At 41.5% G+C, this 249,815-nt stretch overlaps 2 protein-coding genes across 11 annotated transcripts; one reads left to right on the top strand and one right to left on the bottom strand.

Annotated features, from left to right (window-relative positions):
• Positions 1-20,517: 20,517 nt before the first annotated feature.
• ZC3H14 (zinc finger CCCH-type containing 14) lies at positions 20,518-77,746 on the top strand. Of its 9 annotated transcripts, none has more exons than XM_055131817.1 (17): positions 20,518-20,681; positions 20,979-21,021; positions 29,291-29,405; positions 32,957-32,997; positions 34,090-34,285; positions 35,165-35,594; positions 38,073-38,233; positions 38,814-38,914; positions 40,452-40,607; positions 61,150-61,224; positions 67,884-68,043; positions 68,781-69,013; positions 74,229-74,349; positions 75,210-75,346; positions 75,789-75,877; positions 76,951-77,057; positions 77,476-77,746. In XM_055131817.1, exons 1-17 carry the CDS (start codon positions 20,646-20,648, stop codon positions 77,480-77,482), a joined length of 2,208 nt encoding a protein of 735 aa, XP_054987792.1. In that variant the 5' UTR covers positions 20,518-20,645; the 3' UTR covers positions 77,483-77,746. The 9 variants fall into 9 exon arrangements, with proteins under 9 accessions (XP_054987792.1, XP_054987790.1, XP_054987794.1 ...); XM_055131815.1 differs by having other exon boundaries at positions 35,162-35,594; XM_055131819.1 differs by lacking the exon at positions 61,150-61,224.
• Positions 77,747-78,640: 894 nt separating this feature from the next.
• EML5 (EMAP like 5) lies at positions 78,641-248,319 on the bottom strand. 2 transcript variants are annotated; one of them, XM_055131814.1, is made up of 44 exons: positions 247,750-248,185; positions 221,946-222,105; positions 217,581-217,679; positions 215,658-215,726; positions 212,378-212,563; positions 209,717-209,852; positions 207,320-207,521; positions 200,347-200,484; positions 195,193-195,449; positions 193,572-193,784; positions 190,957-191,124; positions 188,811-188,917; positions 187,337-187,455; positions 184,501-184,687; positions 182,124-182,229; positions 179,104-179,197; positions 176,691-176,791; positions 171,610-171,812; positions 170,535-170,646; positions 168,839-168,966; positions 161,561-161,702; positions 142,686-142,838; positions 139,904-140,035; positions 137,238-137,326; positions 136,032-136,208; positions 131,905-132,106; positions 130,905-131,031; positions 127,692-127,706; positions 123,591-123,599; positions 120,690-120,768; positions 117,688-117,817; positions 115,046-115,144; positions 110,596-110,616; positions 102,368-102,541; positions 101,143-101,351; positions 97,479-97,636; positions 89,180-89,294; positions 86,999-87,187; positions 86,671-86,843; positions 85,174-85,336; positions 84,815-84,918; positions 83,799-83,952; positions 81,804-81,904; positions 78,641-81,176 (listed from the first exon to the last, which is right to left on the bottom strand). In XM_055131814.1, exons 1-44 carry the CDS (start codon positions 247,944-247,946, stop codon positions 81,140-81,142), a joined length of 5,934 nt encoding a protein of 1,977 aa, XP_054987789.1. In that variant the 5' UTR covers positions 247,947-248,185; the 3' UTR covers positions 78,641-81,139. The 2 variants fall into 2 exon arrangements, 1 of the variants encoding a protein (XP_054987789.1); XR_008629256.1 differs by lacking the exons at positions 78,641-81,176; positions 81,804-81,904; positions 83,799-83,952; ... (17 more) ...; positions 137,238-137,326; positions 139,904-140,035 and adding an exon at positions 151,212-151,370 and having other exon boundaries at positions 142,718-142,838; positions 247,750-248,319.
• Positions 248,320-249,815: the final 1,496 nt, after the last annotated feature.

The following is a 249,815-nucleotide window of genomic DNA, read 5'->3' as shown; positions in this document are numbered from 1 at the left end:
AGCCCAGGTTCTCTTTTGAGCACGTTACTCTCCACTCTCTCCCACTTTCTCTCCCTCCTCTCCTTCAAAACCCTCCAAATAATGTCTGTTTCACTTAAAAAAAAAAAAAAGGTGAAAAGGAGTCATTTTTCTTGTCTCCCCAACTAGGAAAATTGAAATCCTTCGTGACTCCTCCCTTTCGCATCGTTAGCCGATCAGGAGGAGCTCAGGACTTCTTTCTTTCCTCCCTGCATCTCCCCTGCTCCGGTCATTCTAATCCAAATCGTCCTCACTTTATGTGGACTCATGGTGACAAGGGTGGTCTCTTGTGTGTGGTTTTCTGCTCCCTCTCCTTGCCAAGCTAATGCTAACCTTACTTCTCCCGTGGGGTCATTGCTCTCAGTGGTCCCCCAAGGCCAAGCTCTTTTGTCTGGTCTTTAGGGTTTTTCTTAACTGCTCTCCGCCTCTCTATATCGCCTTATTTGTTTCATCTTTATTTCTCTCTTCACCCCTGCCTCTCTGTTTTTATTAATTGATTCATTGATTTATTAGTGGTTAACATAAATTCAGATTATCTTATTCACATATTCATTCATATATATTTTTAGTTTCAACAATATTGTCTATGCACATTATGCTCCAAAGTTATGTCCAGGGGGCTAGAGTGATAGTACAGTGCATGGGGCGCTTGCTTTACACACAGCTGACCCAGCTTCAATCCCTGGCACCCCATACGGTCCCCCAAGCACCCCCCAGGAGTGATCTCTGAGCACACAGAGCTCAGAGTAAGGCCTGAGCATTGCTAGGTGTGCCCCAAAACAAAACAAAACAAATCTCAAAATTGTTCCCAAAACTACATTGTGCATTTGTATCTGGGCTCCATGTAGAAAATATTTTGCTAAAATAACAGACTTAGGGGGCCAGAACGATAAAAGAGCAGGTAGGGAGCTTGCCAGATTCAATCCCCAGCATCCCATATGGTCCTCCGAGCACCTGCCAGGAATGATTAATTGAATGATTAATTGAATAATTCCTGTCCCTCTCCCAGAGCCAGGAGTAACCCCTGAGCATTGCCAAGTATGGCCCAAAAAACAAACAAACAAAAAAAGTAGTTGGACTTGAATCTTCAGAATCATGTGAAACTAATTTTTAACAAACCCTAGCTATGTGACTTACAGGAAACTAAGAAGACTGTAAGGGAAAATTTGAAAGCTCTTTTTCAATAAAATTTAACACTATGGGATATATTCTACTACTTTTTTTTTTTTTTTTTTTTTTGGTTTTTGGGTCACACCCGGCAATGCACAAGGGTTACTCCTGGCTCTTCACTCAGGAATTACCCCTGGCGGTGCTCAGGGGACCATATGGGATGCTGGGATTAGAACCCGGGTCGGCCGCGTGCAAGGCAAATGCCCTACCCACTGTGCTATCGCTCCAGCCCCTATGGGATATATTCTATACACTACTGTGATTAGAGAGATTAAAACATATAATACCAAATAAGCATGAAATTATTGTATATATGATACAAATGGCATTATATATTCATACCACTATATGTTACACTAATTTATTGTATTGGGTATAGCTCATATGGCTATATTGATATAATACTAATTCCTGGCCACTAGTACTTTCTGCACCCCTTCCATTTGGTTAGACCTTCTATTCTTCCCCAAGGTTTAATTCAAGTTTCTTTGCTTCCAAGACAACTTTCTAGCCTCCCCATTCCACAGTGATCTGTAAACTTGGCAAGAACTTGAGAATGAATTCATGAAGCCTTCTTTTTTATCTCTGAGGATTCCTCAGACACCACTGGGCAAAGAGTAGGCACTAAAATAAAAGTGTTAATTGAATCAGGAAGAAAATGAAAGAATTTTAAAAATAGAAGATGATCATAAAACACAAGCAATGTTGGACAACTAAATTAAACTTCCTCCCTCAGTCCACAAGTGTCATTTGCTGACCAGGTTCTTAAGCTCCAGTTTCCTCTTTATAAATTTCACAGTAACAGCACCATGACAACCGCTTGAACAACTCCTTACTGTGTCCGACATGGAATGATTATGGTGGAGGGCGGGAGGGCACACTCAGCAGCGCTTAGAGGCGACTCTGCTCCACACTTGGGGACTGCTCCTCAAAGTGTTTGGGGACACCAGGGATCAAACCCAGGGCTGCCACGTGCAAAGCACCTTAGTAGTCAAGCGTCAAACTAGCTCTCGGGCCCGAGATATGAAATTCTTACTAATTGATCCTTGCAGGTAATTGATGTCAGTGATTTGAACAGTTCTCCCCAAAAGATCTAGGTCTCCTGGGCTTCCCCAAATGATGTCAGCAGAAGTAGGGAGCAAGGGGATTTAGTAACCTGGAGAGAGTGTGCTGCCTCCTCAAACAACCTGCCTCAGACTCCCCAGGGAAGTGGCTGGCAAGGCGAGGAGGGGGCGAGGGGAATAGATGCTAGTTACCACCAGAACAACAGGCAGCTGTCAAGCCGCACTTTAGGTCCACTTGATCATCACGCAAGGGTGGTGATGGCCTGAGTCCAGAGGGAGGGAATGAGAAAGAAAAGCAGTTCTGTTTTTTTTTTTTTGGGGGGGTCACACCCGGTCATGCTCAGGGGTTACTCCTGGCTCATGCACTCAGGAATCACTCCTGGCGATGCTCAGGGGACCATATGGAATGCTGGGAATCGAACCCGGGTCAGCAGCGTGCAAGGCAAACGCCCTAACCCGCTGTGCTATTGCTCCAGCCCCTAGGAAAAGCAGTTCTGACCTCCACCCAGGCATACAGGCCTGCCAGTATCTTAGCCGAAAAGAATTCCAGGAGGAGAGGAATGAAGAGTGAAGTAAAGCAGTTTCATTTAAAGATTATGAAAGGAGTGTGAAAGTGAGTGTGTGTGTGTGTGTGTGTGTGTGTGTGTGTGGAGAGGGGGGGTGGGAGAGAGATGTCTTCAGGAGGGTACACAGTCTCCTCCAGAGAGGAGAGAGTCCTGAATGGCTTAGAGACAGGCTAAATATTCTCCAAATTGCCGTGGCCTGTAGTATTCTGTAGATATGAGTTAGTCAGGCCTGGCAAGATAGTATAGGAGAGACAGAGAGTGCAGCTGTGACAGCTGTGACCCTGGTTTGGATCCTTGGCACCACATATGGTTCCCTGAGCTGTGCCAAGGATTATTCTTGAGCACAGAGCCAGGAATAGCCCCTGAACACCACCGGTGTGATCCCGAAGCCCAAAAATAAATATATAGTTAATCAGGCTATTGTCATAGAAGAGCCTTGAACTTTTATAATCTTCCTACATGTTTTATCACAGCAGGTTTTTTTATTTTTTTGAGGGGGGGTGGTGCTTGCTGTTGTTTTGGTTTTGGACTACAGTACCTAGCAATGCTCAGGGTTACTCCTAGCTACGCACTTAGGAATCACTCCTGCAGTGCCCTTGGGACCATAGGGGATGCTGGGGATCTAGTTCAGGTCAAGCATGTGCAAGGCCAGTGCCTTACCCACTATGCTATTTCTCCAGCCCCTCTCACAACCCTTTGTTCCTTCTGAAATTTATTCTCTGCTTCTCCAGGGTCAGCGACGGCACAAGTTAGTCTTATTCGCCTCAGTTCCCGTAGTCACAAAGTGAGTATGGCCTTCATGCTGTGAGGAGCTATTTTGAGGCTTGAGATGGAGTAACTTTTTTTTCTTTTGGTGGGTGGTAGTGCTCTGGTTACTCCTGGTCTGTGCTCAGAGGATCATATGCATCATATGCAGTGCTAGGGATCAAACCTGGTCATCATGCAAAGCAAACATCCTAACCATTGGTCTAGCCTTCTGATCCCATGTATTAGATCTTACTTTTTACTCTTTGGGTTTTACACTTTGGGGCCACACTTGGCTGTGCTCAGGGCTTACTCCTGGTTCTGTGCTCAGGGGTCCTTATGACAGTGCTCAGGGAACTTATGAACTGCTGGGGATCCAACCAGGAGCTGCTTCATGAAGGCCAGCAACTTAACCCCTCTATTATCTCTTGGACAGAGTAACTTCTTTATTTTATTTTATTTTATTTTTTTGGGGGGTCACACCTGGCGATGCACAGGGGTTACTCCTGGCTCTGCACTCAGGAATTACCCCTGGCCGTGCTCAGGGGACCATATGGGATGCTGGGATTTGAACCTGGGTCGGCCGCGTGCAAGGCAAACGCCCTACCCGCTGTGCTATCTCTCCAGCACCAGAGTAACTTCTTTAAATCACATCTTGGTTTTATTACTTCCCGAGTCTTCATAACCAGTCACCTACCACCCCCCTCAGGAAGTCATTTATATGGTCCAACCCACAATCTGTGAGCAGTGTAAGAGAAATTTCCTTCCCTTTCTTGCCAGCTAGAGAGAGTGGCAGCTTTTCTGCTGGGGGCTCACCTGTGATCCCATCGGGGAGCTCCCACAAAAAGCAATCAGAGATTTCACCAACAAGTGGGTCAATTCTGAAACAACACCAGAGTAGTTGGGAAAGTGCCGTCTTCTGGTGAGCTAGCCCTGCGTTTCCCCCAGTCCCCCAGATCAAAAAGCCAGCACCCCCTTATAGAGCCTTTGGAGTGGCTGTGCCCAGGCAGGGAAGGCTTTCACTAGGGCAAGAATCCTGTCTGAGACGCAGGGCGTGTCGGGTCCTGTTAGTGGCCCTTGGCAAGGCACTCTCTTTAGCCTACAGATCTGGCTGAAATAAGGCTTTGGTATGCTAATTTTTACACCAGATTCTTCTGTATTTTCTTAGAGATAGCTTGTAACTAAGCTATTCTAGCTCAGAATCTTTATCTCCTGCCACACCCCCCACCCCAGTGGCATATTAAACATTTCCTTTCATTTTTTTTTTTGGTGGGCGGGGAGAGTGACGCCCAGTAAGATGCTTTGAGAACCTATCTAGTTCTGGGCCCAAGGTGCGGAGCTGGGCTTCAAAATGCATAGCTTTTTTTTTTTCTTTTTGCTTTTTGGGTCACACCCAGCGATGCTCAGGAGCTACTCCTGGCTCTACAATCAGGAATTACTCCTGGTGGTGCTCAGGGGGATCATATGGGATGCTGGGAATCGAACCTGGGTTGGCCGTGTGCAAGGCAAACGCCCTACCCGCTGTGCTATTGCTCCAGCCCCATCAATACATAGCATTTTTAGCAACTTTCCTAGCCCCATATTATATATTTTCATGTGAAAATAAGTGTTATTAAAATACATTGATTTTGAGCATGAATGGCAGTACTATACCTCTAAGCCAAATTTGAGCTCTCTCTTGTTATTTTTTTGTTTGGAGCCATACCCAAACTGTGCTGTGCTCAAGGCTGTGCTCAAGGCTTACTTTTGTTTTTTGTTTTGTTTTGTTTTGTTTTGTTTTTGGGGTCACACCTAGCAATTCTCAGGGGCTACTCCTGGCTCTGCACTCAGAAATCACTCCTCGCGGTGCTGGGGGACCATATGAAATGCTGGGGATTGAACTTGGGTCGGCCGCATGCAAGGCAAATGCCCTACCCACTGTGCTATCACTCTGGCCCCTCAAGGTTTACTTCTGGCTCTATGCTCAGGGATCACTCAGGGCGCAGATTGGCTGTGAGCAAAGCAAGCCTGTTATCTGCTGTACTATCTCTCTAGCCAACAGTCTTGTTGACCATTACTTTGGTGAAATAAAATGAGGAACTAATTAAAATTCTGAAAAGAAGGCCTGAGACTGTACAGGAGGTGAGGTATTTGCCTGAGTATCGGGTACCAGGGATGGTTCCTCTGAGTATCCCCAAGGGTCACTCCTGAGCACAGAGCCAGAAATAGCACCTGAGCACCAGTGGACATGGCCTCATCTCCCTCACGTAAATAAGTTCACTGTCATCCCGTTGCTCATCGATTTGTTCGAGCGGGCACCAGTAACGTCTCTCATTGAGAGACTTATTGTTACTGTTTTTGACATGATACGTACGGATCACGTAAATAAGTAAGTAGAATAAAAAGTTGGTCCTGGGGCTCACAGGACTAGTTCACAAGTGCCACACGTTGGACACAACAGGTTTGATCCCCAGTACTACATAAGAGAGTTCCTGAACAAAGCAAGTGGGTCCCACCCCAAACTAAACGAAAGATAGTCCTGCATTTTAACAGATGCTTAATAAAAGGAGGTAACTATTTTTGTGCCCCCCACCAGCAATGCTCAGGGATCACTCCTGGTGGGGCTCAGGACCCTATGGGGTGCCAAGGAGTGAAGCTAGGTCATTTAAAGCAAGTGCCCTATCCACTGTACTATCTCTCTAGCCCTGAAAATTTTAATTTTAGTGATGCTAATATTTTCTGAATTTGGTAACTAATATTTTCTAAGGAGTTAGGAAAATATTTTGGGGGTTGGGGGGGGCAGGTAAGATACCACAGGGATTGAAAGCACCTACCTTGCATGTGACAGACCCAGGTTTGATTCCCGGCACTGTAAATGGTCCCCTGAACACCACCAGGAATATCTCCTGAGCATAGACCTAAAAGTAGCCCTTGACCGCTGCTGGTTATGGGCTCCAAAGAAGCAGGAAAACAAAAAAGAGGAGGGGCGGGGTGGTGGTGTGTAGGACCAGAGGGAGAGCCCAAAGCACTGACCACATTCCAGAGGCCTGGGTTCAAACTCAAGCTCTGGGGCCAGAGCGATAGTACAGTGAATAGGGTGTTTGCCTTGTACACTGCCTTCCTCTGTGCTCAGGAATTACTCCTGGCGGTGCTGGGGGTATCATATGGGATTCCAGGGATCGAACCCGGGTCAGCCAAAATGGAAGGCAAACACCCTACCAGCTGTACTATGGCTCTGGCCCAAGTCTGTCAATCTTTACTGTACATTCTGCCTTCCACAATCATCACACCAGACACAACACATTTGCAGCTGTCACACAATGAGAATGTAGGCAACAGTTCTCTAAAATTCAGAGAAACTTCTTCTGGACATCAGATAGAGTGTGTGTGTGTGTGTGTGTGTGTGTGTGTGTGTGTGTGTGTGTCTGTCTGTCTGTCTGTCTTTCTGTCTGTCTGTCTGTCTGTCTGCAAGCACGCACATGCATGTGTGTTCAGAGACAAGAAAATGAAGAAAAGCCTGTCAGTTTCAGCAAATGTGACAGCTGTGACTATTACTCTCAGCATTTAGAAACGGTGACCTAGGAACCAGATAGCTAGGTCAGGGGCTAAGGCATTTGTCTCACTTGTACTCCCTATGTTGCCCCAAGCACTGCCAAGAGTAGCTAGCCACACCTCCCACCCCTCCATACCCCCACCCCACCCCTACCCCGGCCCTTGAGCACCTTGTGGCATGGCCCCCAAACCAAAATATTATAATATTGGGGCTGGAGCAATAGGACAGCGGATAGGGTGTTTGCCTTGCACGTGGCAGACCTGGGTTCAATTCCCAGCATCCCATATGGTCCCCTGAGCACCGCCAGGAATAATTCCTGAGTGCAGAGGCAGGAGTAACCCCTGTGCATCACCAGGTGTGACCCAAAAGGCAAAATAATAATAATAATAATAATAATAATATTTTGTCCATTCATTCCACATCTGGAAGCCAGATGCTGCAGTGACAACAAGATAAAGGTCAATGGGATGCATGACTCTGGAGGGTGGGGAGATAGCTCAAGGGTTGAAGTGCTTACTTAGCATGCAGGAAGCCCAGGATTGATCCTGGGCATCACGTGACTCCAGTTCCTCAGGCAGTTCTGAGCTGGGAGTAGCCCCTGAACCCACTGGGTGTGGCACACACATGCACACACAAAACAAACAAAAGGGCAGGACTGTCCTTAAAGACTCCTGTGAAATGGGCAGGAGTACTGTGGAGAGGGCCTTAACCCTGCACATGACCCACCTGGGTTTGATCCCTGGCACCTCATATGGTCCCCTGAGTCCTGCCAGGATAGCAGTCAGCAGTAAGCCCTGAGCACTGCTGGGTGTGGCCCCCAAACAAAGGAACAACAACAACAAAAACAGCTCCAGTGAGAAACAGGTGGATGTACAGTTCCAGTGTGTGGACGTCCTTAAGAGTAGAGGTCTTCTCTGGGGCTGGAGCGATAGCACAGCGGGGAGGGCGTTTACCTTACACGTGGCCGACCCGAGTTCAAATCCCAGCATCCCATATGGTCCCCTGGGCACCGCCAGGGGTAATTCCTGAGTGCAGAGCCAGGAGTAACCCCTGTGCATCGCCAGGTGTGACCCAAAAAGCAAAAAAAAAAAAAAAAAAAAAAAAAGAGTAGAGGTCTTCTCTAGAGGCTGGAGCGATAGTCCAGTGGAGAGGGCTTTTGCCTTGCACTTAAACGACTGAGTTCAATCCCCAGCATCCTCAGTCCCCAGCATCCGGTCCCCAAGGCACTGCAGGAGTGATTCCCTGAGAGCAGAGGCAGGAGTAAGCCCTGCACATAGCTGGGTGTGGCCCAAAAAGCAAAAAAAAAAAAAAAAAAAAAAAAGAATATACAGTCTCGTCAGCAAACTACTCTTGGGTGGGTACACCTGGTTTATCATTGTGATCAGATCTGAATGTGAAAGGATAAATAAAGTTCACCAAGCATTTAAGGAAAAGCAGCATTCCAGGCTGCAGGAAACTCTTCAAATCTGTCTTAGAGATAAGCCTACTCCTCCTACCTGCCCCCTTATAACCTGACACTCCCATACCCCTGGGCATCTTGCTTGCATCCTAGCTAAGAGGCTGGAATTGCCAGGGAACCAGGAGGATACGGGAGGCTTGGAGGTGTCAGCTGGATTTTCAGAGCTCTCTGACTTCAAACTTTCTTTTCTCTAGACAGAGTCTAGAACCCTCTTAACAAGGCAATGGTTCAATGAAGTCTATTTTTCAGTGTACCTCCTAGAGCAGAAGTTCCCAAACTTAATTGTCTCCTTTTCAGGAAAAAAAAAATTATTCAGTGCTCTCTGCGGAAATATACCTTTATTTATTTATTTTTTAAAAAGTAATTTAGGGTGATACCTGGCTATGCTGATGGTAAGCCATACAAGGTGCCAGGGATCAAACCTGGGTCACTTGTATGCAAGGCAAGCACCTTACCCACTATACTATCACTTGAGCCCTGGAAATATGCTTCTTTAAGAAAAGAAACAGGGGGTGGAGTAATAGCACATCAGGTAGGGCATTTGCCTTGCACGCGGCCGACCCGGGTTCGATTCCCAGCATCCCATGTGGTCCCCCGAGCACCGCCAGGAGGAATTCCTGAGTGCAGAGCCAGGAGTAGTAACCCCTGTGCATCGCCGGGTTTGAGCCGAAAAGCAAAAAAGAAAAGAAAAGAAACAGAAAGTGCGTCGCCCACCGTTGTTTCCAATCAATGACCGTCCCTCCTAGATCACTGCAGTGTACCTACCCCACTGACCCACCCCAGGCAGTATTAAGCAGGCTGGCTCATGCAAGGCATCGCCTCTACCCCTGTATTGCTTATCCAGTCCTAATCTCTTTTCTTAGTGCCAGCAGCACCTGTGACTTTGACTGTGGCAAAGATGAATTTTGCAGCTGTTTAAGCTTTGGGAACATATGAGCAAACTGTGACATTCTTCTCAAACTGGAGTGCTCCTCCCTGCAGGAAGAGAGTTCTTATGGCCCACATTTACCTTTTCTTTTCTTTTTGTGTGTGGGGGGGTGGATTTGGGTTTTTTTTGGTTTGTTTTGCTCTTTTTTTAAAAAAAACTTTTTTACTGAATCACCATGTGAAAAGTTACAAAGCTTTCAGGCTAAGTCTCAGTCATACAGTGATCGAACACCCATCCCTTTCACCAGTGCACATGTTCCACCACCAAGAACCCCAGTATACCTCCCATCCCACCGCCCCTCCCCCCAACCCCTGCCTGTGTGACTGATGATTTTCCCTTTACTTTCTTTTTACTTTGATTACATTCAATATTTCAACAGGAAACTCACTATTATTATTTGGAATTTTCCCCCAACAATCAGACCTGAAGGCAGCATTTGATAATTAGTTTTCCATTGCTGAGAATGAAGAGCATATGAGGTCTTCATTGGTTTTCTGGTATTTTAGTAACTAAGTCCAGAGAAATTTCTGCCAGAAATTGCATCATTGCAAGCTCGTACCATTGTTTAGTGGGCCTGATAAGCTGGCGGTCGCCACGCCGCCACCAGGGAAAGAAAAAGCTGAGAGAGAAAAACCTTTCCCCTTCCGTAGTGGCATGGTGCTGTAGCTTAGTCCACAGTCTAGAGGCATTTCTGCAAGAAGCTGCAGGTGCCGAAAGTAGTGAGCTTCCGGGATCATGGGCCTTCAGCAACGGAGGGGCCGCACATGAGGGATTTGTTTTTTTAATGTAGGAGTACTGCTTTATTTTTTTAGCCATTGATTATGCTGATTGAATTGGGCATGAACTCCATATTAATGTTTTTTTTGTTCTTTTTGGGTCACACCCTGACCAGCCCCTACTGTTTTTTAAAATTAAAAACATTTTAATTGGGGGCTGGAGTGATAGCACAGTGGGTAGGGTGTTTGCCTTGCACACGACCAACCTGGGTTCTATTCCAGGCATCCCATATGGTCCCCTAAGCATGGCCAGGGGTAATTCCTGAATGCAGAGCCAGGAGTGACCCCTGAGCATCGCTGGGTGTGACCCAAGAAGCCAAAAAAACAAACAAACAAATAAACAAAAAAACATTTTAATTGAATATCCACAAGATAGACCATTACAAAACTGTTTTTAATTGGGTTTCAGTCATACAATGATCCAGCACCCATCCTTCCACCAGTGTACATCTCCCACCATCAATGTCCCCTGTTTCCCTACCACCATCCTCCAACACCCCACTCTCTCACCCTCAATGGGTGGCACTTTCCTTCTTGCGCTCTCTTTCCTTTTCCTTTTGAGCATTATGGTTTGCAATACAGATACCAAAAGGTCATTGTATTTGTTCAGGGCTTTCAGTATTTTACCAGGACAGTAAGGCTGAAGTAGCTTTTCAATTGGGTGACCACTTTGAGGTGTGGATGTGACTGCCGAGGCTTCCGGAAGTACAGCAAGGTGTGGGAGGTAGTCCATTCTAACCCCCAGTAAGCCTGGAGATTTCAGTCACAAAACCCAGATGCCCGAATTTTCTGCAGATTATATCTTGATGAGGTGCCTTCCTGAGACCGTGGAGTCAGGCTGCAGGTTTGAGGGCAATTTTGGATTGTGGAAGCAAGCAACTGCTGGGGATGTCTGCTTGGGTGGGCACCAGCCTAGCCCAGCCCCCTAGATTTACCCCAGTCTGCTCAGCGATGCATGGGTCTGAGATTAACTCTGGCTTTTGATCTCTTTTGAGATTTATTTATGGGTCTCTGAAATAAGGCCAAATAAATGAGCTTGTATAGCTGAGTCGGAAGTGGTTTGTGGGCGTGGCTCCCATATACCTAACTTTTGGTCATTTAATTTTTTGGTAAACCTGGTCGTCCCAAGTTGTTGGGGCCCAGTCAAAGGCACAGTGGCTGTTTGGGGGTATCAGGAAGCCTGAAGGCACCATCAGGCTGCTGTTGCACTCGCCCTGCAGGTACCTGCTGGCAGCCACCATACCCACACAGCTTTACTTTTTTTCAAGTTAAAAAATCCCCCTGTGGCTTTCTCTCAGGGTGTCATCCTGATCCTTCTCCTCAGGCTGTGACATAGTTTGTGAAGTTTGTGAAGCCACATCTCACAGGGAGCACCTGCAATGTTTTTTTTTTTTTTTTTTTTTCCTTTTGGGTCATACTCAGTTGTTGCACAGGGGTTACTCCTAGCTCTGCACTCAGGAATTTCCCCTGGCGGTGCTCGGGGAACCACATGGGATGCGGGGAATTGAACCCGGGTTCTGCTGCGTGCAAGGCAAATGCACTACCCACTGTGCTATTGCTCTAGCTACTAATAGTTTTAAACCTCCACAACACTATCAAATGATTTGGGGTTGCCCTGTCTGTGATCCATACCTTTGAATTCTTAGGGCCAGACTGCATACAAGCGCATTTGCTACTCCTTTTTTGGTATTTTGTATATATAAAGCCAGAGTTAGATCTGGGGGCCTCTAGCTTACAAAAACTTGCAACTCAGTCCATTGAGCTGTCTCCCCCAAATGCCTTCTACCCCTTATTCACTATTTTAAATACAATATTCCTTCAAACGTATCTAAATATGAAGTGACTTGTATCTGTAACGGCAAAAGCCACATTTTTTTACTGCTGGCAAGTCAATAAGTGGTGGGTCAACCAGGTAGAAATGATGGGTCAATAAATACAGATGCCCTGTGGATCTGAGTGTCTTGAGAGCAACAAGCCAGGCTTGTTCATCTCTGAGCTCTGGCTCTTAGCACAGTATCTGGCTCTGGGAAGGCATTTAATTTTTAATCAACACACAGTACTATGAACCAAGCATGCTACTTATTGCATCCCCCTGCAATATTAATTTGTCTCAACTTATGAAGGAGAAATTGGTACCACAGTAAGGATGGGGGGAGTGCAGGAGCTGCAGGAAAGGGGAGAGAGAGCAGCAGAGGTGGGATTCAAATCCAGACACTCGGGCTCGTGTGTTGTTTGTTCTCTGTCAGCTGCCTCTCATCAATGTTGAATGAGTGTGTGACCGTTGGAGTTATCCAGAGGCATGCTTTGTAATTTAAGTTGGTAATTTATCTTATGCTGAAATATTTAGTCAGTGCTAAATGTCTAGCATGATAAAAGGAATTTTGGAAACTTCTGGGAGTTCTTAGTATTGGTAGAGAGCACACGCGCACACACATACACAGACACACACATAAATGGGCACACACACACACACACATGAAATTAATATTACACAAGGATATACTGGGCATCTCATGCTAGCTAAACTCCCACATAGCTATGATTGCAATTTAGAAAGAAAAAAAGTGGTTTATAAAAGATGAAAGGCCATGACACACAGGGTTTTTTTCCCCCCACTTTATTTATTTATTTTTACAAAGTTGTTCATGATGATTTGTTACAGACATTCAATATTCCAACACCAACCCCACCACCATTATTTCCAATTTTCCCAACCCCTCTTTAAGGCTGCCCCTATAGCAAGCCCCAATAATTTATTTTATATGATTGCTGTTCCATATGGTCCCCTGAGCACCGCCAGGAGTAATTCCTGAGTACAAAGCCAGGAGTAACCCCTGTGTACCGCCAGGTGAGACCCCAAAAAAGAAATAAGTAAATAAATACAAATAAACTTAATATTTACTCTGCCAGCAGGGGAAGTCTTTTTCTGACTGCAGAGTGTGGGTTGAGCCTCTGCGTTTATGACCATGCTGGGCATAGGGCCCCGACGGAAATGGTAAGCCCTTAAGGGGAAGCAGATAAAAACGATTTTTGAGGGGGAGCCTCCACACTGGAGAGGTGACTCCCTCTGCAGGACAAGGAGAGGGAAGGGCCCTGCGGCTGCTTCTCCCAAGCACCCGTGGAGCTCTGTGCCTGAGTGGGCCCCGGCCTCAGTTTCTCTTCCCACAGCTGCCACTGGGAGGTGGGGCCAAAACCAGGACCCTGAGCGGGAAGAGAAGGTGGTGCTCAGGAGATGATCTTCTCGACATTGCTAATGATTTACATCATCGCTCTTTCCCTTGGGAATACCAGCCAAAAAATCCATTTTGCCTCTCTTATGAAAAGTAAATATTGAAATACATCGAGGAACTTCCAAGTACACACGTGAACTGCTCTGGGAATTTACCTGTACCCAAAGCGCACCCCCTGGGCACCCAAGAACTGTTTTCCTGCCCTTCCTCCGATGCCTGCTCCCTGCCCTCTTCGTTTTGACATCTCTCAGACCAGGATGTGCCTTACCATAGCTGACGGGATGCTGACCTGGAAGCTTCTCTTTTACTGATGTGGAAAGTGGTGCGTCTGATCATCGAAGAGAAGCACAGATTTGATGCAACAGGGCCGCTGGATGCTTAAGGCAGCTAGAAATTGCCCAGGACTGACCCTGAGTCCTGCGGAGGCTTACCCAACCACAGGCCCTAGACTAGTGACAAAAAGTTACTGGTCCGGGGCTGGAGCAATAGCACAGCGGGTAGGGCGTTTGCCTTGCATGCAGCCGACCCCGGTTCGAATTTCAGCATCCCATATATGGTCCCCGGAGCACCGCCAGGAGTAATTCCTGAGTGCATGAGCCAGGAGTAACCCCTGTGCATATGTGCATGGCCGGGTGTGACTCAGAAAGAAAAAAAAAAAGCCGCTGGTCCAACAGTGTTTCCCAGATGTGTTCTGACATTCTCAGTGGATCTGCTACCCCCGCCGCCATCCCTTCCCCATCAGCCAACCTCTCCTCCTGGGCTATCCTGTAGTGAGGGGGCCCTGGTGGGCTGGGGCACAGAGGGTCATGCTCCCAGGGAGCCCCGCACCAGGGGAGTCCCTCCATCATGTGTTACCTGGTCACTCTCGGCTGAGGGATGCACCTGGCCAGGCTCCCGGGGTCCACCTGAGGCTCTCTGTCTATTTTTTGTTGTGGACGGTTCTTCGACTCGAAATCCCTCCTGTCGGACCCCCCCACGAACTCCGTGAAAGAATAGTTCCCCAGGACGGCCGTGGTCCACTCTACGGTCACCTCCCAGAGGCAGAACTGCCGAGCTACCTGGCCGTTCTTGCTGGCACCAGCATCTCCGCCCGAGCAGGGGCCCACCCCGAGGCGTGGTCCAGAGGGGGTGTTGGGGAGGCTGGGGGATGCGGGCCACCCTTTGGCTAAGGCACTGTTTTCCTTGAGTGGCACCAGCACGCTCAGACCCTGGACGGTGGCGTCTCCTCCTCGGTCGGGTTCCGATGCCTCTCGGGTCGCTGCTGCCTGCTGGCGTTGGCCTCCTTGGCCTGGACAACCAGCTGGTTAGAGCTGTCACAGCAGGGGCCCACCCTGTCGGACAGGGTGGCATTGAAGGCACTGTGGGTCAGCCACGAGCAAGGCAAAGGCCCTATCCACTGTACTGTTGCTTCAGCCCCTGCAAGCTTCTGAGAGTATCCTGCCCTCATGGCAGAGCCTGGCAAGCTCCCCTGGCGGATTCACTATGCCAAATACAGTAACAATAACAGGTCTCATCCCCTGACCCTGAAAGAGCCTCCAATCATTGGGAAAGACAAGTAAGGAGAGGCTGCTAAAATTTCAGGGCTGGGACGAATGGAGATGTTTCTGGTGCCTGCTCGAGTAAATCGATGAACAAGGGGATACAATGATAGTGACAATTGTTATGATTTTCTAAAAGAATGATCAAAAAATGTTTCCTTAGAAGGAAGTTAGCGAAAATTGTTGTATCTTACCATGGATCCATTAAGCCCTTGTATAAGAGATTACTAAGATTACTAAGATGTTGTTACAGGTTAAGCAAGATTACTAAGATGTTGTTACAGGTTAAGCATTCTGTGTTTATATTTTGTTATTGGAGATTGGTTGCCTTCTTCATTACATCCTATCCAATCTGGTATGCTATTCCTGGTTTATCAGTGTTGTAGAGTTTGAGATGTCCAAATTTTTTTCACAGGGTGACACAGCTGGAGTTGAATTTTTAATTGGGTTGTGGCTTTAGAGGCCCATGATTCTTTTTTTTTTTAAATTTTTTTTTTTAATTGAAACACCATGACAACAGTTACAAAGCTTTCAGGTTTAGGTCTCGGTCATGCAATGATCAGACACCCATCCCTTCACCAGTGCACATTTTCCAACACCAAGAACCCCAGTATATCCGCCCTTCCACTCCTCCCTCTGTGTGTGGCAGATGATTTCCACTTTACTCTCTCTCCACTTTGATTACATTTAATATTACGACAAAAGACCCACCATTATTATTTAGAATTCCCCCCCAACAATCAGACCTGCCGAGAAGCATCATTAGATAATTTGTTTTCTATTGCTGATTAGGATGAGTATATGATGTCACACAGCTGCAATAGCAGCTGCGCGATTTTGAATTTTTGATATTTTAGTAATTAAGTCTGGAGGGATTTCTGCCAAAAGCCACTAGGTTCCGAGATTAATTTGTGTGCCTCTGGGATCATGGCCGTCCAGGAGCTCGATAAGTAGCAGGAGGAGCCGTTTGTAGGTGGCAACTTGGGGTCTCGTCGGGGCGGGGCTTTTTATTTTTCGTGAACTTTTAAAAACCTTTTTATATTGAATATCTGTGAGAGGGGCTGGAGCAATAGCACAGCGGGTAGGGTGTTTGCCTTGCACGCGGCCGACCCGGGTTCGATTCCCAGCATCCCATATGGTCCCCTGAGCATCGCCAGGAGTAATTCCTGACTGCATGAACTAGGAATAAACCCTGTGCATCGCCAGGTGTGACCCAAAAAGCAAAAAAAAAAAAAAAAAAAAAAAAGAATATCCATGAGATAGATCATTACAAAGCTGTTGATGATTGGATTTCAGTCATACAATGCTCCAACACCCATCTCTCTACCAGTGTACATTTCCTACCACCAATGTCCCCTTTTCCCCTCAACACCCAACCCCTCAACCCAAGCCTGCCTCTATGGGAGGCACTTTCCTCTTGCTCTCTCTCTCTTTCCTTTCCCTTTGGTGCATTATGGTTTGCAATACAGATACTAAGAGGTCATGGTGTTTGTTCAGGGCATTCAGTATTTTTTATCAGGACAGTAAGACTAGAGTAGCTTTTTAACTGTGTGGCAGCTTTGGGGTGTGGACATGACTGCTGAGCCTTCCGGAAGTACAGAGAGGTGGTGGAGGTAGCCCATCCTGACCATGAGAAAGCCTGGAGATTTCAGTCACAAAATCCTTATACCTGGATTTTCAGCAGATTATACCTCAGTGAGGTCTGTCTGAGACGATAGAGCCTGGCCAAAGGTATGGCAGCGATTTTGAATTGTGGAAGCAAGTGGCTGCAGGGGGGGGTTCTGCTTTGGCAGGCAGCAGGCTAATACGCTCTGCACCGATTTACCCCAGTCTGTTCAGCCTTGCACGGGTCCAAGATTAACTGCGGCTTTTTATCTTTTTTGAGATTTATTTATGGGTTTCTGAAGCAAGGCCCGTAGCAGAGCTCACATGGTGGCGCTGGAGTTGGTTCATGGGTTGATTCCCGGTGGAGGCCCATGATTCTTGCCTCTTTATACCTTGTCTAACCTCTCTCTCTCCTCTCTCTCTCTCTCTCTCTCTCTCTCTCTCTCTCTCTCTCTCTCTCTCTCTCTCTTCTCTCTCTCTCTCTCTCTCTTCTCTCTCTCTCGCTCTCTTTCTCATCAGCAGCACCTGAGACTTGCTTGTAGTTCATGACAGTGGCAAAGATGAGAATCTTGCAGCTGTAATGAAGGTTAATCAGCTGTAATGAAGGCTAAAAGATTTTTGGTGGTCCTTAAAGAATCAAGTCAAAGTCCTTTAAAAAAGGGCAAGTTCTTGCTAAGCATTTCATAGCTGTTGTTGTTTTGGTCCTACACCACGAGTGTTGGGGGCTACACCTGTCTTTTGTGCTCAGAGGTCACGCCTGGTGATGCTTGAGGGACCCTATGGTATTGGGGATTGAGTCCAGGGATAGCACATATAGAATAAGTGCTCAGTTCGTTGAACTATTTCTCCAACCTTGAGTAATTCTTTTTTTTTTTTTATTTGTTTGTGGGGTCAGCCTTTGGGTTACACCAGGATGTGCTCAGAAGCTCTTTTGGTCTCTGTGTTCAGGAATAACCCCTGATGGTGCTCAGGGCACCATATGCAATGTTGGGGATCAAACCTGGCTCAGACTGCATGCAAGCAAGTGCCTTACCTGCTACCTCCCTAGCCCTATGAGAGACTCTTTGAAGACTTCCTTAAGCTGTATTGGCAAAGGCCAATTGGCAAGGAACTGGTAGCCACGTCTAAGGTCCCAGAGTGCCTCTAGACAAGAAAAAAGCCCCACTCACAACCCTACAAGGAAGTGACAGCCTGGATGAACCCGGAAGTGGATTCTTCCTTAACTCAACCTCCCCAGGATTTGGACAGAACTCAGCCTGCCTGCAACCCCTCCTGCGCGGCTTGGTGACACGGTGAGCAGAGCATCCAGCTAAGCTACTTTCAGATTCCCAGAGAAACCAGATGATAAATGTGTTTGTCTGAAGTTGCCTTATCCACGTGTGATCATTTGTTCGGCAGAAATGGGTAACTTAGACCGCTTCTAGCTTGATGGATATGGGAGAAGAACCTCATTCCATGTTTATCTTCATTTCAGGACTTTTTGTGATCTCATATAGGGATAATCAGGCAACTATCACTCATCAATTAGGGATGTCAGGAGTAGAAACCAATCTGGGTGGAGAAAGGCAAAAATTCTGAGTTCCTTTTTGTTGTTGCTCTTGTACCACACCTGGTGGTACCCAGGGCTAACTCCTAGCCCTGCACTGAGGGATCACTTCTGGTGGACTTGGGGGACAATATAGGATGGAGGGGATGAAATCTGAGTCAGCAGCATGCAAGGCAAGTGCCCTACCTGCTTTACTATCTCTCAGGCCCCAGTAAGCTTTTCTTTTCTTTCTTTTTTATACACAATATTTTTTATGGAACCAAACTTACTCAGAAAGATGTGAAGGGAGAGGAAAAAGAGAGGATGTGTGTGTTCAAGGAGATAACACGGCCTTCTCCAGAGTGGGGAAAAAGCAAGCAAGCCGAGACATAGACATGTAAGCAAGATATCAGGGTTGAAGAGCAAGCCTGAAGAATTCCTTTTTATTTTTTTCTTTTTGGGTCATACCTGGCGATGCACAGGGGTTATTCCTGGCTCTGCACTCAGGAATTACTCTTGGCATTGTTTGTGGGACCATATGGGATGCTGGGAATCGAACCTGGGTTGGCTGCGTGCAAGGCAAACGCCCTACCGGCTGTGTAGGTATCGCTCCAAACCCCAGAATTCCTTTTTTTTAAATCTTCTAGTCCCTGGCTTGACCATGAGGACTCAGGGCTGATACACTTGGTTGTGGGTTCTTGGGGATGGACTGGGGAGGGGATGAGGCTTCCCACCTTTGTCTGGGTACTCGCACACTTGGGGTAGGGAAGAGGTATCTCAATGGCACTTAAGTGGGTGACACAACAAAGCAGTGCTGCTAGGAAACTCTGGGCCTGTCCTCAGGCCTCAGGACTCCACCACTCTGAGCTATTTCCCTGGCTTCTAGTCTTGCCACTGGGTGGTAAAGTTTAGGTGAGAACACAGCTCTGTTGAAAATGTGGTTATTAACACCCCAGAGGTAGCAACTGAAGTGTGGATAATTAATTCTCCAAGGGGGGGGATGAGAAAGTGGGGGAGGGAGAGAGAGAGGGAGAGAGAGGGAGAGGGAGGGAGAGAGAGGGAAAGAGAGGAAGACAGGGAGAGAGAGAGAGGTAGAGAGAGGAGAGAGAGAGAGAGAGAGAGAGAGAGAGAGAGAGAGAGAGAGAGAGAGAGAGAGAGAGAGAGAGAGAGAGAGAGAGAGAGAGGGAGAGAGAGAGAAAGCGCCAACACAAGGCAGAACCAGCCCGGCCTGAAGCATGGATTAGCTGCAGAGTCAAAGAAAGGACTATGATGAATCCATTGTTTCTCTGAATATTCCGCTCCCCCTCCACGTGAAATTAAAAAGCATCTAATGAGTCTATTTTGATGGTAGGACACCTGAGGCGGACCCAAGGGTGTAAATATGTAAATATGTCAAGACAGTACAGGGCCCTTGCCTTGCATGTGGCACATTCCGGTTTAATCCTCCACGCAACACAGGGTTGGCCCCTTCCTACCCCGCCTGGGCTAAATCTAAGGAGGGGAGAGACCGTGCACCAGGTCCAGCGCCTGCTCTGCACGCCGCCGAGCGGGGGTTCAACCCTGGGCACGGCCAGGCGTGACCCATACACGGAATCCGGGTTCGGTGTACTTGGCGGTAAGCGAGGGCTCACTTCCAACTCAGCCCTCGCGCCTGCGCCGGGGCCGGGGAATCTTCCAGCGGAGCTAGTCATTTGGCATTCATTCTCCCAAGGCCACTCAAACGAAGAAGTGTGTGTGTGTGTGTGTTGGCGCAGGGGATGCAAAGAAGAAGAGAACACTTGAGGGGCCACTGAGATAGCACAGTGGACAGGACATCTTCCTCCCATGCGACCCACCAGGGTTCGATCCTCGGCATCCTATATGGTCCCCGCCCCCTCCAGCCCCCCTCCCCCCAACCTCCACCCCCGCCCACCCCTTCTCCCGGAACTCAGGGGTAATTCCTGAGTGCAGAGCCACATTCATGACATCACCGGGTGTAAAAAAGAAAAGAAAGAAAGAAAGAAAGAAAGAAAGAAAGAAAGAAAGAAAGAAAGAAAGAAAGAAAGAAAGAAAGAAAGAGAAAGAGAGAAAGAAAGAGAGAAAGAGAGAAAGAGAGAAAGAAAGAAAGAGAGAAAGAAAGAAAGAAAGAAAGAAAGAAAGAAAGAAAGAAAGAAAGAAAGAAAGAAAGAAAGAAAGAAAGAAAGAAAGAAAGAAGATAAAAGGAAAAACGAAGAGAACACTGAGAGCCGGGGAGGGGGGAGTGGTCTGGAGAGAAGCGCGCCCGCCCGCCTCTCTCCTGGCAGCCAGCAGAGGTCGCCAGAGCGCGGGCGGCGCGGGGGCCGCAGCGCGCAGGCGCGGGCGCAGGCGCAGGCGCAGGCGCGCCGGCCGCTGGGGGCGGGTTACGCAGCTCGCGCGGCCTGAGTGGCGGCGGCTGGTGGCTGTGGAGACGAAGCCGGCGCCGGGGCCGCCGAGCGCCGCGCACTCGCCGAGTCCGTCGCCCGCCGCGCAACCATGGAGATCGGCACCGAGATCAGCCGCAAGATCCGGGTGAGGCCCGGCCGGGGCGGCGGGCGTGCGGCGGGGCGGAGCGGAGCGGGGCCCGGCCCGGACGCCGCGGCCTGCGCTGCCCGCCGGGCGCTCCGGACAGGGCCGCGGGGCCGGCCCCGGCTTCCTCCGCGGGGGGTCGCGGCGGCGGCGGCGGCGGGGGGGGGCGGCCCGGGGGGCGCGGGGCGCGACGGGGCCGGGGCGGGTGGGTGGGGGGGCGCCTCCCCTCCCCGCCCCCACCCGGCCTCGGCGGGGGCCGCGTCGCTCACCCGCGCGCTTTCTCTCTCCTCCCCTCCTCAGAGTGCCATTAAGGGGAAATTGCAGGAATTAGGAGCTTACGTGGGTAAGTTGGCTTGTTTTTTTCTTTTCTTTTCAAATCTTATTTCCTTGGGGGTCTTCTGGCCCGTGGGCGTCGGGCTGGAGCAGGGGACGCGCGTTTTCCCGCCCCCGTCTGGATGTGGGCGCAGACCCCCCTCCCCGCCCCCCTCCCCGCCTGCTGACCTGACCCCTCCCCGCCCCCACGGCCCTCCGCGTCCCCGTCCCCGCACCCCCGCGGTGGCTGTGTCCACCTGGGGTTTTGCTGCTGGCGCTTCTGGGCCTTTGGGTTGCCCTCGGCGCCCTCCCTGGAGTCTTTTGTGTTTTTTTTTTTTCTTTTCCTTCCCTGTAAGGTTTTGTGTGTCATCTCCCCCCTTGGCCGTCCCACCACCCCTCCTCCTGCGCGCGTCCCCGAGGCCCCCTCCCCCCTCCTTAATTCTTTCCTGGGCGTCTTTGTTGCGGAATTATTTGCAAATGAAAAGTTGCTGCTTTCCGCCTTTTGCAAACTCCTCTCCGGTCCCCCCCCCCCCCCCCCCCCCGCTGCTGTCCCCCTTTCTATCCCTCACCCGAACGTTCCCTCTTTTTCACTGCCAAGTGTCCCCTTGATTGCAGTGTGGCCTCCCCTGGCCGTGGATTCTCTTAGGGTTTAGGTGTGGAGTGTTTCTTGTGGGCCCGGCCCGGCGCTGCTCAGGTTGGCCAGGCCGACGTGCCCGCGTTCGGACGTGATGCTGGTCTCAGGCAGCCGGGTCCGGATTCTGTAGAGACTCGGTTTGAGGAAGGAAGGAAGAACAGGACAGGGCAGGGCAGCGGGCAGCAGGCAGCGGGCTGGGCAGTGCAGCCGGGGGCCTGGGCCTTCTTCCCTAGCAGGAAGCCTGGGAAAGGTGAAAAGCCTTTTGTATTTTATTAGCTGGGGGGGGATGGGTAAGCCCCTTTGGGTCTTAAGACTTGCACGGTGGGTGGTGAGTCGGGCTGGGGAAGGGGGTGGGGGGCACAGCCTGGACAGCCCAGGGGAACACTAGAAGTGGTGGCCAAGCCCCCGTTTCCCAGTCTAAGGAAACTGAGGCTCTCCTTGTGCTTACTGAAGCAGACAGGTCTTAGGGATTGAAGGCGCTGAGCCTGCCCCCGGGCTGTGGAAGAACCCAACTGCCACTAATGACAGCGGTTCCATGTGCCCCAGGTCTTCTCCAGGCAAGTCGGCTTGCAGAGAAATGTTGACAGATGCTTGACATTTTCACTGACCACTTTCCGATTGGGTAGAATCATACTTTTGGGTATTTGGCAGACATTTTCATTGTTTCCTTTTATTTTTTAATTTTTTTTTTGCTTTTTGGGTCACACCCAGCAATGCACAGGGGTTACTCCTGATTCATGCACTCAGGAATTACTCCTGGTGGTGCTCAGGGGACCATATGGGATGCTGGAAATTAAACCCGGGTCGGCTGCATGCAAGGCAAATGCCCTACCCGATGTGCTATCGCTCCAGCCCTTGGCAGACATTTATTCGAAAGGGAGCAAGGAAAATGTGAATGGGTAAATTCATTGTAATGGCAAAACTTACCAAAAAATTTATTACTATGGGGGGGGAGTTTGGGCTTGATTTGACAGTTCTCCTAGTGTTGCTGGGGTGGGGTGGTTGGAATGGAATATACATACAAGAGGGAGTGAATCCAGAGTTATCTTCTTGGTCAGAAGTTCAACTTTTAAGCAAAAATGAAAATTTCATAAATTTTTTTTGGGGGGAGGGCTTTTTGGGTCACAACTGGCGGCACTCGAGGTTACTCCTGGCTTTGCACTCAGGAATTACTCCTGGTGTGGCTTGGGGGAACCTTATAGGGGTGGTCAGCATCGAACCTGGTCCAGCCTCCTGCAAGGCAAACACCCGCTGTACTGCCGCTTTGGCCCCAGAATTTTGGAAATTTTCTGTCTGCCTTCATAATCTTGACACTTTATAAATTACTTTGAATTTCTCCTGCAGTTAAAGTGATATTAAGGTGGTTCTGTTAGGATGCTTAATGAAATGTCTCAGCATGCTGCAAACTCAGCTGGTATTTCTTTAAATGACCAATGCCTGATGTTAATTATTTTGTTTTTGTTTTTGTGCCACACCTGGCTTTGGTTCTGGTTACTCCTAGTGGTGTTTAGGGGGACATCTGTGGTGTCTTGCCAGCAATTGAACACATTTTGGCTTCATGCAAGCTACTGTTTTTGGACCACATTCTGAGGTGCTCCTCTGGTGATATGAAGGAGGACCATTGGTCCTAGATATTGAATCCAGGAGTCTCATATGTGAAGCATGTACTTCAGCCCTTTCACTTTCTCCGTGGTACCAGCTATCTTTCCTCCTTTGATTAGATATTAAACATTTATTCATTATTTTTGCATAGTTTTTTTTTGTTTAAATTTTTTTGTTATAAATTATGTCAATGTAAGTGGTGTAACTAAACCAAAAATTTCTTTTTTTGGTTTTTGTTGTTGGGCTACACTTGGGCTGTGCTCTGGGCTTCTCTGCTCTGGAATTGAACCTGACTCTCCCACTTGTAAAGCATGTGCTATTCTTTGTAACTATCTTCCTGGCCCTGAATTAATTAAAACATTTTTTTAAATTGGACGGGGGAGTTCAAAGGCAGTGTTACTCAGGGGATGAGGGATCAGATTGATCACATGCAAGGCAAGTGCTTTAACCCCTCCAGTCCTATACATTAACATTTCAAAATTAAGTTTTAGTATCTAATATGGTAAATGGCAGTACACATAAATAAGAATTTTTAGGAATTTTCAGTAACACAAGAGTGTAAAAGATTTCATACTGGTTTGAGAAATTACCACATGCTGACCACATTTCATAATTATTTTCAGGATTGTTGTAAAATTTATTTTTTATTTATTTTTTTGCTTATATTTGGGTCACACCTGGCGATGCACAGGGGTCACTCCTGGCTCTGCACTCAGGAATTACCCCTGGCGGTGCTCGGGGGACCATATGGGATGCTGGGAATCGAACCCGGGTTGGCCGAGTGCAAGGCAAACGCCCTACCCGCTGTACTATCACTCCAGCCCCCAGATTTCACTTTTCAAAAAAAAAATTTTTTTTTTAGTTGAATCACTGTGAGATAGACCCTCATAGAGCTATTCGTGATTAGATTTCACTTGTACAGTGTTCCAACACCCATCCCTCCACCAGTGTACGTTTCCCAGGTTCCTTCCCATCACCCCGTCACTCCCTTTTATTTACTTTTTTTTTTTTTTTGAGCTTTTTGGGTCACGCTAGGCAATGCACAGGGGTTACTCCTGGCTCTGCACTCAGGAATTACTCCTGGCGGTGCTGGGGGACCATACGGGATCCTGGGAATTGAACCTGGGTTGGCAGCGTGCAAGGCAAACGCCCTACCCGCTGTGCTATCACTCCAGCCCCTAGTAACTTTAAAAAAAAAAAATTGGGGCTGGGATAGAATATCTAATAGGTGCTCTCAACTGGACCCGGCGTGATATTACAGCAGGTAGGATATTTGTCCTGCATGTGGCTGACCCAGGTTCAGTCCCCAGCATTCCCTATGCTCCCTCCCAACGCCCCCCAGCACTGTCAGGAGTGATTCCTGAGTGTAGAGTCAGGAAAAACCCAAAGCATAGCCGGTGACCCAAAAGCCCCCCACAACATGTTCTTCACTGCTTAGCGACATCCCATACTCTAACCACACAGGAAAAAAAGGGATCCTGAGTAGAGCTGATTAGGGAGCACATTTAAGACCTAAGAACTGGGGTCTTGTGGGACCTTTTTTTGTGGGGGATTGTTTTTTATTTTGGGGCCATACCCAGTATTGTTCAGGGGTTATTTCTGGCTCTTCACTCAGGAATCACTCCTGGTAGCCTGGGGGGAATCATGGGATCTTGGGGATGGAACCAGGGTCGACTGCATGTAAGGCAACCTCCTTACCTTCTGTATTATCTCTTCAGGCCAAAGTTTCTTTTTAAAAAGATTATTAGATTTATTTTATTTGCCTTTTTGGGCCTCATCTGGCAGGACTCGGGCTATTCCTGGCTCTGCACTCAGTAATTACTCCTGGTGGTGCACAGGGGGCCATATCTAATGGTAGGTATCAAACCCAAGTTTGAACCCAGGTTGCAAGGCATGCTGTAGCTCCAGCCTCCATGTTTTTCTTAAGGCACCATGGTTTACAAAACAGTTATTTCCGGCATACAGTGTTCCAGCACTGATCCTGCCACCAGTGTTCCTTTCCCTCTACCATTGTCCCAGCTTCCTTTCAACCTCCCCACCTCCCCACCCCCTAGGCTGGCATATAACAAATTTATTTCATATTACAAACTTAAAGGAATTGCAAATGGAATGATCAGAAAGTAGTAAAGTCAGTTAAACATAAGCCACCGTTAGTGAATGCCATACTCAGCGTCACATGTTAGGAAGTTTGTCCTATCCGCTAAAGGAGCTCGGTCAACACTTCTTGCAAAACTGGCTGGTTTCAAGACTGTGAATTCCAGTCCCCTAGCCTGTCTCATATAAAATGAAGCTTTTTATTGTTTGTTCAAATCTGAATGGATAGAATATCTTAGTGAGGTTTTCATTTCTTTTGAGTTGTTGTACTATATCCTTACGTACTTTTCTGACTTACAGAATCTCTTTTGATAGATTTACTGTATGTACATGTTTTTTGTTTGTTTGTTTTTGTATTATACCTGGTGATGTACAGGGGTTATTCCTGGCTCTGCACTCAGGAATTCAGGAATTACTCTTGGCGGTGCTCAGAGGACCCTATGGGATGCTGGGAATTGAACCTGGGTCAGACGCAGGCAAGGCAAATGCTCTATCCACTGTGCTATTGCTCTAGCCCCTGTACATCTTTTTTTTTGGCGGGGGGTCACACCCAGTGATGCTCAGCGGTTAGTCCTAGCTCTGCACTCAGGAATTACTCTGGTGGTTCTCGGGGGACCATATGGGATGCTGGGAATTGAACTCGGGTTGGCCGAGTGCAAGGTAAATGCCCTACCCTATGTGCTATGGCTCCAGCGGCCTCCCTCTCCCTCCTCCCCCGTACATCTTTTTAGATCTCTGTAAATTCCTTTTTTCATCTTACTTCAATAATCCATCACTTTGTTTTACTTCATTTTGAACTTAATGTGTCTTGACGTTTTCCTTATGGGGTCTGTTTTTGCTGGGACACTTCAGACCAATTAGACCTCGGTGCCTATATTCCTCAATTGTGGAAAAGTCTTGATTTAACTACTGTTTCTTCATGACAGCTGCCTTTCAATTCTTCAGGGACTCCTATGGTTTTTTATTTATTTTTTTGCTTTTTGGGTCACACCCAGTGATGCTCAGGGGTTATTCCTGGCTCTGCACTCAGGAATTACCCCTGGCGGTGCTCAGGGGACCATATGGGATGCTGGGAATTGAACCCAGGTCGGCTGTGTGCAAGGCAAACGCCCTACCCGCCGAGCTTTTACTCTAGCCCCCTCCTATGACCTATGATTCTTTTTTTTTTTTTTTTTTTTGCTTTTTGGGTCACACCTGGCGATGCACAGTGGTTATTCCTGGCTCTGCACTCAGGAATTACCCCTGGCCGTGCTCAGGGGACCATATGGGATGCTGGGATTTGAACCCGGGTCGGCCGCGTGCAAGGCAAACGCCCTACCCGCTGTGCTATCTCTCCAGCCCCCCTCCTATGATTCTTATATAGTTCTGCCTGAGCTCATTCAGTAGTTCTGAAATTCTATATATTTTTTTCCAATTTTTTCTTCTTTTTTCTTTTTGGGTCACACCCAGTGATGCACAGGGGTTACTCTTGGCTCTGCACTCAGGAATTACTCCTGGCAGTGCTTGGGGGACCATGTCAGCTGCCTGGGATTGAACTCGGATCAGCTGCATGCAAGGCAAACACCCTACCCGCTGTACTATCGCTCCAGCCCCTCAATTCTTTTTTTTAAATTGAGTCATAGTGAGATACACAGTTACCAAGTTGTTCATGATTGGGTTTCAGTCCTATAATGTTCCAGCACCTGTCCATTCATCAGTGTACCTTTCCCACCAACATTGTCCTCAGTTTCCTTCCCACTTCCCTCCTGCCTACATCTATTATGCTGTACATTTGTTTTCAGACTTATATTTTATAATTTCTACTCTTTCCCAGTGGTTTCCTCCTCCTTTTAGAGCTCTTCGATCTTTTACTCAGCTGATGTTATTCTACTGTTGAGCTTCTATTGAGTTATCAGGTTCTTTTTGTTTGGGGGTCACATCCAACAGTTCTCAGGGCAGGCTTCTGGCTCAGGGATAATTCCTGGTGCAGCTCAGGTGAGATGGTATCATATGAGATGCCATGGATTGAATCTGCAAGGCTGGTGCCCTACCTATGTGTCACTCTGGTTCCTTCTGTTTAGTTTGTTCTGTTTTTTTGGGCACCTGGTGGTGCTCAGAATTTGCTCCTGGCTCTGCACTCAGGAATCACTCCTGGTGGTGCTCAAGGGCCATGTGTGATGCTGAGGATCAAAAAGGGACCATATGGGATGCTTGGGATCAAGTCAGGGTCTGCTGTGTGTAAGGCAAGCACCTCACTCACTTAACCCTATCTGTGGCTCCTCTATTGAGTTTTTAATATCACCTACCATGTTTTTCGTTTCTAATTATAGTTTTCTCATTTCAGCTCATATTTTTTTGTGCTTTGCTGACTACCTGTGCCATTGTTTCTTTGAGCTCATGGAACATCTTCATCTTGGGGTATCTAAAGACATTGAGGATTTACTGAATTGGTTGGTGGTGTCTTCAGTCAGACTGTTTTCAGTCATACTGTTTTCGCTTAATGAGCTTGTTGGGCTACTAATGTGTTTTCTGCATTGCTTTCCTGGTGTTTTTATAGTTAGATCACCTGGAAGATGCTGAGGGATTAGACTGGAGGTTGCCTAGAAGCATTGTGTGAGTAGTTGAGCAGATCTGTGTGCAGCTGCATAGGCCACCCAAGTAGGGAGGGGCTCTGCAGTTCAGGAGTGGGTGACCGCAGCTTCACATGGAGTGGTGGAGCTGTGGGCAGAAAGTCCCGACATAGTTTCTTGAGGACATGGGCTTCACATTTGTTGTGCCTTAGTGGCCTCACAGAGCCTCATTCCCAGCTCTGCTCCCTTCCTCATGTTGATTTAGTAAGCAGAGGTCACTGTTACACTGTATTTGAAATAAAGGTAAATAAGGATCACAGCTGTAACACAGTGGTAGGAAATGTTTTGAATGTGTGCTGGTTCCTGTGCCAGCTTCAAAAATAAAAGTATACATCATATATTTTAATCTTTTGTGTTTTGAGGGTACACCTGGCTCAGTGACTACTCCTGGTTCCATTCTTGGGGGTTGTTCCCGTAGGGGTGTCCATGCTATATTGAAGCTGGGGTTTCACATGCAAGATATAAATTCCTGGCGACAAGAGCAAATAGTACTGTAGGTAGGGTGCTTGTCTTCAATGCCGTCGACTTTGGTTTGGTCCCTGACAACCTCTGTGGTCTCCCAGCACTGCCAGAGTAATTACTGAGTGTGGAGCCAGGGGTAAGCCCTGAGTAACACTGTCCTCCCCTTCTCACCCCAGCCCCCTGTAAAAAACAAAACAAAGCACGCATTTTATCTCTGAGTTATCTTCCCAACTTAAAATTAATCTTGTTAGAAGTTTTAAATAATGTAGATTTTAATTGTGGTCCTAAGTTTAATTGATGGTGTTGCAGGTTTGCTAAACTGAGCTATTGTAATCTCCTTTTATCAAACATAAAGGTGTGCTTGAGAAATAATTATTTAGAAATATAAACACAAACCAAATGAAAATTACTGTATTTGAGGAACATCTTTTTTTTTTTTAATGTGGAGGCATTTCTGAATTAGTGAACTTTAAAAAATCCAAGGCTCTCCCAAGTTTAGTATTATAATTCAGAATATTTAATAAGATTTGGCAGCTATTTCTAATTATTACTGTTATTTTTTAAGAAGCAAATTTTTTGTTTTGGGACTGTACTTGGCAGTGCTCGGGGCCTACTTCTAGCTCTGCACTCATGGATAACTCCTGGTGGGCTCTGGGGACCATAGGGGTACTGGAGATTGAACCTGGGTTGACTGTGTGCAAAGCAAATGCCCTATATGCTCTACTATTTCTCAGCCCCTACTCATAATTTTTATTTTTTATCCTTTGGAACGAAGACAGAAGAAACTTATTTGGCATAATTCAAGTAGAACTGAGATTTTTCAAGTAAGTGAATTCTAAGCAAAAGAAAGTATTGGGTAAAACCTAAAAATTTTTTTGTATACTTTTCCTTTTAACTAGATGAAGAACTTCCTGATTACATTATGGTGATGGTAGCCAACAAGAAAAGTCAGGACCAAATGACAGAGGACCTATCCCTGTTTCTAGGGAACAACACCATTCGATTCACCGTATGGTATGTTTCTGAATATCTTAACTTTCAGACCAAAATTTGAGATGTCAGAATAGGCATTTCTTCTGAAAAAACGTGGTGGATGGGCCATACTTCAACACTGTTTGGGAGCTGTTCTGGCTTAGACATGATCCCTGGCAGTATTCAGGGGACCATATGCAATTCTGAGGATTTGAACCAGGTTCATGGGTGCTGCAGGTGCATGTAAGGCAAGTGACTTACCCATCCCAAACGATCTCTCCGGTCCTGAAAAAGGGTCTTGACAAATGAATCAGGATCAGTGTGGAAAGGCAGTTGTGGGTGAGAGAACACAGCTTCTGGAACTTTGCTGCCAAGAGTGAATCCTGGATCTGCTTCTTTTTAAATTTTTTTTTTCTTTTTTGGGTCACACCCGGCGATGCTCAGGAATTACTCCTGGTGGTGCTTGGGGTACCATATGGGATGCTGGGAATCAAACCTGGGTCGGCCACGTGCAAGGCAAACGCCCTACCCACTGTGCTATCGCTCCAGTCCCTGGATCTGCTTCTTGACTTCTTTCTTCATCTGTACATTGGAAAGAGAAAGTCAACTATGTAGAATTGTTGTGAGGATTAAATCTACTAAAATATGTAATATGCATGTAACAGTGCTTAGCCCATAAATAGTACTTTAGCATATTAATTATAGTTGAATTTCTTTTGAAACCCTTGTAAACTTTTGCATTTATAATTGTAACTCGTTAGATCTATTGCATCTAATCTGTTAGTTTTTTTCCCTTCGTCTATTCCTTTCTCTAACCAAAACCAGTCACAGGTTTTTTTAAAAAAAATTTTGGTGTGGAGTGCTTTGGGCCAAACCCAGCACTGCTTGGGGCTATTTCCAGCTCAGTGCTTGAGTGGGCAGTTTGGTGCTAGGGATCAAACTGGGGCAGCCTGCGTGCAAGGAAAATACCTTAACCTCTGTACTATATGGCACCTCTAGGTATATTTTGGACTAGGTTGATGTTCCCAGTTGTTTTCTCTGTTGACTTAAAACTAGGAAGAGCTAGGTTATTACAGATAAGATTGCTTAACAGTTACAAAAGTGTAGAACTTTTTAAAGCTTGAAGTTTTAAATTGGCTGCATTGGGACTGGAGAGAGTCTAGGGGTTAAGGTATGTGCCTTGCATGTTGCTGACCTTGATTTGAAGCTCAGCATCGTATGTTTCCCTGAGCACTGCTAAGTGGTCGGGGTCTTGGCAACTTGGTTGGGGTCTTGGTTCTCTGCTCAGGGATCAGTCATGGCAGACTTGGGGTATGGATGGATGGGATGTTGGGGATTGAACCCGGGCAAATGCCCTTCCCATTATGATTGCTGCAACCCTAATTTTCTTTCTTTAGACCACATCTGATAGGATTGGGCCTCCTCAGCTCCATTGTTACAGTGCTCAGGGAACCACGTGGTTTCAGGGAGTGAGCCTGGCCTCTCTTATGAAATGTTACTTCTGTTTCCTATTTAACTACAACTGGCACTGTGCTGGAGTCACTCCCTGCACTGCTCAGGGGACCATGTAGTGTCAGGGATCAAACTGGGGCCTTTTGCAGGCAAAATCTGTACTCAGCTTGTTTGCTATCTCTGTGACACCTTTATAAATTTTTGGTAATTTGAGAATAGTACAGTGGATTGTCATGTACTTGTCTTGCACTTGGCTAACCCAGGTTTGATCCTTGGCCTCCCTATGGTCCCTAGGCATCACAAGGAGTTATCCCTGGGTATAGAGCGGGAAGTAAGCCCTGAGCACTGCCAGGTGTGATCTAAAAATCGAATGAACTATTAGGGCTGGAGTGATTGTACAGTAGGGTTTTTGCTTTGCACATGGCTGACCTGGGCTTAATCCCCAGCACTCCATATGGTTCCCCAAGCACCACCAGGAGTCATCCCTGAGTGCAGAGCCAGGATTAAGCCCTGAGCATAGCTGGGTGTGGCCCAACCCCTCCCCACCTCACCATCACTATGCGCCCCCCTTCCCCCCAATCAGACTTGTTTTTTGGGTTTTGGGCCATACCCAACATTGCTCAGTAACTAGACCTGACAGAGTTCTTGAATGCCAGGGATTGAACCTGGATCTCCCGCGGGCAGTGCTGTGCTCCATACCATTGTAGTCCTGTCTTTGGCCCCTGTTACCCCCTTTTTTTTTTTTCCCTTTTTGGGTCACACTTGAAGATGCTCAGGGGTTACTCCTGGCTCTGTACTCAGGAATTACTTGTGACAGTGCTCGGGGGACCATATGAGATGCCAGGGATCGAACTCGGGTCGGCTGCCTGCAAGGCAAATGCTCTACTCGCTGTACCATCACTCTGGCCCCCTGTTCTACATTCTTTTATGACCTGACTTTTTTTTTTTTTTTAATCGAATCACTGTGAGGGTACAGTTACAGATTTACGTATTTTCGTGCTTCTTTCAGTCATATAGTGTTCGAGTAACCATCCCTCCACCAGTGCCCATTCTCCACCACCAGTGATCCCATTATCCTCCCGTGCCTCCCCCCCCCCCACTCCTTTCCCCTACCTTCCACCCTACTTCTGTGGCAGGGTATGACCTGACTTCCTTGAAATCATTGCATTGGAAACTTGATGGATTATTTTGAAAAATTATACAGACGGCTAGTTGAATTTTAATTTAAATGATGCAAGTGATGGTGTCTGTGTTGTATCATATTTCTTTTCCAAAGTATTTTTTGACACCAGCCCAAACTATTCTGTTCCTTTGAAGTTCTGTAATATCCTTGGGGAATGCCAGTTGACTGGCTTTTAACTTCCTGTTGGGGGTAGGAGGGTGCTCCTGAATGGTGCTCAGGAGAGCCAGGGTTGTCACAGGCAATTCTTGGCCAACCTGGTTGGTTATTCAGTGTAAAGACCGCAAGTTGTACTGTTCTGTGCCCTGTGATGCTACCCAGCCCACTTCAGCATTAGAGGGTCTCTGGGGCGGTACCTGTACTGTCTCTCCAGCTTTTTAAATTCTTTTTCTTGGCTTTTATTTTTGTACCCCTACCAGCCCTTTTATTTTCCTTCCCCATTTCCCTGCTCTACTCTCTGTTCTTGAACTCAGCAGGTATCATGTACAAGGCAGGTTCTCTTTATCACTGAGCTACATTCCTGGTCCTGTGACTGGGTTTTGAGTAAAACATGATTTTCTGGCGTTTTTAGGAGGCATGGCCTCTTGGAAGAAGTATGAGGCAAGTTTATCTTGTACATAAACTAAGATAGGTTATGTTATAAGCAAGGTTGTAGTCTATGCATCCTTGTAGCATTAGTTTTGACAATAGTAGTACAATGAAGTGATAGAATAATTTGAAATGATCAGTTTTATACTTTTTTAGAATTAAGTTGTCCCAGAAACTTTATATGATAAATATAAACTGTACTTATTAAATGGTTTAATGGTAATGTGAAACTCAATACCTTTAGGCATTAAGTATATATTGATATATACATTTTATCAGTATGTATCTTAAGAGTGATTTGGAGTGTCATCAAATTTAGAGTGGCAGTTGAAATAAAATCTTTCTTGATTAATAAAGCTTTTTTTTCTTTTAGGCTTCATGGTGTATTAGATAAACTTCGCTCTGTTACAACTGGTAAGAGTCATAAAATCTGTGTAGTTTGGGAATTTAATATAACTTATGGTTGTTTTCTTTCCGAGTTTTGGGGGGGTAGGGTGGCACGCTTTGTAATGCCAGGGTTACTCCTGGCTCTGTACTCAGGAATCACTCCTGGTGTACTTGGGAGACAATATAGGGTGCCGGAGATCGAGTGCGTTGTCTGTCCAAGACAAGTGCTTTACCTGCTGTACTACTCTCCCGACTCCTATTTTGCTTCGGACCACACCTGGCAGTGCTCAAGGTTATTACTAATGGTGCTTGGGTCGAAATGGGGAACCATGTGGTGCTGGGGATCGAATCCAGGCCTCTTGCTTGCAAAGCATGTGCTTAACCTTGTTCAGCTCTCTCTCTCTTTTTTTTTTTTTTGCTTTTTGGGTCACACCTGGCGATGCACAGGGGTTACTCCTGGCTCTGCACTCAGGAATTACCCCCTGGCGGTGCTCAGGGAACCATATGGGATGCTGGGAATCAAACCCGGGTTGGCTGCGTGCAAGGCAAACACCTTACATGCTGTGCTATTTCTCCAGCCCCTCAGCTCTCTCTTAGTCTCTAATTTTTGTCTTGTTTTGGGAAGCAAACAACTTTGAAAACAATTTGAACTTTAAAGGAATTACCTATTAAGATCAGTATATTAAACAAGGGAAGGGTGATCACATTTTATTTTGGGGAGGTTGTGGGGGTGCTATTAGGGCCCGTCTGACTGTGCTCAGGGCTTACTTCTGGATCTGCTCAGGGATCACTCCTAGCAGAGCTTGTAGGACCATATGTGTTGTTGGACATCAAATCTGGGTTGCCTGCGTGTGTGGTGAGCACCTTACTGTGCTATCTCTGGCCTCATATTGTATCTTAAGAAAATTTAGATGTGTGTGAAAGGAAGTTTCAGTATCATATATTTAAGATTATTTAGAAATGAAGTATTAGTAATACAGTAATTCAACTTACATAAGTGTGGGGTAATAGTTAACCTTTTAAAATGTGTTGGTATTGTATTGCTTTTAAATTGGTGATAGTTTAATCATAAAAGAAGGTTTAAGGTAGTAAAAACAGTTCTATGTATTTGCTTTCTAGATCCCTCTAGTTTAAAGTCTTCTGACACCAACATCTTTGATAGTAATGTGCCTTCAAATAAGAGCACTTTCAGTCGGGCAGATGAGAGAAGGCACGAAGCTACAGTGCCACCTCTTGCAGTTTCTAGCACTAGATCTGAAAAAAGAGATTCCAGAGTTTCTGCAAGTTCACAGGAGCAGAAAACCACTAATGTCAGGTATAAAATAATGCCTGTATAAATGCGTATTGTGTGTGTGTGTGCGTGTGTGTGTGTGTGTGTGAGAGAGAGAGAGAGAGAGAGAGAGAGAGAGAGAGATTTAGTTTTTATATCTTTAATTCTTGCAGACTTTGGAAGAATTGAAATGAGGTTGAGCATTTTTCTTTTTCCTATGGGGCATGGATATTTGGGGCCATACCTGTGGGGCTCAGCGTTTGCTTCTGGCTTTGTGCTTGGGGGTTGTGGCAGTGCTTGTAATACTTTGAGATGCTGGGGATTGATGTAGGCCTCTTACATGCAGTGTGTGATCTGAACCTGAACCATATCTTTCTTTTTATTGTCTTTCATTTTGGGATGGGGAGGGGTCACAGCTGGCTGTGCCTAGGGCCCACCACTGGCCTGGTGCATGTGAGTTGCACCTGATGGTGCTCAGTGAGACATCAGAAATTGTTCCACACTTACAAGGGAAATATTTCATCACAGAGTCACATTCCTGGTGGATTTTTTTTTTTTAATTGTGGACTTTTTATTTTGTTTTGGTCCACACTTGGAGGTGCTCAGTGCTTACTCCTGACTCTGCTCAGGGATCACTCCCAGAGGTGATAGCGTATACCATATGTGGTGCCCAGTATCAAACCCAGGATGGCCACATGTAAGGCAAGCAAATATGCTACCTGTTATACTAAGTACTTTTTGGTGGGGGGGGGGCCGCCTATTTACAGCAGTGCTCAGGACTTAACTCCTGGCAGGCTTGGGGGACCACATGGGATGCTGGGAATTGAACCCTTTTCAACTGCAAGTCAAGTGCTCTACTCACTATATTATCACTCGTGCCCCAGTACTATTAATCTTGATATATTTTGTGTGTGTTTCAAGTAGACAGAGTTATGATGATGGAGCTGCAACCCGGCTAATGTCAACCGTGAAACCTCTGAGGGAGCCAGCACCCTCTGAAGATGTCATTGATATTAAGCCAGAACCAGATGATCTCATTGATGAAGACCTCAATTTTGTACAAGAGAATCCCTTATCTCAGAAAAAACCTACAGTGACACTTACATACAGTTCTTCTCGTCCTTCTATTGAAATTTATCGACCACCTGCAAGTCGAAATGCAGATAGTGGTACTCATTTAAATAGATTTCAATTTCAACAGCAGCAGAACAGTATTCATGCTGCCAAGCAACTTGATGTACAGAACAGCCGGGTATATGAAACAGGACGTTTATGTGAACCAGAAGTGCTTAACAGCTTAGAAGAGACTTACAGTCCCTTTTTCAGAAACAACTCAGAAAAAATGAATATTGAGGTTTGTATATGCTTTAAAATTCTGGTGTGTGAGGCTGAAAATTAGCAAGTTTCATACACTTTTTGTGGTCCTGTTATTTGACCTCAAGGCCTCACATATACAGTCACTCTGCTGGTGAGCTATATCCCCAACTAAAAGTAGCGTGCTTGGTTTTTGCTTTTTTTTTTTTTTCTTTTCTTTTTAAATTTGGACTACATCCAGTGTTACTAGGGGTTTATTCCTGGCTTGCTCAGGGATCACTCCTATTATTGCTTGGAGACTGCTGTGGTACCAGGTATTGACTTGGGTTGATGGCATGCAAGGCAAGTCTTGTGCAACTCAGTGTACTGTCTTTCTGGCCAGAGTTTTTGATACTTATATATATAAATGCACAGTGTACTGTTTAGTAGGTCATCTCAGCCAGATTTCCCTTCCATCACTGACTTGTACAGATATTTTATATCTTGATTAGTTTTTTTCTGAGATATTAACATTTGAGATGGTTTTAATTCCCCATGTCATTTTGAGGGAGGTTTTATGTTGATTTTAGAGTTTTCACAGTTGTTACTACAGTAAACTAACTCCATATTACTAATTTCCTTAGGAGTGCCATATGCTTGACTTCATATTACTGGATTCCTTAGGAGTGCTATATGCTGTTTATAAGGAATAGAAGGCTCTATTTGCCTAAAAGTTGACTGTAGAATAATATTTTTATGAAAGACACTTAGAAGTGTATGTATTTAAAATTTTATATAGAAGTGTATGCATTAGGCTTCCAGAGATAGTATAGCAGGCAGGTTGCTTTTCTTGCATGCGGCCAACCTAGGTTCAGTCTTCAGATCCCTGTCTTTAGTCTCTAGAGGATTGCCAGGAGTGATTTCTGAGTGCAGAGCCAGGAGCAGCCTGTAGGTGTGGCCCAAAATATATATGTATATATTTGTATATACACATCAAATATGTATACAGAAAATTAAATCACCTAATGAGGGGCTGTGGAGAAAGTATAAGGGCTAAGGCACTTGCCTTGTATGTGACTGATCCTTTTTCAGTCCTCACATGTACTGTTCTCCAAACACTGCCAGGAGTGACCCCTTAGTACAGAGCCAAGTGAGGCCCAAAAACAAAAATCTTAAATACCTACATACTTTTAGCTAGCATTTTTTTTTTCTTTTTGGGTCACACTCGGCGATGCACAGGGGTTACTCCTGGCTCTGCACTCAGGAATTACTTCTGGCGGTGCTCAGGGGGACCATATGGGATGCTGGGAATCAAACCCGGGTTGGCTGCCTACAAGGCAAATGCCCTACCCGCTGTGCTATCGCTCCAGCCCCTAGCTAGCATATTTTTGTCAGCTTTGTATGCAAGGAAATAAACATTTTGGTGTTTCTTTTTTTTTTTCTATACCCAGTGATACTTAGCGCTTACTCCTGGCTCTGTGCTTAAGGGATCACTGCTGGTGGGATTGGGGTACTGGAGATTGAACCATGGTCAGCTGTGTGCAAATCAAGCGCCTTACCACTGAATCATGGTTATGGTCAAAATAAAGATTTCTTTTACCTTTTAATATTTTATTGTTTGATATTGGGCCACATCTGGTGTTGCTCAGGATTTACTCCAGGCTTTGTACTCTGGCAGACTCAGGGACCATATGGAATCCTTTGGATTGAGCCTAGTTTGGCCATGTGCAAGGCAAGAGCCCTACTCTGTACTTTGTCTCCGGCCCCTAAAAAATGTATATATATGTATATATATATTCATACATATATATGTGTGTATATATATATATATATATATATATATACACACACACATATTTTTCATGGGCCAGAGAGAGGACAGCAGGTGAGTTGCTTGTGTTGCATTCAGCCCTCCTGGGTTTCATTCCTTGCACTATGTATGGTTCCCTGAGCACTACCAGGAGTGATCTCTGGGCCAAGAGCCAGGAGTAAGCCTTGAGAATAGCCTAGCCAGATGTGGCCAAAAAAAAAAAAAATTTTTTTTTTTCTTTTAAGTATCATGGTTCCCGATACTAATATATGACTACATTAGTATTATAATTTAGTATAATTACAATAGTAATGTTACGGGCTAGGAAATGTTTTTATAAGAAACTAGGACATCTTTATAAGAAATTATTTCCTATGTTCTTAGTATAATTGGGTTTGTCTGTTTTTGTTGTTGGAATGGAGGTCTACCCTGGTAGTGTTCAGGAGAGTGCTCAGTGCTCTCCCATCAATTCCAGTAATCTAGTGGTTTGATCCCTGTGGTGCCAGCTGTTAATTTGGGTTGTGCTTAGGACCTTCAGGGATGCAACTGGCAATGCTCGAGGAAATATATGGTGTTAGAGAATGAACCGTGGTTGACTGGGTCAGGCATTCATCGTACCCCTATACTCTCTCTCCAACCCCACTGGCTTTTTCTTAAAGAGCAAGTACATTCTCTGGTAGAACCTGATTGTTTCTGAGTCTAGGTAAGAGTAAATTTATCTGATTACAGGAAGAAAACTTTCGGAAGAGAAAATTGCCTGTGGTAAGTTCAGTTGTTAAAGTAAAAAAGTTCAGTCATGATGGAGAAGAGGAGGAGGAAGATGATGATTGTGGGTCCCGCACAGGAAGCATCTCCAGCAGCGTGTCAGTGCCAGCAAAGCCTGAAAGGAGGTACCTGACCATATCCATAAATTAGTCTTAAATTCCTGATGGAGTCTTCTGGGGGTCTTAAAGAGAATATCATGAAGACAGATATAGCAGTGAAAGGCTCCTTTCCATTTGAGAAATAACTTTCAGTGATGAAAGAAGGACTGCTCAAGAACTGCAGTGTTGGAAATTTGCATGAAGTGGAAAGGAGTTGGATCCAGATTCAATATCTTTTTTGTAGTTTTTAAGTGGTCATTCCTAGGGTGCTAGGTGTCTTTTCATTGATGTGGACCTGATGATTCTGCCAAAGTCTGCAGTGCACAGTATTTATGGACCACCATGTGGCTACCCCTGGTTGTACTCAGCAGGCCATGCATTGCCTGGGATCAAATTCAGGACTTTGCACATACTAGGTATGTGCTATACCACTTGAGCTGCAACTCCAGTCCCTAGATTGTTTTTTGGTTTGTTTTGTTGTAATGTCAGAAATTTCTAGTCTGGAAACAAGTTAGTCTGCAAAACCTAAAGGAAGGATAGAATGAATGATTAGCATTTGAAGTGCCCAGATCTAAAATTTAATCAAGGTACCTTGACTGTTTTTTAGACCGTCACTTCCACCTTCTAAACAAGCTAACAAGAATCTGATTTTGAAGGCTATTTCTGAAGCCCAAGAATCTGTAACAAAAACCACTAACTATTCTACAGGTAAGAACATTATTATGTTTACATGAAGTTTCTGTAATTCTTTTTTTTTTTTTGAAGTAAACAGATTTTATTTAGAGGTTTCTGAGGGAAGGAGGAAGGGATAAGTGGGAGAGAGAATAGTAGGAGTAATGCGCTCAAGAGAGAACACGGGCTTCTCCAAGGGTGGAGGAAGCTCTACACACATCCTAGCACTGGACACAAAAGCATGAAAGTACACATCTCAAGGGGGGAGATGCGGGCCACACATGTGCTCGGGCACCACATGTGCTCAGCCACGTGGGCACAGGCAGCACATGGGCTCAGGCAGCATATGCGCCCAAGTTTCTGTAATTTTCTTTTTGGGTCACACCCAGCGATGCTCAGGGGTTACTCCTGGCTTTGCACTCAGGAATTACTCCTGGCGGTGCTTGGGGGACCATATGGGATGCCGGGGATCGAACCCGGGTCGACCGAGTGCAAGGCAAACGCCCTACCCGCTGTGCTATCGCTCCGGCCCCAAGTTTCTGTATAATTCTTGAGTAAGCTGTAAATAATTGCTTTCCAAGTTGGTGTGAAATAAAGATGCTGGCCAGATGTCTAGAAAGAGATGACATTTATTTTTGGTTTTGGGGTTACATCCTGTTGTGCTTAGGGCTTTCTCTTGACTCTGCTCAAGGATCATTTCTGGTGGGGATCAGGGGACCATATGGGATGCTGGGGATTGAACCTGGGTGGACTGCATGTAAGACAAGCACCGTACATGTGATACTATTGTTCTGGCCCTAATAGCAGTTTTAAAAGAAGATTTGAGCAGTTTGAGAAACTACAGTTAGTTGTTTCTGTGATGTTAGTTCTGTGAATAAGTTATGATGACCATGTCCACTCTAAAACTTATATATGCATGTGTTTTATTTAGCTATTTTTGCCCGGGGCTTCGGGAGGGGTTGGAGACCTGGTATTTCTCAGGGCTTATTCCTGGCTTAGGGATCAAGGATTTGTCCTGGTGGTACCGTATGGTACTGGGGATCTGTCCTGCCTTGTCCTTGTGCAAGGCAAGCACCCTACCCAGTGTACTCTCTGAAGCCCCAGGTATCAATTTTTTTGAGAGTTTTCAAAATCTTCTAATTTGAATTAAAAATTGAAATTGTATAGGAAGAAATAAAACCGAAACTTAAATGTTTCTTACTACTTGAGTAAGTAGTGAGAAATTGAGTATAGTTTTTTCTTAACACGTTTAATAGCTGATTTGTCCTCTATCGGTATTGATATATTAACTACCATACTGTTAAGTGGAGCTTGAGAGCAGGGGTTGGAGTAGGAGCTTTATTTTGACCAGTGTGATTTCAGTCTGGTATTACTATACCTCCAGGAACTGTATTCCGTTCCCAACAAAGGAAAAAATACTTTATGTGTCTTAATAGTATAAGAAAAAAAAAAGGTACTTAACTGCTTTTTCAGATTCATATGTTTAGGTCAAAGGAAGCATATATTAAATTTGACATTTATTTTTGATACTAATTGCATTTGCTTTTTTTTTTTTTTTTGCTCTTTATATAAGTCTCTCAGAAACAAACACTTCCAGTTGCTCCCAGAACTCGAACATCTCAAGAAGAATTGTTAGCAGAAATGGTCCAGGGACAAAGCAGAAACCCCAGAATAAATTCCCCCATTAAAGAAGAGGAAACAAAAGGAGATAATATAGAAAAAAGTCAAGGTAATAATTTAAATACTTCATTTTCTATTACACTTTTTTCATAAGACATTAAATATTTTTCAGTGGTATTCATAAAGTATTACTCTCATTGGAGAAAGTGTGTGACTTGTCCCTGGCAATAAAATGAGAGGGAATCATGAGGAAGGTCTAACACTTTAGAATTAAAAATATCTTACTATGGAAAAATGGTTTTTTTTTTTTTGGTGGAGAAAACCCAGGGCCTCATACATTCAAGGCATTAACTCTACCACTAGCAGCTATATTCCTGGGTGTGGACATTTTGTGAGTTCTCAAAAGTGGAAAGAATAGCATAGTGTATTTCAATAAATCCAGTCATTCAGCTTTGATATTTACATTGCTGTTCTGATCTTACAGCTCCCTTGTTTCTTCTTTTCCCTCCTTTTTGGTTAATCTCATCTATATTCTCAAATTTAAAATTTTACTTAAAATTGCCCCTTTCTCGGTATCCTGCCTCTGACCTGCCAGATCGGCCTCACTGTGCCAGTTGCCTTACTTTTATCTCCCTGTGCCTGACATTACAGCCTATCTTTGTGCTTCCTCACCCCCACCTGGGTCCCAACTTTCCTGCAGGAACATTGTCCTGTATGTAAAGTATGACTCAGAATGTGATTTTTATATTGTATTGTTGTGTGCTCCTGCCCATCCCCTCGCATTGCCTGGGACTGGTTTCTTCAGCTTGTTCTTTTGGCAGCTTTCTTAGCTGACCCTGTCTGCCCAGTCCTTCCTCACTACTCTCCAACCTTTCCTTCTGTTTCTGTCAGAAAAGATTTTCTTCTTTTTTTCTTCTACTAGGACTTGAATTTAAAATGCTCAGTATGGTATTTTTAACATTCCCTCAGCCATCCCCTTTAAATTGTTTTGGGTTCATCTCACATTTTTCTTGTTTTATGAAACCTTGTTGTTCTACCCTTTATCTTTATGTGCTTTTACAAAACTAGTCTTTGAGGGAAGGACCAGGGAGATAGCTCAGTGGACTATGTATCCTTGGCATGCAGGAGGCCTAGGTACATTCCCTGGCACTGCATGGTCCTCTAAATACTGAGCTGGGAATAACCACCAAGATTTGGCACCAAACCAGGTAAAAAAAAAAAACAAAACCAAAAGATCTTTGAGTACCTGTGGAGGTAGCTCAAGAGAGCATGTTTTGCATGTGGAAGGACTGGGTTTGATATTGTACTGCATGGTTCCCTAAGCACGTCCAGGACCTACCCCTGAACATTGAGCTAAGAGTAGTCCCTGACACCTCAGGGTGTCCCGAACTCTAGATCTTTGGCATTTTGCATATCAGCATTGTGCACAATTCCAGTCATTGATGTACCTGGGAACAGGAAAACCCCAAACTGCTGATGGATACTAATTGGATACTAATTTTAAAAGACAAATGGATCAGTTTGTGAAGAGCAGCTGGGAACTGGGATTTGAGCTTCATAAGGATGAAAGTTTTTATAAATTTAAGCTCATCATATCTATTTTTAAGTGTCAGTGAGGTAGTCGAATGGGTTGGACACTTGCCTTGCTTGTGATTGATGTAGGTTTTATCCCTGGCACTCTGGTCACCCAAACACCACTAGAGTGATCTGAGCACAAAGCCAGGAGCAAGCCCTGACCACAGCCAGGTTTTTGGGCCCCGAAACAAGAGATTCATAATTTCATGAATGTATTTTATGTATTTAAACCCTTTATTGATCATCTAAAGTAAAATACTCATTGTCCTGAAGACCAGAGTAATCATTTATGCTTTTTTTTTTCTTTTAAGAATGGTGTAGCTGGGTGACCAAGTAGTGCAGGTATTAGTACCTGCTCTCTCCTTCCCACCGTCTGTGTTTGGGCTACACCCAGCGGCCATGCTCAGGGCTTACTCCTGGCAGGACTCAGGGGCCATACACGGATCTGTCACAGCCCGGGTCAGTGGTGCTCTGTGTGCTCTCTTGCTGGGCCCATGCACTATTCATAAAGCCCTACTGTAACTGAGCGTGTTCTTGTACTACAGTCCACAAGTTATTTTACTGCATTAATTGTCATCACTGCAGAATAGTTGCACTTTTTTTTTTTCTACTTGCATCACAACTGGCAGTGCACAGGGGTTACTCCTGGCTTTGCACTCAGGAATCAAATCCTGGCGGTGCTTGGGGGACCATACAGGATGCTGGGAATCGAACCTGGGTCAGCCATGTGCACGGCAGATGTCCTACCTGCTGTACTATTGCTCTAGTCCTGGACCTTGTTTTTTTAGTATACTTGGACATTAAAAAAAAAGTTTTGTATAATGCTTGTACCCCCTTTTTTTTTTTTAACCAAATAAGGAAAAATCATTAAATCTGTGATTATGCAGTGTAGGACTGTAGTTGTAAAATAATACGTTGTCCACATTATATAAAATAGTGTTCTTCGTTGTTTTTTTCTTTCCTTAATTTTAGGGGCACATCTGGCAGTACTTGAGGTCATTGCTGGCTCTGTGTGAAGGGATCACTTTCATGTTATATTCAGGGGATTATAGGGTGTTGGGGGTTGAAGCCCAGGTTCCCTGAATGCAAAGCATACATGCATTCTGTTCTTTGCGTTTCTTTCTGGCCCCAGGAAGCATCTTTTAGAATTACTATAGCTAGTTAAATTGAAATTGTGACATTAGAATTACACACTAAGTGGTGTTTTGTGTGTGTGTGTGGTGGGGAGTGCTACAGGGGGTCAAACCCAGGCTTCCTGAAAACAGGGTATGTACTTTATCACTGGGCCTCTCATCCTCTCCCTCTGAAATGTTGTTTCAGGCCAGAGGGGCCCACACCCAGTGATGCTTAGGGGAACAGGCAAAGCTGGGAATTAGGGCTGGAGCGATAGCACGGCGGGTAGGGCGTTTGCCTTGCACGCGGCCGACCCGGGTTTGATTCCCAGCATCCCATATGGTCCCCCAAGCACTGCCAGGAGCAATTCCTGAGTGCAAAGCCAGGAGTAACCCCTGAGCATCGCTGGGTGTGGCCCAAAAAGAAAAAAAAAAAGCTTCGAATTAGACCTGTGCTGAGCTTACAGAGTAAGCTTTTGAGCCCCAAATTTGGCCCCAAGTCTTTTCTTTATAGTGGGAAAACCAACCAATGGTATGGTTCAGTAGAGTGCATGCTTTGCGTGTATGAATCCTGGGTTTGATTTCCAGCATTATGAAAATAAAGGATGGAACCAGTCATTTTGTGCCTCTGAATATAAAACTACTTAGTCTTGTCCCAGAGGATTCGGGGTGAGTAATCTTTGATTTTTTTTTTTTTTCTTTTTGGGTCACACCCGGCAATGCACAGGGGTTACTCCTGGCTCATGCACTCAGGAATTACTCCTGGCAGTGCTCGGGGGACCATATGGGATGCTGGGAATCGAACCCGGGTCGGCTGCGTGCAAGGCAAACGCCCTACCCACTGTAATATTGCTCCAGACCCAGTAATCTTTGAATTTTAAATCTGCCATTCAGCTTGTAGGAGTATGTAGGTTGAGATGTGCCAGGTATGGAACAGGCTGAATACAGTCTCTGGTATAACAGAGTCAGTCTCAAATCAGCAGCCTGAGAATTCTAGATATGGTGATTAGAAGACAGAAAGCTTTTGGGGTGACCAGCAGTTTTATTTTAGTTCTTTTTGGCCATTTTAGGCTTGGGTTTTTTTTTCTTTTTCGCTTTTTGGGTCACACCTATTGATGCACAGGGGTCACTCAGGAATTACCTCTGGCGGTGCTGGGAATCAAGCCCGGGTTGGCCCTCTGCAAGGCAAACACCCTACCCGCTGTGCTATCACTCCAGCTCCTAGGCTTGGTTTTTGTGGGTTGTTCCTAATGGTGCTCAGTGCACTATGTGATGCTGGGAAGTAAACCTGGGATTCATGCGTGCAAAGCTTGTGCTCCAGCCCTTTACATCTCCTTGGCCCAGTTGGTTTTTTACCCTGATGGTTGGTTTTATATGAGTGTTTGCCTTATAAATGTTGATTATGCCATAAACTTATGTCTTTTTTCATATCGTTTTTAAGAGATTAAAAAAAAATTGAAGTGTTAATTTTTTTTTGCATTTGTTTTGGTTTTTGAGTCACACCTAAGTAATGCTTAGAATTTAATCCTGGCTCTGTACTCAGGGATCACTCCTGATGAGAATTGGGGACCATAAGGTTCTGGGGATTGAACGCAGGCTGGTTTGTGCAAGGCAGATGCCCTATCTGCTGTACTAGCACTCCAGTCTTATCTTTACATTTATTTGAAATGCAAAGTGACAGTCTTGCACACAACCTAATATTAATTAGTGTTTTTTTGGTTTTTTTTTTTTTTACTTTTTAAACTTGAATTGGGCTGGAGCGATGGCACAGTGGGTAGGGTGTTTGTTTGCCTTGCACGTACGTGGCTGACCCCGGTGGTTTGATTTCTCTGCCCCTCTCGGAGAGCCTGGCAAACTATCTGTGATGTACTCGATATGCCAAAAACAGTAACAACAGGTCTCATGATGGAGACGTTACTGGTGTCCATTCGAGCAAATTGATGAGCAGCGGGATGACAGTGATGAAAATTGAATCACTGTAAGGTAGACCCTTACAATGCTGTTCATGATTGGCTTCAGTCATACAGTATTCCAACACCCATCCCTCCACCAGTGTACATTTCCCAGCACCGGTGTCCCCCAGGTTCTCTCCATCACTCACCACCCAAAGATTTATGGTATAGATGAGGTCAGATAGTGGTCAGATGGTTTCTCCCTTCCTTTCTTCCCTCCCTCTCGTCCCGTCTCCCTCCCCCTGCCTCTCTTTTTCAGGGGTTACTCCTGGCTCTGCACTCAGGAATTACTTCTGGCAGTGCTTGGGGACCATATGGAATGCTGAAGATTAAACTAGGGTTGTCTGTGTGCAATGCAGACACCCTATCACTCTGGCCTTAAGTTACTGTTTTACTGCTTTGTGACATTAAAAAATAATCTCTTTTTTTTTCCCCCCGGGTTTTGGGTTACACTGGCTGTACACATGGCTTGTTTGGTTTTGTTTTTCATTTTAGTTTGGTGTTTTTTTTTTTCCCCCCCCTTTATGGGCCACGTCTGGCTTCGATCAGGGCTTGCTCCTGTTTGTGCTCATGGATTACTACTCGCTTTGTGTTCATGGATCACTCTGGCAGGCTTGGGCATCACATGGGGTGCCGGGGATCGGACACAGCTTGAATGTGTGCAAGGCAAACATCCTGCCTGCCTATGCTAGTGTTCTGGCCCCTGTACTCAGGGCTTACTCCTGGCTCTGCACTCAGGAATGACTTCTGGCAGGGTTTTAATTTGGGTCTGTTGTGTGTAAGTCCCTGCTATACTGTTGCTCTGGCCCAAATATCTTTAAGCATGGACTTAGGAGCTGTTGAGCTTTAGTTCTCTCTCATCTCTCTTGTGATTCATCTTTACTTGCCTATCCACCTCATGATACTTTTGCTATTTTTCTTTTTTTTTTTTTTTTTTTGGGTTTTTGGGTCACACCTGGCGATGCACAGGGGTTACTCCTGGCTCTGCACTCAGGAATTACCCCTGGCTGTGCCCAGGGGACCATATGGGATGCTGGGATTTGAACCCGGGTCGGCCGCGTGCAAGGCAAACGCCCTACCCGCTGTGCTATCTCTCCAGCCCCACTTTTGCTATTTTTCTCTTGAATTATTTATTTATGAATTTTGGCTTTTTGGGTCATACCTGGCGATGCCCAGGTCTTGCTCCTGGCTCTGCATTCGGGAATGACTTATGGTGGTGCTCCGGGGACCATATGGGATGCTGGGGATCCAACCCAGGTTGCCTGCATGAAAGGCAAATGCCCTCTCCACTGTGCTATTGTTCCAGCCCCTTTTGTCTTGAATTAAGTCTATCATTGAAAGTTTGTTTTTCTTTTAGGTCTTTTTAGTAAGACTAGGGTAGATTCAAGTAAGGCCCTGGAGTCAGTGCCTTAGACTTCATTTCATGCTCCTCCATTTCAAGACCACTGAGCTTGGTCCTCACAACAATCTAAAATTAACACCTAGTGTGACTTGATTGTCTTTATTTCTTTGTTTTCTGTTTCATTAATTTTTTTTTTTTAATTTTGTCAAGGGCCTCGAACATGTAAGGCTTATAAAGCCAAGTTCCTGGTTCTTGCTTTGCTTTGCTTTGATTTATTTTATTTTTATTTTTTTGCTTTTTGGGTCACACTGGCGATGCACAGGGGTCACTCCTGGCTCTGCATTCTGGAATGTCCCTTGGCGGTGCTCAGGAGACCATATGGGATGCTGGGAATTTAACCCGGATCAGCCGCGTGCAAGGCAAATGTGTGCTATTGCTCTAGCCCTCTTGCTTTGATTTTAATACCTGCCTTTTTAAGTGTTGTAAGCACTAATATTTGTGGTTATAATCTAGAAAATTACCAAAGATGCAGAAGCATTTGTAGTGTAACTCATTTGTTTCTAATATTTAAGTGTGGTAATTTCAGCTAATAACTTTATTATAAGCATCTTTTTTTCTCTTATTTTTTTGTTTTGTTTTGTTTTGGGGCCATACTGGTGGTGCTCAGAGGTTAGGCGAGGCTCTGCACTCAGGAATTACTCCTGGCAGTGTTTGGAGATGCCTGGGATTGAACCCAGGTCTCCTGTGTGCAAAGTAAACACCACCCACTGTACTATCCCTGCAGCCTTGTATTAGCATTTCTTTATGTGCATAGCACATATCATCATTTTGTTGCTTTCTTTAGGCCATATCTGATGGTGCTTAGAGGTTGCTCCTGGCACTGCATCATGGGAGATCATGGACTGGAAATCAGACTTCTTGGGTATCTTGAAAAGTATATATTCCAGTCCATTGAGGTATCTCTCTGGCCAGTGCTTTTATCTTTGACTCTTGTTATTTGGCAGTGTCTTTTCATTATAGATTTTATAAAGATTTTAGTTGTTTTTTTTCCCCCATATTTTTATTGTAATTTTGACTTAATTATTGTGTGGTCAGATAATGTGATCTTATGTATTGTTCTTTGCAAATTGGTAAGACACGATACTGTTTTTGGGGGTGTAGAGGTTGTTTGTTTTGCTTTCGGGGCCACACCCACTGGTGCCCAGGGCTTACTCCTGACTCTGTGCTCAGGAATAACTCCTGGTGGGCTCAGGGGATCGTATGCTTTGCTAAGGGGTTCATCCACAGTTGGCTACATGCAAGACAAGTGCTTTACTCTACACTATCCCTCTGGTTCAACAGTCGTTTTTTTACTCGTGCACTTTAGAGGAAACTGGACTAGAATTTGATGGACTGTAATTGAGAATTCTGAATTAGCAGATAAGCTCAGCAATTAGTTGTTCGGTCTTGAGGTTGATGAGTTTTTGCACTACTTAACCAGTAATTGAGAAAAGGTCTTGCAGTTTCTCATCATAATGGCAAAATTTATCTTAATGTTTTCGTCTTGAGTTTTTTGTTTTTGTTTTTGTTTTTGCTTTTTGGGTCAGAACGGACGATGCACATGCACAGGGGTTACTCCTGGCTCTGCACTCAGGAATTACCCCTGGCGGTGCTCAGGGGACCATATGGGATGCTGGGAATCGAACTCGGGTCGGTTGAGTGCAAGGCAAATGCCCTACCCGCTGTGCTATCACTCCTGCCCCTCTTCTGAGTTTTTTTGCTTCAGACTTTTGTGTTTTTGGACCACACCAGGCAGTGCTCAGTTCTTACTCCTGGTTCTGTGCTCGGTCACTCCTGGCAGTCTTTGGGTACCTTATGGGGTGCCAGGGTGCCAGGGATTTAACCTGGGTCAGCTGTGTGCAGAGAAAGCACCCTGCTCACTGTTTCTGGGGCACCTGCTTCAGTTATTTCTAAATTATAAAGATATTGGGTGCTGGAACAATAGTACAGCGGGTAGAGGACTTAGCCTTGCATGTGGCCAATCTGTGTTCTATCCCTGGCATTCTACATGACTTTTTTTTTTTTTGCTTTTTGGGTCACACCCGGCAATGCACAGGGGTCATTCCTGGCTCATGCACTCAGGAATTACCCCTGGCGGTGCTCAGGGGACCATATGGGATGCTGGGATTCGAACCCGGGTTGGCCGCGTGCAAAGCAAACGCCCTATCTACATGACTTCTTGAGCCCCAACAGGAGTGATTTCTGAGTGCAGAACCATGAGTATCCCCTGAGTATCACAGGGTGGGGGCCCACGACAAATAATTCTTAAACTAGGTTTGTACATTTTGGGGGGTGGGATGGTTTTGTTTGGGGGCACACCAGACTGTTCGGGCCTACTCCTGGCTTGTGATCGTGAATCACTCCTGGTGAGCTCAGGAGACTATGTGGAACTGGGGTTGGCTGTGTGCCAGGCAAGTGCCCTACCCATTGTACATGTCTGGCCCCAAGTGTGTACATACTTTTTATCTTTTTTTTTTTCCTGTACCCAGCATGCTCAGGGCTTACTACTGGCTCTGTACACAGGAATTACTCCTGGTAGTTTACTGGAGACCATGTGGGATGCCATCAATGGAACCTAGATGGCCATATGCAAGGCAGATGCCTTGCCTACTCTACTGTTGACTCCTTTATATAAAGATATTTAAAGTTATATTTTTCTGATGAACCTTTTTATATTTATGATCAATAAAATATAACAATGTCAGCTTTATCTGATAATATAGCTGCTTAATAGTATTCACCTCAGCTACCTGGTTTTGGTGGCTTTTTTTTTTTTTTTTTTTTTGCTTTTGCGTCACACCCAGCGATGCTAAGGGGTTACTCTTGACTCTGTACTAAGGAATTATTCCTGGCAGTGCTTGGACAACCGTAGAGGATGCTGGGAATCGAACCTGGGTCGGTCGTGAGGAAGGCAAAACACCCTACCCACTGTACTGTCACTCCCGTCCCAATGGCTTTGTTTTTATAGATTTTGTCCATATACTTTAGGCATTTATCTCTTAAATTATCATAGAGCTAAGGTACTAGGAAGATAGTATACAGTGGGTAGGTTGTTTTCATTGCACCCAGATTCGAATGCTGGCATCCCATATCCCATAAGGTTCCCTGTGCCCTGAACTCCCAGAAGTAGTAATTCCTGAGTTCAAAGTCAGGACTAAGCCTTGAGCGCAGCTCCTATCTGAGTTTGACTTTTTTTCCCCCTTGGCATCTTTGAGCTCTCCAGCTTGAATCTATTTACCTCTAAGTGTATTTACTTTTTTTTTTTTTTTTAATTTAAAAAAAATTTTTTTTGTTTTTGTTTTTGCTTTTTGGGTCACATCTGGAGATGCACAGGGGCTGCTCCTGGCTCTGCACTCAGGAATTACCCCTGGCGGTGCTCAGGGGACCATATGGGATGCTGGGAATCAAACCCGGGTCGGTCGTGTACAAAGCAAATGCCCTACCCACTGTACTATTGCTCTAGCTCCTCTAAGTGTATTTACCTTTCATTGTATTTCTGCACTAGTTTTGCTGGATACCCAAATCTGGAGATAATAATTGCTTTCAACACCCTGTCTATATTATTACTCAACACCTTGCATATATTACTCTATTTTCGTCTGGCTTCCCTTGTTGTTTAGTAGACTTCTGTCATTCTAATTGTCTGTCGTTCCTTTGTAGGTGATCTGTCCTTTCTCTGGCTGCTTTCAAGATCTCTTTGTCTTTGGTGTTCTGCAGTTTTACTTCACTATATCTAGGAATGGATATACTTTTATTTTTCCTACTTGGCATATGATGTATAATAAATGTGTATATATTTTGAATAAAGTTTTTTACATTGAAATTTATGTTCACTCTAGGATATGCCAAAAACAGTAACAACGATGGTCCTCATTCCCTTGACCCTGAAAGAGCCCCCAATACACCATCGGGCTACACTAGCACGCAACAGGGATGAATGGAGACGTTACTGGCACCCGCATAAGCAAATTGATAAACAATGGGATGATAGTGACAGTGATACAGTGATAGGAAATTTGGAAAGTTAAATCATCATAATGCTTGCTAATTAGAACATAACTAGTTTTAAAAAATTATAAAAAGCAACATGCCTTGCTTCATTCTTTTCACTCATTCCCCTAAGGCCACTACTATTTTGGTTAATTATTTTTCATTTGGGCTACACAGGGCTGTGCTTAGCACATACTCTTGGGTCTGTAATTCAGGGATCACTCCTGGCAGGCTTGAGGTACCATATGGAATACTGGGGATTGAACCTGGGTTGACAGCAAGGCAAACTCTCTACCCACTATACTATTGCCCCAGCCCTGAGACTCCCACTTTTATTTATTTATTTTTAATTTTTAAGTTTTTATTAGTGAATCTCTGTGAGGTACAGTTACATACTTAGAAATTTTCGTGTTTGCATTTCAGTCATACAATGATCAAGTACCCATCCCTCCACCAGTGCCCATTCTCTACCACTGATCCCAGCATCCCTCTCACCACCCCCATCCCATCCCCTCACCCCACCCGGCCTCTGTGGCAGGGCATTCCATTTTGTTCTCTCCCTCTCCTTTTGGGTGGTTTGCGATAGAGGTATTGAGTGGCCATCATGTTTGGTCTCTGTAGAGACTCCCACTTTTAAATGCTTCTATTGATGACATTTTCTCCATGTCTGTAATAATATGCGTATGCCACTATTTCTTTCGTCGTTGTTGTTTGTTTTGGGGCCACATCTGCTGGTGTCAGGGCCCTCTGCTCAGGAGACCGTATGTGGTGCCAATGATTGAACCTGATTTGGCTGCATGCAGGGCAAGGGCCCTAGCTGCTGTCCTAGCTCTCCAGCCCCTGACCCGCATTATTACAGCCTCAGGGTCACTGGCTCGGTGTTGCTCCGTCTTTGGGTTCCCCTTTATTTCTTCGGTACTTCCTTTTCAACAACTGCTTTGTTTTCTGGGAGGAACCACACTTTGGCTCTCCTGATGGAAAGCGTGTGCACTGCTCCTTCGCTCCCCCCGCCTGGCCCAGCCTCTGTTCTTTTGCTCCTCCAGCTGGTTGCTCTCTCGCTCTGTTTAAGACTTTGTATAGTGCTTAGTCCTCCCACCAGCACATAAACTTAAGAGTGGAAGGGACTATACTTATATATTGTAAACTCGGATAATTTTTAGTTTTCAAAATTTATTTTAAACTTCAAACATTGTGGTTTATGAAGTTGTTCATCATTCAGTTTTGAGCAATGTTTTAGCACCAGTCACACCACCAATGTGACCTTCTCTATCATTCTCAGTTTCCCACCCATTTCCCAAGCCTTGGAATGCATTTTTATTTTATTGCCTTTTCAACAAAATGGTAAGTGGAATTATAAAAAAGCAGTAACAGAAAATTTGTGAAAATTATTTCTCAGTGGTGTTAGTAAAGTCGTCGTTACTGAACTGTTCATTTCTAGTTAAACCTTCTGTGTTTTCGTTTTCACTTACTTGAGTTTAGTGGACTTCTCTGTTATTTTCCCTTATAATTTGTTGTGCTTCTACTGGGCTGTTGTACTGTGGAATTTGGAGGTGTTGGTCGTGAGCTTCAGAATCTTTGGAATCGGTATGATTCTTGGCCTGCACCCCTTCCCAGGGGGCTCCAGAGTTTTCAGCCTGAAGGCAGGAGGACCTGTGGGTTTCATCGGCTTGGCATGTCTTTCGAGATTAGTCATGAAACCTGTGAAGCTAGGCTGTTTACACGGTATTTACATGGTGCAGGCTCAGTTGAAACTATTTTCTTCAGAGCCTTGAAAGTGCCTTATGTCTTCTAATATTTGTCAGGTTGGTTGTCCATATGATTCTTGTTGCAGGGGTTAAGCCTCTGAAAACTTAAGAATTCTTGTGTTCTTTTTTGTTTTTGGACCACACCTGGTAATTCCTGCATTTACTCCTGGCTTTGTACTTGGGTAATTCCTGGCAGGTGTTGGGGCACCATATGGAGTGAGGACGGATCAAATCTTTGCCCCTGAATCTTAATTTTTCTTGGCACTAACTTCCATGTAATAAATATTTCATTATTTCTGGTAATGTCACACATGCAGGGTGTGGGCTAGTCGTGATGTTTGGTCAGGTCAGGCAGGCCTGATAGTTTAGTGTTTGGTATAATCTGGAAGTCACTTGAGCCACACAGGGTGGTGTTTGGAGCCTATGCCATGAATTCAATTTAGGACTTTGTACTTGATTAAGCATATGCCACATGTCTTGAACAATGAATTGTCCCTGATAAATATCTGGTAATGTATATGTTCAGAATATAGATATTTTTATCCAGACTAGGACTTTAGATACCACTAAGAGCCTGGGTTGTAGCTCAGTGACAGGAGCACTGAATTTGCATATAGGTGGCCCTAAGTTTCTTCCCCAGCACCTTAAAAAATGCCTATCACTGACTTAAATGAAAATGTCATCCTTCCCCTGAATTTAACCTCTTTTATGACTTTTTATAAAATTATTTTTTAGGGGCTGGAGTGATAGCACAGCGGGTACGGCGTTTGCCTTGCACGCGGCCGACCCGGGTTCGAATCCCAGCATCCCATATGGTCCCCTGAGCACCGCCGGGGTAATTCCTGAGTGCATGAGCCAGAAATGATCCCTGTGCATTGCCAGGTGTGACCCAAAAAGCAAACAAAAAATAAAATAAAAAATAAATTATTTTTTATTTAATTATTTTTGCACCGTAGCTGGAAGTGCTCAGGACATACTCTTAGCTCTGTGGTGAGGGATCACTCCTGGTGGGCATTGGGGGATCATGTGTTGTCCTGGGGTTTGAGTCTGGGTTGGTCACATGCAAGGCTTACCTGCTCTCCTGTCTCGCTGGACCCTCTTGGTGGCTTTTTGACTCTGCCCATATTTTGTCCATTATTTTCTGCTTTCAAGAGGTTGAAGTTTCATCTATGATGAGTCCCCATCATAACCTTCATTTCAAAATTAGTGCTACTTATATCTCTAACTGCTTTTTTTATATATTAAAATACCTTTTTTGTTTGTTTATTTTTTGGCCTTGGCAGTGTTCAGGCTAGCTTGTAGTGTGCTCATCAGGACGCTAGTGCTGTCACTCCAGCCCCCCTTTTGATAATCTTTTACTGTGCGTTTTGGGGTCCTAGATAAAGAGAAGGATCATTCTGTACTGTCCTCCTGGCTGGCTGACTTTACTCAGCATGGTACTCACCAATTAATCTGCCACTACGTGGATGTAATTTCTTAACTTTTTTTTGGTTTGTTTTAAAGCAAAAAGTATTCCATTGTATATATAGACTAGATTTTCAAAAGTCTGGTCACCTGTTCTTGGGTGACGACTTGAGTTGTTTCCAGATTTTAGCTCTTGTGAATAGTGCTGAAATGAACAGAGTTGGAAAATGTTTTTTTCAACTGACACAGCTTCTGGTAATTCAGTGCCGCAGTGGATACTTTTGGAAACAAACCCAGATCGGAAATCATTGCTGTGGGTGTGTTAAGATTGTTGTGTCCTTTTTAAGTTCTTCATTTTTATGGACTGCAGGAAAAGCTAAAAATACACTTACTCACTTACCATTTTGAACTGGAAGTTTAACAGCGAATGATTTGTAATAAGGACTTTATAGCCAGAGAAGAAAATTTCCTCTTTTTCCCTCTATACTCCCTTCTATAGAGGGAAGAATTATACTCAAAATAGTCTAATGTATGTCTATAGTTCTAGACAACTTTTTCCACATGTGCCTCTCCTAAAAGGTTAAATTCTGTGTGTGTAAATATAACAGGAATCACACTTTATGAATTGACCTGCTTTATTTTCCTTAATATCTCATGGGAGGAAATAAAGATGATGAAGTGGACTTGTGCACCAGATTGCCCATTCAAGGCTTAGTCCCTTACTAGTTGACTTTCACTTTTCTACATATTTTTCTTTATGTTTTGTACACTTTTTCCTCAGCTGGATAGTGGACTCTATGAAAGGATCTTTTGTTTGGTGATCTAAGTTGGCCTTGGCGTGGTGGGCAGCAGCAGTTCCTCTCCAGCAGGCTCCCTTCCGTACCCTTACTTCCTTGGGATTTGCTCCTAACTTTTCCTGCTCTCATTGAAATTGTGTTTGCTGCCCCCTAGTGGACTGTGGTTTGCTGGTGACACTTGCTCTTACTGTGGACTATAGAAGTGAGTGCTATTTAAAAATTCAGTGTGAGGGGCTGGAGTGATAGCACAGCAGGTAGGACGTTTGCCTTGCACGCGGTCGAACAGGGTTCGATTCCCAGCATCCCATATGGTCCCCTGAGCACCGCCGGGGTAGTTCCTGAGGGCACAGCCAGGAGTGACCCCTGTGCATTGCTGGGTGTGACCCAAAAAGCAAAAAATAAATAAATAAATAAAAAATCCAGTGTGATTTCGAAGCTCTGTAAATTTGAAAAATTTTATTTAACATTGTTTGAAAATTAGATGAAGCGACAAGTAGAATGGAGAAGTGAATAATTTTTTTTTTTTTTGCTTTTTTGCCTTTTGGGTCATACCTGGCGATGCTCCAGGTTTACTCCTGGCTCTGCACTCAGGAATGACTCCTGGCGGTGCTCAGGGACCCATATAGGATGCTGGAGATCAAACCAGGGTTGACTGCGTGCAAGGCAGATGCCCTCTCCACTGTGCTATCTCTCCAGCCCTGAATAAAGATTTTTACATAGCTTTTTGCACCTTTTCTTACTATAGAATGGTATGTATTTAATTGGAAAACAGAAACCTACAGGTTTTTGTAAGAATTCTTCTGGAAAGGCTGTTGGGAATTGTATATGTCATCTTGCATCTTTTTGTCTTGCACAACTTGTGTTATGTGTTGTTTGACAGGTAACTTGAAGTAAAAATTACTTTTGGGTGGTCTGGGGCATGGCTTAGTGGCTAAAAACATACCTGCTTTGCAGGTGAGAGGCCATGCCTTTGATCACTAGTGCCACCCCCACGCACTGAATCCTGTCCTGGCAGCTCTGTTGTCTGAGGCCACACACACAGAAGTATGTGGGGTCCAGTAAATAGCCAGGTGTATCCTTGGTATGAGCACGGCTTGTGTGTACCACAGTGACTGCTGGTAAACACTGCAACCAGACTGCATGGGTACCACAACTAAAGGAGTGCGACCCCAGGAGAGCACTTAACAAAGTATTGGAGTACCACAACCAAGTGTGTACGACCATTGGCTATTATAACAATAGCAGCAGCAAAGAAGAGAAGGGAAGAGAAACAGAAAGAACTTTCTCACCCTTAAAGCCACAGGTAGGCATTTGTGTTAATGAATCAGAAGACAATAACAGTAAGATGAAAACATTCCTCAGATTATGAATTTCTTGTTGACTTTTTTTTGAAATGAGTTGGTGAGTTGATCCCAAGATTCATGTGGACATAAAAAAGGGCTGAGAGTAACCAGAGCTATTGAAATAAATAAGAAATTGGAGTACATATTCATAATTTTTTTTCTTTTTGGGTCACACCCGGCGATGCACAGGGGTTACTCCTGGCTCTGCACTAAGGAATTACCCCTGGCAGCGCTCGGGGGACCATATGGGACGCTGGGAATCGAACCTGGGTTGGTCATGTGCAAGGCAAATGCCCTACCCGCTATGCTATTGCTCCAGCCTATGTTTACAAATTTCAAAACCACCACAGATTTATAGTAATAAAGAACTCTATGGTGCTGACAATGGATATACACAGTAACCAGTGGGATTAATACTTGAGACTCCATAATGAACTAGTACATTTATTACTTTTGGTTTTTTGGGTCACAGCTGGTGGTACTCTTTACTTATTCCTGACTCAAACTCAGGGAATCACTTCTCAGAGAGTTTTGAGAACCATGTAGCATGCTGGGAATTAGACCTGGGTTGGCCTGCATGCAAGGCAAGTGCCTTTGGCCCCTTGAACCAGTACATTTATGATCACTTAAGGTTCAGCAAGGCTTCCAACAATTTTTTTTTTTTTTTGAGCAAAAACAATGTTTTCAATGAACAATCCTAGGTAGTTGGTAGGGACATATTAAAAAAAAATAAGGTTGGAGCTTTTATAGAAGTGAACGAAAAGTTTTTGGGTCACAGAGTAGTATTCACTGCTTACTTCTGGTTCTGTACTCAGGGATCACTACTGGCAGGGCTCCGGGGACCATATGTTATGCCAGGAATGGGGATTGAACCTGGGCTGGCTGTATTCAAGGCAAGTGCCTGCCTTACTTGCTGTACAGTTGGTGTGGGCTCCTTAAACCCAGAGATTACTCAGGGGTTTCTCTTGGTTTTGCACTCAGAAATTACTTCTGGTGGTACTCAGGGGACCATACGGATACTGGAAATTGAACCCAGGCTGACCACATGCGAGGCCGGTGCCTGACCTGATCAATCCTCTTAAATAAAATTCTGGGTTTTTTTTTCTGGCCCTGCTGGCAATGCTTACGGTTTACTCTTGTCTGCTCTGCACTTAGGACTCATTCCTGGTGCTGCTTGGGGGGAGGATATGAGATTTCTGGGACCTGACCCAAGTTAGCTGCATGCAAGGTGGATTCTCTACCTGTACTACTTTCACTCTGACCCCTAAAACAATTTTTTTTTCTTGTGTGCCTTTTTGGCTCACATCCAGCAGTTCCTGTCTCTGCACTCAGGTGGTCCTTGGGACCATATGGGGTGCTGGGGATTGAACCCGGGTTGGCTGCATGCAGAGCAAACACTACCTGCTGTACTATTGCTGTGGTCTAAAGTAAAATTCTTATTTTTTTTTTTTTGCTTTTTGGGTCACACCTGGCGATGCACAGGGCTTACTCCTGGCTCTGCACTCAGGAATTACCCCTGGCCGTGCTCAGGGGACCATATGGGATGCTGGGATTTGAACCCGGGTCGGCCGCGTGCAAGGCAAACGCCCTACCCGCTGTGCTATCTCTCCAGCCCCTAAAGTAAAATTCTTAAGGAAAATGTATTTAATGCTAATAACCTGGGGTAAAGAAATAGTGTCTTCGCCAAAAGCCTGCTTTTGTTGACAACAAAAGTATGGATTATCAAAGAAAAAAGTTATGTTGGACTTTATCCAAATTAAAAGCTTTTGTGTTCTAAAGGATATTATGAAGAAAATCAAAAGAAAACCCATAGGATGGGAGAAAATTTATATCTGATTAGAGGTCAAGTATCAAGATCATGTTTCTTGTTTTTTTTCCCATATTTTCAAATCATATCAGTTCAGTTGAATTCCATCATTATGACCTATTTTTGTGTAGTGGGGCATATTGGGGCCATGTCTAGTGGTAATGAGAGCTTACTTCTGGCTCTGCTCAGGGGTCACTCCTGGTGCTGCGGGACTGTGTGTTGGGGGTTGAACAAGGGTCAGCTGTGCAGGGCCAACACTGTCACCTGTTAACTGTCCTCTCTCCCTGACATGTATTTCTTAAACAATTTGGGATTATGTCTGATTATCCCCCTCACAAAGGAACACCAACTTCTGTTCTACACTTTTTTTTGTTTTTAAAGTTTTTATTTTTGATTTTTGGACCACAACTAGAAGTGTGTGCTTGGGATTACTACTGGTTCTGTGGCTCTGTGGTCCAAGGTTGTTGCTAGTGATGCTTCTGGCTCCGTGAGTACTTGGGATTGAAGCCGGACTGTGACCCCTGCATTGTCTTTCCAGAAATGTCTTACTTGATTTTAAAAAAAAAGGATTTGAAATAAACTGAAGCTTGAATTTGTTGTTTAAATATGCTTCAGATGGTAAATGCTGCTGTCATGTGAGGTAAATAATAGAAAAATTCTTTGTGTGTCACATCTCCTTTCAGCCAATCATAAGCCAGAATTATTTCTTATGTAATAATAGGGTTGCGTGTCAGGAGAGGAGCTTTAAGTAGGTCTTACAGGATACGGCAGGCTATGTATTACAGCTTCTTAGTTGTAGCAAAGAGAACGTTGGTCTGGTTTGTTTAGCATTTTTTAATTTACTTTGATTTTTAGAAATGTATGGCCCTGTCTTTTCAATTATACGTTTTAAAATGTTATTCACTCTTGATACTTAAAGTGGCAGCTTAGTCACTGCTTTTACTTCTGATGAAACAAGTTAATGGGCTGTAAAGGAAAATTTACCAAATATTAAGGAAAAGAGGTAATTTCATGAAAATGTCTTCAAGGTTTCCATCACCATCTTTACCAATTTTCTTCTCACCAGAGCCAGTTGACTTAGGTCCTGTAACAAATTCCTCATGTGCGTTGAATGAGCTAGATAATATTTCCCATCTTTTAAGGAAAATATCTACTGATATAAATGAAATTAAAGGAATGAAAGCAGCAATTTTGACAGTGGAAGCAAACCTTTTTGATCTAAATGTTAGAGTGTCACAGAATGAAGCAAAGATTTCATCTTTGGAGATTAAAATGAATGAATATTCAACATCTGAATGCAACAGAGAGTTCAAAGACCTTCAAGAGAAAGTAGATTTTGAGTCACAGTCAAGGACAACTGATTTAAAAATAATTGGCTTCCTTAGAAACATTGAGAAAGGTAAATCCTGAGTCTGGGCTGTCCTTTAGGTAAGACATATCCTAATTTGGCTCAAGTTCTTACATGGAAGCAGCAGGTTAGTGAGAATGAATTTTTAATGGACCTTTATGGATCAGTATTATTGGACTCTGATTTCAATCTTAAGAGCCTAGGACTGATCAGAATTCTTCCTTCTCTATTGTATGTCTCTGAAAATATTTTTTGGGGGGCGGAGAGGCACACCTAGCAAGAATCTGACCTGGGTGAGCCCTCCCTGCCTGCTGTGCTATCTCTCTGGCCCCTCTAAAAAGATGTTTTAAAGATACATGAGCCTTTGGAGTGAAGCAAAGCTTTAGCTGTGAGACAACAATCTTTCCTGTATCTATCAAATGAAATTATTTAAAAATGCTATTTTGTTTCTTTTTTTGTCTTTGGGACACACCCAGCGGTGCTCAGGGCTTACTCCTGGCTCTGCACTTGTGTCACTCCTGGCCGGGCTCAGGGGACCTTATGGGGAGCTGGGACTCTTTACTTGGGCCAGGCTGTGTACAAGGCAAGTGCTCTACCTTCTGTACTATCTCTTCATTCCCAAAATGGTATCTTTAGAATTTTATTCTCTTATTTACTGCCTCTCTTAAAAAGATTCGCTGTTAGTACTTGAGTATTTGAACCTAGTATTTGGATCAAAAGAGCATTATCCCTGTAACCAAATGCCGTCTTTGTTTCAGGTCTATTCTTCAGTGTTTACTATGTTATTACCCTGATCATTTTGAAATGAATTAATCTTTTATTTTTTGTATACCACTTAAAGATTAATATGACATTTACAAAGAAAACATCTGATAAGAGTTGGAATTAATTATAACCTTCCAGATTTATTTATTTTTGGTTTTGGGTCTCACCTGGCAGTGCTCAGGGGTCAGTCCTGGCTCTATTCAGGAGTAACTCCTGGTGGTGATTGGGGACCATATGGGATGGCGGGGATGGTGCCCATCCCATATGGTAGATCGTGTTCAAGGCAAGCACCCTACCTGCTGTACTATTGCTCCTGCCTGTAGCTTTCCAAGTTTAAAACAGACTTACTTTTTTTCTAATTGGCCTGCAATGTGATTTGGGCCAAATGATAAATTTTGAATTGGGCCAGTTGGTGCTTGGTGGGGGGGAAACGGGGTATGCAGTGCTGGTGTGTGTGTGTATGAGTGGGACTGGGGGTGGACGTGTGTGATTCTGGGACTCCACCATTTTGAGTACTTAACCCTCGCCCTAGAAATACCTTCTTTTTTTCCCCTTTTTTTTGGTGGGGGGGTCATACCCAGCAATGCACGGGGTTACTCCTGGCTTTATACTCAGGAATTACTCCTGGCGGTGCTCGGGGGACCATATGGGATGCTGGGAATCGAACCCGGGTTGGCCGCATGCAAGGCAAAAGCCCTACCCGCTGTGCTATCGCTCCAGCCCTAAGAAATACCTTCTAATGAAATGTGGTAGCTGGACAGAGATGGCCAGGGTACATATTTATACAGAGGCTAATGCTTGCGAAGCCACTGATAACGGATACTCTAAGAATAGCATGCAAGCGTCTTATTAATATTGCAGTATTTGGAACCCTATCCATCACACCTCTTTGAATACTGTAGTGCAGTACTTTTCATTTTTAACCAGCAAGTTAGTACCCAATATCAGCTAAGCAATTGAAAGTGTGAGGTTTGGAGAAGTGTAACCTATTCATTCATTTCTCAAAGAGCTTCCCATCGGATTGAAGGTAGAGAAAACCAGTTTTGTCTTGTTTTGCGATATAACTGAGGGAATTATAATCTTGCTAAGGAATTGATATTTTAGCTGAGCATTTTCTTAAGGGAGATGGGAATGCTTTGTTGGTAGAGGAATTGAACTGCCTCCCAGAGTTTGTCTTTTGAATTCTGTGGTGTATTGTTACTTTTAATGCAAGAAAACTGGCATCTTATTGAGACCAGGGATGTCCTGAACTTTACTTTCAGGTTCATTCAATACGTTTTTGTTTTAGAGAGCTTTGGTCTATAGATGTTAACAGTTTGTATTACTAAAGATTTTATTTATAAGACTTGTCAACAAAAGTTGGACCTAACTTTTGGGAAACCTGCTGATTTTGTGTCTTAACCTTAGTGAAGTGTTAAAATTTATGTTCTAGGAACTCAGCAGAGGCAATTGTTATCCCGACTGCAAATTGACCCAGTAATGGCAGAAACTCTGCAGCTCAGTCAAGGTCGGTAGTAATCTTAAATTTTCATTGTAACCTAGCATTTTCAGTTGCTATTTCCATTTCTTACACCTCATTTAATGTATCTTGTATCAATTAGATTCTTCCCTAGAATGCTGTAGATTTGTCAAACTATTTTAGTAGGGCTAGGAAACAGGGTTTTCATTTTTGTTTGTGTTCTGGTGTTTGTATATCCACCTCATTTGAAATTTTTCTTCCTTTGACACCATGTCCTCAAGAGTGGACTCTTGACAGCTCCATTTCCTGCTCTCAGGATGGCTTGATGACTGGAATCTCTCCTGCTTAACTGTTGCTATTTCCCTAAGCTGGTTTCGTGTCCTAAAGAACAACATTTTTGCCATTTTAATTTTAAATCTCATTGCTAGGACCACACCTAGAGCTTACTAGTTTTCAAAAGACTAATGGTTTCTCTGTCTTTTCTTTCAACACACAGACACATTTATGGGCTACTTCAGGACTGGAGCCTGCTGCCATTGTTTGTATGTCTGTGCCCAGCCCCTGCTGGTTTCTTTTTCTGATGTCTAAGGAAGAGAGCCATTAGATACAAGGAACCCTAAATCTTTCTTTTGGTTTTCCCTCCCCTCCCCACTTTTCAAACAAGTTCTTCACTGAATTGTCTTCCCATTAGGATAGGCCTCTATCATTAATAGTCCCTGATCTTTTCCAAAAAGCTTTTTGTTTCAGAAAGATGTGATTAACCCATCTAAAGGTCACCTGTAGATGCCATGTCCTAGTCAGTGGGGAACACTCCTGGCATTGCATGCGCTTATAACTTTCATTCCTGCCTCTGTTCTGACTTGTCCCTTCTCCCTCTAGGTATTTATTCTCTACCCTTGGTTTTGCCCTCACTCCCAACATTCCAGTCTGCCTTCTCCATAATCTGTTTCTTTCACAATACTTGGCATTTAAGCTAGCATAAGTTGTATCTATTCCATCAAATTTTGTATATTTTTGTTTTCTTTGGTTTTTATTTTTAAAGCATCAAGTAGTTTTTTTTTTTTTTGTGGGTTTTTTTTTGCTTTTTGGGTCAAACCTGGCAATACTCAGGGGTTACTCCTGGCTCTTGCACTCAGGAATTACTCCTGGCGGTGCTCAGGGGGCCGTATGGGATGCTGGGATCGAACCTGGGTCGACCGTGTGCAAGGCAAACGCCCTACCCGCTGTGCTATCTCTCCAGCCCCGGCATCAAGTAGTTTTATAAGACTTGATTACCTTCTTTGTCACCTCCTATCATGTTTTACTTCTGAGTACCTCTTTGTTTCTGCATATTCATTATATCTGTTTACATACATTTTTAAATGAAAGTTCATTTTCATGAGTAACGTTTAATTTTTCTTCAAGGTTGTTAAAAGTCATTTTAAATATTTGCACCTTCGTCCTTTGTTTTGATGATTTTCATAACAGGTTTTCCTCAGCTGTCTGGGATTTATTTGAGTGTGAAACTGAAAAGTAGATTATAATCTCAATTGGTGATGAAGTGAGGAACTTTGGACTACATTCAGATATAGGTCTTGTGGTGGAAAGTGATCTACATGTCTAGTTTGCCAGGCCCCTATCTGTAGTTATAGTGATATCTAATCTTTTATTAGATATCACTAAAGATTAGTGACATCTAATCTTTTCACTTAGATTGATGAACTTCTCCCAAGAAAGACCTTTCAAGTCAAAGATTGGCTGGCTGTAAGGGTTCTGGGATCTAAGTGGGGAAAGTGACCTGGGGGGAGGGGTATGTACCTCCACTTTAACTATTGTAATCATGTTTTCTTAATCCTGTTCCCTGTTTTCAGAAGGATACTTCTGCTTTCAACATGTTTGGCATCCCTTAGTCCAAAGAACCTTTGTTTTTACATTTTCAAGAGTCTAATATTAACCTTTACTCAGACCAAGGGAGAAAATGATCCAGGTTTACCAGAATTTTTACTTCTAACAATTTTTCTTATTTCTTAGTTCTTATTTTTCTTATTTCTTAGTTCCTTGGTTGTCTACTGTCCAGTCAGAGACCTTGATGCTTTCTTAACCCACCTGCCTCTGCGACACTGATGAACATGCCTTCAGTATAGAGGTCGGGGTACCTGTGAGGATCCAAATGAGAATATGGAGTTGAGGGTGAGCTGCTGCTCCAACAGACAGTCACATGTGGCCATCAGAACCCTCCCCGGACACCCGCTTCCCACTTGACTGTAGACTTGTGCTGCTAGTTCTGTTCAGTGTTGGTTTAGGATGCAGCTTTTGAAGATCTACTTACTTTCCTTTTTTTTTTTTTTCTCTTTTTGGGTCATACTTGGCGATGCTCAGGGGTTACTCCTGACTCTTCACTCAGGAATTACTCCTGGCAGGGCTCAGGGGACCCTATGGGATGCTGGGATTCGAACCCGGGTCGGTCGCGTGCAAGGCAAACGCCCTACCCGCTGTGCTATCGCTCTAGCCCCTACTTAGTTTCCTCTTAAAAATGTAAATGTTACCTTTTGTCTTTTTTGTGCTTAGGTCTCCCCAGGCATCATTTCTGGCAGTACTAAATTGGGTGGCCTTATGGTGTTGAGGGTCAAGCCAGGTGGGTTGCCCGCACGGCACGTTCCTTAACCCTGTACTGTTTGGTGGCCTCATCCCCCTCCCCAGTAGCCCCTGACATTGTTTAGGGGACCATATATGGTGGTAGGGGTTCTAAATGGGTTGGGCCTCAAGTAGAATAGGCACCTAATCCCTGTAACTAAGTCTGTCTCCCTCTGTCATTTCTTCCCTCCCCTCCCCCCCCTTTACTTCTTGCTCTCCCTCCTTCACCTGGCCCTGTGCTCAGGGATCACTCTTGGTCGGGGTGGGGTGAGGGGACCTTACGTGGTGCTGTGGTGTTGGGGCTCAAACCTAGCCTGACTGTACAGAGCATGTGCTCTGCCTGCTGTTTCACTGCTTCAGCTCCTGTTCTTCAGCTTTTTTTGTTTTGCTTTTTGGGTCACACCCGGCGATGTATAGGGTTACTCCTGGCTCTGCACTCAAGAATTACTCCTGGCGGTGCTCAGGGGACCATATGGGATGGTGGGAATCGAACTCCGGTTGGCCGTATGCAAGGCAAACACCCTACCTGCTGTGCTATTGCTCCAGCCCCTCTTCAGCCTTTTTATCCTGTTACCTCCTATGTTTGTTTGTTTGTTGTTTTTGAGCAATTCCCAGTGGTGCTCAGGGGTTTGATTGGCTCTGTACTCAGGAATCACCACTGGCAGGCTCAGATGACCTAAGGGATTCTGGAGATTGAACCTGAGTTAGCCACATAAAAGGCACCTTACCCACTGTACAGTGTCTCCGGCCCCCATTTTATACTTCTTGATCAACTTCTTTCTTGTCACCTTAAAAAACTAACTTTACTGTGTCCAGTGTCAGCATTGTTTGTTTTCATCTCTTGTATTTTCCCAAGAGCTTTGCCTGGAAGAGTAGACCGTGAGAAAGAAGGAGAGTAGCTTGTCTTGGACCCAATTCTGAATTCTGCCTTTGCTCATTTGAATATGCAGAGTGGTCATCTTTCACACAGGGGGCATCTTTCTGGGCACTCTGAGGATACAGTGAGAGAAGGCAGCACGTAACTACGTCTGCTACCTCCAGGCCCCACTCTCCACTTGGTAGTCTCCTCCTCCAAATATCAGATCTGATAACTTCTAAGCATCTGAGAATCCCACAAAGACTTCAAACCAAGTAGACCTAAAATTGAAATTTGTTTCTAGATTTTTTTTTAAATTAAATCACCTTGAGCAATACAGTCATAAAGTTGTTCAGGATTGGGTTTCAGTCAGTCATACAATGTTCCAACACCCATGTCCCTTCACCAGTGTAAAATTTCTCACCACCAGTGTTTCCAGTTTCCCTCCGCGCCCCCCCCCCCCCCCAGCCTGCCTCTATGGAACACCCTTCCTCACACTCGCTCCCTCCCTCCCTCCTTCCCTCTCTCTCTCCTTTTGGGCATTATGGTTTGCAATACAGATAGTGAGAGGTTATCATGTTTGGTCCGTTTTTTAAATTTCCTTTTGGATCACACCCAGCAATGCTTGGGGTTACTCCTGGCTCTGCGCTCAGGGATTACTCCTGGCAGTGCTTGGGGGACCATATGGGATTCGGGGATCGAACCTGGGTCTGCTGAGTGCAAGGCAGATGCTCTAACCGCTGTACTATTGCTCCGGCCCATGTTTGGTTCTTTACCTACGTTCAGCACTTGTCCAGAGGTTTCACTTATTCTTGAGTCAATAGCCTAAATTCTTGGCAGGTTAATTTCTCGGGGAACTCAGTTTTGAGATGGTGGAGTCTGGCCAGAGGCATGGCTGTGGGTTTGGCGTGTGGAAATGGTGATTGGTCACCGGTGCTCTGGGCAGGCACTGGACATTGCCCCTCCCCCAAGGCACCCTGGATATCTCAGCCATAAGTCAGTGCTTGAATTCTTTTGGCAGCTGGTTGATCTCTTTTGAGATTTAGGTATGAGTCTGGAGCAGGGCCAGTAAATAAATTTAAATGGCTTGCGGTGGGAGGGGGTGCGGTTCTGTGGGTGTGACTGCTGTGGCTTCTGGACACTTAGGGAGTCGTGGGGAAGTATCCCATCCTGACTTTGTGAGAAAGTTGGTGATTTCAGTCACAAAGACCCAAATACCTAAAATTTTTGGAGGTTAATTTCTCAGTGACTTAGTTTCGGGATGATGGCGTCTGGCTGGAGGCATGGCGGTAATGTCGTTTAAGTAATTTCTCTTCTCTTTTTTTTTTTTTTTTGAAATCAGAAGTGCTTCTTAGGGACTTCTTTAAGGAGTGAGGAGAAACTATGAGAGAGTTATGAGCTCCCTTCTTCAGGAGGGAGAGTGCCAAGAGCACATATACCAAGTTGAGATGAGGTGAATTCCCCAAGATGAGGAATGTCCTTAAAAGTCTGTTCTTTCTCTCGTCCTCCATTTCCTCTCATGCTTCTCTGAGCTCTGCTGCCCTTGGAGGCGGAGACAGGTGGTCTCCCTGGGTGGTAAATGCCAGTGCTGTTGGGAAGGGGGGTTGTTTTTTCTTCACCTCCTGGTTGTGTTAAAATAGGGCAAGGCACAAAACTCTTTGGACCAGGGAGAGAACTGAATTAGGGGCTGCTCCTGACTCTGGGGAACTTGTGGTGCCTTGGACCAAACTCTTGAGACTTCTTTTCTGTAATGCATGTGCATCGGCCTTTGAACTGTCTCTATCCCGTATAAATCTATTTAGTTATTTCATATAAGAATTTAAGTCATTTTTTTTTTTTTTGACCCACAGTGCTTGGGGGTCACTTCTGGGGGACCGTGTGGTGCAGGGATTGACCCAGCCCTCAAACTTGGGCTTCCAGCATGCCGAACATATGCTCAGTCCATTGATCTTTCTCCTCATTTACTGTCATCATTTTCCACACACTATTTCTCAGAAGTGAGATCAAGGTTTCCTGTCCATTCTTAACACTTCTTTAAAAAACCAGTTTATTTTCATGTTCTTGCATGTAAATTTTTCTTATTTCCTTGTTCCTCCTAGAATCCAGACTCTCTAGCATCCACAGCATGCTTTCAGCCTCATCTTTGTTGCCATCACCATCTCAGCTCACCACACAGCCACACCTCATTTCTCAGCATCCTTCCAGTTCCCTGTGTCTTAGGGTTTAGGAATGCTTCCGGCTTTCCTGTGCCTTCTTTCACTTGAAGTACTCTGTTCTTGAGTTCACTTTTCCTAGTTTATTCCTGCTTATTCTTTTAATCCCTCTGCAAGCGCTTTTCTTTGATTCCCCAGCTGGAAGGGGTTGTATTCTCCCAGCGCCTTGCTCCTACCTGTTTTGGAGTAAACTCTTAGGTGTTTTTCCATTAGTCCTTTTTGTCTTGCACAGTGCTCTCAAGTGTTAAAGTAAATTTTTGCTCAGTGAAAAAGCATGAGTGAAATATTGTTATGAACTTTGGTTTCTGTTACATGCCTGTTCAATAGAATATAACTCACTGACTCTTGTCAGTTGGGTGGTGGGCATATGGAGTGATATGCCTCGCCATTCTGTCTTTCAGATCTTGATATTGTATTAATGTAGTGAGTTTTGATAGTTATGTTGTAGATGATGTGAGCTGTGGTTATTTTCATCGAAGCCTGTTTTCTTTGTTGTATTTTTTCAAATTACCTATTTACTGTAAAATTTTCTTTCAAGATAATCTTTTTATAGCCAGAAAGCTATTTGAATCTTTTTCATCAGGGTGTATTCTTCTCTGAGTTACTGTGCAAGGTGAAAAGAGAATTAAAAAAAATTTTTTTTAAGTCTATCTAAAGTTCAGGAAGCATTAGGACTCTATTCTCCATGGTTTTAGAAAATACTGTATTTACAAGTTTATATTGTTAATATCCCGTTAGATGCTTCAGAGGGAAACTTTTTTGTACTATAGACATGAAATGTTCGTTATAATCCCTTGATGATAATGTTTTCTATGAGGAAAGGAACACTTTTAAAGATGTTTGACACACAGGAAAAATGCAGTTGAATAAGAGTTTCTGAAGAGAATTCCTGAGTAGAACAATTGTAATTTTTCCTTTGAAAATAATTAGAATATATAAAAGATTGACTTTTTTTCACATGTGTGATGTTGGGGATGCGAGGTATATTCAATAGTAAACATTTGTGGCCAATTTTTTTGGCTCAGATTACTATGACATGGAATCCATGGTCCATGCAGACACAAGATCATTTATTCTGAAGAAGCCAAAGCTGTCTGAGGAAATAGTAGTGACACCACACCAAGAGGCGGGCATGAAGACTGCAGATTCCCTTCGGGTACTTTCAGGACACCTTTTGCAAACACGGTAGATTGCTTCTTTTTCTTGTGTAGCTTATTTGTTTTGATTAGATAGTGCAGGTTTACCATTCGTTTCCAGCTTCCCTCCTTCCCATCCTAATTCCCAGTGTAGACCGTATTAGTGATTAAAGAGTTGGGCCAGGGTTTGCAAGCCAGATTATATCTTGAAAATGTCTAGTTCATCTTTCTTATTGAGAAGTCCATTAATCTACAGATAACTCCGTATGATTTAGCTCTGTTAATCCGTTTCTTTTTTATGCTCACCTAGGAAATGACATTTCAAAAGACAAGTGATACAAAATGAGGGTAACTCTAGAGAACAGATTAGGTTGGGGTGATTCTTCCAAAATGGACTAAATGTTTAAAAAAAAACTCATAGAGACATAATTGTAGTGTAAAGAGAACGTCTGCCTATTGGATTCTGATGTTCATTTCTCTGTGACCTTTGAGAAGCAGATGGACTAAGGTCAGCCTTGAGGGGTCACGATGCCACAGTGGTTGACTGTAACCTGGTGTTAGCAGGAATCCACTAATGCTCTACTTGAAAGCTTTACCCAGTCTCAGTCTCTCTCTCTCTCTCTCTCTCTCTCTCTCTCTCTCTCTCTCTCTCTCTCTCTCTCTCTCAACTCTGACAAGGCCTCTGAGGTAGTTCAGCTGAAGCGCACTTTTATACTTTTAGGCTCAGCTTTTTTTTTTTTTATGTTTGTTTCCCTAATTCTTTGGTATTTTCTATCTGTCTGGCAGAGATCTTGTACAACCAGATAAACCTGCAAGTCCCAAGTTTATAGTGACGCTGGATGGTGTCCCCAGCCCCCCAGGATACATGTCAGATCAAGAGGAGGACATGTGCTTTGAAGGAATGAAACCTGTAAACCAAACTGCAGCCTCAAACAAGGGACTCAAAGGTCTCCTCCACCCACAGCAGCTGCAGCTGATGAGCAGGCAGCTTGATGACCCAAATGGTAGCTTTTCAAACGGTGTGTTGAGAGCTCAGATTTTGCCTTTTCTGGGTGCTGTCCTTGTGCAGGAAACCTTTGACATGTTTCTTTGACCTGCTTCGCTCCTTTGAATGAACATTAGTGGGAGACCTTGCTTCCATTTGTAATTCAGTAGTGGCCTTTTCCCTTTTTTTTTCCTGACAGAATAACTGTAACTGCTTAAATTTGAGACTATTTCTGTATTTATTTTGCAGGCAGACTATTCCAGCTAAAATGGAGTTCAGCTGTAGAAACCAAAATTATCTCTTAATTATGCTTGTTAAAAAACTGAAGCATCATTCTTAATGCCTTGTTTGCCTTCCCCGCACCCTTAGAAACTATTTTCCCCTGTGTCACCAATCACTAATACTCTGTTGTAATTGAGGTGACAGGTGAATGAATTTAGAATTAGAATTTTATAAAAGATAGATTCTGTGAAAATTAGTGTCGAAGTACAAATTTTGGATGAACTCAGTTCACTGACTTTCTTTGAGGCAGGAAAGCCTTATTACTGTTGCCTTTCTCTTTCTCCCTCCCTCTTTCCCCCTCTCCCCCCCACCGCCATTTCCCTCTCCCCCCCCTTTCTCTATCTGGGGTGTGTGTGTGTGTGTGTGTGTGTGTGTGTGTGTGTGTGTGTGTTAGGGCTACACTGGTGATGCTCAGGCCTGCTCCTGGCTCTGCACTCAGGAGTCACTTGATGCCGGGGACTGAGCCCTGGCGGGCTGTGTATGCAGGGCAAGTTACCCGCTGTACTTTTTTTTTTTTTTTTTTTTTTGCTTTTTGGGTCACACCCGGCGATGCACAGGGGTCACTCCTGGCTCATGCACTCAGGAATCACCCCTGGCGGTGCTCAGGGGACCATATGGGATGCTGGGAATCGAACCCGGGTATCACTCCAGCCCCTACCCGCTGTACTATTGCTGTGGTCTACGCTTCCCGTGTTGCCAGTGGAAGCCACAACACTGCTGTTCACTTTCCTTTATGATGGTGAATAATGGCTCCTCACACCTTCTAACATTTCTAGAAACACCTTCTTAGGCAGGGGAGAAATATCTGAACATTAAAACTGAATAGTATTAAGAACAGCATTGTGGTTTGAGATTTTCTGAAAATCTTGGCAGTAATAGGCAAATATTAAATATCTTAGTCATTAAAAACATAAACCAGAGTGGCTGAAGTGATAGCACGAGCTGGTAGGGCGCTTGCCTTGCATGCAGCCGACTCCCATTCTACCCCCTGCACCCTTTATGGTCCCCTGAGCTCTGCCAGAAGTGATCTCTGAGTGCAGAGCTAGGAGTAAGTCCTGAACACCCCCCCCCAAAAAAAAAAAAAGTACAGTTTTTTAGGGGGAGACCATGAGTATAGTGACATCAATAGTTGCTACTTTGAGCTAAATGCTTTTTTTTTGTTGTGAGTCATTGATGTGATGCATGATTTTGTTTGGTGAAGGGCTTAAAAATCTTAACAAAAGTAAGAAAAATCTGAAGGGGGTGCTTGGGCCTATTCTAATGTAGTGCATAGTGGGGGACCTTGTGGTACTGGGAATCAGGCCCAGAAGAATTTTTGAGTGGTCACAAAGATGACAAGTACTGCAATAGTAATGCAGTACTGATTTCTTTAATTTGATCTGTGGGCCATTGCTGGTGATGCTCAGGGCTTTCTACCTGGCTCTGCACTCAGGAATCACTCCTGGCGATGCGTGGGGGACCATGGGATGCTGGGGATTGAATCTGGGTCTGCTGTGTGCAAGGGTACTTGCTGTAATATCACTCAGTCCCCAGTAGAGCCGATTTCTTGATTCCTGTGTATTTGGTCTAAAATTCGGGAAAATTGTGTTTTTGTTTTTTTGATTTTGGTGGCTTAAGTTTTGTATGTCTAGGTTCCAATTTTCTTAGAATTTTTGTTTGTTGTGGGATGACTGCTGGCTGTGCTTGGGGACTTCTCGGATGGTGCTCAGGCTCAAGGGGCCACCAGGCCAGGCTTAACAGTAATTTCTAGGGGCATGCTAGGTTCACCTGGATTGAACCCAAGACCTCACCTGTGCTGCCATTTGAGCGACATGCCTGGCCAAAGGGTCTTAATTTTCTTGAAAGGAATATGTTTGTGTTAGGCTTTGTTGGCATATTTGTCATAGCACTGACATAATAACATGTTAGTAAAAGTTCATGTCCAGGCTGCATAAGCACTGTGCGCTGGCCAGTGTGGAGAGAGCCAAGCCTCCTTTGCAGTTGCTTTCATCTGGGAACCTTTAGTAGCTGTGGAGAGCGAGTGACCCTTCCCAGTGCCAGACCCCCGGTGAGGTCTCTGGCCAGAGATTGTAGGACATAGTTCCTGCACTGTTACCCCTGGACCATGTAAATTGCTTTTGGTGTTTTTCTTCTCTATTGTTTCGCTGACGCATCTGTTTAATGGCAGCATCTGTTTTAAGCCACTCCACAGGGGATATAAATTTTGTTGGTTGCAGTATAGAGTAAATTTGCCTCTTAAAAGTGAACAGGAAATATTGGGGGTTTTGTTGAGTCTGGTGAGTGGGGATGTTTGGGCCACACCCAGCAGGTCTCAGGTGGTTAGTGGCTCTGCTGGAGAATGAGCCTGGCAGGGCCGCAGGGAGTAAGGTTAAGTGCCTTACCTCCTGGACCACCTCTGGCCTCACCGGGGAAGGCTGAATTGCTTCATTAAAAGCAAAGTTGGGATATATAATTTTCATTAGATAAAGCTTTTGTGTGTTTAGCACTATATTGCTGGGAGTATCTTAACTGCTGGTCTGTTTTGTAATATTCTTTTGCTTGTTTCAGTTGGTATGCATTCTCCTGTCTCCACGTTTGCTGTTGTGTATCTCACGGGGAAGCCAGGAGATTCTGAGGGGCCATGGATGAAAATAGAGTGAATAGGGTGGGGCACAGCATGAGACTTGGTGGCCAGCCAGTAGGATGGAGATCAGGGTGGCACAGGAAGTAGAAAAGGTCAGAGGGGGCTGCAGTCAGTAAAAAATTGAGAGACACACTGGTCTAAAGCAGTCGTTTCAAGGTGGGTGGGTGATCTGCCAGGGGTTTGGGGAGAAACCCTAAAGTGATAGTAGCCTTGGATGCAGTTGGGGAGTACTTTGTTCACTTAAGGTAGATTTCCGGGGGTGAGGGGGGTGGACACAGTGATTTCTGAAAAGGGCGCCATAGGCCAAATAAGTTTGGAAAAACCAGGGAGCCTGTTCTTCGGGAGGGCAAGGCACTTTCTCTGCATGGTGATACAAACACAACTTAGGTTTTGTGGAAACTCTTCTTCTGGCTCTATCTGGTTTGATTTGAGACTAAAGAAACTTTTTTTTTTTTTTAAAGGTTTTTTGGGGTGGTGCTTAGGGGCCACTTTCAACTTGTCATGCCAGTTTGTGATGGTGGTGTTGGTGGGGTGAGACCATACACTGGTGAGAGTTGAAGCTGAGCCTCTTGCATGCCCACATTTATATCCTACTCAATGGCTTTGCGATCTCTTACTTTGCTGGGCCTTCCGAGTGGTCCTCAAGGACTGCTCCCAGTTGTATGCCAGGGGTCATGCCTGGCAGTGCTCAGAGGCTTGCGTGGTGCTGAGTATTGAACTTGGACCTTCTGCTTGCCAAGTACGCACCCAGGCTTTGTGCCCTTTACCCCAGCCCCAGCTGCTGGCTCTTTAAAACACTATCCAGTAATAGCTTCTGAGGATGCTCCTGTCTGCATCTGTGTCTTCCTCTCCTGGACGGACACCTGAGGGTGGAACCCAGGAGCAGTATGTCCTTAGAATACTAATTGCTGTGCTTCTTAGGCTATTGTTGGGTGCCTGTTGGTTGCCTGTTTCTCTTCTTTTAACATAGGAAACTGAAGTTCACGGTTTTACCTAACATTTGCTAGGTGTCTTATGGGTGAGCGCTAGTAAGTTACAGAACCGAATTTGCATGCCTGGGCTGGATGAGTCAAGAGGTGTGGAGAGATACGGTCACAAGTGTGATGCTTGCTTTTGTCACCCTAGCTCTCATGATAACTAGGGCGGGGTGGGGTGGCTAGGACTTCCTGGGCATGAATTGGCACCCTTTCTTGTGCCAGTTCTACATGAATTTTATCTTTGGTTTCTTCTTTGTTTTAAATTGAATTCTTTGCCAGCATTGAAAATTCATATGTATTGCCTGAAGGTTTTGGTGGATTTCTGAAAACGGAAACTGTGTGAAAGTAATTGGCATTCATGTGTATCCTCATGCAGTGAATGTGCTTGGGGCTGGTTCTTGCTGGTCTTTGAATATTCCTCCACCTTAGACTTTCTACCTTGGGTCATCTGACACCAGCCAGGCTCCCTCTGGGGATCTGCTGAAGCCAGATAAGGCATTTGTGACCTTTTGAGGTAAAAATCTTCTGTCTCTCTTTGGATATTCATGCGAACTAGTGCCTTGGACTTGCTAGCTCCTTGGACTTGCAAAAACCATTTACCTTGAGTAAACGGGAAAATATGAATTTATACTTAATCATACAGTTTGTGTTTATGGAGTTTTTTTGGTTTTATTTTTCATTTTTGGGTCACACCGGGTGGTGCTCAGGGATCACTCGTGGCAGGGGTCAGGGGGACCATGTGCTATGCTGAGGACCAAACGGTTGTTTGTGTGTAAGGCAAACTCCCTTTCTGTATTGTGTTTTTTGTTTCCATTTTATTGACTTTCTGCATTGTCATTTTTTCTTTTACATTAGTGCAGCTCTAAAAATAATAGGAATTTGAGTTTTTGGTAAGAATTTTTTGGCTTTGTTGTAATCCCATTGTTCATTTGCATCTCTCAATCAGAACGGAATTATTACTTCCTAATAACCTTTTGCAGGAATTTTTTTATTAGTGTTAATCAGACCCTTAGGGCCTGTTTATTTTCTGTAACTATTGACACAGAAGAAAATAGTTTGAAAAATATGTATCTTTTTGTTTTGTTTTTGGGCCACACCCAGCAATGCTCAGGGGTTACTCCTAGCTTGCCATTCAGGAATCACTGCTGGCATTGTCTGGTTGACCATATGGGATGCTAGTGTGCAAGGCAAGATCCCTTTCTGCACTATTTTTTGTTTGTTTGTTTCCATTTCATTGACTTGTGCAAGCCCTACCCACTGAACTATATTGCTTGGGCTCAAGAACTGTTAAGGGACTTTTGTTAGAGGTTCGGCATACTGAATTGATCATAATTAATGAGATGTTTTTAATTCTTTTCCCCTTACAGCTGACATGAGCGAACTGAACGTGATTCAGAAACCAGAAAAGCTTTTAGAGAGGTGCAAGTATTGGCCTGCCTGTAAAAATGGGGATGAGTGTGCTTATCATCATCCTGTTTCACCTTGCAAGTAAGTGGTTGCAAACCTGTCCTGGTTTTCAGGTTGATTTCTGTGTACTTTATTACGGTTACTTTCCCATGGGCAGCTGGAGGCAGTGATGCTTTCTCTGGCCTTCTCCAATGGAGCGGATTGATATCTCTGCTTCTTGGCTAGTGGGAGATGGTAGGAGGTTACTTTGTCTCAGACCTGTGAAATATTGAAAGAACAGCTTCCTGAGGATTCTCTGCATTCAAGAAGAATGGGGCATTTGCCCTAGTTTGTATGCTTTGTTTCTACAGGTATACATTGAGTCTGAGGCATTGGGGAAAAGTTATACATGAGGAAGTATTTTGGACTAGGGTGAAGTTTATCTAACTGGTGAATGGTTCTAGTTTTCTGTTTTTTTTTTTTTTTTTGGGAGGTTGGACTTTTTGAACCACCCCCAGTGATGCTCAGGGAGATGCTCAGGGGTTACTCCTGGCTCTGCACTCAGGAATTACTCCTGGTGGTGCTCCGGGACCATATGGGTTGCTGGGAATCAAACCAGGGTTCACTGAGTGCAAGGCAAACGCGCTACCCACTGTACTATCACTCCATCTCCTGTTTTTTAGATTTTTTTAAATTGAAAAAAAATTTTTTTTTATAACATAGCATAGATGTATAGATCCCCCTTCTGTCTTTCATAATGGCCGAGGGATGAATTGAAAAATCTGTTATTTAGGCTTTGGAATAGATTGTCATGCCCTATTTTGGTATCAGACTTAACATTAAAAATAGAATATTGCTTTTTTCTTTGATATTTCTCTGCTTCTCAAAACCAGTAACATCCCTCTTAAAAAGAGTAATAATGTGGAATACAAGTGTGAACAATCTTTTTTTTTTTTTAATAGAGCTTTCCCCAATTGTAAGTTTGCTGAAAAGTGTTTGTTTGTTCATCCAAATTGTAAATATGATGCAAAGTGTACGAAACCAGATTGTCCCTTTACTCATCTGAGTAGAAGGCTTCCAGTCCTGCCTCCAAAACCAGGTTAGTGACTTTGTGAACAATTGCATTAGCCTTTTTTTTTTTATAGACTATAACTGAATTCAAAAGGAAATTTAAAAAGAATAGTTCTAAAAATCATTCTGCAAGAGTCAGTGTTTATAAGGGAAAAGCAAATGTGTCAGACTTATCCTGTTGTATTCTGAAGCATTTGCCATGAGTAGTGATCTCCAACTACCTCATTTTTTGTGTATATTTGTCTGTTTTTATGCCACTTCTGGCATTGAGGGGGTGGAAACATGGGAAGGCTGGGGTAGGATTCATCGGACCCAGGACTCAGATGTGCACAAAGCATGTGCTCTACCATGTGAGCAGGCTCTGCCCTGCTCATTGTCTGCTAATACCATTCCCATAAGTCCTCACTTAATATGGTAATAGAAAACTTTTTGCCATGTAAATTTAATTAATCTTTGTCTTTTTGTCTCAGTTACAACACCAACACCACCTTCTAATAGTCAGCTCTGCCGTTACTTCCCAGCTTGTAAGAAAATGGAATGTCCCTTCTATCATCCAAAAGTAAGATTTATTTTTTCACATGAATTTAATGAAAAATTTTCAATTCTAAGACTTTGAAAATCCGCAGCAAATTGAAATGTCATTTTGCCCCCATCTGTTGCCTTAAGTGGTCTCAACTCTTAAGTGGTCTCAAGCTGTTCATGTTGGGTCCTCAGCAGTCAGGCGGGAGTAAGCCCCACCTGGCTAGTGGGGTTCCCTCATGCCTTTAATTTAGATTCTTTCTCCTCGCTGCCCCCCTCTTTATGCCTAACCGAGACGTGAATAATAGCACTTTTCAGTAGCACCAATATTTGGACTGATGCTCTGTCTGTGTGATTAAGATTGGTTGATATTTCCCCAGTTGGTTAGTTTCTCAGTGTGTAAGAGCTGTCCAAAACAGTAATCACAGAATATTGTCTGAAAGGCTTCCAGTTTCCTCAAACTACAGTTGGGCATAGTAAGTGAAGTTTCTTACAGAAATTTGGGCAGAATGTGCAGGAATGATTTGTTGTTTGATTAGAGAAAGTTTGTATTGTACGTGAAGGCTCCTTTTGAAGTTTTCTTTTCTTTTTGCTTTTCGGGTCATACCCAGCGATGCACAGGGGTTACTCCTGGCTCTGCACTCAGGAATTACTCCTAGTGGTGCTGGGGGGTCGACCATATGGGATGCTGGGAATCGAACCCAGGTTGGCCTCATGCAAGGCAAATGCCCTACACACTGTGCTATCACTCCAGCCCCTCCCTTTGAAGTTTTGTTTATCTGAGTAAGATTTCAAGACTTAGTGAAGTAGTAACTGATATAGATCTAACGTAATTTTGGGGGGGGGGTAGGGGAGGGTGGTTAGGAACCATACCTGGTTTTGCTGAGTTACTTACTCCAGGCTTGGTGCTCAGGTATCACTCCATGGGGCTCAGGGTATCATAGGGGGTTCCCAGCATCAAACCCAGGCTGGCTGCATGCAGGGCAAGTACTATCTGTACACACTACAATAAAAGTATCTCTTGCCTTGCAAATGTTTCGGTAGGCTGTTTACTGTCATCTCATATTTGTGTTCATATGTATTCTGCACCTGCTAAAACACTTATTTATTCAGCATTGTAGATTTAACACGCAGTGTACACGGCCTGACTGCACCTTTTATCATCCCACAATTGCTGTGCCGCCACGACATGCCTTGAAATGGATTCGACCCCAAACCAGGTAATGCTTAAAATCAGGTTTTGTGTCATTTCAAATACTTTCCTTATTTGTAGCATCTTAGATATATACTAGTTTGGGGGAGAGGGGGAAATAATGTTTTAGAGTGTTTCTGTTGAATTGTACCAGGGGCCCTTTGGAAAAGTAGTTTATGGCAGATTAGAATTTTCAACCAAGGCCTTCCCAAGAGTTGAACACTGGTTAGAAATCTCAACAGTTTCTTAGATATTACTAATAGTAAAACATTCAAAGCAGTTTCAAATGATTTTTTAGTTTGACCTGTAATTTCAGTTATATGTTACTACCTTTTATGTCTGTAGTCTGTAGAACAAATACTGTCTGAAAAATACTCAGCTTATGTTGAAGAATATGGTACACGTGAATGCAAGCCATTAATTTAAAATATTTTTGTTTTGTTCAGTGAATAACACCCAGTCCTACCTGGCAGAAGATCATGGAGTTTGAAAGTTTCCATCTGCTGAAAAATACTCTACAGAACTTGTCATATCTTGAAACTTGGAATATATTGCTTTCATAATATGAAGTTTATGCCTATTTGAAGTGTCTAATTTTTCAAGTTTGTAAGTTTATTAAGTGGTTTTAATATTGGGTGTTTTTTGTTTGTTTTGTTTATGAAGACAGTCTAAGGAAACGTTGAGTTCTATTAAAACATTTGAGGTGTGTTTATTACACTGCTGTTTTCAAGTATCAGCATTTACAATGTGATATCAGTACTAATATTCTACATAGACCTGGCTGCTATGTGTATGAAAGAGTTGGGCAGCGTCATTAATTCCACAAGTTGGGCTGCTACTTTGATTTTCCCAAAGTTTCATGTAAAACATAATCAACCATGAAAATAAGTGTCCAGAAGTGCTAAGGCTCTTAAACTAGTTAATCTTTTTGAGTTTAGTTCAAAAAGCATGATAACGTAGGCTACTCAGGTTGAGGGCCATTCTATAAAAAGGTTCCCAGTGACTGGTTTCTTGACCTCCTGAGTGGGGATGAGTGAGGTGATGGTTTCATATATGGTGAAAACAACTGTAATGGCAAATGCAAAAAATTATAAACAGTTCCTTAAAACTACTTTCATATACTACAAGTGTATGCTTTTAAAAATATTTTGGGGAACTGTATTATCATAAAATTACACAAAAGTTTGTACAACTTTTTATACAGAAGATATAGAAAACAGATTTTAAACTCACAAGATGATGCCTATACATATGTACTCACATTCTGAAAAATAATATTCTCAGAAATAATTCCACAGAAAATAGTTATTTCCGAAGAATAATTTTTTAATGTAAAATTAGATTTAAATAGTGTATTTTAAATGGCAGACTGTATAATTTCAGAGGTCAGATGGTGAACTGCTAATTAGGACTGTAATTCTGGACTATTGAGTTAAATATACAGAGTTTTGTGTGTGATTTTAAAAATTGTTAAGGCAAGATGTGTCATGCTTTAGAATTAAATAATATTACGGATTCTAAAGACTTGATGTATTTTTTTTTAATAGAGCCAAAAGTTGGATAGAAATGAATAAATTAGGTCAAGAGGGATAAGATTTAAATATTCTCAGGACCATTTAAAGAAAAATTCATTTCTGTTTTAGTGAAATACTCAAGAGATAACAAAACATATAAAACGTCAGAATTTAGAGCATAAAACCAACACTATTTGGTGGCCATTACTTTTCCATTGGGAGAAGAATTAGATGCTAAACCATTTTATAAGTTATGATTTGTTGTGAACTTATGGAGTTCAGATACTTCATTACGAAGGTGTGTACCATTGAACTATGGCATTTTGTTCACTCCAGTATTACTTAAAACACTTGGTATCTCCTGCAGGAGAAATTAGTTTCAATTCTATTTCCAGAATCTGACTTTTTTTGGTATTGTTATGTAAATAGTATGTAGTTACAGAAGATCAACGGGAAATAAGAGCTTACATATAGTTCAGCCACTTTACCAGAAATAACATGCTTAAATCTGAACCCCCACCCCACCCCTGCCTCCCCAATTAGACATTGCCTGGAAAACACATTTAGGTTTGATCTTATTTTTCAGTTATGGTTAATAAGCAGGGTGAAGTTGACTTACTTTGAAATGAACCACCATGAGAAGGAAGGGAACAAATGGATGTGGCTGACTGCACACAACGGGTGGCACCAGTGTGCTTTGGCATGCATTTATTTATATACAGAGTGGGGCTAAAGGCGCCAGAAGTCTCAGGTTACAAATAGTGGAGCTTACTCAAATACCATACACAAAAATAATTATATGGGCTAAAAAAATATAGGGTAGAATCTATATGGCCTCTCACATTTAATAACTTTTTAAAAAAAATGTTGGTAACCTAGCAGCTTAAAACCAGCATGACTTTTAGTTGTGAACCTATCAACAGTGGTTAAGGCTGGATTTATCAGTTGGCCACTTGGAAGAACAAAAAACGCAGTGGGGGCTATTATAATCCCTTACTGTCTTATAGTTACAGAGTTTCTACCTGTACGGTAATGGAAATGGAATATCTTTAGCAGAAGCTGGCAAACTTGACCCAGAAAGAAAACCTGCAAATAAACTGAGAGTAGTTCAGGGGGACATTTTCCTTAATGACGGACCCTTTATGTGAATAGATATGTAATCTTGAATTCTGAAAGTTGGCTTAATTTTAGAGAATCCATAATTAAAGAATACCATCTTATATTTCATGCTGCTTAAATCCTTAATTACCCAGAATCATAAAACTGACCAAGATTAGTCACCGATTAGAATGTGATACAATACAATCCAGCTACTTCTGTTTGTAATACTTACAAGATGTTAGACATAGAAAATAGATACAGGAACCAGTGTGCCTTGTCAAAACTTTTTTTTTTAACAAATATGAAGGGTTTGTTATGCTACAAAGATAATGCATTAAAATAAAATTTAGGACCTATAGAAGAGCATCAACTTTCACATTTAGAAAAATATATTTTAAAATAGCAGTCTACATAATTTTCAGTCTTCAGGAGACTACAGATAGGCTAAATAAATAGCAAATTCCTGAATGGCAAGTACTGATCTTTGGCAGCATTTAAAGTGAAGAGAAATAAGAATCTAAGAGTTCAGCCCTGATCCACCAGAAAGAAATTTTATCAAACCTTATAAGCAGACCTGACTCACTCATTTTGGAAGTCAGCCTACGGGGTGGCCTACATCTAAAATTTCCCAATAGAAAAAGAAAATCTATGAAATTTTAATTCAAGTTGCATGTTGAACAAAAATATGTTAAGACCATATTTGAAATACTATTGCTATCTAAAACCTTAAAAAACTACACCACTGAAAACAGCTCCTCATACTTGTCCATTATTGAGCTACAGTCTTATTTTAATTTTTCAATCATAGAGATGACTGAACATTCAAACATAAAAAGATAGCTCAAAAATGAAAAGGTAGTGACCATGTCTGCTCCTGAATTAAAATGGCCAGGAGAAATGTCCTTTGGAGAAAGGCCTTTATAAATGCATCAGCATTATATTCTCTAGTCAAGCTTGCTCATGTCTCTTTAGTGAAAATGTTTGCCTTTTAGGACTATGATCCTTTAGGGCAGGGTGATGGTATCTTTCTTTTCCTTATGTAAACAGAAGGATAAACCATGATAAGCCTTGACAGAAGGATATAAATGCTACTAAAAAAAAACTTATGCTAACAAGATAAAAATTGCCCAAGTTGGGATTTTAAGGTTTTGGTTTTTTGAGGAGTGCTTATCCTTTTAATCTCCCCAGTGAGCTGGCCAAACTTGCACAACACTCCCCAGAAACATGGGTGTTGGCTTTTACCAAATATTTGATCTTTCTTGGAAAATAATTCTGGCAGTGTATAGGTTATGGAGAGTTGTCCATTGCTTATGGCCAGCATTATTAATGTTTCAGTTCTACTCCTGCTATTTTGGGTTCTGGGCATTTATCCCCATTACAATCTGAAATTAGCACCACTGGACCATGAAGGGTTTGGTTCTGGGTTTTTTTTTTTCTCCTCTTCTTAACTGGTCTTCCAAGGTTATTTATGTAGTCTTCTCGGCATCTGTCTCTTTCAGTGAGGCATATGTACACATTTCCAGACAAATAAACTGTAATCAGAGAAAAATTTTTCATTAGTTTTTATTTTTTGGCTTTTTGGGTCACACCCAGCGATGCACAGGGGTTACTCCTGGCTCATGCACTCAGGAATTAACTCCTGGTGGTGCTCAGGGGACCATAGGGGATGCTGGGAATTAAACCCGGGTCGGCTGAGTGCAAGGCAAATGCCCTACCCTCTGTGCTATTGCTCCAGCCCCCTCTTCATTAGTTTAATGATCAGCTTTCAGATCAGACATGTATGGAAAAGTTATTTCTTTTATTCTGTATTACATAGTTTTTGACTGCAAGGGGCATCTGGTTATGCTGCCTTTTTATGTTAACTAGCTGAGTCCAAACCCTGAAGCTGTTGGAGGTCTTAAGTGTCTTAGCAATGAGTAAAACAGTGCTCTTCTTATTTTTTTTTTGTGTTTTTTTTTTCTTTTTGGGTCACACCCAGCGATGCTCAGGGGTTACTCCTGGCTTTGCACTCAGGAATTACTCCTGGCGGTGCTTGGAGGACCATATGAGATGCCGGGGATCGAACCCAGGTCGGCTGTGTGCAAGGCAAACGCCCTACCGGCTGTGCTATTGCTCCGGCCCCAAGACAGTGCTCTTCTTGCACTGATCATGTTACCCACCTGCAGTCATCCCCTCCAGCACTGATCACGTGTCGGTCACCAGTGGTAAAGCGAATGTTTGTCACATGGGGAGAATGGCCCAAGAACCTTTTATGCTTTGCCTAAAAAACGAGAAACAAATTTCAGAATGTTTGATACACAAATGTCAAAATTCCCCACTGCACACCAGCATTTCTATCTCGGGGCTCTGGAGAGAATAAGGAGGAGCACAGCCAGTGATGGATGCTTTCTGAGTTACTGGATTTGCACGTAATAAAAATCAGGTTATTTGGGCAGTCAGGTATTTGTAGGTAGTTATGAAGACTCTCCTGATGAAAAGCATTTTAAATTAGTAGTAAATTGATGAAAGGTTTATTGGGGGCAGGAAGAAAAACACTTATAATAGTTTTTATTTATTTTCTGAGTAATGGATTTTAGGAAGCTGGAGGGTATGGTGGAGAGTTAGGAGAGTCTAAGTAGAAAGTGATTTTGGGGTTGGAAATGTGGCTCAAGTGGAGAGCACAGATCCAGGCTTCAGTGTGTGTGTGTGTACATATATGTATAAGCAACACATACATACTACTTTTTGGGTTACAGTGATGCCCAGGAGTGTTACTCCTGGATGTGTGTGTGTGTGTGTGTGTGTGTGTGTGTGTGTGTGTGTGTGTGTGTACACACATATATGTATAAGCAACACACACATTGCTTTTTGGGTCACAGTGATGCTCAGGAGTGTTACTCCTGGATCTGCACTCATAAATTACTCTAAGCGGTGCTTGGGGGACTATATGGGATACTGGAGATTGAACCCTGGTCAGCTGCATGAAGACAAATGCCCTGCCCACTATACTATCACTCCAGCCCCAAAATACATTATTTTAAAGTATTTTCATACCAGGAGATAATAAGATTTTATTATGTATGTATGAGGGGGGGCTGGAGCGATAGCACAGCGGTTGGGCTTTCGCCTTTCACTCGGCCAACCCGTGTTCGATTCCTCCGCCCCTCTGGGAGAGCCTGGCAAGCTACCGAGAGTATGGAGCCCGCACGGCAGAACCTGGCAAGCTACCCGTGCGTACTGGATATGCCGAAAACAGTAACAATAAGTCTCTCAATGAGAGACGTTACTGGTGCATGCTCAAACAAATGTATGAGGGAAGTATTAGTGAGTGGATAGTTTTTATTGGAAGTGAAATTAAGACTTATGGGTGTAGCCGTTATGGGATATGGCATGAAAGTTCTGAGAGAGCATAGTACAGTGGGTAAGGCTCCTTGCACACAGACAACCCAGGTTTGATCCCGGCATCACATATGGTTGCCTGAGCTCCACCAAGAGTGATCCCTTAGCACAGCCACCTGTGACTCAGCCCCCATAAAAACAACAACAACAAAAAATAGCATATGTTTCAGCAGTTTCCCTTCTGGAAAAATTGGAAAAGATTTATGTACTCCTAGGGTCATTGCAAATTTACTTACGATAAACAAGAAGGGGAAACAACAGAAGTGTCTTTATCAGTGGCTGAATGGGGTGTGGGGTGTGTGTGTGTGTGTGGCTGAATGGTGTGTGGTGTGTGTGTGTCTAGAAAAGAATCATGAGATCACACCACTGGCAGTAACCTGCATGGACCCGGTAGGTACCATTTCAGTTAATAACTCTCATTGCCTTTTTTGGGTCACACCTGGCGATGCACAGGGGGTTACTCCTGGCTCTGCAGTCAAGAATTACTCCTGGCGGTGCTCAGGGGACCATATGGGATGCTGGGATTCGAACCTGGGTTGGCCGTGTGCAAGGCAAACGCCTTACCCGCTGTGCTATCACTCCAGCCCCTCTCATTGCCTTATAATTCACAACTCACCTGAAAAAATGACACCATCATTACTTTTCTCTTACTGTACAAGAGATTATTTTGTATTTTGGGAATACTAATATCACTTAAAGAGAAAAGTACATTAATTAAATGCTCCAATATATTAAAAATGAGTTTTCTTAGAATAGTACACCAAACACAAACTTACAAATTTTTCAGAACACGGGAAGTCAAATAACTTAACCATGCCAAAGTCATCTCCTGTGACAAGGTTGATTCCTGAATGGGACACACAGGCACAGTTGACGTCTGCTTTATCAGAGTGTCTGGACCAGATCCCTAGAACTTCATCTCCTAGAATGCTAGGGGGAAAGAATGAAAGCAAATCTATAGTAAACAGGTTTACCATACAGAAAAATCATATTTTGGTAACTGATGTAAAAAGGACTGGAGCCATCACTAGCCTTACAGGCGGCCGACCCGGGTTCGATTCCTCCGTCCCTCTTAGAGAGCCCGGCAAGCTACCAAGAGTGTCCCGCCCGTATGGCAGAGCCTGGCAAGCTACCCATGGCTTATTCGATATGCCAGAAACAGTAACAAGTCTCACATGGAGACATTACTGGTGCCCGCTCGAGCAAATCGATGAACAATGGGATGACAGTGTTACTATGCTATAAAAAAATACTGTGTGAACTAAATAAGCTCTTTGGTGATACTTGGAATGCTGCTAGTGGAGCTCAGCGGACAGATGTGCTCACTATTGCTGTGTCATCCTCAGCCTAAAGGCCTCTGAAGTCCCAACTCAAATTTCCTTACCTTGAAAATTTTGATAGCATGGTAATGTTTAGTCAAAGGGATTTTAACATGGGCATATCAGTCCTAGGATTCAAGATCAAGCAGCTAAACCTTTCCTAGTGGAATAGCTCTAACTCCAGACTTTTCATAATCAACTCTTGGTTCTTTTAATACTATCATCATCATCATCATCACCATCACTACCATCCCGTTGTTTGATTTGCTCAAGCAGGCACCAGTAACGTCTCCATTGTGAGACTTCTTGTTACTGTTTTTGGCATATCAAATATGCCATGGGTAGCTTGCCAGGCTCTGCCGTGCAGGCGAGATACTCTCGGTAGCTTGCCGGGCTCTCTGAAAGGGACGGAAAAATCGAACCCAGGTTGGCCGCGTGCAAGGCAAACGCCCTACCCGCTATGACATATTTACCTAGTCCATGTGGCCCAAGTTATCTTGTCAATGGCAGCTTGATCCAGAAGATGTTTTCCTGAAGGCACTTCATAGACATGCCGCTTATAGCAACCAGTGGAGACCTTAATTTTATTAAAATAAAAGTTCTATTAGGCAAAATCTAGAAGAGGTTTATAATGGACTAGTAAGTGCTACTTGATTTATATCTTTAGTATTCAAGAGTTAAAGGTAAGTGGGAAAAAAAGCATTGATAAGAATGGGATTATTTAAAGAAGTAACAGCTCAGAAGTAACAAAAGTCAGAAACTTCGATTGCATTCACTTAATGTCAGCATCAAAGCAGAGCTGTTCTAAACTGGTTGGTTAACTGGTACCTACCTGGAGAAACCTGCTATCTGCAGAAAAGTCCATCTGAATAACAAAGCTTGGAATGTCTTTGCAGTAGCTAATTCTGTTAAGGGTGGGGCCTAATGTTAGGTCATAAAAATCCACTGAGTTCTCTCCAGAACCCACTGCCAGAAATCGGGAATCCGGGCTAAATCTGAATATGCAACACAAGGAGAGAGAGGAGTCAGACCACATGAGATTGCACAAAACATTTAAGACCAGTAACTCCTGCTCTAGGAAATACGTAGATATGGAATATAACTTCCAAAAGGCCCTAGCAGACATAACTGATTACATGTACTAATATTTGTACATAAAAAGCTTTGTTTTACTTCCAATTTTTTTTTGCTTTTTGGGTCACACCTGGCGATGCACAGGGGTTACTCGTGCTCAGGGGACCACTTGGGATGCTGGGAATCGAACCTGGGTCGGCCTCGTGCAAGGCAAATGCCCTGCCCACTGTGCTATCATTTCAGCCCCCTGTTTTACTTCAATTTCAAGTAGTTCCTGAATTACCTAATTTTCTTTAAAAAATTGTTTTTGAACAGCCAGTATATTTGCATAACGGCTAAGTTAAACAGAAATCACTGGGATTCTGGATTCTTTTGTAGAGGTAAGGAATGGGGAGCTTAAGTCACCCCGGGTTATTGCAGGAATGGCATGTTCCCTGAGTCATGTAGGGACAGGGTTAAGAGACAAGTACTGACTGCTGAGCATGGCTCTTCCTCCCAGTGCTGCTGAGGTGGTCCCCCAGCACCGAAGGGCCCGAGCGGTGAACCACCCAACCTGGCGGCCAACTATAATCAAGTTGAGGCCTGGGCCTTCGGAGCACTACTGGGGAGCCTCTCTGCTCTCCAATAAAGCAGCCAATGAAGACAATACGTGGTCTGTCTAGTGACCCTGGGAAGTACGGGGCAATTCAGACTGTATCTTGCTGCTGCATCTCAAAGTTCTAGGAAGGATTCACTGGGAAAGGGTTTTTAGTGGTGGAAGTTGAAGCTTTTGATTGATTCGGCTGTCAATTACTATTATGATCAAGTAGAAGTAAGGGTAATCACTTGTAAAAAACAAGGTTAAGCCCTGAAAAATAAGATTCAAGAAAGGTTTAGTTTTGGGGGCACAGTGTATTTATGAAAATTCAGTGAAATTCTGTAATTACTAGGGGAAACTACTAGGGGAAACATTGGGATTATCACTTTGGTTTTCCAGGCTGGTAACTTGAAAGGCAGATGTATTCTAATGTGATTTTTTAATTCATCCTACAGTCCCTTAGTACTTGGCATTATAAAGCAATACGGCTGTTTGAATGCTTCTTCCTGAGCTACAGATCCACTGGACATCAGCCACAGAGCCATATTTCAGCAGTTTATGATGGGTTAAGTTTCCAAAGGCACCAAGGACTATTCCTCATGTTGTGCTAAGAAACGTTTCTCAAATACAAGCTAAAGCATTTATATAAACATACTAGAAATTATGCTGTTTACTAACCTGATATCGTGGATTATACATCGCCTGTCTCTCTTCTTTCCCCATATTTTCAGAGAGCTCACCAGTAAAATAATAAATTCTCCATTTTTCATTCCAATAGCCACCATGTCCCCTTCAGGGCTATAACATACCGTACGAGCAGCATGTCCCAAATTCACTTTGTTTGACATCTTCTGTAAGAGCCAGAGAACTGCATTAAGTAGAATACTTACAATGTTAGCCACTTTCTCTTCCAGGTTCTCAACATGAATCTTGAGAGTTAACTTTTATTCTAGTGCTTATGCTTTGCAGAAACTTGAATGATTTGTTAAGAATTGTTTGTACCTACTTTATCAGTGATATCCCAGAGTCTCACTGTCCCGTCTTCTGCAGCAGAAAGAAAAAAATCCCTGGAGGGATGTGTTGCCAGTCCCCATATTGGTCCATCCACATGACCGTTAACTAAAATATTACATGCTGCATTTTTCTCTCCAACTTCGATAATTTCAGCATTCCTTGTTCCAACCAGTATCTTGCCCTGAAACAAAGTGCATACTACACTGTAATACATGGTTGCTCTCTTACCTATAATAAACGAGTGACCCTACTGGCCAGTCAGAATTTTGGAATTAATCCAGTAGCAAGCCAATCATTAGTCCACGCAGTTTTCTCTTAACAAGAATGTCTTCAGGATCACTGGGCTGAATGGTGTGTCAAAGTACATGTGGGTGAACTTTTAAGTATGTACCAATAAATTTCCTCTAAGCTAATACTCCTTGCTAGGCCCCAGAGCACTGCTGGGCAGGACTGCAGCACTTGACCCATGCAGCAAACTGTCATGCCTGCCAGGTGGTTCAGGAATGAGCCCTAAGAAAATGGCAACTGGGTGGAAAGAAAACCCTGGGCTTCCTGGATTCATTTCCCAGCGCCGTATTCATTGTCCCTTGTGTAAGACCTAGGGTGACCCTGGTGGCCCCTGGCACTGCTGGGCTCAGCAGCACAAACGAGTAGCCTTCAAAGTCTCATGCGTGGATGACCCAAACAACAAAAGATAATGTAAGTTTGCTACTTAAACTAAGGATACTAATGTGTGTGGTTTATGAACAGGCTTATTACTGTGAGTGCATTCATGTTCACATTTTTCTTGGATGTGAGATTTCTTCCCCTAGTTGCCTGGCTCCTCAAAGAGGGAGAGAATCTATGGCTTATATTTATATATGACACCACACCCATCAACAGTGTACACACTTCTCCCCCCCCCACAATAATTGTGTGGGTCAGTTCTGTTGTGTGCCTCTTGGCCTTTGTTACTCTTGCTGTGTATCTTTTAAGTCACACATAGGAGAGATCATTCTGTATCTTCCCTTTTTCTTCTGACTGACTTCACTCAGCACAATACCCCCTAATTCCAGCCATGTTGCTGTAAATAGTAGGGTTTTGTTCTTTTTAGAGCTGCATAGTATTCTACTGTGTATATATACCATAATTTCTTGATCCATCCATGTCACTGAGCATGTGGATTATTTCCATTATCTTGGCTCCTGTACTAACTGCACATGTCCTTTCAAATGTTCTTGTGTTTTTGGTTTTTTTTTGGTTCACACCCAGCAATGCACAGGGGTAACTCCTGGCTCATGCACTCAGGAATTACTCCTGGCAGTGCTCAGGGGGACCATATGGGATGCTGGGAATCGAACTAAGGTCGGCCGTGTGCAAGGCAAACGCCCTACCCACTGTGCTCTCGCTCCAGCCCCCTGTTCTTGTGTTTTGAGGCAACTGCCAAGACCACTCACTGTTCAGGTACAAATGAATGTAGACAAGCGTGGACAGATCTGCTTGGACAGAGGTGCTATAGGAATCAGCATGTAATGCAGTCCTGCGGCTAAGAGATCCCAGGGGACGGGAGAAAACCGCATCAGAGTAGTGGTTTGAGAAAGACTTCCCAGGAGGCTTACCATACTAAACACAAGGTTATCTAAGTAAACTGTTCGGACTTCTAAAAGGAAATATATGAAATGAGTCCACTGGTAGGGTAGAACATGTCTTCATGTGAGGCCCCAGGTTTGATCCTCAGCACCACCAAATACAGGTCTACTGAAAGGAAATTCGAGGTACCATAGTTGAGTTAGCAGTGAAAAGAAAATGTGAAAGTTTTTTTTCTTTTTGGGTCATACCTGGCGATACACAGGGAAAACTCCTGGCTCTGCACTCAGGAATTACTCCTGGTGGTCCTCGGGGGACCATATGGGATGCTGGGAATCGAACCTGGGTCGGCCATGTGCAAGGCAAACGCCCTCCCCACTGTGCTATTGCTCTAGCTCCAAAAATGTGAAAGTTATAATTTAGTGTTTAGACAGAACAGCGTCCTCTCAGACTGCACCGTCCACAGTGGCACAGCAGAGAAACTCACAGGAAAGGCAGTCACAACAAGGCAGTCACAACTGGCAAACCCATTAAGTTTTTTCCTCAGGTTGCAACTGGAATGTATACTCAAGTTCAGTTTGACCAAATGGCTCAAGGAACTTCTTACTTTTCCTCTGCAAACAGAGCGAACACAATCTGTGACTTGTCCTGTCTCCAGCCTGAAAGCACGGCAGCGCCTCAGTTCTTGGTCCCACAGTTTGACTGCTCCTCCTTCTTTGGACCTGCGTAAATAACAGCCCAAGGCAAAATAAGCATTTATCATTGGTAGATTCATTTTCTATAGCAATTTTAAGGATTGGTTAAGAAATATTGTTTATAATTTTTAATGATTTCATTAAAAAATGCTTATTTTTCTGCCACAAGCAAGCATGCTATTAAGCTCCCCAGGTGTAAATACTAAATATCCCCAATATGTACATATTTATATATTTACATATATATTACATTAAAATGATAATAGAATGGAAATGTAAAGTCAGGTGGTAGAGTTATAAATGCTATTCTGTAAAAATATCAAGTTTATTTTAAAGGGCCAAGAGAATCCCCTTCATTATTAAAAATAACTCTCCTGAGAGAATGGGAAGTGTGCAAGACCAGAAGACATGTAACAAGTGTGAAAGCAATATGTAAAGGCGGCCCTTCCCACACCTGTGTCCTCGAACCCAGAGCCCTCCCCGCCTCTGCTTCTCGGGCCACCACCCTGCGCTCTGGCGTGCGCTGTTCTCCAAAGCTACGACTTTGCTTCCCGTCCCAAGTGTGTGACCCCCAGCCGGCACCCCACCTACATGTGGTAGGGGGCGTGGCCTCTGGAGAATTGGGCGTGGCCTTTTTTGGGGCTCAGTTATTTTCCCCTTTCCTGGCACTCTGGACTCACATATTCATCTCCTAATTCTCGGGATAACATCCTGGCGATCTCAAATACATTAGGCCAATAGTCCAGTAGCCTACTCCTATTGCACCATAATACTGGCATCACAAGAAGCTCTACAAGTCTAATATTAAAGGTCACAGCCTCCGAAACTTCACGAGAGACCTCAAAGAAGCTGCTGAGGAGCACCTGAGAGGAAGGTGAAACTCTAGAAGGGGGGAAAAGGTGACCACCATCGACCGAGCTCATCCAGAACCCTTTCTCGCAACCAAAGGGGAAGACTGATAGTGAACTGGAAGGTCCCACCACTAAACTACCGCAAAAACATGAAGAAACAGTGGAAATCCCCACCACGAGGAGAAAATGGTTAAAAGGGTCCAGACACCTCAACAAGCATCACCTACAAATATGATCTCTCTGATAAAGAATTCAGAGATGAGGGGCTGGAGTAATAGCACAGCGGGTAGGGCGTTTGCCTTGCACGCAGCCAACTCGGGTTCGATTCCCAGCATCCTGAGCACTGCCAGGAGTAATTCCTGAGTGCATGAACCAGGAATAACCCCTGTGCATCGCCGGGTGTGACCCAAAAAGCAAAAAAAAAAAAATTCAGAGATGAAATGTTGAAAATGTTCAATGAACTCAAAGAAACGTTTCAACAGACATCCAGCAAATTAAAGGAGGACATGAAAGAAACAATGGAACGGACAGCCGAGAAAATACAGGAAGAAATGGGAGCAGAAATAAAAATGCTACAAAAAGAAGTGTCATGAATAAAGGATTCTGTACATGAAATTAAAAAACAGTGGGTGCCCTCAATAGTAGAATAGTAGAATGGCTACAGCCCAAGACAGAATCAGTGAGCTTGAAGATGAGTTGCAGGAAGCTTACAGGCAACAACAAGCAATGGGAAATGACCTCAAAATAGCTCTTAGGCGAATCAGAGACCTAGGGGATGATTTTTTTTTTTTTTTGGTTTTTGGGTCACACCCGGCGATGCACAGGGGTTACTCCTGGCTCTTCACTCAGGAATTACACCTGGCGGTGCTCAGGGGACCATATGGGATGCTGGGATTAGAACCCGGGTCGGCCGCGTGCAAGGCAAACGCCCTACCCGCTGTGCTATCGCTCCAGCCCCCTAGGGGATGATTTCAAGAGGAACAACATTAGAATCATCAGAGTACCAGAAAGGCAGGGAGACAACCCCAATGAAAAAGCCACAGTCAAAAGTATTATTGCTAAAAAGTTCCCAGAGCTGGAGAATTCGGGCATCCAGATTCAAGGAGTCTGAAGAGTGCCAGCTAAAAGAGACTCTAGTAAAGAGACTCCAAGACATATCATAGTAAGAGTGAGAGATGCCACGGATAGAAACACAATACTGCAAACAGCAAGGTCAAAGAAGGAAATCACATACAATGGAGCACCCCTTAGATTCACAGCAGACCTATCAGAGGAAACCCTCTGAGCCCGAAGACAATGGTGGGATATAGTAAAAAAACTCAATGAAATAAACGCTTCACCAAGAATACTTTATCTGGCTAAACTCTCACTCAAACTCGAAGGAACGATACACTATTTCACGGATAAACAACAGCTCAGGAACTTCATAGACTCAAAACCAAACTTAAAAGAAGGACTAAAGGGGTTACTGTAAGACAAAAAAAACCCTACAAGCACAACAAACCCCTATAGGAAGATGGCACAAAACTCCATGGCAGTAATCTCCCTCAATGTCAATGGCCTAAATGCACCAATTAAGAGACAGAGAGTGGCAAAATGGATTTGGAAACTAAACCCAATATTCTGCTGCCTATAAGAAACACATCTGAACAGTCAGCAAACACAGACTCAAAGTCAAAGGATGGAAAACAATCCTCCTAGCAAACAATTCCCTCAAAAAAGCCGGGGTGGCCATACTAGTATTTGACAACATAGATTTTAGGTTGAAAAAGATTAGAAGGGACAGCAAAGACCCTTTTTACTAATCAAGGGATATGAACAGCAGGAAGAACTCACACTCCTAAATGTGTACGCACCTAATGAGGGACCAACTAAATACTTAACAACTGCTAACAGATTTTAAGGAGGAAATTACTAGCAACGCATTAGTAGTTGGAGAATTCAACACTGCCCTATCACCTCTAGATAAATCAACAAGATTAAAACTCAGCAAGGAAACACTGGATTTGAAGGAAAAGATAGAAGAGAGAGGCCTAATAGATCTACACAGGGCTTTGCATCCCAAAAAAAGAAAGAATACACACTTTTTTTCCCAGTGCACATGGAACATTTTTCCAAAATAGACCATGTGCTGGGTCACAAAACATACCTCAATAGAATCAGCAAGATAGAAATTTTATCAGCTGTCTTTTCAGACCATGATGCACTGAATATAAAAGTTAATCACGCACAGACACAGAGAACCAAATCAAACATCTGAAAATTAAACAACTCAATGTTGAACAATGAGTGGGTCAGGAAGGAACTCAAGGAAGAAATCAAAAGATACCTGGAAACAAATGAGAATGAAGACACGAGTTACCAGAACTTGTGATACACGCTAAAGCCGTGTTAAGGGGAAATTTTATAGCTCTGCAAGCATTCCTTAGGAAGGAAGAAAGGGCCTACATAGATAACCTGACTTCACAGCTCAAGATCTTAGAAAAGGACCAACAAAAGGAGCCCAAACCAGGCTGAAGGAAAGAAATAACAAAACTTAGAGCAGAAATTAATGCATGGAAACCCAAAAAACAATCTGAAAGATCTACGAAACCAAAGAGTTCTTTGATAAAATAAACAAGATTGATAAACCACTAGCAATGCTCACAAGGAATGAAAAGAGAGAACCCTAATAACCGAATCAGAAAAGAAAAAGGGGACATCACAACAAAAAACAAAGAAATTCAAAAAATCATTAGAGACTACTTTGAAAGGCTGTATGGCACGAAACAAGAGAACCTAGAAGAAATAGATAAATTTCTGGATTCCTATCATTTCCCAAGGTTGAACCAAGAAGGTCTGGAATACCTGAATAGACCTATTAATATCAAAGAAATTGAAACTGTAATCAAAAGTCATCTGAAAAACAAAAGCCCCGGTCCAGATGGATTCACTAGCGAATTCTTCCAAATTATTTATTTATTATTATTATTTTTTGCTTTTTGGGTCACACCTGGCGATGCACAGGGGTTACTCCTGGCTCTGCACTCAGAAATTACTCCTGGCGGTGCTTAGGGGACCATATGGGATGCTGGGATTCGAACCCTGGTCGGCTGCGTGCAAGGCAAATGCCCTACCCACTGTGCTATCACTCCAGGCCCTCTTCCAAACATTTAAAGAGGACCTACTGCCAGTTCTTCTCAAGCTTTTCCAGGAAACTGAAGAAACAGGAACTCTCCCAGTTTCTATGAGGCACAAATCTCCCTAATACCAAAAGCAAACAAAGACACCACAAAAAAAGAAAACTACAGGCCGATAACCCTGATGAACACAGATGCAAAAATCCTCAACAAAAATATTAGCAAATAGAATCCAACAACTCATCAAAAAGATCATACACCACGACCAAGTGGGATTCATCCCAGGGATGCAAGGATGGTTTAACATTCGGAAATCAATCAACATAATCCATCATATCAATAAAAGATAAAAACCATATAATCATGTCAATGGATGCAGAGAAAGCATTTGACAAGATCCAGCACCGATTTATGATGAAAACCCTCACCAAAATGGATATAGAAGGGATTTCCTCAATATAGGGAAAGCCATCTACCACAAGCATATGACAAGTATCATCCTCAATGGAGAAAAACTAAGAACCTTCCCTCTAAGATCAGGGACGAGACAAGGATGCCCACTCTCACCACTTCTGCTCAATATAGTACTGGAAGTACTTGCAATAGCAATTAGGCAAGAAAAAGATATTAACAGTATTCAGGTAGGAAAGGAAGAAATCAAGCTCTCACTATTCACAGATGATTGATACTATATTTAGAGAACCCTAAAACCTCTATCAAGAAATCCCTAGAAACAATAGACTTGCATAGCAAAATTGCAGGCTATAAAATCAATACCCAAAAGTCCATGCCCTTCTTATATGCAAATGATAAGAGAGAAGAAAGCAACATGAAAAAAGCAATCCCCTTCACATTTATGCCTCAGAAAATCAAGTACCTCAGAATCAGTTTAACTAAGAAAGTAAAGGACCTGTACAAAGAAAACTACAAAACGCTACTTCAAGAAATAAAAGAGGACACGAGGAAATGGAAACTTATCCCTTGCTCATGGATTGGGAGAATTAATATTGTCAAAATGGCAATACTCCCCAAAAAATTATGCAAATTCAATGCGATCCCTATAAGGATACCCATGACATTCTTCAAGGAAATGGAACAAACACTCCTGAAAATCATATGGAACAATAAGCACCCACAAATACCCAAAGTAATTCTTGGGAAAAAGAAGATGGGAGGCATCACCTTCCCCAACCTCAAACTCTACTACAAAGCGGTAATAATTAAAACAGCATGGTATTGGAACAAAAGCAGAGCCACCGACTAATGGAACAGGGTTGAATATCCTGACACATACTCTCAAACATATGATCATCTAATTTTTGATAGGGAAGCAACAAATGTGAAGTGGAGCAAAGAAAGCCTCTTTAACAAATGGTGCTGGCAAAACTGGACAGATACATGCAAATAAAAAAAAATGGGCTCAGACCTCTACCTAACACCACGCACAAAAGTCAGATAAAAATGGATTAAAGACCTCAACATCAGACCAGAATCCATCAGGTACATTGAAGACAAGGTTGGCAAAACCCTCCACGACACTGAAGCTAAAGATATCTTTAAAGGTGACACACCATTGGCCAAGCAGGTGGAAACAGAGATAAACAAATGGGATTACCTTAAACTGAGAAGCTTCTGTACCTCAAAAGATACAGTGACCAGCAGAAATGCCCAGCAGCAGAAATGCCTCTAGACCGTGAACTAAACTATGGCCCCATGCCGCCCCGGGAGGGGAAAATGTTTTCTCTCTCAGCCTTTCCTTTTGGCGGCGACGTGGCAACCGCCATCTTTTAGAAACCACTACACAGAGGCACAAGTTTGCAGTGATGCGACTTCTGGCAGAAATTTCTCTGGACTTAATTACTAAAATACCAGAAATTCAAAACTATGCGGCCCGTGCGACCTCATATGCTCTTCATTCTCAGCAATGGAAAACATATTATCAAATGATGACTTTTTGGCAGGTCTAATTATTGGGGGAAAATTCTAAATAATAATAGCGAGTTTTCTGTTGAAATATTGAATGTAATCAAAATAAAGAGAGATTAAAGTGAAAATCATCAGCCACACAGGCGGGGGGGTGGTTGGGATGGGAGGTATACTGGGGTTCTTGGTGGTGGAACATGTGTACTGGTGAAGGGATGGGTGTTTGATCATTGTATGGCTGAGACTTAAACCTGAAAGCTTTGTAACTTTTCTCATGGTGATTCAATTAAAAAAATTAATTAATTTAAAAAATCACATACTAATCACAAAAAAAAATACAGTGACCAGAATACAAAGATAGTTTACAGAATGAGAAAGGATATTCACCCAATACCTATCTGATAAGGGGTTGATATCAAGGATATACAAGGCACTAGTTGAAGTCTATAAGAAGAAAACATCCAAACCCATCAGAAAATGGGGGGTGGAAATGAACAGAAATTTTGTCAAAGAAGAAATCCGAATGGCTAAAGGACACATGAGAAAAAGTTATACATCACTAATCATTAGATGCAGATTAAAACAGCAAGATATCATTTCACACCACAGAGACTGGCCCACATCCAAAAGAACAAAAGTAACCGGTGTTGGCATGGATGTGGGGAGAAAGGGACTCTCCTTTACTGCTGGTGGGAATGCTGACTGGTTCAGCCCTTTTGGAAAACAATATGGACGATTCTCAAAAAATTAGAAATTGAACTCCCATTTGACCCAGCAATACCACTCCCGGGAATATACCTCGGAGAGTCAAAAAGGTATAGTAGAAATGACATCTGCATTTCTATGTTCATTGCAGCACTGTTTACAATAGCCACAATCTGGAAAAAACTGGAGTGCCCCAAACAGATGACTGGTTAAAGAAACTTTGGTACATCTACACAGTGAATACTATACAGTTAGAAAAGATGAAGTCATGAAATTTGCATATAAGTGGACCAACATGGAAAGTATCATGTTAAATGAAATGAGTCAGAAAGAAAGAGACAGACATAGAAAGATCCCACTCATCTGTGGAATATAAAGTCACAGAATGGGAGATTAACACCCAAGATTAGTAGAGATAAGGATCAGGAGGTTTACTTCACAGCCTGGAAACTGGCCTCACATGCTGGGAGAAAAGGCAGTTGAGATAGAGAGGGGAACACCAAGTAGAGGATGTTGGAAGGACCCATTTGGGTTGAAAGATGCGTGCCGAAAGTAGACTATAGACCAAACATGATGGCCACTCAATACCTCTATTACAAACTACAATACCCAAAAGGAGAGAGAAAAAAAGGGAATGCCCTGTCACAGAGGCAGGGTGGGGTGGTGGGGGATGGGGTGGGGGCGGTGGGAGGGATACTGGGAACATTGGTGGAGGAGAATGGGCACTGGTGGAGAGATGGGTAAACAATCACTGTATGACTGAAATGCAAACATGAAAGTTCCTAAGTTTGTAACTGTACCTCACAGTGATTCACTAATAAAAACTTTTTTTAAAAAAGAAAGCAATATGTAAAGGCAAACTAATATAACAAGATTTTTCTCTTCGGAAGACTGGAAAGGTATTGCTTTACTAGTAGAGAAACTTTATTTTAGGGTAAAAATATCGATATACTATATTCTTTATGTGAAAGACAAAGCTGTTTTATTTGTGTTTAATATGATTACTTTAATCCTGTATTCGGGATTAAGATGTCACTTATCACTTATTGGTATGTTGCATTGTAACATGAATAGGATTGTAGGAAGTCTTTCAAGAACTGGTTACTCTAGTGACTGGAAAATCATTCAGAATATGGTGCCACAGACAGATTTTTTTGAGGCCTTTATTTTACCCAAGCTTGCTTCATGCAAGAGCAAACAAAGCAAAATTTGAATTGGCTTATAGCATCCTTTCATCCTTTTAAAAAAATGTACGACAATGCAAAATCCCCTTAGCAGAGAGTTTGAGTATGGAAGGGAGCAGGTTAGGCTAGGTTATCCCTGGTTCACTGGTCACACCTGTACTCAGCACAGGCTTCTAGACATTAAGGAAACCAATTCTTGGAGGACAGACTCTCCACCCCTCAGAAAAAACTGGCATCCCGGTAGGAGTTCAGAGTTACTTAGATCGCAGAACAAAAACGTGGAAGTTATTTAAGAACCAAAATAACGACGGAAAGCACATCAAAGGCAAAAGAGAACCCTCAGGAAGATGGGGGTCATTCACGTAGCTGAGAGTGAATAACTCCAAGTCTGTTACCGCACAGTACGTGACGGAAAGAAAGCGGACTCACGGCCTTTCCTTGCCTCCAGTCACAATGAGTCCATCTCGAAGGGTGGTGTACATGGCAAACACAGGCCCGCTGTGAGCTCTGGCTACGATCCTACAGAGTATGTGATCTTTCCACACACAGACATCTCCACTGATGGTACCTGTAAACGTCAAGTTATTCTGAAAAGGAGTAGGGGAAGGGGGAGATAAACTCATCAAAAGTTCAAATAGAATTCAAAGCTACTTCTCTATGTAAGCGTGATTCTTTCTTTATTTATTTCTTTTGCTTTTTGGGTCACACAGGGGTTACTTCTAGCTCATCCACTTTGGAATTACTCCTGGCGGTGCTCAGGGGACCATATGGGATTTTGGGAATCGAACATGGGTCAGCTGCATGCAAGACGAACACCCTACCCACTGTGCTATCACTCCAGCCCCTGTAAGCATGATTCTATCTCACCATAAAAAGCATGGTATGGTGGGAGAAACTGAACTTGGGTCAGAGACTGACTTAGGTTTAGCCTTCTCGGGCATTTTTTTTCTGTTGTCTGCTTATTTGCTAGAATAACTTTGGACAAGATTTTTTAAAGCTTTTTTTATGTATAAAATGAGGGATTTCATTCTCTAAGGTCCCTTGCAGTTCTTAAATATGATCTCGGCTTGTGTCATCCATTTGGATTACTATCAGATGACACAGAAATAAGAGGTCATCAGTAATAGCAATAAAGGACTAAGAGGAGGAAATCAGAACTGGCTAGGTTTGGTAAGGTCCTACATTTTTGTTTAGTCCTAATGTTTAGGACTTTGGGGGCAGAGCAGGAGTACAGCAGGCAGAGCACCTATCTGGCACATGGCCAATCTGGTATGATCCCTGTCACCCCACATGGTCCCCTGAGCATTACCAGGAGTGATCTCTGCCTGTAGTCAAGAGTTTTTGGGCCACACTGCTGGTTGTGGCCCCAAAACTAAAATAATAAAGTTGCAAGAGTTTTTTAGTTACTTGTGAAATCAGCATTTTCTGTGATTTATCAAAATAGTAAAAGCTAATACATTTCTGCAATCAATTCAAAATAAGACAAATCTTTAGTAAAAAACAAAAGTTTAATCATGCTTTCTTGAGCTTGATTTGAGAATTATAATCCTTACGTGAATTTATATGGGAAATGGAGAAATCAATTCTATGTCAAGTGCTGACTTTTTATTTCATTTTCGCTTCAATCAAAAGGAAAAAGGCTTTAAACTCTGTCATATTTGGATAACGACTGGAATTGTCACCCAGGAGTATTACCAATTCATGTGTTATCTGCAAGTAGAATGTAAATGCTTCAGGAGTAGAAGATGGAGTTTCTCTGACTCTTAGCTGACACAGAGAATATTCGTTTACTTTATTTATTTGGGGTGGGGGCTGTTGGGCTCTGCTCAGGAGTCACTGCTGATGTTGCTCACAGGACAGGACTGTGTGGCGTTGAGAACTAAGTCTTAAGCCTGAGTCAGCCACAAGCAAAGCAGTGCCTTAACCCCTGTACTCTCTTTCCTGCTCTCATACAGACATGTTTTCTTTTCTTTTTTTTTTTTTGCTTTTTGGGTCACACTTGGCGTTGTACCAGGTTATTCCTGGCTCTGCACTCAGGAATTACTCCTAGTAGTGCTCAGGGGACCATGTGGGATGCTGAGAATTGAACCCGGGTCGGCCGTGTGCAAGGCCAACACCCTACCCACTGTGCTATCGCTCCAGTCCCTGGAGAGAGATGTTTTAAAGGTGTAAGTGGAGGGGGCCAGTGAGATGGTTGAAAGGCCTAAGTGTATGTTTCGCATGTGGGATTCCTGGACTTGATCCCTGGCACTGCATGGTCCTGCAAGCACTACTGGGAGTGTTCTTGGAGCACTGAGCTGGAAGTAGCCCCAAATATTGCTAGATATCATCCAGAAACCAAAAATAACAATTTTTTTTCTTTGTGTCACAGTCAGCAATGCGCAGGGGTTACTCCTGGCTCATGCACTCAGGAATTACTCTTGGCAGTGCTCGGGGGACCATGTGGGATGCTGGGAATTGAACTCGGGTTGGCCGAGTGCAAGGCAAACGCCCTACCCACTGTGCTATCGCTCCAGCCCCTAAAAACAATTTTTTTTTTTTTGCTTTTTGGGTCACACCCAGTGATGCACATGGGTCACTCCTGGCTCTGCACTCAGGAAGTACCCCTGGTGGTGCTCAGGGGACCATATGGGATGCTGAGAATCAAACCTGGGTCGGCTGCGTGCAAGGCAAACGCCCTACCCGCTGTACTATCTCTCCAGCCCCATAAAAGCAATTTTTTTAAAAAGATTTTATTACCGAATCACTGTGAGACAGACCCTTACAAAAAATAAAATTCTTAACAAAAGTATTAAACTGAATACAACCTAACAGATTGTATAACAAGAGTCTCACTGTACTGCTGTTTCACGTTTAAGTCAATTATGGTGAATATTTTAATCTTCAGATTTATTTTCAATTGAGAATGGGTAACTGCATAAAGAATCTTATGTGAAAAGACTCAATCGAGATGGCAGTGTTTGAATCTTCAGGTTTTTGTTCTGGAAAGGAATTAGTGATCCTAAAGGATCCCAAAATATTAAAAAATTTTGAACTGGCATGACTATTTTCAAACATTTTTCTTTGTTTTTCATTTGTGGCAGTGGTGGGGAACAGGGGTGGGCCGTACCTGCCGTGCTTAGAGGTTACTCCTGGCTCTGTGCTCAGGGGGTGGTGTGGTACCAGGGGATCAAACCAGGGTTGCAGTCGAAGTGGCCATATGCAAGGCAACTCAGTGCCTGCCCTCCCTTACTATATATACCCCTCCAGTTTCTTCAAGTCGCCCTCAAGTACTTCAAGTTCCTAACACTGTAATTTCCTTTGTTCCAAATATTGCATACCTTCATGCGTTCTAGATTCTTAATACATGAAGGTCTTACAAAGCCCTGCCAGTTCTGGGCTCTCAAGGAAAGGGATGTAAGCTGTAAACCACAGACAGGAATTGGGGGCGGGGAGTCAGGGGGCGGGAAGACAGCTCTGGAATATTCTGCTCTCTCACCTCGCAGGAGAAATTGGTCCAGAGCTTCCAACTACATGATAAGCAGTTTGTTAAGATGATAGGAGGAAAAAAGGAATCCTAACCCACAGACAACCTTAAATACTTTAAAGTTAATTTCTCGATTTATCTTTCGTTTTTAGAACAGTGAGAAACTACAAGGAAAACAAATATTAGGAAGTTTAGAGCAGTGATTACAAAATAAAGACTTCTGAGAATGGCAGTGGCCCAGGGACTCAAAATATATTTTTGGCCACACCTGGCTGTGGGTTACTCCTGGTGCTGTGTGAGGGATCACTCCTGGCCATGCTCAATGGACCATATATGGTGCCAGGATTGAACCCTTGTCAGTAGCATGTAAGGACAAGTGCTTTACTGTGTACTATCCAGCCCAGGACTCACATATTTCATTATAATCCTCCATGTTCCATACTAACTTTTATTACCACTGCTGATCTCTGAAAGTACTAGATTTCAAAAGTTGGAATAATCCATGAACATCACTAACTGGAGATATATCCATAAAGACAACGTCAGTGTGTCTTTGGTGAGAAAATTGAAAATAATCCGATATATAAGCTCACAGTTACACTACCACATGCATTTTAAGAGACATACTGCACCAAATGCAACAGCCAGCATGGTCTGCATCCGGGCATCTTCCAGGGTGCTCAGTATCCCCTTTCTGCTCAGCAGAGCCCTTCCTGCCAGTGTCCAGAACTTCACATGTTTCACTCCCACAGAGACAAACTGGGAATCTGAATCCGGTCGGAATTCTGCCACAAAAATACGCTGGTTGTGACCAGCTCTGCTGGCAATTTTGGCACCTGATAAAAGATACAGTGAAATTATTTAGGGTAGCATAGACAAAGTATGATAACAAACTTTAGTCATTCAAAATAGTGATTCAAGAGTCTAGAGGCTGGAGCAATAGCACAGCAGGTAGGGCATTTGCCTTGCATGCCGCCAACCCGGGTTCGATTCCTCTGCCCCTTTCAAAGAGCCCGGCAAGTTACTGAGAGTATCTTGCAGAGCCTGGCAGGCTACTCGTGGTGTATTCAATATGCCAAAAACAGTAACAAGTCTCGCAATGGAGATGTTACTGGTGCCCGCTTGAGCAAATTGATGAGCAATGGTATGACAGTGATACAGTGATTCAAAAAACAAGTATGTGTGAGATCAGGCTGTGTCCCAACCTCGCACTTGCAGTGACAAGTGGGTTAGGGTTAAGGTTAAGGTTGGGGTTAGGGTTCTTATGGACAGGGTCTGTCCCATATTTTCAGTGTGATGTATAATCAAGGAAAGCGGCACTGTCACTGACTGAAGGGATATTTTAGATTTTTTTTTTCTTTTTGGGTTACACCCAGCGATGCACAGGGGTTAGTCCTGGCTTTGCACTCAGGAATTACTCCTGGCGGTGCTCGGGGGAACCATATAGATGCTGGGAATTGAACATGGGTCGGCAGCATGCAAGGCAAATGCCCTACCCACTGTGCTATCGCTCCAGCCCCTGGACATTTTAGATTTTAAAAAACATTTCTATGTAGTTTCTATGAGTTTCATTTTTAAAAGTAGGTACATAATAAGTTTTAAAGTATTAATTACCCTATTGATTTTTTATTACTTAAAATATACTTCTATTTACATTCTTAAGATCCTCTACAGACCAATTATACAATAATGATCAAATAAGCAATACATGCAGAAATAGCAGAAGATAACGGCAACAGTGTATGATGCATTGGGATGTAGTGACTAATGGTTTCAATGACCATGGTTAAGACAAATATCAGTGAATTCACAATACAGCAGAATTGGAACTCAAAACAAAAAGGACCCCTACCTTCCTGCCATCTCCAGATGGTGACAGTATGTTCTGGGTCTAGCCCCACAGACAGCAAGAGTTTCCCAGTGGCACTGAAGCTGACTGAACACACCCCCTTTGAATGGTAGCATCTGAGGACCGAAAGGGTCTGCTTGTTGATGGCATCCCAGATGTGGATAGAAGGAGCTGTAGCTAAATAAAGATGGAAAACAGCAGTTATGGGCTGGAGAGATACACACACAACTGGTAGGGTGAGTGTCTTGTATGTACATGCTCTGGGTTTGATCCCTGGCACCCATACGGTTACCCAGAGACCTGTCAGGAGCAATCCCTGAGTGCAGAACCAGGAATAATCCCTGAGCGCCACGGGTTGTGGTGCAAAAACCAAACCCAATTAAAACTGCACAAACAAGAAGTTTTAACAGAAGTACTAGAAATATTTCTATCTGTAAGGCATATGGAGGGTGCTTATCTCTGAAACATGGGGAAAAAAAACTACCAAGTTAATTTACCAGGAAAAAAAAAAAGTCTACACTAAGGCTGTATTTAATGAAGGACAAGAACAAAATGCAGGATATGTCCTCAGGCTTTTATCCAAACAACCTTGGATAAAATAATATTCATTTTGATAAGTAAATTAGGCAGTCACAACTTCAACTACTCAAAAATAATGTATGTTTAGATATGTGTTAAATTTATATAGTTAATGCTGAGAAATGTCAGGGTGTATGTTCAAATATTTATGTCATATGAAGGAGTGATGAAAAGTTGCTAAGTATAGGGCCGAGGTGATAGTACAGTGGGCAGGACACTTGTCTTGCATGCAGCCAACCCGAGTTCGATCCCCTCATCCCATATGGTTCCCTGAGCATTGCTGGGAGCGATTTCTGAGTGTAGAGCCAGGAGTAACCCCTGAGCATTGTGACCCACCATCCAAAAAAGAGAAGTAGATAAAACTGAGAAAGACAATAGGCAGGAAATCCCCAAACTATTTCAAACATACCTCAACCCTGATGAACAATTATTTGGCAAACTGCTAATTTTGTAAGATTAAAATTTTAATCAGAATTTTATGGGTGAAATAAACTTGCTAATGTCTAAAAATAAATGTTTGCTGTTATATTCTTGTATCCAGTTCTGGTTGCTTAATTTTTTTGAGTGAAATAATATTTATTTATTTCTCTTTTTATTGAATCACCGTAAGAACAGTTACAAAGCTTTCAGGTCTAAGTCTTGGTCAAACAATGATCAAACACCCATCCCTTCACCAGTGCACATGTTCCACCACCAAGAACCCCAGTATACCTCCCACCTCCCGCCCCCCGCCTGTGTGGCAGATGATTTCCACTTTACTCTCGCTCTACTTGATCACATTCAATTTTTCAACAGAATACCCACCATTATTATTTGGAATCTTCCCCCAACAATCAGAGCTGCCGAAAACGCATCATTAGATCATTTGTTTTCTATTGCTGATAATGAAGAGCATATGATGTCTTTTGATTTTGGACTTCTGGTACTTTAGTAATTAAGTCTGGAGGGATTACTGCCAAAAGCCACTGGGTTCTGAGATTGGTTTGTGTGCCTCTGGGATCATGGCCATTCAGGAGCCGGCAGAGCTGTTCGTGGGCAGCAACTTGGGGTCTCGTCAGGGTGGGGAGAGGGGTTGGTTCCACCCCTATCCCAAGAAGCCCTGCGCCCTCGTCACTGCAAGCTCGTACCTCTGTCTGATAGGCTCTGAAAGATGGCAGTCACTGCCGAGGGGGAAAAGGTGGAAGGGACAATGCCCTTTCCCACCCAGGATGGTTTGGGGCCATAGTTTAATTCACAGTCCAGGAGCATTTCTGCCAAAAGCCACTGGGTTCTGAGATTGGTTTGTGTGCCTCTGGGATCATGGCCATTCGGGAGCCGGCAGAACCATTGTGGGCAGCAACTCATGGTCTCATCAGATGGCTGCTAATTTTTTTCCCAGGTTCTCAATATTTGTCCAAGTTAAAAACTCCTATGTTTCTGCTATGTTTATTTTATGAACTGTACTCTGTACAAATGAATAGACATGGGATCTGGGAATGTGGCTTAGTCTTGTGATCTTTGGCGCTGCCAGTATGATCTCTGGTGCCAGAGTATGACCCCTGACATGGCAACAATGAGAACAAAGGGAGTGATAATAGTAATAATAATAATAATAATAATAATTGGGGGCTGGAGTGATAGCACAGCGGGTAGGGTGTTTGCCTTGCATGCGACCGACCCAGGTTCGATTCCCAGCATCCCATATGGTCCCCTGAGCACCACTGGGGTAATTCCTGAGTGCAGAGCCAGGAGTGACCCCTGTGCATCGCCAGGTCTGACCCAAAAAGCAAAAAAAAAAAAAAAAAAAAGAAAAAATGATAATAATATGACAGCAGCTAATTCAGTAATTCAACATCTAATACAGTCACAGTGTAAAAGTCCTTTTAATAAAATAACCAAAATATCCTTGCCTCAAATTATAAATCTTATAAATCTTGCAAAAAATAAATGTGAGGGGCTGGAGCGATAGCACAGCAGGTAGGGCATTTGCTTTGCACGCGGCTGACCCGGGTTCGATTCCCAGCATCCCATATGGTACCCTGAGCACCACCAGGAGTAATTCCTGAGTGCAGAGTCAGAACTAACCCCTGTGCATCGCCGGGTGTGACCCCAAAAAAGCAAAAGAGAAAGTGATATAAGACAAGCTTAAAATCATGATGCAGGTCCAAGAGAGAGTCTGGGGGTTCAGGTGCATGCCTTGTATGTGGCCAACCTGGTTGAATACTAGGCACCACATGGTGCCCCAAGCAATGCTTGGTGTGGCCCTTGGGGCCCCCAGCACCAACTGCAGGGCCTAGGCCATACTGCAGCTTGGGCCCTCTGAGTTGCACCACTTGGGAAATGAGAGAGAAAAAAGAAGTAGAAATAAATCCTGTTTGGTTTTTAAAGAAAACATTCTAATAACTTAGACTGTATTATGTACTAGATACAAATTATGGTATATATGATAAATCTGACTGTTTTTCAAATAAAGCAGTTAAACTATATTAAACGAGGGGCTGGGGAGATGAAGAACATGCCTTGCATGCAGCAGGCCCCGTTGGAATCCGGCAGGGCATCCTTCCAGCCCTAACCAGCACTTCCAGGCATAGCAACTCGGGGCGCTGAACCACCCTCTACAATTGGGCTCTTCTCCACTAAAAACATAAACCAGATATTTAATTTTGAATAGCATATAAAAATGATTAGGCGACTTACACAACTGCAAAAAAAAATCTACATGGAAATAGACATAAAAGCTTACATGTAAAAAGATAGGGTGTATGTGTGTGTGTGTGTGAGAGAGAGAGAGAGAGAGAGAGTAAGAGAGAGTGAAAGAGAGAGAGAGACTGATCACACTGCTAAGCATTGGGCATGGAAATAGACAGAAAAGCTTACCATGAACCCCATCAAAAAATGGGGAGAAAAAATGAACAGAAACTTCCTCAAAGAATAATCTGAATGGCCAAAAGGCACGTGAAAAAATGCTCTACATCACGAATCATCAGGGAAATGCAAACCAAAATGATGGATTCTTTCCTTGCTTTGTTTTTTCACATACCAAGAGTGAGATTATCTAAAATACATGTTTTTGTTTTTGTGCCACACTTGGCTGTGCTCAGATACCGTATATGGTGCTGGGGATCAAATCACAAGCATCCTAGCTGCTGTACTATTGTTCAAACCCCGATCATTTGATATTTGTTTTTCTGTTGACTTGCTTCACTTAGCATGACTCTCCCTCCATGTCAGAGCAGAAGGTCAGGTTTTGTTACAGCTGAGTTTTATTTTATACATTGTGCATTTATAGCAAAAGTTCTTTATTCACTCATTGCCACTGTTTCCAGATTTTGGCTACTGTAAGCTGCACAATGAGCATAGGTGTGTCAACTATCTAGCATTTTTGGGACATATCTCTAGGAAGAGAATTGCTGGATCACAAGGTATTTTTATTTTATCATTTTTTTGGTGGGTCCCTCACACATGCAAAGCAAGTTCTTGTTCACTGAGCTACTACATATTTTTAATGTTTGGAGAAATTGACATACTGTTTTGCATGGAGGCTGACCCAGTTTACATTTGCACCCACAGTGAATGTGGGGTTCTTTTTCTCTGTCCCCATGAGCAGCTGTGTCTGTTCTGACAGGTCATTCTGGATCGCTGATGTAAGGTGATATCCATAGTAGTTTTGATTTACACTCTCCTGATAATCAGTGATGATGAGCCATTTTCATGTGCCTAATTTTCACCTCCCCTCCTTTTTTGACATGATGGATAGATGCTGTTAAAAAATAAACGTTGTGGAACGGCAACCAAAACTTGCCATCTTATAAGTTTGTCACAGTCATTTGTGGAGAGTCATGCAGCAGTACTGAGACTGTCACACGTGGTCTCTGGTCCACTGCCACCAGAGCACACGGTGTCTGGAATGAGTGGGTCTAACACAATCGCATCAATGGCTACTGAAATGGGAATCTCACATAATTCCCATATGTTATGTAGCTTTATTCTTTTAATTTTATTCTAAACAGTATAGATTAATTAAAATTTTATTAGCTCATGGACTGGAGGTTAGATTTGGCTCCATTTGGGCTGTGCCAAATAGTGGGCTGTAGTTTTGCCAACCCTTGCTCTTGAGCTAAGTGAAGAAAACTAAACTTTTGCCTGCTGTGTTGGGTAACTTTGTGGTTAATGCCAAGTCACAAAATCATGTCTTGTACTCTGGATGAAGGGATGGAAATAGATATGAATCACTGGCAAATGTTTTCTTTTTGTTTTAAAAAAAACAGGAGTTTTCAAACTCCTGTTTCTGGTTTTTGAGTCACCTCTGGTGTTTCAGGGGTTACTTGTGGTGGTCTTGGAGGACCACATAGGGTGTGGAAAAGGTCTAATTATAATAACTAAATGCAACAGGCACAAAATTTTCATGTAGTAGCGTTTGAATTCATAAACCTATGGTCAAAATAAATAGTACAAATTTTAAATCTTTACCTGATCTGTTGATGTAATCTGTGGAATAATGGGAATGGCACATAAGAAGTTTTGTGGTGAAGAAGTAAGTCAAATATATAAAGTGCTTAATAGCTGTGGTGGCCATACTAAAACCATCAAAATATGCTAGTTTTTTTTTTTTTTTGCTTTTTGGGTCACACCTGGCAATGCACAGGGGTTACTCCTGGCTCTGCACTCAGGAATTACCCCTGGCCATGCTCAGGGGACAATATGGGATGCTGGGATTTGAACCCGGGTCAGCCGCGTGCAAGGCAAACGCCCTACCCACTGTGCTATCTCTCCAGCCCCCAAAATATGCTAGTTTTAAAAAACCTGTTGTCGATGATATGATACTATACTTAGAGAACCCTAAAACTTCTACCAAGAAACTCCTAGAAACAATAGACTTGTATAGCAAAGTTGCAGGCTATAAATCAATACCCAAAAGTCCATGGCTTTCCTATATGCAAATAATGAGAGAAGGAAGCAACATGATAAAAGCAATCCCGTTCACAATTGTGCCTCAAAAAATCAAGTACCTCGGAATCAGCTTAACTAAGGAGGTAAAGGACTTGTATAATGAAATCTATAAAACGCTACTTCAGGAAATAAAAGAGGACACGAGGAAATGGAAAGATATCCCCTGCTCATGGATTGGAATAATTAATATTGTCAAAATCGCAATACTCCCCAAAGCATTGTACAAATTCAATGCGATCCCTATAAGGATACCCTTGACATTCTTCAAAGAAATGGAGCAAGCACTCCTGAAATTCATATGGAACAATAAGTACCCACGAATAGCTAAAGCAATTCTTGGGAAAAAGAAAATGGGAGGAATCAACCTCCCCAACTTCCAACTCTACTACAAAGCGGTAGCAATTAAAACAGCATGGTACTGGAACAAAGGCGAGGTGCAGACCAATGGAACAGGGTTGAATACTCTGACACCCCCCCAAATATATGATTATCTAATCTTTGATAAGGGAGCAAGAAATGTGAAGTGGAGCAAGGAAAGCATGTTTAACAAATTGTGCTGGCAAAACTGGACAGCTACATGCAAAAAAATGGGCTTAGATCTCCACCTATCACCATGTACAAAAGTCAGATCAAAATGGATTAAAGACCTCAACATCAGACCAGAATCCCTAAGGTACATTGAAGACAAGGCCGGCAGAACCCTCCATGACATTGAAGCCAACGGTATCTTCAAAGCTGACACGCCACTGGCCAAGCAAGTGAAAACAGAGATAAATAAATGGGACTATCTCAAACTAAGAAGCTTCTGCACCTCAAAAGAAACAGTGACCAAAATACAAAGACAATCTACAGAATGGGAAAGGATATTTACGCAGTATCCATCCGATAAAGGGTTGATATCAAGGATATACAATGCACTGGTTGAACTCCACAAGAAGAAAACTGCCGAACCGATCAAAAAATAAGGTGATGAAATGAACCGAAACTTTCCCAAAAAAGAAATCCAAATGGCTGAGAGGCACATGAGAAAATGTTCAACATCACTAATCATCAGGGAGATGCAGATCAAAACAATAATGAGATATCATCTCACACCACAGAGACTGGCCAACATCCCAAAAAACAAAAGCAACCGCTGTTGGCGTGGATGTGGGGAGAAAGGGACTCTCCTTCACTGCTGGTGGGAATGCCGACTGGTTCAGCCCTTTTGGAAAACAATAAGGACGATTCTCAAAAAATTAGAAATTGAGCTTCCATTTGACCCAGCAATACCACTTCTGGAAATATACCCCGGAGAGGCAAAAAAGTATAGTAGAGATGACATCTGCATTTCTATGTTCATTGCAGCACTGTTTAAAATAGCCAGAATCTGGAAAAAACCAGAGTGCCCAAAAACAGATGAATGGTTAAAGAAACTCTGGTACATCTACACAATGGAATACTATGTAGCTGTCAGAAAAGATTAAGTCATGAAATTTGCATATAAGTGGATCAACATGGAAAATATCATGTTGAGTGAAATGAGTCAAAAAGAAAGAGACAGACATAGAAAGATTGCACTCATATGTGGAATATAAAGTAGCAGAGAGGTATGAGCTTGCAATGATGCAATTTCTGGCAGAAATTTCTCTTGACTTAGTTACTAAAATACTAAAATACAGAAATCCAAAACCATGCGGCTGCTATTGTGGCTGCTTGACCTCATATCTCTTCATTCTCAGCAATGGAAAACAAATTATCAAATGCTTCCTTTTCAGCAAGTCCAACTTTGGAGAGAGAAACTCCAAACAATAATAGTGAGTTTACTGTTGAAATATTGAATGTAATCAAAGTAAAGTGAAAGTAAAGTGAAATTTATCACTTCCCCCCATGTCCCCACCTCCCTGGCCCCTCACAGGCAGGGTGAGGGGCCGGGGAGGTGGGGACATGGGGGGAAGTATACTGTGATTCTTGGTGGTGGAGTATGTGCACTGGTGAAGGGATGGGTGTTTGAGCATTGTATAACTGAGACTTAAACCTGAAAGCTTTGTAACTTTCCACATGGTGATTCAATAAAAAATAAAATAAAATAAAAACCCTGCTGTCACTGCAGATTTAGGTTCCGTCTCATGCTACTAAAACAATAGTCTTCATTAAAAGCAATCCTATGCGGAAACATTTGAAATATGGTGGTGGGAAGGTTTGTAATGGTGGTGGGATTTTTTTGATGTCTGGATATTAAATGTAATCAAATATTGTGAACTACCTTATAAAACAAAAAAAAATAAAAAAATGCAATCCTAGCTGCTGGGGTCACAGTACAGTGGACAGGGCACTTGCCTTGCATGTTGTCCCATATAGGGGCCCCCGAATTTACAGATGTGATCCCTGAGAGCAGAGCCAGGAGTAAGCCCTGAGCGCAGTGGGGTGTGGCACTCCCCCACCCCATCCCCTACCAAACAAAAAATAAAACAAGCAATCCTAAATTGGTGTGGACACTTCTAAGGATCCCAGAGGAACGGCCTGGGGGTGGAGCTATGGGCGAGCCCTCAGTACAGTGCTCAAGCAGCTCTGCAGTACTGAGCAGGGTACCACACCCAGGGGCCCAAACTGCCAGGCTGAGTGTTTGGGGAGTGACACCCCCCCCCGCACCCAGAGCACTGCAGCGAGGATATCCTGTCAGCTACAAATGGGGGCTAACAATAATAAGCAATAACACCAAAACAGAAAACAACTTGCCTTACCTGACATGTCTGCAGAGTCACCTATAACAGAAAACCAGTAGAAAAATAATTATCTGTAAATAACATTAAAGGTAAAACTGGTAAAAACTATCATAAAATAATGTGTAAATAATTAAAATAAATATACATCCAAAACTAATTTCATGGCATTGAGTAAATTATCTGTAAGTCAAGCTACTTATTTATACAGATTTATCAGCAGCATTTGAACATGACTTTTAATCTCTGGATCCAAACTTTTCTTCTTATATAAGAATTACATAAATTGCAATTACCACAACCTTTAAAATAATACTGATATGACTTAAATTGATAAGTCGCTTGCTTTGGTTTATAAAATTCCCTGATAATAAACCCTAGAATTTTTAATGCATCTCTACTGACAGGGAAGAATTACCAAACTTTCTAAATAAAATGTCATCATGAAACTAAAAAAAAAAGTCCCAGAGTTGGAGCGATAGTTTAATGGGTGGGGCACTTGCTTTGCATGCACCCCATTCAGGTTTGATCCCCTGCATCCCATACAGTCCCCAAGCACCACTAGTAATAATTGCTGACTGCAGAGCCAGTAATTTCTGACTCTTGAGCATCACTGAGTATGATCCAAAAACCAAAAAGGAGAAAAAGGTCTTTAATTTAGGCTACAAGTTCCCCTACTTATTTTTTTTTAGATAAAACATTCACTGTCTGAGTATAAGACTGACAGAAAGGAGATATGAATACCTGTGTGTTATACCTGTGGTGAAAATACCTATTACATAAAAATTTTAGAAGCAATATGGTGTAGTAAGAAAGGAGTAATACTTTAAGCCTCCATTTAAGATAGATAATTGCTTTTGGTTTTGTTTTTATTTGTGGGAGGGAGGGAGGATGGGTGCCAAATGTGGCAATGCTTACTACCCCCGGCTGTGCACTCGGGAATCACTCCTGGTAGTGTTTGGGCGACCATATGGGATGCTGGGAATGGAAATAGGGTTGGTTGTGTGCCAGCCAAATGCCCTACTCTGTACCACTGTCTGGTCCTGACTGTTTTTGGCTTTGGAAAAGCTTGATATATTCTCATATATATGTCTATTCTTGTAAAATTGTGATTTCAGGACATACTGATAACTTAGGTGGAAATGAAAACAAAACACTGAACTCGGCAGAGCAGACCACTCAGGAAATATTATTTTCAGCCCTGCACATGCTCTGACCTCACGCACAGAATGGAAAGCCTGTCGTGAAGACTGGTTAGAGGACTGGAGCTGTTTGGTGTGGAAATGTGGCTCTGTCCCCAAGTGTCTGCAGGGCTTGAGACAAGAGCACAAACAAATAAAGACCTACAATCATAGGACTAAATATTTTAGCTATTTATTTTGTTTTTTTTGCACCACAACCAGCAGTGTTTGGAGGACCATATGTAAAGCTGGGGACTGAACCCGGGCTGAGGAGCTGGAGTGATAGTACAGTGGGTAAGGCATTTGCCTTGCATCTGGTCAACTAGGATTGATTCCTGGCATCCCATATGGTCCTCCCCAAGCACCCATCAAGTGTAATTCCTGAGAATTACAGAGCCAGGAGTAATCCCTGAAGATTGCTGAGTGTGAGCCCCAAAGCCAAAAAACAAAACAAGCAAAAATGTGGTTATCCCTGGGGCTGGAGTGATAGCACAGCGGGTAGGGCGTTTGCCTTGCATGCGGCTGACCCGGGTTCAATTCCCAGCATCCCAGATGGTCCCCCGAGCACCACTAGGAGTAATTCCTGAGTGCATGAACCAGGAGTAACCCCTGTGCATCATCGGGTGTGACCCAAAAAGAAAAAAAAAGTGGTTATCCAAAATCCAAGCTCCATCACCATCCTCCCAGTGAGCAGGCACTGCTCGGCCACTCTACTTGTATTGGTTTTATGATTGTACTAGCTTTGCAGTTACCACTGGGTGAATGGACTCAGAGAAGAGTCTCACAGGCCTTATGTAGATATGGTACAATTTGAACTTAACTGGCTAAACTATCACAAAAGCTATTATTTTAATTCTATGGAATAAAAAATCGGAGGGCAGGGGCTAACAATGGGTTATAGACTTGGCAGTACTCAGGTGAATTCCTGGCAATGCCAGGATGCTTCGTACCAGGGATTCAGACTGGAGTAGCTGTATGCAAGACTGACATCTTACCTCCTGTATTCTCTCTCCAGTCTAATCTAAATAATTTTTTTTGAGGGGGAAGTTTGGGCCATGCCTGGCAGTGTCAGGGCTGATTCCTGGTTCTGTGCTCAGGGATGACTCCTGGAAGAGCTTGGGGGACCATATCAGGATCACACTGTAGTCAGCTGCATGTCAGACAAGTGCTTGCTCCAGATCTAAATGATTATTTTTTTAATTTTTGGGTCACACCCAGCAATGCTCAGGGGTTATTACTCCTGGCTCTGCACTCAGGAAGTACCTGGGGACCATTTGGGACGCCGGGGATTAAACTCGGGTCGGCAGCCTGCAAGGCAAATACCCTCCCCGCTGTACTATAGTTCTGACTCTCTAAATACTTTTTAACAAACAAACAAAAAAATACCATAAATATTTTAAACTGCATTTTGTGTTTTGTATTAAACAAGCTTTAAACAAATTGACTATTTAGCTCTCTTTAGGTCCACAGAAGACAAACCTTTCTTGCTTTTTGGTTTTCTCTTGGGTCAACCAATTAGTCATCAGCAGTTTTTCTTATCTGTTTTGTGGAGGGGCACATGGGGAACAAGGCATAGGGCTTACATATATGCTCTAAAGTTCACCTCAGTGCTGCCTGGGCTTTGCTGTTTTTAAGTTTTGTTTAGTTCTATTTTGGCCCCGCCAAGCCCACTGAGCTCTCCAGCCCCTGCTGGACTGGGAACTGGAAGGAGAGATACAGGGAGATAACCAGCTATTTCACATTCCCCATGCAGGTACTGCCTTTCAAAACAAAACAACAAAGCAGTGGCAAAAAGGGACAGATTTCCTGAAAGATTAACTGTGACTGTGACATTTCTTAGCCGAAAGAAAACTCCAGCACTAATATGTTGTTTGCTTTGAAGAGAGAGGAAAAACAAGGAGGGCAAAAATTGGAAATAAAAGCGTATATCCCAGAATTCTATTTACAGAATGTAAATTCCATTACCTTAGAGATTTTGTTGGGGGTGAGGATTAATATGCTTGTATGCTCAGCACCGGAACTATATCTCATATATTGTAGGTTCCCAATAAATTTGTCGAATAACAATGTATTCAATACAAATTAACTGAGCAATAACCAAATGCTCAGAGACATGATGTAGGTGCTTTCCTGACCAAAATGGTCATATGACCAAGAGTCTCATTCCTCATGCAGAATGTAAACGGGGCTTGAATTAAAAATAAACAGCACAGAGACTAGACCTACTGTCTTATACACAAGGACGGTGCCTTGCATATATAACGTGTAACACTGGTCTAACAGTAAACAATGGTGGGGCTGGGGAAATAGCGGAAAGGGCTAGAGTGCATGCTTATGGGAAGCCCAGGGTCAGTTCCCAGCACCACCCCTGCCAGCACTGCTGGGAGCAACAGGCAGGAAGTAGTCCCTGAGTATTGCTAAGTCTGGCCCCCAAGCCCAAACGAAACTAGAAAATTTTTAGAAAAGAGTTAGATAAGGGTCTATGACTATAAGCAAGCCAGAGAACAAGTTTGTAACTGATCAATTTAATTCTTGTATATAAAAAGGATTCTACTAAAAGCACCAATGATTTTATTTAAGAAAAAAGACAAGAGGAATGCTAGCTTAGCAATCACGGCCCACTACAGCACTAGTAAACCTAATGACTGAATGACTGCAATCCTTTTTCCATGCTATCAAGAGCTGTGAAGATCTGACTGCGGTGATCACTGATGAAGTCGACAGATTTAGGAATAGACCTGCTATTCTTTCACTGTGAAGAGTTATGACCTCTGTTATATTTTCAAGAGTCAAAAGAGCAAAATAATATCTAACAAGTGACAGATTAATCCAAGAGAAAAAGCATTTTCAAGATGGAATTGGTTTGCTTCCCTCTCTCTTGCCTAAGCCTGGCTGGAGTAGACATGCTGCCTAATCATTTAGTCTGGCTACTTTTGGGCCCTAAATACTGACGATTCCCTCCTCAAATGTGCCTTTTCACTTTATATGTTAACAAATTAAACCCTTTTTTCTAATTAGAAATTTCTACTACAGGACTATTTCAGTCATGATTAAATAACTTCTTTATTTCCTTAATTGTGAACTGCCTGAACAACCTCAAATAGCAAAGTTGAGAGAAAGTGAGACAGAGGTACCTGGAAACTAAGAGACGGAAAATTAGACATGTACTTTATATATACAAGCATTCTGAACAATCCAGATACATATTTTAAACTTTTCCTAGGATGCTGAATTAATTTAAGCAAGACAACTGCTTCAAATGGTTTCTTTTTAAAAATACAGAAACATACCTACTTGGCCAGTTGCTACCACGTTGATAAATTTGGGGTGTTGATTTACAGTGAGGCACAGAATATCATCATTATGTTCTTGATAAAAACTCTGTGTCCCTACAAGAAAATTTGAGAAGCAAATGAAGACAAAAATTTGAGAAGATATAACAGTCAGATACACTCAATCAGGACAATAAGCTACACTATTTAACTTACTTGCTGATCTGATGCATATTACTGAGCACTTAATGTATGTATCACATCCTAAGTGGAGGTGAGAGAGATAGCTCAAAGGGGCTGGAGTGTGGCATGTGGTGGCACCAGGTTGGATTACTGGAATTGTAAAATTGCTTATTTGGCCCACTGCTCCTTTTTCAGAGAAAAAAGAACCACTTACGCATCTGGGCAGTAACACCCACTTTGGGAACCCCTGGTCTAGAGGCAGTGATAGTGAAGGGACCTTAGCAGACCTGGATCTTGCAGAAAATAATCCAGGTAAATTTGTGCAAGTAAAACAGTGGTGCGAAGTGAGGGCAGATAACACAAAGGATCTGATTATAAAGAACCTCCAAAAAGCAAAGCAGAAAAAAAAGAAAAGCAGAACAAGACATTTTGTTGCTATTATTTGGGGGCCACATAAGCAATGCTCAGGGGTTACTCCTGGCTCTGATCTCAGGTGGTGCTCAGGGGACCATATGGGATTCTGGAATTCACCTGGATTGGTCATGTGCAAGGTAAGTGTCCTATTCACTGAACTATCACTCTGGCCCCGAAAACAAAACAATTTAACTTTTAATACACCTAGTATTTACTTTATAATGTCTCTTCAGTGTGAAATGTGCTTTGTATTTTCTGGGACTGAGAGCTCCCTTAAAGGAACAATCAACTAGTACTGGCGCCTAAGTCTATAGGCTGGCAAAGACTTTCCTAGACTCTGAACACAGAAATGTGTTCTCAGGCTGGTGGGACACCAGACAGTGGGGACTGGAGCAGCTGTCTGCCTCCCTGTGCCCTTTCTCTCCTCTATCCCATCAAAAAAAAGGTGATCTGTAAAGCATGAGAACAAATGAAGAAACTACCAGCATAAACATGAAAGTGTTTACGTATCCATCCCTTTTTAGTTTAATTGGTCTTTTTCTTCCCTATTTCTATTCTCTTTAAGGATGTGTGAAGCCTCGAAGAGAATTTTCTCTGTAGGTGGTTTGTTTTATTTAAGTCACACTGCATTTTAATATATGTTTTAGGTAAGCATCATTAAAAAAATCAACATATGTATACACTATAGTGAGCTCAAAAATGGCATTTTTAAGTGACTTAAGTTATTAAATAAAAAGTTGCCACTGATTTCTGTAAATTCTGGTAAGTTCTTGGAGGAAACCAAAATAGAAAGACCATATTGATTATTATCACTGACCAGAGGTAGGGGATAATGACTCACACATTTCACCTTTACCTATTTAAGAGGAAGCTTATTGAAGGGCAAAAGTCAGAAATGTCTCGACTAGGTAATGTCTCCTTGCACTTCTGCTGTTCAAACTCTATGAAATTTGCAATTATATGGAGTAAGAATACAAGATTACTAAATGCTATTATGTATTTAGCACATCAATGATCATCAAGTGAGCTTTACTTGCATTTCAACAATCAAGCTAGACATCAAAAAATATATACACAATGGGATACTACTTGGCTACAAGAAAAGAGGAAATCACGCAATTTGCCACCACATGGATGGATCTGGAGATTATCATGCTGAGTGAAGCTGGTCAGGAGAGGCGCAGCCACAGAATGATCTTCCTCATATCGGAGATATAAAGAAACATAAATAAAGGAATCACACGTGCCCAAAGGCAACAGAAGCTGTGGTCTTCAGGACTGAGTTTACCACAGCAGGGAGAGGAGGGTGGGTTGGGAGGTGGACACCGAGACAAAGGGGCGAGCAGCCAGTGTGGTGGAGGGCGAGGTGTTGGAACGCTACACGTGTAAAACTCGATCACTAACAATATTGAAATCATGGTGCAAAAAAAAAAAAGTCAAAAAATGTTCACCTTCCATTTTCCGGTGGTGGGGATTGGGCCCTGGACTTCATACACACAAGACAAGGGCTCAGCTGCTGTGCTATATGCCCTGCCCTTTTATTTTCTTCAATTAAACCCGAGTCTCCTTTCAATTGCTACTAGAGGGAGAAACATATCCCACCATACATTTTAATGTTCAAGTTATGGGGGAGCAGAATGAAGTCACACATGATTTCACGATAGAACATGTTTTCTACATACTGTAACCTTTATTTCTTAGTGATTTTTAAGCATTTTCCAATCTTTTTCAGCTTGCAAATTGAAATGTTATCAGGAATCTCTGTAGCATGAAATGTGTATGTACTGAAGCCAAAACAATTTATTTATAGCCTTAGCAAATAAGTGAGAAATTCTTTTTTTTTAATCTTTTCTTTGGGGTCACACCTGGCAATGCACAGGGGTTACTCCTGGTTTTGCACTCAGAAATTACTCCTGGCTGTGCTCAGGGGACCACATGGGATGCTAGGAATCAAACCTGGATCGGCCACGTGCAAGGCAAACGCCCTACCCGCTGTGCTATCGCTCCAGCCCCAAGTGAGCAATTCTAAACCATGGCAGGGACAGGGACTCAGGTATTCGTACCTGTAGCAACATTGTGCAGGATTCCAACGGATGCAGTGTGATATATGATATCATCACCATCATTTAAATAGTGAACATTATTCCTACAGTCCCTGCCTCGGTAGCCAAAAACAAGCTCCAACACAAGGTCCTATAACAATGATAAAAACATCACATAACATTTTAAACAAACACCATTGTATTTTCTTTCTTTTTATAAAATTTTATTGATTCACTGTGAAATATAGTTACAAGTTTTTATGTCTGAGTTACAATCACACAATGATCACAAACCCACACCATTGTATATCACATCTCAATATTCATCATTACATTGCCATACAGTATTCTGGTATCTTCATTTAAAATCGAGGATGCATCTTTGATCTTTAAAATGTAACGCAAAATTAAGTTATACATACCTTTTAATATAACCTGTGTGGGGAAACTGAACTATATTTCATACTTTTCTCTATACAATTGTAATAAGGAAAAGAGAGTCAGAAGTCCATCTGATTCCAAGAATTTGGATCTTAAGCTTTCATGCCTCAAACAAAGATACTTTCTGTATTCAAAAGACTTTGGTGTGTGTTAATGTCAGCCAAAATATATGGTCTGTGTACTCAACTCAGGTTAAATTAAATCCACATAATTTACTTTTAAGACTCTAAAAACTATATCTACAATAGGGCAAAAAGCAAAAGAGCTAAAAATAAGCACACTTTCTCTGATAATTCAGACTAGAGTTCCAGTGGCTAATTCTATTGAACTAGTGAGCTAAGTGAAGGAGGGAGAATGAAATAAAGCTTCCTACCTTTATTTCAAGTGATTTTATTACATTTTATTCACAAAGTGCAGGGAGAACCCTGTGCTCACTCAAATATCGTGGAACATTTTCTTTAGCTGGACAAAGAATCTTCACTAGTCCCTACAGTGAATATATCATATGGGTTAACATTTTTTGTTTTTGGGTCACATCTGGCAATATTCAGGGGTTACTCCTGGCTTTGCACTCAGGAATTGCTTGTGTTAGTGCTTAGGGAACTGTATGGGATGTTGGAGAGTGAACCTGGGTCGGCCACATGCAAGGCAAATGTCCTATCCACTGTACTATGCTTTAGGCTCCAAACATTTCTGATTTAGGATAGGCATTTAATATTTTTTTTTCTTTTTGGGTCACACCCAGAGATACACAGGGTTTACTCGTGACTCATGTACTCAGGAACTACTCCTGGTGGTACTTGGGGGACCACATGGGATTCTGGGAACCACGTGCAAGGCAAACACCCTACCCGCTGTGCTATTTCTCCAGCCCTGACAGGCATTTAATCTTCACCTCATAAATTCAAGCCACTAAGTGTAAGACTTCTGTACATCAGAGTATTCATATATATTTCCATTGGAAATTTTCTAAGATTTAGGGCATTATTCGTGTAAAAATAAAAAAAATTAAAATTTTGGCCACACCTGGCAATGCTTTAGGGGTTACTCCTAACTCTGCATTCAGAAATTACTGCTGGCAGTGCACAGGGAGGATCGCATGGGATGCTGAAGATCAAATCCAGGTCAGTCACATGCAAGGCAAGTGCTCCCCTCTCCAGGAAAACTTTTTTTTTCTACTTTTTGGATTACTCCTGGCTCTGCACTCAGGAATTACCCCTGGTGGTGCTCAGGGGACCACATGGGATGCTGGGTATCGAACCTGGGTTGGTCTTGTGCAAGGCAAACGCATACCCGCTGTGCTATTGCTCCAGCCCCAGAGAAAAACTTTTTTAAAAAATTAAGCAAAATAGCCGGATTATCTCACCAACGGCTATGATCCAGAGACTCATTGTCTTTCTCTCTTGGAAGAGAGCATGAAATGACACATGCCATAGCCATGCTGACGGACTCGAGCTAGCCTGTTTCAATTGGGGTACCACGGAGGTGGGGGTGGGTGGGAGTGAGCAGGAAGCCCCTCCCTGCTCAAAGGGACCCAGCCCTGGCAACCGAAAACTTCCAGAACTCAACTGCCTCCATGCTCATGGCTACTCTCCACATGCTCCGGCCGAGACTCACCCACAAGTGAACTTTCTTCTGGAACACATGGCGGCAATGTCTCCCACCACTAATATTCCAAGAGTAGAGCACCATATTTGGTGGGGCTTAAAGTAGAAGGCCACCAATTTTAGAGGGAAATATATTTTTACAGATATATATATACACACACATACATATATATGTATATATATATATATATATATATATATATATATATACCTCCTTGTCACTGTCATCCCTTTGTCCATCGATTTGCTCAAGTGGGCACCAGTAACGTCTCCATTGTGAAACTTGTTGCTACTGTTTTTTGGCATATCAAATACGCCACAGGGAGCTTGCCAGGCTCTGCCATGCGGGCAAGATACTCTTGGTAGCTTGCCGGGCTCTCTAAGAGGGCAGAGGAATTGAACCCGGGTTGGCCACGTGCAAGGCAAATGCCTTACCCACTGTGCTATCACTCCAGCCTCAATCTTCAATAATATGTTAGTAATCTCTTATAGAAGGGCTTAATGGGCCTTGGATGAAATACAACAATCTTCACATACTTTCCTATAAGGAACCTTTTTTGGATCATTTGAATCACTGTCAGTGGTTTATTCTAAACAAATAATACAAAATAAATTATTTTGGTTCTGCTTTGGGGCAGGAGTTGGGGTTCGGGATGGAAACAAACTCTGTGGTGGGAAGGTGTAATGGTGGTGGGATTGGTGTTAGAATATTAAACATAATCAAATACTGTGAAGTACTTTATGGAAATAAAAATTAAAAAATTAAGCAAAAAAATTGAACAGAGCATGCCAGCCCAAAACTCAGACTTTACCATTTTTATACCCCCCCATTAAATAGTTATTTAATTGACCATTAAATAGTTATTTTCATAAAACCATTAACAAGCTAGATGTCTAACAATAAAAGGAAATGCAAATCAATTCTGAAAGCCACTGAAAGCGCATGCTAGCACTGGGGAGCGGGTCTTTCCTCACCTCGATGGGTCGCTTTTTCTTGCCAACATTATTTGTCTGGAGTTTCTCAGGCTGCGGCGGGGCCCTGCTCACAGGGGGCCTGAAACAGGGAAGTGGGATGAGGAAAGGGACTGTGACCAGATATGCTTCCCCTGAATGTCCCCACGGCCCTCCCGAGACAGGTCCTGACACGTCTTCATGGAAACCAGCCTACCCCGAGTCCCTCACTAGACTATACCCACTGCGTACTGGTGTCTTCTAAAGCAGGCAGTGAAAAGAAAATCTTGAACTTCACTTTATTCTGCTTTCAATTTTTTTACTTATATGTTTCAGTATAATGCACAAGCATCAATTGTGTATAAACACACATACAGTTGTTTGTAAACCACAACATTTGATAGGATGTACCATCAACAAAGTTTTGGATTAATGTTCTGGATATCTTGCACAAGGCATATTTTTCAATACCATATTTTTGGATTTTGAAAATATTTCTGTGAACTGTTCTGGGGATGGGGAAGGAGGTCACTTCTGATGGTCTCTTGCAGTGTTAGACAGTTTATCGGGGATTTCAGCAAGTGAAGCATGCACGCCAGTTCTTTAAGGTATCTCCTCAATCCTCTGGGAACTTTAATTCGGGGGCCATATCCAGCAATACTCAAGGCTTACTACTGGTCTGTGCTCAGACATCACTCTTGGTGGTACTCAGGGAACCATATGGGGTACTGGGGATCAAACTTGAGTCGGCCACATGCAAGGCAAATGTCCAACCCATTGTACTATCTCTCCAGGCCTCTCTCTGAGCTTTATACACTGCTGGCAATATAAATCATGTCTAAGTTCAAATTTGTGTTTATTACCTGTTCTTCCATGCCTTTACCTTTGCTTAGGTCTCTAGTGTTTCAAGGAATCACAATCACTTGCGTTTGACAGTCACAAAACATTGAAAACCATGTAATACTCTGTGTAAAGGTATTTACTATTACTACTACCTCCAATTCTTCCTGTTCCTTTCTTCTATTTACTAGACATCTATCAATCTTAATTACAGAGCAGCTCTCAAGAGGTGCATTGGTGGAGGGATGGGTGTTTGATCATTGTGAGATTATAACCCAAACATGAAAGTTTGTAACTATCTCACAGTGATTGAATAAAATTTAAAAAATTAGAAAAAAAGGATCTCTTCTCTTTTTTCATTAGTAATCAATGCTCTATTAGGTGCAGAGTTCCTTACCTGAGTAATATAAATATGGGAGCTCTTCAACAAAGCCCACTGTTCAATTTTTAAAGATCTGCATGGGTCCGGGGAGACAGTTTAGGGGTTAGGGTGAATGCATCACATGGAACTGACTGGGGTCAAGTCCCAGACTTATGGACTTCTGAACACTTCTGAGTGTAGCCCTGGGCATCCCTGAGCATCCTCAGGTGGTCACGGTGGTCCTTGACACCACAGGGCCCAAGTAGCACTGATCTGCAGGCTGGGGTTGGCCAATCATTGTTTGGAATGGCTTCTGGGCTCATGAGGAACTTTGAAACTTCCAAAATGAACCCCACACCATCCAAACCCACAGGGAAATAGGGGAGTAGCTCAAAGAACCAGAGCACAGAGCTGGAGTAGCTCCCCCAGCACTACTGGGTATGGCTCAAAAAACAAAAAGACAGGGGTCAGAGAGAGATTTCAACAGGCTGGAGTGAATGCTTTGCATGCAGGAGGCATGGATTCGATCCCCAGCACTGCATGGTCTCCCCAGTACTGCTGCAAGTTGCTCCGAGCACTATGCTTGGAGAAGCTCCTGAGCATGGCTAGGTGTGGCCCAAACACTCCCCCATTTTTAAGATGTTGGGTGAGGGCTGTAATGCATGCTTTGCATGCAAGTGACCTAGCTTGATCACTTAAATGCATGATCTCCTGAACACTCCTGGAGTCACCCCCACCCGAAAACCAAGCAAACCATCACCACCACCAACAAGCAGCAACAACAAAAATCCCACATGGAATGGACACTGGCTCTACCTCCATATGAAGATTTTTTCCAAAGATCAAAAACAGAACTACCATATGTATCAGTTTTATTCCTAAGTTTCTATCCAAGGAACACAAAAACACTTATTCACAAAAGGATGCATGAATGTCTACATTCACTTATGTTTAGTGTTATTTATAACAGAATATGAGGACAACTCACATGCTCTATGACAGGTAAGTGGATAAAAAGTTGAGGTATGAAGAGAGCAAGAGAACAGGCAGTGTCCAATAGAAACAAATTCTTAGAATCTGTTATAGAATTGAGGTGTCTTGGCGCGGGGAGAGTGGGTTGAAAGGGTCTAAATGCAGTGGTCTTCAACCACAGGCTGAGCTGGTCCACAGGTGTAGAAATGTTAAAGGATGCTGGGCTAAAGGACCACAGTGGAGGGATATGGGGATTTTAGTGAGTGTGGCATGATAACATTTTACCACTATATTAAAAATTACACTCTTGTAATGGGTGTAGTGGTACTTTAATGGGACTCAAAAATAATTTTTAAATAGGTAATATTAATAAAGGAGAAAATAGTAATAGTAATAGTCTAATGGTTTCTACTAGATTTGTCCCTCTTAGTCACAATTATCATTTACATAACAATAAATAAAATGCTACCCTTATTATTTTCAAAACTCTCCACTATTTTTATCACAGATAATCATTATCAATTTTATTAATCTGAATATTGAAGCCAAGTCAATCATGTGTTAACCCCCACCTTCAAATGTCAAGTTAATATCTAATGTGTAATATAACAATATTATAAGATGTGATATAACTTTATCATGATATAACTTTCTCTGTGGGAAAAATCTTAACTCATAAATAAACCCATAACATTAGAAATGACACAAAGGCAAAACAAGGACTCGTAAAACAAGCAAAGACAGAAGATTACCTGGAACCTCTTTTTGGAAGCATATTAAAAAATGGGAAAAGATTATAAAATAAGTTTGAAGTTAAAACACAAGTAAAATGTTTCTGCAACAATACAGTTTTACAAATTCAATGCAGATAAGGCAGTATTTCATGCAAAAGAGGCACTGTTTTATGATTTCTCTGATATGTGGGACTTAAAGGTACACAGCAAGGTAGCAACAAAGGTCAAAGACAACATAATGTGAGAACTGATCCACCCAACTGAGTTGAGCTGGAGGGTTGGGAGGGAGAGGTCTTGGGATGGCTGGAAGAAGGAGGAGTACACAGTGATGGGTATGGTGTTAGAATTATGTGCCCAAGAAACCATTATTAATAGCATTGTAAACCACTGAATCACAAACAATTTTAAGTGCATTGCTTTACTGTGCCTACAAAAAGATTTAATTCACTTCATTAAAGGCAGGGAAGTCAGAAGAAGGTTGACAAAGAACATTAAGTGAGAATTCAATGTGTTCTGTGCATTGCAAACATTAAAGACTGCCATTTAAATTTTTCTATAATGAAATCTGAATTCTCAACAAAATATTAAAATATACCTTTGTTCTTAAGGAATCACAGAAAATATTAACTCACTTAAAAGTTTGGTGGCATTGGAGTTGCTATTAAATAAACAGCAGGCTCCAGTGCATGCTTTGGAAGTGGAAGGCCTGAGTCCTGTCACAAGCACTGCTGGGCATGACCCTGACACAGTCAAGAACAGTCCCCAGGCCCTGTGAGGGATGGTCCTTCCTCCAAAAACAACCAACAAAACAGAGGAAACTAGGTCCTTCCTAACAGGACTGAGCGAATTTTTCAGACAGCCAGTTCAGCTACGCAGGCAGCCAGCACATCACTCAGGCTTATGATGGCCTGAGGGCTCTGCTACTAAGGGAGGGCCTTAAAAAGAACAGAAGTCCCCTAACATAATGCACTAAAGGGAACCAGAAGGCACTATGGAAGTCAGTTCATCTTTTCTCCTACTGAAGTAGGAATCTTATTTATATGTTAGAGCATCTCTTTGTAGCACTGATGACTGAACAAATGCTACCTGAATCACAGAGGACATTTCCACATAGAATTCACTAGCACCCAAGTGATAGAGTACAGAGAGATAGTACGGTGGGTAGGGGGTTTGGCTGGCACATAGCCAGCCTGGGATTCAATTTCAGCATCCCATAAGCTTCCCTAGGCCTGCCAGGAGTGATCCCAAGAGTAGACAGCAAGTGTAAGAGAATAAGTGCGGAGCTTTGCCAGGTGTGGTCCTGAAACCAAACCAAACTGAACAAACAAAAACAATTCCCAGTCCCCAAGACAGCAATTTTATCTCCATTTAGTTTTCTTGTTTTTGTGATTCCCAGAGAAATTATTCTCTATGTAAATTGACCTCCTCAATCTTCTTTACTCTTTGCTTCCTTCTAGACTCCTGTAAACAGCCAATATTCCCTTAAAATGCAGAGATCTGTTCTGAATAAGCTAATACTCCAGCTCAAAGGCTAGATCTGATGGTTTTGTTTCTATTAAGATAGTGTGAGAGTATATATGCCTTTCAAAAAGTTATGTCACATTCCAAAGTTACATCTTTGGGGACTGGAGCAATAGCACAGCAGGAAGGGTGTTTGCCTTGCACGCAGCCAACCTGGGTTCGGTTCCTAGCATCCCATATTGTCCCCCGAGCACCCCCAGGAGTAATTCCTGAGTGCAGAGTCAGGACTAACCCCTGTGCATCATCGGGTGTGACCCCAAAAGCAAAAACAAACAACAACAACAACAACAACAACAAAAACTTACATCTTTGCATTTCTGACCCTTTGCTAGGAACAGATCATGGGTTCTGCTGTGCCTAGTACATGTTTCTTCACAATCTGGTCTCAGATTCCTTTGTTCATCCTAATCTCCCAGCATTTTCCTAATGGCAACTTCCATTTTGTTCTGGTTTGGGGGGACCACACCTAGTGGTGTTTAGGGCTTACTCTTAGGCCTATACTCAGGGATCATTCCTGGCAGGGCTCAGAGGACAATGTGGGGTGCTGGGGAGGAACCTGGGTCATCTGGGGTCAGGACAAGCGCTCTACCCACTGTACTATATCTCCAGCCTCACTAGTGGTACCTTTTAAAAGCTTCTAAGACAGATCAACCTTTTCACATTATACTATTCAGAAACCGAAGCCCTTGTCATTTCACTAAAAATATTTATAAAGTAACCCCAGAGTACTTTCTTGAACATATTACACATTATCATTTGCTTATACAATGTACTTAAATGAATGAAAATATTAAGCATGCATTAAATGAACCTAAGAGTTTTACAAATTGAATTCTTTTTTTTAAATTTTGACTGAAAACTTATTGGATTTTATAATTGATTATACAGACATATACACACATAATTAAACCCAAAAATGTTGATCCAGAGAGATAATATAGGGTATAAGACACATATCTGTTTTTTATGTGGCTAAATCCAATTCAATTCTTCACACTGACTGTGGTCACCTGAATATCACAGTATCACTAGAAGTGACCCCTGAGCATATAACCAGAAGTTGTCCCTTTAGTACAGAGCCAAGACTAGTACTTGAGCACTACAGAGTGTGTCTCCCCCTCATAAAAGAACTTCTTGAAGAAATATTACATGAAAAATTCTAGTCTTTAAATTCTACATATTAAATATATTATTGTATTTGGGTATGCTAGTAAGTCTTTTGTTCCTTCTTTTTCTTTTTCTCAAATTAATTTATTTTTTATTAGTGAATCACCATGAGTTACAGTTACAAACTTATGAACTTTCATGTTTGCGTTTTGTTTATATCCATCCATCAGTGCCCTGTCCCCTCCACCAATGTTCCCAGTATCCCTCCCACCCTCCCACCCCACCCCACCTCTGTGGCAAGGCATTCCCTTTTGTTCTTTCTCTCCTTTTGGGTGTTGTAGTTTGCAACAGAGGCACTGCGTGGCCATCGTGTTTGATCTATATTCTATTTTCAGTGCACATCTCCCATCCCATGCGGGTCCTCAAACCACACTTTACCTGGTGTTCCCTTCTCTATGCGAGCTGCCCCTTCCTCCAGAGTGTGAGGCCAGCTTCCAAGCCTTGGAGCCAATCTCCTGGTACTGATCTCTACTATTCCTGGGTGTTAGTCTCCCATTCTGTTACTTTATTTTATATTCCACAGATGAGTGCAATCTTTCTATGTCTGTCTCTCTCTTTCTGACGCATTTCACTTTCCATGATACTTTCCATGTTGATCCACTTATATGCAAAGGTCATGACTTTCATCTTTTCTAACAGCTGCATAGTATTCCATTGTGTAGATGTACCAAAGTTTCTTTAACCAGTCATCTGTTCTCGGGCACTCGGGTTTTGTTTTCCAGATTCTGGCTATTGTAAACAGTGCTGCAATGAACATTCGAGTGCAGATGTCATTTCAACTGTACTTTTTTGCCTCTCTGGGATATATTCCCAGACGTGGTATTGCTGGGTCAAATGGGAGCTCAATTTCTAATTTTTTGAGAAGTGACCATACTGTTTTCCAAAAGAGCTGAACCAGTCGGCATTCCCACCAGCAGTGTAGTGAATTCTTTTTTTTAAACTGACAGTACATATTGTTAATTTATTTTCAAACCATTATCTGGTTTTTAGACCATGCTGGCAGTGCTCAGGCTTACTTCTGGCTCTATGCTCAGAGGTCATTCCTAGCCATGCTCAGGACCATATGTGATACCAAACCTGGGCGGGTCATGTGCAATGTCAGTGTTTTAATCCCTGTACTACCTGACCCCTAATTATTTGTTTTTTATAAACTTCCAAAACTTAAGGAAAAACTAAAATGAGTATAGACGCTTGTGAAAAATCATGCATAAAACAAAATGACTATAAGTCACACACATAATACACATATAACAACTTGGTCACCGCATAACAACACACAAATACCAGAGAGATATATAGATATAGATATTTCCATATATATGTATCTCCAACTCTTTTGTAGAATTTTTTCCATTTTAGCTTCTTTTTCCTCAACAAATGCAGAATAAAGAGTAAATTTTGGAATTAAAAGTGTTTTTTAATGAAACTTACCTCACTACCCCCTGCCTTCAAAATGAAACAAGAGGGAAAAAGAAAACATATATGAAAATTTATCATCAACAAAGTATAGCATAAGTATACATGAAAACTGATTATCAATAATATTTTGTAGTTTATTAAGCAGAAGAAAGACATGTCATTAGAATTCTAAGAAAATACAAAAATGCCTTAATTTTGTTTTGTTTTGTTTTTTAGGTTACACACAGCAGTACTCAGAGTTCTACTTCTGACTCTGTGCTCAGGAGTCACTCCTGGTGGACTCAGGGGAACATATAGAGGGCTGGAGATCGAACCCAGGTCGGCTGCACACAAGGCAAGTGCTCCACCTGCTCTACTATCTCTCAGTCCCCCAAAATGCCTAAATTTTGTTGTACTGTTTTGGACAGTTTTTTTTTTTTGTTTTGGGTCACACCCGGCGATGCACAGGGGTTACTCCTGGCTCTTCACTCAGGAATTACCCCTGGTGGTGCTCAGGGGACCATATGGGATGCTGGGATTGGAACCGGGGTTGGCCGCATGCAAGGCAAACGCCCTACCCGCTGTGCTATCGCTCCAGCCCCATGTTTTGGAGAGTTTTATATAAAAAAACACTGGAAGTTTGACTGGCACATTAAAATAGACTTCACTACAAAATCTTACTAGAAAAAAACAGAATTAAAAAGAAGGTCTCCCAAAATACCAAAAAATAGTTCCGTCTTTTTTTCTCTTTGGTTTTTGGGCCACATGTGGTGGTGCTCAGGAGCTACTCCTGGCTCTATACTCAAGAGAACTTCTCATAGTGTTCAGGGCACAAATCTGGCCTCAAGCATGTCAAAGCAAGTGATCAGTTCCTTGAGCTTCAGCCCCTCAGTTAATTTGTCAACTGTCATAAGAAATATTTTTCTTCTAGGTACACAAGTTACTTAGTAAGTACTTGTTTTAACTATGTGTAAAATACATGGTAAGAATAGTTTTTTAAAATATGAAAACAGGGGTCAGAGGGATGGCCCTATGGGCTGGAGCACAAACCGTGCATGAGGGAGCCCCAGATTTATGTCCAGAATCACACCCAGAATTGCATGGCTCCTGACTAAGCACCATTGTCTGCTATTATCTGAGGTACACCCAGCAAGTTTTATTTTTTATTTATTTTTATTTTTTATTTTTTGCTTTTTGGGTCACACCTGGCAATGCAAAGGGTTACTCCTGGCTTTGCACTCAGGAATTACCCCTGGTCATGCTCAGGGGACCATATGGGATGCTGGGATTCGAACCCGGGTCGGCCGCATGCAAGGCAAACGCCCTACCCGCTGTGCTATCTCTCCAGCCCCACCCAGCAAGTTTTATACCTGCCAGAGGGCTCTGAAAGAAAAGCGACCCCCAACAAGATATCTAGAACTCTTGGGGGAACTTCAGGCTACTTAGTTCAGCAGCACCTCTAATTCTACGCTTCTTCGTTTCTTATCCTTCCAACTTTATACTTTTTCAGAATATTAATGCTATACCAACAAGTTCAAATCCCTCTACCAATGCTTTCTTATCATTTTATTTTTAAATTAAAAAATCATTTGGTGTTTGGGCCACTCTTGGCTGTGCTCAGAGATTACTCCTCGCTCTGCTCAGGGGTCACTCCTGGTGAGGCTCAGGGGACCATATGTGGTGCTGGGGATTGAACTCAGATTGTATACATGCGAGGCAAGAACCCTACCCACTTTACTATCATTTTGACTTGGGTCTTATTTAAAATAATCTAAATTCCACCCAATCCTAAATTCAGAACTTCCCTCACTAAAAATACATTTACCTGTATTTTCCATAAATCCTGTTTAGAATTCTCCTTTCATTTTAAACTTTATCTTCAAAAACTCTAACTTTTTGAGGCTGGAAATACAGTACCGCGGGCAGGGTGGATGCATGCAGCCCTGAGCTTGATTCCCAGCACACACATGGTTGCCCAAGCAGAGTTAGGAGTAGGCCCTGAGCACCACTGGGTGTGGCTCAAAAACTTAAAAAAAAAAAACCCTGGGGAAAATAAAAGAGGAGGAGGAGGAGGAGTATGAGAAGGAGGAGGAAGGAAAACCAAATCAACATCTCCCCCTAAAAAAACACCCCAAAGTTCAAAACATAATTTTCCTGGATGTTTATCCTTTATGAATTCTTCATACCATTTCCCTTCTGAAATCCATGCCACTCATTGTTCCAATCAATAGCTCTTTATTGTTTTTCATCTTACCTAATGATTTTTAAAACATCAGGTCACAATTTCTCTTCATTGTCAAGTCACCCAGATCAGAACCTTTATTAAAAAGTTCTCTCCATAAAACTGCAGTGCACAAGCACTCATTTTTGAATAGCTGATTCGACATAAAAAAAAGCTGTACTTGTGAAAGAACTTGAAATAATCTTCACTCTTGATTAAAGACATATATATAGAAAGATAGTTTCAAAATTTAATTATATCTTGGGACCAGAGCAATAGTACAGCAAATAGGGCACTTGCCTTGCATGTGGCCAATCAAGGTTCGATCCCCAGCATCCCATATGGTTCCCAGAGCACCATCAGGAGTGATTCCTGAGTGCAGAGTCAGGAGTAACCTCTGAGAAACACCTGGTGTGACCCTCAAACGAACAAAATTCAACCATTTCTCTCTCTCTCTCTAGTTTTTGGGCCACACCCCATGTGCTCAGGGCTTACTCCTGTGCTCAGTGACCAGATCTGACAGACTCGGAGACTTATATGGGGTGTCAGAGATTGAACCTGCCTCCTAAATTAGAGTCAACTTTTATTATCTCCTATAATTACAGTGGATACATTAATAAAAGTTAGCAAAAGAGATTCAATTAATTATATAACATCATTCCCTAAACGACTAGCAAAAAACCCAAGTATCACCACCAAAAAGTTATTTTAGAAACCTATTTCAGAAGCAAAATGCAAAAAGTCCACCATTACTGAATTTTTGCAAAATTTTTTTTTGTTAAACCAAAAATTCCCAGATACATTTGCCTACAACCCCTTTTCTGGGAAAAAAAGATTGGAGTGAGTGCCCTTCCTGGAAATCTACTTTCTCTAGGCAAACAGACACTCAATCCCCGTGGCTCATTCCAGCACCCCTCCTCCCCAAGGCTTAGTATCTCCTACTTTTGGAAACACTGTGTTGAACAATAAATTCAATTTTAAATACAAATATCACTTTATTCATCTATTTTAAATTTGAAAGTTACCTCTCATCACTTGAGGGTTCTTTTTGTTGCAAATGAGGTTTGATTCCAAACATTGGGCGAATATTTGTTGATAAGGCTCTGATTGTATAAATGATTTCATTTTCCCTTGTAACATCACTGTCATAGCCTACCATCAAAATATAAGAATTATAAAAATTATTCTACAGGTTTAATGGAGGAACTTAATTATGATCCAATAAAGTGCCTACAAGAATGTCCAACAATATAAAAGAAGTTAAATTTTTAAGATGTTAAAGAAATTAAATTTTTAAAGGATGAGATAATGTACAATCAGTAAAAATGATGTGGGAGCATATTTAAGGATATGGAACAATATTTTCAAAGTATTTCTATGTAATATAAGTAGATTATTAAAATCACTTAAATGTTTTATATATTTTGTTAAAAAACAGTGCATAAAAATGCACATGTCCATATAGATTATTTCAAAATTTTAATAGAAGTTAACTTCTCTGTGCTTCCATGAGAGCTGATAAATACTTTTTGTTGCAAAATTTATTTTCTAATTTTTCCAAAACTTACTAGCATACTGGGGAAAGTGAAAATTATTGAACACAGAAGTTTCAGTATTACAAAATATATTTCAACAGTACTCATTTAAAGTGTGATGATAAAAACTAAATATGATTATGCCACATTTGTAGATTAAGAATGTATGCCATCAGGATATGCTAGTTTGGGCTGGAGTGATACAGCAGGTAAAGCGTTTGCCTTGTAAGTGGCAGACCTAGGTTCAATTCCCAGCATCCCATATGGTCTCCCAAGCACCAGTAGGAGTAATTCCTGAGTGCAGAGCCAAGAGTAACTCCTGAGCATTGCTGGGTGTGACCCAAAAAGAAAAAAAAGAATATGCTAGTTTGTTGTTCTTTAGTCATAAAGTCAGTTTCGGTGTTAAACACACCAAAAAAGACAATCACAATTATTAGTTGCCGAACATCTGCAGTTTCAGTTAATTGTATTAATTTCGTCTTTGACATACCTCCATCTTCTTCAGAATCTATATCGGATTCTTCACTATCACAAGACCTTTTTTCTCGATAGCCCTCTATTTCATTTGTCCAAACCATCAAAGACATATCTGTGCCTCCTAAGGTAACCAGCATGCTGTCATCGTAAGTCCAGCGAACATTTGTGACATGTGTGCTGTGGGCCACATACCTCTTAAACTTCCCAAATTTTCCCTAGAGATGAAAAAAATTTAGACAGAATTCTGAGAATTCTATTCCTGGTAAAATTTCAGTTATAATCTTGGACTTCTTTAAAATGTGATTGGAAATTAATCAACACAAAGGTATCTTGGGGAAAATAAGACTGACACTCACTAGAACCAAAAAAAAGAAATTAATGATGACCTAATGAGGATGGGAAAAAATGAATACTTTCATGTATTACTATTACCATGGCGTAAGTTTTCTGGAAACCAACTTGGCATTTTGCATTAAAAGCATAGGGTTTAGAGAGATAGTACAGTGGGCAGGGCACTTGGCTTGCATGCAGTGAACCCGGATTTAATTCCGGGCACCCCACCAGGAGTGACTTGCTGAATTCAGAATCAAAAGTAAGTCCTGAGTACCAACCACTGGTATGCACCACCCCGCTCCTGCCCCAGGACAAAAGTTCTTTTTCTTTTTTTTCTTTTTCTTTTCTTTTTTTTTTGCTTTTTGGGTCACACCTGGTGATGCACAGAGGTTATTCCTGGCTCTTCACTCAGGAATTACTCCTGGCAGTGCTCAGGGGACCATATGGGATGCTGGGATTCGAACCCGGATTGGCCGCATGCAAGGCAAAAGCCCTACCTGCTGTGCTATTGCTCGAGCCCCTAAAATGTTCTAACTTTTAACTCACCAATCCCACTTCAAAGTATGCTAAGAAAATGCTATGTGTGCAAGAAGAAAAATTACCACAGTATTTACATATAGTAATCACTTTATCACTGTCACTGTCATCCCATTGCTCATGGATTTGCTCGAACAGGCACCAGTAACGTCTCCATTGTGAGACTTCGTGTTACTGTTTTTGTTTTGAATATGCCACGGGTAGCTTTCCAGGCTCTGCCGTGCGGGCAATATACTCTCAGTAGCTTGTTGGGCTCTCCGAGCGGGACGGAGGAATTGAACCTGTGTCGGCCACGTGCAAGGCAAATGTCCTACCCACTGTGTTATTGCTCCAGTCCACATATAGCAATGAAAAGCTTAAATGTTCAAAAGGATAGTAATTAGTATGATATCTGTGGAATAGTGGAATAGCACGTCTATTGAAACAATGGCTATGCAGACTGTTTGTTGGAAACAGACACAACTGAGGAAGTCAGAACAAAAATATCTATGGACAAGATAGTTATATTAACAAAATAGCACTCTATTACTCTAGTAATGATTTAAAGTCTCACAAGGGCCAGGAACATTGCTCCATGTTGGAAGCCTGCCTCATGAGCTGGGGAGAAGGCAGCTGTGATAGAGAAGGGATCAGTAAGTCAATGATGGTGGGAGGGATTGTTCGGGATGGAGATGTGTGGTCAAAGTAGATAAAGGATCAAATGTGATAGCCTCTTAGTATCTATTGCAACCCATAATGCCCAAAAGTAGAGAGAGAGTATGAGGGAAATTGTCCATCACAGAGGCAGGGGGAAAGCCTGGCAAGCTAACTGAAAAGTATCGTGCCCGCACGGCAGAGCCTGGCAAGCTCCCCGTGGAGTATTGGATATGCCAAAACCAGTAACAATAAGTCTCACAATGAGAGACGTTACTGGTGCCCGCTCAAACAAATCGAAGAGCAACGGGATGACAGTGACAGTGACAGAGGCAGGGGGAGGGTTGGAAAGGGGGGTGGGGATGCTGGGGACATTGATGGTTAAAAACGTGCTCTGGCGGAGGGATGTGTGTTCGAAAATGGTATGACTGAAACTCAAACATGAAAGTTCTGTAACTGTATTTCAGGGTGATTCAATAAAAAAATATAAACACAAAAAAATAAGATTTAAAGTCTCTATATTATCAGCCTTAAAAATTTTGTCAGCCTTTAAATGTCCATTTAAAGCTTTGTCACTTTGGTCTGCAACAGACTCAAGTGACTTGGTAATGCTAATTGTTTGATTTTTTAAATACTGTCCATATCTACAATCTAGGCTTTTTGACATCTAAAAGAAAAATATATCCCAATGTATACTGATTATAAATACTGATGAATTTAAAGATACTCAGATGGTATAATAAAACAGAACTATAATACAGTGGGTACAACTGACTCAGGTACCACATATAGTCCTCTAAGCCCCACCATGAGTGATCGCTGAACAGAGAGCCAGGAGTAAACCCTGGACACAGGTGGGTGTGCCCTGCCTCCCGCCCCCCCCCCAAAAAAAAAAGATATTCATGTGGGTACATCTCAAAAGGTTCTGAATTAGGAATCTACAGAATATTTTCTTGGGAATAAATTCTCTATAAGGATTTTTATCATGTTAACACTTTTTTTAGGGGGGTGTTGCCAGGGATCAAACAACCCCCACCCCGGGTTTGCCAGGGAGCCTCACACAGGCACAGCAAGTGCCCTACTACTGAGCTACACCCACAGCCCAATATAAGAATTTTAAAACTTTATTTATTTAAATGCTGATCTTAAACTATTCATTAGTTGAAAGACTTTTAAGACCAATAAATGTCTGAATATTTGGTTATAAATTTATTTTGTTGAAATATTGTATGCAATCAAAGTGAAAGTAAAGTGAAATTTATTAGTTACACAGGCGGGGAGGCTAAGGGTGGGGGGGGCTAGGGGCGTGGGGGGGTTAGGGGTGTGGGGGGGCGGGGTGGAGCTATACTGGGATTCTTGGTGGTGGAATATGAGCACTGGTGAAGGGATGGGTATTCGAGCATTGTATAACTGAGATTTAAACCTGAAAACTTTGTAACTTTCCACATGGTGACTCAATAAAAAATTTAAAAAAAATTTATTTTGTGCAAAGTGAAGGTCTAATCTTTTCCAGTAGTTTGAGCAGATGAAAGCTATATGAGAACTGAGCAGCGCAGAGCACCATGGGCTACTCCGAGGACTTTGCAGTTAGGTTGAAGCAAAACAATAGCTTCATCATTTCAAATCAGTGTGCTTTGATTTTATAGGCATAGTATTCATGGGCAGTGGCAGTGACAGTATGCATGGTATATATATTTAGAACATCCAAAGTTTAAATATAGAAATGTAATTTATATTAACAGGTAAAGGTTACTGGTTTAATCGTGAGAATACTAATTTAAGTTAGTATTAGAGATGAGAAAAAGATTTTACTCAAAAATATATTTACATTTGTCAAATATATTTACATTCTTATATTGGGCTGTGGGTATAGAGTAGTAGAGTACTTGCCTTGCCCGTGTGAGGCTCAGGATTTGATCCCTGGCAAACTCTGTGGCCCCACCCCCCCCCGCCCCGCCCAGTTTGGCAACACGACCTTAAAAAAGGTGTTAACATGATAAAAATCCTTGTAGAGAATTTATTCCAAAGAAAATATTCTGTATAAATTGTTTAATATACAACCTAAAGAGACAGTTATATATATATATAATATATATATTTTTTGCTTTTTGGGTCACACCCAGCGATGCTCAGGGGTTACTCCTGGCTTTGCACTCAGGAATTACTCCTGGCAGTGCTTGGGGGACCATATGGGATGCCGGGGATTGAACCCAGGTCCGCCGCATGCAAGGCAAACGCCCTACCCGCTGTGCTATCGCTCCGGCCCCCAGAGTCATATATTATAATACTACTTCTACATTAGAATCGACAAATATGTTAATAGGATACATAATTCTGGTTTTCGAGGTGGTGGTTCGGTGTTTTAACCACGCCCAGCAGTACTCAGAGCTGACTCCTGGTTCTGTGCTCAGGGATCACTCCTGGCAGGGATCAGAGATTGAGCTAGAGTTGGCCACATGCAGGGCAAGTGCCATACCCATTCACTGTACTATAATTCAGGCCCCATGATTCTGAATTTTTCATAATGTAACCTTATGATTATGTAATTTTTAATAATAACAATGAAATGCTACGCAAAGGAATTACTTTAATTACTGAGTAACTATAATATTTAAGAGGTTAATGAAAAGTGCATACTTTAGCAGGATATCTAAACAATTTCACAAATCCCAAGTCATCTCCAGTAGCAAGGACTGTTTTGTCACTGGTGAGGCAAGAGGCAGTTACATCTGTGACTTCTCCAATTACTGGCCAGATCCCCTCACAGCACAAGCCAAGTACACTTGTCCATGATGCCCAACTAATTTTTTCCACCTATAAAGAAAAATGAATGCTGTAAGTTTATTTTATTTAAGTTGAACAATGAACTGAAATCTAATTTTTCTCCATGTCATTTTATGTGACATAAAACAAAACTTTAAACAAAACTGCTAAATTGTTACTTGTTTTAATTTTGTAGCTTAATTTTGTTCCTTGTAGAAAAATTTTCATGTGGTATTACTCAAGATGCTCTAATTACATGGTTACTGTGATCTAGATGCTGAACGTACAGAGATAGGTTATTTCTGCTCTTAGAATAACCAAAAAACTTATTTTTATCCTTCACATCTAAACATCTACTAACACATAAACATAATCATTAATCATTGTCAGAAACTAATATTGATCAGAAATCATTATTGAAAATTTACTTAAGTCTCTCTCCTTATTAAACCATTTTCATGCTAAATTTGTTTAGCCTCAGTCTTGGCATATCTTGATTTGCCAATAACCTCAGACAGGAAACGGAATACACTTTTTCTGTTATTCTCTTCCTATTCTGAGGCAGTCACAGCCAGCCTCAGGGGCCACTGCTGTAATGCCTGGGGAACCCTGTGGTGCTGAAAATGAAATTCAGGGCTCCTGCTGTGCTCCTAGCCTTTGAGTCTTCCCTCCCTCCTCCCTCTCCCCAACCAAGCCTCCTCCCCATTCCCCCCCCCTCAATAGAAGCTCATCATTCTCTTTAAACAGGAATTTGAAAACAGGTATTTAGGTGCATGCAGCTCAGATTTGAAAACTATGCAGTACTCCAATCTCTGGCTGTGTGCCTTTTATTTGTTATTGCACACTGACTGTCCTTACAACCAGACAAGGAAGGGCTTGATTCTGGCTTGATCTTTTTTAATACAGCAGCTCTTCCTTTGCCCATTTATGTGGTAAACTCATAAGCCATATAAACTCATAAAAAGAGTTTTTAAAATAATCTGAAGACAGGTTTCACATCAGATTAAGTAATGGAAGGCAGCATCAGTTTTCTAATCATTCTTAGTCACATCGGCATCAGAGGCCTCACTGTCTTCCTACCTCCACACTGGGGATGGTTTGTTTTTTCCCTCTAGGAGCTTCGAAGAATAATTGTTCTTTAGCACCAGTATTGACTTGTAGAAGCTTTCCTAAAAAGATATATACATGTAAAATATAAATACACATATAGTAAGATGTTTAACATTCACAGGGAAAATAAGTATAAATATAAGAGCAGTTTCTTCTGCAGTCAACTTATAAGAGCCTTTAATTTTTAACCACCATATAATTTATTAATAATTATATTTTTATATGTTCAGACATAAAAGCAATTTCTATTGTGCATGTAAAAGGACCTCAGATACAGATATATATTTTCTCTGTTTTTTGGGTTTCTGCTTTTTGGGTCACACCTGGTGGTGTTCAGGGCTTACTCCTGGCTCTGCACTCAAGAGCCACTCCTTGCAGAGTTGGGGGAATAATACGGGGTGCCAAGAATCATACAAATGTTTGGACTTTTAAAAAGTATTTTAGGGGCTGGAGCAATAGCACAGCGGGTAGGGCGTTTGTCTTGCATGTGGCCGACCCGGGTTCGATTCCCAGCATCCCATATGGTCCCCTGAGCATCGCCAGGAGTAATTCCTGAGTGCAGAGCCAGGAGTAACCCCTGTGCATCGCCAGGTGTGAACCAAAAAGCAAAAAAAAAAAAGTATTTTATTGTCTCCACCTGTGTCCTGTGCTGCCTTCCTGAGCTCTGGCACAAGTCTTTTCTTTCACCCACTCAGACTATCTGGGAAGAAATAGCTCATAGGTTTCTACTTCTTGAGAGTCAAAGAACTTAGGGGTCTGTAATATCCATAAACTTTGATTTTTTGTTTTGACCACAAGCAGCAGTACTAGGGACTTACTCCTATCTCTGTACTCAGGGATCACTCTTGGTGGTGTTTGGGGAACTACATGCAGATACAAGGATTGAACCAGAGTTGGCTGCATGCAAGGCAAAAAACTTAATCCTTGTATTCTTTCTCTGGCTCCATGTCTATTATAAGGCCACAGCTGGTAGTGCGCAGAGATTATTCAGGGGAGGGAGCTTGAAAATTACTCCTGGATGTAGGGGGACCATGAAGTAGGGATCATGTAGGGGGATGATGCCAGGCATCGAACACAGGCCTAGTGAAGCAAAGTATGTGCTCCAGCCCTTGAATTACCTCCCCATCCCAAGTTTGCCTGTGGTTTTGTCTGTGTTTGGGGCCACATCTGGAGATGACCAGTTATATGCAAGGCAAGCACCTTATCTCCTGTACACTTTCTCTTTTTGATGGGGAGCACTCCCGTTGATGCTGAGGGGTTACTCCTCAATCTGCACTCAGGAATTACTCCTGGGTGTGCTCAGGGGACCACATGGGATGCCAGGGATTGAACCCAGGTTGTCTGTGTACAAGACAAGCTCCTTATACACTGTACTATCTCTCTGGCCTCTCTTCATTTAATTTTTTTTCATTTTTAAATAACACTGCATACCCATAGGAACCACCACACAGAAGAAAAGCTCTTTGACAATAACTGACTCCTAATCATATTTCTCCATTATACTTTCCCCTCAAACCAAAAGTTACCAACATCTCATATCTCTGGGCTTTTTCTTTTTATTCCTTTTGTTGTTGTTGTTTTCTGGGTCACACCCAGCAGTGCTCAGAGGTTACTCCTGACTCTACACTCAGGAATTACTCCTGTAGTTGCTTTGGGGACCATATGGGATGCCAGGGATTGAGCCCAGGTAGGCCACATGCAAGGCAAATGGCCTACCTGCTGTGCTACCACTCCAGCTACTTGCTTTTTCTTTTATATCAGCTTAATCTGTTAACACTTTAAAATCTAATCTAGTGGGAAAAAAGTATTAACTGTATTTGGAAAAACTTTGATTTATAATATTAGATTTATACAGATTAGTATAAAAGACAAAAATCTCAAAAACTTTCCATTTAAAAGGCAAGAGAAGCAGGACAGGGGTTAAGATGTATGCCTTACATGCAGTCAGCCCCCAGAACATGCCATCATCTCCTGAGCACAGAGCAAGGAGTGAGACCCCTGAGCATTACCAGTTGTGGCCTAGAACCTCTCCTCCCAGCATACACCCCAAACTTAGCTTTTATTTTATTTTATTTAATTTTTGGTTTGGGGGTTAGACCACCTGCACTCAGGGATCTCTCCTAATGATGCTCAGAAAACCATCTATAATATTGGGATAAAACCCAGGTCAGCACGTGAAAGGCAAAACCTCTACCCACTATAATACCACTCTGGACCTGAAAGCTTAGCATTGAAATTACTTATTATTTATCTTATTAAACACTACCATATATCATGTATTTTGCTCATAAAATATTCTTTTTGTAGTTATACAATCATGACTATTTTTGTTTTGGGGCCACACCCAGCAGTGCTCAAGAATCATTCCTGGAAAGTTTGGGGGACCATATGGAATGTTGGGGATCGAATCTGGGTTAGCTGTGTGCAAGGTCAACACTCTACCTACTGGACTATAACTCTGGCCCCAATCATAACTGTTTTTTGAAATTTATTCTATTGATCCAGGTGTGCAACATGCAAGAAACAATATAATCCCTATACTATCTCTAGTCCAGAATTACTATTTTGTTTCCCTAAACTAGTCCCACTAAATCAAATAAATCTTTCATGAAGAAGTCAGTTGTTTAAATTCTTACCTTTAACATCCCAATCTATGTGGGTTATGTAACTGGTAGCACCTTTGCATATTCCTACTCGTTTACTACTCATCACGTTGTATATGTCTATGAAGCTATCATGGGATGCTACAGCAAGGTATTTTCCAGAACCTACAAGAGAAACATATTTGTTTGACACTTTCTGTAGGGAGATAGTTCCCAGAATCTATAACCTATGAACATATTGCTTGGCATATTCTATCTTTAGAAACAATTGTTTTGCAAGGCCCAGGATTAACTGAATTCAGGGTCTCAAATACGCAAGACATTGAGCTACAATTCCCTTTTCTCTCCTGTCCTAGAAATATTTTTTATACTTTAAAACCAGAGTTCATCTTCTTTTTTCTTTTTTGTGGTAGGGGGCTGAGGGATGTTCCCAAGCAATACTCAGAAAGTCCAGAGGTCCCTCCCAGAGACTCTCAGTGTCAAATGACAACCGATGTGTCAAACAACGAATGATAATAACATTAAAAATATATGTAATACAAGCAACAAAATGAAACATTAAAATACATTATTTCTAAAAATAATTATTTTAAAACCAGTATTTTAAATCATTTAAAAAATAATTCCTTTTTAGTGGGCCACACTTTGTAGTGCTCAGGGTTGACTCCTGACTCTGCTCAGGGATCACCCCTCGCAGGGCTAAGGGAACCATATGGGATACCTAGGATCAAACCTGGGTTGGCTGTGTGTAAGGCAAATGCCCTACATGTTGTACTAGCACTGCAGCCTCTGAAACATATTTTTGAGTATTGTAATGTAGTTCAATTGAAAGCAAATGTTCAACACTATATAACGTAGTTTTGGTACACTTTGCACTTAACAAAAACACCTCTAATATTAAGTGTGTGGTGGGGGAAGGAATTAAACCAATGGAAGTAAATTCTACCTTAGTTTTAGTAAAGTCTTATATTAAAGTAAATTTTGCCATAATAATGAATGAAAACTGAAGCAAAATCACTGTGACCTAAAAGCATTATGAAATAATAATGACAGATAAGTGGATCATGAAGATGTGGTATATATACACAATGGAATACTACACATGATTGAAGAAATGATGCAATTCTCAACAACATGGATGGAGCTGGAAGACATCATGTGAAGTGAAGTAGGCCAGAAGACAAAGGATAAACACAGAATGATATCACTTACACGTGGTATTTAGAGTAACTGGATGAGGGAATGCAGTAGTTTAAAGGGGGTGCCCATATAAACCTTCACCCCAGATTATAGGGAGAAGAAAGAAAGAAAGAAAGAAAGAAAGAAAGAAAGAAAGAAAGAAAGAAAGAAAGAAAGAAAGAAAGAAAAGAAAAGAAAGAAAAGAAAGAAAGAAAAGAAAGAAAGAAAAGAAAAGAAAGAGTGGAAGGGAAGTGGATAAGACAGATGAAAAGGAACGAGGTGGGTATGGGAAGACAGGCCAGGGGATTCAGATGTTAAGGAATGACAGGGCCAATTAGCCAAACCACAGGCAACAATACTGAAATCAAGAGACCCAATCTTTAGCAACTGAATTTCAGGAGGGCAGGCTGGAAGTGGGGGACATGGGAGGAAACCTGGGAACATTATTATGAGGAGCTTTTCACTAACATGTTCTTCCTAAGGGGAAAAGAATAACAGAAATTGACCTTGGTCCAAATGTAGACACACCAAACTGGTCTCAAGACAGTAATGATCAAGATGATCAATGGCTCCTGAATAGAGAGGATTCTGCGATTCAGGTGGACAGGACACCATTAGAACAAAAAGATCAAAAAAGAAAAAAAGGGTCTTGGGTTGGCTGGAAAGTACATGACTCAACAGGTCAAGCTGACCGGAGCAGCATGTAGTTTGCCAGGACTAGACAACTGGGTCTTTGAAATTTCCTCACAGTTTACATTCACACTCTAATTTGGCTTCTGTCTGGGACCAACACTTGTACAGTGGTGACCTGCTGTATGTTCCAATGACAGAGTTGTGATTACTGAGACTCAGGTTACTTGTGAAAACCTATGGCTACTTTCAAGGATTAAAAAGTCTCTTCATATTACAGTGGATAGATGGGAAAGTCACTGTGGAAATAAGATATTAGTGACTCATTTGACACATGGCTGCTTGTCATCAGTGCTAGAGCAGACTATTGTGTATGGTCAGATGGTGATTTGTCTCCAAGAGTTCATTGATGAAGTCATGATACAGTGCTCAGAGAAGATGTTATGAGGAAATGGTTTCATTCCTAAGAAGTAAACTAAAGCCCCCTTTAGAAAATATCAGACTCTCATGTTGGCCCTTTACAAAAACTTCCTTGGTTACAAAGAAAATTTGACAAAAATTAAGAAATATGTCATCAATAATGGGATATAAAAGTTCTTTCCATTTACTAAAAAAAGACCCAAACTAAAAAAAAAATACCCCCCCCAAAAAAAAATTAAAGAAGAAAGAGGTGGAGGCTTGGCTCATATTCCAATATTCCAGAAGCATTGCTGCATGTGGCCCAGAAACTAAAGAAGAATGAAAATAATCATCCAATCCCTTTTATGTTATAAATGAGAAACTGAAGCTCAGAGGAATAACTTTGGCCTTACATAGAAAACACAATTGGCACTCAGCCAATTATTTTGACCCTGATCCAAATACTAGGGCTTTTACTTCTTATTAAACTGACTCCTCCAGTTGAAAAAAATACAATTCAAAGATAAATATCTAATAAAATTTACAACACTAAAATATTTACTCACTTCCATGACCAAGTACAAATACAATTTCAGTGAAATCTTACCCGGTGAAAAACGAATATCTGAAATTATATCTTTTCTGTGATGGAAGGACACAAGATCCTCCAGAGTATCTGCATTTGCTATTAAGAAACTTCCATCATTAAGACCTACAGCTAAAGCTTTTCCATCGGGAGAAAAACAGCAGCATCTCCCACCTGTAAGACAAAAAGAATATATCAGACCATTTTATTTTTTAAAATATGCTTAAAGAACTTTTAATTTCAGAGGCTGGAGAGAGTACAAGAGGATGCCTGCCTTGCCTGTGGCTGACCCAGGTTCGATCCCCAGATTACTATATGGTCTCCCAACCCAATCGGGAGTGATCCCTGAGGGCAGGACCAGGAGTAAGCCCTGAGCACCACTGGTATGGCCTCAAACAATCAAAAAATTTAAAAAACCTTTAATTTCAAAGAAATTGGATTTTATTATACTCTACAATCTATAATAAAAAATAACTAAAGGATGCCAATCATAAAGTTTTTATTAATTGAGATCACAAGAGTGGAATTCTAAGTAATGAATTCCTTCTGAATTGAACAAAAACCAGTACTGGGGCAGAGAAATAGTATAGTGGGAAGTGCTTGCCTTGCATGTGGTCAACCTAGGCTTGGTCTCAAAATTCCTGCATGGTCCCCTAAGTACCGCAAGCAGTGATTCCTGAATGCAGAGCGAGGACTAAGCCCTGAGCATAGCCGGGTGTGGCCCACCACCCCAACCCTACACACACACACACTCTCTCTCTCTCTCTCTCTCTCTCTCTCTTATTTATTTTGAAATAAATGAAATGGATAAAAATATAATTGACATAAAAACCAATGACGGACACTGGGCTGGCCTCGGGCGCCTTAGGCTGGAGGGGCGACAGCCACAGCCGGGACACCACCCCCAGGTGCACTCGAGAGCCGGTGCACAGGGCCAAGGCGGGTAGCTCAGGGGGCGGGAAGCCGGGGAAGAGTCCTCAAGACAGGCCCCGAATATCCCACATGCACCTGGGGGGGATGACTGTCCCGATCCTCCTGGCAGAGAGCCACCGAGAGAGAGAGCATGTCAGTGGGTAGGGCATTTGCCTTGCTTCCGGCCGACCCGGGTTCGATTCCTCCGCCCCTCTCAGAGAGCCCGGCAAGCTAATGAGAGCATCCCACCCGCATGGCAGAGCCTGGCAAGCTCTCCATGGCGTAAATGATATGCCGAAAATAGTAACAAGTCTCACAATGGAGACGTTACTGGTGCCCACTCGAGCAAATCAATGAACAACGGGATGACAGTGCTAAAAATCAATGACATATAAAAATTTAGGGAGAGGAGGAGTTGGCACCATTTTTGTTTTTATCCAATAAATAAGAAATTAAAGAAGGGCATCTTTATAAAATTGCTTTCCCAATGAAAAGAATACAGGCTGAATAAACAGAGGGTCTTTTTGTTGGTGGATGGCCCAGGAACTTCGGCAGTGGGAGTAGTGAGAATCACACACATAGGGAAGTATGAAGACAACACCCTGAAATTACATATCTTAAACCAATAATCAACAAAAACATTAAAATTAAGACAAATCATTTAAAACATTAAAACAAAAAAATTAAAAAGAACAAAATTCAGCAAGAGACCTGGTTTGAATAAACATTCTCCAATACAGCCAAAATTTAAACATGGAATTTATTGAGGGTTGGTGGGCGGGGGCAGTTTGATCTTGAGCTTTATGTGCTCTGGTGGCCCCTGAGCACTGCTGGCCTGCTGTGGTGGCACCAGCATCACTGGGTGCTGGAGCAGTGCCCTCCAGGTGGGTCTTAGCTTTGACCTGCCCTGGCAGGTGGGCCAAGTGCCGCTATGAGCGGCTCCTGGGTCCTGTGAGCACTGTTTGTAGGCGCCTTCACATCATAAAAGAACACTGAACCCAACCTGTAATTATGTATGTTAAAATTTATTTATTTATTTATTTATTTATTTATTTGCTTTTTGGGTCACACCCAGCGATGCTCAGAGGTTACTCCTGGTTCTGCACTCAGGAATTACCCCTGGCAGCGCTCAGGGGACCCTATGGGATGCTGGGGATCGAACCCGGGTCGGCCGCGTGCAAGGCAAACGCCCTACCTGCTGTGCTATCGCGCCAGCCCCTGTATGTTAAAATTTAGAGTGTCAACTGAATTCATGAATTCACCAACTTTCCTATGTGAACATCAGGTGTTCATCAGAAAGGACAGAAACGTGGAATGGGAACATCTGGTTGAACTCACACATCCGAGGCCCTTAAATGTCTGTGTGACTCTGAGCCCAGCAACACTTGCACTCCCGGGTCAGAGAACAACCAGAGGCAGGTACCTCAAGAGGGGCTGCGTGACTTTCTGAAGAACCCTCACAACCACTCTGTCCCTGGTCTTTAACTTCAGACAATCTCAGTGTGCTCAGGGGCAGAAATTACTAAACATAAAAATTTCAGTTTGTAAAATGTATCCTTGCAAGGGCCAGAGCAACAGTAGAGTGGGTAGGGTGTTTGCCTTGCACATAGCCTGCCCAAGTTTGATCCCTTCATCCCATATGGTTCACCAAGCACTGCCAAAAGTGATTCCTGAGTGCAGAACCAGGAGTAACTCCTGAGCATTGTCCGGTATCACCCTCCCCCCAAAATGAACCATTGGGCTTACTATGTTCTAACACTGGGGGGCACACCTTCACACCCTAATATGTGTGTCAGTCTCACCTGTCACAATATATCTCTCATGGCATTTTTTTTTCCTTTTTGGGTCACATTCAGGGATACACAAGGGTTACTCCTGGCTCTGCACTCAGGAATTATTCCTGGGGGTGCTCGGGGGACCATATGGGATGCTGGGAATTGAATCAGGTCGGTTGTGTGCAAGGCAAACGCCCTACCCACTGTGCTATGGCTCCAGCCCTCTCATGACATGTGTTTATCCAGCACAGCAATTTGTGCCTTTTTCTGTGTTCCTGGTTTTAAATATGTGATTCCAACTTTTCACTATGAATCTTTAATACCTGGTAGTATAGGAAAGTAGCTGACTTATCTAGTTTCCAGTAACCAAGAATCTAGTTTCCTCCCTGGTGGGATGACTTGCTGGGGTCTCAGAGAACTGAGTATCCTCTCCCAAATCTGGCCCTCCCCCATTTAGCCTGAAATCTGCACCATAGTGGCTCCAAAATTCTTTGCATTGCGTAAGTCATATGGTAGCTTTACCCTCTAGCCCCCTATTCCATGATCAACACCAGCACCTACCTTCAAAAAAGAAACTGGTACATCTACACAATGAAAGACTACACGGCTATTAGAAAAAATGAGGTCATGACAGTTGTCTACAAAGGGTGGACCTGGAGAGTAGTATGCTGAGTGAAATGAGTCAGAAGAAGAGGGACAGATACAGAATGACTGCATTCATTTGTGGGATTAAAAAACAAAAGCCACGCCCTCCGCCCAGATAAATCCGGAGCCGCTGAGCGCGAATCGGACCCTCTGCGCCTAAAGACTTTGATTCCAGAGATGTAACACATTCGGGCATCCAGCGCAGCATCCGATAGCAATGCACTGGGACTGCGAACTGGGCTACAACTCTGTGCTGCCGGGGGTGGAGTTTTTTCCTCCCCACCCTGTCTTCCTGCACGGAAAGCAGCGGCCTGGCGGCACCCACGTGGCAGGCGCCATCTTCTGTGACTCCAAACCCACAGGTATTCGGTTTTTACTTTTGGGGCTCCCAGGAACTCATGGGAAGGGGGCGTAACCGGCATGCCCTCGGCCCAGATAAATCTGGAGCCACTGAGCGCGAATCGCCTAAAGACTTTGAATTCAGAGACTTCTTACAGCAATCACTGGGACTGTGAGCTGGGCTATGTAATTTCTGGCAGAATTTTCCTTGGACTTTATACAGAAATCCAAAACCACGCGGACTTAACATTTATAATTGTCAGCAATGTTAAACGGTTCCTTTTGAACAGGTCTGACTTGGGTGGGAAACTCCAAATAATAACAGTAAGTTTTTGTTGAAATTTTGAAGGTTTTTAACGTAGCAGCCACCTCTCTGGACTGTGAACTAAGCAAAGGCCCCACGCTGGCCGATGCGGCGTGGCGTACACCATACTATGAGGTGCAGGAAGGGGGATGAGGGGGAAAAAGAAAAAAAAGGGAAAAGGAAAAAGGAAGAGAGAGAGAGAGAGAGAGAGAGAGAGAGAGAGAGAGAGAGAGAGAGAGAGAGAGAGAAAGAGTTATGTACTTGTAGCAGTGGGGCTACAAATCTCTTCATTTCCAGCAATGAAAAACTAATTATCAAATGCAGTAGGTCTGTCTCTCTTGGTTGGAAACTCCAACAACTATAGTGAGTTTTGTGTTGAATTATGGAATGTAATCAAGGTAAAGAAAAAATGAAGTGAAATTCATTAGTTATACAGTAGAAGGTAGGGGGTGGGGGTGGGGGGTATACTGGGGTTTCTGGTGGTGGAATATGGGCACTGGTGAAGGGATGGGTGTTTGAATATTGTATAACTGACATATAAACCTGAGAACTTTGTAACTTTCCACATGGTGATTTAATAAAAAGTTTTTTTTTAAAAAAAGCCAGTTTAAAACTAATATCCAAGGCCAGGGAAAATGCGCCAGAAATTACCACAAGGGTAAGGAGGATGAAGGGTAGTTAAGATATAGGAGGGTCCATTATGAGAATATTAGTTAGAAATGATCACTCTGGACAAGAACTGAGTGTTGAAAGTAGGTAAAGGGATATACATGATAAAATTTCAGCATCTGTATTGAAGACCATAATGCCTTATATGAGAGAGAGATCCCAGAAGGGAGCATAACATGAGGCCCCCATAGCTTTGCCACTGGACTCTGCACCAGGCTGTTTCACTTGGGGTGCCCCAGAAGGGGGCAGGTGAGAGCCCTCCCCGCCCCAAGGGACCCAGCCCCAGAAGCCAAAAACCTCAACCCAACTGCCACCATGCTCAAGGCCACTCCCCATATGCTTGGGTCGAGCCTCACATATGAGTGAACATATTCCTGGACACATCGTAAGACACTCCCCACCCATTCTCCATAATTACCATACCATATTTGATGGGGTTCAGACAGTAGGAAACAAATCATAGAGGGAAACATATATATATATATGCATATATACATATTTCCAGATATATATACCAAAGCTCACATCATCCAAACATGTTAGTGATATCCTATAGAATGTCTTCCTGGCTCCTGCCAAAATAGAACAATCTTCACACTGTTTCCTATATGAACACTTTTTTGTAAGCATGTTCAGCAGTTCTTCATAACAGACAATACAAAATATATGATTTCAGTTGTATTTTAGGACAGGGATTGGGGTTTGGGATGGAAACATCCCAAATTTGGTGGTGGGAAGGTGTAATGGTGGTGGGATTGGTGTTTGAATATTAAATGTAATCAGATATTGTGAACTTATAAAATTAAAAAAAGAAAGAAAATAAGTAAAAAAGTAAAATAAAATAAAATGAGAGAGAGAAAAAGAGCAGGGTCATGTATGCGACCAGGCAACACATGGTCCCCAAGCTGCACTAGAGATGAGGCTGACTTAAAAAATAGTAGATGCTGGATACCACTTCTGGGAATATATCCTGAAGAAACAAAAAAGTATAGTCGAAATGTCATCTGCACTTATATGTTCATCACAGCACTGTTTACAATAGCCAGAATCTGGAAAAAACCCGAGTGCCCAAGAACAGATGACTGGTTAAAGAAACTTTGGTACATCTATACAATGGAATACTATGCAGCAGTTAGAAAGGATGAAGTCATGAACTTTGCATATAAGTGGATCAACATGGAAAGTATCATGCTAAGTGAAATGAGCCAGAAAGAGAGGGACAGACATAGAAAGATTGCACTCATTTGTGGAATACAGAACAACAGAGTAGGAGTCTAATACCCAAGAATAGTAGTATATAATACCAGGAGGTTGGCTCCATAGCTTGGAAGCTGGCCTCACACGCTGGGGGAAAGTCATCCCAGATAGAGAGGGGAACACCAAGTAATATGTGATTGGAGATCCTGTGCGGGAAGGAAGATGCATGCTGAAAGTAGACTAGAGACTGAACAGGATGACCACTCAATACCCTTATTTGGAACCACAACACCCAAAAGGAAAGAGAGATATCAAATTGGAATGCCCCGCTACAGAGGCGGGGTGGGGTGGGGGGATGGGACTGGGGGGGTGGGAAGGATACTGGGTTCATGGGTGGTGGAGAATGGACACTGGTGTAGGGATGGGCTCTTAAACATTGCATGAGGGAAAAACAAGCATGAAAATGTGTGAATTTGTAACTGTACCCTCACTGTGACTCATTAATTAAAAAATAAATAAATTAAAAAAAATTAAGCCACAGTAAAAAAAATAGTAGATGCTGGAACTGATCAAAGTCTTTCAGTAAAATATCGAAGAGAGTTGTATGAGACACACTGTCAGTTTCTATACTCTAATGGAAGTCTGCCTTTATGGCATGCTTTATGGCATGTTCCAGCCCACATTTTGCTTATTTTTCTCTCACTCCCGGTGGTGCTCTGGGGCTACTGCTACCAGCTCCGTATTTGGGGGTGGGGGTAGTGTGTGGTGTCGCTTCAGGCAGTGCTCACAGAATCCTGAGGTGTTGGGAATCTCACACAGTTCCAGTCCATTGAGTTATCACCTAAGTCTTCAAACTTTTGTTTAAAGGACAAGACAGTAAGTATTTATAGCTTTGCAAGTCAAATAGTCTCTGTCACAAATTGCTTCAACAACTCAAGAGTAAATGAACATGGCTGCGACCGAATACTTGCAAAATCTGGAAGTGGAATAAATTTATGGGATGACAACTAAAGAAAGCAATCAAAAGAGCTCAGAGCAATAAAAATGTTGGGGGAGTTTTCCATTAGTAACTTGAATTTTCCCACTCATCTAACATGCCTTTCAAAAATACATAGAAATCAGTCCCTTCACAAGATCATTGAGAAATATACTAATGAGCATCAGCATCCGCATCCCTGGAAAGCTCTGTGATTACCCTCTGATGGAGGTCAAGAGTGTGAGATTTTCCTGTTAATGTGAGTGCCCTGATTCAACAGAATAGTACGGGGAAATCAGAGGCTGAGTAGCAGCACTTAACCTCAAAAGGCAAGGCAGATAATTTACTGAAAATGGGAGCAGCTGAGAGTAACAATGTTTTGGCTTGTAGGTTTCTGTTGGCTAATTAATCATGGTGTCGGTAAGAGTGAAAAGATGTTTGGTCTACATAACAAAAAAACACTAGATTGGCATTTGATCTTCATAATAGGAAAGGTTTTGACCCTGAAATTCAAACACCTGATTTTAATGAGCACAATCAATATTCACAGATTTTCAACTGCTTTTTAGAACTAAGCCAACTCATATATGTTTCCCCTATTATCTGGAAGCAGAATGGCCGCTTTGCATATGATTTGGCAGACTACTTTGGGGTCTGGAAATGATATTATCATTTCATTTATATGGAAAATATTTGTGTTACCAAATATTATAATTATCCAAATTATAATCTACCATATTAAATTAAGTTCAATTGTTCTGATTTTGGATACTGGGGGGAATGGGAATGTATACAGGCAGCCTCCAGCTATGTGTGGTTAAGGAACTTACAATTTTATGACGGTTCAAAAGTAAAATATGTTTAACAGAAAATGTACTCCAAAGTTTGAATTAGGGCATTGTGCTTTTACTTGTATACTAAATAAATAACGTAATATAGTCAGTATTTTATTATAAATAGGCTTGTGGTAGATGATCACACCCAACTCTAAGTTAAGTGTTCCAAACATGTTTAAGATAGGGTATCCTAGGCCAGGCTTGGCTAGGTTAAGCTTGGTAGCTAAGTGTATTAAATGACACATTTTGAACTATGAAGGGTTTGTTAGGCTATAACAACAAATGGGTTATGAAGGTTATGATGTAACCCACTCTGAGTACTCTGGTTGAAGGGAGGATCAGGTCCCAATGAGGAAAGACCCTGTAATGTCACAATTACGTAATTTAAATCTTTAATGAATCTGTGATTGTCTGTTAGAATGAACGTGAACTGAAGAAAAGGAAACATCTAAACATCTAAACTTTATAGTATTTACAAAATACTATAAAACTGGCTCTACAACTCATGGAATAAAGGTCATTCCAATAGAATGAACTAAGTGAAAAACTCCTGGAAATTTCTCTACCCAGACAATAAACCAGGAGCAAAACCACCAGCCTATAGATTGCAAAAAGCAGTAAATACTACCAAATATTTGAAATGTGCATAGATAAGGATACTTGTTATATCACCATTTAAACGGACTTGTTGGGTTTGTGCTGAAATCAGATGGACTTAATACCAATGTATAAGAAACTTAATTAGGTCCTAACTCCAACTGAAGCTTCTCTTCCAGATCTCTACTGGAACAAATTAACACAACCCCTAACATTTTGCATGCAGCTCAGTTCCCTAGTTAATGCTTTCATCTCCACAGTGATTTGCAAGGGTCACCAGAAGCAGTTTGCTTTTACCTGGCTTGTACCTGTGTACACCTTCAAAGCCTTGCCTCAGGGCTATTTCAACTCTCCTGTTTTTCTGCCATAATATAGTCCACAGAGATCCTGATCGTCTTGACATTCCACAAAACATCTCAATGGTCCACTACATTGATGACATTATGCTGAATGGATCTGGGGAGCAGGAAGCAACAAGTAATTTAGATGCCTTAGTAAAATATAAGTGGACCAAGAGTGGCAGGTAATCCCCATAAAAATTCAAGGACCTGCCACTCAGCGAAGTTCTCTGGGAAGCCAATGATCTGAAATATGTCAAGCTAAACCCTCTGAGGAAAGACAAGATGTTGCACTGCCCATCATCAACTCAAAACAAGGAGCAGAGTGCTTGGTAGGCCTCTTTAGAAGTAACAGATATATCTGAATGAGTTGCTTCTACCTATCAAATCACTGGTTAAGGTTTCCAGCTTCCAGAAGGAATCAGAACAAAAGCATGCTTATTTTCAAGTTGGGCATTAGGACCCAATGGATCCAGAGTAGTCAAAGACGGATGCTGTACAATGTCTCTGAAAAGCTCTCTAAGGAAACTCATATTGTAGATTTCTCAGATTTGGGAGAAAATCCATGCTGTCTTTTACAGATAATTATTTTTCCTTTTGAGAAGCCAGTATCAGATTTGCTACTAGACCTTATTAAAATGCAACTATGAAATATCATAGTTCTTCAGATTATGAAACATCAAGTGACTAAATATCCTGAGATTCTTTTTTGAGGGATGAAGGGAAAAGAGCTATTCCCAGATCTGTGCTCAAGAGTGATCCCTGGCAGTGCTCAAGGGACAATGTGTTGTACCAGGGATCAAATGGAAGTCATCTGTATGCAAGACAAGCACCTTACCTCCTGTACCATCTCTCTAGCCCATGTCCTGAGATTCTTTCATAACCTAAAAGCTATATGTCCAACCTAGTCACAGGTTGGGTTATGCACAACAGTAATCTATCATTAAGTGGAAATAGTATATAAAAGACAATCTTAGATCTGGTTATAACTAATTTGCAAGAACAAGTGACCCAACAATCCCCAAAGAATCCTCCAACAATAATTTCTATTGCAATGTCTCTTGTTTATCCCAATATATTTCTATGCATTAATATTTAGGGGTATTTTTCATAATCTGTTGATTTAAAAAATGTTTGTTTTGTTTTTGGACCACAGTCAGCAGTGTTCAGGGCTTACTCCTTACTCTGTGCTCAGGGATCATTCCTGGCAATGTTTGGAGGACAACACGGGATTCCGGGGACAGAACCTGGGTTGGCTACATGCAAGGAAAATGCCCTATCTGCTGTACTATTTCTCCAGCCCAGGAATAAAATGATTTTACATAATATGTTGGTACCCTTCTGAAACCACTTCAACTCCACTCAGGGGTAACCCCAAAGGACATTAAAGGTAAAACTTCCCAGTGGATAGCACTTCAAGCAGTAACTTGGCTTTCTACTTTTATAGTAAGATGATCAGACATACAGAATTATATTGCTACTGCTATCTGTGTCAGTAACTAGGGACAGGAAGCTGGAAGACATATGTGTGGCTGAAACTCTCAAGCAGGATCTATGCTATGCAGACTTTCATGTCTTAGATTCTGAAATGCTCCCCAAAGGGTATACAATGTGTTGGAAGGTCACAATGACAAAACGGACAAGACGATATACTCCTCAGACAACATTCTCCCTTCCTAACTAGCTAGTGCTCAGTGGGCTTATGGTGGCAGGACAAAGTCTATACTTGGTCTCAAAACATGGACTTCTCCTTAACAAGGATGATCTTGCAAACACAAATCCTGAGTGTCTTGCTGCCAACAGCAGAGGCATTACCCAAAAAATCCAGCTAGCCACATGGTGGCATGGTGCCTACATAAGTATTTTCCATTTTAGACTAGGCAAAGATTCACCTTCACTAGAACAGGCATAAGTTCTGGACTTACTTGCTTTTGCCGCCCATTATGTTTCTTCTAGCACCACTGCCGGTGGACACAAGGTGCCCTCCTTACCCAACACCACAGAATTGTACCTTTTCATTAAGGAACTCTTTTTTTTTTTTTTTTTTTTGCTTTTTGGGTTACACCTAGCGATGCTCAGGGGTCACTCCTGGCTCTGCACTCAGGAATTACCCCTGGCGGAGGTCAGGGGACCATATGGGATGCTGGGAATCGAACCCGGGTTGGCCGCATGCAAGGCAAATGCCCTACCCGCTGTGCTATCACTCCAGCCCCAAGGAACTCATTTCATATCAAAGTATAAGTAGCATTAGGCTCATTATCATGGTATGAACTATTTTTACTACCTATCTATCACTTAGAAGAAGCTGTAAATACAACTTTACTAAAAACAAACTTACTGTAGTATTAAAAAATATTTCTTTTTGCCTTACGGGATATTTTACTTACTTTGAACCCTAGGCCATTGTCAGATGCTGTCTACCTCAGCCAGCGAACATGGACAAGAGATGGGAGTGCCTCTTCCCCTTGGTATAACTATTAACCGACTTGCATAGATACACTGGCAATTCTGGCTTTTGCTGATTTAGTCCTAGATCCTCAAAGCAGGAAGAATGTTTTCACTGGGGGAAATAATGATGTTTTTATTGAAGAGGAAGATGAGACTATCATAGTATTAGGGTCCTTATGCTATTGAACCAACAGGCAAATAGAGGTGCTGTTACTCTTTTGGATAAAGTGGCCAATCTTGATTGTGAAGAGGAAACTTAGTGCCACTATAAGAGCAGAGGAAACTATAGCTATAACCTAAGGGAATCATGTGGATACATGTAGACTTTTCACGACAAGTGGCAAAGCTTAATGGAAACAACAGAAACCAGGAAAAAGTAATTGAGAGAGCTATACTCCAAATCATCTGGTAGTTAAGAGTTGGGTCACCCCATAGTTAATCAAAGTACCTTAGGCTCTGGCTAAGGACAAAGAAAATGTGGAAGGAAATAGACATTAATGTTTGTTGTGTGATTCTCCCTTAATTTTTGTTTGTTAAATTGGGCCACACTCAGTGGTGCTCAGGGGTTGCTCCGGTGGGCTCAGGAGGCCATATGTGGTGTTGGGGATCAAACCCAGGTCATCTGTGTGCAAAGCAAGTGCCTTACCCACAGTACTACCTCCTCATCACCATATAATTCTTAAGATAATAGAATATTCAGTAAGAGTAAGAAAGAATTTGAAAGTGCCTTAAAGAATCAGCAACGATGCAATGGCTGTTGAGATCGTGTGCCTTGTTCTCACTTGTAACCAAGAGCAGCTCCATTTCTTCACCTGGAGACTTTTCAAGTAAGACACAAACATAAAGTTAGTTCTAGAGTTATGCTGAAGTAAAAATGTGTATAACAAGATGCATATGTATGCTGGCCAAACAAAGGAATCAACTGTACCAGCTATTAATTTATTGCCTCTGAGTTCCAAATGCTCCATTCTCTGGGCCTCTGTGAAGACTTTTTTTCCAACTGACCCATACTGAGTTTGCCAGTTGAGGGTAACAGAGAGACACTACAATTCCAACACAGGATAAGGGGACTCCTGAATCCTTCTCTTATGAAATTTTGCTAACAGAGCCAGACAGGGGCATGCAGGGGCTGACAGTATTATAGTGGAAGCCCCAACTGAATCCCCTAAAAGTTTCTCCACTACCATAGTAATTGTCCTAATGATTCACCAGTGACTCACAGCCTCCAGCAAAATACTCAGCCCACACAGCAGCGTCCTTCAGAGCTAACAACCTTTGTCTTAGGCTGACTCTTTCCCAGGTTGCGACCCTGCCATTCAGTTCTGGCCCGCATCCTCTGGCAAGCTTTTGCTCTCTGCAGCCTCTCATTGTTCCTACTGAGGCGTACACCGTCCTGCAAGCTTTCTCACCACTGATGGGTTCTGAAGATAGCCCTCCCCTTCCAAGTATGTTGGAATCTCCCTCAACTTATTTCTTTGTTCCTCAGAAAACTAGGAAGGGCTAGTAGCTGGTTTGTATGGTAGCTAATTCTGTAGTCTTTACACAAATAATCAACCACTGTTTACAAGTTAGCAATTCTTTTTTTTAAAAAAAATACAATTTCCCATAAAAAAAGGAACCCTTGAGAATTTATGCGGAAAGTATGGAGTTTCCTCCAAAATTAAAAACAGGGCCAGGGAGATGGCTCAAAGGCTGGAGCACAGGCTCTGCGTTCAGGAGCCCCAATTCAATCACAGTACTACTTGGTTCCCAAGACCTCCTGAAAAATCTCCAAATATCTATATTGTCATTTTATTCAGTGTTACAACAGCTCAAGGAAATCACTGACTTTTTGAAAATGTGGTTGGCAGTACATAAAAACATATGGAATTATATTTATCTACTCTGGTCTGGGGTTCTAGATGGAAGGAAAAATCATACTTGAGAATTCATCAACAGGGAGGTTTATGTAGTTGCTAGATTTGCAGTTACACTAACTGCATGACCCATGCAACTGCAGCTAAAGATATTAACTTTAAGAAGTTACTCTCTGTGAGTTGGTGCTGGGAAGGGTATCCCCAGTAGTGCTTGGGGGATCATGTGGTCCTGTACTACTTCTCTGGAACCAATTTTCAGTTATCTTGATCATTGTGTCTTAAGCACATGGCAGAAAGAAACACAAAATCTCTCCAGAAAAATGCCTGGCAGTGCAGGGTTGGAGGGCACTTGGTATTAGGGATTAAACTCACCATACGCTAGACATGTGCTCTACCCTGGAGCCAGTTTCCTGACCCCACCACCCAAATTTTGAAGAAAATAAGCAAACATATTACCTGGATGAAATTAGTAGGAAAATAACCGTAAACAGCAGAAAGCAAAACACTGCACAGCCAGATAACTAAACTTTGTTACTTCTATGGTACAGTAAAGGTAAAGACATAAAAAGAAGCAAGGAATAATAGGTTGTAAAATTAAAGGCATGGGTGTATTACCTGAATTGCAAACCATAACACCCAAAAGGAGAGAGAGAGTAAACGGGAATGTGCCTGCCACAGAGGCCGGGGTGGTGGGGTGGGGGTGGTGGGAGGGATTGGTGGTGGAGAATGGACACTGGTAGAGGGATGGGAACGCGACCACTATACGACTGAAATATAATCACCAAAGAGTGTAAGTCTGTAATTCTATCTCATGGTGTTTCATTAAAAAATTAAAAATAAAATGAAGACATAGGGATAAAATTATAGTATAGCAAATAGAGCATTTGCCTTGCAGGCTGCCCACCAGGATCCAATCCCCTGCATCCCGTATAGTACCTCGAGCACTGCCAGGAGTAATTCCTGATTGCAAAGCCAGGAGTAAGACCTGAGTACCATCAGGCATGGCCCCAAAACAAAGAAAGAAACAAACAAAAAGCACACAAACAAAAATAAAAGTGAAGACAAATTTATAAAGAAAAGCAACATTTTTTAAAAGGAAGAATTATCAAAATTAAATATCCAATAGGTAAATATCAGATAAAAAGAGCAGCTATGAAGAAAATAAAGAACTCAAAAGATCTTAAGAAAATTTTCACCTTAAAACACGACTGGTTAAAGAAACTTTGGTACATCTACACAATGGAATACTAAGCAGCTGTTAGGAGAGATGAAGTCATGAAATTTGCTTATAAATGGATAAACATGGAGAGTATCATGCTAAGTGAAATGAGTCAGAAAGAGAGGGACAGACATAGAGGGACTGCACTCATTTGTGGAGTGTAGGGTAGCATCACATGAGGCTGACACCCAAGGATAGTAGATACAAGGGCCAGGGGGATTGCCCCATAGCTGGAAGCCTGCTTCATGAGGAGAGGGGAGAAGGCAGATGGAATAGAGAAGGGATCACTAAGAAAATGATGACTGGAGAACCAGTTGGGATGGGAGATGCATGCCAAAAGTAGATAATGGACCAAACATGATGTCCTCTCAGGGTCTGTGTTGGAAGCTATAATGCCCAAAAGTAGAGAGAGAGTATGGGGAATATTGTCTGCCATGGAGGCAGGGGGAAGTTGGGAAAGGGGGTTTTACCTGGGATATTGGTGGTGGGGAATGTGCACTGCTGGAGGGATGGGTGTTTGATCATTGTGAGATTGCAACCCAAACATGAAAGCTTGTAACTATCTCATGGTGATTCAATAAAATCTTAAAAATTAAAAAAAAAATTTCACTGTACTGAAAATAGAGACAGAAAATGCGAGATGGGTCAAAGTCTAGATAATAATATAGAATTAAAAATAAAAAGCCTATTAAAAATTCAGGCTTGATTTCTATGAAAATTTGGAGCCAGGTGTACAAATTGTTTTTTTAAAAACAACAACAACAACAACAACAACAACAAATCCTTGGGACAGAACACCGGTTTTCACATTTGTAAGGCAAATGCCCCAAAGTTTAGCTACCATGAGTTTTGAATAAGAACATTTTAATACATAATTATACAGAAAAGTTGAAACAGCTGGAAAACATGAACTGCTTACAGACATTAGGAATATAGAATTAGTTCAAGTTGCATATCTATATTCTAGTATAAATACTCTGGTATAGATGTGAACATAAAATTGAATTGTTTACAAAAATCCTCACAGGACAACCTATATTAATGAAGTCTAATAGTTAATTCTTTTTTTTTGCTTTTTGGGTCACACCTGGCAATGCACAGGGGTTACTCCTGGCTTTGCACTCAGGAATTACCCCTGGTCATGCTCAGGGGACCATATGGGACGCTGGGATTTGAACCCGGGTCGGCCGCGTACAAGGCAAACGCCCTACCCGCTGTGCTATCGCTCCAGCCCCTAATAGTTAATTCTTAAGAAGTTAAGGCTAAAGACCCTAATGGTTTTATATTCATTTGTTAAAAAAAGCAGTCTTTTACTACCGTTTGATAGAAAGGATAATTTGGGCTAATATTTAAGTCATATGACTTCAGTGATTTGGTGACATTAATCCAACCATTATAAACCATACAAACCACTTTGAAGTTATAAAAATCCACCTGCTTTTCCCCTGAATCAATGATAAAATTAAAAGTTAAATTATTACAAAAATATTTTCCTTTTTATTTGTGTGTTTCTTTGGGGTGTGGGGGGAACACTGGGTGGTGCTCAGGGCTTACTCCTGATTCTGTGTTCAGGGCTCACTCCTAGAGGGACCCAGAGGACCATATGAAGAGCCAGAGATCTAACAAGGTTAGTTGCATGCAAGGCAAGTGTTCTCCCTGCTGTACTATCACTATGGCTTCCATATTACAGTAGCACTGTAGCACTGTCGTCCCATAGTTCATTGATTTGCTTGAGCAGGCACCAGTAACGTCTCCATTGTGAGACTTGTTGTTACTGTTTCTGGCATATCGAATATGCCACGGGTAGCTTGCCTGGCTCTTCGAGAGGAATGGACTAATCGAATCCAGGTCGGCCGCGTGCAAGGCAAATGCCCTACTCGCTGTGCTATCGCTCCAGCCCTGCTGGGGCATATTACAGTAAATACTTTAAAAGGAAAATCATGAACCATGCATTTTTCTACAACCTAATCCTAGAAGGAGTCAGCAATTCTGCTGGACAACTTTTCAAGACAAATAGAAGACAGAAAAACCACAGATTCAGGAAGCACAACAAATCCTATGCAGGATAAATAAAGACAAACCAGATACATGCAATATTATTAAAGCACAAAACAATATAAGAGAGAACAATGGGAATCAGAGAAATAACAAATCTCAATCAAAATCTTCAGCAGCAGTTAAACTAGCACACAAGAATTAAAGTTAAAAAATGAAAACAAGTTCAGACTAGTAGTATGCCAAGGGAAGGGGATTGATAGCCATTTACCCCAAGTGATTACTTATCACTTCATCAAGCATTTTATTTTATTTTATTTTATTTCTTTTTGGGTCACACCTGGCGATGCACAGGGCTTACTCCTGGCTCTGCACTCAGGAATTACCCCTGGCCATGCTCAGGGGACCATATGGGATGCTGGGATTTGAACCCGGGTCGGCCGCGTGCAAGGCAAACGCCCTACCCGCTGTGCTATCTCTCCAGCCCCCTTCATCAAGCATTTTAAAGAAAAATAATAACAATGACAACAAATCATTTTGCTTTTTATCAATTTGCCCTCGCCTTATGAGCATTGTTGGGAAGGCCCATCTACCTCCAATTCAGATAAAGGAAGCTGAAATAGTTCAATCAATCTTTATTAGAGAAACTAAGACTATTTTAGAAAGAAAATGATAAAAGAAATATTAGTCCAAGATGCAAAAGGAAAAGGTGAAGAGATGTACAAGTGTACAGAGAACAAAGGAAACACTAAACAAAACAATAATGGTATCCAGTTGAAGAGGGATTAAAAAGATGAAAAATGTCCAAAATCAATTACTTTTAAAAAAGAAGCCAGTTACTAGAGTTCAAGTATAGATTATCAGTAACAGCAGATTTTTTGTTAAGTATACAAGTTAAACATTTTACAACAACACTAGAGAGAGAGAATGGACTCAAAATTTTTTTTTTCTTTTTGGGTCACACCCAGCGATGCTCAGGGGTTACTCCTGGCTTTGCACTCAGGAATTGCTCCTGGCAGTGCTTGGGGGACCATATGGGATGCCGGGGATCGAACCCAGGTCGGCTGCGTGCAAGGCAAACGCCCTACCCGCTGTGCTATCGCTCCGGCCCTGGACTCAAATTTTTAAGTCAATTGAAGGAAGCAAAAATAAATTAACTGAAATATCAACTCATATTACCTACTTTCAACTTGGCCCTGATTATTGCTAAATAATCCTTTTTAATCTTTAGAGTCAATCTCATTTTTATTTTATTAAACAAAAATTTTTGTTCTAAGGGTCAGAGTGATAGTACAGCAGGTAGTGCATTTGCCTTGCACACAGCTGACCTGAGTTTGACCCCAAGATTTCATATAGTTCCCTGATAACTGTCAGTAGTAATTCCAGAGTACAGAACCAGGAATAACCCCTGAGCATGCCAGGTGTGGCCCAAAAAGCTACTTTGTTCAACGTATCCAACTATTAGTAAAGCTAAACATTTTTTTGGTGGCCACATCTATCAATGCTCAGGGACTACTCTTGACAGTGCTTGGGGGACCACCTGGGGTACTGGGGCTCTAACTCGATGGGCCATGTGCAAGGGAAACATTCTACTATCTGTACTATCTCTACAGCCCCCAGTTCAACATTTTAAAAAAGATGTATGTCTCACCCACTGTACTAGCTCTCTGCCCCCACCCCCAATTCTATTTTATCCTTTAAAGTTTTCCCTTCTTTTAGGAATCTGCAGAAAAACCCAGGTATGTGGAACCTGTGACTGAAATCTCCAGGCTCGCTCGGAGCGGGATGGGCCTCCTCCTCCCCGCCCCCAACATCTCCCAAGTTTTCCAGTAGCTTGGTAGTCACACCCATACATACTGCCCCTGGCACCATATAATCTCATCAATGGCCAAGATCGAGAGACTCAGAAATAAAGCTCCTGACAGAGAGCAACATAGGCCTCACTCATGAGTGAATCTGCTGTATAATCGTATGCTAAATTTTAGAATCCCTAGAGCGACCTCTCACACTCTACACCACTGATATATCAAGCTTTGGGGAAAGTGATTTGGGATTAGGGGTGAAAACATTAGAAATATGGTGGTGGGATAGTGCAAGGATAGTGGGATTGGTGTTTGAATGTTAAATGTAATGAATTATTGTGAACAACTTTATAAAAATAAAATAAAATTTAGAAAAAAAACTCCCTTCTTTTAAACTAGAGCCTTTCTTTTCAGATTTCAAATTATATATCATTGTCTTTTATAAAGGGTTAAAAACTCAGCTTCTGTTTTTTTCCCCCAAGTTACTCTATTGTTTTTTCCAATGTGATGGTAAAAACTGGCTCAAGTATATATGATCACAGAAGATGCCCTAAAGCAAAAACTGGGCATAATAAAAGATTTTTTTTATAAAGCATCATGAGTAAGCAGACACAAAATAAATGTTTAAAGTTTTATTTCTTATTGAATGTAATCAAAGTAAAGTGAAAGTAAAGTGAAATTTACCAGTTACACATGCGGGGTGGGGGGCTGGGGAGGTGGGGTGAAGGGGGGAGGTATATCGTGATTCTTGGTGATGGAATATGTGCACTGGTGAAGGGATGGGTGTTTGAGCATTGTATAACTGAGACTTTAACCTGAAAGCTTTGTAACTTTCCACATGGTGAATCAATAAAAGAATTAATAAAATTTAAAAAAATAAAGTTTTATTTCTATAGGTGTACTTTCTAACGTTTCTAATAGCTTTCAAATGTTTGCAAGAATTCAAAAATTGAAAAAACTTGACATGATTCAAGTATGAGTCTCTTACCCTTTTTCAGTTTCCGGACAGCCAACATACAGTGACTAGGAGAGAGATCCCATATTCTTAAGGTTTTATCATCACTTACAGTTGCACAGATGGGCAGATAAGGATGTGTAGCCAAGCCCCACACCTCACCTTCCATGTGACCCTACAAAGAAAACAGTTCAGAGTAATTTAATCTAAAGACAGTGTACTCAAAACAAGACTAGAGACAATATTTGATAATATAAGATAATGATGGTAACTAATAATGAACAAATCTAAAAAAACCTTTGTCTTTGAGACAGACTTTCAAATACACTTCTACACAACTTTATTAATAATATAAAAAAATTACAACTCTTTTCCATAAAGGCTAAACCAGATGACATTCCCACACCGACAGTTTTTGCCCCTACAATCCCACCAGCATTGGTTGCTATTACTCTTTTTGATGTATGCCAATCTCACAGGTGTGAGGTGATATCTCATTGTTGTTTTGATTTGCAATTCCCTAGTAAGAGAGGAAGACGGCATGGGGATTCCTAAAAAACAAACAGAAAACCCCCTAAAAATTAAACTTTCATATGGCCAGTAATTCTTGGCATTTACCCAAGGTCCCAAAACACTATTTCGAAAAGACATGTTCACTACTATATTTACACAATAGCTAAGATATGGAAATATTCCAAGTGCCCAAGAACAGATGAGTGGGTAAAGAAACTTCTGTGTGTGTGCACGTGCACATACGCACATATGTGTATATATACATATACATAGAGACACACATATTACTCAATAATAAGAAAAAATGAAATCATGTGATTTACAGTTATGTGGAGGGAACTAGGGGATATCATGCTGAGTGCAGTTAGATAGAAACAGATAAATACAGAATGATCTCTCTCATGTGGAATATAAAGAAACAAAGTAAGGGAATATTAAATGGCCAATGACAATCGACCCTGTTAGTTGGTTTACAGAACTCAGTTTGTCACATGCGGGTGGGCTTAGGGGCATGAGACCACGGTGGAAGGAAGCTAACAGTGCTGGGTGTGGTGGATGGTGGATGGGTGTGGTAGGAACACTGTATGCATGAAATTTTAGTACAGTATCATAGCATTGTACTCATGGTTCCTAAATAAAGATGGGGGAAAATGGGGGGAGATACACCCAAATAATTAAAGTTACTACTAAAATTTTCTTAAAATCCTGAAATACTGTGGGGAGAGACTAGCAACTGGCTGATCTAAATTTATATAACTGCCATAAAAGAGTAATTTATGTTCGGTGGTGTTAGGAACTCTGAAAAACTGCTCACCAGTGAAACAGATAAAAAATTTTTCAAATATTTTTAAGTTTAGGACTGGGGAGATACATGGTGGCAAAGGCACTTGCCCTCCATGCAGACAACTCAGGTTTATCCCTGGCCCCACACATGTAACCCAGGAGTGACCCTGGAACACAGAGCCAGGAGTAAGCTCTGGTCAAAGCCAGTGGTGTGGTTCTAAAATAACAATATGTTATTCTAAAATAACAACAACCAAAAATCAAGTCTTTGGAAATTATCTCAAGAGATAACAAAAATTGAAAATAACAATTTCAAGAAAACTCACCAAACTTCACTTTGAACAAAGAAAATCTGCTGTAGTAAGCAAATTCTTTCCTCTTTTTCCTCCTCCTGATTGTTAAATTAAATTCAGGAGGTAATTTTTGGTGGGCAATTTTCTGTTTAGGGTCTTATCTTACAGAGTGTGGGCATTATGCTCAGCAAAGCGTGAAGGACCATGTGGTGTTGGGTATTGAACCAGGGCCTCTGTATGCACTTAGTCCACTGAGCCGTACCTCCACCCGCAGGGCAATTTAAAAGACAAAGCAGGGAGCCCAAGCAGCACCACAGCCTTGGATCTTACAGAACTTCTGACCCAGGTGGCTGAGAACCACTGGAGGGGCCTGCAGGTTTTCATGGAGGTACTCCCCCATCCCCAAATAAATTAAATCAAATTGAAAATACAAAGCAAATTAGTGATCAAAGAGTTACAAATCAGAGGCACACAGTCAGGAAGACGATCTAGAATGCGCCCCAGGGAGAAGATCTAGAACGCACCCCAAAGTGTAATTTGGGAGAGAGAAATGAGGATTGGAAGAGAAAAAGAGAGAAGTTAAAGAAGAGAACTGATTAATGTCGATAGGCTTAAACTATGCTTGACAATGTCTTAGTGGCCATGGCTACTAAATTAAATGGTCTGACTGATTTTATTCTCTATTATTCATCAGTTCTCACAATGCTGATGACTTCTCAAAAAATGTTTTTTTAATCCTTTAACCTTTATTTTACCCCCTTCCCCACCTCCCCTCCCTTTTATTGCTGTTGTTATAGCTGCCATGAGCAGGAGTTTGTAAGCATTTCTGGCAGTGTTGCCCACACACTTTTAGCTGTGGTGCTTAATGGGTTTGCACATGAGTCAGGTCGTGGTGCTTGTGGTGCTAACACATTGGGCCGTGGGGCTCACCCAGTTCACCCTCCTTTCATTCCAGGGTTGAGGCACTTACTGGGGGTCGCTGTGGTGCTCACACAAATGCTTGCTAGGGTTGCACATCCTGGCTAAAGCCCTGGCACATAATTTTTGTTGCAATGATTGTGAGGGTGCTTTCGTACACCTGGCGTGTGGTGCTAAAGATAACAGACAGCATAGCTCCCAGGACTGTGCTGGCATGTGGGACAATGTGGATGTGCATTCATAACCATACTCCAGCCAGGCAGGTGCTCTACACCACTGAGCAATTTTTGTGTGGAGAGGGGATCTGGGCCACACCAAGCATGCTCTGAGTTACTCTTGGCTCTGCACTCAGGGAATCACTACTGGCAGGATCAGGGGATCATATGGCATGCTGGGGATTGAACCAGGGTTGGCTGCATACAAGGCTAACACCTACCACTATACTATTGCTCTGTCCCCTCACCTGATTATTTCTTATAAAACAATTGCTTTTGATATTGCTCAAAGGATTCTGATTAGTTCAAATGAGTCAGGTAGTTCAATTTTTCTTTGATGGCTCCCTTCTTCCATTCAAAAAGTGATTTCACAGACAATACTTTCCACATAGTTGACATGCAAACTCCATACCAGACGATGTAACCAAAAACACAAGGCTTGCTCTCTCAAATTCCTTACAGGGGGGCTATTGTTCCAGTGCTGGCAAGTTCCAGTATTTCTCATAGAATACCAAGTACCAGTATATACCATGATGGCGACATAGGACATTTCCTACTTCTCTTTTTCATGAGAGGAACTGACAGCTATTTGTAACTGGGACACCACTGAGAAAATACTATAGCAAAAAAAGGATAAACATAAAATACCCCCATGAACCTCAGAAACTCTCACAGGCTATGCTAAAGGGATAATGGAACAATCCAAGCATCTGTTTGATGGAAGGTGGGTGGAAAGAGAGTGAGGTCTTGGGGGTAAAGAGATGGCAGTGTTGTCAGCCCAACCAAAGGTTCTGGGAAGGGTGAGTATTGAGTGTGGAAACTCAAGCTTTGTACCACGTGAAGCCTAACGCAGAGGAACTGAGGTGCTCCATACAGATCAGCACGCTGGAAAATAAGGAGGACATCCAATAGTGCTCTTGAAAGTGGCCTGCACCTAGCCGGGTAGTACTGGTATCCGAATGTGTGCTGACGACCAGTAGCTTGTCAAGTCTTAAAGCTGGGACCCCAGGGAGTAGGAACGGAGTAGGAAATACAGCAGGATCATTTCGTGCAAGCCTCCCACAGCCAGTCATGAATGTCTGCCCCCTCCCTGCTGCCACCATGCCTCTTCCCCTCCTCACCAACAGAGCAGCTAGTGGTCTACCATCCCCTGCTTGCCTATGACATCTCTACAAGAGCCAAAGAGTAACAAAAAATTAAATTAAGCCACTACCTTCTAGGGAGAAAAATAAAACAAACCAAACAAACATACGCAGCTAACTAAAGATCAGGTGCTGATCTTTACCTAAAGTATTTAGTAGGGACTACCCCCCATTTGGGGTGAGAGGGAGTATATAGCACTTGAGTCACCAGCTCTGGACGCCTGATGAGTTTGAACTCTGGTTTGGTTGTGCTCAGGAGGCCATGAGGTGCTGAGGAGCAAACTCAAGGCTGCATCCAAGCTAGGAATTTGCTTTATTATTGCAGTGGTTTCCATTATTCTTAATTTTCATTCATTTGGGGGCCCCATCTGGCTTGTTCAGGACTTACTCTTGGATGACTCTTGGTAGGGCCAGGTACTGAACCTGCTAGGCTGCATGCAAGGCAATCATCCTTCACATTCTACTATCTCTCCAACCCTTTTTCTAGATTTTTTTTTTGTACACAGGAATTACTCCTGGTGGTGCTCAGGGAACCATATAGGATACTGAGAATTGCACCTGGGTCAGCCGCATGCAAGGCAAGTGCCCTACCTGCTATACTATTACTCTGGCCCCTCCTTGGCTCATGATTGAAAACTTCCAGTTCAATTTTTTACTTCTGGTGGTACCCAGGGGACCATACGGAATGCCAGGGATTGAACCCGGGTCTGCTGTACTACTGTTCTGGCCTCAGCTTTTTTTTTGTAAGTTGCCTGTAACGTCCTATTAAATTTTGCCATCCTGATGAAAGACTAGTTCAAAATGTGGTTTGGGTTGGTTATCCTAGCTCCCCCTTACAAAGCATGTGCTCCAGTCCTTTGGGCCATCTCCCCAATGCTTGCTCTAAATGTTAATCACATACGAACTGAGGAATTATTTAAAATCTGGTAGACAAGTGTGTGCCTCCCTAGTATTCAGAACAATAATAATAACGAAGGAGGCAGGAGAAGATGGTGGAAAAGAGAGCAATCTGGGGAGCACTTCTGGGACACCCCCAACAGAAACAGAATTAAATACAGGGGCGCACTAAGAAAGTTCACTGGAGAACCCAGTTACCATCACTGGGGCTCTCTCTACTGTGGACAAGGAGCAGTGGCTGACTTGAAAGCTGAGTGGCATGTCAACAGGGAGCGGGAAGGGCACAGCAGAGCCAGAAGTCTCTGAACTGGTTGGAGGAAAAGGCAACAGTGAGCTGAAAGTAAGCATCCTTGCCTCACAACTTCCCTCTTCCAAAACCTAAATCACACCAGGCAAGATAAACAGGGCGGGCATACCCAGCAGTCACACAAATCTAAGCAGCAGGGAGACTTCAAAAGTTCTAAGCCTCTTTGGAAAGAGATGCAGCCAGAGAAGGGCAAATTCCGCATTTCCAAGCCAACTCTCTTGCTGGGCACAGCAGAATGGCAGTGGGCAAAGGGCTGTCAGCTCACCTCAGGCAAAACAAAATCTGCTCCTCCAAATACACCTCTATGACTGCAGACAGAGCAGAGACTGAGAGACAGCTTGCATTCCATTGCCATCCATTCCCACGGTTAGCCTGTTTTTGAACATTTGGGTGGAGTCCAGGCCTGGTGAAACCGAGGGCTGGACTATAAGAGGACTTGTCCCAGGTTTTCGCAAGCCTGGTAATCTAGAAGTTGCCAGCTACTGGCAAATGTAAATACCCTAGTAGTTACCTGAGCTGCCTGGCGTTACAGGTGCTCTTGGTTTTCCTGACCTCAAGTCCCGATCTGTTGCCCTAAGCTGTGAGAAACCGATACCGTAACAAAGGTCAGATACCAGCAACGGGGAGCTCTGGGATGTAGCTCTGGGTTCTACTAAAAAAGAAAAACAAAACTATGTGGGGCTGGAGTGATAGTACAGCAGGGAAGGTGCTTGCTTTGTATTCGGCCAGCCAGATTTGATCCGTATCTCCCCACCATCACTCCCAACCCCCAGCCCCATCAGGAGTGATCCCTGAGTGCAGAGCCAGGAGGCCAGGAGTAACTCCTGAGCCAAGTGTGACCTGAAACCGAATGAGCAAATGAACAAAAAAATACTATGCTATGGAGCTGGAAAGGTAAAACAAGGATATAAGGAGATTGCCTTGTGTGCACCAATCCTGTTCTATCCCCAGCACTGCAAACGGTCTTCCAAGCAACATCAGGAGTGGCCCTTGAACACAGCCTTAAAGCTAACTCCTTAGCTCTGTGCTCCAGGATCACTCCTGGCAAGACTCAGGGGACCATATAGGATACCATGTCCAAGGGGGTATACCCTACTCACTATAGTGTCTCTCCAGCCCCAGTCTCTAAAATATTATGCCGAAAAAATATATAATTTTTTTTAGATTCAATTTAAAAAATTGTTTTTATTACTAGCCTACCAATTCTTCTTGATGTATAAAATATTTTAAGTATATAAAGCAAACCTGGGCTGGAGCTATAGCACAGCGAGTGGGGCATTTGCCTTGCACGTGGCCAACCTGGGTTCGATTCCTCCGTCCCTCTTGGAGAGTCCGGCAAGCTACCAAGAGTATCCCGCCCGCATGGCAGAGCCTGGCAAGCTACCCGTGGCATATTCGATATGCCGAAAAACAGTAGCAACAAGTCTCACAATGAAGACGTTACTAGTGCCTGCTCGAGCAAATTGATGAACAATGGAATTTGGTATATATATCTGAAAATATGTATATATGCATATGTATATATATATATATTTCCCTCTATGCTTTGTTGCCTACTAACTGAACCCCATCAAATGTGGTGTGGTAATTATGGGGAATGGGTAGGGAGTGTTTTATGATGTGTCCAGGAATATGTTCACTCACATGTGAGGCTAGGCCTGAATGTGTGGGGAGCGACCTTGAGTGTGGCGGCAACTGGCTTATGGAGGTTTTTGGCTGCTGGAGCTGGGTCCCTTGGGGTGAGGAGGGCTCTCACCCACCCCCCTCTGGGGCACCCTGAGTGAAACAGCCTGGTGCAAGGTCAGGACATTCTGCGGTGCTCTTTTTTGGGGGTTTTAGTTTACAGTCCCTGGGTCTTGGCCGTTGAGATTACATGGTGCTGGGGGCAGTTTGTGTGTGTGACTGCCAAAGTACTGGAAAACTGGGAACCTGGGGGGAGGAGGCCCAGTCCCAAACCAAGCGGGCCTGGAGCTCTTCGGGTTCCTGTCTACCTCTGCGCTGCAGGCCCTAACTACGTCTTTTGATCTCTTTTGTGATTTATGGGTCTCTGAAATAAGGTCAATAAGTGAACTTATATAGCTGAGCCGGAGGTGGTTTGTGGGCTTGTATCCCACATACCTAACTTTTGGCTGTTTAATTTCTTGGTAAACTTGGCTCCCGTTGTTGGGGTCTGGTTAAAGGCACAGCAGCATTTTTGGGTTATCTGGAAGCATAAAAATAAGCATGTTTACATTTAAAATTACCTGAACCAGGAGTGTTACTGGGCCACTTTTATCCACTTCTAATATTTCACCATTCTTTGTGCCAACCAAAATATGACCATGTCCTAATGATATGGCACGTATAGATGGGTTATCTTCTAGGAGAAGACCTGAAATGTTCAATGAATGTATAAAGTTAGTATAAGACAATGGTGAATGTGCTGTCAATAATTCTATTTTAAAATTATTTTAAAAATTTATTAAACAATATTGTTATTTTGGGGTTTTTTTGGCGAGGGGCACACACAATACTCAGGGATTACTCAGGAATTGTTCCTGGTGGTGCCCAGGGGATCTTATGGGAAGCCGAGGATTGAACTCGGGTTGGCTGTATGTAAGGCAAATGCCCCACCCACTGTACTATGGTTCAATGCCCCCTCCATGATGCCATTTTAATAAAAAAAATCACAAGGCAATTTTCTTATAAACTTAAAGAATTCTGATAAATATACTGCAGTTTCTCCAACCATAACCTCAAAAGTAAAATCTATACACTACAAACATATAATTATATAGAAAACCAGATATGCTACCCTACTACTAGTCTCCAACAGTTTCTATTATTTCGCCTTGTCCACCTCTTGCCTCTTGAAATGTGTATAATAATCTAGTTGGCACTTTTATTTTTTTTATTTTTTTTTTATTAATAGTTTATTTTTAATTAGTGAGTCAACGTGAGGGTACAGTTACAGATTTATACATTTTTGTGCTCATGTTTCTCCCTTACAAAGTTTGATAACCCATCCCTTCACCAGTGCCCATTCTCCACCACCAGTAAACCCAACATCCCACCCCCCCTTCCCAGTCCCGTCTCCCCCCACCCCACCCTGCCACTATGGCAGGGAATTCCCTTTTGTTCTCTCTCTCTGGTTAGGTGTTGTGGTTTGCAATAAAGGTGTTGAGTGGCCATTGCGTTCAGTCTCTAGTCTATATTTGGCCCGCATCATCTTTCCCCCACATGACCAACAACCACATTTTACTTGCTGTTCCCTTCTCTGAGTTGCCCAGAATGAGAGAACAGCCTCCAAGCCATGGTGACAACCTCCTGGTACTTATTTCTACTATTCTTGGGTGTTCGTCTTATAGTCTATTATTCTATATTCCACAGATGAGTGCAATCTTTCTATGTCTGTCTCTCTCTTTCTGACTCATTTCACTTAGCATGATACTTTCCATGTAGATCCACTTATATGCAAACGTCATGACCTCATTTTTTCTGACAGCTGCATAGTTGGCACTTTTAATTCGACTTAAGATAAATTATATTTACTGTGTCCTAGGCAGACTTCAGCAACAGCACGGCAAGTGGGAAAATCAGCTCTTGCCCTCACAGAACTTACAATATGGGAAAAAAGGACTGTGAGAGCAGAGCAAGGGAATTTAAGGTTGTTCCTCCCACTTCCCTTCCACCCACCCACCCGGGGAAGGAGGATGGGAGACGAGAGAATAATCTGAATAGAAATGTTTGCAGTTTGAAAAATTATTATATTGTAGGAAAGTGGAGGGGTGAGTTGGAGGAGGAAGAGAAATTACAGGCAAAATAGCAGGTAGACAGGCTAGTGTTCCAAATGATACAGAGCTTTACCTGAAGGAATACACTGAGAAAAAGAATAAAGGAAAGAAGGGTGAAATGAGAAATTAATCCTTTTTATACAAAATAAATTAAGTCTTAAATTACCTTTAGACCCTGGGGCCAAAGCAGCTCTTTTAATAGCATAGGTTTTGAGACATCTTTCAAAGGAGTCATCCCAAAGAGCTACTACACCATCTTTTCCTCCAGTCACAAATCCCTATGAAAATAAAAGGTTCACCTTGATAAAGCCCTAAAAATGGGGGAACCTTCTGTATACTGAAAACTAGAGAAAGAAGCATTTATAACCTAAGGGTATTTTTTTAAGGAATAGAAACTGGCATAAGCTTGTTATGCTTTTAAAAACATCAATATAGAATCTGTTAATTTCGGGTCACTTTTACAGTGACATGAAACATTTTACTCTAACATTAAGACTGTTTGTAATCTGGAACTCTAAGATAACTATCACATTAAACAAATTACATACACTCTTCTGAAATCTTACAATTCCATTCATTTAAAAAAATAATGGATAACCCCAAAACTGGGTTGCCACTTTCACAACCGTGCAACATCATAAGCTCATTGTTATCAACAATAGAAAACATACGATCTAATGATGCCATTCCGACAGTTCTGGCTGTTGGGGGGAAAACTCCAAATAATGATAGTGAGTTTTCTGTCAAAAATTGAATGTTATCAAAGCAATGATAGTTAATTGAAAGTCAACTGCCACACAGGTGGGGGGGGTCTCTAGGGTTCTTGCTGGTGGAACATGTGCACTGATGAAGGAATGGGTGTTTGATCATTATATGACTGAGACTTGATCCTGAAAGCCCTGTAACTGTTCTCACGGTGTCTCAATTAAAAACCATAAAAAAAAACCAGATAAGAACAACAGCTACCTCATATCATACCACAGTTAAAATATATCATAGTGATAATATTTAGTGAACTTTTACAATTTTTGGCACAAAGTGATCAACAATTATTAATTTTAAAGAAAACAGCAGTCCTATTCCACTATGTTTGAGTTTGAACAGAAGAATATAACAAAGGTAATGTAGATCACAACTATTGAGGATCCCAATAAAGAGAAAATAATGTTTCTTTACTTGTTAAGACATTCTGTATGCCATGATTAAATTTTAACAAATTATATTATGATTAAGTTGCTTACTTTTTCCAGGGCATGCATAGTGAACACTGGTCCATCATGTGCTTTAACTGTTTTTACAAGGAAGATATCTCTCCATACACACACATCTCCTGTGGATGTTCCAGAAAAAGCCATCTCCTCAGTCCACCCATACACTGCACACATCATTGTGTCATTTTTCCCCAATGTGCCAACATAGCCTTTTCTTCCAATCAATCCTCCTCCTGGTTCATAAAAATGAGTATTAGGAGAGTACTGTCAAAATGTGTAAAATTAAAAAGCAGTGAAATTTCTATTACTGCATGAATTGAAAGACATTAACAGTAAGGAACACTAAAAAGGAAATGTGTATTTCTCACATCGGTAACTTTGGCAATAATTTCCCAAATTAGATAGTCATATCCATGGCTGCCTTTCAGCCTCACACAAAAAAAGTGTGCTGTGAGGCAAAGAAGATTGCTCAAGTGGCAGAGCACTGCCTGTCAAAAGCAAGGTTCTGAGTTTAATCCCAGGGCACCGTATGGCCCTCCCCACTATCAGAACCAAGGGGTGCAGGCCTAGTAGCCCCATAGTACCAAAAGGTGACTGTGAACACTGTCAGGCCAGTGCACCGAGCTATGAAGTCCACACCCCCTAGCAGAGCATCCCTTGAGGTTCTGAGCATCTCTTAGAGCGACCCCTACGAATATTGTTTTATCAGCCCTCAACTCCTTTTTTACATTTTTAAAAAGACATACTTAAAAATACAAAAAATACATAAAAATTGAAATGGGGCCAGGGATGTGATTCAGTGGCAGAACTGAAACCTCATGTTTGTGCACTGTAACAAAATAAAATAAAAATATTACCAATTTATACAAAATTACTACCATAACCAAAACATGATGCCAAGCCCATATTCTTCTTTTATACCCTACTCTTCTGAATATAATGTTATTTTTATGAACTCATCTTATTACTGATTTATAAATTCTTATGCAACATGAACTATTTTTCATGTTTTAAAATTTTCAATAAAACCACTCTACATTCTCTACTTGCCTTTTTCATTAATTTTTATGAGGTTTTATACATGTTAATTTGTATATCCATAAAACTTTAATAACTGTATAATATTATATTATATAAATGTAATACAGTTCATGCACTTTCCTATTAAATGGGCACTTCAGTTGTTTCCAAGTTTTGCTATAGAAAGCAATCATGTTTTAAATATTCTTGTAAGGGCTGACATTCTCTAAGGATGCTTACAAGTGGTCAAAGGGTATGGCAAAAAAGAACAAGATAAGAATAAGGGAGACAGAATCTGCTGTCAAATTGCTCCCAAGTTGATACTCTAATTCTAACTCCCTACTAATAGTGAAAGGAGTTCCTGTTTCCCACCTTTCAACACTTGGTAATGTCAGACTGCAAGACGTGAAATACCAATTGAATCCTATTGTAGTTTTAATTGGCATTCCTCTATTAATGAGCTTGTCATTCCTCATGTTTTTAATTGGCCATGCATGGCCTACTGATACAGTTTACTCATTGTTCCAACTAAGCTCTTTCATTCTTTTATTCAAGAAGTATATGTGTCAGGAACAAAAATTGAGGGTAGAGCTGTAAACACACCCGACAACAAAATTCTCCATGTTCATGGAGCTTGGTGGCGAGACAATTAATAAAAATGACAAGCAAAACATATAGTAGGTCAGATGATGGTTGGTGCTATGGTGAAAAAGAAAGCATAGAAAGGATAAGCAGGGGCTGAAGGGTAAGGCAAACTTGCCTTATGCACGGCCAACCTGCGTTCAATCCCTGGAACCACATACTTTCCCCCAAGCACAGAGCCAAGGAGTAAGATCTGAGCACAGCCGTGTGGCACACAGACAAACAAGTTCAGAACTTGAAATTTTCACAGCATGTATCAGGGATAGTGGGTAAGATGTTTCCTACTAGTGTCATGCTCAAGTCATCTTTAACTTGGTCTCCAGAGCTTTATGCGGAGGGTTCCACTGCGGGACCAGGAAAGTGGTTGTTTCATTGCCCACATGGAAGGTGAATGCATGGATTAGAAACCCAAATATGAGGAATGCAAGTTGAAATGCACACCCAATGTTTAGCATTTATGCTTCTATAATTCAATGTCACATGTACGGTATACTATAGCTAATCAAATTTGAGGGGAAAATTTAATCGCAAATCTCTTCATTATAAGGGTCTTTCTTTTGTTGTGTGTGTGTGGGGATGGGGAGGCGTTACATCCAGTGGTGTTCAGTAGTGAAATTTAGGGTTTTTTTCTAAGTCAGAACTAATAAGAATTACTCAGTGGACATTTGCAATTTCAAGTGATTAAGATGCAGAAATAAAAGTTTTGTATAAATGAATTTCAAATGTAAAGATACTTATTTTTGGTTTGTTTTTACAGGCCACACATAGTGGCACTCAGGGCTTACTACTGGTCTAATGTTTGGGGATCACTTCTGGCAGTGCTCAGGGAATTAGTGCTCAGGCAGTGCTAGGGGTTGGCCACATGTAAGACAAGCACCTTAACCCTTGTACTATCTTTTTAGCACATTAAAATACTTATCTTGTAAATGTAATATGGCCTTGATGAGTTTGGGACAAAACATTAAATCCAAGTCTGTAAATCAATTCATGGCCTATAAAACTTACAACATAAAAGCTACTTGCACTTAGGAAATGTTTTCACTAAATGTATACTTTTCAGTTTAATGTACTGAGTCGGCACTTTGGATTGGCCCATGGAAACAGATGTGCTGTCAAGGTCTGTATCTTTAGCGGCAGGAAGTTATAAAGGACATAGAGAGGGAAAAGTCTTTACCTCCTGCTATAAGAAAATCACAAATACCTGCTGTGGTGATACTCAAAGGTTATCCCATATCACTTCGTGTATGGGAGACCCATGTTCAATTTCTGTAACCACAGGCTCCCTTGAGCCCCATGCTGAGATAATGGGCATGGTGGAAAAAACAACCCAAACACACACACACACACACACACACACACACACACACGCAAAAATCTCGAATAATCTATTGTCACTACTGCACACTGAGTATTAAAAAGAAACATTTTCAGACCTCAAAAGAATTTTATTCTTCTGAAAATTTGTTCCTTATGAACATTTTTCTTTAAAATTAAAAAATTCAATTATTGTAACCTAGGTCACATATTTACAACAATTTTTAACATTTGGCTGAGGCCCTCCACCAATGTCCTTATGTTCCTGTCAGTCCTCTCATCACTTCCTCCTCCTACTTGCTCCTTAGCTTGGTATTCTCAGTTCTGTGATCCAAGGCCAAGGAGTAATTTGATACTCTCTATTCTCTTTCGTTGTTTCTCTCTGCACCACAGATGAGTGATAACATCCAGTATCCATCCTTTTCCCTCAGTAGTCCATTCTTTTCTAATACATATTTTCATTTCCTATTTTTACATGTTTTAGCTGAAAGGCCTAGGTGGGTCGAAACTGATTGTCGAGTTACCAGAATTTATAAGTTACAGCACAGTAATATTTGCAGAAAAGAATATATTTAAAATAAGGACTTCCTCAGTAACTAATTTACAGTTATAAGTGACTGAGATAACATTCATTTCTGTATTGTTTTATAGCATATAGAGAATATTCACATTTTTTTCATTTTTGGTTTAGTCTAAAAACATGACTAACAGAAGAAAGAAATTAGAATGTAAGCTAGTTAATTTTATAAGTAAAATAATTTTTATGGGATTAGGTGGTTTGGGCCACACCTGGCAGCGCTTGGGGGCCACTATTAGTTCTACTTGGGGATCATTCCTGGCAATGCTGAGAACTGAACCTCGGTCAACAGTATTAAGCCAAGTGCCTTTATTCCTCTACCGTATCTCCAGCTCAGTAAAATACCTTTTAAAATAAAAAAATATCGAGACCCTCCGCGCCTAAAGACTGTGATCCTGAGGTCTCCTAACCCATGTTGGCACCAGAGCAGATTCTTGAAGCCATGCATTTTGACTGTGAACTGAGCTACAACCTCGTGCAGCCCGGGGAGGGATTTTTCCCTTTCCACCCCATTTTTCTGAGCGAAAATGGCGGCAGCAGCAGCGCCCACGTGGTGAGAGCCACCCTCTAAGACCCCTCAACCCGGAGATAGGACTCTCTTTAGTGATGTAGCCTGTAGGTGGTCCTGGGAGGGGGGCGTTCCCAGCCCGCCTTCCGCCCAGAGATGATCTGGAGACGTGACACGAGAAACAGACCCTCCGCGCCTAAAGACTGTGATCCTGAGGTCTCCTAACCCATTTTGGCACCAGAGCGGATTCTTGCAGCCATGCATTTGACTGTGAACTGAGCTAAAATATTAGAAACCCAAAACCCCGCGCGGACTCAAAGTCTTCACTCTCGGCAATGAAGGGAAATTATTAGATGATGCCTATTCAGCAGGCCTGATTGTTGGGGGAAATTTCCAATCAATAATAGTGAGTTCTGTATGGAAATATGGGATGTACTCAAAGTTTATAGAGAATAAAGGGAATATCATTAACTACTTCGATGGAGGGTGGGTGGGAGGGGGGTGTATTGGGGTTCTTGGTGGTGGAACATGTGCACTGGTGAAGGGATGGGGGTTTAATCAGTATTTGACTGTGACTTAAACCTGAAAGCTTTGTAATTTTTTTCATTCTTTTTTTCACGGTGATTCAATAAAATATTTCTTTAAAAAATAAAATTAAATTAAAAATATCGTAGGGATAAATGGGAGAATCACATAAATTCTACATTTGTTCAAAATGTAACAAGAGAGTTGAGAGTCACTTTCAAAAAATTTTATTTTAGATAATTTTAGAGTTTTAGGAAAGTAGCAAAGATTACTCAGAGAGTATTCTATACTCTTCAACCAATTTCCTCCCTTGTTAGCATTGTTGTAGTTATCTGTTAAAGCCAAGAAGCCAACATGTTTGATACACTAAGTGAACTTCAGAATTTCTTTAGATATCACCCACATGTATGCAACTATCTCTTTCCTATTTCAGGATACAATCTAAGATATATCACACAACACATAGCTAAAATAGTAGTAATTATTTAAAACTTCAAAGAAGTTTATAAAAGAAAAACTACTTACCTGCTCTACGCCAAAACTTCATGTGTTTAATTCCAGCTGTAATTAATTTATCAGGCACATAAGGATTCATCTTTACAACAAAAATTTTATCTTTACTTCCTCTGAAACAAATAACAAAATGTTTTAATTCCAAAGAGAAATGACTCCTACAATAATTGTTCCCCCATTCCATACCCTCTCTTGATTACCCAACTGTTGGATATCTGGTCCCCTAGATTCTCAGGTGTGGCCTGCACACGGAAACATTTCACATCTCTTTTTGTGCCATTACTTTATTCACTTAAGTTTATTTTTAAGGAGCCACACTCAATGGTAGTGGGGCACCTACGACCATTCCTGGACCTACTTGGCCATGTGGTACAGGTCTGACAGTTCAAGTGTCTGGCCCAGTGCTATGGTGCTGGGGACCAAGGCCACACCCAGAAGTACTCAGGAGCCTTCAGGGTCATACAAGGCCATGCTTGCAGGGGCATGCAGTGTGAGGTACCAAATCCAGTGCCTCAGACATGCTAGGCATACACTTTACCATGCAAGCTATCTCCCTTGTTCTGTGCCATTATTTTAATAAGTTAACTCTTCCCACTAGAATCCCAAATGAAAGAAACAGTAAGAACGAAACTTTGTTTATACACACCTACGATATGACAGCACACAGGGATTACACGAGTTGTGGCATGAATGAGTTAAAGAAATTTTTTCTAGTACTTGGTTGTAGCTTAATCATTCCGAAAAACACAGTACCTCTTAAACTATCTTCAATTTGGGCATTACATGCTCCAAGTGGGCATTTACCCCCCACATGTTGGGTGGTAGTGGTATGCAGTTACTTTGTATATCAATACTATAAAACTTAACACCATGACAATCCTATTACCTAAATTATAAAAATCAAGAAAGCATTCATCTCTGGCTTTTGGTTTTGTTTTTGGGCTACACTGCACTCTGCACTCAGGAGTCACTCCTGGTGATTCTTGGGGAACCATATGGGACGCTGAGGATAGAACCCAGATTGGCTGCATGCAAGACAAATGCCCTACCACAGTATCTCTCTCTGGCCTCTCATTTCTAATTTTCTTTTTTTTTTTAATTTTTGGGTCACACCTGGCGACGCACAGGAGTTACTCCTGGCTCTGCACTCAGGAATCACCTCTGGCAGTGGTCAAGGGACCATATGGGATGCTGGGAATCGAACCCGGGTTGGCCGCGTGCAAGGCAAACACCCTACCCACTGTGCTATTGCTCCAGCCCTCATTTCTAATTTTCAAAGTCTCATTTTAAGTACATGAAGTTAATAAAATTAGTCTTTTGACATTGTTGATTATTTTCTCCTTTAAGGAAATTGCACACTATGGTATGGCAGTGGAATGATGTGTGCGAGAAACCAATATTAATAGGACTATAAACCATGAAGTCTCAATCATTTTTTAAATGAAGAAACTTCTAATATTCTTATAATTTTGAAATATTTGTTAATTTTAGAAAATTTAGAAAATAAAAAATCTGAATCTTCTATTATAATATTTGTATGCCTGTATCTTCTTTCACCAAATGTATGTACACTTTGTTATACTTTCTACTGTCCAATAGTTTACAATACCTCAAAATTCACTTTTTCTGTACACAGAGATATATTTTGGTTTGTTTTGGTTTGGTTTTAGGGCCACACCTGGAAATGCTCAGAGGTTACCCCTGGTTCTGTGCTCAGGAATTCTGGTGGTACACAGGGAACCATATGGGGATTGAACCTGGGTTGGCTGCATGCAAGGCAAATGCCCTACCTGTGGCACTATCTCTCCAGTCCTTGTACAAAAGATTTAAGCCAATAGTTAACTCCAGAATCATATTATATTTATTTTAAAAAGTAGGTCTAAGTGCCAGGGAGATAGTTCAGATAACTGAATCCTATGCTTTGCTTGCAAGAGGTCCAAGCTTGTTCCAAGTGTACATGGTTCAAATTCTGCTCAGGGCAGTGCCCAAGCACCACCATATGTGACCCTCAAAACATAAAAACAAGATGAGGGGGTTTATAAGGAGTGAATCTGTAAGTGAATTCTGAAATCACTTGTATTTTTTACCAAAACTATACTACTAATTTGAAGTAATAAATAAATAAACTCTCACCTTTATCCTAATAAAGATAAAGATAAAAAGAAACTTTTTAATTTTGTTTTTTAGGGGCGATACCCAGCAGTGCTCAGGGCTTACTCCTGGATCTGTGCTCAGGGATAATCCTGGCGGGCTCAGGGGGCCACATGGAATAACAGGGATAGGACCAGGTCAGCCACATGCAAGGTAGGCACCTATCCACTGTCTTACCTTGGGCCTCTGAATTCAAACTGTTTTAAGTGAAATAGTGTTAAAATCCAAAGTAATTTCAGTATTTTGCCAATGTCATATTAAGCCTTTCTCCTACCTTGTTACTGAGAGCTTCTCTCCTTTCCTCCAGTCCCACAGTACAATGCTGTGGCTATCATCTATTCCAACTGAAGTCAAACGTTTCCCATCAGCTACAAAAATTAATCAGAGAGGCATACTGACAACCATTAGATAAAACATACTTAGTATGTATTCCAAAATCATTTTCCCATATTAAACATTTTACAAAACATGTTAAATTTTAAGAAAATATGAATACAGCTATAATTAGAACCAGAATTTATAGGAGCTGGGGGAGAAGTTTCTCTAAGCCTATAATCTGTAGATATTTTCTCTGAGCTCAGTTTCTCTATCTATCCACCAATTTGGAAACAGGGCAAAGGGGTAAGATAAGAAGGATAAGAAGGAAAGAGACAGAAAATGAGAAGGAAAGGAAAACTTAGAAAACCTTTTTTAAAAATTAAAGTTACCACAATGGCCACTCAACACCTTTACTGCAAACAACAACACCTAATCAGAGAGAGAGAACAGAAGGGAATACCCTGCCATAGTGGCAGTGTGGGGTGGGGGGAGACGGGACTGGGGAGGGTGGGAGAGATGCTGGGTTTACTGGTGGTGGAGAATGGGCACTGGTGAAGGGATGGGTTCTTGAACTTTGTATGGGGTAACATGAGCACAAAAATGTATAAATCTGTAACTGTACCCTCACAGTGATTCACTAATAAAAAATAAATTAAAAAAATTAAAGTTACCATAAAAACTCATGTATAAAAATTAAATGAGAAAAATGTTGGTTATACCTACTTACTGCAATTAATATGTAGTGAATGTCAGCAACTTTAGTTGTTACTATTACCAAACAACAGTTAATAACTGTATTAAGAAACTGGAATTATTTGACTAAGTGATATCAGCCATGCTGATAAGTAAGCATGTGTTAAGAGACATAAAGATTCTAATATAATAAGGCATTTGTTACTCTACCATATATCTTTCAAAAGTCAATTAGTTCACTATAACTACCAGTGGTATTATTTTTGTTGGCTATTTTAGTATGCCACTCAATTTCTTATTTATTAACTTTTAGCAGATTTTTGATTGTACATCTACATTTCCTCCCCTTCCAAATTCTACTACAGATAATTCACTATGGCTTTAGTTCCAGTAGCACTGGAACATACTAATTTACTGGGTTTTGGTTTTAATTTTTTAAAAATTGAATCACCATGAGATACACAGTTACGAAGCTGTTCATGATCTGGCTTCAGTCATAGAACATTCCAACACTCATCCTTCCACCAGTGTTCATTTCCCATCATCAATGTCCCCAGTTTTTCTCCCACCTACCCTGGCCTCCTGCCCCCACCCCTGTCTGTCTAGGCACTTTCACTCTCTCTCTCCCTCTCTCTCTCTATCTATCTCTATCTCTATCTCTTTCTCTCCTTTTAGGCATTATGGTTTTCAATACACATACTAAGAGGTTACCATGGTTGTTCCTTTACCTACCTTCAGCACTCAGTTCTTGTCCACAATGATCGTTTCCAACTATCATTGTATCACTGTCATAGTGGTCCCTTCTCTATCCCAATTCACTTCTCCCCCAGAACTTGAAGCACTCATACGTATGTGGGGTATAAAAAAAACATAATATAAGACTAATACCCAAGGACAGTAGAAACAAGGACCAGGACGATTGGTCCATGGTTGGAAGCTTGCTTCAAATGCTGGGGGAGAAGGCATCTGGGTTAGAGAAGGGACCACTATGACAAAGATAGTTGGAAATGATGACTCTGGATAAGAACTCCATGCTGAAAGGAGGTAAAGTAATAAACATGACATCCTCTAAGTATCTGTTTGTTTTTTGTGGTGCAAAAACTGAACCCAGGGTTTAATACAGAGATGCACTTTACCACTGAGGCCCAGCTCTAATTTACTGCTTATTAATAAAAACTGTAATTATCGGGGCCGGAGCGATAGCACAGCGGGTAGGGCGTTTGCCTTGCACACGGCCGACACAGGTTCGATCCCCGGCATCCCATATGGTCCCCCAAGCACTGCCAGAGGCAATTCCTGAGTGCAAAGCCAGGAATAACCCCTGTGCATTGCTGGGTGTGACCCAAAAAGCCAAAAAAAAAAAACAAAAAAACCTGTAATTATCAATGTAAATTTCTATATCTAGCCCTCTTATTCCTAATCTGCATATTTTCTTTGTGGAAACATAGAAGTTAAAGATTTAAATATGAACTGAAGAGACAACATAATCTAAAAGTTATTTTGATAAGCAAGCTTAGAATTGTCACTTTACTGAAATGTTACTGAACAAGAATCTCAATTTTCACATTACTCGAAACATTTTCCAAATTTAATCTGTGGCTGGAAAACAGTAAATGAAATAAAAATTTGCTCAAAGGAGTTATATCCAACTAGCAGTAACTGAGATAGTTGTGTTTCAAACACATATTTTCTGTTTTTGCTTTTGGGTCACAGCTGGGTGGTGCCCAGGGTTTACTCCTGGCTCTGCACTCAGATGCAGGGGACCATATGGGATGCTGGGGATCAAAACTGGATTGACTGCATGCAAGGCAAGTGCCTTACCTGTTGTACTATCTCCCTGACATCTGCAGACATGTTTTTATTTTAATAAAAATTGATTTTTTTTTTGCTTTTTTGGTCACACCCAGCGATGCACAGGGATTATTCCTGGCTCTGCAATCAGGAATTACCCCTGGCGGTGCTCAGGGGACCATATGGGATGCTGGGAATCGAACCCGGGTCGGCCGCATACAAGGCAAACGCTCTACCCGCTATGCTATTGCTCCAGCCCCAATAAAAATATATTTTAATGAGCATCAAAAAGTACACCCACTTGTACACCTGTATGCCATCCAGTAAATTCACTATCATCACTGTGATCTGTTAGGACAACAATATGCACATTTGATAAAAAATGTAAAGGTCACAGCTAAATAACAAGTTATGCAATACCAGTTTAGATGGAAATTGTCTGAATCATCTCTAAATTTTCATTAGTCTTACTAAGAGAGGAAACAGCCGTACCTGAGAAATCAACAGCACAGATGCCACACTGATGGTAGCCCTTTAATATTGACAATGGTTTAACGGTCTCTGTATCCCACACGTGAATTGAGGGATCCCTACCTACCTAAAAGAGAATTATAAAAGTCATTTCACACAATTAAATGATTTGATATCTCAAGAAGAAACAAAATAGGAAACTTTGATTTTTTTTAAAAAATTAACTTATGTTTTACTAAAGAGCCATGTTTTACAAAGTTATGATAGTTGTGGTTTAGACATACAATATTTCAACATCAATCTCTCCACCAATGTCAATTTCCCTGCACCAACATTCCCAGATTCCCTCTTACACCCCAACCCTCACTCCACCCTCGCCTGTCAACTTGACCCCAGGCACATTACAAAGTTTCAGTGGTTGCCACTTAGATCTCGTTTTCAATTCTTTTGGATCTGTGATTTGAATATATGACTATACCCCTCACTCATATCACTGGTATAACTGAAACCTCGATGCTGGCTCACCCATTACTTCTAGTTACCTTCTTCCACCCTTGATTTCTTTCCTTCTTGGTCTCCTCTCTAAACACTGGGGTTAAGGATGATCTAAGCATCCCCTTTTACTACACTATATTTCCTCATCCAGTATTTTATATTCCACAGGTAAGTGAGACCATCCTAAAAGAGGAAACTTTGTAACCTCTATCATATCTGCTAACATATCTGCTAATATAACAATAAAAAAACAAGGCAGACTGTACATATGACATTTTTTTCTTACAGTTATTTGAAAGCAAATGCAGCAAGGCTTAGAGTTTCTATCTAGAACTACATTTTATCCTATATTGGGGCTGGAGTAATAGTACAGTGGGTAGGGCATTTGCGTTTGATCTCTGACATTATTTATGGTCCTCCTGAGCACCACCAGGAGTAATAATTGCTGAATATAAAGCCAGGGGATAAACCCTGAATATTTCTGGGTGTGGCCCCCAAACCAAAATAAATAAATAAATTGTATCTCATCAATACAGAGAATCTTTTTTTTTTTCTTTTCTTTTGGGGGGATTCACTCCTGGCTCTGCACTCAGGAATTGCCCCTGGCGGTGCTTGGGGGACCATATGGGATGCCAGGAATCGAACCCGGGTTGGCCATGTGCAAGGCAAACGCCCTACCCACTGTGCTATCGCTCCAGCCAATAAAGAGAATCTTGAGCACGTATTACTGGCTGTATTCCTGTATTACTAAGACATTCAGGCAAAATTTGCAAGCCCACTTTTTATAAAAAATTGAATCACTGTGAGTTTCAGTCATATAATGTTCTAATACCCATCCCTTCACCACTTCACCAGTGTACATTTCCCACCACCAGTGTCCCCCAACCTCGCACCGCCCCCTACCCCCACCACCTGGCCCAATATGCCTCTAGGGCATACCCTTTTCTTTTTCTTCTCTCTCTCCTCTCTCTCATTTTCTTTTAGGCACTGTGGTTTGTTACTGCACTGTTTGTTTGTGCACTGTTATTGAAAGGGTATCATGCATATCACTTTACCTCCTTTCAGCACTCAGTTCTTGTCCAGAGTGATCATTTCCAACTATCATTGTCGTAGTGGTCCTTCTCTATCCTAACTGCACTCCTGCTCCTGCTTAGTGGAAAGCTCTAGCATGGACCAGTCCTGCTGGCCCTTGTTTCTATGTCTTTGGGTATTTTCCACATACTATCTTGGGATTTTTTTGTGTCCCACAAATGGATGTAATCATTCTTTGTTTTCCCTCTCCCTCTGACTGATGTCACTCAGCACAATACTCTCCATGTCCACCCATTAAGCTATAATCTTGAGTTAACTTTTTGTTGAGGTTTCTCCCGTGGGATGTCAACAAACTTTTTCTCTTATTAAATTTTCTTTTTATTAAAGAGTCAAGGTAAAATCAAAGATAGGTAAGAGACAAAGCATTCTCTCCCTTCAGTGGGCAAATAGCAGTATCCTGTGGCCTGAGTTCCCTGACATCCCTGAACCCTGGGAGTAAAGCACCAATACTTAAACTGGTTTCATTCTAGTGAGTCAAGAATAATGTACCAACTTCTTGCACACATTGTGCATAACAGTGCTCTCGGAGAGTTCTTTATATCAAATATGAAAGATACATGGAGGCCTGGGAGATAGCTCAGGGGTCAAAGGTTCATGTCTCATGGCGAGGGCCCCGAGTTTGGTCCTCAGCTCCGCCTTCCCCACAAGCACTGATGAATATAGCCCCAAAGGCTCCCCAGCATCCCAGTGGTGGTCCTGGTATTCCCCATTTAAGTGCCATGAATCATCTGCATGGGTTGTTGAGTATCTCAGAGTGGTCCCTGGTCCCCTGGGCACATAGGTCTAACCTATTTGGCCTGATGTTACGTACCTGGCCTGTTGCCACATAGTCTTTCAAAGGATGAATAGCCAGGCAGAGAATATCATCATCATGACCCAGGTAAAAGCGCTGCGTATTTTGCTGTCGATTATAAATGACACCCACTGCTGCCACATGGTATACAATTTCACCAATTTGAGTATAAAACAGATTACTTCGACAATCATAACCTCTGTAACTAAGTACAGAAAAAGGTAACATAAAAATCAGTATTTGTATTTTACATGAACAATTCAAATAAAACAGAAATACAAGTCTTTGTAAGGTTTTATAAATTGTTCTGATTAAAAATAGTTTATTTCAAGCTACATTAAGGAAAAAAGGTGCAGAAAATGTACACAGTACATTACTATTTGTGTGAAAATAGCAGCAATTTATAGCAATTGTCTGCGTCAAAGAAATACAATATAAAAAACAGAACTTCATAAAAGTAATGCATACCCATTTCTCCGCGCCCGCACCCCCAGAATGACTGACGAAGAGGACGGAGCTGCTTGGGACACCGGCAGCCCACCAGCAACCTGCACATCTATCCCACTTCTGAGCACAAAATGGAGAGACGCACCCAAGTGCGCGGCGCGGCTGGCGGGGGATCGAGGGCGGGGAAGTACCGGTCTCCGCCCACATCGGACACTTAAAGAGAGTGCAGCCACGTGGGCTTTCCCATTTCTCCGCGCCCGCACCCCCAGAATGACTGACGAAGAGGACGGAGCTGCTTGGGACACCGGCAGCCCACCAGCAACCTGCAGTATGTGACTTGAGAGTTTCTGCCAGGTCCCCCGAGCGGGGGCCTGGCGTTTCTCTTTTTTTTTTTTCTTTAATCTATCTCTCTTCCCCTCAACCTCTGGGCACAGCACAGCATCTATCCCACTTCTGAGCACAAAATGGAGAGACGTACCCAAGTGCTTGGCGCGGCTGGCGGGGGATCGAGGGCGGGGAAGTACCGGTCTCCGCCCACATCGGACACTTAAAGAGAGTGCAGCCACGTGGGCTTTCCCATTTCTCCGCGCCCGCACCCCCAGAATGACTGACGAAGAGGACGGAGCTGCTTGGGACACCGGCAGCCCACCAGCAACCTGCAGTATGTGACTTGAGAGTTTCCGCCAGGTCCCCCGTGCGGAAATCTCTCTCTCTCTCTCCTTCAACTTTCTCCCTGGACTTTAGACAGAAACCCAAAACCTAATGTCATCTTAGTATCAGCAGTATGTAATGGTTCCTTCTTAATGGGTCGGACTTTTGTGGGTGATCCTAACAAGAATAGTAAGTATTTTGTTGAAATATTGAAGGCAATCAAAATGGTAGCCATCTCTCTAGACTGAACTAAGCTATATCCCCACGCTGGCTGAGAAGAAATATCCTTCTTTCTCGGGAAGAAACGTGGCGTGGTGTCAAACATAGTGTGATGTCCATTAAGCAAACAGACCTGGTGGCGTGGGAATGGGAAATAAGGGGAAAAATTAGGTACATGGACCAGCGGGACGCTGGTGGTATCTCGAGCCGGAGCCGATATCAGCGCAAGAGCTTTGGTTCCAGAAACTGCTTCCAGACACTCTACTAGACTATCAACTAAGCCAGAGCCCCACGCCGGCTGATGACGGGAAATAACCATCCTCTTCGGTTTTTTTTCCCTTTGTCAGACAGCGTGGCGATTACTAAACAGGCGTGAACTCGGTGGCGCGGGGCAAGGGGGAAAAAGAAAAGTTATGTAACAAACAGCAGGACTTAATATCTCTATATGCTTAGTAATGGAGAATTATCAAATGCCTCATTGGCAATAGGACTGTCTTTTTCTTTTTGGGGGGAAACCCCAGCAACGGTAGTGAGTTGTGTGTTGAAACATGGAATGTAATCGAGATAAGCGCAAATGAAGTGAAACCTATCACGTATAAGGGTGGGGACTAGGGAGGTGGGAGGGGGCGGCAGATAGACTGGGGGGGTTGGGAATGTAAGATGGGCACTGGTGAAGGAAGGGGTATTTGAATATTGTATAACTGACATAATCCTGAGAACTTTGTAACCCTCCACTTGGTGATTCAATAAAAAAAAAAAAAAAAAAAAAGTAATGCATATTTTGACACTAGCAGAAAAACATTTTTACTAAATAAATCCTTCTCCAAATTCTTATTATTACTCAGGCAAGAAAATGAGTGCTTGATGAAAAAAGAAAAGAATTGAACTATAAATTTATTGTGGCTGAGATGAAATGTGAGATCTATACTTCCAGATATTCTAAGTGAATCCATAAATGATTTTATTTGAATTAAAAGAAGATAGCCAATTGGCCGGAGCAATAGTAAAGTGGGTAGGGCATTTGCCTTGTACATGAATGACCCGGTTCTAGCTCTGGCATCCCGTATGGTACCCTGAGCACTGCCAGGAGTAATTCCTGAGTGCAGAGCCAGGAGTTAACTCCTGAGCATCGCCTGGTATGACCCAAAAAGCAAAAAATAAAAAAAGAAGATGGACAAAATACTCAGGCCACAGTCATCACAGAATCACTTCAAATTAGATATATTTAGGGGAGATGATAATATCTTACATTTTACTTATTTTCATGTCTTTAATAAGAGATTCATGCCCATAACTACAATACTAAACTTTCATAAGAACTATTTTTAAGCTAGTGAACACATGTATATAATGCTTAGAATATACCAGTGTTCTAAGTCACTTATTTACCTTATCAGATCTCTAAGAAGTAGGTACTATTACCTCCACTTTAAAGATGAGAATGAAAAGATACAGAAAGATTAGGTGGATTGCTCAAATTCACACAGCTAGTTAGTGTAATCAAATTTAAATACATAAGTAAAAAAATATTTTATACCCATGAATAAAGTGCAATCGAATACTATTTCCTGGAGCCCGGTCTCTTCTTTTAAAAGTGCCATCTTTTTGTTTTTCTTTGTATTGCTCTTTAAGCTGAGGTAGATCTTCTTTGTAAACCTTTAAAAAATGTACACAAGTAGACATAATATTAGAGTATATACCAATAAAAATGTTCACACTCTCCTATACAATATGGTTACCACTAATTTGATCACTAAATTTTTTGAATAGTCTCAAGTAGGAATGTCCTTTATGAAATTTACTTCTTTGGAACGAATAAATTGATACACGCTTTCTATACAATCACCAAAAAAGTCTTATTAGTTTTCCAGGAGATGTCTATGCTTCACTGGAAAATATAGTCTCTAGGTCTTGGCCACGGATGAGATTAAATGGTGCCAGGGGCAGTTTGTGGGTGTGACTGCCAAGCTACTGGAAAACTGGGGTCGTGGGGGGTGGAGGCTGAGTCCTGATCCAATCGAGCCTGGGGCTCCCAGTCATGGGTAGTCCCACCTACCTCTGCACTACAGACCCTAACTGCACCTTTTGATCTCTTTTGAGATTTATGGGTCTCTGAAATAAGGCCAATAAATGAGCTTATATAGCTGAGCTGGAGGTGGTTTGTGGGTATGTCTCCCACATACTAACTTTTGGCCGTTTAATTCTTGGTAAACTTGGCCCCAAGTTGTTGGGGTCTGGCCAAAGGCACAGCAGCAATTTTGGGGTATCTGGAAGTCTGAAGGCATCATCAAGCTGCTGATGCACATGCTCCACAGGTACAGGTTTACCTGCTGGTGGCACCATACCCCCTGCACTGGAGAATATTTTAATGGAAAAATATGAGAGCACATTGTGACAAAATTCTATATGTGAAGGGAGACTTCAAATACATAGTATTATTGTGTACTAATTTTTATGAAAGAATAAGTAAACTTTATTTTTTGTTTATTTTGGGGGCCATACCCAGAGGCGCTCAGGGCTTACTCCTAGATTTATGCTCAGGGATCACTCCTGGAAGGCTTGGGGACCATATGTATTCCCAGGGATCAAACCTGAGTTGGTCACGTGCAAGGCAAATATCTTACATGCTGTATTATCACTTTGGCCCCAAATTTATTTATTTGTTTTGTTTTTTGGAGGGCAGTGGGGTACACCTTACTGTGCTCAGGGCTTACTTGTGGCTCTGTACTCAGGGATCACGCCTGGTGATGCTCAGGGACCATATGCGGTGCTGGGGGTTAAACTTGGGTCAGCTGTGTATGAGGCAAATGCTCTGCCCATTGTACTATTGCTTCAGCACCGTACACAAGTGTACTTTAACTCAAAAAGAGAAAAATGAAATGCTCCACGTTTTTGAAAATATACAATAACCAAACATAAAAACAGATAAATAAACAACAGGGAGAAAGAGAAGAAAATAAACCTTTTTGCAGTGTTTGTGGGAGCATGGGTGGGAGGATATTCAAACTTACCTGCCGACGGTAGGTGAGCTGTGTTTCTTGTTCAATTTCAGAATCCAATTCTGGAACATCAGACAGATCTGAATCTGATTCATCACTATTGGAATCAGCCAGACTCTCTGCAATTTTGAAAATGAAATGTTTCTTAAGATTCATTTGCAAAACACAAGGTACAATTAATGATTAAGAACTCACTATGCCAGTCGACATGGAGACAAATCAGAAGACAAGAAAATGACACGATCAATTTAAGTGACACTGACATCAGCAAGCTTTACTACCAATTACCTTCCTCTCCACTTCCTGCAAACACAATAGCTCCTTTAAAGTCCTGCACTGGCTCCCCTCCAAAACACTCCAAAGACTGCTACATCAAATTTAAATATCATGAAATACAAGTGAATATAATTTACAGTAAATAGGAAAGATAGCTAGAAAATAACATGTACCAAATGAAGTGATTTTTTTTCTTTTTGGGCCACTCCTGGCAATGCTCAGGGGTTACTCCTGACTGCACTCAGGAATTACTCCTGGCAGTACTTGTGGGACCATATGAAATGCTAGAGATTGAACCTGGGTCAGCTACAAACAAGGCAATTTTCTACCCTCTGCACTATCTCTCCAACCCCACCTGAAGTGGCTTTTTATTTGCTAAAAAGAATGAATATGAATTAATGACAGGGAAGATGGATTATCTTAATGAGATCCAAGTATAAAATGAAAGTTAATTAAATTTATTTTAATACCATAATTGATAACTTAGCTATGTAAAGGAGAATATATTGTGCTATATTGTATTATTTCAATTTCTTTACATAGATTAAAATCATATAACAATCAATAACCACAAAATTAATTTTATTGATTTTTTGATAATTGCATTTGTCTTTCCAGGGATTGAACTCGGTCAGCCGCCTGCAAGGCAAATGCCCTACCCTCTATACTATTGCTCCAGCCCCACATTTGCCACTTTAAAAAAATTTTTTAAATTAAATTAAAAAGTATTTAATTTAATAATGTGGGGTACAGTTACAGATTTACAACTTTTCTGCTTGTGTTTCAGTCATACAATGATGGAGTACCCATCCCAGCTGATGAAGTCATGAAATCTGCATATAAATGGATCAACATGGAAAGTATCATGTTAAGTGAAATGAGTCAGAAAGAGGGGGAGAGACATAGAAAGATTGCACTTATCTGTGGAATATAAAGTAACATTGGCCATTCTTTTAAGTTCTCTTGGAGCAAGCAATACGGACTAAGGTTGTTAAGTGCCTGCTATGAAGGCTGACTGGGGCTGGAGGGAAAGTGGGTATATTTGTGGAGGGAAGGTGACACTGGTGGCGGGACTGGTGTTGAGACTGTCTGCCTGAACAATTGCATTATGAATAACTTGTAAATTATGGTGTTTTAATAAACATAAATTTTAAAATATATATACAGGGTCCGAGAGATAGTTCAGGTGGTAGAACGAAGGCCTGGCATTTGCAGAGCCTGGGTGTGATTCCTGGCATATGCATGGCAATTGCATCCCCCCCCAAGTGCCACAGACGTGAGTACTCTATCACTGGCCAGAGCATGCCTGGTCAATAGCCACTGGGAGTGCCCACAGATAACCACCCCACCCCAGCACCACTGGGGGTGTCTCCAATTTATAGAATTATATATATATATATATATTTATGTATATGCACAACATAGATAGCACCTCCCAGAACACAAATGAAATGTTTGGTTAACTGAAGTGCTTCTTCACTCATCATCTGACAGACTAAAAGGCAAACATAAGCACTGAAAACTTCTAAAAATTCTTTTTTTGATTTGTCTTTTTTGCCCCACCCAGAGGTGCTCAGGGCTTATTCCCGGTTCTGCGTTTAGGAATCGATCCTGGCAGGGCTAGGGATGGAACCTGGTTCGGTGCATGTAAGGCAGGAGCCCTACCTGCTGTACTATCTCTCTGGCCCATAGTACTTTTTATTCTTTACCCTAAAATACCTGCTTCTAAGCATAAAAGATGGAATATTTTTAAATTCCCTTGAATAGTAACTATGCTGTTACTTCATAAAACTAAATGATACATGGATGGTAAAATCATTTTACTTGGATTACTGATGAGTTACTTGACAGAGAAACTATGCAGGCAGTGTTTATTACTCACCTTGGGGTGCTATGTGAAGAGCATCTTTTAGTTTTCTCTCTGGAATAAATTTCCACTGAAAGACAGAGTGATCTGCTCCACCAATAGAAATAACCCACTGATGATCATGTGACCATCTGACATTAGTTACATGAGCTGAATGGCCAATATATTTTTTAAACTTGGCTCCTATAACAAAAGGTATATATAGCTATAAAATTTTAAATGCAACTCCTAAGAAGACCACTTTAAACATTTTTTGAGTTGTCTGAAGTGGTCAGAATCAATGCACACTCTCCCCATCTGAGGAAGTGACACTTTACAGGCAGGAATCAACAATAGCGAGCATGTAAGGTACAACAGGATCATTAGCCTGAGCTCTGGGAAAAACAAACACAACTATCACACCAATAAATTACGCATTTGAATTAAATTCCTTAGTGGTCCCCAGAATTACCTTTTATTAACTACACTTGAATTTCAGCCCATCAGTTTATCGACAAGTCAGGTGAAAATTACTATAGAATCTCCTATAGGTATTGACACTACAGGAAAACACAAACTCACTACACCTAATACAAACTTCCACACTACAGGAGACAGTACTTTGAAAATGAAATTCCAGCAAAAGTTTGGAGGCTTCTGTTTTTAAGCCTTCTGTCTTAGTAAGGAGGCTTCTGTTTTTAAAATCTAGAACAGGGAGCTGGAGAGATGGTAAAGTGGGAAGGGCATTTGCCTTACTAGAAGTGACCCGGGTTCAATTCTTGGGACTCCATATGGCCTGTGCCCTGCCAGAAATGATCCCTGAGAGCAGAGCCAGGAGCAAGCCCTAAGCACCACTGGGTATGGCCTCAAACAAACAGAAACAACAAAAGTTACAATAATAGTTTATGCTTCACTCTCGTTTATTTTTGGTTTCCAGGAAACTCAATGTTGATATTTGACTATTGTTATTTTATGTGGTTTTAATATGGTACTGTTTTTCTATTTCCCCTCGCATAAATTCCCTATTTATATAATTATTTTAGCATTTATATACTAGTATTTAGTATTTATATGTATTTGCAGAGCCTGGCAAGCTACCCGTGGCATATTCGGTATGCCAAAAACAGTAACAATGAGTCTCACAATGGAGACGTTACTGGTGCCTGCTCGAGCAAATCGATGAGCAACGGGATGACAGTGACATGACATGTACTTGTAACTTAAGAACTTTACAGAACAAGGCATGGGATAAATAACTAATAAAAAATTTCATTTAATTATTCCTAGGCCTAAGAACAGAATGATTAACATCATCATTATTAGAAGGGATAAGCAAAAAAGAGGCAATATGTAAAACATACAGAAAATAATCAATGAGAGGATTGTTTCTTTTTCTTAAACTTCACTGTTACAAAAATAAATGTCAAAAGAACATATGGAAATAAACCAGCAAAGACTAATAGTTTCCAACTGTAATCTGAATTCATACAACTACTTCAACAGAATTCTTGGTGGGTGGGGCAGGCAGGGAAAGACCTAAGAAAAATTTCTCCTTGGCTGGGGGATATATCTCAGAGGTAGAGCACTTGCCTTGCAGGTATATAGCTCTGGGTTAGACTTCCAGCACCACCAAAACAAAAAATGAAAAAAAAAAGTTCAACAAATTAAATAATTAAGAAAAATATATCAACTGTATAATCTCAATACATGAAGTAAAGAAATATTTGTGTAATAAGTTAAAGCATAGTATTATGCTTTAACTTATTACACAAACATTAATAGATACAAACATCGTTTTATTTATTTTTGCTTTTTGGGTCTCTCCCAGCGATGTTCAGGGGTTACTCCTGGCTCTGAACTCAGAAATTACTCCTGGTGGTGTTAGAAGACCGTATGGAATGCCCAGGATTGAACCCGGGTCAGCCACGTGCAAAGCAAATGCCCTACCCACTGTACTATTGCTCTGGTCCACAAAAATCATCTTAAAGTAATAATTTATGACCAAAACCAAGTATAATGGGACAGACAGTAAGTTCTCAAGTAGAAAAAGAGGAAATAAGCTAATTACGTTCATTTCCACAAAACTCTTCACAAGATAGGCAGATATACATTTTATTGTTGTTTTGTGCTTTGGGGGTCACACCTGATGGAATTTCGGGGCTACTCCCAGCTCTGTGCTCAGGCGAAGGGTAGCTCCTGGCAGTATTCAGGGGACCATAATCAATGCCAGGGATCAGACACAGCCTTCCACATGAAACACATGCACTCAGCTCGTTGAAACCCTCCAGCCCTCCAATGCCTGATTTTACTTAGGATTCTTTAGGAGCTGCTCCCAGCAAGGCTGGCTCTACTGCAGGGCCTGCAGTGTGGAACTCAGGCACTGTGGTGTGGGAGCTCCTGCAGCCACCTCAGTGCTGCTCAGGGGCCCCCAGGGCTACCCCCGGCACTGCTTGGGGGGGCCATATAGTGCTGGACTAGAATCCAGGCCTCATATGCTAGGAATGTGCCAGACCATTTGAACTACCTGACCAATCCAGTACAGATAATTTAAAATATATAAACTCTCTATTGTTTCATGGCTAATTTTCTGCAAAAACTTAAAAATCTGTTTCTAGCAGAGAGGTTACTTAATATTTTGAAAGAAAATTTACCTTTTCTTAAACAAGGATATCGAAATAATTTTACAATTCCATAGTCATCAGCTGTAACTAAAACTTGGCCAACATAGTTTCCATCTACTGAATTTATATCATTGATTTCTGAATACTTGGGCCAAATTCCATTTACTTCAAGGCCTGAGACACATGTCCACGAAGCCCAATGAACAGCTTTCATTTCTTCTTTATTGGTCACTTCTTTTCCTCCTAAGAATAAATCATAGTTTTACTTTAACAAGTGGTTTCATTTGAAGTTTACTTAAGCATAAATTATACTATAACAAGGTTGAGTAAAAATTTTTTAAATTTTTAAAATTTCCCATCCTAGTTAAAGGAGAAAAGATAAATAATTAAGAGAATGAAAAGAGGATAAAATTAAATAAGGAACTAAGAAAAAGAAACTCACTAGGTTCAGAGACACACAGATTTAAAAGTAATGTAGTTTACTTAGCAGTTTCCCCTATGTGCAGAATAAAACTGAGCCCTATTATGCAAGGAGTCGGGAATGGGTGACCTACCCTCATCTCCCTGTGTTTCCAGTAGCTTGGCAGTTACACCCACGAACTGCCTCTGGCACCATATAAGCTCATTAATGGTCATGATCTACAGACTCACAAATAAGTCTCTCAGAAGACAGCAACACAGAGCAACATGACACAGAGATGCCTCTGGACCCCAAAGTCACCATCGAGTTAAAAAAATATTAAATTAACCTCAGCTATATAACAGTATTTAAAATTTTAGAATTCCCAGAGTGACATCTCATACTTTACACCACTGATGTACCAAGAATAGCAACCATATTTGATGGGATGTAATGTAGAAGGGAACCAATCTCGATTTAAAATATATATATATGTATATATATATACATATATATATATATAAAAGATTGGTTTAACCTTTAACAACATGTTTGTAATCTTGTATACAAGGGCTTAATGGTTCCAGGGTGAGATACAAAAATCTTCATGCACTTTCCTCTAAGGAAACTTTTTTGGATTATTTTTAGCGGATTAGTCATAACAAGCAATGCAAAATAAATTATTTAGGTCCTGCTTGGGGGCAGAGTTTGGGGATCAGGGTGGAAACATTTGAAATATGATGGTGGGAAGGTTAACGGTGGTAGGATTGGTGTTGGAATATTAAATGTAATAAATTATTGTGGACAACTTCATAAAAATAAAACAAAATTAAAAAATAACCAAACCCACCCCTATTAAAATTAAACTATAATTTACTACAATTTAATCATGATCATGGTCCACTGAGCATTGCTGGGTGTACACTTAGAGGCTATTGAGATATGTCCCTATATGTCCACAGTGCTGCAGGGACCAAGCAGTATCACAACCACTGTCTGGTTCGCAAAAAATGGCCAAGAGTACCCCCAAGTCTCCTAAACACTACTTAGGAGATTCTCCCACACCACCCCCCAAATACCAACAGGATTTTAATAGGACATTCTGATAGAATTTATCACAGTGTCTGAAGGATTAGCTCAGATCTTATTTGATTTACAATCAAAGGTAACTTACTCTGCTTCTAGTAAAGTTCTAAAATATTTAAGCACTATAAATCCATAAATTAAACAGAATTTATTAGAAAAGTTTACCTGGCATCCTATAAAAAAGTCTTTTACCATTTCCATCATTAGTTTGTAAATATTTACTGTCTGAGGACCAGTCCAGATGAGTGATGAAACTAAGTGATCCAACACACTCCCCACATTTTTTATAACGCTGAGCAACTCCATAAATATCAACTGAGCTATCATTGCATCCAACAGCAAGGTAAGTTCCGTCTGGTGAATATTTTAACTCATGAATTGCTTCTTTCCTATCTTTAATATGTACAACTTCTGTCATGTCTCTGTAAAGACAGAAAATGAGATCTTGAAAGCAGTTACAATAGTTTTCAAAATGTGTCTAAATTAAGTATGAGTGAATTACATGTTAAAAAATCATGAAGTCAAAATGATACATAATGTTAATACAGAAATATTTTGATGAACATAAATATAAAAAAGAAATATGTTGGAAGCACAGAAAATTGCAGAATTTTAGAGTCTAAGTTACTTTATCTTTTTTTTTTTGAGATGACGCCAAGTTACTGCTGGCTTAGCACACAGTTGAGCCCAACTTTTCTGCTCCTATTTGTCTTTTTTTAATATATATAATATAGAAGTACTGCTATTTATTCAGCCATTGACTAAGCTGATTGAATTGGGAATGAACTCCACATTACTTTTTTTAAAATTCAGAATGTGAATTTTATTATTTTTCCTGCTCTTTATTGATTCACTGTGAGATACAGTTATAAAGCTTTCATGTTTGAGCTTCGGTCATGCAATGATCAAACATTCTTTCACCAGTGCACACTTTTCACTACCAAAATCCCCTGTATTCCCCCCACCATACCCATTCCAAACCTTCCCCTGTCTGTGTGGCCAAAAGTTTCCCCTATACTCTCTCTACTTTGGTTGCATTCGATATTTCGACGACAGTCTCACCACCAAATCTGCCTAAGTTACTTTATTTTTAGTAATTTAGAGATTCAGATTAATTTCTTGAGGCATACAATAAGAGAAACAGAGTCATAATTTTAGAAAGTTCCTAGATAGTAACTTTATGAAAAATTCTCAATCATATATGATTTTCAACTCTTTATAAATGAGCTAACTGTCATAAATGTCATTGTCATTGAAATACATTCAATGACAATGAAAGGAGGAGCTGATTTACAATATTTTGACAATACATTTGAATGCCTATTTTTACAAAGCTACCACTACTTTCGTATCAAATTCAACCTTTTCAAATAGAATACACTTTTTTTCCAATTATAGACCGTGTCAATTGGTGAAGTTAAATATTATTTTCAATGCCTTGTAACAGAGATTCCAAAAGAACACAGGTACTACTTGTAGCAGTCACACACATAAAGGATAAACACTTAGTTCCATTATCATTGAATTTCCAAAGTTGTAAAGTTGGTGAGAAGGAACAAAAGGTGGCAGCAGGAGAAAAAGAGAAGAAAAAAAGTGAGGATCCCTATTTCTAATTAGTGGCACAGATTTTTTTCTTCCCCACGTAAGTTTTGTGTCTCCATCTGAAACAACCCACGTAGCCAAACACAAAATCAGCAGTTTTATATTTGTAACCGTTTGGATGTTTCTCAATAAGTCTATAAATGAGCAATGTAAACAGATTAAAATATCTTTAGAAATAATAACTCTTTCTCTCCCCGCCCCGACGAGGCCCTGAGTTGCCGCCCATGAATGCCTCCTGGCTCCTGAGTGGCCATGATCTCAGAGGCACACAAACCAATCTCGGAAACCAGCGGCTTTGGGCAGAAATGCATCTGGACTGAGCATTAAACTACGGTGCCGTGCCATCCCAGATGGGAAAGGTGTTTGTCCCTTCCGCCTTTTCTCCCTGGCGGCATGGTGGCCGACACCTTTTCAGAGCCTATTGGACAGCCAGGTATGAGACTGCAGTGATGTGACACACGGGGCCTCACGGGATGGGGTGTGAAACTGGCCCCTCTCCCCACCCCAACAAGGCCTTGAGTTGCCGCACATGAACGGCTTCTGGCTCCTCAACGGCCATGATCCCAGGGGCACACAAAACAATCTCAGAACCCAGCAGCTTTTGGCAGAAATCCCTCCAGACTTATTACTAAAATATCAGAAATCCAAAATGCTCTTCATTTCACAATAGAAAACAAGTTATCTAATGATGCCTTTTTGGCAGGTCTGAATGTTGGGGAAAATTCCAGTTGATAATAGTGGATCTTTTGTTGAAATATTGAATGTGATCAAAGCAGAGAGAGAGTAAGGTGGAAATCATCTGCCACATAGGTGGTGGCAGAGTTGGGATGTGGATATACGGGGTTCTTGGTGGTGGAGGGTGTGCACTGCTGAGGGGATGGGTGTTTGATCATTGTATGACCGAGACTTAGACTGGAAAGCTTTGTAACAGTTCTCACGGTGATTCACGGTGATTAAAAAAAAGAAATAATAACTTCATCTAACTATTTTAGGCACTTGGGATCCACAGATAAACTTCCCTTCTGTAAGAGATAAATATAAAGTAGCTATGCATTAAAAGTGCCCCAAAGCTGTGAATTTCTATAAAGTATAAGATAGAGAAATGTACAGTTTGAAAACAATATTTGGAAATGATCACTCTGGTCAAGAACTGAGTATTGAAAGTAGGTAAAAGGATATACATGATAATCTTTCAGCATCTGTATTGCAAACCATAATGTCCAGAAGGGGGTGGAGGGGGGAGACAGAGAGAGAGAGAGAGACAGAGAGAGAGAGGTATCTGTCATAATAGGGGCAGGCTGGAGTGGGGGGAAGTTGTGGGGTTGTGGGTGGGAGGGGAAACTGGGGACCTTGGTGCTAAGAAATTACACTGGTGGAAGGATGGATGTTGGAACATTGTGTGACTGAAATCCAATCATGGACAACTTTATAACTGTGTATCTCATGGTGATTCAATAAGAAAAAGATTTTAAAATTTGCAATGAAAAAAACAACAAAAAACAAGTAAATGCGTAATTTTTCACAATCACTTTCTTTGCAGAGCCAGAGACACCCAGGGCACTCAGAGATGTGAGACAATTGCTTTATATTCCTAGTATCTAAAATAACCACGTTTAATGGGTTATATGGTGAGAATTTTTAGGTGTTTTTTACATGCATCTTAAATTCCTACTTGCACAACAATATAACTTCACTTAGGTTTGGAGCCTACAGCTGCTTGTGCTCAGTTATTACTGATTTCCTGCTGGGGATTTCTCTTCGTGCTGCTTGGAGGACCATACAGTGATGGCACTGGAACCCAGTGATGGGGTTGAAACCCAGGCCTCCAGCAGGAAAAGCATACACTCCAGTCCATGAACTACCAGTCGAGCCCTTTAAATATATTTAACACTAATCATTTTTACATAGGATTTAAAAGGGAAAAAAGAAGTTTCTGAATTGGACAAATGGTCCCACCATTTATTACACTAGAAAAGAACATTTTATAAGTTATTATTCTTGTAAATGTGTGTATCTATAATAATTTTTTATTAATGAATTACTGTGAGGGTACAGATACAGATTTACATATTCTCATGCTTCTGTTTCAATCATACACAGCTTGAGTACCCATCCCTCCATCAGTGTCCGTTCTCCACTGATGACCCCGTCATCCCTCCCACCCCCACCCCATCCCCCTCCACCCCGCCTCTGTGCAGGGCATTCCCCCCTGTTCTCTCTCTCCTTTTGGGTGTTGTGGTAAGCAATGGAGATATTGGGTGGCCATCGTGTTCGGTCTATACTCTGTTTTGAGCACACCTCTCCCATCCCAAGCGGGTCCTCCCATCACATTTACTTGGTGTTCCCTTCTCCATCTGAACTGCCTTTTCCCCCAGCATGGGAGGCCGGCTTCCAAACCATGGAGCAAATCTGGTACTTATTTCTGCTATTCTTGGGTGTTAGTCTCCCATTCTGTTGTATAACAATTTTTTTAATAGCTGCACAGACTTCAAGTGAGTGAACTGTGCTACAATTTAACATAATGTTAATAGCTTTAACAAATACTTTAAGCCTTTTTAATTGCCCTACCTGAATAAAGTAAAAGATCACTATCACTATCACTATCATCCCATTGATCGTCGATAGGCATTAAAACAAAACAAAATCGTAAGGCTGCATATACAAGAAACCTATGTAGTGCCTGTTAACAAATTCAATGGCAAAGTATCATTATTTAAAAATCAATATCATTAAGCAGCAGAAAAAACCCTCCAATTTATAGCTCAAAATTTTGAATTAAAATTTTTTTCTTTTGAGATTCTGTGATTTACAATACTGCTAGTGCACATAATTCCAGCACTGTATGCACCACCACTGTATCTACTGCCCATTCCCTAAAGGATCCCAATGCCCTTTGAAGATTTTTTTTTTTAAGATTATGTGTATGGTGTGAGGTAGGATAGGGAATTAATTTCTTTCTTTCTCTTATTCTATTTTCTTTGTTTTTGCATGTGGCTAACCACCTTTCCCAGTGCCAGTGTTTGGAGAGGCTTTCTTTGCTCCACTTCGCGCTCTTGGCTTCCTTGTCATAAGTTAACTGCTCAGACATCTGAGTGTTTACGACTGTCTAGCTCAAGGTTTTAGCTATTAATCTACTAAAAAATGTCTAGCCACACACCAAGATTTTTTCCCAAAGCAGACCTATCTTTTTATTTTTATTTGTTATTTTTAACTTTATTATTAGTATTTTTTATTGAATCACTGTGAGATAGACCCTTACAAAGCTGTTCATGATTAGGTTTCAGTTATACAGTCTTCCAACACTCATCTCTCCACCAGTGTACGTTTCCCAGCACCATTGTCTCAATTTCCTCCCATCATGCCTACCCCACCCCCCAGCCTGTCTCTATGGCAGGTACCTCTCTCTCTCTCTCTCTCTCTCTCTCTCTCTCTCTCTCTCTCTCTCTCTCTTCCCCTCCCCCCCATTTTGGCCATTGTGGTTTGCAATACAGATACTGAAAACTTGTCTTGTATATCTCTTTACCTACTTTTAACAGTTCTAAACCAAGATATTTGTGTTATCTTTCTGATATACTCTTCATATATTCATATATATTAAATAAAACTAATATATAAAACATTAATTAGGAAGAGGTAAAAAGAAATAAGTAAATAGAATATTACATATTTCTTCTCACTTATTAGAAAATTGTTCCTATTTTTATACTAGTACCATACCTTACTCTAAGTACAGTGAATGAGCCATCCTTCATTCCAAGAGCAAGATGGATTCCATCTACATTTACAGCTGCACAACGAATTGGTTCTTCCATATTACACCTTGCTATTAGTGCATGATCTACTAGGCTCCATATCCTGTAACATTTAAAGTGAAAAAAATTAGTTAACCAGAGTATGCTTTAAAATAATGTTCTACAAAAAGACTTAGGTTTGTTTTATCAAGATTTTGTTGAGGATTTTTGTATCATGTTCATCAGTTAGATTGGTCTGGAGTTTTCCTTTTTTTTGGTAATATCTGATTTTAGTACTTTAACTGTATCTTTTTGGGAAATTCTTATCCATGAAAAAAACCAATATAATAGTATTAATTTCCCCCATCGTTATTATTTAGGATAGGTGGTCACAAAAGTAAAGATAAATCTAGACAATATAGTGTGCTTTGTGTGGTGTATACTATATGTAATACTCACAAGTTCATATATATAATCTTCACCTAAAGACACACTTAAGAATATGCAAATTCAGGAACTAGAAAGAAGTAACACAGGATGGCAGGCTTCCCTATTATATGACCCTCTAGGCATTGCTAGGTGTGTAATGTGCTGCTAAGGTCCTGTGGTCTTAGCAGCTCAGGAGCTGCCCCATTCAAGAATATGCAAATTAAGTCTAATTAGAAATTCACAACAACAAAAAAAGCAGAAAACACTCATTATGTAGAAATTAAAAACTTGCTTCCAAAACTAAAGGACAAAAACAAAATCACAAAGATTTGTTAATTTTTGACGCTAAAACAAAACTCCAGAGACTAGATGTCTGGGACAACCTGGGTTGGGTTGACTGTGTGCAAAGCAAACAACTTATATGCCATACTATTTCTCTAATCCTCATCACAGTTTTGAGCCACAGGAAGGCAATACTTAGAAAATTTAAAACAAAATACCTCATCACAGCAAAATATCTTACAAATTCAAAAACAGAATATGTGGCAGGCGCCATCTTCTGTGACTCCAAACCCACAGGTATTCGGTTTTTACTTTTGGGGCTCCCAGGAACTCATGGGAAGGGGGCATAACCGGCACGCCCTCGGCCCAGATAAATCCGGAGCCGCTGAGCGCAAATCGGACCCTCTGCGCCTAAAGACTTTGATTCCAAAGATGTAACACATTTGGGCATCCAGCGCAGCATCCGATAGCGATGCACTGGGACACCGAACTGGGCTACAACTCTGTGCTGCCGGGGGTGGATTTCTTTTCCTCCCCACCCTATCTTCCTGCACCGAAAGCGGTGGGCTGGCGGCACCCATGTGGCAGGCGCCATCTTCTGTGACTCCAAACCCACAGGTATTTGGTTTTTACTTTTGGGGCTCCCAGGAACTCATGGGAAGGGGGCATAACCGGCACGCCCTTGGCCCAGATAAATCCGGAGCCGCTGAGCGCGAATCGGACACTCTGCACCTAAAGACTTTGAATTCAGAGACTTCTTACAGCAATGCACTGGGACTGTGAGCTGGGCTATGTAATTTCTGGCAGAATTTTCCCTGGACTTTATACAGAAATCCAAAACCAACACTTAACATTTATAATTGTTCAGCAATGTGAATTGGTTCCATTTGAACAGGTCTGACTTGGGGGGAAACTCAAAATAATAACAGTAAGTTTTTGTTGAAATATTGAAGGTTTTTAATGTAGCAGCCACCTCTGGACTGTGAACTAAGCAAAAGCCCCACGCTGGCCGACGCGGCGTGGCGTACACCATACTATGAGGCTCAGGAAGGGGGATGATGAGGAAAAAGAAAAAAAAAAGGGAAAAGGAAAAAGGAAAAAAAAAAGAGAGAGAGAGTTATGTACTTGTAGCAGTGGGGCTACATATCTCTTCATTTCCAGCAATGAAAAACTAATTATCAAATGTAGTAGGTCTGTCTCTCTTGGTTGGAAACTCCAACAACTATAGTGAGTTTTGTGGTGAATTATGGAATGTAATCAAGGTAAAGAAAAAATGAAGTGAAATTCATTAGTTATACAGTAGGGGGTAGGGGGTGGGGGCGGGGGGTATACTGGGGTTTCTGGTGGTGGAATATGGGCACTGGTGAAGGGATGGGTGTTTGAATATTGTATAACTGACATATAAACCTGAGAAGTTTGTAACTTTCCACATGGTGATTTAATAAAAATTAAAAAAAAAACAGAATATAAGGTTTCACCAAAACTAAGTTTCTGAGTGCCTTGTTTACTAGTTAAGCAAGGAAAGCCATTTATTGGCAATAGATTAATTTTGGATTGCAGCAGCTAAAGAAATGTCCAGAGAAAATAAGTTTAAGATTTACTCTTTCAACAAGAATAGTTGCTTAAAGAGTTGAGGGTTTTGGTACCATACCGGCAACTAATTAAGAAAGCAAGGCAAACAATTTTGAGCACCCTTTCCTTGAATCTTGATGAGTCAACAGCTGTTCCTTATACTACTCAGTTTTTATTTTAAGTGATGAAGTATTCATTTCTATGAATAATAGGGATGAAATAGCCTTGGGCTAAAAAACTTTTAGACATCAAGAAAGTACAAATCCAGTGCAATGCAAAGTTGGAATCAGACTTTAAAATTATGTAAAAATATGTAAGTATGACTCAGACAAGTTTACAAAACTTGAGAATATGTGAAGTGTTTAAAAATCTGTGATTGTTCACTGCCATACTAATTTTAGCAAGTATTTTTCAAAGACAAATACATAAACAACAACAAAAAGCTCTACGGGTTTTTAAAATAATACTGTGGGGGCTGGAGCAATAGCACAGCAGGTAGGCCATTTGCCTTGCACGCGGCCGACCCAGGTTCGATTTCCAGCATCCCATATGGTCCCCTGAGCACCGCCAGGAGTAATTCCTGAGTGCATGAGCCAGGAGTAACCCCTGTGCATTGCCGGATGTGACCCAAAAAGCAAAAAAATAAATACTGTGAATGGCAAATTTCATTTGTTATGGATTTGTTCATTTGCTCAGTATCAGCTCTGTGAGATTATCAGGGTAAAAAGCAGAAAAATTCGGACTTGTCTTACCACACAGCAGTTTGAATCTACAGCAGTGGAACGTTTTTATTATGTGATTTTGATAAAAAAGCCAAGATGGAATCTCTCTGAACTGGAACTGCCCTCAGCTACTAATGCTAAACAGCTTTGGAAACTAGCTTAGGCTACATATCTGGTACTGTTTTTCAATGAACTAGGTCTAAAACTATCATGCAAAAGCAGTCCTTATGTGTGAAACTTAAGCTACGTAAAGCTGTTTGGAAAACAAAGAATACTGTTTAAATACAGTAACATCAAGATACTGTATTTATTTTCTGCTTTAACAAAACTTGAAACAAGCTTCTACAATAAAAAGAAATGTACACCAAAATCAGATGATTAAAGCAAAGATGTCTGCACATCAAACATTTGACAGAGTTGTCCAAAATAAATAACTCATAAGTCTCAACACAAAAAAACACAAACAACCCAATTAAAAAATCAGCAGAAGATCTTTATCATCTTTAATTCTCAGGGAAATGCCAATCTAAACTACAATGAGGTTTCACTAGACACTGTGAGAATGGCAGTTATTCAAGATGATAAACACACTACATATAGGAGAGGAGGTGGAGAGGCAGGAAATCTTGCACATTGCTGGGAATATAAATTGGTCCAACCAATGGAAAGCAGCATGGAGGTCACTCAAATATGTAAAGAAGAATCAGTTAACAATTCAGTTAACTCACTTCTTGGTATTTATAAAAAAAAATTCAAGAACATTACTTTGAAGAGATATGCAGCCCCAGTTTATTGCAACATATTTTACAGTAAGGAGGTGTTGGACGTCCTGGAGTGCTCAGCCACACCCATAGCTGCATGACACCTCAAACACTTGTGAGACTTGTTACTGTTTTGGGCATATGGAATACTGGAGTGATAGCATAGCAGATAGGATGTTTGCCTTGCACCCAGTCAACCTTGGTTCGATTCCTCCGTCCCTCTCCGGGACAGCCGGCAAGCTACCGAGAGTATCCCGTCCGCACAGCAGAGCCTGGCAAGCTACCCATGGCGTATTCGGTATGCTAAAAACAGTAACAATAAGTCTCACAATGGAGACATTACTGGTGCCTGCTCAAGCAAATCAATGAACAACAGGACAACAGTGCTACAGTGCTACCAGTGTTGGAAACAATCTAAATTTCCATTTATGGACAGATTAAAATATGATATATCTCTACATAGATATACATGTGTACATACACAAGTGAGTACTAATCAGCTATTTAAAAATTAATTCTGCCATCTGCAACAACATTTCTAACTACAGGGTAATGTAGTTAGAAATAAGTCAGATGAGAAAGAACAAAAATGGTTCAATTAAATTAGTGGTTACTGATGGGACAACTATATGGTTAAAAGACAAAACTTTTATTGGTAAATTTAATGCAGTATACACATTTTGATTTAAAAGATACACAACTGAAACAGAAACATAATGTTATAAAGCAATGTTATTTCAATTTTTAAAAAAGAAATATAAAATTTGGACCCCACCCTAGGCTTATTAAGTCCGGTTTTCTTGGGATTGGGTATAAAAGTCTATTTTAACTTTTTTTAATTGAATCACTGTGAGATACACAGTTGCAAAGCTTTGATGATCAGGTTTCAGCCATACAATGTTCCAACACCCATCCCTTCGCCAGTGTACATTTCCCACCATAAATATTCCCCATATCCCTCCTGCCCTTCCCACCCCCAACCTGTCTCTGTCTCAGGCACTTTTCTTCTTTCTCTACTTTTGGGCATGATGGTTGCAATACAGATACTGAGAGGCCATTATGTTTGTTTTTTACCTGTTTTTAGCACAAATCTCCATCCAGAGCAATCCCTCTAACCTTCACTGTCATAGTGGTACCTTCTCTATCCCAGCTGCCCTCTCCCCCAGCACATGAGGCAGGCTTCCAACAGTGGACTAATCTTCCTGGCCCTTGTTTCTACTGTCCTTGGGTGTGAGTCTCATAAAAGTCTACATTTAACAAATATCCTGAAATAACTTAAACTCAGGGAAGCATAATTATTAGTCATACTTTATTATGACTATAATTATTAGTCATACAAATAAGAATTGACAGCATTATTGTGATTTTTAGTAACTTGGTGAAATTCTACTTATCTTTGAATAGAAGTAATACCACCAAATTGTGGGTCAACAACACAGATATTGATACCTGGCCTTTCTTCTAAAGATAACAAGTCATTTAAACACAGGCAAAATTAATAAAATTATCAAAAAATTAATAAAAATAAAAATATGAACTTTCAAAAGGTTAATTTTCTTTTGATATTCATGGTTGTGTAATCAACACTCCACTTTTCCATTCAAAATAATAACAAGCAAGCTATCCATTCCCAAACTGATTCGCATGGAATATTTTTTTCAGAGCATAATTGATAGTTCAAACAGTATATATATTCTACTATATTCCTCGGGTGACCCCTGATCCTTGCTTTCCACACTCCTGTACCAGGAGAAAGGTATATATGCAAAGTTAATGTTTATTCACTAAAAAATGTCCACAGGGGAAAATAAAATAGCTTTGGCCTGCTGTTGCTCCTAAATTTCCTTAATTTTCTCTCACCCTGCCCCCCACCCTTCACATACACACAATCTGGTTGAACAGGGGGCCAGAGAAATAGGATAGCAGGTAAGGCACTTGCCTTACATGAAGTTAACCTGGGTTTGATCTCTGGCATCCCAGATGGTCCTGAGTTCCACCAAGAATAAGCTCCGAGCACAGCAAGGCAAGTCTCCAAAACCAAACCAAAACCAAAATATTTGAACATTTTCTTACTAATTTGACTATTTTTAAAAAACATTTTCTATTTATTCATTGCTATTGTTATTTTTACATGTGTTTGATGACAGGGATTAAATAGGGCTTCACACATGCCAAGCGAGTGCTTGACTCCTAAGGTGCATCTCTGGCCGTTTGAACATTTTTAAGATGATTTATATTTTAACCAGTACGTTTAACTTTTAAATGAGAGTTCTTTCCAAATAACTTGCTCACCAATAGCATAACTAGAAGTACAAGAAATTGCTTCTTAAAAAGAAAATTATCTTTTCAACAACTATCAGGCACTGGCAATACCAGGTCTCCTAAAATGAAAAGAGCTATAAATAGTTCTGAGCAAATCACAAAACTATGAGTAAAATATAACCCACAGCAAGTTTCCATAGAGTACAGAGCTATGGTCTCCCACATAAAATTGAGTATGGCACAGTACTAAATGGCACTGTTAACATACCACACACACAAAATTAGTACTTATCTGAAAATAATCAAGTTGTATCACCATCATTTTTGTTATTATTTTAGTACAACAGATCACGTATACAAAGCATGAGCTCTACTATTCAGCCACATCCCCAGCACACTTTATTAAACACTAAAAAAATTTTTTTAGGCACCCTGATTTACAATATTGTAAATCATAGGATAGAAACCCCAACTTAATCATCTTTGTGAGACAAACTTTTAAATTTTACTACTGGCTTACAATATTATAAAATCCAGAAAATAGTTTCACACTTTCATATAGCATATATTTAACTGCAGTCACCAAAGCCAACTTTTTATTTTGTTATGTTTTCAGGTTATACTCAGCGGTGCTCAAGACTTACTCCTGGCTCTGTGCTCAGGAATCACTCCTGACAGGGCTTGGGGACCACATGGGATGCCAGGGATCAAACTCGGGTCTGTCACATGTACAAAGCACCCTACCTGCTGTACTCTGCTCTGGCCCCCTTTTAAGAAGTTTTTAATTCTATTAACTTTAAGCACTGAATTATTCTGTTCCTTTGTTATATTACAATTGAATATAACTTAAATATGAGTATTTTAATATTTTTCCATGTCTGTCTATCTAAGGACAAATTCTAGCCCATGAAATTACTTTATAATGTCTTACCTTACTGAACGATCATCACTTCCAGTCACTGCCAAGGGTTTAGTCGGATGAATGGCAAGTGCCCAAAGTTCACCTTCACAATGCCCTTGCATAATCAGGAAAGGTTTATTTCTTTCATGCACCACAATTTCAAAAATTTCACTGTCCTGTGTTCCCACTAGAATGTGGTCACCTCGCCAACAAACACTCCTTACAGATAAACCTAGTAAAAAGTAAACTGTGTTCAATACAATGCTGCAATCAGATTCTGATCTGCCTAAAATTAACTTTTGCTCTTTTTATACTTTAGACTCAAGGTGAAATAATACACATGCTCTTCATATTAGAGAATGCACATACTCTCTAATACACATTTTCTTTCAACTGTCTCTACCTTTTTCTAACCAGAATAGTTCTGTTTCCATGTACCCAACTTCTACTTATCTTTCAAATGATACACTCCTTACTAGACAACTCCAGATATAATCTGACCCCTCCCCTCAGCCAAAGTCTCACGGCAGTCTGCAAGATTGAAGCAGAGCTTTCAAGCTTGCACGGCTTGGCTGAGAACTGCTGGGAGTGGCCCCTGGGCACCTGGAGCCCTGTCTGGGAAGCCCCTGCCCCCCTCCCTCCTGCATACACCAGAAAAGGAAAATATTTTGTGAAATTTAAAATATAATGACGATTAATAGAGTAAACAAAACAACTACAAATTAACAGATGCGTATTAGGCATGCTTCTAAATATATTTTTGTTTTTGAACCATACTCAGTGTTGGTGGGAGAATAGTAAGTTTTATTCTCGCTTTATGTAAAACTGCCTAGTTTTATTCACCCCATCTGTATAGCTTAGGTCAAATATGTAGCCCAATATCAAATCAATTAAATATAGCTTAAATGTAGACCCACAAAATTTATAACTCTACTTGTATAATAAATAAAAAAGTACTAGTAAATAATATATATCATTATAGTGAAAGGTTGTTTTGGTACATCCATTTAAAAAATCTTATTGTTGATAAATTAGGATAAAGGAAAAACCATACTTATAAACATTTTTAACACACTTTATTTTTAATAATTTGGTAAACATTATTTAGCATCCTAATAGTAAAACATTTTGAAATTCAGGGTTGCCACTTCTGGGAATATATCCCAAGGATGCAAAAAAGCACAGTAGAAATGACATTTGCACTTGTATGTTTATTGCAGCACTGTTCATAATCGCCAGAATCTGGAAATAACCCGAGTGCCTGAGAACAGATGACTGGTTAAAGAAACTTTGGAACATCTACACAATGGAATACTATGCAGCAGTTAGGAAAGATAAAGTTATGAAGTTTGCTTATAAGTGGATAGTCATGGAGGGTATCATGCTAAGTGAAATGAGTCAGAAAGAGAGGGGTAGACAAAGAATGACTGCACTCATTTGCGAAATATAAAATAACATAATATGAGACTGACACCCAAGGACAGTAGACACAAGGGCCAGGCATATTGCTCCATAATTGGAAGCCTGTCTCATGAACTGGGGGAGAAGGCAGCTGGAACAGAAAGGGGATCAGTAAGTCAATGACAGTTGGATGAATTGTTTGGGATGGGAGATGTGTGGTGAAAGTAGATAAAGGACCAAACGTGATAGCATTTCAGTATCTGTATTGCAAACCAAAGTAGAGAGAATATGAGGGAAACTGTCATGGAGGCAGGGGGAGGGCTGGAAAGGGTGCGGAGTAAGACTGGAGACATTGGTGGTGGAGAATGTGCACGGGTGGAGGGATGGGTGTTTGATCATTGTATGACTTAACCACAAAGATGAAAGTTTTATAACTGTATCACACAGTGATTCAATTAAAAAAAAAGAAATTCAGGGTTATTAAAATAAATAACTGCCTTCACATTTCTCTGTAGGTTTGATTATAAAATGGTCAGTAGATATATAAAAGAATTCCTATCATAACAGTAAACTTGGATTCTCTTTGGTCAAAATTTCCCCCTACAACAGGATTTCAATGAAATATATAAAGTATAAAGGGACAAATAAATATAAGTCCCATTTACATTTACAAAACATATGTTTACTATGGGCTGGAGCGATAGCACAGCAGGTAGGGCGTTCGCCTTGCACTCGGTCAACCTGGGTTTGATGCTTCCATCACTCTCAGAGAGACCGGCAAGCTACCGAGAGTATCCTGCCCACACAGCAGAGCCTGGCAAGCTACCTGTGGTGTATTCGATATGCCAACACAGTAACAAGTCTCACAATGGAGACGTTACTGGTGCCCACTCAAGCAAATCAATGAACAATGGGACAACAGTGCTACAGTAATGAGTAATGTTTACTAATATATGTGTGTGTATGTGTGTGTGTGTGTATAGAGAGAGAGACTGCCTAGTAATGAGACACATCTTTTAGTCTTACCTTTATATCCCTGATCTGTTTCCCTGAGATCAATCACAGTAATTGGCTTAAAAGTTAAATCCCAAAGACGAATACAGCCATCTCTACCACCAGTAGCAAAGCCTTCTTCACAAGCATTCATGCTAAATATTCCTGCCTAAAGAGGAAATAAAAAAATTCACTTTAGAAGAAATCTTACAATATCAAAGTAGAAACACACTTTAAAATAACAAAAACAAATCAGAAGATACACAAAAATGCAGAAATAAAAAAATATGACCCAGGTCGTATTTAATGACATGGGCATAACATTAAAAAAATTAGGGGCTGAGGATGTAGCTCAGTAGTAGAGCACATGCCCTTGCATGTAGGAGACCAAGGGTTTGATCTCTGGCAGTCCTACAAAATAAAATCACACACTACTTATAAAAATGAATTATACAAATTTGAATTTCTGAATGTAAACATGAAATGAAATATGTTATAAAAGTCAGAATAACATCTATACAACTTTGGGTTATGAGAGGTTTTTCTAATTATATCATGAGTTATAAAGAAAAAAAACTGGGGTAATAGCCCAAGATTTAGGGGGCCATTTTTGTATGCGCCTGGCCTTGGCTTGGTCTGTGGCACTACATGGCCCTTGAGCACCAACAAATGTGGTCTTGGTGATCTTCAGCACTACTGGGCCCAAATGGCACCACATCCTTGGCCACTGCTCAGAAGTGCCCTGCCTCTAATTTATTTTAATAGGTATCACATGTAGTGGTGCTGAAGGGCTGTGGGGAAAGATGAGCTGGGTGGGATGGGCCTGAGGTGGGCTTCAATGCTCTGGCACCTCGTTGCTGGGAGCAACACCAGGGCCACATGTGGTGATGTTTAGGGCATACCAGGGCTATCCTTAGTAGCGCTCAGAGGACTAATGCTAATATTACCAACAGACTACTGAGTGGTAAAAGGGCAACAGAAATTATTTTAAAAATTCAAATAGTTGATCAATATCAGAATTTTATAAAATTAAAAAGAAATGACTAGTTTTCCACCAGAAGACCAGTAAACATTTACAACAGTGAACACATTCTACACTGAAGAATATGAGAAGAAATTGGAAACTTCACAATCTTTGTGACGAAGAGTCTGGTATATCTGATCTTTAAGAATTTTGCTTAGGTTGGAAGCCTGCCACAAGTGTGTTGGCAGTGGAGGCAGTCAGGATAGAGAAAGGACGGCTATGACAATGATAGTTGGAAGTGATCACTCTGGACAAGTACTGAGTGCTGAAAGGAGGTAAAAGGATATACACGATAACCTTTCAGTACTTGTATTGCAAACCATAATGCCCAAAAGGAGAGAGAGAGTGAGAGACACAGAGACAGAGACAGAGACAGAGACAGAGAGAGCATAGAGGCAGGCAGGGGTGGGAGACAGCAGTGAAACTGGGAAATACATACTGGTGAAGGGACAGGTGTTGGAACATTGTATGACTGAAACCCAATGTTGAGTAACTTTGTAACTGTGTATCTCATGGTGATTCAATTAAAAATTTTTTAATATACTTTATTTAATTTTGCTTAAATCAAGTCCTACTGTTTTTTGTTTGTTTTTGTCTTGGGGTTACACCCAGCTGTGCTCAGGGTGTTCTAGCTCTGCCCTTAGGGATCATTCCTAGAGGGGCTCTGGGGCCATCAGTGATGCTAAGGATTAAAGCCAGGTCAGTTGCCTGCAAGGCAAATGTCCCACCCACTATCACTCTGGCCCCTTAGGTGGTTCTTTACTATATCTGGAACTTTTCTACATGATGTCTCACTATGCATAATGTGGTGACTCTGTTCTCTAGTTCCTTCACATGCAAAGGATCCAAATATTAAAAAGTGCAGATCAAAATCCATTACAGATTTTTTTCCATTTTGATAACTTACCTACACGAAAAGCTCGTGAAGTACAAAAATTAAATTTTTTGCCACTCAATGAACCAGTGATACTAAAATTAAAAGGCTGTTTTGTGTTGTAACAAAAAATTTGAAGTAAATTTGTTTGTGCCTGCTAAGAGGGCAGGCTGGACTGGTGGTGGGAAACTAGGAACACTGGGGGAAGGTCACACTGGTGTTGAGATTGGAAACAAGTGTCGTAAATCAAGGCGTTAAAATAAAAATAAATTTTTTAAATTAAAAAGCTGTATTTTTTCCCTTAGAGCTGTCTCCAAATTTTCCACCAAATTAGTCATAAGATCACTAGCTTTATTCAAATTGTAATTATTTGAACAGGATATTAATTATATAAATTTAATAAACAAACATTTTATTTACATATTACATAGTATTTCTTCATTGAAATCTTAAAACTAAACATACAAATTCAGTTAGAATAGCTTTTTTTTTTTTTTTTTTTTTGCTTTTGGGTCACACCCGGCTATGCTCAAGGGTTACTCCTGGCTTTTGCACTCAGGAATTACTCCTGGCGGTGCTTGGGGGACCATATGGGATGCTGGGAATGGAACCCAGGTCGGCCGCTTGCAAGGCAAATGCCCTACCCCTACCCCCTGTGCTACCACTCCAGCCCCTAGAATAGCATTTTTCAAGCAAATGAATTTCATTAGAATGTTAAATAATAGCAACTTTTGTTCTAGGACAAGTAAACAGTTAACATCTAAAGGTGCTTAATAAGTACTTAAAATATACTTACTGTATGGGCTCCCTGTATAGTTCGTATAAGATTGATTCCTTTCCAAACATATATATCCCCATTCAGTGCACCAGAATATGTTAATTCATCTCTTGCACAGGCCAGGCAAAGTATGGTCTGAAGGTCACCAGTCTTACCAAAGACCCCACGTTTTGGGGTTAGAGCATTTCCACATAAACTCCAAAACTAGAAGGCACACAGTATAAATTATAAAAGGGTCTATAAGATATAGTAAAACATTTCTAATACTATGATACTATATTAAAGCATCAGAGAGAAATCATTTAAGAAATACCCTTATACTAGTAGCATTCACTATTCACATCCTTATCCTAGTACTGTCCAGAACTACGTTACAAAAGCTAAGCCTGGTTTCAATTCTTAATCTGTAGAAATTAGAAGGCTGAGTTTTAAAGATACTATGTTTCCCTGGTTTCTTCATGTCTCTGAAAAAGACTACACTACACAACATGTATATTGAAATGTTTGGAACAGATGGGCAATGGCAATGAAGACACCAAACACTCATAAGAAAAAGGACCAAACCAAGATTTCAAACTGATGGAGGCAGTAAGGATGAAAAATAGAGCAACATATTGCTATGATATTTTCAAAGATGAGCAATTTCTTTACTAGCAAAACTTAGCAGTACATTTGAATGATTTATTCGTTCTTGGAGAAATATAGGGAACTCAAATATAAATCTTTATGAGATAGGGAAAATTGTTCTTTTATGTGGATTCAGATAAATATAGTTTTAAGGGAAAATAAAAGGATAAAAATAAAAAAACCTGAAAATAAAATAAAATTAAAATTAAAAAATAAAAAATAAAATAAAAGAATAGTTTTCAGGGAAAATATAAATATGGGATAGGACAGGGATTTGAAGTAGTTCCTCTTTGGAGAACTACTTCAAATAGTTCTCCATATAAAGAAATTAGATCCAAAGTACAAATTCAGTCTCATAAGTCAACTGCCATTTAAAATAATAAATCAAAAATAATAAATCAGTTGATATTATGTAAAGATCTTTTCTTATCCTTAAGGTTGTATTTTAAGACTCACAGGTCTTATATAATCTGAAGCTTTAAAGCACTAAAAATGATGGTGTTCATTAAAATAAGAGATGAAGGTTTTAGTAAATAAAACTTAGTAACTTTTACATTTCAAAAACTTGAATTTGTTGTTGTTTTGGAGCCACACCCAGCTGTGCTCAGGGTTTATTCCTGGCTCTGTGCTCAGCAATTATTCCTGATGGTGCTGGGGAATCATATGGGATACCAGGGCTTGAACCTGGGTTGACCATGTGCAAGGTCCCTCAAATCCATGAATTTCAATGGATAAGAGGAGCTGATTCTGGGGCTGGAGTGATAGTACAAGCGGGTAGGGCCTTGCCTTACATATGACAGACCCAGGTTGATCCCCGGTATCCTTTATGGTCCCCTGAGCATCGTCAAGAATTATCACTGAGCACAGAGACAGGAATAAGACCAGAGCACAGCCAGATGTGCTCCATTTCCCCTCAAGAACAGAGCTAGTTCTTTTTCTTTCAGTAAACTCCCATTTTATTATTTTATTTTAGATAGGGGATGCACTGCATGGTAGAATCATGGTAGAATCATCAGGGAGAAATTATAAAAATGGTTTGACTGGGCTCCTACTGAGATAAACTGAGACAATCTCTGCAGAGTAAAACCCAGGTACCCAAGTGACTTTTATGCTCTGTGAGAGTTAAGAACCATTATCTTAGAATCCAGATCAGTGCTGCCCAAAAGAACTTTCTGTGATAATAGCTGCTGTCCAGCAGAACAGCAACTAGAAAATGTGTGGCAGTTATACATTTCAAATAGGACTGCTAGTGTGACTACAGTGATATTAAAATAATTTAATTTGAATTTATTTAAATAGTTACACATAGCTAGTTGCTACTGTACTGGCTGGAACAAGTCTAGATTATTTCTGGGACTTGATTTCCTCACATACTACCTGCAAAAAGATTTATATACTACTATTCACTGCCTCTACCAAAAGAGAATTTCCACTCACAGCAAAAATAATTGGAAAGATGAGGTTTTTATTTGGTGATACTCAGGATTTATTTCTAGGTCTGAACTCAAGATTCAATTCTGGTGGTGCTCAGGGGACCATATGGGACGCCGAGAACTGAACACAGGTCAACCACATGCAAGGCAAGTGCATACCCGCTGTACTATAGCTCTGGCCAGTTTGATTGATTTTTTTTTTTTAAGTCTGAAATGATACCTTTAGTGTAAAGGTTCCCAAATTTATCTTCCTACTACCCCCTTTACAGAAACAAAACTACTTAGCACCCCCTGAAAATCTATCTTTTTTTAGCAAACAAGAAAATAAACAAACAAAAAAGCATATCCATATGTACCAGAAGCTACTAATGCCCCGTTCCATTGTTTCAGCAACCCTAAGGGACAGTAGCACCCACTTTGGGAAACACCACTTTAGTTTTATCTGCAATAAAGAAAAGCAGTAAGAGTTCCTTATTCATTGCTTTTTAAATAACTATTAACCACTGTATCAAGTACATACTCGATGAACAAGATTAAAGATTTCTAACTTTACGGCGCTTACACTGTGTGCCTTAAACCTTGAACAGAAGACTTGTTGTTGCCCTAAGCACCTCGGTGTGTGCTTCACTATCCAACACCCAAACAGAAGACATTCACTGTTAAGTATGTTTTTCAAATTGAAAAGACAACATTAATCACCTGTCAAAGTAGTACCATAATACTAAAAAGAAAAAACTGCAGCTAAAGTTAAAGATGAGTAAGAAAAAAACGTGGATAGAAGTGAGCATGTCGAAAGGAAGAATGTGAGCTCAGAGAGAGACTCATTCCAGCTCAAACTATCATGTGGAGAGTCACTCTGTCCATGTTCTCTACTACATAATTCTTCTCTGTGAATGAAAACCACTAAGTTCACCGAGTTTTCTACTCTGATATTTGATTTTATGAGTGCAACATGAAGGAACAAGATGAACACATAAAGCTATTTCTATAAATTTCTTTATGGAAGCAAATATTTGATTAATCCTCTATTCATACCTATGCCCCTTATGATACCTGACACATAGTCACTACATAATAAAAATATTAGACTGAACATATGAGCACAAAAAACAATGACATTATAAAACTTAGGTATAGTCAAAATCTCAAAACAATATGAAATTGTAAATAATATGGTATATGCTTAGCTGTGGTGAATAAGTAAACATGATTGTTATAAAACAACACTCTTCTAGTACCTTTATATGCTTTACACCACAGCTGACAAGTTTATTTGGCTGGTACAAATCCCAAGAAATATCAAATATCTGTAAACAAATAAGAGTTATGGTTAAAATAGTTCTTTTTCAGAATCATGCAACACTCTTGTCTAAAAGACTAATAGCCCCAATGCTTCACCGATCATAAAATTATATCAATAATAATCAGAATAATACTCTTTAAAATATAAGAAATAAAATAGCTACGCAAATAATTAAGGGAAAAACCTATTGTTTCTATGAACTTTATGAAGCAACTAGTAGAATGGAAAATAACAACTGTATATTTATTTATTTATTTTCGTGGGCTGGAGTGATAGCGCAGCTGGTAGGTAATTTGCCTTGCACGCGGCCAACCTGCAACCTGGGTTCAATTTCTCTGTCCCTCTCGGAGAGCCTAGTACCCTACTGAGACTATCCCTTCTCCCCACCTTTAAACATGTATAAAAGAGACTTTTCAGTGATAATGAAGAAATAATACATCTTACAAATCTATGTTTCACAAATTACCATAATATAGATTATACTTAAAAATGTATTGATGTACCTATACGTTTAAACATGTAAGAAGGAACCAGGAAGATAACTTAAAGAGTTATAGGGCATGTATGTACTAGTTCCAAAATTCAATTCCATGGCTTCCTCTTCCCCAAGGTTCACTGGGTACAGTCCTGGTGGGCTCTAAGCACCACCCAAGTAACCCTTTGGGTCCCAATACCACGGAGATGGAGCAGCACTGGATAGTCAGCCACCTACTGCTGTGTGTAGTTCCCAGATCTCCTGAGGGCGGCATGAAAGTTACCATCCCCACTCCCAACCTGATGACACCATCATTCTTTCAGAATATTTGGTCGATTTACTAAGTCCTATCCTACATACCAATACATGAAATGCTTTGATCTAAGGAAGCACAATATAATTACACTAATGGGCTATGCTAGTACTTTAATAATTACTTAAATTGTGGGTGAGAATATAGCAAGTTTTCCAAAATGCAAGACGCAAAATTGTCTATACAATTTTTAGAGATTTATAGCTTGTCTCCAAATAAAGCCATTATATCCTGCGCTGGTTTGTTAGGATTTTACACCACCACACATAAAATTAGACATAATAAAAAGCTTGTGATAAGCATTTTAATGTCTTTATAAAAGCAGGAGCACTGTAGCACTGTCGTCCCATTGTTCATTGATTTCTTGAGCGGGCACCAGTAACGTCTCCATTTTGAGACTTGTTACTATTTTTGGCATATCGAATACGCCACGGGTAGCTTGCCAGTCCCAGCCGTGCGGGCGGGATACTCTCGGTAGCTTCCCAGGCTCTCCCAGAGGGTCGGAAGAACTGAACCCAGGTCGGCCACATGCAAGGCAAATGCCCTACCTGCTATGCTATCGCTCCAGTTCATAAAAGTAGTACAACAATAAATTTAAAAACTGACTACAAAGTGTTCTTTATGCTGATTTTATATAATTTGGGTTATGGAATGTAGTTTAACATGGTTTTCAAAGTAAAAAAATGTTAGGGCTCTAGATTTTAAATTTATACATTCACATAAATTTTCACCTTAACTATAACATATACATATATAACAAATTAGTGACAAATCAAACTAAAGAGACTCTAAGCATAAACCATTCCATTCTTAAACCAAGGTTTAATTAACATAACTTATTGTTTTTGGTGAAGTGATAATGGACTCAAAGTTCTGTGCTAACACTTTACATATAAAGTCATAGTTCTAAATACAACTTATTCTAAAAATCTTATGAGTATTTACAACTATACTTTAAATTTCTAATTACATACAAACAATCTGGTAGTAACAAAACTCAGAAATATAAAAATCCCCTGACTTTCCCATTCAGTACCCAGCAGAAATACTAAAAGGAGATAAATACTTACTCTATCTGTGTGACCAGGAGCCATAGATAACATTTTCCCTCTTTTCCAATCCCAAACACAAACCGCATTTTTTGAATCAAGTCCCACTGACACCAAGCGCTGAATTATGTCCAAGAAGTTCAAGGAGGAATGAAAAGGCAAATGAGTCAAAGAGAACCAAATTATAAATGGCAATCAAATTCCACTCATTGGACATTATAAAATATCAAAGCTTACAATGATATATTATGAACCTAATAAGAGAAAATTAGATGCATTCGTCTTGCTAATATTTGCATACATGAAGAGTTCTTCGCATTAAGAAGTAGAACAGAGGTTACCATTTCTGATTTACAAAATACTCGATCTTTCATGTCAAACACTAAGAAAAGTAAACAAATTGTAAAAACTATTTCATTCTATTTTACTTTGTTTTAGAGTCTCCCAAGCAGTGTTCAGTGGGCCCCTTCCAGGGATTTTCTGCCAGCAGGGTGGGCAATTTACCACAAGGTCCAAGTAGGTGGTGCCACTCAGGCCCTGTGTTGTCGGGATTAGTCAGGCCTCCAGGCTGCACCCGGTGGTGCTTAGGGGCTTCCAGGACTGCACCTAACGATGCTCATAGGACTATGTAGTGCTAGTACCCAAAGATCAGGACTGGCAGCATGCACGTCATGTGCCTTAACACTTGTACTATTTCTCCAACCCTTAAAATATCTTTTTAAATGAACCACTGAACTGTCAAGGAATTAAAAGCTAGAACATAGACTGAAGTGATTCCCTTGTGTAATCCTAGAGACTAAGAGAGTTCTTACATCCACTTTAACTCTTCATAAGTCTGATTTTTATCTTACAAGCTGAGTAAGAATAGGAGATAAAGTTAAGGTAGGGATGTGAAATACAGATTTTTGACTAACGAAGTGATCCTCTCAGAGTTAGGGAAAAACAAGAAGCCCTCTTTAGAATTAACCACCCCACTCCCAGCTCAAAGAAGGGATGGCAATGCATGAAGAAAGGAAAAAACCTCCCTTCCCCTTCCCCTTCCCCTTCCCCTTCCCCTTCCCCTTCCCCCTCCCCTCCCCTCCCCTCCCCTCCCCTGCCCTCCCCTCCCCTTCCCTTCCCTTCCTTTTCTCTTTTCTTTTCTTTTTGGCAATGCATGAAGAGAGGAAAAAACCTCCCTTTTCTTTTCTTTTCTTTTCTTTTCTTTTCTTTTCTTTTCTTTTCTTTTCTTTTCTTTTCTTTTCGCTTTTGGGTCACACCTGGCGGTGGCCATGAGTTACTCCTGGTTCTGCATTCAGGAATTACCCCTGGCTGTGCTCAGGGGACCATATGGGATGCCAGGGATTGAACCTAGGGCAGCCTTGTGAAAGGCAAAAAGGCAAACACGCTACTCGCTATACTACTGCTCCAGCCCCAACTCCTCTAACATTTTTGAGAAATTACTTTTCTTTGTAATGAGGCACTAAAAGTCAAATGTAGACTTAAATTACTTTACTTTGTAACTAAATAAAATCGACAAAATAAGGTGCAAAAATAAACACTATTTTTAGTTCATTCTATATGTTAGCACACTTCTATAACATATTGTGTAAAATACAAGAGCTACATTTTTTATATTTTATAAAAATGGTTACATTTTCAAGACAAATATAGTAAAAAACAAAAACTAGTCAAATTTCTCCACCTTCTACCCCTTGTTTTGTGTACTAACTTTTCTAACTTTTAATTTCAAATTCAATTCAAATTTGATGTGAATTTGTGTAAAATTTGTGTAAACTGCCCTTCAGGCAGTAATTATTTTCAAAAAGGCAGGCTTCTATTATCAAAACGATATTCAATCCATTTAGAAAGCTCTGGGAAAAGAATACTTAGTATTACTACCAATTGGGAAATAAATCATTTAATAAATTTTAATTGATCACTTATTTCAAATCTAGTGAAAATACAGAAATTAAACAAAATTTCCTAGTTGGTATTTCACACACAGTTTATAGTCCTTAGTGAGTTGTTATGTTCTGAAATAAATTTTCTGCCTGATGCATTTTCTCCTCATAATTTCTGAGATACTCTGAACTTAGTCTTCAATCTGTAGCAGTTTGCTACAAGCTTTAACTGTAATTAAAATGGATGAATACTTCTGAAATATAAATAACCTCCTAAATTCCATTTTTGGAGTCAGTTGAGCATTGTGGTTAGAAACATGAGCTTTGGAGTTTGACTGACCTGGGTTCCCGCTCTGGCTCCATTTACTAGCTGTGTAACCTGGGGGAAGTTATTTAACCTCTCTAAGTCTCAGTTTCTTTATCTGTAAAATAGAGATAATAATATCTATTTCATAGTGTTGTTGTGATGATTAAAGAGATAATGTTGGATTAGCACAATGCCTGGGACTCACTATGTGTGGAATTTGTGATAATGAAATGCTTATACCAAAGACTTATAAGTTTCTTAGCATAATAAAAATGAAAGGCTATCAACCATTAAAATTTTGTTTAGGCATGTGCTTTCCTCAGCAATGTGACTTATTACATTTAGAAAGGGCAATTTGTTTTCTTTTTGGGTCGCACCTGGAGATGCTCAGGGGTTACTCCTGGCTTTGCACTCAGGACTCACTCCTGGCGGTGCTCAGGGGACCATGTGGGATGCTGGGAATAGAACCTGGATCAACCTCGTGCAAGGCAAATGCCCTACCCGCTGTGCTATTGCTCCAGCCCTAAGAAAAGACAATTTTTTAATTAAGAAGAAAATATTAATACTAAATGTATATAGACACAGTTAAAACATCTTGAATTGCATAGCATCTTTGGTAAATGATTTGGGTTTTTTTTTTGTTTATTGGGCCATACTTGGCAGTACTTAGTTAGGGCTTACTTCTGGCTCTGTGCTCAGGGATCACTGCTGTGGTGCTCAAGAACATATACCTCGTATATTCTTTTTTTTTTTTTTTTTTTTTTTTTTTTTCTTTTTGGGTCACACCTGGCTATGCACAGGGGTTACTCCTGGCTCTGCACTCAGGAATTTCCCCTGGCCGTGCTCAGGGGACCATATGGGATGCTGGGATTTGAACCCGGGTCGGCCGCGTGCAAGGCAAATGCCCTACCCGCTGTGCTATCGCTCCAGCCCCATACCTCGTATATTCTTGATTTACTAGGGAGTAAATCAGGGTTGGCCACATGCAAGGTAAATGCTTTACATCCTGTACTATCTCTCTAGTTTTGGCAAATAATCTCAAAAACAACTTTGTATATTTCATTAAATTTAATCTCTGGTAAAGTAGGCAAAGTACACTATTTTCATCCTCTTAAGAAAATAAATCAAATTCCTATATGAGGAGATTAAGAAAGTTGGAAAATAAGAACACATAGGACATGGAATTCAGCTTCTATAATAGCAGTCACTGCCACACAGTGATACTAAACCTGTAAGAAGCACATTTTTCACCAAATATATAACTTTCCAGTTAAGGCCTTATGTATTCCTTGCCAGATTGCCAGTAAATCATATTAATCTATGTTACTCAAGCAATTCCTCAGAGTTATAAATAATATACCTATTCGTTATGATTTTCAAAGGAAAAGAGCACACTGAATCTGTTTTTGTAAAGTCTGTATCTACAAAATTAATTTTACAATTTAAAAACCAAATAATATTTTTCTAAAAGTCAAAATGATTACTATATTAACATACTACCTTCAAATGATTTTAAAGTATAATTTTAAATTAAAACTCTAAGGATCATAAATGCAGATATGCATAATTCAACTTCTTAAAATTTCTTAAATATGTTCTAGGTATAACAAGTTCCACAAAAGTACCATAAAAAGCTCTTGGCTTATTTAAGATTTTTAAAATCATTCACTAAAAACTGGCAATAATTCAGGGATTTTAAGTAGAATTATAATTATATCCTTTGTAACTCTGACTTTATATAAGATAGCTCATATTATAGTAACTGTCTATTTTCAACAAATAAATATTATTTTAATATGAGCCCTTAAGTGCAAATTAAAGTTTATACAGGTTTTCTTTCCATTTAACCTATTAGTATGCACTATCCAAAAAAGAATTACATGCAAACAATTTCTAAATAACCAGGAAATATTCCACTGATTTAGAATCTCTACCTATCATTCTAGAAATTAATTCAATAAAAAAGTTTTACACACAATATGAATGTTGTTATTAACTTTACTGTTGTTAATATTGTTATTACTGTTACTGTTTTTATTTTCCTAACTATATTAACCACCTAATCCATCCCAACCCTTGGACAAACAAGTACTTTTCATCAACTGTTTTTAATTTTAATACTGATAGATTTTCAACCATTTCTTATAGTACACATTTTAAAAACATATTTTTACAAAGGCAGGAAAAAAAATCACAAACCTGTCCATCTAAGTCGAAAGCTAAGCAAGCTACACCATGTGTATGAATATCCTTTAGAACTGATATGGTCTGCACAGTATATGAATCCCAAACACAGATATAAGGCTCCTTCCCAACTTGTCCTGTTGCTACCAATACTCTCTCAGGATGCAATGCAAGGCTGAAAAATAAACAAAATAAACAACTTTAAATTGCTTATAGAATTTTTAATATAATTTTTATACACGTGATATTTATATACACCAATGCAAGGAAACTTATCATTTAAATATTTTGTATTAAAAATAACTTCTATAAAGACTCATGTTAACATATCAAAAATGCTGTGATAGCTACAAACAAATTTCATAAGACCTGTAATATTATGTAGTATGCGGACACTTCTAGAGAAAATAACTTTACAAGGCATCAGCAGAATCACAGTAAGAAATTTGTAGCAATCCTACCATATGTCACTTTTCATCTGGTATTCATCTGTTTCTTAAGTCCTCTACTTCATTTTATCCATTTATTGAATAACATTAGACCCAATCGTAAGTGTCCGTAAATAGCACATCACTCCTCCAGTAGTACTAACACTTAAGATTACAAATCTCATTTAAGGAGATTTGTACAGATTCCTTGACAACATTTTCTACAAATAAATTTAAGATACTATATTCAATTTTTGTTTGGGGGCCACACCGGTGGTGCTAAGGACTCACTCCATGGAAAACTCCTGGCAGGAATCCACATGGGGTGCAAGGGATGGAACCCAGGTCAATAACGTGCAAGGCAAGCGTGCTACTGCTATACTATGGGTCCCACTATATTCAGCTGGAAGAATAAAAACTTAACATCAGTGTGAAGGATAAACTAAAAGATGCTAAGTTGTGAAGGTATTAAATCACAATCAACTTGATTTGGTATAAGGAGTAAACAAAAGGAATGAATTTAAAATGACTCTTGTCTGGCTTCTGTTTTGAGAGGGTATTCTAGAACTAGGGTATACTAGAATAGTAACTAGTGTGAAAAAATTAAAGTGGGAGTGGGATATTGTTTCAACATAGGAAAATAAATCTGTATTATGTTTATAATAATGGACAAAACTCCCCACATGTGTTTCTCCAATAGAAACAGAAATGCAGAAAAATCATTTGAGAAAGGTGCAATTATTTGCATTATAAAAACAAGTAAGAAGCTAGGATCTGAACAGCATTTCCTCAACCTGATAAAGGGCATCCATTAAGCTAACACTAAATTTTACAGTAAAGATCTGAAAGTTTTCTAAGTATAGGAACAAAATAAGAATGCCTGCTTTTGCCAAATTAATTCAAGAGGGCACTAGTCTAGCCAGAATAATCAGTAAAAAAAGAAAAAGAAACAAAAGAAATGTAAATTACCTTTAATTGCTGATGACATAATATTTTTTAAAATTTATGTATTTATTTACTTTTATTGAATCACCATGTGGAAAGTTACAAAGCTTTCAGGTTTAAGTCTCAGTTATACAATGCTTGAACATCCATCCCTTCACCAATGCACATATTCCACCACCAAGAATCACAGTATACCTCCCCCCACCCCCCCACCCCCCCAGCTCCCACCCCACCTGTGTAGCTGATAAATTTCACTTTACTTTCTCTTTACTTTGATTATATTAAATATTTCAACAAAAACTCATTATCATTGTTTGGAGTTTCTCCCACCAAAGTCGGACCTGATGAAAATGAAGCATTTGATAATTTGTTTTCCATTGCCGAGTGACATAATATTTTATAAAGAAAATTCTGGGGGGCTGGAGCGATAGCACAGCAGGTAGGGCATTTGCCTTGCACGTGGCCGACCCGGGTTTGATTCCCAGCATCCCATATGGTCCCCCGAGCACCGCCAGGAGTAATACCTGAGTGCATAAGCCAGGAGTAACCCCTATGCATCGCCGGGTGTGACCCAAAAAGCAATAAATAAATAAATAAATAAATAAATAAAAATAAAGAAAATTCTGGGCTGGGGTAGCTTAAAGGGCGAAATCATATGCTTTGCACATGAAAGTGATCCTAGTCTCTGTAGCAGCCCCTGAGCACCAGTGAATATTGCCCCCAAAATAAACAAACATAAAAGCCTGAGGAATTCACAACAAAGTAACCAAATAAACCAAGTGGTGCAGACAGTCCAGAAAAAGTCAAAATGTTTATGTCAAATGACTTTCAAAAGGGTCATGTCAAGAGAACTCTATAGTTGAAAGTGATTTTTTTCAATAGATTGTAAGGGCCATCTGAATTTTCACGTGAAAAAATGAACTGGATTCATATTTCAAAAAAATTAAATAAATTCAAAATATGAGGAGCTAAAAATGGTGAAACCTTTAGAATAAAGCACAGGCATTATTCTTACTAACCTTAAATAAACAACCGTTTCTAAGATATCATACCAAAAAAGTGAAAAAAAATGTAATGATCCTCATTAAAATGAAAAATTTTAGTGTTTTAAATGAAACATCAAGGACAACTCAAAGAATGGAATAATTCAGAGATAATAATTATTATTGCAGAGCCAGGAGTAACCCCTGTACATCGCCAGGTGTGACCCAAAAAGAAAAAAAAATTGCTGAGAATACAAAAAATTCTTTTGTTGCTGAGTACAATGAAAGCACAATTTTATTTATTTATTTATTTATTGCTTTTTGGGTCACACCCAGCAATTTATTGCTTTTTGGGTCACACCCAGCAATTTATTGCTTTTTGGGTCACACCCAGCAATCCTGGCTCTGTATTCAGGAATTACTCCTGGCAGTGCTTGGGGAACCATATGGGATGCCGAGGATTAAACTCGGGTCAGCCGTGTGCAAGGCAAACGCCCTACCCTCTGTACTATCGCTCTGGCCCCTGCACAAATATTTTTTAAGTGAGCAATGAACCTGAGAAAAAATTCTCCTCAAAGAAAATATGCAAAAGTTACATGAAAAGATGCTCAGCATCATTAGTAAATAGAAAACTGCAACTGCATCAATAGAGGACTGAAAATCAGAATCTTAATGACATACCGTTTCCATAAAAGATAAAATTATCACATATACAATGTGTTTTAATTTTTAATTAAGTATTACTAAGAATGTTCAGAACTCTTAACTGTCATAGTCATATGTGGGATTGTTAAATTGAGGAGCCACTTTGGAAAACATCAAAAAGCTAAACATAGAATTACCATAAGATCTAGAAATTCTAGTCCTAAATTCTCAAGAGAAATGAAGATAATGTAAGTCCACACAAGACATATACAGAAAAGTTCATAGCAGCATTATTTATAACAGTCAAGAGTGGAAATGTTCTCTCAACTGATGATGAAATGGTAAGTTAAAGGTGGTATATTCATGCAGTGGAATATTATTTGGGAATAAAAAAAGTAAAGATACATGACATGCTACAACATGGGTGATCCTTGAAAAGCTTACATTAAATGAAAGAAAACATACATATAGTGGCCACATATTGTATAAACCCATTTTTATGGTATGTTCAGAACAAGCAAATCTATAAGGTCAGAAAAAGGTTGTCAGGAGCAATGATAATGGATGGGTCAGGTAATCATGAACTCTAATTAGTCACTCATTTATATATATGATTGTATTGGTTGATTACATAGGACATTCACCATCTGATTGTCACACAAATGCTCATTAAATCTGGTGTAACTAATCAGACAGCAGAAATAGTTAAGGGGTGGAGACAGAATTATACCTATAAGTTTAGGTCACTGGACAGGGGTTGTTGTGTTGGGTTGCTATCTCAATCATTGCGGTAACTGTTGTTGAACTTCTGTTAAACTCTGCTGCTACTGAGTCCATCAAAAAGTCAGTCATATTTTTTTCTCATTATCCATAATAACTTGAAATCAGATCTGCTATAACGCATTTTGGCAAGCCGTCCAGGAGATACAATAGTAGTAATGTATGAAACAATTGTTCCAAAGCAAGAAAGGGGCTGTGCAAATAGCCCTGAAGGATAAAACTATGGATTATGACTCTGGAGCTACATATTGTATAAACCATACCATATGTAGGGATACTTGGGTATCCCAAGCCATACCCAGACATGAGATTAACAGAATCCCTCCTAGAGTTTAGTGAACATCCAGACAAGGCCTACTAAATAGAGGATCTCCTCATATTCATATTTTTATTCCTTTTGAGAAACCTTCCACTCATTTGCTCTCTATCCATTTGCCTGTCCCCTTCAAGTACTTCTCTCTCATGCCCAAAATAACCCTCCTGAGAAGGCAACTTCTGCTTGGCCACCACTCATCACAGTTGGGGATATCTGTTAGATTAATCCAATGTCATGTTAATATTGCCCAGACAGGCTAATCCTTCCTCTTTTTGATTGTGTATGGTCTATGGTCAAGTACTAATACTTTCCAGTCATTTTTCCCTTATTCCTTTACATATCACTCTGTACTGATGACTTGTCCTTGCAGTACCTCATAAAGTCCTTGAGATTGAGTGGTCAGATCTCCCACTTGGAGCCCTCCAGTGAGATGCTGAGTTCTTTTCTCTTTCTCAACTGGTATAGACTGGCTTATAGTCTGGGGTTGGAAAACTCCATTTGTTCCAGACCAGGCCTATACTTTCACTTCAACAACAAAAGCTAACACTTGCCTTCATAGTCCTTATAAATTCTTTCCCAGGGATACACACAAACCAGATGGCCCCAGAGCTTTGACATCTCTGGTTCCTGAACAGGGACTTATAACTTGATAAGTGTAACTTATCAGTAATATAAGTTATGCTTATCCTCTTGATTTCATCTGATGCTCCTCCAGATGTGTTCACCCAATAAGTCAAATATACAGACTGCAGCAAAGTCAGCAAAAGGCAGATGGTTGAGTCTCCACACTTACTTGGAGCTGCTTCTGTTAGATGATGAGAGAAACAACCTCTTTCACACTCTGTCTCTGATCTCATCCCCCAAGTGCATTCTCTGTGGGCCTGATGACATCTGTTCAGGCCCATGGTATACAGGGACAGCTTGTTCATGGGATTCATGCCTTAAGGTTTTCACCCACTCAGGATCATCACACCACTGGGTTTTTCACCCACTCAGCTGTGGTGCTCAGCAGCACATCACTGGGTTTTCATCCATTTGGCAGTGTACCACTGGGTTTTTACCTACTTAGTGCTCTGGCCCATGGAACACAGGAACACCTCATCCCTGGGGTACATGCAATTAGGTTTTTACTCACTCAGCACTGACAGGACTACAGCTTGGTGAGAGGTGGGACATTTCACCACCACTCTTCTGCTTATGAGTTTCTGATGGGGAACTTCCAAATAGCCTCAGATGATACACCCTCTAATGTCTATTGAAAACCCGGGAGAAATTTGACTCAGTCTCTGAAGAAAGAACACTTCAATTTTTTAATGTGTTAAAGCATGGCCACAATATAAATTGCAAGTCAAGAAAATTGACCATAATAGGAAGGTATAAATTACAATAGTTTGGGAACTGAATCAGTTCTGCAGAACAAAAAAGGATGTGGAGTCCTATGTCCAATTCTTCTTTGCCTTACATAAAAAAAAAAACTATATGATGGGGCTGGAGCGATAGCACAGCGGGTAGGGCATTTGCCTTGCACGCAGCCGACCCGGGTTCTAATCTCAGCATCCCACATGGTCCCCTGAGCACCGCCAGTAGTAATTCCTGAGTGAAGATCCAAGAGTAACCCCTGTGCATCTTCTCCAGGTGTGACCCAAAAAGCAAAAAAAAAAAAGACTATATGAGGGGTGAGAGCAATAATACAGTGGGTAAGCATTTGCCTTGTATGAGCTGATCTGGTTTTAATCCATGGCATTTCATATGGCCCCCATGCCATGGCTAGGAGTAATTCCTGAGTGCAGTGCCAGGTGTAACCCCTGAGTATTAATGGGTATGCCCCAAAGTAAAAAAAATATTTTTTTAAAAATTAAGCCTACATGAGGAACTAGAGTGATAGTACAGCGGAGAGGGTGTTTGCCTTGCACGTGGCCGACCCAGGTTTGAACCTCAGTGTCCCATATGGTTCCCCAAGCACTGCCAGGAGTAATTACTGAGTGCAGAACTAGGAGTAACCCCTGAGCATTACTGGGTGTGGTCCAAACTGCCTTCAACCCCTACCCCCAAGGGGGAAAAAAGCTTACATGAAATGCCAGGATTGCCAGATGGATCTGGTTTTATTGATAGTTGCTCAGACATGACTCTGAGGTACTTCCTCTCTACAGACAAGTAAGTATCTCCACAACCTAACAAGCCCTTCCATCTGTATGTTTCTGAGTAGTCATTAGCTGACCACTAGGAAGTCTGGATTCAATCATTAGGCTCAGAAAAATGACTAATGGGTTACTTGAGAAAAAGGTTGAATGTGTTTGCCACAGAACAGCCTAGTTTCTTACAAGCAGTGACTGCCACAGTTTTTGCCATCACAGGAGGCCTTTAAATTTGGGAGGGACTTTAACTCTATACTCCTCATTAAATAATGCCTCTCCTAGAAAACAAGGGCAACCTTAGGATGACTAATAGCCACCTCCACAGATTATCATGTTCTTCTTTTGAAAATTCCAGACATTGTTTTGTTCACAGATGGCAGTTCTTTTATAAACAAGGCAACTTCAGAGCACTAGTAGAAAGCAGCGCTCTGGCCCCAGGATGCTTGGTCTAGCTAGCTGAACTCATAGTCATATCCAGAGTTCAAGTATGTCAGTGTCTACATGGACTCAAAGTACGCTTTTTGGTCTTACAGAAATATACTTTCATTTGGTAGGAATGGGAATTTTTGACTGCCAAAATAATTTCTATTAAGCACAGCTTTCATATACTTAAACTATTAAAAGTTATACATCTGCCTGAAAGGATTAAAATCACATACTTCCAGGGTCATCAACAAGACAATAGCAAGGTGAAACTAGGAAATAAAAGGTACCAGAAGTAAAAAAAAAACAACTAGTCCAGAAAACACAGTAGCAATTAAATTTTACTCAGTTGACCCCACAAGATAGGTTCAAATACTTGCTGGTTGTGACAGACATCTTTACCAGATGGATAAAGGCATTCCTCACCAAGACCAAAAATAGAACAAGGAGTAACTAAGGTACTTCTCGTAAAATAATTCTAACACTTGGGCTATCTTACAGCTCTCAAATGAACTTCTTTCACTGCAGAGAACCCAGCAGGTGGCCAATGCTCTGGGGATTAAGTAGCATTTACATTCTGCCAGGAGACTTCAATCACAAATAAAAATGGAAAGAGTAAATATACCTTAAAGAGACAAATCAGAAGGCTAAGTCAGGAAACTTCTCAAAATTGTTGACAATTTTCTCACTCTGCTTTAGGGTTAGGGTTTAGCTTCAAATGTACATTACCTTTTCCACTGGCATGAATCTTAGTTCCTTCAAAGTGCTCTATGGGAAACCTTCATCTACTCTGACCTGACTCTGAGTATTCCTTGCTGCGAAGACATACTCTCTCCTTTTGCTCATTTCAAGGTTTTAAGAGAGTTTGGTCAGCAAATACTTGCTGAGCCTAAATGTGTGCCTGGAAAATATTTATCCCCCCACAAACCCTTGCACTGGTTAAAACTGACCAAGGTAGACCACATTCACCAGAATTACAAACTCTCTGAAAGGACATGTTTCCAGTCTTCTCTTACTCCCACAGCATCAACGTCCCTGGGATTCCAAGCTGGATTCTTCACTCTTGGGTGTGAAGGCTCACATAGGGCAGCTAAGAACTATGACAGTTTTTTATCAGGGAAGAAAAGGGAACTCTGACTCCCACACTGACCACAAGGACAGAGTGCAGCAATCCCAACCTCAGAGCTAAAGTAAACCTCTTCAAAACCTCCCATAAAATATATGAGCAGTGACCTCACCTTTAAACTTCTAAGTATCACCTACATCCCCACTTTCTACTTGTGCTCACTTATAAAAGGCATCTCTTTTTTTGGTGGAGATGCATCCTCCACTGTTTCACTATCATTTTTGGAGATCTCTAATTCTAATGATTTTTTATTTTTATTTGGCCATACCTGGCAGTGCTCAGGAATTACTCCCTGGCTCTCTGCTCAGGGATCACTCCTGGCAGGATCCCTATTCAAGCACTTTATGCACTGTACAATCAATCTCTCTAGCTCCAATTCTAATAATTTTAACCTTAATACTTGCCCCTTGTCTCAGAACTAAATTTGTCTTCCTCGGAGTCCAAGAACTCCAAAAACATCCTGTTCCTTCAACCACTTTAACTAACAGCTTTCTTTTTTGTTTGGTTTTGTTCTGGGTGAGAGGTGGGAACACCTGACTGTGTATAGGACTTACTCTTGGCTCTGCACTCAGAGATCAATCCTGGCAGGGTCAGGAGACCGAATGGGTTTTGGGGTCAGTTGCACTCGAGGCAAGCACACTGCTGGCTGTACTATGACTCTAGCCCCTACAGCAGCTTTCTTCTTATCCATGAACAGGTGCTATGTTTCTATGTCCCTGTGTCCCCTTTTATTCCTTTTAGTAGTGTTTATTTGTTTTTGCTTTTTGGGTCACACCCGGCGATGCACAGGGGTTACTCCTGGCTCTACACTCAGGAATTAGCCCTGGTGGTGCTCAGGGGACCATATGGAATGCTGGCAATCGAACCCAGGTCGGCCACGTGCAAGGCAAACACCCTACCCGCTGTGCTATCACTCCAGCCCCCTAGTAGTGTTTTATTAGTCTCCTTTGTATAGATCTTCTACCTCTTTTGTTAAGCTGATTCCTTGTAGAGTAACATTGGTTGGTTCTTTCTGCCTTTCCAAAGGGAGGTTAGGTTTATTGGGTTACTCCCATCACAGTGCTCCCATTCCTGTGTTTATTTGTAACCTCTTTCTTTGTGCTCTGCTTCCCCAACTGCTCAGTTATTTGTATCTCTTAATCAGACTTTGTTAACTTGTAAATATTGCTTTTCTCTTCTCCTGAATTCCTTGCATAGTCAATTCAGAGCAATGTCCTTTTTGTATATTCACAGGAAGACAGTTAATGCTGTGCTTTTGTAACTTGGCAGTTAAATGACTCCAAATGATATTCACTCCTGGGCATCTGTTCTCTCAACTTAAGCCTCTGTTGCCCTTACTTCCTAGTACCCCAAAAGCAAGGTCCTGACAAGGGACTGGATGGACCTAGGACAACCTGTGAGCTACTCTGGCAATGAAATGGGCCAGGCCAAAGTGCCATAATACTTAACTATAAGTTAAAAGCATGGTCATGGACAAATTCTGTCATGATCCAAAAAGTAACATCTAGATTAGGACCCTGCTAGGATTAGGAAAGATTAATCTGGCCTGAGCACTGTAGTCTTAGATCTATAGTGAGATGTCTCCACGAGAGCCATCCTACAAACTTAATGTATCTCCTACTGTGTCCATACAAAATAACTAATATTAAGAAGTAGAATTAAGATATTAAGTTATGGACTAAGGGAGAGGAGAAACACCCCTAAGTGGTATTTTGCCCTTGAGTGGAAGAAGTGCTTTCATATGTTGATTTTTCGACCAGAGGGGGTGTGGTGGCTACCCCCAATGCTGGGAGTTGGAGAGAAAGTAGAGAGAGACCAGGGTAGTGGGAGTGCAGAGAGATGAGTGGGAGAGACAGGAGGAGATGAGAATGAGGGGTAGTATGAGAATAGAACAGGGAACTTAGTAAGGTTGGAACAGGCACATGGGGAGAATGGAAAAAACTGCAACTGATCACCAACCAGCCTGGTCCACATTTTCTTTCTTTTTTTCAAAAAACTTTATTGAATCCCTGTGAGATAGTTATAAGCTTTCATGTTTGAGTTACAATCACACAATGATCAAACACCCATCCCTCCACCAGTGTACATTCCCCCCCACCAATATCCCTGGTATACCCCGCTTTTCCACCCTCCCCCTGCCTCCATGGCAGACAATATTCCCCATACTCTCTCTCTCTACTCTTGGGCATTATGGCTTGCAACACAGACACTGAGAGGTCATTACGTTTGGTCCATTATCTACTTTTGGCACACATCTTCCATCCCGACTGATTCCTCCAGCCATCATTTTCTTAATGATCCCTTCTCTATTTTATCTGCCTTCTCCCCCCTGCTCATGAAGCAGTCTTCCAGCTATGGGACAATCCTCCTTGCCCTAGTATCTACTGTCCTTGGGTGTCAGCCTCATGTGATGTTATTCTATACTCCTTTTCTCCTTCATCTGCCCATGGCATTGGCCATGCTGGGTGGGGATGTGTCCAGAGACCACCAAATACAGGCAGTGGGAAAGAGCCTCGGAGCTTCCCTAGCCGCCTGGTGATTACACAATTCCTTAACAGGAATTGCACTTGCTTTTCTGAGGCACAATTGTGAACAGGATTTAAAAACTTTCTCTCCCTCCTATCACATTGTTTACACATAGAAAAACTATGAATTTCTGCATATTGTTTTTGTAGCCTGCCACTTTACTATACCTATCTATTGTTCTCAGGAGTTTTTTTTTTTTTGAGAGTCATTGGGGCTTTCTTAGTATCTTGACTTCTTTTCCTATTTGTCTGCCCTTAATATCTTTTTCTTGCCTAATTGTTATGGCAAGGCAAGGACTTCCAACACTTTACTGAATAGTAGTGGTGAGAATGGGCATCCTTGTCTTGTGCATAATCTTAGAGGAAAGGCTTTCAGTTTTTCACCAGAGTACATAATGTTTGCTGTCAGTTTGTGGTAAATGGCTTTAGCTATGCTACAAAAAGTTCCTTGAACTCCCATTTTATTGATAATTTTTTTAAATTTTACTTTTTATTTATGGTTTTACTTTTTATTTATGGTTGGGTTTCAGGCATAAAACATTTCAACACCAATCCCTTCACCAGTATCCACTTCCCTATTGAGAGATTTTATTATGACTAAGTGTTGGATCTTTCTCTGCATCTATTGGTATGATCATATGACAATTATGTTTCCTTGTATTGATATGGTGCCTTAGATTAATTAATTTGGCTATGTAAAATCATCCTTGTATCCCTAGGATGAATCCCACTTGGTTGTGGTGTATGATCTTTTATGATATGCTGTTGGATTCAACTTGCTAATATTCTATTGAGGATCTCTGCATATATGTTCATCCAGGATATTGGTCTGTAATTTTCTTTTTTTGCGTGTGTGCTGTATCTGTCGGCTTTGGTATCAAGGTAATGTTTGCATCATAGAAACTGGCAGGGTTTCTATTTCTTCCATTTCCTGAAAAAGCCTGAGAAGGTCTGGCAAGAACTCATCTTAAAAGGTATGGAGAACTCTCTAATGAAGCTATCTGGGCCAGGGCTTTGTTTTGGGGAAGACTTTTGATTACCAGTTAAATTTCCTTTAATTTAAATGATTGGTCTGTTTGGGTGCTTTGTGTCTTCTTGGGTAAATCTTAGGAGGTTATAGTAGTCCAAAAATTTATCCATTTCTCCTACATTCTTCCATTTCATGGCATAAAGATTTTCAAAGTAATCCCTGATGATGTTTTGAATTTCTGTGGTATCTGTTGATGTCTGCCTTTTCATTTCTAATGCAGTTTAAGGGTTCTATCTCTTTGTGAATCTTGCTAAGGGGTTGTTGACTTTGTTTAATTTTTCAAAGAACAAGCTCTTGGTCTCATTAATCTTTTGAATTTAAAAAAATTCAAATACATAATTTCTGCTCTAAGTCTCATTTTGTTGGTCCTTTTCTAGCTTTTTTTTTGTTATTTTTCTTTTTGTTGTTGTTTTTTGGGGGCCAAATCTGGTGATACTCAGGGGTAACTGTTGGCTCTGTGCTCAGGAATTATTCCTGGTGGTACTCAGGGGACCATATGGGATTCCAGGAATCAAACATACCAGGTCCACCACATGCAGGGCAACTGCCTTACCCACTATACTACTGTTCTGATCCCTTTTTCTAGTTTCTTCATTTGTGCAGTTAGATTATTTATGTGAGTCCTTTCTTCTTTCTTTTTTTTTTAAGGTAGAGTACTGCTATTTATTCAGCCACTGATTAAGCTGACGGAAGCAGGCATGAACGTTACTTAAAAAAAATTTTTTTTAAATCTTAAATTTTATTTTCATAGTTGTTCAGTAATTGTTTACATTCAATATTTCAACACAAATCCCACAACCATTATACCTTCCCACCACCACTATTTTGAATCTTCCCACCGTCATCCCAGCCTGCCCCTTAGATAGATGCTAAATAATTTATTTTGTATTGCTTGCCATGAGTAGTATGAGATGTCATGCAGCTATGAAAGTGGCTGTGCACTTCTGGAATTTAAAAATTTTTAAATATTTGGGGTCCAGAGGCATCTCTGCAGCGAACTGCTCTTTTCTGAGATTAATTTGTGAGTCTCTCAATCATGGCCATTAATGTGCTTAAGTGCACCCAGAGGCAGTTCTTGGGCATGACTTCCAGGAAACCAGAAGCGGGGGGGGGGGGGGGGGGGGAGGGGAGGAGGGAGGAGATAGGGAAGGTCACCCATCCCCGACTCCATGAGGCCTACAGTTTTCAGTCACTAGTCCTGCATACCTGGGTTTCTCAGCAGCTTCATTCTCATGCATGGGTGGGCTCAGGACCAGCCTGTGAAAGTCGGCTGTGAGTGTAGCAGTGATTGAGTTCTGAAGGTTTGTGGCAGCTGGGGTTATCTGGGGCAGGTGGAGGGACACACCTGCCTCACTCCTAAGTGCCCTGATGAAATCAAGCTGGTGCGGGATAGGGAGACATCTCTGTGGCATGCTGCTCTCCTCCGAGATTCATTTGTGAGTCTGTGAATCATGGCCATTAATGCACTTAAATGGCTTGATTTTGATCTTTTTCGAGATTTATTTATGGGTCTCTGAAGCAAGGCCGATAAATGAGCTTGTATAGCTGAGCTGGAAGTGGTTTGTGGGTGTGACTCAAACATATCTAACTTTTGGCAGTTTAACTTCTCAGGAAATTTGGTCCAAAGTTGTTGGAGTTCGGCCAGAGGCACAGCGGCAATTTGGAAGCCTAAAGGCACCATTAGGCTGCTGAAGAACTTGCCCCATAGGTATAGGTTGATGTGCTGGGTGGCACCACACCCCCGCCTTTTTTCCTTCTTAATATACAGCTGCATTCCTATGAGCTTTCCTCCTAATACCATTTCTGCTATGCCACACAAGATCCAGTAACTCATATATTCATTCTCATTTGTTTCTAGGAATCTTGATTCCCTCTTTACTCACTAGTTGTTCAGGGGCAATCTGTTTAATTTCCAAGTGCTTGAGTTTTTTCTCCATTTCTGTTTTTGATTAACTTCTATTTTTTCATGTCTCATGGTCTGAAAAAATAGTTGATATGATTTCTACCCTCTTGATCTTATGGTATGTTTTGTGGTCCAGCAAATGTTCTATCTTGGAGAATGTCCCATGTGCACTGGAGAAGAATATGTAACTCAACTTCTGGGGGATAAAAAGTCCTCTCTATATATCTGTGAAGTCCATCTCTTCCATTTCTACCTTCAAAGTCAGTGTTTACTTGTTGAGTTTCAGTCTAGCTGCTCTATCAAGAGGTAGCAGTAGTGCTGAAATCTCCAACTATCATTGTACTACTATCAATCCTTTCCATCAAGTTCACTATTAGTTGTTTCAAGTATTCTGCTAGTCACTCACTCTTCCAGATGTAAATACCCCTTGATCACTAAAAATGATTATCTTTGTCTCTTGTAATATTTTTCAGCCTGCAGTCTAAGTTATCTAATATAAGTATGGTCACACCTACCTTTGTAAGGTATTGTTTGCTTGAAATATTATCTTCCATCTTTTGATTTTGAATCTGCTTGCCTTGACCATTCAGGTGTGTTTTTTTTTGTAGGCAGCAGAGGTTGGATTTAGTTTTCTAATCTATTCTGCTTTTCTATGTTTCAGTGCATTCAGGCCATTAACACTGAGTGAGATTACCATGAGTTTTTTTTTATTTTTTTGCCATAATTTTATAGAAGTTTGGTGTCAAATTGATTTTCAGTCTATGAAGTCGTGAACTATTGTTTCTTCATGAAAGCCTGTGTCAGTCCTTCAAATATGAACAATAGTCTTGCTGGGTAAGTATTTCTGGTGTTTATCTAATTGAGTTTTTAATATCCTTCTATTGTCTTTGGGCTCACAGGGTCTCATTTGATAGGTCACCTGTGAATCTTAAGGATGCTTCTTTGTATGCAATTTCCTTCCTTGATCTTGTTGCTTTCAATATTCTATCTTTGGCTTAAGTAATTCTGATTAGCATGTTTCATGAAGCATTTTTATTTGGGTCTCTTTTAACTAGTACCATTTGGACCTCTTGAATCTGGGTACAGGCACTCTTTAAGTATGGGAACGTCTCAGTTAAGATTTTCTTGATTAGTGCTTCATCGGAGTTCCTCTGAGATCCCAATTATTTTGTTCCTCTTGAATTCATCACAGTTTTCTCATCTGCTGATTATTTGTTTTGAGACTTCATTCCATATTTTGCTGTTTTCTAGATGTTTTCTGCATCTCATCTTGGAGTTCACTGATTCTATCCTCTGCTGCTGTTACTCTGCTGCTAATGTCTTCCATCAAGATTTTCATTTCATCTACCAAATTCTTTTTTTTTCAAATTCTTTAGTTTTCTTATTTCTGATCATTTTATCACACTTTCTTGTATTTTACAGTTTTTCTGTTAAACAGTACTGTAGCACTGTTTCTTTGAGCTCACTGAACATTCTCAAAATTTTCTCTCTAAACTCCTTATCTGAAAGGTTATATAGTTAGTTGAGTCTTACGGGCTACTATCTGCACTTACTTACTAACCATGGTGGGATTCTGCACTGCTTTCCATTGCACCTGCTAATGGTATATGAATTTACTGCCAGAGTTCAACTGAGTTTTCTGCATGTTATAGAGAAGGGCATACTGTGTAGCTATGCCAGTGACTGCATGTATCTGGGGGTTCCAAAAGGTACTCCTGCTGCTCTAGGGAGAAGTTCCCTTGCAGATCCTGTGACACTCAGAGGTCCTTGTTGGGTGGTGGTGCAGGGAGAAGGAGCTGGTGGGGGCTTAAGATGCACCTGCACCTGATGTAGTGTAGCAAGATAGGGGGGATTGGCACACTTGTCTGAGCCGTCTGCGACATCCAGAGGTGCCTAGCTACTGCTTCTTTGCTTTGAATCCATATACAGCCAAGATCAAGACTTACTACTGGCACTGTGTCAGGGATCAGTCCTGGCAGTGCTGAGGGACCCTATGGGGTATCAGGGATCAAACCAGGTAAACCATGTACAAGACAACCCACTATATTTCTCTGGCCCAAGACATGCTTTCCTAACAGAATCCCCGATAAAGCAAGCTAATGGAGTAGGTCTTAGACCCACACCTTTAGGAATCAAAAAGCACTCTTCAAAAATACACTCCACTGGATTTCCATAACCCCACACAATCCTGATTTTCTTCCTGCCATTCTGGTTATGACTGGCCATATCTTGGTTGGTTGTTTTTCATTTCCTTTACATTTAAATGGTTCTGCCTCAAGAATCTTTTTTTTTTTTTCAGTTACACCCAGCTGTACTCAGGACTTCCTCCTGACTCTGCACTCAGGGATCATTCCTGGAGAAGCTCAGGGTACCATTTGGGGCTCCTGGGATTGAACCCAGGACAGCTGCATGCAAGGCAAGTGTCCTACCCAATGTACTATCTCTCTAGCACACAAGAATTCAGTAAGGGGTGTTTGGGTCCTTGGTAGAGGGAGGTGGGTACACTGATGAAGGGGTGTGTTGGAATTATGAACACGACAAACTAATATTAATAGTATTGTGAACCATAGAATCTCAGTCAATTCAACAATTTTTAAAAAAAACATTTTTTAGACCCCCTGTTTATACTCCTTCCCTCAGTTTTCTTATATATTTCATGACATTAAGTATTATTTATAAGGGACCTGTACAATAGGGTAGGGTACTGTGGTGGACTCAGGTTTGATCCCCAGCATCCTAGATGGGCCCCCATATACTGCCAAGAGTAATTCCTGACTGCAGAGCCAGGAATAACCCCTTAGCACTGCTGGGTGTGCCCCCCCAAATTATCTATAAGACTGATAACACCCAAATTTATACCAATAAAACTATTCCACCTGATTTTCACCAATATTTCACACATATATTCAACTTCCTAATTTACAACCCCATTTGGTTATCTTTTAGTATCTCAAATAGAAAATTAATGAAACAGAGCTCATAATCTTCTCTTTATCCACCCAAATAAAACAAAAACTAGTAATTGGCAATGTAATTCTTTCATTGCTGTAGCTAAAAACTGCTATCATCATTGACCTTTCTATTTTAGCATTGACTGCTATAATATACTTTATCAGTATATCATGCTGCCTCAATCTCCCAATTGTATCTATTTCATTATTTCCAATATTAGCACTCTGGCCCAACCCAGAACTATCCATCTCCTAATTAGAATACCACAGCTGAGTCCTAAATCTTATATTTCCATCATATTCCTCTCTCAGTCTTCTCTCTAGGGAGGAGCCAAAGTGACTTTGGTTAAGTTATTAGGTGAAATCATGGCATTAATTTTATTAAATTGTTCCAGAAATCTCGTTTCATGCAGAAAACCAAAATCCTTTCAGTTGCTTAGAAAATCCTATACAATCTTCCCCATCACCATCACTTAATTAGATTTCACTTTTCAATTTCACCAAAATTCACACCACTCTGAGACATCCTTTCTTACTGTTCCTCAAAGACATAAGGAATTCCTCTTTAGTGTTTGCTCTTGACAATTCCTTTGCCTGCAATGTCTTCCCTCAGATACCCACACTCACATCCCTTCAAGCCTATTACTTATTAATTCATATCTAAACTCTTTCCAATAGTCTCAATGTACTATCTCTTTACATAAAAAGGAGAGCATGTTTCATGGAGTATTTTTATTTGGGTTTCTTTTAGCTGGTCCCATTTGGACCTATACCTCTCTATATCTGTAAAACTATATCTCTCCTGCATATAAAAATATGCATAAAATGCTCAATGTTATTTATACTATATATTTACATGTATATAAATAGAAAATTATTTTGCATCTTCCTGATCAAAGTTTCCTTAAGTTTAAGTATTTGGGTGTTGAAGAGAAAGCTCAATAGGATAGAGTACAGCCTTGTACACTTTCAACCCTCAGCACAGCACAGTCTCCAGAGCACCCCTGGGAGCACCCCTCAACATTCCCCACCTCCCTCCAAATGTTGAGTATTTCATTTTGCTCACTAATGTCTATCTAGTGTTAAAATAGTCCCTGGAAAGTAATAATAAATATTAGTTGAAAGAAGTAACCAAAAAATACCTATTTCTACAATAATTTGTATTCTCAACACCACTTACAGTGTCTTAAGTTAGGAATGACCAATGGTGGCAACTGATGATAAAACAAAATTTATGAGAACAGATAACTGACCTACTGACCACTGGATAGATAGCATGTATGGGGGATGGATAGGGGGGAAGATCATGCAAGAGCCCTCTGGTGAGACAGAACGTACCCAGTACTGATTGGGAGAAAAAAGAACTGAACATAGTATAAATCACTCTTTAAATATTTTTGTGGGGCTTTCCAAGCAGTGAACAAGGGACCCTGAGGCCACTTATGGCTATACTCAGCAAACTGGGCCAGAGGGTTTAATGCAAGAACTTGAGGAGGTATGGAACCCTGCTTTGGGGTCTCAACAGTGCCAGGAACTCCCAGAGCCATCCAAGAAGTGCTCTGGTCAATTTTTCTTTTAACATGAGACTACATATGTTACACCTTTCCAAAATGCTCATTTACCTTAATAACTGACTCTGTTTTCCTTTAAGACTCAACTGAAAAACTGTATTCTCTAGGAAATATCATTGTAGACTATTATACCAGGGTACCACCCCATAGATACACTAGTGGTAGCCCTAGAACACTAAGTATTCTAAGATTTCATTTGATTTTTTTGTTTGGGGTCCAAGAAGTTGCCCCTGAGCTTTGTTAGAATTGGGACCCAAACAAAAAAATCAAATGAAATCTTAGAATACTCTGTGTTCTAGGGCTACCACTAGTGTATCCATGGGGTGGTACCCTGGTATAATAGTCTACAATGATACTTCCTACAGAAATATCAGGGTCCATGCGGTGCTGAGGATTGAACCAGAGGATTCTGCATGCAAAGCATGCACTTTATCTACAGAGCTTTCCCACTCGCTCTCTCTCCCTCCAGCTCTCCCTCTCTCCCCCCCTCCCGCACCCTCTCTCGAGCGTGCGCTTTCTCTCTCTCTCTCTCTCTCTCTCTCTCTCTCTCTAATGATTTTATATGATTGTTCACTGTGTCTTTTGTTTTGTTTTGGGGTCACACCTAGGTATGTTCAGGGCTAACTCCTTGTTTTGTGCTCAAAAATCACTCTTGGTTGGGCTCAGAGGGACATATGTGATGCTGGGGATTCAACTGTGTTGGAAATGTGCAAAGAAATGGTCTCTTTTGACTGTACTATCTCCCTGGTCACTTGGCTGTACATAAAACTGTGAATATTTAAAAAGCCACAACTCTGAATATAGCAAGGCACCTTGTACAAAGAAAATGTGCAATGAATTTCCTCGATGAGTAAGAAGACCCTGAATGAATAATAATTTTCTTAGTAGTTTCTAAGAATTTGTTATTATAAATTCCTTTTTTAATGCATGCTTTTCTTAGTTTATATACAAAACATTATATTTTTTGATATAATAGATGCAAGTTTTATTTTTTTAATTTTTTTTATTGAGTCACCATGTGGAAATTTACAAAGCTTTCAGGTTTAAGTCTCAGATATACAATGCTCGAACACTCATCCCTTCACCAGTGCACATATTTCACCACCAAGAATCACAGTATAGCTCCACCCCATCCCCCCCACACCCCGAGCCCCCCCCCCGCCTGTGTAACTGATAAATTTCACTTTACTTTCAATTTACTTTGATTACATTCAATATTTCAACAAAACTATTATTGTTTGGAGTTTCTTCCCCCTAAAGTCGACCTGCTGAAAAGGAAGCATTTGATAATTTGTTTTCCATTGCTGAGAATGAAGAGATATGAGGTCGAGTGACTGCACTAGCAGCCTCACGGTTTTGGGTTTCTGTATTTTAGTATTTTAATAACTAAGTCCAGAGAAATATCTGCCAGAAATTGCATCACTGCAAACCTGTACTTTTCAGTTATATTATATTCCACATATGAGGGCAATCTTTCTATGTCTGTCTCTTTCTTTCTGACTCATTTCACTCAACATGATACTTTCCATGTTGATCCATTTAAATGCAAATTTCATGACTTCATGTTTTTTGGAGGCTACATAGTATTCCATTTTGTAATGTACCAGAGTTTCTTTAACCAGTCATCTGTTTTGGGGCACTCTGGTTTTTTCCCCGATTCTGGCTATTGTAAACAGTGCTGCAATGAACATAGAAATGCAGATGTCATCTCTACTATACCTTTTTGCCTCTCCAGGATATATTCCCAGGAGTGGTATTGCTGGGTCAAATGGAAGCTCAATTTCTAATTTTTTGAGAATCGTCCATATTGACAAAACATTATATTTTAATAGTCATCTACATATGTAACACAAGACGTTATAAAATAATTAGGGAATTACAATGTAAATCTAAAATTCTGTACTTTCCCTAAATAAATACATTTTTATATATTGATGATAATTTTAAAGTATTTTAGTTAATCACAACTTCTGTATAAATCTCTTTATTCTATCCCTTACATTATAAAGTACTTGAAAAACAGAAAAAGAATTATTTCGATATAGAGAAACAAAAAATGATATCTTTTTTTTTCTTTTTTTGGGGGGAGGGGTCAGACCTGGCGATCCACAGGGGTCATTCCTGGCTCATGCACTCAGGAATTACCCCTGGCAGTGCTCAGGGGACCAAATGGGATGCTGGGATTCAAACCCGGGTCAGCCGCATGCAAGGCAAACGCCCTACCCGCTGTGCTATCACTCCAGCCCCCAAAAGTGATATCTTAATGAGGGAACAGAATTATTATGTAGTCTATGAAAGTTAAGCTATCCTAATTTAAGTTACTTATATACATACACATTTCCCCAAATTTGTATGTAGTCTATGACAGTTAAGCTATCCTAATTTAAGTTACTTATATACATACACATTTCCCCAAATTTGTATGTATTCTAATATTTTCTGAATTATTGCTTCAAAGTATAATGCTTAGGAAAATTCTGATGTGAGATCTGAGGAGAGGATTTATAACCATTTCTCAAACTGCTTATGTTAAGAACTGTAGTCCTGTGTATGCTGGGATCCAGTCTTGCAGCAGGCTTCCCAAAACATCAGTTGGGGTACTCCTCAGTTACAACTCTAGTGGTTTCTGAAGAAAAAAGAGAGATTTTGCATAAAATCTCTTCAGTGGTTCTAATGTTCTTGCAAGTTTGGGACATATTGACCATAGGTCTGGAAATACTAAGTTGATACGTGGCTTTGTAATAATTCTTGCACACATCAAAAATTGCTATCTCAGTGCTGGAGAGAATACAGAGGGTAAGGTTCATTCCAGGTTCAATCCCAACACCAAATTCAGTCCCCCAGACCGAACCAGGAGAGTAGTCCTTGGACATGGCCAGGTGTGGCCCATAAAACTGAGGGGGAAATTGCTATCCTGAATCCATGTAAAAAACAAAAAAATTGCTCCACCATGGAAACAACATATATTCTGAACTGCTTTTCCAACTACAATTTTGACAATGTATTGAATGAAGTTTCTATACCACAAACATAGAGCAATTAAGAACCACTTTGACTGGATTCTGGTAAGGCTTGATCAGTTTTCTGCTTAAGCACACCACCTACAGAAATCAATTTTGAAAGGGGGAAAGGGGAGAACACCACCTACGACAACTGAAGAAAAGAGCTACTACAATTTTCATTTTGTCTTTTAAAAAAGTCATTTCTAGACTTTTGAAGCAATGAGTAATTATTCTTCAAACTTGAAACCATATAATATGGTATATTTTTCAAAGTATTTCCAATGCATTATATCATTTAATCTCATCACTGTCTGGTGAGACCTTTTCACCATTCTGAGAAAAAAACACCCTTCAGATTCTATAGTTATAGCTTCAAAATACCTAAATAGTTTTGAACATTTCAGTCTATAGGTTAACTTGCAAAAAAAAAAAAACTGTCGCCAACAACAAAACTCACCAGTCTAATTCCACTAGTGTTTTTTTTCACTAGTGGTAAATATTTGAAAATTGGTAAGAATAATCAGTACTTCAAAAACAAACTTGTCAAGAATGTGTAGATGGGAAGTAACTAGAAAATAAAACTTGAAAGCTACTGCATCCTTTGAGAAAACATCTGGCAAAAATAGTAAAAGATATTTCAAGCTACATATATCTATTTTACACTAAAAATGACTGTAATCTTGGGGATGGAGCAATAGTACAGCAAGTAGGGCGTTTGCCTTGCATGCAGCCGACCCGGATTCGATTCCCAGCACCCCATATGGTCCTCTGAGCACCACCAGGAGTAATTCCTGAGTGCAGCACCAGGAGTAACCCCTGTGCATCGCCAGGTATGACCCAAAAAGCAAAAAAAAAAAATTTCAGGTTAAGTGTTAACTTATAAAATATATTAGACTAAAATATATATTAGACTACAGTCATTTTTTTTTTGGTTTTTTGGGTCACACCGGCATTGCACAGGGGTTACTCCTGGTGCTGCACTCAGGAATTACTCCTGGTGGTGCTCAGAGGACCATATGGGATGCTGGGAATCGAACCGTGTTGGCCGCGTGCAAGGCAAAAGCCCTACCTGCTATGCTATCACTCCAGCCCCTTAACCTGAAAATTTTAAACTTAAATGTTAAACTTAAGTTAAATCCTAAGAATTTTATTGCTACAACTTGATAAACAGAGAAAAATTTTAAAATGACCCTAAAGTCCATACATTCTCATGGTGAAACTAGTTTTTTTTTCTTTTTGGGGCACTCCCAGAGATGCCCAGGGGTTACTCCTCACTCATGCACTCAGGAATTACTGCTGGCAGTGCTCCGGGGACCATATGGAATGCTGGGAATCGAACCGGGGTCGAGCAGGTGCAAGGCAAATGCCCTACCCACTATGCTATCGCTCCAGCCCCACCAGTGAAACTAGTTTCTATATAAATCATCAGTATTAAAAAATATATAACTAAAGGATAGGGGCTATAGTGATAGTACAGTGGGTTGGGTATTTGCCTTGCACCCGACCAACCTGAGTTCATCTCCAGTATCCCACATGGTCTTCCAGCACAGCCAGGAGTAATTACTGAGTATAGAGCCAGTAGTAACCTCTCAGTACCACCTGGTATGCACCAATCCTCCCGACACCAATGGATAAATTGCTAGAGATGTACATATAGATGCTTAGTAAAAGGAAATAAGCCAATTAAAGTTATATATATAAAAGAGTCATTTGGCACCATTATTGGAAATCCTAGATGACAGTAAGAGGACAGAAGGACTGGGAAGCAAATGCTACACTGGTCATGATTTAGTCTTTGTGAACCAGTCAAGCCCTTCAGATTTTCAAAATCTGAGGACAATGACCTCCACTTTCTGATCAGCCTTAACCTCAGATTAAGTCATATTTAACGAGTCGATTTCACCTACCTTTCAAGCAAATAAGGAAATAAACCAGAAGAAAAATTAGTACTGAATTTTTATAACTAGGGTTAACATTATAACATTGTTCTATACCAGGCATTATATGTATAAATATTATACTTACGTATACAATGAGACATGTTGAAAACTTACTGGAATCATTTCTACACTTATATTTAAAACACCAAACTGGATGGTTGGGTGGGTGAGGATGGAAATGTTTGTATATTCACCTGATCTATCTATCCATCTATCTATCTTTTCACACACAAAAAAGATTGATCTGTTTGAAAGAAAATTTCAGAGCCTTTTGATTTTCTAGTTTATAGTCTCAGTACTACATTAAATCTTTGCTATCAATTTCAAGATGCTAGAAGATCCAGATTTTAAATAACCTATATAAATTTTCAGAAAACCTTTTGTTACAAATTATTTTAAGGATAAATTATTCATAAAATAATAAGTATGATAAAAAGAAAGAGTAACTTATTGAGATATATGTATGAGTTGTGCCACTGTAAGTTCTGAACAAAGACAAAAACATTATCTTCCTATAATTTACTGAAACATAACTATAAAAATTCAAGCAGCAACACATATAACAACACAGTTAACGACTGCTGGGAGAAAAAAAAACAAAACAGCATTTACCCCCACTGAATAAACCATATCTAGTTTGGGGAGGCCTTAGTATCATGTTGCTCTCAATTATCAAGGAGTAAAAACAACAGAAATGCTCTAGGAGAAGGCTTCAAAAATTCTTTGCACCTACGCACTAAATGAATTCAGTGTAACAGACTTATCTTGACTAAGACTTCAATCAAGGTTACCTCAACTAGGTAAAGTACTATCCCCTATACTATAGGTGAGCTAACACATAAAAAAGAGAGACTGGAAATGAACGGGGAAGAGGAGTCAAATAGAGGGTAAATTCTTTTCTTGGGGTGACTAACAAGTTACAGTAATACTAGCTGAGTGATTTTTTTAAGTAAAAAATAAATTTGCACTGTTATAATAGCTCAGCAACACTGACTTACTGAAAAACAAGAATGCTAACTTGAGAAAAACAACTTGTTAGCTTTCCTTCCAAAATAGTGTTATCTCTACAACCTGGAATAACTCCACTTCTTTGTCTGAAAAAAAAAAACAAGAACTCCAAACAGGGCCTCGCTGTCTGATCCTCAATCTCCAATTTTAGCTTTCCTTTTCTTTATTCCATCTTGTCCTACCTTTTCTTTGCCCTAGGCCTCCTTTTCTCTCTTGTAGATTTTACAGGACAGGGATGTAAAACAGAACAACTTTGTTACTGGTGGAACTTAAGCACTAGAGCTTCACACCTGCCAGACATCAGGTAAGGTACCACATCGAAATGCCCGCTTTTAAACCCTATGAGCATAAATAAGGGAATGAAAGTGAGTATCCAAAATCCAACCCTAGACTGTATTCCAACAAACGACTGCAGGAGAGAAACAGACTCAAAACGTTCTTAAATATGTTTTCTGTTGGGGCCAGAGCGTTAGTACAACAGGGAGGGTGCTTGCTTTGCACTTGGCCGACCCGGGTTCCAGCCCTGTTATCCCATGTGGTTTCTGAGCTCCAACCCACCAGGACTAATCCCTGAGTGCAGAGCCAGGAATAACCCCTGAGCATCGCTGGATGTGGCTAAAAAAAAAAAAAAACAAAAACAAAAAAAATGAGGGTTATAACAAAGCAACTCATATATTATATGTTCTGTCAAGGACCAAAAAAAAATATTGTGCTTGAGGTAGTAATTAATGGCTTTGGATAACTTCTGCACCTTTCAACTTGATTTGTCACATAAGTTCTGCCCTGATTGAAATTTTCATTTTAAATACACCGCTCATTAAAGAAACGAAAACAAGCAATTGGGACGAGTTTCACAATCATCCAAGGAAGAACTCTGTCCTTTAGCCCTTCTCTCTCTCTCTCTCTCTCTCTCTCTCTCTCTCTCTCTCTCTCTCTCTCTCACTCTTTCTCCTTCCATCTCTCTCTTTCCTCCTCTCTCCTTTCTCTTTCCTTCTCTCCCTCTTTTTCCTTCTTTCCTCTTTCTTTTTGCTTCTCTTCCCCTCTTTCTCTCTTCTTCTCTTCTTTCTCTCCTCTCTTTCCCTCTCTTTCCTTCTCTCCCTCCCTCTCTCTCCTTCTCTCTCTTCTTTCTCTTTCCGTCTCTCCCTCTTTTTCCTTCTTTCCTTTCTTTTTGCTTCTCTCTTTCCCTCTCTCTCCTCTTTCTTTTCTCTCTTTCCCTCTCTTTCCTTCTCTCCCTCCTTCCCTCCCTCCCTCCCTCTCTCTTTCTCTCTCTCTCCCTCCCCTTTTCCCCCACGTGATCTAAGAAATAAACACAGGGGCAAACTTAATTGGGAGTGTCTCAACAGTGGGGCCCTGACAACCGGCAATCAGTAGCATCCTTCTCCAGCTGCTCCAAGGCTGAAGCCTGACCCCCACGCGCCCCCCGACACCTCCCCCAAATTGGGGCGTGCTCTGCCGAAAGCCCAACGAGCTGCCCCGAAGGCGGCTGAGGGTTTCCGCCGCCGACCGGGAACTCACGACTGCGGGCCGGGAGGGGAGGGCGCCCGAGGGTGCCGCCAGGGCGCGCGTCCGTCCCGGACCGGGGTGAAGGACAGCCCGCCCCAGGTCCAAACCCCCGGGCCAGCCAGCGGGCGACTTCGGCCAAGCAGAGCCTCGCCGGGCTCCGGAGGCTGAAAGTGCTCAGCGTTCGAAAGCTTCTGTCTCTTCTGCGCTCGGGCGTCGCGCCGATGGACAGGGGCAGGGGGCGGACTTGGTGTGCGTGTGCGCGTGTGTGTGTGTATGCGTGTGTGTGTGTGCGTGTGTGTGTGTGCGTGTGTATGTGTGTGCGTGTGTGTATGCGTGTGTGTGTGTGTGTGTGCGCGCGTGTGTGTGAGTGGTGGGCGGGGGTCTTCCCGACCAGCGGCAGAGTAGTCCGGGAGCGCGGGAAGGGGGGCGGGGGGTGTCAGGCGGCGGGTCCGCTGTCCACGGGGGGCAGCCCGCGGCAGGGCGGCACGTCTCGGGCCGCGGGGCGCCCGGAAGGTCTGGGCGGCGCGGGGGCGGCGGGATGGACGGCGCCCCCCCAACCCCACCCCACCCCAGCCCACCCCCCACCCCGGCCCGGCCCCCGCTACCTGATGATGTCGTCGCTGTGGCCCCGGTAGAACTTCTGCCGGTGCTCCCGCGGGCTGTACACCACGCCGACGCCCGCCACGAAGTACACGATCTCCTTGGCCGCCGTGTAGTAGAGGTTGTTGCGGCACTGGTGGCCCCGGTAGCCGTACACCCACTCGAGCCGCAGGTGGCAGCCCGGGGCGCTGCGGGCCGCCATGTCGGGGCGCCCACCCGCCCGCCGGGGCCGCCCGCTCGGCAGCGCCGCGTCCTCTACGCCGCGCCCGGCAGGTGCATGGCGCGTCCGGGGGCCGCCGCGGCCGCCTTAGCCCACGGGCGTGAGGAGAGCCCCGGCCGCGAGGCAGCGCATGCCGAGGGCCGCGCGCGCGCGCCGGCCGGCCGTCAGGTGAGGGGCGCTGAGGCGAGGCGCGCGGCGCGAGCTGGAGGGGGGGGGACACGCGCGCACCCGCCCGCCGCCGCCGCCGCCGCGTCTCCTGCAGCCGCAGCGCTCGCCGAGACCCGCCTCCCGCCTCAGCGGCCGCCCGCGCAGCCCGCGACTCCCCGCCCGGGTCACCTGCGGCGCTCGCGCCCCGCCGCCGCCGCCGCCGCGTCGCCCGAGCCCCGCCGAGCCCGCGCCGCGCGCGCCCCCGAGCCCGGCCGAGAGGCGGCGCGCGGCCCCGTGCGGCCCCGCCCCCTCGCCGCGCGCGCACCCGGCGGCTGCTCGCCCCCCTCCCGTCCTCCCAAATCGCTCGCGCGCGCGCGCGCGCGCCCGTCCAGCCCTCCCGGGGCGCGCTCCGTGCCAGCGCGGCGAGCTCGGGACCCCGACCGCGGCGGGACGGCCACTCCCGCGCGCGCTTTTTCTTCCCTCGGGAGCCGGCCCCGCTGCTCCGGCCCGAACGCCAGCGGCTGCAGCCGCCCCGTCCGCGTCCTGCGCACGCTAGGAAGCCCGTCACCTCTGGGAGACCCTGCTGTCCCTTGCGGCTGCTGCAGGGGGGGGGGGGAGGAAGGGGAGCGCGGGGGTGGTAGGGCCCCGGGGTCTTCACGCAGCAGCGCCCGCACCCGCCCGGCTGCGGTTATGCCTGGGAGAATGGGCACCAGCCTGCTGCTCTTCCTTCGCGCGGCGTGTGTAAGAAAGTGTGTCTGTTTTCTGACCTCTTCGCTGCGCTCGACACACGCGACTTTGGGGGAGGAAAATCCCCGCCGGATGCGCGTGCATTTGGTTGATCTCTATAGTTGACCTCCAGTCTGAAAGTAAAATTCGGATCAGACGGATCCAGTTACTCAGTGAAAAGCAACTCTATCCGATTTTTAAAAAGAAAGGAAGAAACACTATTTTGCGTGTCATCTACAAAGGTTTGCTGGGTCTTGCATTTTAGGAAGATGTCTTGAGCCTTGTGGCCCCTGGAGAACGGGCCTGGAACCAGAGCACTGGGTTCCGGTCCAAGTTCGTTGTCCCCCCTAGTGTTTGTCTGTTCGTTTTTAGGGGGGCCCATCCAGCGGTTCTAGATGCTTAGGGTTGCCTGTGCGTTCCTGGTTCTGCAGTGGTCTCAGCGAGCCTTGTGGTTCCAGGGATCAAACGTGGACTGACGCTTAAACTTCCTACCTAGTTTTAATTTATTTAGTATTGGTGGCTTGGGGGCCACATCCAACAGTGCTCAAGGCACTGTGCTTAGGGATCACTCGTGGTAGTGCAGGGGGGGGGGACCATAAATGGGGCTGGGGATTGAGCCAGGGCGCACCTTGTGCAAAGCCTTGCCCTCTGTTCTGTCTCTCCTGTTCCTTGAGATGGAACCGTTACCTGGCTTTCAAATGCCCCCTTTCTCCCAGGGATAGAAACCAAGATTTATTAATACTCTTAGAAATCATCAGAAGCTCACAAATGGGGCTGGGTAGGTAGTTCAGCAAGCAAGGCCCTTGCCTTGGACGCAACTGATCTGGGTTCAATCCTCAGCATCCCATATGCTTCCCGGAGCACCGCCAACACCCATGAGCCCAGAGCCAGGATTAAGTCCTGAACACATCTGGGTGTGGCCCAAAAGCAAAACAAATTCATAAAAGGAAAGGCTTTAAGTACACGATGATGTCACAA

The sequence above is a fragment of the Sorex araneus genome, chromosome 3 (assembly GCF_027595985.1).
Source record: "Sorex araneus isolate mSorAra2 chromosome 3, mSorAra2.pri, whole genome shotgun sequence".
Lineage (NCBI taxonomy): Eukaryota > Metazoa > Chordata > Mammalia > Eulipotyphla > Soricidae > Sorex > Sorex araneus.
The sequence above is the reverse complement of the archived record's forward strand: the minus strand, read 5'-3'. Positions and strand labels throughout refer to the sequence as shown.

What these genes read in the sequence shown, in the direction of transcription:
- ZC3H14 (XM_055131815.1), top strand. Translation starts at nt 20,646, where the DNA reads ATGGAGATCGGCACCGAGATCAGCCGCAAGATCCGG. An exon ending in ACTTCGCTCTGTTACAACTG is followed by an intron (nt 32,998 to 34,089) that starts GTAAGAGTCATA and finishes TTTGCTTTCTAG; the next exon opens with ATCCCTCTAGTTTAAAGTCT. An exon ending in AGTCCTGCCTCCAAAACCAG is followed by an intron (nt 75,347 to 75,788) that starts GTTAGTGACTTT and finishes TTTTTGTCTCAG; the next exon opens with TTACAACACCAACACCACCT.
- EML5 (XM_055131814.1), bottom strand. Translation starts at nt 247,946, where the DNA reads ATGGCGGCCCGCAGCGCCCCGGGCTGCCACCTGCGGCTCGAGTGGGTG. An exon ending in TTTGGCCCCAGGGTCTAAAG is followed by an intron (nt 168,967 to 170,534) that starts GTAATTTAAGAC and finishes TGAACATTTCAG; the next exon opens with GTCTTCTCCTAGAAGATAAC. An exon ending in TGGCTGTTGCATTTGGTGCA is followed by an intron (nt 97,637 to 101,142) that starts GTATGTCTCTTA and finishes ACTCCTTTTCAG; the next exon opens with AATAACTTGACGTTTACAGG.